The sequence below is a fragment of the Scyliorhinus torazame genome, chromosome 19 (assembly GCF_047496885.1).
Source record: "Scyliorhinus torazame isolate Kashiwa2021f chromosome 19, sScyTor2.1, whole genome shotgun sequence".
NCBI lineage: Eukaryota > Metazoa > Chordata > Chondrichthyes > Carcharhiniformes > Scyliorhinidae > Scyliorhinus > Scyliorhinus torazame.
The window spans coordinates 113111972-113400329 of record NC_092725.1 but is presented as its reverse complement, the minus strand read 5'-3'; the positions used below and the strand labels follow the sequence as shown (position 1 = coordinate 113400329).

The 288358-nt window shown below is 43.8% G+C and overlaps 1 protein-coding gene across 4 annotated transcripts; it reads right to left on the bottom strand.

Annotated features, from left to right (window-relative positions):
- Positions 1-132516: 132516 nt before the first annotated feature.
- Positions 132517-248653, bottom strand: LOC140396432 (sodium-coupled neutral amino acid transporter 4-like). Of its 4 annotated transcripts, none has more exons than XM_072485051.1 (16): positions 248497-248653; positions 187972-188207; positions 186369-186462; positions 186094-186209; positions 180682-180755; positions 180501-180593; positions 172095-172176; positions 169877-169959; positions 167387-167445; positions 164818-165102; positions 164651-164730; positions 163431-163531; positions 163047-163171; positions 144319-144463; positions 144114-144211; positions 132517-136135 (listed from the first exon to the last, which is right to left on the bottom strand). In XM_072485051.1, exons 2-16 carry the CDS (start codon positions 188088-188090, stop codon positions 136034-136036), a joined length of 1656 nt encoding a protein of 551 aa, XP_072341152.1. In that variant the 5' UTR covers positions 188091-188207; positions 248497-248653; the 3' UTR covers positions 132517-136033. The 4 variants fall into 4 exon arrangements, with proteins under 4 accessions (XP_072341152.1, XP_072341150.1, XP_072341154.1 ...); XM_072485049.1 differs by lacking the exon at positions 248497-248653 and adding an exon at positions 248194-248408; XM_072485053.1 differs by lacking the exon at positions 248497-248653 and adding an exon at positions 247934-248010.
- Between the last annotated feature and the right edge of the window lie 39705 nt (positions 248654-288358).

The following is a 288358-nucleotide window of genomic DNA, read 5'->3' as shown; positions in this document are numbered from 1 at the left end:
CACTACTTAATTTGCTTTGAAGAAATATCACAGGCGTTCAACATATTGAACCCAATGTTCCGAATTAGGGTTGACTGGCTCAAACTTTCAGAATAGAGTTATTATGATAACTCACTAACTGCTGAATAGGTGTGCTTCCAATGACTTGTACACGTGGTCTGCACTACCAGTCTCCACGGTTAGTGAAAAGTGCTCCGTTCATCCTTGTTGCCAAAAGTAATAACTTGGAAGGAGTGGCAACGACCAAGTAGAGTGTGTCGAAGTATTGATTAACAATATGACTATGGACAGAGAATGATAATAATGCGACCGATGATTTTGACTCCAGTTTCTAGACTAGCCTGGAAAACTGGCGCCCAGCCCCAAGGTTCGCATGCTCAGGCTCGATTGGATGAACTGGTCATATGACCCTCTAAAGGAGCACGCTACCACAGAGAAGAAGCAGAACAGATTCACCCGGATACTGAGAAAAAAACAACATATGAGAAAACACAAATTCAAAGGAAGACAAAGAGGCTATTTTCATTAGAACAAAGGAGAACAATAGATGATTTGATAAAGATGTTTAAAATTCTGAAGAAACTGAGGGCCTGATTTTAATTCTGTTTATGCTTTTTGAGTGAGTTAAAATCTCACCCTCTAGTTTCCAGTGATTTAGGAGCTCTAGGTAGAACAAGGGGACATGGATTCAAGACTGAGCTTTTGAACAGAGAGCAGGCAAATGCAGGTGAATGGAATTAGTGATTGAACAGGCACCATTTTGTCTCTGTCCGAACTTGCAATGACAGACAGGGGTGAGACATTTGACCCGTTACCCATTTCAAGTTTGGACAGAGACCATGGTGCCTGTTCAATCACTAACTCCAGGTAGTCTCACAACACTTTGTGTCAAAAAAGCAATTGGCTGCGGCGCTTTAACTGGAGGCCTCATGCACCTCCTGCCAACTATTGGCATTAAAGAATGCAGTCCTACCTATGTCACCAGTGTGCCAATGTGAATTTGCTGTCACATGGACAATTTTCTTCCAGCTTACTATGTCCTGTATTCCATGACCTTGCCAATTCTGATCTCTGTAACCTTCTCCAGCCCTGCAATCCTAAGAGATCTCTGTGCTGCTCCAGTTGTGGCCTGTTCTATACCCAATTGATCCACTAATGGTGGCCGTGTCTTCAGCTACATGGATCACAGGCTCTGAAATTCTCTCCCTTAACTTCTCAACTTCATTCTCCAAAGTTAGCTATCTTATTGGCCAGATTTTTTGGGTAACCATCCTATAATATCTTTGTATGATTCAGTGTTAGATTTTGTTTAATGATACTCCTGAGAAGCACCTTGATGTATTTTGCTGCATTAAGGAATCGAATCAACTGCAATTTGCCATTTTTATTATTTATATTCACAGGGAATGTGGACCATATAAAGAAAGCTGAGTCATGTAGGGGAGCATATCCAGTTAAACAACTTCATGGATTTTCTCCCAGGCAAATGTTTATACCTAATTGTTTCCTGGTGGTACAGTGAATCATATATGGCAGAGTGCTGGACAAGAGGAAGATGCCACAAACACAACCTTTTAAATAACATGGAAAATATGTTCAATGGTAACCTCTCTTGCAGAGTTTCAATTTCCTCCCTATCAGAAGGTCATTGGCTTATGTGCCACTCCAGAGACTTGAGCACACAATCTAGGCTGATACTCTAGTTCAGTACTGAGGAAGTGCTTCAGTCTTTTGGACAGGACACTAAACTGAGGGTGCAATTCTCTGTTTTTGAGACTAAGTGCAGTGGTTGACATGTCTGTGGCAGCTTTCCTGCTGGTCAGAGTGGCGGGATCCCAGTGCTAGATTCTACGCTTGGAACTTCATTAATTATGTACAGGTGAGTTCACTTCTGACTTCCCTGGCAGCTGATTTGGCTGGCCACCATCAGCTGGTGGGTTCGAAGGTCCCGGCACCATATTTAAACATCGATTCAGCATGCTCACTCTCATATCAGTCTCTCCAGCCCACCTGCCTTCATCAGACTGTGTGTAGGATGTCAATAACCGAGAGGGAAAAGGCTAATGGCCGCAAGAGGAAGTCTGTTTCTCGATTCAACCACCCTTTTCCTCAGTCCATCACCTGTGAGGTGCCTATGCCCCACTTTGACCTCAACCCACTGTATCTGGAGTGTTTATGTATCCCCTTCCAGTAAACGATGTGATAGCCCTTTGACCTCCCCTGTTTATGAGCTTTTCACGCAGCCTTGTTGGGGTTCAGCTTCCCTCCCCTGGGTCTTCCCTCTGCCCTTCATTGTTCGTCTTCTTCATCCATCTCGTTGCCTCTCTCCCTGTCATCGCGAGCCTCTGCCCTTTATCCCGCCTCCTTCCACACTGCCCTCCTTGTCTTCATTAGGCCACCAGCCTCACCCATGGCCTCAATCTTGCACTGCACGTCTGGTTGAACTTCGGACCCTTATTGTGGAGGCTGTATGAGTCACGCAGCACAGTGCTGCCAGATGGACACTGATGTGTGGTACTGGGGGAAGGTGACCCCTGTACTCCCCAGCCCCAGGAGCAAGGCTGATCCGAAACAGTGAGACAGGAGGGTTTATGGGTTCAGCAGCACAGTGCTGACCATGAAGACTGCAGCTCGGCAAGGAGCCGGAGGGCAGGAATCAGTCTGGCCCAGCAGAGTGGTAAACAGCGTGTCGGGAGCAGCACAGCACCATGGACGAAAGGCTGTGTGGTACTCACCTGTTGCCAATTGATATCTGTCTTGTCCACGGCACTCTTCAGCAATCACGTTGTAAACCAATGTAATTTCACACTAGCGTGACGCATGATCAGAAGATCTTTTTTTGAAAATGTATTTTATTCCAAACATGTATCAAAACAGGTTACAGCAAATAAACACCCCAGGAGATGTACTTCCCAACAATCAACTATACAGTCTGTACAGATTTTTTTCCCATAACCCCCCCCTCCCCCGCGACAAACACAGTCACAAACACAGTCACAAACTTTCCTCAAACCCCCCTGAAGAGCCCCTTAACTCATACTTAATCTTCTCTAATCGCAGGAAGTCGTACAGGTCACCCAACCATGCCGCTACCCCCGGTGGCGATGCCGACTGCCACTCCAGCAAAATTCGCCACCGTGCAATCAGAGAAGCGAGGGCCGTGACATCGTCCTTCCTCCTCTCCATGAGCTCCGGCTTCTCTGAAACCCCAAATGTTGCCATCAAAGAGTCTGGGTCTACCTCCTCCTCCACTATCCTGGATAAGACCACGAACACGCTCGCCCAGAATCTTTCCAATTTTTCGCAACCACAAAACATGTGCGCGTGATTTGCTAGCCTCCGCCCACACCTCTCACACTCATCTGCTAGAACGAAAGAACCCTGAAAAAAACCATCATTCTCACCCGAGTCATATGCACCCTGTGCACCACCTTAAACTGTATCAGGCTCATCCTTGCACAAGAGGAGGTCCCGTTTACCCTACGCAGTGCCTCACTCAATACTCGCCAATTGATCTCCCCTCCCAACTCCACTTCCCATTCGATCTTCACCACTCACTCGCCTCCCTGCTCCCCCAACCACTTGTATATACCCCCAATTCTTCCCTCCCCTTCCACAATCGGGAGCAGCAGTTGCTCCAGCAGGGTGTATCTCGGCAAACTAGGGAACCCCTCCAGACCTTTCACGCAAAGTCCCTGACCTGCAGATACCTGAACTCACTCCCCCATGGCAGCTCTAACCTCTCCTTTAGCTCCTCCAGACTGGCGAACATTTCCTCCAAATACAGATCCCTCACCTTGATCAGCCTCCCTTCTCTCCACCTCCTGTATACACTATCCATCCCCCCTGCTCAAACCCATGATTCTCGCACAGCGGCGTTAGCACTGACATCCCTTCCACCCTAAAATGCCTCCTCAACTAATTCCATATCTTCATCGTGGACTGCACCACCGGCCTCCCTGGATACCTACTCAGAGCCATTGGCAACGCCAGCATCACCATAGCCCTCAAGCTAGACCCCTTACAACATTCCTCCTCCATCCTAACCCACTCTACCTCTTCTCCGTCCCTCCACCACCGCACCTTGTCCCAATTCGCCGCCCAATTATAATGAAGCAAGTTCGGCAATGCCAACCCTCCGTGCTGCCTCTGCCTCTGTAGCAGGATCCTCCCCACCCTCGGCACCTTCCCCGCCCATAAAAAGTCAGAAATGAACGTGTCCACTTTCTGAAAAAAGGCCTTTGGTATAAAGATCAGAAGAGCTTGAAAGATAAACAAGAACCTCAGCAGAATATTCATTTTCACCAGTTGGACAATCCCCGCCAACGTTAAGTGCAGTGTATCCCACCTCTTAAGATCCTCCCTAGCCTCCTCAACAGCTTCGTTAAGTTCCGCTTATGGAGCCCCATCAATTACATCGCTACCTGAATCCCCAAATACCTAAACGTATCCCTCGCTACTGCAAATAGCATCCTCCCTAAATTAGCCAGCTGTCCCAGCTCATTCACTGGGAAAATCTCGCTTTTCCCTACATTCAGTTTGTACCCCGAGCATCCTCCAAACCTCCCCAACAGGCCCATAATCCTTCCCATACTCTCCAATGGATGCGAAACATACAGCAAGAGGTCATCAGCAGAGAGCGACACCCAATGCTCCCTCTGTCCCCTCATTATCCTCCGCCACTTTGCCGACCCTCTGAGAGCCATTGCCAAAGGCTTTATGGACAGCGCAAACAGCAACGGCGACAGCAGGCACCCCTGCCTCATATCCCTGTGTAAGTCAAAGCTTTGTGAGCTCATATTATTCGTCCTCACCCTCGCCCTTGGTGCCACATACAGCAACCGTACCCATGCCACAAATCTCGGCCCAAACCCAAACCTTTCCAAAACCTCGACCAAGTACCGCCACTCCACCCAATCAAATGCCTTCACTGCGTCCATGGACACTGCCACCTCCAGTACCAGAGCCCCTGGCGGATTCATGACCACATTCAACAGCCATCTTATATTACTCGCGAGCTGCCTGCCTTTTCACAAAACCTGTTTCATCTTCTGCAACCACCTCTGGGACACACTCCTCCATCCTCCCCGCCAACAACTTAGCCAATACTTTCACATCCGTGTTCAATAGTGCTATGGGCCCATATGATCCACATTCCACTGGCTCCTTTCCCTGTTTCGGGATTAGTGTGATTACTGCCTGTGTCATCATCTCCGGCAACTCCACCTTCTCCAGTCCTTCATTAAATGCCCCCAACAGAATCCCACCCTGAGTCCTTTTAAAAGAGGCAATGATGCTATTTGGAAAACTAGTAAGAGAGTTATTCTCCTGTGTTACTGACCAATATTTATCCCTTGACCAACGTGATTGAAGTAGTTTGTTTGGTCATTATTACTTTGTAGTTTGTGGGAACTTGTGTGAAAATTGGCTGTGACAATGCTTCAAAATTACTTAACTGGCTGCCAATGCTTTGGGATTTTCTGAGGTTGTGAAAGGTGCTAAATAAATGCCAGTCTTTTGCTTCCTGAATATCAGAGGTTGTTTTTCAGGAAACAGCTTTTATAATGCAAATTCCACCACGCCCAAATTATAAAAAGAATTGATGAATGTCTTTGAGGGGAATATCTTCTACATCTATGGTGACTGATCCATCTGATAAATCCTCAAATTGAACAGTGAGTAATTTCCATTGCGTTCAGCGGTGCTCTCTGGATTTTCTGGATGGGGCTGTTTAACACAGGGCTAAAACGCTGGCTTTGAAAGCAGACCAAGGCAGGCCAGCAGCACGGTTCGATTCCCGTAACAGCCTCCCCGAACAGGCGCCGGAATGTGGCGACTAGGGGCTTTTCACAGTAACTTCATTTGAAGTCCACTTGTGACAATAAGCGATTTTCATTTCATTTCATTTCATTTCATTTTTCATTTCATTTTAAATGAACTGTTGGGGCCCCATCAAAATTTGAGTCAATTGATATTACACAATTCTTGGCCGGGATTCTCCCCTACCGGGCAGGGCGGGGGGTCCCGGCGGGATGGAGTGGCGGGAACCACTCCGGCGTCGGGCCGCCCCAAAGGTGCAGATTTCCCCGCACCTTTAGGGGCCAAGCCCTCACCTTGAGGGGCTAGGCCCGCGCCGGAGTGGTTGGCGTGCTGCCGACCGGCGGGAAAGGCCTTTGGTGACACGCCAGCCAGGGCCGAAGGGACTTCGCCGGCCGGCGGAAACCCGCGCATGTGCGGGAGCGTCAGTGGCTGCTGACGTCATCCCTGCGCATGTGCAGGGGGGGTCACTTCCGCATCAGCCATCGCGGAGGCTATGGCCCAGGCGGAAGGAAAAGAGTGCCCCCACGGCACACGCCCGCCCGTGGATTGGTGGGCCCCGATCGCGGGCCAGGTCACCGTGGGGGCAACCCTGGGGCCAGATCACCCCCCCCCCCCAGGGCCCCGGAGCTCGCCCGTGCCGCCAGATCCGCGGGTAAGGTAGGTGGTTTGATTCACGCCAGCAGGACTGGCATGACAGCAGCGGGACTTCGGCCCATCGCGGCCCGGTGAATCGCCGGGGGGGGGGCCCGCCGACCGGCGCGGTGCGATTCCCGCCCCCCGCCGAATTTCCGGTGCCGGAGAATTCACTGACCGGCGGGGGCGGGATTCACGCAACCCCCCCCCCCCAGCGATTCTCTGACCCGGCGGGGGGTCGGAGAATCCCGCCCCTTAGCTCTTAATATGGAGCATTGTAAATATGCTTGAATCTTTTAGGGTGCATTGTGATGTTTATGGAACAACATCTATTACCTATGCACTGATGAAAATGACATTTTTTGTCTTTTTCTTGATTAAATGGCAATACAGAATGCAGCAGCCGTGCCTTCAAACCTGTTCCTCTGCTGAGTTGGATCAGAGCTGATTCGAACATTAACTCCATTTACTTGTCTTTGCTCCAGTCCCTTCATTCTTCAGGTCACAAAAATCTATCAACTTCAATCTTAAAATTTTCAATTACACAGTTTTTTTTTTAGGGAGGTGGGTGGGGCAAGGAGAAGAGTTCCAAATTTCTACTGCTCTTTATGAGATGAAGCACTTTCTGGTTTTCATTCCTGGCTCTAATTTTAAGGCTATGCTCCATTGTTCCGGATTTCTCCATCTGAGGAAGTAATTTCTCTCTATCTAACCTGTCGAATAAACAAAGCATGGTTTGCATTTATGTAATGGCAGCACCCTAGCACAGTGGTTAGCACAATTGCTTCACAGTTCCAGGGTCCCAGCTTCGATTCCCAGCTTGGGTCACTGTCTGTGCAGAGTCTGCACGTTCTCCCCGTGTCAGCATGGGTGCTCACCGGTTTCCTCCCACAGTCCAAAGATGTGCAGGCTAGTGGATTGGCCGTGATAAATTGCCCTTAGTGACCAAAAAAATTGTTAGGTGGGGTTACGGGCATATGGTGGAGGTGAGGGGATGGGGTGGAGATATGGGCATAGGTAGGGTGCTCTTTCCAAGGGACGGTGCAGACTCGATAGGCCAAATGGTCTCCTTCGGCATTGTAAACTCTATGAATCTATAATGCCTCATGGCCACTGGGCATCTTAAAATGTGCTTTACAGGCAATGAAGTGCAATCATTTTAATTAGATCCTCCCTCAATATTCTACATGGAAGTACAAAATGTTTCAGTATCCCCTCCTAGACATCTACCTATTATGATTTTTCTTTCCAAAGATGTGTGTGTGCTATCCTTTCCAGAGCATCATGCCTTGTACTGGATGTTTTTGTTCATGGAATATACAATGAAATCTAACACTCTGTAGGCGTGACGGTTCCATATCAAGTAGCACAACTGAAGGAGTGGGAATCAGGACTTGATAGCTTCCTGGTAGAAAACAAAGATATTAATACATCTGGTTACAACTGGCAGTGAGCCATTGACCAAAACCTACTGGAACAGTGCATCATTAGAATGACACATTAAAATTGTTTCCTGAATGAACTTGTAAATAAAAATGAATCTGCAGAATAAGACAAATAAGATCCTCTATAAATTGCCCTCACTAAAGCCAATAAAAATCTCTTTGTTTATGCCATTGAACTTAATGATGACAATGAATTTGATAGTTTTATGGTGTTCTTATGAATTTCCGCCCCTCAGTAATTCAAGGTTTGCCTTATGGAATATTGGTTGGGAAGGAAAACGTGCCTTTGGTTCTCAAGTTTCTAAAGTTTTTCTCCATTGAAATTTTCCTTCTGGTCTGCGTCTGCTGTTGACTAAATTAATGGAGATTAATTACTATTATTAGTCAACAACTTAATTCTCGGAGTATGACCCTAAATTCAGGAGACTGTTGGAAATGAGTGAAGTTCTTGGGTTGGATTCTCCGGTCGGCGACACCGGAATTGCGTTCGTCAATTGGCCAGAGAATCAGAGTTCCCGACCAAATTGGGGGTGGCGCTGCTTTCGCGATGCTCCGCCCCCTCCAATGAGGCGTACTCAGAGAGTACGGCGCGCCATGTATCGACAGCCTCAGGACATTACCTGAGGCCCAACCCCCGATGCTCCGCCCCCGACTGGCCGAGTTCCCAAAGGCGTGTGGTGGGGAATTCGGTGTGGCGACTGCGGACTCAGTCCAGCGCTGCCACAGTCGGGGGAGGGCTGATCCGCAGGCAGGGTGGGGGGGGGCTTTATTAGGGGCTGGGGGCACTTTGGGGGGTTAGGGTCTGGGATACGCTAGCCGGCCAAAGGATGGGCACTATATCACAAACTGGGTCCTTGAGCGGCCTCCGCCATGTAGCATGGCACGGCCCCCTGTCTATGTATTTTCACCAGGTACTCCGGTTTCCTCCCATAGTTCGAAGATGTGCAGTTTAGGTGGATTGGCCATGCTAAATTGCCACTTAGTGTCCCATGATGTACAGGTTATGTGGGGTTGGGGGATAGGACAGGGGATTGGGCCTAGGTGTAGTGCTCTTTCAGAGGGTCGGTGCAGACTTGATGATCCAAACCGCCTCCTTCTGCACGGTAGAAATGTTTCTATGTACGCCCAAGTTCCTTTGTATTGCAGTTTTTCTCCATTTAAATAACACTCTGTTCTTTTGTTCTCCCTTCCAAAATGAACAACTTCACGTTTTCCCACATTATACTCCATTTGCCAACTTTTTTGCCCATTTGCCAAAGTGGATGCACAGTGATGGTGGCTACCTGCCTGGTAGCCAATTAATGCCACTGGAGGGTCTAATTGGGGATGAGATCCTGCCACGCAGTGATCTTCCTGAGGTTGAATGTACCAGTCTGAAGCTAAAACCTGGCAGGTACCTGGAGGTGTCCTCCCTTTGTCAGTCCAAAGGTCAGCATTTATTGCTCACCTCTAATTGCCCTTGAGAAGAAGGTGGTGGTGAGCTGCCTTCTTGAACTGCTGCTGTCCATGTGGCGTAGGTACACCCAGAGTGCCGATAGGGAGGAAGTTCCAGGATTTTGACCCAGGAAGGAACGGCGATATATATTTCCAGGTCAGGATGGTGAGTAACTTGGAGGAGAACTTGTCGGTTATGATGTTCCCATGCATCTACTGCCCTTGCCCACCTAGGAGGTAGATATCACGGTTTTGGGAGGTGTTGCCAATGGAGCCTTGGTGAGACGTTGCAGTGCATCACAGCTGTTATTGTTCATTGTGGTGGATGTATCCTCTAAATATACACATCACAGAGCTGCAGGGATCTGAGAGTCACAGCATTCTTTGGACGGGTTTCCCTTTTCACAATGATGGCCGTCCAACTATTTTGATGTTTGAATTTCTATTCAGCCTCAGATAGTATCTCCATCATGAGGCACTCCTGCTATCTTTTACAAGTTTCACTGGCACCCACCTCTCCCAATGGAGCTGCTAGCCATCTACTTCTGATTGAGCGACTTGCCTTGGAAATCAGTTTGACATCTCTAATCGGGCCGCAAATATGATGGTGGGCTCTGTGGTGTTCTTTACGGTTCTAATCCAAGGACGGTTGGCGTAGTGTTCATAAAGACCACAACTAGCTTTTATATTGAAAGCTAAAGATTTATTTAAACTACTTAATTCGATTCAACACTTACTCCTCGACAATAAACAGTTGATAATAAACATACAATCTACATAGATTACATAGAACATACAGTGCAGAAGGAGGCCATTCGGCCCATCGAGTCTGCACCGACCCACATTAATCCCTCACTTCCACCCTATCCCCGCAACCCAATAACCCCTCCCAACCCTTATGGACACTACGGGCAATTTTTAGCATGGCCAATCCACCTAACCTGCACGTCTTTGGACTGTGGGAGGAAACCGGAGCACCCGGAGGAAACCCACGCAGACACGGGGAGAACGTGCAGACTCCGCACAGACAGTGACCCAGCGGGGAATCGAACCTGGGACCCTGGCGCTGTGAAGCCACAGTGCTATCCACTTGTGCTACCGTGCTGCCCACAATCTGAACTCATCTACTATTCATCTCTACACTATTACAATAACTATGATCTGCTCTCATTCACATTATCTTTCCTACAGTCTGTCGTCTGGCCTTCTCCTCAACCTCTCACCCAGAAGGCTTTGCATCAATGCCTTATGTAGTTCGGCATCTAGCTCCCCCAGTGGTTGATTTGAACATAACATTAACTCTTACAGTTCTGTACATTTATCATAATGTCACAATGTCACAGGCTCTAAATGAGCTGACGTCAGGAAAATCATGCAGGAAGGCAGGCAGATGCAGACACATTGGGGTCGGTACCACAAAATCATTGTGATGCCTGAGAAGCTTCTAAGACCAACAGATTCCGCCTTCTCTGTGGGAAGCTGTGCAATGTACAGTGTTGTATCCTTAACTTGAGAGCAATTAGGAATGGGTAATAAATGCTGGCCTAGCCAGTGATGCCCACACCCCACGAGTGAATTTAAAAAACGCAGCTCTCATTCCTTAAATTCCATTGTTGGAAGCAAAGAATCATATTAATAATTATCACTTAACAGCACAATAGAACTGAGACCTAAACAGAAAGTGTTGGAAACACTCAGCAGGTTCTGAAAAAAAGCATACATGTTGAAATCTCTGGTATTTCTTTCATCAGAATTGTTGACGTTGCACATGAATGGTTTACAAGAATAGAGGGAGTAATTAAATCAGGGTGGGGGAAGAAAAAGATCAGTTCACGAGGAAATAAATAAGTTGTAAAGTGATTAGTTGAGGAGATGATTAACTGACTGGAAGTGAAAATAGTGTGAGACATTTTCATTTTCATTTCATTTCAAAAGGAGGCATGAGAGGAATTTGTGAAATAAAAGACATTTACCAGAGACAAGACTATAAAAATGTATTGCCAATAAAGGCTTTGCAGGTTGGATAGCTGGGGTTCAAGATAGAATATGGTGGATAAACTATACAAAGTGTCATGTCCTTACATTTGATATTTGCTACTTGTGCAGCTATAAGTGCAGGGAGTTTGAGCTCAGAATTCTGAATTCAGAGCAACATAGAACACACTAACAGGCCATTTTTATCTTAGGCTATGTGACAGGCTTGAAAAACTGACAAAATGGCTTCCTTCGCCCCCATCCCACCTCCTGCACAAGCACCTAGGTTGCAGGCCGCTGGAGCAATCTAAATGTCCCATTTTCCAAGCCACTGTAGAAATCATGGGCTAGATTTTATTTTCATTCTGTAGGACTTCGAGAACTGCACCCAATTGGTTAAATAATTGTTCGGAAATAGAGATAGTTAAATAATCTATATCTGTATTTATGGGTATTAGAAATAAGGTATAAGTTTAAGTTTAATTTGTGTTTTTGCATTTGTGCGGTAAGAAAGAGTTAAAACTTTAGTTTAGCTTTATGTTAAACAAAGATGACTACAAGTCTATAATTTAGTTTCATTTTAAACTTTGCCTGCATTGTAACTGAGATTTCATTTAAAAAAAAAATTTAGAGTACCCAATTATTTTTTCCAATTAAGTGGCCAATCCACCTAGCCTGCACATCTTTGGGTTGTGGGGGCAAAACTGTAGCTACCTAAAATGGCTGATTCCCTATTAATTTGGCCAAAACCCGATTTAAAATGGCTAACCGAAGAGGCCGATGGGAAAAGCAGGCAACAGGACACAAACGGACAGCTGCAGGCAGAATATCATATTCGGCTCTGGGGAAGTCGGCCCAGATCGATACTCAGGACTATTAACAGCACATCAACCCAGACATCTGCAGTTATACTCAGGACTATTAGCAGCCCATCAACCCAGACATCTGCAGTTTAATCGGCTACCCCCGGGAACAATTGCAACATATTAGCAATTGAATACCGGGCCAGACCTGTCGGCGCCTGCAGTGGCCGAAACAAAGGCAGGTGAACGACCACCCCCCGATTGGGGAATCGCTTCGCAATTGGACGTATTGAACCCAGTGATTGGGAACAAGTCCAATCACTTGGGACTCAGGGTCAAGGGCCGCCCCGAGAGGCGGGAAGCCCCTGGGCCCTATAAAGTGAGGGGCCAAGTTCAGATCTCTCTCTCTCCCTTCTTCGCCTGCTCGAGACCTTCGCAAGAACATCAACCAGCAACTGTAAGTTTGAATCCAGCGATCGCTATCCGATAAAGACTTCTAGCCATCGACCTGTATCAGCCTTTTGAATCCCGCGGGCCAGATCCGATTCGATAAGCCATTTGTTTCCCTGACCTGGTGGGCTCTTCCTAAAGTTAAGTATTGGCCAGTAGTGATAGGTTTCTATATAGATAGTAGGATTATTGTGTAAACATTACTTGTATATAATAAATGACCGTTGATTTCAATCTTACTAAGCGGTGTGCTGACTTATTAATCATAACTTGAGCTTGAACCACGTGGCGCTATCAGAAAGATACCTGGCGACTCGTGAGCAAAGGTGACATAATCAGAGCTAATAAACTAAGGCTAAAAAGAGCAACAAAACCCACATAGACACGGGGAGAATGTGCAAACTCCACATGGACAGTGACCCAGGGCCGGGATTCGAACCCGGGTCCTCAGTGCTGTAGGCAGCAATGCTAACCACTGTGCCACCATGCTGCCCTGTGACTGAGATTTCATGAAGTAAAAGCAATTACAGGGTTAGAAAACCGACTCTGTTGCTTAGCAACCAGAGGCTCACACGGAGCAGCAGAAGCAGTTGAGTTCAGTTGAAACCAGGTAACCAAGAAGCACAAAGCTATCCACAGAAACTGCCAGTACATGCAAGACAATACAGGGGGACAGAAAGCATGTCCTATAAGCTAAAAATTAGAAAGTTCCAGAAACCAGGAAAAGGAGAAGAGGAAAGCTCTGGGAAGATGGTTAGGTCAGGTGGCTAGACAACTGGTTCATGATGTGGAGTAATGCTAACAGCATGGGTTCAATTCCTGTACTGGTTGAGATTATTCATGAAGGCCCTGGCTTCTCAACCTTGCCCCTCACCTGAGATGTGGTGACCCTCAGATTAAATCACCCCAGTCAGCTCTCAAGAGAGAGATCAGCATCTGGGATTGTGACAACATTTACATTATAAATTCAAAATAAGTGACTGAAGGTGTAGAGGGACATGAAAAAAAAACTTTTATGCGGAGGGTACTGGGAGTCTGGAATTCGCTGTCCGAGTTGATGGTGAGGACAGAGACCCTAAACTCTTTTAAAAGGTACCTGGATCTGCACCTTAAGCGCCCTAAACTACAGGGCTATGGGCCGGGTGCAGAAAGGTGGGATTAGAAAGGGCACCTGTTGTCCTAGAGCTGGCATGGACAAGATGGGCCGAATGGCCTCCTTATGTGCCTAAACTTTTCTGTGATTCCATTCTATGATTTTATTGGTTTTCATGGACTGTGTATTTACTGAGTATTGTGTATTTACTTAGAGTAAGAGATAGATTTCAGAATGTGCTATCCTTACAATTCGGCATATATCTGTAGCAATAAAGCTGGGGTTAAGGAGTAATGTATTATAGCTAATCTTTTCTTCTTTAATACGTAGCACAGTGGTTAGCACTGTTGCTTCACAGCACCTGGGACCCAGGTTCGTTTCCCGGCTCGGATCACTGTCAGTGCGGAGTCTGCACGTTCTCCCCGTGTCTGCGTGGGTTTCCTCTGGGTGTTCCGGTTTCCTCCCACAGTCCAAAGATGTGCGGGTTAGGTGGATTGGTCATGATAAATTGCCCCGTAGTGTCCAAACGTTAAGTGCCGTTGCTGGGTTACGGGCATATGGTGGAGGTGTGGGCTTAGGTAGGGTGCTCTTTCAGGGCTGGTGTGGACTCGATGGACCGAATGGCCTCCTTTTGAACTGTAAATTCTATGACTAACTGTGTCGTTCCTTTGTTAAAAGTTAATCGGCTGTCCTGTGATTCTGTTCATCCACATCTCTAAAGAAAATCTACCGAGCTGGGATCATAACATAATGGCCTGCAACATCCTTTCGGATCGCTGGCTTAAGTCACTGGTCCACCGCACATGCGCAACATGATGACCCAGAAGAGCAGATGCACGGGTGTGTGCGCTGAACGCGTTTAAACTCCCAGCCCGCTTTGTTTTGACAGATTGAATGAAGCACTGCACTGAACTGGCTGAATGAAAATTAAAGGGACAGCGCAATCTTGGTCGGCTAGCCCTGACGTTAGGTAGGTTTTTATACCTTTTTATTTGCACTTTTATTTCTCTGTACAGGATCATCGAGCAGAGTTAGGAGACACTGGGAGCCATTTGTTTGGTAAGTTAATGTTTTACATTATTAGTGTTCAGCATTAATAAATATGTTTAAAGTGGCAAATAAAGTGAAAGGAAGGTACATTTTTATTTTTTTAAAGCTTTGGTTTGTGATGAGGCTGTTAATTCCAATAAAAACGTATTTTACTGTGTAAAGTCAGTTTGGAGTCACAGGAAGTGAAAGAAAGAGTTTTTTTTGAATTGTCATTTTAAAAAAATCATTTATGGGATGTGGGCGTCGCTGGCTTGCCCAGAATTTATTGCCCATCCCTGCAAGCATTTAAGATTCACCCACATTATGTGGGTCTGGAATCACATGTAGGCTCGACCGGGTAAGGATGACAGATTTTGTTCCCAAAAGGGCATTAGTGAGCCAGATGGTTTTTTTGCGACAATTGACAATCATTTCATGGTCATCATTACACTTTTAATTCCAGATTTTATTGAATTCAATTTTCACCATCTGCCCTGGTGGGATTCAAAGCCAGGTCCCCAGAGCATTATCCTGGATCTCTGGATTACTAGCCCAGTGACTCTGCCACTACCTCTCACATGAGGATGCTAGTCCATTAAAGGAACTATATGGATAGTTCAGGGGTGGCATGGTGGTACAGTGGTTAGTGCTGTTGTCTCACAACCCCAGGGACCGGGGTTCAATTCCGGCCTCGGGTGACTGTCTGCAGAGTTTGCACTTTCACCCAGTGTCTGCATGGTTTTCCTACGGGTGCTCCGGTTTCCTCCCACAGCCTAAAATGTGTAGGTTCGGTGGATTGGCCATGCTAAATTGCCCCTTAGTGTCCAAAAGGTAAGTTCGGGTTACAGGGGTAGGATGGAGGCATGGGCTTAAGTAGGGTGCTCTTTCCAAAGGCCGGTGCAGACTCGATGGGCTGAATGACCTCCTTCTGCACTATAAATTCTATGATTCTATGATAGAATGTGGTGATCACCTGCTAACGAGTATGATTGTCCACCGGAGATTCTTTGTGTTACTGGTCAGGGGTTCTGTAGGTCCTTGCGTGGATGATGAGCCTGATCCTAGAGTAGCATCTTCAATCACTCACTTGGCAGGAGTTTCCAAAAGGTGGGATCAGTCCTTGGGTGCTAGGTCATGGGTATTCCTTTCTCAGGCTCCTTTTCCAGGCCTCGTCTTGTCGTTGGGTGTTCTCGAAGAATTGCGTCTCTTCAATCAGGAGGTTCTTCCAAGTAGGTTTCGTCTGAGCAAAGGTGTCCAGGCATTGACGTCTAAGTTCCATTTCTTGAGGTAAGCCTGCAGATGTCTCTGAAGAGCTTCCTTCGTCCTCCTCTTGTTTGGGATCTTTCCTTGAACTGGTTGAAGAAAATTTGCTTTGGCAGTCAGGACTCTGTAAGATATTCAAATTAGCAAAAAAAAGCATCAGACCTGAAGATTGGGAACAGCTTAAAATTAAGAAAAGGCGGATCAAGGGATTGATTAAGAAGGGGAAAATACAATATGAAAGTGAACTAGCGGGAAACATAAAAACTTACTGTAAAAGTTTCTATACTTATGTAAAGAGAAAAAGATCTATAAAAACGAATGTAAGCCCCTTAGAGTCAGAAATTGGGGAATTCATAACGGGGAATAAAGAAACGGCTGAGGAACTAAATTCGTACTTTGCTTCTATCTTCACAAAGGAAGCCATGAACAATGTACCGGAAGTTCTGAGAAACATCAGTTTTAGTGAGATATTGAAGGAAATTAGTATTTGTAGAGTAATGGCTTTGGGGAAATTAATGTGATTGAAGGCAGATACATCTCCAGGGCGTGATGATCTCCATATCAGAGTACTTAAGGAAGTGGCCCTAGAAATAGTAGATCCATTGGTGTTCATTTTCCAAAATTCTTTGGAATCTGGAATAGCTCCTACAGATTGGAGTGCAGCTAATATAACGCTGCTATTCAAAAAGGGAGTTAGAGAGGTACTATAGACCAGTGAGTCTATCGGTGGTAGTAGGGAAGTTGCTGGAGTCTATTTTCAAGGATTTCATAGCACAGCATTTGGAAAGCAGTGGTATAATCTGACAAAGTCAGCATGGATTTACAAAAGTGAAATCATGCTTGACAAATCTACTGGAATTCTTTGAAGATGTAACTAGTTGACCAGGGAGAACATGTGGTTTATTTAGACTTTCAGAAGGCTTTTGACAAGGTCTCATATAGAAGATTTTAATGTAAAGTTAAGGCGCATGGGGGTGTGGGTAATGTCTTGAGATGGATAGAAAGCTGCTTAGCAGTCATCAAGCAAAAAGTTGGAATAACTGGGTCTTTTTCCGATTGGCATGCAGTGACTGGTGGCGTACTGCAAGGATCTATGTGAGGACCCTAACTGTTGACATTGTATATTAATGATTTGGACGAGGGAACTAAATGTATTATCTCCAAATTTGCAGATAATACAAAGTTGGGTGTGAGGGCGAGCTGTGAGGAGGATGCAGAGATGCTTCTGCGGGATTTGGACAGGCTGCGTGAGTGGGCACATGCATGGCAGATGCAGTATAATGTGGATAAATATGAGGTTATTCACTTTGGTCACAAAACTAGGAAGGTAGATTATTATTTGAATGGGTGTAAATTGAGGGAGATGGATACTCAGCGAGACTTTGGTGTCCTTGTGCATCACTCACTGAAAGTAAGTGTGCATGCACAGCAGGCAGTAAAGAAGGCAAATAGTGTGTTGGCATTCATAGCGAGAGGATTTGAACATAGGAATAGGAATGTTTTACTGCAATTATATGGGACATTGGTGAGGCCACACTTGTGGGCAGTTTTGGGGTCCTTATCTGAGGAAGGATGTCCTTGCTATGGAGGGAGTGCAGCAAAAGTTTACCAGGCTGATATTTGGTATGGTAGAACTGTCATATGAGGAGAGACTAAATTGGTTAGGATTATATTCATTGGAGTTTAGAAGAGTGAGAGGGACTCTCATAGAAACTTAGAAATTTCTAACAGGATTAGACATTGTAGATTCGGAAAGAAGGTTCCAGTGGTTGGTGAGTTCCGAACTAGGGGTCATAAGAGGATAAATGGTAAATCTTTTAGGACTGAGGTGAGGAGAAATTTCTTCACCCAGAGAGTGGTGAATCTGTGAAATTCACAACCACAGAAAGCAGAAAGTTGTTGAGACCAAAACATTGTGTGATTTGAAGAAAGAATTAGATATAGCTCTTGGAGCTAAAGGTTTAGGGGGGGGGGGGGGGAAGGCGGGAACAGCCTTTAACTTGATGATCAGCCATGACCATAATGATTGGCAGAGCAGGCTCAAAGGGCTGAAAGTTCTCCTCCTGCTTTTAGTTTCTCTGTCTGACTCTATTTATAATTGTAGTAAACAAGGCAAAAAACCTAATAATATGAACAACATGGTGGCACACTGGTTAGCACTGCTGCCTCACAATACCAGAGACCCGCGTTCAATTTGGACCTTGGGTGACTGTGTGGTGTTTGCACATTTTCTCCGTGTCTGCTTGGGTTTCCTAGAACCATCGAATAGAACCATAGAGTTCCTACAGTGCAGAAGGAGGCCATTCAGCCCATTGAGTCTGCACTGACTCTCTGAAAGAGTACCCTAACTAGGTCCACCCCCCCCCCCCCCCCCCCCCCGCCCCATCCCCGAAACCTAATCTGTACATTCCTGGACCTAAGGGTCAATTTATCTTGAACGATCCACTTAACCTTCACGTCTTTGGACTGTGGGAGGAAACTGGAGAACCCAGAGAAAACCCACAAGACACCGGGAGAATGTACAAACGCCACACAGTCACCCACAGCGCGATAACCAAGCGTTGGTAAGTGCGCATTTTTCCATCTCTGAATCGGTGGCCCATGGCTTTCCGCAACAAGCTACAGGCCATCATTTTCATTTCATGGGACAATGGGAGTTTCCAGGATTTTTCCTGGTGTTTTGCAGACGACTGTACAAGTACATCCACAGAGGAAAATGACAGAAATAGCCTTCTTCATTCAATAACCTCAGAGCTTGGGAAGTGTCTGTTTGTGATGTTAATTGTCAACATTCAATAGGTATTCGCACATAGGGTCTGATAAGTGATGAAGATATTATTATCTCAAGAACTTATTTGGATCCTCAGAACCTTTTTCCAAGGGTTAAGTTTGAAACTGTTCTCAACCACTTCACCTTCTTAGGCACTGAACGTTTACCTGGCAGAACACCTTGCAATATCTTACGCTTCTTCTTTAACTTTTCAAATCAAAGCTAATGCAGTACTTTTATCTACAGAGCTTACCGAGCCCAGGAGAAGAGATCTCTTCATAGAATCCCTACAGTGCAGAAGGAGAACATTAGGGCCACCAAGTCTGTACTCACCCTCCGAAAGAGCACCCCACCAAGGTCCAATCCCACGCCCTAACCCCACAACCCCACCTAACCTTTGGACACCAAGGGGCAACTTAGCAAGGCCAATCTACCTAACCTGCACATGTTTGGATTGTGGGAGGAAACCGGAGGACCCGGAGGAACCCCACGCAGACACGGGGAGAATGTGCAAACTTCATATAGACAGTTACCCGAGGCTGGAATTGAACCTGGGACCATGAAGCTGTGAGGCAGCACTGCTAACCACTGTGCCACCGTGCTGTCCCAAAATTCCAGGTTAATTAATTGAATTTAAATCCCATCAGCTCCCATGCAATCAGGGCAGTAGTATAAATCTTTAGATTACTAACCACTACACCACCATCATAATAATCTTCACTTTACCAAGATCAAATCGATAGGAGGCATTTGAATTTCTGATCTGTGCTGCCAGCAGCATGTTCTTAAGTTATGCCTGGCATATTTTGCTACCGAAAACTGTACAATGCTGAGTTTCAACACACCCAATGGGCTGAGCCAGAAAGTTGTAGGTTCAAATCCCACCATAAATATTTGTCGCACAAAAGCTTAGCTCTCACGTGATCGTATTTTCCTCAAAACAAGTTATGAAGACACAAAACAAGAAGCCAAAAGACAAAAGGGAATGTGGGACGAAGAGCTGTAGTTAAAAGAACGACAGAGTTGAAGGGGTCAGCGCCTGAAGAAAAGACTGTCTCAAAATGTTCATCCAAATAAAGAAAGGTTTGCATTTATATAGTGCCAAAGCACTTCACAACCAATGAAGTGTCTTTTGAAGTGTTGTCTCTGTTGCAATGTAGAAAATGCAGCAGCCAATTTTTCACAGAGCAAGCTGCCCCATACAGCAATGTGAAAATGACCAGAATAATCTGTTTTTTGTAATATTCATCGACCGATAAATCTTGGACAGGACACCATAGAATCCATAGAGTCCCTACAGCGCCGAAGGAGGCGGTTCAGACCATCGGGTCGACACTGATCCTCTGAAAGAGGCACCCTACCAGGCCCACTACCCCACCCTATCCCCATAACCCAGTAACCCCCAGTAACCTTTGGACACTAAGGGGCAATTTTGAGTAGCCAATCCACCTAACCTGCACATCTTTGGACTATTGAAACAGTCCCACAGAATATTTATATCCATCTGAGGGGGCAGATGGGACCTCAGGTTAACATCTCGTCCCAAAGGCAGCTCCTCTGACAGTGAAGCACTCCAGTGTCAGCTTTGATTTTATGCTATGAGTATCTAAAGGGGGATTTGAACATCCAACACCCTGACACGTAAGAGAGTACGAGCACCTGAGTCACAGTTGATACTGTTGTGGAGCTGGAGATTATCAATCACAGTTTGTCAGATCAGCCACAAAACACTTGCTTGTTGTCAAATGTTTCATTAATTATGAGCGATGTATGGGTTGAACTGTTTCTGAAAATATCCAAAGAACTTCATTGAAAAGTAAGTTACTTCTCCCTGATGCAATAGAAGGAAGCTCTTTCCTCCTCCGCCGGAGTCTCACTTCTGTCCTCAACCACAAACTCACGTAGCCGCCATTTTAAATTTGCGGCTATAAGGATTGTCAAATCCATCTTTCCTTTTGGTTACAGCCACCTGATGGCAGCAAGCTATTAGATTGGACAAATCTATCAAGGAAGGATGAACAGGCTTGAGTCTCTTTTGTCTTGAAAATAGAAGGCTGTGGGGTGACCGAGGAGAGGCCTTTCTGATAGATTGGAAACCCCGAGAAAATCTTTTCACTTGTGGGAAGAGCAGAACTATAGGGGTGATCGGTATATGCTAATCACCAAGAAATCAAGTAGGGAATTCAAAGTAAACATCCTTACCAGAGAGTGGTGGGAATGTGGAACTTGCTACTACAGAGCTGAATAGGATAGGTATAATTAAGGGAAACTGGATAATCTTATGAAGGAGGAGGGTATATTATACTAATAGAGTTGGGTGAGGCTAGCTGGAAGAAAGCTCAAGCTTCGGCTTTGCTAAATTATCAGTCTGCTTATCCGACACCCAGAACTGGATGCGCAGAAATTTCTTCCGATCAAATACTGGGAACGCTGAAGCCTTTGACTTTTGCTCCTGCGCCAAACTCCATTCCCTAGTCAGCAGCTTCATCCTGCATCCTGACAAGTGAGACTTAACCAGGCGGTCATATTTTACCCTGAGACGAAGTTCAGCCACATTACTGTGCCGCCACTAAGGCTGCCAATTTCCATAGCCGTAATAAGAATCTTTCCCCCTGCCTCAGTTCATCGGCTGTTGAAACCCTCCTTTAAGCCTTTGATACTGGTGACATTAAATATTCCATTGCAAATCTGGCTGACCTCACACATTCAACCCTGCGTAACATTGAAATCAACCAAACTCTGTTGCTGGTCTCACTTGCATCAAGTTCTGCTCACCCATCACCCCTGCACTCGCTCACCAAATTATCTCCTAGGCAAGCAAGACATCTATTATAAAATTCTCTTGCTTGTTTTCACTCCTCCCCATCATGGCAATCTCCTTCAGCCCCATAACCCGCTGAGTGATCTGTGCTTCTCTAATTCCTCCCCAATTTGAATGTCTCCATGATTGGCGATCATGCCTTCACTTGCCTAGGACCCAAGCTCTGGAATTCCTAATCCTCTTTTATCAAACTTCTGGTCATGTGCCCCAATACTGCCTCACATGACTCACTATCTAATTTTGTTTGATTGTTCTCCTGGGCAGCAGTTTGGGATATTTTATTATGTTAAAGATGCTCGATAAATATAAGTTGTTCTTGCTCGATTGGAACACAAAAACTTGTATGAAATGGTTGGTCCAGTTTCCATGTCATTTATTCCAGGAAATGAAATTGGATCTTTTAAGCATTTGAAATAGATTGTTGGGAAGGAGCCTCATTGACGCATCAAAATATTGAACACTAGAAGTAGGATAAATTCAGAATCTTAATTCAAAGCAAGCAAAGTGTAGTATTGTTAAAGGATAGGCTTGCAGGCCACCAAGGTACAAACAAACTTTTTTATTGGAAAAGTGTTTCCTCTACAGGCTGTTAGTATAGGCTGCCCATTTGCCCACATAAACTGTCGATGACATCATCAATATATCATGTGACTGGAGTCTTAAAGTGACCTTGTTCCAACTAGGAACAAACATGAATACACAACACTTTCCTCCCCTTTAGATTAGAGGTTCCTGCATTGAAACACAGCATAATGTTAACAATCAAAAATTACAATACCAACAATGAATAAACACAAAAATTAATAAGTTAGATGTTTTGGAGGGCTTCAATTTCTGTGTGTTTGTCGGTGAACCTCGGGCATCCACTTTTTCATGTTGAATGCAACCTCTGGTGTTTTTGGTTTAGTTGATGCCGTCCGTAGTTGTCTCACCTGGGATCAACGTAGTGTCCGCAGGTTGACTCAGTGTTGAACAGTCATGAACTGGTGTGCTGTATTCCACAGTGGTTTCTGTTATTGTCAAATTTCCAGGAATGCCTAGGTCCTCACTTGGCACAGTTTGTTGTGGACACTCAGTTGACACTGTCTCTGGCAAACTGAATCTAGTTCCTAAACGTTGATCAGCGTGTCTTCTCCACACTCCACCATCCCAAGATTGAACGAGTAGGAGACTTTTCACTGGTGGTATAGTTCCTTTCCAATACTTCCTGACCTTTAGGAAAGAGATAGCCATGAGGTGGCGATGCCGGCGTTGGACTGGGGTGGAAACAGTAAGAAGTCTTCCAACACCAGGTTAAAGTCCAACAGGTTTTTTTGGAATCACAAGCTTTCAGAGCGTAGCTCCTTTACTCACCTGGGGAAGGAGCAGTGCTCCGAAAGCTTGTGATTTCAAATAAGCCTGTTGGACTTTAACCTGGTGTTGTAAGACTTCTTACTTTCTGAAAAACCCAGCATTTAGCCCTGTTCTCACATTGCAAAATCTGACTTTGCTGTTTCCTCTCAACAGTTTTGCGTGTCTGAAGCGGCTTCAGCAAATCAAAAGCTGTACATAACTGACTTTTACAATGGGTAATCCCAGAAAACTTTGGGTTGTCAAATGTGTTGCATTCCTGTACGTCATCAGGAACTGCCTTAGTTATTTTGACAATGATCCTTGCTCAAGGGTTACCTTCAACAAATGCTTCATTGGCTGAACACACTTTTCAGCCAGCCCATTTGTGGCAAGATGATAAGGAGTGGATCAGATGATTGGAATTCCGTTCTCCTTTAGATAATTTGTGAATTCTTGTGAAATGAGCTGTGGCCCATTGTCACTAATAAGTTGTTCAGGGTAACCCAATCATGCAAAATAAATCTCACCCAGTCTTTCTGTTGTTCCCTCCGAGGTCACAGTCTTTGTGATGATATACATCACTGTAAGTACACAAAGGGTTCATGTACATACACTACACCTAGCTAGACACTAGAGGGAGCACCAGAGACATGACACACAGACAGTGAACCAACAGGTCAGTAAGATGCGACACGACCAATGGGCATTCAAAATACACACAGAGGTGACACTGCCACAGGAGGACATTACACCAACCCATATAAAAGGACACATCACACATGCTCAGGCTCTTTCCAGTGGAGACACACAGTGAGTACAGACACAGGGTTGATTGAACATCCCACCCACCACGTGGATTGTAGCAGACTGGTTCGTCAGTCTGAGTAGCTATAGCAGGATTAACAGTAGAGTCGAATCCAAGTAGGAGAATCGTTAACAGTAATAAATGTGTTAAAGCTACCTCCCAGTCTGAACCTTCCTTTGTCAGAGTGCGCATCAAGGAATCAGCTTATGCTACATCAAGAGCATAACAAAACGGTCTTCATAATGGCGACTTCAGGCCATTTTGAGTGCATGTCTACCACAATGAAAAACATTTGTCCTTTGAACGGTCCGGCAAAATCAAATGAAATCTTTGCTCCGGCCCTTCTGGCGATTCTCATGGGTGAAATGGTTCTAGTGGTGGCAGGTTTTGAAGGGGGTCTGAATGACCCCCTCCTGTGTGATAACCATTCTATGATGCTACCTAGGTTCTAACTAAGTACATCAAACGGTCGTTGTTCAAACACACATTTCCAATTAATGACAGCCTTTCTATTGTGTCTTAAGGTTTTCAATAGTAAAGGTAGAATCAATGGATGAGATTCTCTGGCCTCCCCGCGGTGTGGGAGGCAGCCCACCATTTCTCAGAGGTGGGATCTTCTGGTACAATATTAGGATGGATTCATATCAATTCTATGATTTGTCATAATGGAATCCATCAACGCGATTCAACAAGAACAATAGTGAAATTAATTTATTCTTTCATTCACTTTAGAGCAGTGTAATAATAGCAAAATCAGGATGAATATACAAAGGCCGGAATTCTCTGGCTGTTGCGATTCACTTTTCCTGCGGCAGTGCACCTCTACCCACGGTTTTCCATGGGAATTCCCATTGGCAAACGGCAAAAGTATAGAATCCCGTCATCAGTGACCGGCGCTGCGCCGAGATACACGTGGCTGGGGAAATGAAGAATCCAGCCCGAGACATCCTAAATCAGTAACAGCTGTGAATTCTCGTGGTTTAGAAATTCTGCAGTCTTTAGAAATGGCCTTTGCAATTAGCCAAGGAGAAAGAATTATGATCCCTCTTAATCCTAACTAATTGATTTACAATAATTTTAATAAAGTTAAATCTGAGAAAGGAGTATTCATTATCAATGTCCTAATTTGGCTTCAGATTAAGTTAACAAATTAAAAAGAGTACATTTTAAGTGAACTTTTTCATTGGCAGACACTTGGGGCGGGATTCTTCAACCCCCCAAGTGTCTGGGTCAGAGAATCCTCAGGGGGCGGTGCGAATCCTGCCCCGCTGCCCCGACGCCAGCTGCCATATTCACCAGCGCCGTTTTTCGGGCAGGGTTCATGCCACGCTGGTCGGGGGTGTTGCCGATTTTGATGAGTGGAATACTATCCCACTAGCGTCACTAATAGCTGTTGCCAATTCTGCACCGGAGGCGCCAATAATGTTGCCCTTCTTAATATCGAGTAATATTGCTTTTCAGAGTCGCCAGGTATCAGATGATAAAACCACAAGGTTCAACCGGATATTGATCAAAGACCCAACAACTAGTCAGTTAGTTCAAGTTCAATAATGGTTTATTTCCATAAGATTAACTCATACATGCAACATAAAAACACTACAGGTTAAACTACACCTAACACCACAACAACCTGTACTTAACTTTCAGGCACCCGGCTTTGGCAGAGGAACAAGACCTTTGTTCGGATCTGGAGTGGCTGGGCCTGGAGGAGTAACTTCGGTTCTGCTGGGCTCCTCCGTCTGGTAGCGATCGTTGATCTTGAACTTGCTTCTGGTCGTGGTGCTGCAGTTGGCTTCAGGTATAGGCCGGACCGAAGAGTGCCGGTGTGCCAGGGCCAAAAGAGATTGAACACACGGCAGTGTCTCTCTTTATCCTTTGGGGTTTTGCGCTCTTTTGGGCGGTCCTTAGCTTTGGACCCAATAATTCGGCAGGCTTCGATTACTGCCTCCGCTTTTAGCCAATAAAGGGGCGGGTGCCTTGATGGCTGGGCGTGTCCTGAGCGGTCATTGGCCTTGGCTGTTTGGGCTTCCTGGGTGAAGGGAGTGTCGCCAATGTGTCTGTAATTGTATCTGTTAGCTGAGTACCAGTCCTTTGTCCTGGAGAAATGGGTCATTAGAATGCAAATCGGCTAGGGGTTTAGATACTGTCTGGTTCTCTGTTAGCAAATATACATTTAGGCTCTGAGTTTGCCTGAATCCTGTATTGGCCATATTTCCCTTGAGTCTTTGCAAGTATCCATATTTACTTTGTAAGTGGCCATCCCAGATGGCTACAGGGGACGTTGGCAGTGGCCGCCCCGGCAATTCTCCGGGCCCCGATGGGATTTTGGCCAGTCCCACTGGCATGGGTTACGTAAGGTCCCACTCGGCGGGACCTGGCAGGTATGTCAGCTGGGGTGGTCCCCGGGGTGGGCATGGGGGTATCCGACCCCGGGGAGGGGCCCCACGGTGACCTGGCCCACGATTGGGGCCCACCGATCTGTGGGCGGGCCTGTGCCGTGGGGCACTCCTTCCTTCCTTCCCAGGCTAATGACCTGGGGACAAGGGTTCAATTCTCACCGTGGCAGCTGGTGGAATTTAAATTTAATTAATGAATTTGGAATTATAAAGCTAGCCTCTATAATAGTGACCAGGACAGCTATCATCAATTGTTGTAAAAACCCATCTGGTTGACTCTTGTTTTTCAGGGAAGGGAAATCTGCTGTGCTTCATGGTCTGACCTACATGTGACTTTGCAGCAATATGGATTACCTTTACTGCCCTCTCAAATCACTTAGCAAGCCACCCATTTCAAGGGCAATTAGGGATGGGCAACAAATGCTGGCATTACCAGAGATGACCGTAGTCCATTCAGTGGCTAGTGGTGTGCCTCAGAGATCGGTTTTGGGCCCGCAATTTTTTATAATTTACATAGATGATTTGGAGTTGGGGACCAAGTCCAATGTGTCAAAGTTCGGAGATGACACTACGATGTGTAACCATGATGTGGAGATGCCGGCGGACTGGAGTGGGCACCTGATGAAGGAGCTGTGCTCTGAAAGCTAGTGATTTGAAACAAACGTGTTGGACTTTAACCTGGTGTTGTAAGTCTTCTTACAAATGGTTGAGCAAAGTGTGCAGAGGACACTGAAAGTCTGCAGAGGGACATAGATAGTTTGAAGTGTGTGGGCAAGGGTCTGGCAGATGAAGTACAATGTTGGCAAATGTGAGGTCATCCATTTTGGTAGGAATTACAGCAAAATTAACTATTATTTAAATGGTAAAAAATTGCAGCATGTTGCTGTGCAGAGGAACTTGGGTGTCCTTCTGCATGAGTCACAAAAGGTTGGTTTGCAGGTGCAGCAGGTAATTAAGAAGGCAAATGGAATTTTGTCCTTCATTGCTAGAGGGATGGAGTTTAAAAAGAGGGAGGTTATGTTGCAGCTGTATTGGGTGCTGGTGAGGCCTATCTGTGTGCAGTTTTGATCTTCTTACTTGAGAAAGGATGTACTGGTACTGCAGGCGGTGCAGAGGAGATTCACTACGTTGATTTTGGAGTTGAGAGAATTGGCTTATGGGGAGAGACTGAGTAGACTGGGACTATACTCATTGGAATTTAGAAGAATGAGGGGGGAATCTGATAGAAAGATATGCAATATGAAGGGAATTGTTAAGTTAGAAGCAGGGTGGTTGTTTCCATTGGTGGGTGAAATTAGAACTAGGGGGCAGAGCCTCAAAATAAGGGGGAGCAAATTTAGGACTGAGTCGAGGAGGAACTTATTCAACCAAGGGGTTGTAGATCTGTGAAATTCCCTGCCCAGTGAAGCAGTTGAGGCTACCTCGGCGAATGTTTCTAAGGCAAAGTTAGATCGATTTTTGAACAGCAAAGGAATTAAGGGTTATGGTGAGCGGCAGGTATGTGGAGCTGAGTCCACAAAAAGATCAGCCATGATCTTAGTGAATGATGCAAGCTCGAGGGGGCAGATGGCCTACTCCTGCTCCTAGTTCTTATGAAAGAATAAAGGGAAAAATATGTATGTAACCCTTACATTTGTATTCAAGATTCCATTTGTCTTTTGTGGGTAGGTTATCGTTTGATATAATACAGCACAAGCCTCATACAGGGTAAACAGTTGTACTGGAGATAATTCTGGTTTAGGACCAAAGGATTATGCCTTACCTCATACCATTTCCCTTCCTCCCTGGCTGGGAATCTAGAATATGGGAGCACAGACTCAGATTAAGAGGCCATTCATTTAGGACTGAGATGAAGAAAAATCTCTTCACTCAAAGGGTTGTGAATCGTTGGAATTTTCTGGCCCATCGTGCTGTGGATGCTCCATTGTTGAGTATGTGTAAGGCTGAGATAGAAACATTTTTGGTCTCTCGCAAGATTGTTGTGATCCAGTTAGAGAAGAGTAAATTTTTGGTTTAAAGCAGACAAAGCTTGAAATCCCAGTTGACCACTTAGAGAAAAAAAGCCATAAGACTTCATAGTTTTAAACAAACCAAATGCATTTTACTATACAAATTCAGCAAAGTAAAACAATCTACACTATCTATCTAATACTCTAACATTCAGAATTAACATCAATTAACAGGCCAACTATATTTAAACACACCACATTGTGCATTAAATGACAGATGCAACCAAGGAAGGTCCCATGGCAACCCAACCAGATGCCAGTGACCACTGTGAGTCACAAAGTCTTATTAAAATTCTGTGTCCTTCACAGGCGATTTCAACTCTTTCCTTTTGAGGATTTGGGCACTGAATTTGCTCAAAAGCCACTCCGACTCAGACTACCTTATTGACTCTTCATCTCCCGATGGTTCAATCTCTACAGTAACTTCATTGAAGCCTACTTGTGACAATAAGCGATTATAATTCTTATTATCTCTTCCCCTAAGACTATTCCATGGGATTCATTAAGCTACACTCCCACATCAAATTACTGGCACAATTCCAAATCTTTCGCAAACTGCTCACTAAACTGACACCTGGATTTTTCTGAATATCAGCCTATCGGTTGCACCAAGCGATACATTGCTTCCAGAGCGTCTCTAAACCCTGACTCTCTCCAGGGTGGAACCAACAACCATTTCCCATCTTCTCAGCTCCCCAAGGACCTCTTTGAACCCTACCTGCCTGGAGCCTGCTAACAACTCCCAGATCTTCCCTTTTAGCTGTGAGCCACACAATGCCCAAACTACTACCAATCCCCCGTTCCAAGAATCACACAGATAAATTGGAACCAGGGAACCTTTTTGAGCTCCACCCATCTCCATGATGATGTAGCCCTTCGGAGTTCAGTGAATGCTTTTAAACTAGCCTGACTCTAACACCTCAAAACAAAACATCTCTCTAGACTGCACTTTTTTTCAAGCAGTGTAAACATCACCTCTCCATTTCTCCGGCTAAGTGAGCCCATCTGCTGTTTTATGGCTCTTCCCTTTCTTGCTGTTAACTTCTTAAGTCAGCATGACCCCAAAATTTAAAGTGTAATAGACTCCAAGCTGCTTTAGTTGCATTTATCCCATTTTCTACAGTTACACTTTTATCTTCCCAGAACCAAGCATTGCCTCTGAATTACAGTAACACGGACCATGAACTAGAATCCTGTCACAGAATCCAGGGAAATGTGGAGAAGGCAGGAAAGTGGAGTTGAATCCAAAGATCAGCCATGATCGCACGGAATAGTGAAGTAGGCTCGAGGGGCCAAATGGTCAGTCTGCTCCTACTCCTATTATGTTCTTATGACCTGTGTCACAATTTGCAAATTTTCAATCTTTTATTCATTTTAAACAAAAAATTCTGTTGATTATATATACAATCTATAGCAATGTAAACATTTCAGTAAATGCCGTGTCTATTTGGATAACTGAATAGTGTTTCCTAATCTGCTTAGGGGAAACCTTCTGTTAGCCCACATTTGGTAATATCCATAGAACATCTCCTATGATTATCGCATTAAATTGTAAATCCTTACCCAACCATTCTCAAATTGAAAAAGAATCTTATATTCTGTGGTTTTTAATGGAAAACCCCATAATTCAAGCCCTGGTGATGATTTCCATCTCTTCAGGAAAAGGAAAAGAGGTGAGTTTTGGAAATACTGACATTGAAAAGACATTTCAGAGTAACCAAACCCTTTCGAGATAGGAGCTGAATTGCTCAAAATACACAGCGGATCAGCATCTGTTAACAGAGCAGACAGGATATGATGTATTCGGTTGGGCACTTTATCAAAACTGCAGGCTAAAAAGTTACAGTTTTCAGTACTAATGAAGAGTCTCCTCCCAAAATGACCTGTGCTGTTCTCTCTATACATACACCATGGGCTGGATTCTCCATTATTGGGACTATGTCCCCATGCCGGTGTCAAAACGGTAGAGTTTTATGCCAGAAAAACTTGGATCAAAGGGCCACGAATCCCTAGCCCTACAGGGGGCTAGCAGGGACCGGGAGTAAATCTCGCAGCTTTTGCTGCAGATACAGGCCCCCACACTTCCAGGTCGGAGGGCGCGCATGTGCAAGGTGGCGGCCTCCAGCTGCCGTGCCGTGCTCCATGGCGGTCTAGATCCAAAAAAGAGACTCCCCGATCAACCGAGTGCCCGACCCTCAACCGCCGCACAAGCATTCCACAGCTGCCCCCCCCCCCCCCCCCCCGGCCTCTGATCGGCCTGCCCCCGACCAGGGCGGCCACGAACTGAGTCCACAGCCGTCAGGCGAGTATCCCGATCGGCTGGAGCACATTACTTCCACGCCGTTGGGACTTCAGCCGGTCCGGGGCGGAGAATTGCTGAGCGGGCCTCTGGCAGTGGCCCCAGGTAGGTCCCAGGTGGCGCGGCTTTCTTCCCGAGTATGCCGCTTTTCGGAGCTCGCAGAATCGGTGAACCAGCGCCGGTCCCGATTTCTTGCGGGAACATGGATTCTCCACCCCGCGCCGGCCGTGATTTCGGCACGAGGGTGCGGAGAATGTGTTTAATTTCTACCATTTTCGTTATTATTTACAGTATTTGCAATGTTGTCCTTTGGATTTATATGGGAATATATGTTCTTGAAAATCATAGGCTGGGCTTTGTGGGGTGGGGAGGTTGGGATACCCCATCTGTACCCCCCACCTCACCCCCAGCGTACATGTTTGGGCCGAAGCCGCCGTTCTGCTTTGCCGGCCTGCTCCGCAACCATCTAATGGCTGCCAGGGGAGTTAATATCTTGGGGTGGACTGTCGGACCCCATCTGGGGAGGAGGTTGCACCTCCGAGAGCTGCTGACCGAGAGCTGTCTGGTCCCACCAGCACCATTGAGAGTGGTGGCCACTGTTGGGACTATAGCCAGTCTACAGTCAGTGCTGATTGAACCCTGACTTTAAAGTAGGTCCAGGTCCCGTCTAGAACCAAACCCCGGCAAAGCTGAATGCTGGCTTGCCGGGGCAGCGCAGGGCTAGAGGGGGGAAACATGGGGAGTGGGAAGACCTTGCCAAGGGCGCCTCTGATGGGCACTGCGGGTGGGGGGGATGTAAAAGTGGCACCCCTTGATCGGCCACCTTTTCGCCCATTGAGACCTGCTAGGCTGGTCACTTGTGCCCATTGTGGTGGGGACAGGCAGATAGTCACCAGGAATGGCACTCATGGCAAGTAGCCCAATTTTACATTCCCCCCACACCTCCAGCTGCCAACCCACCTCGGGAGGGCAGTTGTGTGAGTACTATACCTCCTTATTTATACTGAATTCATAATTTAAAGTATTTAATGCTCAGGTATCAAGTGTCAGATATCAAGGAGAAGTTAAATAACCATATGAGGAAGAAGAGAACAGAGGGCTATGAGGATAGACTTAGATGCGAAACGATGGAGGCCCGTGAGGAGCATACATGCCAGCATGGACGGGTGGGCCGAATGGCCTGTCCCTGAACCATATGCCCAACTTGAAGGTGTATGTGTGCAAGCGACCCTAGCTGTTCAAGTGAAGACATGCATCCAGCAGAGGGCAGTAGAGTGGAGCTGCTGATTGGCTGTTGCAGGGAAAATTTGCATACGTCCGGTTATTTTCTCTCAGGTGTTATCGTGCAGGGCACAGAGGTTGCTGAGTGAGTGCCTGCTGAGAAGGGGAGTGAATAACAGGTAAGCTCTTTCTTTCTTTTTCTTTTTTTTTATCTAGAGGGGATGGCAGGGAAGGTAGTGCAATGTTCCTCCTGCACATTGTTTGCGGTGAGGGACACCGTCAGTGTCCCTGCTGATTTCATCTGTGGGAAGTGCACCCATCTCCAGCTCCTCAGAAACCGCATTAGGGAACTGGAGCTGCAGCTGGATGAACTTCGCATCATTTGGGAGGCAGAGGTGGTCATAGATAGAAGCTTCAGGGATGTAGTTACTCCGAAGAATAAAGATAGATGGGTGATGGTGAGAGGGGCTGGGAGGAAGCAGTCAGTACAGGCATCCCCTGTGGTCGTTCCCCTTAGTAACATGTATACCGCTTTGGATACTGTTGGGGGGGGACTTACCAGGGGTAAGCCATGGGGTACAGGTCTCTGTCAGAGTCTGTCCCTGTTGCTCAGAAGGGCAGGGGGGAGAGGAGCAGAGCATTAGTCATTGGAGACTCCATAGTTAGGGGGATAGATAGGAGATTCTGTGGGAACGGGAGAGACTCGCGGTTGGTGTGTTGCCTCCCAGGTGCCAGGGTCCATGATGTCTCGGATCGTGTTTTCGGGATCCGTAAGGGGGAGGGGGAGCAGCCCCAAGTCGTGGTCCACATAGGTACCAACGACATAGGTAGGAAAAGGGATAGGGATGTAAGGCAGGAATTCAGGGAGCTAGGGTGGAAACTTAGATCTAGGACAAACAGAGTTATTATCTCTGGGTTGTTACCCGTGCCACGTGCTAGCAAGACGAGGAACAAGGAGAGAGAGGAGTTGAACACGTGGCTACAGGGATGGCGCAGGAAGGAGGGTTTCAGATTTCTGGATAATTGGGGCTCGTTCTGGGGTCGGTGGGACCTCTACAAACGGGATGGTCTACACCTGGACCAGAGGGGTACCAATATCCTGGCGGGGAAATTTGCTAATGCTCTTCTGGAGGGTTTAATCTAATTCAGCAGGGGCTTGGGAACCTGAATTGTAGCTCAAGTATACAGGAGATTGAGAGTAGTTAGGTCATGAGTAAGGTTTAAAAGTTGCAGGAGTGTACCGGCAGGCAGGAAGGTGGTTTAAAGTGTGTCTTCTTCAATGCCAGGAGCATCCGGAATAAGGTGGGTGAACTTGCGGCATGGGTTGGTACATGGGACTTCGATGGTGTGGCCATTTCGGAGACATGGATAGAACAGGGACAGGAATGGTTGTTGCAGGTGCCGGGGTTTAGATATTTCAGTAAGCTCAGGGAAGGTGGTAAAAGAGGGGGAGGGGTGGCATTGTTAGTCAAGGACAGTATTACGGTGGCAGAAAGGACGTTTGATGAGGACTCGTCTACTGAGGTAGTATGGGCTGAGGTTAGAAACAGGAAAGGACAGGTCACCCTGTTAGGGGTTTTCTATAGGCCTCTGAAAAGTTGCAGAGATGTAGAGGAAAGAATTGCAAAGATGCTTCTGGATAGGAGCGAAAGCAACAGGGTAGTAGTTATGGGGGACTTTAACTTTCCAAATATTGACTGGAAACGCAATAGTTCGAGTACTTTAGATGGGTCCGTTTTTGTCCAATGTGTGCAGGAGGGTTTCCTGACACAGCATGTAGATAGGCCAATGAGAGGCGAGGCCATTTTGGATTTGGTACTGGGTAATGAACCAGGACAGGTGTTAGATTTGGAAGTAGGTGAGCACTTTGGTGATAGTGACCACAATTTGATTACGTTTACTTTAGTGATGGAAAGGGATAGGTAGAAACCGCAGGGCGAGAGATATATCTGGGGGAAAGGCAATTATGATGCGATGAGGCAAGACTTAGGATGCATTGGATGGAGAGGAAAACTGCAGGGAATGGGCACAATGGAAATGTGGAGCTTGTTCAAGGAACAGCTACTGCGTGTCCTTGATAAGTATGTACCTGTCAGGCAGGGAGGAAGTGGTCGAGCAAGTGAACCGTGGTTTACTAAAGCAGTCGAAACACTTGTCAAGAGGAAGAAGGAGGCTTATGTAAAGATGAGACATGAAGGTTCAGTTAGGGCGCTCGAGAGTTACAAGTTAGCTAGGAAGGACCTAAAGAGAGAGCTCAGAAGTGCCAGGAGGGGACATGAGATGTTTTTGGCAGGTAGGATCAAGGATAACCCTCAAGCTTTCTATAGATATGTCAGGAATAAAAGAATGACTAGGATAAGAGTAGGGCCAGTCAAGGACAGTAGCGGGAAGTTGTGCGTGGACTCCGAGGAGATAGGAGAGGTGCTAAATGAATATTTTTCGTCAGTATGCACACAGGAAAAAGATAGTGTTGTCGAGGAGAATACTGAGATTCAGGCTACTAGACTAGAAGGGCTTGAGGTTCATAAGGAGGAGGTGTTAGCAATTCTGGAAAGTGTGAAAATAGATAAGTCCCCTGGGCCAGATGAGATTTATCCTAGGATTCTCTGGGAAGCTCGGGTGGAGATTGCTGAGCCTTTGGCTTTGATCTTTAAGTAATCTTTGTCTACAGGAATAGTGCCAGAAGATTGGAGGATAGCAAATGTTGTCCCCTTGTTCAAGAAGGGAAGTAGAGACAACCCCGGTAACTATAGACCAGTGAGCCTTACTTCTGTTGTGGACAAAATCTTGGAAAGGTTTATAAGAGATAGGATGTATAATCATCTGGAAAGGAATAATTTGATTAGAGATAGTCAACACGGTTTTGTGAAGGGTAGGTCGTGCCTCACAAACCTTATTGAGTTCTTTGAGAAGGTGACCAAACAGGTGGATGAGGATAAAGCAGTTGATGTGATGTATATTGATTTCAGTAAAGCATTTGATAAGGTTCCCCATGGTAGGCTACTGCAGAAAATACGGAGGCATGGGATTCAGGGTGATTTAGCAGTTTGGATCAGAAATTGGCTAGCTGGAATAAGACAAAGGGTGGTGGTTGATGGGAATTGTTCAGACTATAGTCCAGTTACTAGTGGTGTACCACAAGGATCTGTTTTGGGGCCACTGCTGTTTGTCATTTTTATAAATGACCTGGAGGAGGGCGTAGAAGGATGGGTGAGTAAATTTGCAGATGACACTAAAGTCGGTGGAGCTGTGGACAGTGCAGAAGGATGTTGCAAGTCACAGAGGGACATAGATAAGCTGCAGCGCTGGGCTGAGAGGTGGCAAATGGAGTTTAATGCAGAAAAGTGTGAGGTGATTCATTTTGGAAGGAATAACAGGAAGACTGAGTACTGGGCTAATGGTAAGATTCTTGGAAGTGTGGATGAGCAGAGAGATCTCGGTTTCCATGTACATAGATCCCTGAAAGCTGCCACCCAGGTTGAGAGGGTTGTTAAGAAGGCGTATGGTGTGTTAGCTTTTATTGGTAGAGGGATTGAGTTTCGGAGCCATGAGGTCATGTTGCAGCTCTGGTGCGGCTGCATTTGGAGTATTGCGTGCAATTCTGGTCGCTGCATTATAGGAAGGAAGTGGAAGCATTGGAAAGGGTGCAGAGGAGATTTACCAGAATGTTGCCTGATATGGAGGGAAGATCTTATGAGGAAAGGCTGAGGGACTTGAGGCTGTTTTCGTTCGAGAGAAGAAGGTTAAGAGGTGACTTAATTGAGGCATACAAGATGATCAGAGGATTGGATAGGGTGGACGGTGAGAGCCTTTTTCCTTGGATGGTAATGGCTAGCATGAGGCTACATTGCTTTAAATTGAGGGGAGATAGATATAGGACAGATGTCATAGGTAGGTTCTTTACTCAGAGAGTAGTAAGGGCGTGGAATGCCCTGCCTGAAACAGTAGTGGACTCGCCAACACTAAGGGCATTCAAATGGTTATTGGATAGACATATGGATGATAAGGGAATAGTGTAGATGGGCTTTAAAGTGGTTTCACAGGTCGGCGCAACATCGAGGGCCGAAGGGCCTGTACTGCGCTGTAATGTTCTATGTTCTCATGTACCTTTTAATTCAAAATATTTGAGTGTGCTTTACCATTCATTTTAAAGTTAATAACACAAAACACAGAACAACAGGTCTGTTTAAGTTTCTTTTGACTTCACCTGCCTGAGTTTGTCCAGTGATCACTCAAGTGAACAAAGTGAAGGTAGTGATGGGATAACAGAAATCGCTCAGCTGCTCACTCACACCCATTGCTCTCCGACTCTGGCTGATGGCGACGAGGAACCGTCTACCCCCATGAAGTTTGCTCTTAATTGCCTACAAAGCGGAGGAAAGTTGAGGTTGAATTTTAAAAAACTTTAACAACTCTCACTGATAACCGATTTGACTTGCAAATTAATTAAAAGATTAAAAACACGTGGGCAAGGTTATTTTCAGAAGATAGGAGACATGGCCAGAATATTTATAATGCTCTAGCTCAAAATGACACTGTAAGTAAAACGGATTAGGCATTTTGATACTATTAACGTGCAGGGCATTTTCAAGGCCGATAGTTAATCTCAAAATAGAGTGGCATTATATATTTTTTGTTTTATTTTTAAATTATGCACTTGCAGCATTGAAGCTGCCTTTAATGCCCACACTTTGGCCATTCACTCCAGAAGCCATTCAGCAAGTTATCTGACAAACACTGATCCAGATTAGAAATGTTAGCTCTGTTCTCTCTCCACAGATGCTGTCAGATTTTCCAGTATTTTCTGTCTTTGTATCATTATCTTATTTATTTTGTTTCTCAATCCCCCCCAATCGCCTGAATCGATGCAGCCAAAAGATTGTCGGGTTAGTAAGAAAGCGAGAAGGAATGGGACCAATCGAGTTGCCCTTTTGACTGAGCTGGCAAGGCCTCAATGGGCCGAATGGCCTCCTTCTGTGTCATATGATGATGCTATGTGATTATATGACATGGCTATGAATTGTATATATGCAAACAATATGAATCTCGCTGCTTCGCAGTCCAGGATTTTCATTTTGGCTGAATTATATTTTAAAACCAATCATAGAATCATAGCCATTCTGATATCGGGAGGCCATTCAGCCCATTGATTCCCTGCTAACTCATAGTATTTTCAAGCATGAAGCCTATACGACACATTCATTGATAAATGAATTTTAATGATAGGTGCCTTTGAGACTGTTTCAGCTATTGTTTCCCAAAACCTTGCTACATTTGGGCACCGTGAAAATACACTCGTTGTTGCCTCTTGATATCTTTCATTTCTGTTGCCAATCAGTTTGCATTCCGAATATTATTCTTTAAGTATTATCACATTATGTTCACAATTATAATGCTTCTATCATTGACAATGTTCAGTGTCAGGGTTAGACCCTTCATACCTAATCCTCGGGATATTCCAGCCCTGATCTGATTAGCAATTGTGTATTTATTTCAGATCAGATTAAATATTGTGTACTGTTACCTTGGGGGTGAGGGAGGTGGGACACAACATAACATTACAATGTGGCATTGGTTAGCACTGCTGCCTCACGGCGCCGAGGTCCCAGGTTCGATCCTGGCCCTGGGTCACTGTCCGTGTGGACTTTACACATTATCCCCATGTTTGCATGGGTTTCACCCCCACAACCCAAAGATGTGCAGGGTAGGTGAATTGGGCACGTTAAATTGCCCCTTAATTGGAAAAAAAGAATTGGGTACTCTAAATTTATAAATAATTACCGTGCAAAGTGAATTTAGCTTTACAGATTACCTTATAGATAATGTATCTCGCTATCTGAAATAGGATCCTTATTTATAAAGTGTTTAATCTGAAAATGTGAGGCTGAAATTCAGTCTTAAGCCCCTATTTACTTAAATTTGCAACGTCCAATTTAAAATTTACACATTTCCCTTTATCCCAGCAATTAAAATATGTTCAAAAACAATTTTGAAAATGAGTCACCAACCATCAAACTAAGGTAATAGCATTATTTTGAAATAGAGATGCGAACAAAAACTAGAAGAAGTTTGAATTTTATTTCTCTTAATTTCAGAGAAGTTGGGACTATTTACCGAAAGGAATCTGTGTCCCTGCAGTACTTACTCTCCAGCAGCAGGTGGTAGTGTCGCACTGTCCACAAACTGACAAAATTGTTAAACTCGCTCGCTTAACAGACACAAGGGGCTGTTTATTTTCTGTGCGTGCAACAAAGTTATATCCAGGGACAATCCCTCAAATTTTTCAATTGTTTTCCTCATTGCGCCGTTACATATAATTTGCAACAAAAAGAATTTGCTCAATTTTGTAGTTATTTTTGGAAAAACAGTCATCTGGATAATCAGGAATGCCACAAGTTGATCATGCCAACCTGTGTGCCCAGATGTCAGGGGCTTTCCAAATGTTCTGCATGAAGAATGTAAAATGTTGCTTTCTTGGAGCATTTCCGGGAGGATCAGTTCCCGGGATTGATCCTTGCTTCAGTAGTGGTGCTTGTAACTGGCCAACACCATTTGCCCTATCCGCAGTACTAGACCTGGATATTATAACATCTCAAGTTCTTTCGCTGCTGACCCCAAAGAAAAGCTGACGCAAATCTAGCAATCCCTACAGTGAGAAATCTAGCTCTCTCAACATGTGACTGGCCGTAGCATTGCTCAACAGGGATTCCCAACGTGGAGCTGCAGTGATGCCATCAGACTGTCCAAGCAGCCAATTGCATTGATGAATTCTCACAGACAGCTAACCAGAAAATGGAGAGCATGAATAATCAAATGGCTTTGTTAAAAGAAACTACAGAGAGTGAAGCGAAGACTGAGACGTGCACATAAGGTAAAAGTAGAAGGTGTAACATAATGAACAAAAATTATTACAAGAAAAGCTAATAATTAGTCATAATGGATATTTTTTATCTGTGATATGAGAGTGGAAAGAGTAAGTGCTCAATCTATTGATTGGTTTTGCTGATTTCTGGCTTAGGCTGGGAGAGGCTTGGGAATGTCCACAGAGCAGCCTGTGGCAGAGGACCAAGTAACAGACGCAACTGGATTTCTGGATTCATTCCTGGGATAAATCCTGAAGTTGCTGTCAGATAGGAGAAGGCTAGTAGTTTGACATCACAACCCACAGATTCTGGGATAATGTGAGTATGCCTCCTGCACACAAGAGAAAAGCACATGAAAAATAACCCTAATATGTCTGACTTGAGTGATGGTCTGTCTTAAATCCATAATTTCCTTCACCACAGAAATCTCTCAGTTGCTCAGACCTACACCACAGAATCACAGAATTGTTACAGTGCAGAAGGATGCCCTTTGGCCCATCGTGTCTGTGCTTGCTCTCCAGACGAGCATTATGACTTAGTACCATTCCTCTGCCTTTCCCTGCCCCCCACCTCACCCACTGCACATTGTTTCTAGTCAAGTAATCATCTAATGCCCTCTTGAATGTCTTGATTGAACCTGCCTGTACCACATTTCTAAACAGTGCAATCAGATCCGAACCATCTGTTGTGTGAAAACGTTTTTTCTCACATCACATTTGTTTGTTTTGCAAATCACTTTAAATCTGTGCCCTCTCATTCTTGATTCTTTAATGAACGGATACAGTTTATTTCCATCTACTCTGTCCAGTCCCTCGTGATTTTGAAAATCTAATCTCCTCTTATTCGTCTTCTCCCCAGAAAGAACAGTCCCAACCTCTCCAATCTACCGTCATAATGGAAGTTTCTCATCCCTGGAAGCCTCTTCTGTGCTCTCTCCAACGAGTTCACGTCCGTCCTATAGTGTGGTGCCCGGAATTGTACAAAATGATCCAGCTGAGATCCATCTAGTGTCTTGTATAAGATCAGTATAACCTCCTTGCTCTTGTACTCTATGCCCCTCTTAATAAAGAATACTCTATGCTTTATAAGCTGCTCTCCCCACCTGCCCTGCCACCTTCAATTATCTGTGCACATATACACCCAGGTCCCTCTGCAACTTTAAAGAATTTTACCCCTTATTTCATATCGTCTCTCCAAGTTCTTCCTACCAAAATGCATCATCTCACACCTCCATATTGAAATTTATCTGCCACCTATCTGCCCACTCCACCATCTTGTCTATATCCTTTTGAAGTTCTACACTGTCCTCTTCACAGTTTACAATACTTCCAAGTTTTGTGTCATCCACAAACTTTGAAGTTATCCCCTGCACACCAAGGTCTAGATCATGAATATATATATCAGGAAGGGGCTGGATTCTCCGATCCTGTGGCTATATCCACACACTCCCAGCTGTCAGCATTTCTCCATTCATCTCCCTTCAGGGTTGAGTAACAATGAAATGCTGCAACCACAGTGATTGACAGGTCCTGGACCACTTCAAACAGAATTAAGTGCTTTTTAATCACCTCCCTTCATGCTTGAGTGATTTTGAAGTGGTCAGCTGGCAATTGACAGCACTTAACTCTGTTTGAAGTGATCCAGGACCTGTGGGAGGGCAAACCAGGCCCAATTCAGCTTCAGCGGGGGAACATAACATCCTAAACGGAGAATTACGTCCAGATTTTCCTCATCTCTCACAATGCCTTGGGTAGCATCTACCTCCTTGGGTAAAGATAAATAAATAATTCATTTACACTGTCTCTCTGCTCTGCTGTAACCAATTAGACCTCCTCTAGATCCTTCATTTATTTCTTTACTTGCTGCATAATCACATTTTTTTCTTTCGCCAGTATCCCATTTGTCAATTAATCTCTCCTCTCCATTCTGTTTATCATAAATCTTCTTCTTTGACCATTCCTTGCCCTTCCTTTCTCCTCTGTACCTACTTAAAATCTTTTCAATTTGAACATCTTCAAAATTCTGATGCAAGATCATCGCTCTGAAGTGTTAACTCTGCTTTGCTCTCCACAGATGAGACCATACATGCTGAATATTTCCAGTCATTTTGGTTTATTTTGGTAATATGTCTCTTCTGCTGTAAAATTCAAAGCAAAGTTGCAAATGTGTTGGGTTCCCGAAACACTGACAACAATGACTTGTAACAAAGAGTAGTTTAGGGGCAGCACGGTAGCATTGTGGATAGCACAATTGCTTCACAGCTCCAGGGTCCCAGGTTCGATTCTGGCTTGGGTCACTGTCTGTGCGGAGTCGGCACATCCTCCCCGTGTGTGCGTGGGTTTCCTCCGGGTGCTCCGGTTTCCTCCCACAGTCCAAAGATGTGCAGGTTAGGTGGATTGGCCATGATAAATTGCCCTTAGTGTCCAAAATTGCCCTTAGTGTTGGGTGGGGTTACTGATTTATGGGGATAGGGTGGAGGTGTTGACCTTGGATGGGGTGCTCTTTCCAAGAGCCAGTGCAGACTCGATGGGCCAAATGGCCTCCTTCTGCACTGTAAATTCTATGATTCACTAGCTTAGCAGCAGCTTGATGCTTGTACTTTGTCCACGCTCCCAGGGAGAACTTCCAAGTGCTCTCTTTCGTAACCGCATCATCAAGTGACCACTCGTTCTACAAAAGTCACAAATTGTTTGTTACTTCACTAGTTCCGAGTTGTTTTTGAAACTTTCCGATGTCTGAAAGATCATTCAGACCCCACCCGTGCATTCTCCACAATGCACCTTTCATACCTATTCTCAGCATCAATCTACTTATTTTGGTCTCGACAGCTCCAATCACCCTGGCGTTCAGAATGTTTGGGGAGAAACATTTCCGGATTTCTGCCGGCCAACGGCGATGTGGTCCGGTTTCAAGGACTGGCTTTGCGGATGAGAATATCCGCTGCTCGAAACAGCAGAATATTTTTACGCCGCCGCCCCCCACCCCCATTCCCATCCTCTATCATCCTCCCCTTGCACTCCTCATGCACACACTTAAGCATTCACTTCGGCCCATGTTGTAATCCCTTCAAATGCCCATACAACTGTCAAAAGTAAAAAGAAAATAAGGCATTGGAGAAAAAAACACTCCACCCCCCCCCCCCCCCCCCCCCCCCCCCACCATCCAAAGCACTGGCAGCTTTTCATCAAATGGCACAGATACCTCACAGATATCAACATTCCCTCATGAACTGTAAAGCAAGAAACTCTCCTCCTGCCTCCAGGTCACATCTTCGCCACTCCTATCTTCATTTTGGTCGCCTCAGTTGGGTGGGTGGCAGATTGGTGCCAACAGCACGGTCTGCAATCCCTGTTTCGGTTGGGGTGGGTTTGGAACTTGCTGCCTTGCCCTACCCGTGGTAGAGGTCGTGGCACCGTGGTCAGACTTGGCCTCGGGCAGGAGCCAGAAGAAGATCTGAACTTGCCGCGGACAAAATGGTGTCGGCAGGGATGGGGGGTGATCTCAAGGGGGAGGGGAGGGTGTGGGCAGGGGAACATCTGTCGCGAGCCACGCTGATGGTATCTGCGAGGGTATGGACCAGCGATTCGTGGGGGTGTATCGCTTTGTGCTTGGAATGGTGTGAGGAATCCAGTGACGCACCAGTGGCAATGAGCAGCCCAGTTGTTGTGTCGCAATTATTAACGTCTGTTTATTAAAGAGAAATGACAAATATACACGAGCAGAACTACAACACTCTAGGACAATGAAGTATATGAATCACTGAACACACAAACAGTTTATGTCGAACGTATCCCTTGTTCCAAACCAGAGCTACGATCCCTGAACTCCTGAAGATGTTTCCCTTCCCAAACAACATCTAAATTAAAAATCCAGATTCTAGTTACCCACACAATACATTTCAGGCAGTCAGGTCTGGGAAACATCTTTTCCTGGTCCAGAAAGATATTTAAATTGTGTTTCTGATGGTTTCTGCATGACCTTGGCCCTAAAACGTAGATGCTAACCTAGGCTCCTGGCTGTTAGATTTGGGACGGGCCTCGCAGTCTGTTAGGTGTAAACTCGCCTCTGAGGCTGCTAGGTGTAAACTGCCTCTCTACCTCTGAGGGTGTTGGCAACTATATATTATTTTTCCAGACACTTTTAAAATCACAACACATTTAGCCTTTTGAATGCTGGCTTCCTGCTATCGCTAGGCTGATTTCGACCTGTTGCTGGGCAGCCCCACGACATCTGTTGCTGGGCAGATCGCACCTCATCATGCCTGTTAATCTCAAGGTACTGCTGTTTCTAGGCAGATTTCTAGCTGTTGCTGGGCAGACCTGCTGCTGGGCAGATCCATGACCACAACCTACCTGTTTTTCATTGCCAGTGAAAATAGAGAGAGGTGGGTCTTTGAGAAGGGCTTCTGCAGGTAGCCAAGGAGGTGAGTAGCCATCTTTGCTCACAGGCAAAGAGCCCTGGAGCACTGGGCTTGCTGCTCCAGTGCTCGCCGGGGTGTGGGGGGGGGGCACCCTCGGTTGGGGTGGGCCGCCATGGGAGGGGGGAGGCGCTGGGGGGGGGGGCGGGAAACTGCGCATGGCCCCTGGATTATATGTACCCGTTCCGGGGGCAACACTTGTCCCTGTTCGTATTCCCCACTGACCACCCGTAACCCCCACCGACTGCTGAGGCATCTGACCGTGCGGCTGAATTGGCAATTGTGGTTAAGTGAGCAATTCACTCATCCCGATTGGATTCCCGTGGGTGGGCGGGCCATGAACCATGTGGGAGTTCTTGTCTAGCAATCCAATCAGACCGTAATGCCTGGACATTGTGCCTGAACACTGTGGGAGACCACACCACGGATGCAGCAGCCATTTGTACACCCAGGGGATGGGACAAAGCTCCGGGGACATGCTCACGGCCGCAGGGTGAATGAGTGCAACAGGGCGGGGACTAGTACCCGATCCAGGTAACATGTATGCGACTGTCAGGGGTACAGGGTCTGGGGTCAGTTGAGGGGGCACTCGGCAACGGGGTGTGCGTGGGCAGGGCATTCTGGGTGTGGCGGGGAAGATCTATGGGGGAATGGAGGGTCCCAGGTGATGTGTTGGGTTCTCTGCTATACAGCCGAACCAACACGGTTGCGAATGGTACAACTTAGTTTTATTACTAACATTTATTTGCAGTGGTAAACTGGTTACTGAGGTTCGATCATAACCCTTGAATCTGTGGACCTATTCCTAATACTATCTTGGAGTGGCACTCAGCACATGGTGGATGTCTGAGTGGCTTGCTGTGAGCTCTGTGCCCTGGGCTGTCTCCTGCTGGAATGCCCGGGAAGTGTCGTGTTCCCTGTTTTGTAGCGTGTATGTGCTTGCCTGTGATTGGCTGTGGTGTTGTGTGTGTGTTGATTGGTCCATTGATCTGTCCATCAGTATGTATGTATGTTTGTACCATGATGTTTACCTGAATATCATGACATCTCCCCTTTTTTTACAAGACCATGTGCCTATGTGGTTATAAATAGAGATGTGTGCTGAGTGCAGCTGAATGTATGTGTGTGAAATATCTACAGCATGTACATGGGGCTAAACTATATACAAGGGGCGATGTCGGGCGCGACATAGCAACGAGGTTGTACCATAAACAAAGAACGGGGAAATGTTGAACGACAAAACGAACTCCTGTAACGACAAGGAAGAACAGAAACATATTAACACAGTGGTATTATGAGTTTATTGTACAAACAGGCTCATAAGTCCAGTCTAGTAGGTGGGCGACGAATTCGGGTTGACTGCCTCAAGGGTGGGTCTGGATCCACCGGCTGAGGAATGGGCCTAGCCACGGGCGACGACGGAAGGGGCATTGTGGCAGGAAGCTCCACAAAGTCGATATCAGGAACACCAGGAGGGCGCGGTGCCGGTGTAAGTTCCCGTAGCGAGCGTGGAAGCAGGCGAAGAGCCCGGCGATTGCGCCTACGAATGGATCCATCAGGCATGTGAACCAGGAACGAGCAGGGAGCCACGTGTCGGAGAACTTCGGCAGGTGCTGACCAGCCACCTTCTGGTAGGTGGATGCGGACTTCGTCTCCAGGGGCCAGGGCGGGAAGATCAGTTGCCCGTGTGTCATATGCCATCTTCTGGCGAACGCGCTGCTGTTGCATTCTGTGTAGTACTGGAGCATGGTTGGTTGTGGGTACCAGAATGGATGGCACAGTGGTCCTGAGGGCGCGACCCATCAACAGCTGGGCTGGTGAGAGGCCAGTGGCTAGTGGGGCCGAGCGATAGGCCAGCAGGGCGAGGCAGAAATCCGATCCGGCGGCAGCAGCCTTGCAGAGGAGCCGCTTGACGATGTGAACGCCCTTCTCCGCCTTTCCATTGGACTGGGGATGCAGAGGGCTGGACATCACGTGTGTGAAGCCATACAAAGCAGCAAAGGACGACCATTCCTGGCTGGCAAAACAGGGCCCATTGTCAGACATGACAGTAATCAGAATGCTGTGGCGAGCGAAGGTGTCTTTGCAGGCCCTTATGACAGCAGACGATGTAAAATCGTGCAGGCGTATTACCTCTGGATAGTTTGAAAAGTAATCAATGACGATTACATAGTCCCTGCCGAGCACGTGAAAAAGGTTCACACCCACCGTCGCCCAGGGGGACGTCACCAGCTCATGGGGCTGAAGCGTCTCAGGAGGTTGCGCCTGTTGAAACCTTTGGCAGGTGGGGCAGTTGAGCACCATATTGGCAATGTCATCACTGATGCCCGGCCAGTATACCGCCTCTCGGGCCCTCCGTCTGCACTTCTCGACCACCAGATGGCCTTTGTGTAGTTGGTCGTGGACCAGCTTGTGCATCCAGTCCAGCTTTAGGGGGACACCATCAATGACGGCCAAGTCATCTCGGACATTGTAGAACTGCGGGCACTGTCCTGTGAGCCACCCTCCCGTCATGTGGCGCATCACCCGTTGTAGAAGGGGGTCAGCCGCAGTCTCCCGGCGAATACGGGCCAGACTGGAGTCGTCAGCTGGCAGATTTGCCGATGTGAAGGCCACCTGCGTTTCGACCTGACAGACGAACCCCTCCGAATCGGGCGGTATGCTCACTGCTCTAGATTGGGCATCCGCAATGATAAGGTCCTTTCCCGGGGTATAGACCAGTTGGAAGTCATACCTCCTGAGTTTAAGTAGGATGCGCTGGAGGCGAGGGGTCATCTCGTTGGGGTCCTTATGTATGATGCTGACCAGGGGGCGATGGTCAGTCTCAACGGTAAACTGGGGGAGACCATACTCGTAGTCATGGAACTTGTCTATTCCGGTCAGCAAACCCAGGCACTCCTTTTCGATCTGCGCGTAGCGCTGTTCTGTGGGGGTCATGGCCCGCGAGGCATAGGCGACCGGGGCCCATGACGCAGTGTCATCCCGCTGTAGGGATACCGCCCCAATGCCGGACTGGCTGGCATCAGTCGAAATTTTAGTGTCACGAGATGTGTCGAAAAACGTCAATACCGGGGCTGTGGTGAGCTCAATTTTGAGCTCCTCCCATTCTTTCTGGTGTGTGGGCAGCCACTGGAACTCCGTGGACTTCTTGACGAGGTGGCGCAGAGCCGTCGTGTGGGAGGCAAGGTTGGGAATGAACTTCCCTAGGAAGTTGACCATGCCTAGGAAGCGTGTGTGTGATATCTCTGCTGCTCCCTCTAGTGTCTAGCTAGCCTACATGCATTTACATCAATGCACATCACCACATCCCCCCTTTTTTATATATTACATATTTTCTGTACACATTAAGGTGTATACAAGTCATGGGAACAGTGATTAAACAATAAGTCCAAATCATTTGTGTGAGTCCATAAACCATCAATCATCATGGTCAAATGTCTCTCTTGGTTATGAACGCCATCAACGTCCCTGTGCCCCAGGAACCAAAAAGTGGTCAAATCACTTCACTGTCTGATTTGGAGTCCCTTTCTTTTTCGATGTTTGTGATGGTGCTGCCGGATGGCATCTTGTAGCTGATAAGGTGTTGACGTTGAAGAGGTACCATCAACAGTATCATTCGAGGTCATGGATGTGCCATATTTTGAAGTTGGATAAGACTGTCCATACTGGTTCTGGCCACATGCTGTGGTGGAAGGGTGATCCTGCTGAGAACCGTTGAAGATTGTCGAATTGGAAACAGAATTGCTGCTCACATAAATACCTGGTGATGGTGTGAAACTAGAACCTTGCATCTGATAGGAATATGCCGTCTGACCAAGCTGGGGTGCAGCAAATCCTGGGCTGTAACCAAGGCATCCAGTCTGTAGTGCAGATTGCGCTTGCGGTAGTCCTCCTTCGGTCTTGATTCTATTAGTGGGCAATCCGTAGTGCTGGCCTGTTTGAGAATATGCTGCATAGACTGCTGGCTGCTGCATGCCTGAATACTGGGTTTGTCCAGCATGAGCTGCCATTGGCTGCACTGCTGGTGTGGAAAAAAATGTGTGGACATAGCTGTGGTGAATATTGGTGTATTCCTCTTGGACAGTAGCCGCTGCTTGTTATTACTGACCCAGTGTAATTGTTAAGTGATCCATCTCCTGTCGTTGTGGCATCTGCTGTCACCCTGAGCATGCCATCACTGAGGTTGCGGCACTCCCTGTCTGGAGTAAAGTCCGGCTTACGCGAATCAGAGTCGGCGTTTGGTTGCTCCCCATCTGGAGTCTGGTCTGTTTCAACTGAGTCAGTGTTGGTTTGTTGATGTTCCCCGTTTGGAGTCTAAGGAGGTTCACTGGAGTCAGCTGAGATTTCTGGAAGCTGCACGTCTGGAGTCGGAACATGCAGGAATGCATTGACTTGTGGAGAGGTTCGAGCGAATGAGGGTGGAAGTATCTTGGTGTCACCGGAGTCACCAGTGGTCTCACAGTGATCGTCGAGTGCCTCTGTACACACTAGCTGAGGTCTGTCACTTTGCACATCTTGCATGGGAAGTGGGATGCTGTCGACACTCGTCTCACATACCGTGGGTCGAGCCTCAGTAGCTGCTTGTTGTTCACTTGGTTTGGGTAAATTGTCAGAGTCTTCATCTGGTGGTGCAAATAATGTGGGTGGACTGTCATTGTCTTGCTGTTGACTTCATTTGGGCTTGGGCTGTCATCATCGCTTTGTTCTTCACTGTGGCATGATAGACCGTCATGGTCATCCTGCTGTGCACTGGAGCGTGGTAGACTGTCATAGTCTTCTTGCTATTTACTTGAGCATGGCAGACTTGCATCATCTGCCGCTAGTTGGTCAGAGGAGGTTGCTAGACCCTCATGGTCTTGTTCCTGCAAGGACTGCGCGCCGGAGTCTTGCGTTGCTTCTATCATGGAGGCTGTCCACGAGCTCGCTGCGGAGGCTTGTGACATTGGAGTCACGTCTTGTGTGTGCAAGGACTGCGCTCTGGGGTCTTGCGTTGCTTCTATCGTGGAGGCTGTCCACGAATTCGCTGCGGAGGCTTGTGACACTGGAGTCACGTCTTGTGTGTGCAAGGACTGCGCTTTGGAGTCTTGCATTTTTTCTATCGTGGAGTCTGTCCACGAGCTCGCTGTGGAGGCTTGTGACATTGGAGTCTTCTTGTTCGTGCAAGGACTGCGCTCTGGAGTCTTGCGTTTCTGCAATTCTATCGTGGAGTCTGTCCACGAGCTCGCTGTGGAGGCTTGTGACATTGGAGTCTTCTTGTTCGTGCAAGGACTGCGCTCTGGAGTCTTGCGTTTCTGCAATTCTATCGTGGAGTCTGTCCACGAGCTCGCTGTGGAGGCTTGTGACACTGGAGTCACTTCTTGTTCATGCAAGGACTGCGGTGTGGAGTCTTGCGTGTCTTCTTTCGTAGAGTTGGGAACCCTGAGCGGTGCGTGGACCACGCTCTGTGTGGCAGTAGGCCGCTCTTTGTGGGCTTGTACCGCTCTCTGTCTCTTGGTTTCAGGCCGCAGCATAATCCTGCACTCACGAGTCGGGATGTCATATCTGCTGGGCTGAAGATCCTCAAATCCGAAGAAGTCGTCGTCGGGGTCGTCAATGTGCAACATGCCTAGTTGCGGATCGGATTTGGTACTGGGGTAGCCTCCTAAGGTGAAAGGATTGTCTGAGTCGTTGTCTTCTAGGACCATATCATTACTGTTTGCGTTGGAGCTGGCATTGGGCTCGCGAGGTCCGGAGAAAATGTAAAGGTCGGTATCGAAGTATTCAAGGTCGGAATCATCGGTTTGGGCGTAGGTAACTGCTTGTTGCAGGGTTCTTCGGAGGTCAATTTCATTTCCTGGTTCAATTTGAGGCATTATGCTGTCATTCCTGGTTAAAGAAGGTTGTTTTGCGGCTTTAAAAGATTTTTTCTTTGATTTGGGACGTTTCCCCTTTAAATGGCCGTGGTCCGTGGTCTCTGATGCCATGACGCATGTGACATCATACGTAGGAAGCATTTGTGCATGCGCAAATTGCTGTTCCTGTACCGGGGGCCGTTTTCGTGATTGCGCGCTGCATCTTGCGCGTGCGCAAACGGACCTTCCCGTTCTGTGCGCTTCTCGCGCAACTACGCAAGTGCAGTCCCTTTAGAAAGATGGCCGACGATCAAAATTGTTCTCTGCTCCGCGATCTCGGCCTCGTGGTGAGTACTGGCACTTCTCTTACCTTTTCTTGCTGGTTGGAGTGTGTTTTCCTCACAGTATTTGCCGAATTTGTCCAGGACTGCCTGGAAGTCGCTCCTGTTTTGCCCTTTGGAGAACTTGAATTTTTAAAAGATTTCTTCTGCTCTTGCACCGGCGATGGTGAGCAGAAGCTCTGTCTTTTCAGCATTGGCCACGTCTTTTAGGTCGGCTGCTACCAGGAAGATTTCAAACATTTGCCGGAATACCCGCCAGTTTTCGCGGAGATCGCCGTGGCACTGGAGCTGCTGCGGAACCCGGATCTCGAACATCTTGCCTGTGTGTTGTTGCTGGTTGCTGAGGTATGGCTATGTGGATTGAAACAGTTTACTGCTGGTACCATGATTTCTTATGTTCTAGGTGTAACATAAGCGGCTTCCTTGTGGTGCAGTTGACAAAGGAAGGTTCAGACGTGGAGATAACTTCAACACATTTATTAAACTATTTACACTTCTATTACTCGGGTTCGACACTACTGCTAATCCTACTATAGCTACCCAGACTGACTAACCAGTTGTTGCAATCCACGTGGTGGGTGTAATATTGAATCAACCCTGTGTCTGTACTCACTGACTGTCTCCACTGGAAAGAGGCAGATCATGTGTGTGGTGTCCTTTAAATATGGGTTGGTGTAATGCCCTCCTGTGGTTGTGTCACCTCTGTGTGTATCGTGAATGTCCATTGGTCGTGTCCTATCTAACTGATCTATTTGTTGAGTGTGTGTGATATCTCTGGTGCTCTCTCTAGTGTCTAGCTAGCCTACATGTATTTACATTGATGCACATCACCACAGGACTGTGTCAGCACTGCCAGCAGGTTACTGTTGAAGGCAGGAAGGGTGATGATAACCTGCAGAGATCTGAGATCTGAGGGCTGGTGCTCCTCAGTCTATTCCATAGTCTGACCCCTGCATGTCTGATGGGTACTCGCTCACATCCATCACATGCACATGGCGTGCCCTGGGGAGGGGGGAGGGTACGTGAATGGCTGGAGAGATGGGTCAAGTCTCCGGAGGTTGGCTCGCGTTGCAGAAGAAAGTAACAGTAGGCATACTGGTTGTGGTGAAGGGTTTTTAATGTTTCACAGGTGTCCAACGATGTCCCACTGTCCCCACCACATCCTCACTCCCCCCCTTCATCCCCTACCTACTCCCCCTCTCCCCTCCCCCAGTGCCCTCAGTGATCCACGAAATGCTTCGCCTTCCTAGCTCTACCATTATGTCTAGGTGTGTCCTCTGGATGCACATCCGAGGTGGAGGCAGCTAGCTGCTTACCACATCTGAACTAAACTAGACAAGCCCTATTAATACTATTATTAGCCCTATTATTATTGTTGTAATACTGTGGCTATCAGGGCAGGTCAAAGACTAGGAGTCCGACAGCGAATAACTCACCTCCTGACCCCCCAAAGCCTGTCCACCATCTACCTCCACCAGCCTAACAATCGACACACCATGGGGTTGGGAAAAGGAAAGAGAGATGTAAATAAGTTGTACGCAAATCCGTATCAACTCTTCCATAACTACTGATCCCACAATAATTGATTAGCATGTTTACTGTTTGGGGTGTGGGGGGGTTGCACCTACAAGGCACAAGTCAGAAGTGAAATGGAAAACTCTCCACTTGCCTGGATGAGTGCAGCTCCAGCAACACTCAAGAACAAAGCAGCCCGCTTGATTACGCCACTTCCACAAACATTCAAACCCTCCATCACCGAGGAACAGTGGCAGCTCTGCGTACCATCTACAAGATGCACTGCACTAACTCATCAAGGTTCCTTCGACAGCACCTTCCAAACCCATGACCACTACCATCTAGAAGGACAAGGGCAGCAGATACCTGGGAACCCCACCACCTGGAATTCCCCTCCAAGTCACTCACCACCCTGACTTGGAAATATATCGCCGTTCCTTCACTGTTGCTGGGGCAACATTCTGGAACTCCCTCCCTAACAGCACAGTGGATGTACCTACACCTCAGGGACTGCAGCGGTTCAGGAAGGCAACTCACTGAATGCATAGGCATATTGCACCAATGTATATATTTGTATATAACAGCACCAGTGTGCTAGCCACTGACCAATGTAAGGACAGTTATGACCTCCCACCAGCAGGTGGAACCAGACACCTATACAGTCATATATATACATTGGGGGACAGATGAGACACAGGCACTTCGTCGTAGGACGGACAAGGGGACAGTCATCTCCCTCCTTACCTTCACAGTAACGTAGACAGAATTGTTTGTACATAGAAATGCGTGGTTACCATCCAACGTGTCAAGAATAAATACTTACAGCAATCAGATCTTTGTGTTCTATGTTTACCTTCATGATCAGGGAAACCATCGAACACAACATTAACGTTGCCCACCGAGGTGTGTGCCTCTGTGCTGGTGGAGGGTGGGGATGACAGCTGTGACAGCGTAAGTCCCTTCTTCAAAGCAACCCCCCCCCCCCACACCCCAAAATAGTAAACACGCTAATCAAATATTGTGGGATCAGTAGTTATGGAAGAGTCGATATTGATTTGGGTACAACTTATTTACATCTCTCTTTTCCTTTCCCAACCCCATGGTGTGTCAATTGTTAGGCCAGTGCTGGTAATGCATTACTGGTCAAGCTTCTGATTACACAGCTCAAGGTTAATGTTGTACAAACATTTCCTTGGAGTCACATTTTCAGAAGCTTGTTTACTTCATGTTTTCCTCATGAAAGGAGCGTAATGCATGCCAGGCACTCAAGGTAATTTTTGGAATGACTTGAAACGTTTTCCATGGAGATGATATATTTAACATCTGCTCCACATTGCACAAGAATATTTGTTTTAAAAGCTTTAGACGTCCTCCTCCCTTTTTTGATTCGAGCTGACGGATAAATCACACAAACCCGCATATTTATTTACGCCAAAATGGCTGTTTAATCTTGAAAGCATACCTAGCCACCATTTTATTTATTCTCTGGTGGGATGTGGGCATCACTGGCAGGGCCAGAATCCATTGCCCACTCCCAATTGCTCTTGAATGAAGTGGATTGCCATACCACTTCAGAGAGCTATTAAGTGTCAACCTCATTGCTGTGGGTCTAGAGTCACATGGCAGGCTAGGCTCGTGAACCGTATGGGTTCTGTGACAATTGACAATGGTGTCATGGTCGCCATCGCATTTGCTAGCTAGCTTTTCACTTCCAGATGACTAATTGAATTTAAATTCCATCAGCTGCCATGGTGAGATTTGAACCTATTGCCCACCATACGACATACGATAAATACACAATGTAAACACATAGACATTGACATCGGGTGGAGCATACGGAGTATAGTGCTAACAACAGTAGAGAAGAAGCATAGAGAGACCAGTTCAGTCCATAAGAGATTCTTTCAGGAGTCTGGTAACAGCGGGGAAGAAGCTGTTTTTGAATCTGTTAGTACGTGTTCTCAGAATTTTGTATCTTTGCCCGATGGAAGAGGTTGGAAGAGAGAATAACCTGGGTGGGAGGGGCCTTTGACTATGCTGCCCGCTTTCCCAAGGCAGCCGGAGGTGTAGGCAGACTCAATGGATGGGAGGCGGATTTGTGTGATGGACTGGGCTGTGTTCACGACTCTGTACTTTCTTACAGTCTTGGGCTGAGCAATGTCTAGTGACATTGATGTGTCCATACCATTGAGTGGGATTCAATGCTGTGCTGCCGTATGTTTACCTAGGTATTGGCAAGGAATTGAGATTACAGTAGAAAATGAGGAGGCCCACACCGCTGGCTAGAATCAGAGTAGGATTGAGAGAGCCTTAAGGAGAGCCAGCTGTTATTTGACTTGGTGAAGAGGTTAAGAACCATCAGCATTGGCAGAAAAAATGAGACTTGTGAACAGAAAGAATGAAACATGCCACAAATTACTAGGATGTACATATCTGCCAACAAGATTCACAAAAAAATGAGGGGGATTTACAGGTCTTTTTGGTATGGTAGAGTCGTGCATAGACCTTACAAGGACACCGGCCACTCTGACCCATAAATTTGTGCTGTCATTTGCCCTCCAAGTGAGCAGATGTTTTTAATCACATTTACTCACCTTGTTGCCATATCCGTTCAACGTTTTTCCTACCACCAACTATGCGCTCTGATCTTCAATGTTGTAGTTTCAGTCACCAAAACTGGAAATGAATGAATTTGATAGACTCGCAATCTGTGTACAGAGATTTCTCCTGCTCACTGTTTCATAATGTTTAGTCTTCTATCTGTCTCATCCTTTCCGAATTTTAAACATTCTGCAGCATTACACTGCTCTTAGTTGAGCTGGCCTATAATCTCACACAGCCACTATAACCTCACAAGCAGTATAATCTCATAGCCACTATAATCTCACAATCACTATAATCTCACACAGCCACTATAATCTCACAGTCACTATAATCTCACACAGCCACTATAATCTCACAGTCACTATAATCTCACAGCCACTATAATCTCACACAGTCACTATAATTTTACACAGCCGCTATAATCTCACAGTCACTATAATCTCACACAGCCATTATAATCTCACAGTCACTATAATCTCACAGTCATGATAATCTCACACAGTCACTATAATCTCACACAGCCACTATAATCTCACAGGCAATATAATCTCACAGCCACTATAATCTCACAGGCAGTATAATCTCACAGCCACTATAATCTCACACAGTCACTATAATCTCACAGTCACTATAATCTCACACAGTCACTATAATCTCACACAGCCACTATAATCTCACAGTCACTATAGTGTCACACAGTCACCATAATCTCACACAGTCACTATAATCTCACATAGTCACTAAAATCTCACCCAGCCACTATAATCTCACAGTCACTAAAATCTCACCCAGCCACTATAATCTCACAGTCACTATAATCTCACCCAGTCACTATAAATTCACAGTCACTATAATCTCTCACAGTCACTAAAATCTCACACAGTCACTATAATCTCACAGTCACTATAATCTCACATAGCCACTATAATCTCACAGTCACTATAATCTCACACAGTCACTATAATCTCACACAGCCACTCTAATGTCACACAGTCACTATAATATCACACAGTCACTACAATCTCACAGTCACTATAATCTCACACAGTCGCTATAATCTCACACAGCCATTATAATCTCACAGTCACCATAACCTCACACAGTCACTATAATCTCACAGTCACTATAATCTCACAGTCACTATAATCTCACCCAGCCACTATAATCTCACCCAGCCACTATAATCTCACAGTCACTATAATCTCACAGTGACTATAATCTCACACAGTCACTATAATCTCACACAGTCACTATAATCTCACACAGCCACTATAATCTCACAGTCACTGTAGTGTCACACAGTCACTAGAATCTCACAGTCATTATAATCTCACACAGTCAATATAATCTCACACAGCCACTATACTCTCACACAGTCACTATAATCTCACACAGTCACTATAATTTCACACAGCCACTATAATCTCACACAGCCACTATTATCTCACAGTCACGATAATCTCACACAGTCACTATAATCTCACACAGCCACTATAATCTCACAGGCAGTATAATCTCACAGCCACTATAATCTTACACAGTCACTATAATCTCACAGTCACTATAATCTCACACAGTCACTATAATCTCACACAGCCACTATAATCTCACAGTCACTATAGTGTCACACAGTCACCATAATCTCACACAGTCACTATAATCTCACATAGTCACTAAAATCTCACCCAGCCACTATAGTCTCAGTCACTAAAATCTCACCCAGCCACTATAATCTCACAGTCACTATAATCTCACCCAGTCACTATAAATTCACAGTCACTATAATCTCTCACAGTCACTATAATCTCACACAGTCACTATAATCTCACAGTCACAATAATCTCACATAGCCACTATAATGTCACACAGTCACTATAATCTCACACAGTCACTATAATCTCACACAGCCACTCTAATGTCACACAGTCACTATAATATCACACAGTCACTACAATCTCACAGTCACTATAATCTCAGACGTGCCACTATAATCTCATATAGTCACTAAAATCTCACAGCCAATATAATCTCACAATCACTATAATCTCACACAGTCACTATAATCTCAGAGTCACTATAATCTCACAGTCACTATAATTTCACACAGCCACTATAATCTCACAGTCACTATAATCTCACACAGTCACTGTAATCTCACATAGTCACTATAATCTCACAGTCACTATAATCTCTCACAGTCACTATAATTTCCCACAGTCACTATAATCTCACAGTCACTATAATCTCACAGCCACTATAATGTCACAGTCTCTATAATCTCACACAGTCACTATAATTTCCCACAGTCACTATAATATCACAGTCACTATAATCCCACACAGTCGCTATAATCTCACAGTCACTATAATCTCACAGTCACTATAATCTCACACAGCCACTATAATCTCACAGTCACTCTAATCTCACACAGTCACTATAATCTCACACAGACACTATAATCTCACAGTCACTATAATCTCATATAGACACTATAATTTCACACAGTCACTATATTCTCACAGTCACTATAATCCCACAGTCACTATAATCTCACAGTCACTATAATCTCATACAGTCACTAAATTCTCACACAGCCACTATAATCTCACAGTCACTATAATCTCACATAGTCACTATAATTTCACACAGCCACTATAATCTCACAGTCACTATAATCTCACAAGTCACTATAATTTCACACAGGCACTATAATCTCACACAGCCACTATAATCTCACAATCACTATAATCTCACATAGTCACCATAATCTCACAATCACTATAATATCACACAGGCACTATAATGTCACATAGTCACTATAATCTCAGTCACTATAATATCACATTCTCACTATAATTTCACACAGTCACTATAATATCACATAGTCACTATAATCTCACAGCCACTATAATTTCACACAAGCACTATAATCTCACACAGCCACTATAATCCCACAGTCACTATAATCTCACAGTCACTATAATCTCACACAGTCACTATAATTTCCCACAGTCACTGTAATCTCACAGTCACTATAATCTCACAGTCACTATAATCTCACAATCACTATAATCTCACACAGTCATTATAATATCACATAGTCACTATAATCTCCCAGTCACTATAATCTCACACAGTCACTATAATCTCACAGTCACTATAATTTCACAAAGGCACTATAATCTCACATAGTCACTATAATCACGCGGTCACTATACTCTCACACGGTCACTATAATTTCACATAGTCACTATAATCTCACAGTCACTATAATCTCACACAGTCACTATAATTTCCCACAGTCACTGTAATCTCACGGTCACTATAATCTCACACAGCCACTATAATCTCACACAGTCACTATAATCTCACACAGTCACTATAATCTCACAGTCACTATAATCTCACAGTCACTATAATCTCAGAGTCACTATAATCTCACACAGTCACTATAATTTCACAGTCATTATAATCTCACAGAGTCACTATAATCTCACACAGCCACGATAATCTCAGTCACTATAATCTCACAGAGTCACTATAATTTCACACAGTCACTATAATATCACAGTCACTATAATCTCACACTGGCACTATAATCTCGCACAGCCACTATAATCTCACAGTCACTATAATCTCACATAGTCACCATAATCTCACAGTCACTATAATCTCACACAGGCACTATAATGTCACATAGTCACTATAATCTCACAGCCACTATAATTTCACACAGGCACTATAATCTCACACAGCCACTATAACCCCACAGTCACTATAATCTCAGACGTGCCACTATAATCTCATATAGTCACTATAATCTCACAGCCAATATAATCTCAGAATCACTATAATCTCACACAATCACTATAATCTCAGAGTCACTATAATCTCACAGTCACTATAATTTCACACAGCCACTATAATCTCACAGTCACTATAATCTCACACAGTCACTGTAATCTCACATAGTCACTATAATCTCACAGTCACTATAATCTCACACAGTCACTATAATTTCCCACAGTCACTATAATCTCACAGCCACTATAATGTCAAAGTCTCTATAATCTCACACAGTCACTATAATTTCCCACAGTCACTATAATATCACAGTCACTATAATCCCACACAGTCGCTATAATCTCACAGTCACTATAATCTCACAGTCACTATAATCTCACAGTCACTATAATCTCACACTGGCACTATAATCTCGCACAGCCACTATAATCTCACAGTCACTATAATCTCACATAGTCACTATAATCTCACATAGTCACTATAATCACGCAGTCACTATAATCTCACACGGTCACTATAATCTCACATAGTCACTATAATGTCACAGTCACTATAATCTCACACAGTCACTATAATTTCCCACAGTCACTATAATATCACAGTCACTATAATCTCACAGTCACTATAATCTCAGAGTCACTATAATCTCACACAGTCACTATAATTTCACAGTCATTATAATCTCACAGAGTCACTATAATCTCACACAGCCACGATAATCTCAGTCACTATAATCTCACAGAGTCACTATAATTTCACACAGTCACTATAATATCACAGCCACTATAATCTCACAGTCACTATAATCTCACATAGTCACCATAATCTCACAGTCACTATAATCTCACACAGCCACGATAATCTCAGTCACTATAATCTCACAGAGTCACTATAATTTCACACAGTCACTATAATATCACAGCCACTATAATCTCACAGCCACTATAATCTCACACAGTCACTATAATCTCACAGTCACTATAATCTCACACAGTCACTATAATCTCACACAGCCACTATAATCTCACAGTCACTATAGTGTCACACAGTCACCATAATCTCACACAGTCACTATAATCTCACATAGTCACTAAAATCTCACCCAGCCGCTATAGTCTCAGTCACTAAAATCTCACCCAGCCACTATAATCTCACAGTCACTATAATCTCACCCAGTCACTATAAATTCACAGTCACTATAATCTCTCACAGTCACTATAATCTCACACAGTCACTATAATCTCACAGTCACAATAATCTCACATAGCCACTATAATGTCACACAGTCACTATAATCTCACACAGTCACTATAATCTCACACAGCCACTCTAATGTCACACAGTCACTATAATATCACACAGTCACTACAATCTCACAGTCACTATAATCTCAGACGTGCCACTATAATCTCATATAGTCACTAAAATCTCACAGCCAATATAATCTCACAATCACTATAATCTCACACAGTCACTATAATCTCAGAGTCACTATAATCTCACAGTCACTATAATTTCACACAGCCACTATAATCTCACAGTCACTATAATCTCACACAGTCACTGTAATCTCACATAGTCACTATAATCTCACAGTCACTATAATCTCACACAGTCACTATAATTTCCCACAGTCACTATAATCTCACAGTCACTATAATCTCACAGCCACTATAATATCACAGTCTCTATAATCTCACACAGTCACTATAATTTCCCACAGTCACTATAATATCACAGTCACTATAATCCCACACAGTCGCTATAATCTCACAGTCACTATAATCTCACAGTCACTATAATCTCACAGTCACTATAATCTCATAGTCACTATAATCTCACAGAGTCACTATAATCTCATACAGCCACTATAATCTCACAGTCACTATAATCTCAGAGTCACTATAATCTCACACAGCCACTATAATCTCACAGTCACTATAATCTCACACAGTCACTATAATCTCACACAGACACTATATTCTCACAGTCACTATAATCCCACAGTCACTATAATCTCACAGTCACTATAATCTCATACAGTCACTAAATTCTCACACAGCCACTATAATCTCACAGTCACTATAATCTCACATAGTCACTATAATTTCACACAGCCACTATAATCTCACAGTCACTATAATCTCACAAGTCACTATAATTTCACACAGGCACTATAATCTCACACAGCCACTATAATCTCACAATCACTATAATCTCACATAGTCACCATAATCTCACAATCACTATAATATCACACAGGCACTATAATGTCACATAGTCACTATAATCTCACAGTCACTATAATATCACATACTCACTATAATTTCACACAGTCACTATAATATCACATAGTCACTATAATCTCACAGCCACTATAATTTCACACAAGCACTATAATCTCACACAGCCACTATAATCCCACAGTCACTATAATCTCACAGTCACTATAATCTCACACAGTCACTATAATTTCCCACAGTCACTGTAATCTCACAGTCACTATAATCTCACAGTCACTATAATCTCACAATCACTATAATCTCACACAGTCATTATAATATCACATAGTCACTATAATCTCCCAGTCACTATAATCTCACACAGTCACTATAATCTCACAGTCACTATAATTTCACAAAGGCACTATAATCTCACATAGTCACTATAATCACGCGGTCACTATACTCTCACACGGTCACTATAATTTCACATAGTCACTATAATCTCACAGTCACTATAATCTCACACAGTCACTATAATTTCCCACAGTCACTGTAATCTCACGGTCACTATAATCTCACACAGCCACTATAATCTCACACAGTCACTATAATCTCACACAGTCACTATAATCTCACAGTCACTATAATCTCACAGTCACTATAATCTCAGAGTCACTATAATCTCACACAGTCACTATAATTTCACAGTCATTATAATCTCACAGAGTCACTATAATCTCACACAGCCACGATAATCTCAGTCACTATAATCTCACAGAGTCACTATAATTTCACACAGTCACTATAATATCACAGTCACTATAATCTCACACTGGCACTATAATCTCGCACAGCCACTATAATCTCACAGTCACTATAATCTCACATAGTCACCATAATCTCACAGTCACTATAATCTCACACAGGCACTATAATGTCACATAGTCACTATAATCTCACAGCCACTATAATTTCACACAGGCACTATAATCTCACACAGCCACTATAACCCCACAGTCACTATAATCTCAGACGTGCCACTATAATCTCATATAGTCACTATAATCTCACAGCCAATATAATCTCAGAATCACTATAATCTCACACAATCACTATAATCTCAGAGTCACTATAATCTCACAGTCACTATAATTTCACACAGCCACTATAATCTCACAGTCACTATAATCTCACACAGTCACTGTAATCTCACATAGTCACTATAATCTCACAGTCACTATAATCTCACACAGTCACTATAATTTCCCACAGTCACTATAATCTCACAGCCACTATAATGTCAAAGTCTCTATAATCTCACACAGTCACTATAATTTCCCACAGTCACTATAATATCACAGTCACTATAATCCCACACAGTCGCTATAATCTCACAGTCACTATAATCTCACAGTCACTATAATCTCACAGTCACTATAATCTCACACTGGCACTATAATCTCGCACAGCCACTATAATCTCACAGTCACTATAATCTCACATAGTCACTATAATCTCACATAGTCACTATAATCACGCAGTCACTATAATCTCACACGGTCACTATAATCTCACATAGTCACTATAATGTCACAGTCACTATAATCTCACACAGTCACTATAATTTCCCACAGTCACTATAATATCACAGTCACTATAATCTCACAGTCACTATAATCTCAGAGTCACTATAATCTCACACAGTCACTATAATTTCACAGCCATTATAATCTCACAGAGTCACTATAATCTCACACAGCCACGATAATCTCAGTCACTATAATCTCACAGAGTCACTATAATTTCACACAGTCACTATAATATCACAGCCACTATAATCTCACAGCCACTATAATCTCACAGTCACTATAATCTCACATAGTCACCATAATCTCACAGTCACTATAGTGTCACACAGTCACCATAATCTCACACAGTCACTATAATCTCACATAGTCACTAAAATCTCACCCAGCCACTATAATCTCACAGTCACTAAAATCTCACCCAGCCACTATAATCTCACAGTCACTATAATCTCACCCAGTCACTATAAATTCACAGTCACTATAATCTCTCACAGTCACTAAAATCTCACACAGTCACTATAATCTCACAGTCACTATAATCTCACATAGCCACTATAATCTCACAGTCACTATAATCTCACACAGTCACTATAATCTCACACAGCCATTATAATCTCGCAGTCACTATAATCACACATAGCCACTATAATCTCACAGTCACAATAATCTCACACAGTCGCTATAATCTCACACAGCCATTATAATCTCACAGTCACCATAACCTCACACAGTCACTATAATCTCACAGTCACTATAACCTCACAGTCACTATAATCTCACCCAGCCACTATAATCTCACCCAGCCACTATAATCTCACAGTCACTATAATCTCACAGTGACTATAATCTCACACAGTCACTATAATCTCACACAGTCACTATAATCTCACACAGCCACTATAATCTCACAGTCACTGTAGTGTCACACAGTCACTAGAATCTCACAGTCATTATAATCTCACACAGTCAATATAATCTCACACAGCCACTATACTCTCACAGTCACTATAATCTCACACAGTCACTATAATTTCACACAGCCACTATAATCTCACACAGCCACTATTATCTCACAGTCACGATAATCTCACACAGTCACTATAATCTCACACAGCCACTATAATCTCACAGGCAGTATAATCTCACAGCCACTATAATCTTACACAGTCACTATAATCTCACAGTCACTATAATCTCACACAGTCACTATAATCTCACACAGCCACTATAATCTCACAGTCACTATAGTGTCACACAGTCACCATAATCTCACACAGTCACTATAATCTCACATAGTCACTAAAATCTCACCCAGCCACTATAGTCTCAGTCACTAAAATCTCACCCAGCCACTATAATCTCACAGTCACTATAATCTCACCCAGTCACTATAAATTCACAGTCACTATAATCTCTCACAGTCACTATAATCTCACACAGTCACTATAATCTCACAGTCACAATAATCTCACATAGCCACTATAATGTCACACAGTCACTATAATCTCACACAGTCACTATAATCTCACACAGCCACTCTAATGTCACACAGTCACTATAATATCACACAGTCACTACAATCTCACAGTCACTATAATCTCAGACGTGCCACTATAATCTCATATAGTCACTAAAATCTCACAGCCAATATAATCTCACAATCACTATAATCTCACACAGTCACTATAATCTCAGAGTCACTATAATCTCACAGTCACTATAATTTCACACAGCCACTATAATCTCACAGTCACTATAATCTCACACAGTCACTGTAATCTCACATAGTCACTATAATCTCACAGTCACTATAATCTCTCACAGTCACTATAATTTCCCACAGTCACTATAATCTCACAGTCACTATAATCTCACAGCCACTATAATGTCACAGTCTCTATAATCTCACACAGTCACTATAATTTCCCACAGTCACTATAATATCACAGTCACTATAATCCCACACAGTCGCTATAATCTCACAGTCACTATAATCTCACAGTCACTATAATCTCACACAGCCACTATAATCTCACAGTCACTCTAATCTCACACAGTCACTATAATCTCACACAGACACTATAATCTCACAGTCACTATAATCTCATATAGACACTATAATTTCACACAGTCACTATATTCTCACAGTCACTATAATCCCACAGTCACTATAATCTCACAGTCACTATAATCTCATACAGTCACTAAATTCTCACACAGCCACTATAATCTCACAGTCACTATAATCTCACATAGTCACTATAATTTCACACAGCCACTATAATCTCACAGTCACTATAATCTCACAAGTCACTATAATTTCACACAGGCACTATAATCTCACACAGCCACTATAATCTCACAATCACTATAATCTCACATAGTCACCATAATCTCACAATCACTATAATATCACACAGGCACTATAATGTCACATAGTCACTATAATCTCAGTCACTATAATATCACATTCTCACTATAATTTCACACAGTCACTATAATATCACATAGTCACTATAATCTCACAGCCACTATAATTTCACACAAGCACTATAATCTCACACAGCCACTATAATCCCACAGTCACTATAATCTCACAGTCACTATAATCTCACACAGTCACTATAATTTCCCACAGTCACTGTAATCTCACAGTCACTATAATCTCACAGTCACTATAATCTCACAATCACTATAATCTCACACAGTCATTATAATATCACATAGTCACTATAATCTCCCAGTCACTATAATCTCACACAGTCACTATAATCTCACAGTCACTATAATTTCACAAAGGCACTATAATCTCACATAGTCACTATAATCACGCGGTCACTATACTCTCACACGGTCACTATAATTTCACATAGTCACTATAATCTCACAGTCACTATAATCTCACACAGTCACTATAATTTCCCACAGTCACTGTAATCTCACGGTCACTATAATCTCACACAGCCACTATAATCTCACACAGTCACTATAATCTCACACAGTCACTATAATCTCACAGTCACTATAATCTCACAGTCACTATAATCTCAGAGTCACTATAATCTCACACAGTCACTATAATTTCACAGTCATTATAATCTCACAGAGTCACTATAATCTCACACAGCCACGATAATCTCAGTCACTATAATCTCACAGAGTCACTATAATTTCACACAGTCACTATAATATCACAGTCACTATAATCTCACACTGGCACTATAATCTCGCACAGCCACTATAATCTCACAGTCACTATAATCTCACATAGTCACCATAATCTCACAGTCACTATAATCTCACACAGGCACTATAATGTCACATAGTCACTATAATCTCACAGCCACTATAATTTCACACAGGCACTATAATCTCACACAGCCACTATAACCCCACAGTCACTATAATCTCAGACGTGCCACTATAATCTCATATAGTCACTATAATCTCACAGCCAATATAATCTCAGAATCACTATAATCTCACACAATCACTATAATCTCAGAGTCACTATAATCTCACAGTCACTATAATTTCACACAGCCACTATAATCTCACAGTCACTATAATCTCACACAGTCACTGTAATCTCACATAGTCACTATAATCTCACAGTCACTATAATCTCACACAGTCACTATAATTTCCCACAGTCACTATAATCTCACAGCCACTATAATGTCAAAGTCTCTATAATCTCACACAGTCACTATAATTTCCCACAGTCACTATAATATCACAGTCACTATAATCCCACACAGTCGCTATAATCTCACAGTCACTATAATCTCACAGTCACTATAATCTCACAGTCACTATAATCTCACACTGGCACTATAATCTCGCACAGCCACTATAATCTCACAGTCACTATAATCTCACATAGTCACTATAATCTCACATAGTCACTATAATCACGCAGTCACTATAATCTCACACGGTCACTATAATCTCACATAGTCACTATAATGTCACAGTCACTATAATCTCACACAGTCACTATAATTTCCCACAGTCACTATAATATCACAGTCACTATAATCTCACAGTCACTATAATCTCAGAGTCACTATAATCTCACACAGTCACTATAATTTCACAGTCATTATAATCTCACAGAGTCACTATAATCTCACACAGCCACGATAATCTCAGTCACTATAATCTCACAGAGTCACTATAAGTTCACACAGTCACTATAATATCACAGCCACTATAATCTCACAGTCACTATAATCTCACATAGTCACCATAATCTCACAGTCACTATAATCTCACACAGCCACGATAATCTCAGTCACTATAATCTCACAGAGTCACTATAATTTCACACAGTCACTATAATATCACAGCCACTATAATCTCACAGCCACTATAATCTCACACAGTCACTATAATCTCACAGTCACTATAATCTCACACAGTCACTATAATCTCACACAGCCACTATAATCTCACAGTCACTATAGTGTCACACAGTCACCATAATCTCACACAGTCACTATAATCTCACATAGTCACTAAAATCTCACCCAGCCGCTATAGTCTCAGTCAGTAAAATCTCACCCAGCCACTATAATCTCACAGTCACTATAATCTCACCCAGTCACTATAAATTCACAGTCACTATAATCTCTCACAGTCACTATAATCTCACACAGTCACTATAATCTCACAGTCACAATAATCTCACATAGCCACTATAATGTCACACAGTCACTATAATCTCACACAGTCACTATAATCTCACACAGCCACTCTAATGTCACACAGTCACTATAATATCACACAGTCACTACAATCTCACAGTCACTATAATCTCAGACGTGCCACTATAATCTCATATAGTCACTAAAATCTCACAGCCAATATAATCTCACAATCACTATAATCTCACACAGTCACTATAATCTCAGAGTCACTATAATCTCACAGTCACTATAATTTCACACAGCCACTATAATCTCACAGTCACTATAATCTCACACAGTCACTGTAATCTCACATAGTCACTATAATCTCACAGTCACTATAATCTCACACAGTCACTATAATTTCCCACAGTCACTATAATCTCACAGTCACTATAATCTCACAGCCACTATAATGTCACAGTCTCTATAATCTCACACAGTCACTATAATTTCCCACAGTCACTATAATATCACAGTCACTATAATCCCACACAGTCGCTATAATCTCACAGTCACTATAATCTCACAGTCACTATAATCTCACAGTCACTATAATCTCATAGTCACTATAATCTCACAGAGTCACTATAATCTCATACAGCCACTATAATCTCACAGTCACTATAATCTCAGAGTCACTATAATCTCACACAGCCACTATAATCTCACAGTCACTATAATCTCACACAGTCACTATAATCTCACACAGACACTATATTCTCACAGTCACTATAATCCCACAGTCACTATAATCTCACAGTCACTATAATCTCATACAGTCACTAAATTCTCACACAGCCACTATAATCTCACAGTCACTATAATCTCACATAGTCACTATAATTTCACACAGCCACTATAATCTCACAGTCACTATAATCTCACAAGTCACTATAATTTCACACAGGCACTATAATCTCACACAGCCACTATAATCTCACAATCACTATAATCTCACATAGTCACCATAATCTCACAATCACTATAATATCACACAGGCACTATAATGTCACATAGTCACTATAATCTCACAGTCACTATAATATCACATACTCACTATAATTTCACACAGTCACTATAATATCACATAGTCACTATAATCTCACAGCCACTATAATTTCACACAAGCACTATAATCTCACACAGCCACTATAATCCCACAGTCACTATAATCTCACAGTCACTATAATCTCACACAGTCACTATAATTTCCCACAGTCACTGTAATCTCACAGTCACTATAATCTCACAGTCACTATAATCTCACAATCACTATAATCTCACACAGTCATTATAATATCACATAGTCACTATAATCTCCCAGTCACTATAATCTCACACAGTCACTATAATCTCACAGTCACTATAATTTCACAAAGGCACTATAATCTCACATAGTCACTATAATCACGCGGTCACTATACTCTCACACGGTCACTATAATTTCACATAGTCACTATAATCTCACAGTCACTATAATCTCACACAGTCACTATAATTTCCCACAGTCACTGTAATCTCACGGTCACTATAATCTCACACAGCCACTATAATCTCACACAGTCACTATAATCTCACACAGTCACTATAATCTCACAGTCACTATAATCTCACAGTCACTATAATCTCAGAGTCACTATAATCTCACACAGTCACTATAATTTCACAGTCATTATAATCTCACAGAGTCACTATAATCTCACACAGCCACGATAATCTCAGTCACTATAATCTCACAGAGTCACTATAATTTCACACAGTCACTATAATATCACAGTCACTATAATCTCACACTGGCACTATAATCTCGCACAGCCACTATAATCTCACAGTCACTATAATCTCACATAGTCACCATAATCTCACAGTCACTATAATCTCACACAGGCACTATAATGTCACATAGTCACTATAATCTCACAGCCACTATAATTTCACACAGGCACTATAATCTCACACAGCCACTATAACCCCACAGTCACTATAATCTCAGACGTGCCACTATAATCTCATATAGTCACTATAATCTCACAGCCAATATAATCTCAGAATCACTATAATCTCACACAATCACTATAATCTCAGAGTCACTATAATCTCACAGTCACTATAATTTCACACAGCCACTATAATCTCACAGTCACTATAATCTCACACAGTCACTGTAATCTCACATAGTCACTATAATCTCACAGTCACTATAATCTCACACAGTCACTATAATTTCCCACAGTCACTATAATCTCACAGCCACTATAATGTCAAAGTCTCTATAATCTCACACAGTCACTATAATTTCCCACAGTCACTATAATATCACAGTCACTATAATCCCACACAGTCGCTATAATCTCACAGTCACTATAATCTCACAGTCACTATAATCTCACAGTCACTATAATCTCACACTGGCACTATAATCTCGCACAGCCACTATAATCTCACAGTCACTATAATCTCACATAGTCACTATAATCTCACATAGTCACTATAATCACGCAGTCACTATAATCTCACACGGTCACTATAATCTCACATAGTCACTATAATGTCACAGTCACTATAATCTCACACAGTCACTATAATTTCCCACAGTCACTATAATATCACAGTCACTATAATCTCACAGTCACTATAATCTCAGAGTCACTATAATCTCACACAGTCACTATAATTTCACAGTCATTATAATCTCACAGAGTCACTATAATCTCACACAGCCACGATAATCTCAGTCACTGTAATCTCACAGAGTCACTATAATTTCACACAGTCACTATAATATCACAGCCACTATAATCTCACAGTCACTATAATCTCACATAGTCACCATAATCTCACAGTCACTATAGTGTCACACAGTCACCATAATCTCACACAGTCACTATAATCTCACATAGTCACTAAAATCTCACCCAGCCACTATAATCTCACAGTCACTAAAATCTCACCCAGCCACTATAATCTCACAGTCACTATAATCTCACCCAGTCACTATAAATTCACAGTCACTATAATCTCTCACAGTCACTAAAATCTCACACAGTCACTATAATCTCACAGTCACTATAATCTCACATAGCCACTATAATCTCACAGTCACTATAATCTCACACAGTCACTATAATCTCACACTGCCATTATAATCTCGCAGTCACTATAATCACACATAGCCACTATAATCTCACAGTCACTATAATCTCACACAGTCGCTATAATCTCACACAGCCATTATAATCTCACAGTCACCATAACCTCACACAGTCACTATAATCTCACAGTCACTATAATCTCACAGTCACTATAATCTCACCCAGCCACTATAATCTCACCCAGCCACTATAATCTCACAGTCACTATAATCTCACAGTGACTATAATCTCACACAGTCACTATAATCTCACACAGTCACTATAATCTCACACAGCCACTATAATCTCACAGTCACTGTAGTGTCACACAGTCACAAGAATCTCACAGTCATTATAATCGCACACAGTCAATATAATCTCACACAGCCACTATACTCTCACAGTCACTATAATCTCACACAGTCACTATAATTTCACACAGCCACTATAATCTCACACAGCCACTATTATCTCACAGTCACGATAATCTCACACAGTCACTATAATCTCACACAGCCACTATAATCTCACAGGCAGTATAATCTCACAGCCACTATAATCTCACACAGTCACTATAATCTCACAGTCACTATAATCTCACACAGTCACTATAATCTCACACAGCCACTATAATCTCACAGTCACTATAGTGTCACACAGTCACCATAATCTCACACAGTCACTATAATCTCACATAGTCACTAAAATCTCACCCAGCCACTATAGTCTCAGTCACTAAAATCTCACCCAGCCACTATAATCTCACAGTCACTATAATCTCACCCAGTCACTATAAATTCACAGTCACTATAATCTCTCACAGTCACTATAATCTCACACAGTCACTATAATCTCACAGTCACAATAATCTCACATAGCCACTATAATGTCACACAGTCACTATAATCTCACACAGTCACTATAATCTCACACAGCCACTCTAATGTCACACAGTCACTATAATATCACACAGTCACTACAATCTCACAGTCACTATAATCTCAGACGTGCCACTATAATCTCATATAGTCACTAAAATCTCACAGCCAATATAATCTCACAATCACTATAATCTCACACAGTCACTATAATCTCAGAGTCACTATAATCTCACAGTCACTATAATTTCACACAGCCACTATAATCTCACAGTCACTATAATCTCACACAGTCACTGTAATCTCACATAGTCACTATAATCTCACAGTCACTATAATCTCACACAGTCACTATAATTTCCCACAGTCACTATAATCTCACAGTCACTATAATCTCACAGCCACTATAATGTCACAGTCTCTATAATCTCACACAGTCACTATAATTTCCCACAGTCACTATAATATCACAGTCACTATAATCCCACACAGTCGCTATAATCTCACAGTCACTATAATCTCACAGTCACTATAATCTCACAGTCACTATAATCTCATAGTCACTATAATCTCACAGAGTCACTATAATCTCATACAGCCACTATAATCTCACAGTCACTATAATCTCAGAGTCACTATAATCTCACACAGCCACTATAATCTCACAGTCACTATAATCTCACACAGTCACTATAATCTCACACAGACACTATAATCTCACAATCACTATAATCTCATATAGACACTATAATTTCACACAGTCACTATATTCTCACAGTCACTATAATCCCACAGTCACTATAATCTCACAAGCACTATAATCTCATACAGTCACTAAATTCTCACACAGCCACTATAATCTCACAGTCACTATAATCTCACATAGTCACTATAATTTCACACAGCCACTATAATCTCACAGTCACTATAATCTCACAAGTCACTATAATTTCACACAGGCACTATAATCTCACACAGCCACTATAATCTCACAATCACTATAATCTCACATAGTCACCATAATCTCACAATCACTATAATATCACACAGGCACTATAATGTCACATAGTCACTATAATCTCACAGTCACTATAATATCACATTCTCACAATAATTTCACATAGTCACTATAATATCACATAGTCACTATAATCTCACAGCCACTATAATTTCACACAAGCACTATAATCTCACACAGCCACTATAATCCCACAGTCACTATAATCTCACAGTCACTATAATCTCATACAGTCACTATAATTTCCCACAGTCACTGTAATCTCACAGTCACTATAATCTCACAGTCACTATAATCTCACAATCACTATAATCTCACACAGTCATTATAATATCACATAGTCACTATAATCTCCCAGTCACTATAATCTCACACAGTCACTATATTTTCCCACAGTCACTGTAATCTCACGGTCACTATAATCTCACACAGCCACTATAATCTCACACAGTCACTATAATCTCACACAGTCACTATAATCTCACAGTCACTATAATCTCACAGTCACTATAATCTCAGAGTCACTATAATCTCACACAGTCACTATAATTTCACAGTCATTATAATCTCACAGAGTCACTATAATCTCACACAGCCACGATAATCTCAGTCACTATAATCTCACAGAGTCACTATAATTTCACACAGTCACTATAATATCACAGTCACTATAATCTCACACTGGCACTATAATCTCGCACAGCCACTATAATCTCACAGTCACTATAATCTCACATAGTCACCATAATCTCACAGTCACTATAATCTCACACAGGCACTATAATGTCACATAGTCACTATAATCTCACAGCCACTATAATTTCACACAGGCACTATAATCTCACACAGCCACTATAACCCCACAGTCACTATAATCTCAGACGTGCCACTATAATCTCATATAGTCACTATAATCTCACAGCCAATATAATCTCAGAATCACTATAATCTCACACAATCACTATAATCTCAGAGTCACTATAATCTCACAGTCACTATAATTTCACACAGCCACTATAATCTCACAGTCACTATAATCTCACACAGTCACTGTAATCTCACATAGTCACTATAATCTCACAGTCACTATAATCTCACACAGTCACTATAATTTCCCACAGTCACTATAATCTCACAGCCACTATAATGTCAAAGTCTCTATAATCTCACACAGTCACTATAATTTCCCACAGTCACTATAATATCACAGTCACTATAATCCCACACAGTCGCTATAATCTCACAGTCACTATAATCTCACAGTCACTATAATCTCACAGTCACTATAATCTCACACTGGCACTATAATCTCGCACAGCCACTATAATCTCACAGTCACTATAATCTCACATAGTCACTATAATCTCACATAGTCACTATAATCACGCAGTCACTATAATCTCACACGGTCACTATAATCTCACATAGTCACTATAATGTCACAGTCACTATAATCTCACAGTCACTATAATCTCACATAGTCACCATAATCTCACAGTCACTATAATCTCACACAGGCACTATAATGTCACATAGTCACTATAATCTCACAGCCACTATAATTTCACACAGGCACTATAATCTCACACAGCCACTATAACCCCACAGTCACTATAATCTCAGACGTGCCACTATAATCTCATATAGTCACTATAATCTCACAGCCAATATAATCTCAGAATCACTATAATCTCACACAATCACTATAATCTCAGAGTCACTATAATCTCACAGTCACTATAATTTCACACAGCCACTATAATCTCACAGTCACTATAATCTCACACAGTCACTGTAATCTCACATAGTCACTATAATCTCACAGTCACTATAATCTCACACAGTCACTATAATTTCCCACAGTCACTATAATCTCACAGCCACTATAATGTCAAAGTCTCTATAATCTCACACAGTCACTATAATTTCCCACAGTCACTATAATATCACAGTCACTATAATCCCACACAGTCGCTATAATCTCACAGTCACTATAATCTCACAGTCACTATAATCTCACAGTCACTATAATCTCACACTGGCACTATAATCTCGCACAGCCACTATAATCTCACAGTCACTATAATCTCACATAGTCACTATAATCTCACATAGTCACTATAATCACGCAGTCACTATAATCTCACACGGTCACTATAATCTCACATAGTCACTATAATGTCACAGTCACTATAATCTCACACAGTCACTATAATTTCCCACAGTCACTATAATATCACAGTCACTATAATCTCACAGTCACTATAATCTCAGAGTCACTATAATCTCACACAGTCACTATAATTTCACAGTCATTATAATCTCACAGAGTCACTATAATCTCACACAGCCACGATAATCTCAGTCACTATAATCTCACAGAGTCACTATAAGTTCACACAGTCACTATAATATCACAGCCACTATAATCTCACAGTCACTATAATCTCACATAGTCACCATAATCTCACAGTCACTATAATCTCACACAGCCACGATAATCTCAGTCACTATAATCTCACAGAGTCACTATAATTTCACACAGTCACTATAATATCACAGCCACTATAATCTCACAGCCACTATAATCTCACACAGTCACTATAATCTCACAGTCACTATAATCTCACACAGTCACTATAATCTCACACAGCCACTATAATCTCACAGTCACTATAGTGTCACACAGTCACCATAATCTCACACAGTCACTATAATCTCACATAGTCACTAAAATCTCACCCAGCCGCTATAGTCTCAGTCACTAAAATCTCACCCAGCCACTATAATCTCACAGTCACTATAATCTCACCCAGTCACTATAAATTCACAGTCACTATAATCTCTCACAGTCACTATAATCTCACACAGTCACTATAATCTCACAGTCACAATAATCTCACATAGCCACTATAATGTCACACAGTCACTATAATCTCACACAGTCACTATAATCTCACACAGCCACTCTAATGTCACACAGTCACTATAATATCACACAGTCACTACAATCTCACAGTCACTATAATCTCAGACGTGCCACTATAATCTCATATAGTCACTAAAATCTCACAGCCAATATAATCTCACAATCACTATAATCTCACACAGTCACTATAATCTCAGAGTCACTATAATCTCACAGTCACTATAATTTCACACAGCCACTATAATCTCACAGTCACTATAATCTCACACAGTCACTGTAATCTCACATAGTCACTATAATCTCACAGTCACTATAATCTCACACAGTCACTATAATTTCCCACAGTCACTATAATCTCACAGTCACTATAATCTCACAGCCACTATAATGTCACAGTCTCTATAATCTCACACAGTCACTATAATTTCCCACAGTCACTATAATATCACAGTCACTATAATCCCACACAGTCGCTATAATCTCACAGTCACTATAATCTCACAGTCACTATAATCTCACAGTCACTATAATCTCATAGTCACTATAATCTCACAGAGTCACTATAATCTCATACAGCCACTATAATCTCACAGTCACTATAATCTCAGAGTCACTATAATCTCACACAGCCACTATAATCTCACAGTCACTATAATCTCACACAGTCACTATAATCTCACACAGACACTATATTCTCACAGTCACTATAATCCCACAGTCACTATAATCTCACAGTCACTATAATCTCATACAGTCACTAAATTCTCACACAGCCACTATAATCTCACAGTCACTATAATCTCACATAGTCACTTTAATTTCACACAGCCACTATAATCTCACAGTCACTATAATCTCACAAGTCACTATAATTTCACACAGGCACTATAATCTCACACAGCCACTATAATCTCACAATCACTATAATCTCACATAGTCACCATAATCTCACAATCACTATAATATCACACAGGCACTATAATGTCACATAGTCACTATAATCTCACAGTCACTATAATATCACATACTCACTATAATTTCACACAGTCACTATAATATCACATAGTCACTATAATCTCACAGCCACTATAATTTCACACAAGCACTATAATCTCACACAGCCACTATAATCCCACAGTCACTATAATCTCACAGTCACTATAATCTCACACAGTCACTATAATTTCCCACAGTCACTGTAATCTCACAGTCACTATAATCTCACAGTCACTATAATCTCACAATCACTATAATCTCACACAGTCATTATAATATCACATAGTCACTATAATCTCCCAGTCACTATAATCTCACACAGTCACTATAATCTCACAGTCACTATAATTTCACAAAGGCACTATAATCTCACATAGTCACTATAATCACGCGGTCACTATACTCTCACACGGTCACTATAATTTCACATAGTCACTATAATCTCACAGTCACTATAATCTCACACAGTCACTATAATTTCCCACAGTCACTGTAATCTCACGGTCACTATAATCTCACACAGCCACTATAATCTCACACAGTCACTATAATCTCACACAGTCACTATAATCTCACAGTCACTATAATCTCACAGTCACTATAATCTCAGAGTCACTATAATCTCACACAGTCACTATAATTTCACAGTCATTATAATCTCACAGAGTCACTATAATCTCACACAGCCACGATAATCTCAGTCACTATAATCTCACAGAGTCACTATAATTTCACACAGTCACTATAATATCACAGTCACTATAATCTCACACTGGCACTATAATCTCGCACAGCCACTATAATCTCACAGTCACTATAATCTCACATAGTCACCATAATCTCACAGTCACTATAATCTCACACAGGCACTATAATGTCACATAGTCACTATAATCTCACAGCCACTATAATTTCACACAGGCACTATAATCTCACACAGCCACTATAACCCCACAGTCACTATAATCTCAGACGTGCCACTATAATCTCATATAGTCACTATAATCTCACAGCCAATATAATCTCAGAATCACTATAATCTCACACAATCACTATAATCTCAGAGTCACTATAATCTCACAGTCACTATAATTTCACACAGCCACTATAATCTCACAGTCACTATAATCTCACACAGTCACTGTAATCTCACATAGTCACTATAATCTCACAGTCACTATAATCTCACACAGTCACTATAATTTCCCACAGTCACTATAATCTCACAGCCACTATAATGTCAAAGTCTCTATAATCTCACACAGTCACTATAATTTCCCACAGTCACTATAATATCACAGTCACTATAATCCCACACAGTCGCTATAATCTCACAGTCACTATAATCTCACAGTCACTATAATCTCACAGTCACTATAATCTCACACTGGCACTATAATCTCGCACAGCCACTATAATCTCACAGTCACTATAATCTCACATAGTCACTATAATCTCACATAGTCACTATAATCACGCAGTCACTATAATCTCACACGGTCACTATAATCTCACATAGTCACTATAATGTCACAGTCACTATAATCTCACACAGTCACTATAATTTCCCACAGTCACTATAATATCACAGTCACTATAATCTCACAGTCACTATAATCTCAGAGTCACTATAATCTCACACAGTCACTATAATTTCACAGTCATTATAATCTCACAGAGTCACTATAATCTCACACAGCCACGATAATCTCAGTCACTGTAATCTCACAGAGTCACTATAATTTCACACAGTCACTATAATATCACAGCCACTATAATCTCACAGTCACTATAATCTCACATAGTCACCATAATCTCACAGTCACTATAGTGTCACACAGTCACCATAATCTCACACAGTCACTATAATCTCACATAGTCACTAAAATCTCACCCAGCCACTATAATCTCACAGTCACTAAAATCTCACCCAGCCACTATAATCTCACAGTCACTATAATCTCACCCAGTCACTATAAATTCACAGTCACTATAATCTCTCACAGTCACTAAAATCTCACACAGTCACTATAATCTCACAGTCACTATAATCTCACATAGCCACTATAATCTCACAGTCACTATAATCTCACACAGTCACTATAATCTCACACAGCCATTATAATCTCGCAGTCACTATAATCACACATAGCCACTATAATCTCACAGTCACTATAATCTCACACAGTCGCTATAATCTCACACAGCCATTATAATCTCACAGTCACCATAACCTCACACAGTCACTATAATCTCACAGTCACTATAATCTCACACAGCCACGATAATCTCAGTCACTATAATCTCACAGAGTCACTATAATTTCACACAGTCACTATAATATCACAGTCACTATAATCTCACACTGGCACTATAATCTCGCACAGCCACTATAATCTCACAGTCACTATAATCTCACATAGTCACCATAATCTCACAGTCACTATAATCTCACACAGGCACTATAATGTCACATAGTCACTATAATCTCACAGCCACTATAATTTCACACAGGCACTATAATCTCACACAGCCACTATAACCCCACAGTCACTATAATCTCAGACGTGCCACTATAATCTCATATAGTCACTATAATCTCACAGCCAATATAATCTCAGAATCACTATAATCTCACACAATCACTATAATCTCAGAGTCACTATAATCTCACAGTCACTATAATTTCACACAGCCACTATAATCTCACAGTCACTATAATCTCACACAGTCACTGTAATCTCACATAGTCACTATAATCTCACAGTCACTATAATCTCACACAGTCACTATAATTTCCCACAGTCACTATAATCTCACAGCCACTATAATGTCAAAGTCTCTATAATCTCACACAGTCACTATAATTTCCCACAGTCACTATAATATCACAGTCACTATAATCCCACACAGTCGCTATAATCTCACAGTCACTATAATCTCACAGTCACTATAATCTCACAGTCACTATAATCTCACACTGGCACTATAATCTCGCACAGCCACTATAATCTCACAGTCACTATAATCTCACATAGTCACTATAATCTCACATAGTCACTATAATCACGCAGTCACTATAATCTCACACGGTCACTATAATCTCACATAGTCACTATAATGTCACAGTCACTATAATCTCACACAGTCACTATAATTTCCCACAGTCACTATAATATCACAGTCACTATAATCTCACAGTCACTATAATCTCAGAGTCACTATAATCTCACACAGTCACTATAATTTCACAGTCATTATAATCTCACAGAGTCACTATAATCTCACACAGCCACGATAATCTCAGTCACTGTAATCTCACAGAGTCACTATAATTTCACACAGTCACTATAATATCACAGCCACTATAATCTCACAGTCACTATAATCTCACATAGTCACCATAATCTCACAGTCACTATAGTGTCACACAGTCACCATAATCTCACACAGTCACTATAATCTCACATAGTCACTAAAATCTCACCCAGCCACTATAATCTCACAGTCACTAAAATCTCACCCAGCCACTATAATCTCACAGTCACTATAATCTCACCCAGTCACTATAAATTCACAGTCACTATAATCTCTCACAGTCACTAAAATCTCACACAGTCACTATAATCTCACAGTCACTATAATCTCACATAGCCACTATAATCTCACAGTCACTATAATCTCACACAGTCACTATAATCTCACACAGCCATTATAATCTCGCAGTCACTATAATCACACATAGCCACTATAATCTCACAGTCACTATAATCTCACACAGTCGCTATTATCTCACACAGCCATTATAATCTCACAGTCACCATAACCTCACACAGTCACTATAATCTCACAGTCACTATAATCTCACAGTCACTATAATCTCACCCAGCCACTATAATCTCACCCAGCCACTATAATCTCACAGTCACTATAATCTCACAGTGACTATAATCTCACACAGTCACTATAATCTCACACAGTCACTATAATCTCACACAGCCACTATAATCTCACAGTCACTGTAGTGTCACACAGTCACAAGAATCTCACAGTCATTATAATCGCACACAGTCAATATAATCTCACACAGCCACTATACTCTCACAGTCACTATAATCTCACACAGTCACTATAATTTCACACAGCCACTATAATCTCACACAGCCACTATTATCTCACAGTCACGATAATCTCACACAGTCACTATAATCTCACACAGCCACTATAATCTCACAGGCAGTATAATCTCACAGCCACTATAATCTCACACAGTCACTATAATCTCACAGTCACTATAATCTCACACAGTCACTATAATCTCACACAGCCACTATAATCTCACAGTCACTATAGTGTCACACAGTCACCATAATCTCACACAGTCACTATAATCTCACATAGTCACTAAAATCTCACCCAGCCACTATAGTCTCAGTCACTAAAATCTCACCCAGCCACTATAATCTCACAGTCACTATAATCTCACCCAGTCACTATAAATTCACAGTCACTATAATCTCTCACAGTCACTATAATCTCACACAGTCACTATAATCTCACAGTCACAATAATCTCACATAGCCACTATAATGTCACACAGTCACTATAATCTCACACAGTCACTATAATCTCACACAGCCACTCTAATGTCACACAGTCACTATAATATCACACAGTCACTACAATCTCACAGTCACTATAATCTCAGACGTGCCACTATAATCTCATATAGTCACTAAAATCTCACAGCCAATATAATCTCACAATCACTATAATCTCACACAGTCACTATAATCTCAGAGTCACTATAATCTCACAGTCACTATAATTTCACACAGCCACTATAATCTCACAGTCACTATAATCTCACACAGTCACTGTAATCTCACATAGTCACTATAATCTCACAGTCACTATAATCTCACACAGTCACTATAATTTCCCACAGTCACTATAATCTCACAGTCACTATAATCTCACAGCCACTATAATGTCACAGTCTCTATAATCTCACACAGTCACTATAATTTCCCACAGTCACTATAATATCACAGTCACTATAATCCCACACAGTCGCTATAATCTCACAGTCACTATAATCTCACAGTCACTATAATCTCACAGTCACTATAATCTCATAGTCACTATAATCTCACAGAGTCACTATAATCTCATACAGCCACTATAATCTCACAGTCACTATAATCTCAGAGTCACTATAATCTCACACAGCCACTATAATCTCACAGTCACTATAATCTCACACAGTCACTATAATCTCACACAGACACTATAATCTCACAATCACTATAATCTCATATAGACACTATAATTTCACACAGTCACTATATTCTCACAGTCACTATAATCCCACAGTCACTATAATCTCACAAGCACTATAATCTCATACAGTCACTAAATTCTCACACAGCCACTATAATCTCACAGTCACTATAATCTCACATAGTCACTATAATTTCACACAGCCACTATAATCTCACAGTCACTATAATCTCACAAGTCACTATAATTTCACACAGGCACTATAATCTCACACAGCCACTATAATCTCACAATCACTATAATCTCACATAGTCACCATAATCTCACAATCACTATAATATCACACAGGCACTATAATGTCACATAGTCACTATAATCTCACAGTCACTATAATATCACATTCTCACTATAATTTCACACAGTCACTATAATATCACATAGTCACTATAATCTCACAGCCACTATAATTTCACACAAGCACTATAATCTCACACAGCCACTATAATCCCACAGTCACTATAATCTCACAGTCACTATAATCTCACACAGTCACTATAATTTCCCACAGTCACTGTAATCTCACAGTCACTATAATCTCACAGTCACTATAATCTCACAATCACTATAATCTCACACAGTCATTATAATATCACATAGTCACTATAATCTCCCAGTCACTATAATCTCACACAGTCACTATAATTTCCCACAGTCACTGTAATCTCACAGTCACTATAATCTCACACAGCCACTATAATCTCACACAGTCACTATAATCTCACACAGTCACTATAATCTCACAGTCACTATAATCTCACAGTCACTATAATCTCAGAGTCACTATAATCTCACACAGTCACTATAATTTCACAGTCATTATAATCTCACAGAGTCACTATAATCTCACACAGCCACGATAATCTCAGTCACTATAATCTCACAGAGTCACTATAATTTCACACAGTCACTATAATATCACAGTCACTATAATCTCACACTGGCACTATAATCTCGCACAGCCACTATAATCTCACAGTCACTATAATCTCACATAGTCACCATAATCTCACAGTCACTATAATCTCACACAGGCACTATAATGTCACATAGTCACTATAATCTCACAGCCACTATAATTTCACACAGGCACTATAATCTCACACAGCCACTATAACCCCACAGTCACTATAATCTCAGACGTGCCACTATAATCTCATATAGTCACTATAATCTCACAGCCAATATAATCTCAGAATCACTATAATCTCACACAATCACTATAATCTCAGAGTCACTATAATCTCACAGTCACTATAATTTCACACAGCCACTATAATCTCACAGTCACTATAATCTCACACAGTCACTGTAATCTCACATAGTCACTATAATCTCACAGTCACTATAATCTCACACAGTCACTATAATTTCCCACAGTCACTATAATCTCACAGCCACTATAATGTCAAAGTCTCTATAATCTCACACAGTCACTATAATTTCCCACAGTCACTATAATATCACAGTCACTATAATCCCACACAGTCGCTATAATCTCACAGTCACTATAATCTCACAGTCACTATAATCTCACAGTCACTATAATCTCACACTGGCACTATAATCTCGCACAGCCACTATAATCTCACAGTCACTATAATCTCACATAGTCACTATAATCTCACATAGTCACTATAATCACGCAGTCACTATAATCTCACACGGTCACTATAATCTCACATAGTCACTATAATGTCACAGTCACTATAATCTCACACAGTCACTATAATTTCCCACAGTCACTATAATATCACAGTCACTATAATCTCACAGTCACTATAATCTCAGAGTCACTATAATCTCACACAGTCACTATAATTTCACAGTCATTATAATCTCACAGAGTCACTATAATCTCACACAGCCACGATAATCTCAGTCACTATAATCTCACAGAGTCACTATAATTTCACACAGTCACTATAATATCACAGCCACTATAATCTCACAGTCACTATAATCTCACATAGTCACCATAATCTCACAGTCACTATAATCTCACACAGCCACGATAATCTCAGTCACTATAATCTCACAGAGTCACTATAATTTCACACAGTCACTATAATATCACAGCCACTATAATCTCACAGTCACTATAATCTCACATAGTCACCATAATCTCACAGTCACTATAATCTCACACAGTCACTATAATCTCACACTGGCACTATAATCTCGCACAGCCACTATAATCTCACAGTCACTATAATCTCACATAGTCACTATAATCTCACAGTCACTATAATTTCACACAGGCACTATAATCTCACATAGTCACTATAAGCACGCAGTCACTATAATCTCACACGGTCACTATAATATCACATAGTCACTATAATCTCACAGTCACTATAATCTCACACAGTCACTATAATTTCCCACAGTCACTATAATCTCACAGTCACTATAATCTCACAGTCACTATAATCTCACAGTCACTATAATCTCACACAGTCACTATAATTTCACAGTCATTATAATCTCACATAGTCACTATAATCTCACAGTCACTATAATTTCACACAGGCACTATAATCTCACATAGTCACTATAAGCACGCAGTCACTATAATCTCACACGGTCACTATAATCTCACATAGTCACTATAATCTCACAGTCACTATAATGTCACACAGTCACTATAATTTCACACAGTCACTATATTCTCACAGTCACTATAATCCCACAGTCACTATAATCTCACAGTCACTATAATCTCATACAGTCACTAAATTCTCACACAGCCACTATAATCTCACAGTCACTATAATCTCACATAGTCACTATAATTTCACACAGCCACTATAATCTCACAGTCACTATAATCTCACAAGTCACTATAATTTCACACAGGCACTATAATCTCACATAGCCACTATAATCTCACAATCACTATAATCTCACATAGTCACCATAATCTCACAATCACTATAATATCACACAGGCACTATAATGTCACATAGTCACTATAATCTCACAGTCACTATAATATCACATACTCACTATAATTTCACACAGTCACTATAATATCACATAGTCACTATAATCTCACAGCCACTATAATTTCACACAAGCACTATAATCTCACACAGCCACTATAATCCCACAGTCACTATAATCTCACAGTCACTATAATCTCACACAGTCACTATAATTTCCCACAGTCACTGTAATCTCACAGTCACTATAATCTCACAGTCACTATAATCTCACAATCACTATAATCTCACACAGTCATTATAATATCACATATTCACTATAATGTCCCAGTCACTATAATCTCACACAGTCACTATAATCTCACAGTCACAATAATCTCACATAGCCACTATAATGTCACACAGTCACTATAATCTCACACAGTCACTATAATCTCACACAGCCACTCTAATGTCACACAGTCACTATAATATCACACAGTCACTACAATCTCACAGTCACTATAATCTCAGACGTGCCACTATAATCTCATATAGTCACTAAAATCTCACAGCCAATATAATCTCACAATCACTATAATCTCACACAGTCACTATAATCTCAGAGTCACTATAATCTCACAGTCACTATAATTTCACACAGCCACTATAATCTCACAGTCACTATAATCTCACACAGTCACTGTAATCTCACATAGTCACTATAATCTCACAGTCACTATAATCTCACACAGTCACTATAATTTCCCACAGTCACTATAATCTCACAGTCACTATAATCTCACAGCCACTATAATGTCACAGTCTCTATAATCTCACACAGTCACTATAATTTCCCACAGTCACTATAATATCACAGTCACTATAATCCCACACAGTCGCTATAATCTCACAGTCACTATAATCTCACAGTCACTATAATCTCACAGTCACTATAATCTCATAGTCACTATAATCTCACAGAGTCACTATAATCTCATACAGCCACTATAATCTCACAGTCACTATAATCTCAGAGTCACTATAATCTCACACAGCCACTATAATCTCACAGTCACTATAATCTCACACAGTCACTATAATCTCACACAGACACTATAATCTCACAGTCACTATAATCTCATATAGACACTATAATTTCACACAGTCACTATATTCTCACAGTCACTATAATCCCACAGTCACTATAATCTCACAGTCACTATAATCTCATACAGTCACTAAATTCTCACACAGCCACTATAATCTCACAGTCACTATAATCTCACATAGTCACTATAATTTCACACAGCCACTATAATCTCACTGTCACTATAATCTCACAAGTCACTATAATTTCACACAGGCACTATAATCTCACACAGCCACTATAATCTCACAATCACTATAATCTCACATAGTCACCATAATCTCACAATCACTATAATATCACACAGGCACTATAATGTCACATAGTCACTATAATCTCACAGTCACTATAATATCACATTCTCACTATAATTTCACACAGTCACTATAATATCACATAGTCACTATAATCTCACAGCCACTATAATTTCACACAAGCACTATAATCTCACACAGCCACTATAATCCCACAGTCACTATAATCTCACAGTCACTATAATCTCACACAGTCACTATAATTTCCCACAGTCACTGTAATCTCACAGTCACTATAATCTCACAGTCACTATAATCTCACAATCACTATAATCTCACACAGTCATTATAATATCACATAGTCACTATAATCTCCCAGTCACTATAATCTCACACAGTCACTATAATCTCACAGTCACTATAATTTCACAAAGGCACTATAATCTCACATAGTCACTATAATCACGCGGTCACTATACTCTCACACGGTCACTATAATTTCACATAGTCACTATAATCTCACAGTCACTATAATCTCACACAGTCACTATAATTTCCCACAGTCACTGTAATCTCACGGTCACTATAATCTCACACAGCCACTATAATCTCACACAGTCACTATAATCTCACACAGTCACTATAATCTCACAGTCACTATAATCTCACAGTCACTATAATCTCAGAGTCACTATAATCTCACACAGTCACTATAATTTCAGTCATTATAATCTCACAGAGTCACTATAATCTCACATAGCCACGATAATCTCAGTCACTATAATCTCACAGAGTCACTATAATTTCACACAGTCACTATAATATCACAGTCACTATAATCTCACACTGGCACTATAATCTCGCACAGCCACTATAATCTCACAGTCACTATAATCTCACATAGTCACCATAATCTCACAGTCACTATAATCTCACACAGGCACTATAATGTCACATAGTCACTATAATCTCACAGCCACTATAATTTCACACAGGCACTATAATCTCACACAGCCACTATAACCCCACAGTCACTATAATCTCAGACGTGCCACTATAATCTCATATAGTCACTATAATCTCACAGCCAATATAATCTCAGAATCACTATAATCTCACACAATCACTATAATCTCAGAGTCACTATAATCTCACAGTCACTATAATTTCACACAGCCACTATAATCTCACAGTCACTATAATCTCACACAGTCACTGTAATCTCACATAGTCACTATAATCTCACAGTCACTATAATCTCACACAGTCACTATAATTTCCCACAGTCACTATAATCTCACAGCCACTATAATGTCAAAGTCTCTATAATCTCACACAGTCACTATAATTTCCCACAGTCACTATAATATCACAGTCACTATAATCCCACACAGTCGCTATAATCTCACAGTCACTATAATCTCACAGTCACTATAATCTCACAGTCACTATAATCTCACACTGGCACTATAATCTCGCACAGCCACTATAATCTCACAGTCACTATTATCTCACATAGTCACTATAATCTCACATAGTCACTATAATCACGCAGTCACTATAATCTCACACGGTCACTATAATCTCACATAGTCACTATAATGTCACAGTCACTATAATCTCACACAGTCACTATAATTTCCCACAGTCACTATAATATCACAGTCACTATAATCTCACAGTCACTATAATCTCAGAGTCACTATAATCTCACACAGTCACTATAATTTCACAGTCATTATAATCTCACAGAGTCACTATAATCTCACACAGCCACGATAATCTCAGTCACTATAATCTCACAGAGTCACTATAATTTCACACAGTCACTATAATATCACAGCCACTATAATCTCACAGTCACTATAATCTCACATAGTCACCATAATCTCACAGTCACTATAATCTCACACAGCCACGATAATCTCAGTCACTATAATCTCACAGAGTCACTATAATTTCACACAGTCACTATAATATCACAGCCACTATAATCTCACAGTCACTATAATCTCACATAGTCACCATAATCTCACAGTCACTATAATCTCACACAGTCACTATAATCTCACACTGGCACTATAATCTCGCACAGCCACTATAATCTCACAGTCACTATAATCTCACATAGTCACTATAATCTCACAGTCACTATAATTTCACACAGGCACTATAATCTCACATAGTCACTATAAGCACGCAGTCACTATAATCTCACACGGTCACTATAATCTCACATAGTCACTATAATCTCACAGTCACTATAATCTCACACAGTCACTATAATTTCCCACAGTCACTATAATCTCACAGTCACTATAATCTCACAGTCACTATAATCTCACCCAGCCACTATAATCTCACCCAGCCACTATAATCTCACAGTCACTATAATCTCACAGTGACTATAATCTCACACAGTCACTATAATCTCACACAGTCACTATAATCTCACACAGCCACTATAATCTCACAGTCACTGTAGTGTCACACAGTCACAAGAATCTCACAGTCATTATAATCGCACACAGTCAATATAATCTCACACAGCCACTATATTCTCACAGTCACTATAATCTCACACAGTCACTATAATTTCACACAGCCACTATAATCTCACACAGCCACTATTATCTCACAGTCACGATAATCTCACACAGTCACTATAATCTCACACAGCCACTATAATCTCACAGGCAGTATAATCTCACAGCCACTATAATCTCACACAGTCACTATAATCTCACAGTCACTATAATCTCACACAGTCACTATAATCTCACACAGCCACTATAATCTCACAGTCACTATAGTGTCACACAGTCACCATAATCTCACACAGTCACTATAATCTCACATAGTCACTAAAATCTCACCCAGCCACTATAGTCTCAGTCACTAAAATCTCACCCAGCCACTATAATCTCACAGTCACTATAATCTCACCCAGTCACTATAAATTCACAGTCACTATAATCTCTCACAGTCACTATAATCTCACACAGTCACTATAATCTCACAGTCACAATAATCTCACATAGCCACTATAATGTCACACAGTCACTATAATCTCACACAGTCACTATAATCTCACACAGCCACTCTAATGTCACACAGTCACTATAATATCACACAGTCACTACAATCTCACAGTCACTATAATCTCAGACGTGCCACTATAATCTCATATAGTCACTAAAATCTCACAGCCAATATAATCTCACAATCACTATAATCTCACACAGTCACTATAATCTCAGAGTCACTATAATCTCACAGTCACTATAATTTCACACAGCCACTATAATCTCACAGTCACTATAATCTCACACAGTCACTGTAATCTCACATAGTCACTATAATCTCACAGTCACTATAATCTCACACAGTCACTATAATTTCCCACAGTCACTATAATCTCACAGTCACTATAATCTCACAGCCACTATAATGTCACAGTCTCTATAATCTCACACAGTCACTATAATTTCCCACAGTCACTATAATATCACAGTCACTATAATCCCACACAGTCGCTATAATCTCACAGTCACTATAATCTCACAGTCACTATAATCTCACAGTCACTATAATCTCATAGTCACTATAATCTCACAGAGTCACTATAATCTCATACAGCCACTATAATCTCACAGTCACTATAATCTCAGAGTCACTATAATCTCACACAGCCACTATAATCTCACAGTCACTATAATCTCACACAGTCACTATAATCTCACACAGACACTATAATCTCACAGTCACTATAATCTCATATAGACACTATAATTTCACACAGTCACTATATTCTCACAGTCACTATAATCCCACAGTCACTATAATCTCACAGTCACTATAATCTCATACAGTCACTAAATTCTCACACAGCCACTATAATCTCACAGTCACTATAATCTCACATAGTCACTATAATTTCACACAGCCACTATAATCTCACAGTCACTATAATCTCACAAGTCACTATAATTTCACACAGGCACTATAATCTCACACAGCCACTATAATCTCACAATCACTATAATCTCACATAGTCACCATAATCTCACAATCACTATAATATCACACAGGCACTATAATGTCACATAGTCACTATAATCTCACAGTCACTATAATATCACATTCTCACTATAATTTCACACAGTCACTATAATATCACATAGTCACTATAATCTCACAGCCACTATAATTTCACACAAGCACTATAATCTCACACAGCCACTATAATCCCACAGTCACTATAATCTCACAGTCACTATAATCTCACACAGTCACTATAATTTCCCACAGTCACTGTAATCTCACAGTCACTATAATCTCACAGTCACTATAATCTCACAATCACTATAATCTCACACAGTCATTATAATATCACATAGTCACTATAATCTCCCAGTCACTATAATCTCACACAGTCACTATAATCTCACAGTCACTATAATTTCACAAAGGCACTATAATCTCACATAGTCACTATAATCACGCGGTCACTATACTCTCACACGGTCACTATAATTTCACATAGTCACTATAATCTCACAGTCACTATAATCTCACACAGTCACTATAATTTCCCACAGTCACTGTAATCTCACGGTCACTATAATCTCACACAGCCACTATAATCTCACACAGTCACTATAATCTCACACAGTCACTATAATCTCACAGTCACTATAATCTCACAGTCACTATAATCTCAGAGTCACTATAATCTCACACAGTCACTATAATTTCACAGTCATTATAATCTCACAGAGTCACTATAATCTCACACAGCCACGATAATCTCAGTCACTATAATCTCACAGAGTCACTATAATTTCACACAGTCACTATAATATCACAGTCACTATAATCTCACACTGGCACTATAATCTCGCACAGCCACTATAATCTCACAGTCACTATAATCTCACATAGTCACCATAATCTCACAGTCACTATAATCTCACACAGGCACTATAATGTCACATAGTCACTATAATCTCACAGCCACTATAATTTCACACAGGCACTATAATCTCACACAGCCACTATAACCCCACAGTCACTATAATCTCAGACGTGCCACTATAATCTCATATAGTCACTATAATCTCACAGCCAATATAATCTCAGAATCACTATAATCTCACACAATCACTATAATCTCAGAGTCACTATAATCTCACAGTCACTATAATTTCACACAGCCACTATAATCTCACAGTCACTATACGCTCACACAGTCACTGTAATCTCACATAGTCACTATAATCTCACAGTCACTATAATCTCACACAGTCACTATAATTTCCCACAGTCACTATAATCTCACAGCCACTATAATGTCAAAGTCTCTATAATCTCACACAGTCACTATAATTTCCCACAGTCACTATAATATCACAGTCACTATAATCCCACACAGTCGCTATAATCTCACAGTCACTATAATCTCACAGTCACTATAATCTCACAGTCACTATAATCTCACACTGGCACTATAATCTCGCACAGCCACTATAATTTCACAGTCACTATAATCTCACATAGTCACTATAATCTCACATAGTCACTATAATCACGCAGTCACTATAATCTCACACGGTCACTATAATCTCACATAGTCACTATAATGTCACAGTCACTATAATCTCACACAGTCACTATAATTTCCCACAGTCACTATAATATCACAGTCACTATAATCTCACAGTCACTATAATCTCAGAGTCACTATAATCTCACACAGTCACTATAATTTCACAGTCATTATAATCTCACAGAGTCACTATAATCTCACACAGCCACGATAATCTCAGTCACTATAATCTCACAGAGTCACTATAATTTCACACAGTCACTATAATATCACAGCCACTATAATCTCACAGTCACTATAATCTCACATAGTCACCATAATCTCACAGTCACTATAATCTCACACAGCCACGATAATCTCAGTCACTATAATCTCACAGAGTCACTATAATTTCACACAGTCACTATAATATCACAGCCACTATAATCTCACAGTCACTATAATCTCACATAGTCACCATAATCTCACAGTCACTATAATCTCACACAGTCACTATAATCTCACACTGGCACTATAATCTCGCACAGCCACTATAATCTCACAGTCACTATAATCTCACATAGTCACTATAATCTCACAGTCACTATAATTTCACACAGGCACTATAATCTCACATAGTCACTATAAGCACGTAGTCACTATAATCTCACACGGTCACTATAATCTCACATAGTCACTATAATCTCACAGTCACTATAATCTCACACAGTCACTATAATTTCCCACAGTCACTATAATCTCACAGTCACTATAATCTCACAGTCACTATAATCTCACAGTCACTATAATCTCACACAGTCACTATAATTTCACAGTCATTATAATCTCACATAGTCACTATAATCTCACAGTCACTATAATCTCATACAGTCACTAAATTCTCACACAGCCACTATAATCTCACAGTCACTATAATCTCACAAGTCACTATAATTTCACACAGGCACTATAATCTCACATAGCCACTATAATCTCACAATCACTATAATCTCACATAGTCACCATAATCTCACAATCACTATAATATCACACGTGCACTATAATGTCACATAGTCACTATAATCTCACAGTCACTATAATATCACATACTCACTATAATTTCACACAGTCACTATAATATCACATAGTCACTATAATCTCACAGCCACTATAATTTCACACAAGCACTATAATCTCACACAGACACTATAATCCCACAGTCACTATAATCTCACAGTCACTATAATCTCACACAGTCACTATAATTTCCCACAGTCACTGTAATCTCACAGTCACTATAATCTCACAGTCACTATAATCTCACAATCACTATAATCTCACACAGTCATTATAATATCACATAGTCACTATAATCTCCCAGTCACTATAATCTCACACAGTCACTATAATCTCACAGTCACTATAATTTCACAAAGGCACTATAATCTCACATAGTCACTATAATCACGTGGTCACTATACTCTCACACGGTCACTATAATTTCACATAGTCACTATAATCTCACAGTCACTATAATCTCACACAGTCACTATAATTTCCCACAGTCACTGCAATCTCACAGTCACTATAATCTCACACAGCCACTATAATCTCACACAGTCACTATAATCTCACACAGTCACTATAATCTCAGAGTCACTATAATCTCACAGTCACTATAATTTCACACAGCCACTATAATCTCACAGTCACTATAATTTCCCACAGTCACTATAATCTCACAGCCACTATAATGTCAAAGTCTCTATAATCTCACACAGTCACTATAATTTCCCACAGTCACTATAATATCACAGTCACTATAATCCCACACAGTCGCTATAATCTCACAGTCACTATAATCTCACAGTCACTATAATCTCACAGTCACTATAATCTCATAGTCACTATAATCTCACAGAGTCACTATAATCTCATACAGCCACTATAATCTCACAGTCACTATAATCTCAGAGTCACTATAATCTCACACAGCCACTATAATCTCACAGTCACTATAATCTCACACAGTCACTATAATCTCACACAGACACTATCATCTCACAGTCACTATAATCTCATATAGACACTATAATTTCACACAGTCACTATATTCTCACAGTCACTATAATCCCACAGTCACTATAATCTCACAGTCACTATAATCTCATACAGTCACTAAATTCTCACACAGCCACTATAATCTCACAGTCACTATAATCTCACATAGTCACTATAATTTCACACAGCCACTATAATCTCACAGTCACTATAATCTCACAAGTCTCTATAATTTCACACAGGCACTATAATCTCACACAGCCACTATAATCTCACAATCACTATAATCTCACATAGTCACCATAATCTCACAATCACTATAATATCACACAGGCACTATAATGTCACATAGTCACTATAATCTCACAGTCACTATAATATCACATTCTCACTATAATTTCACACAGTCACTATAATATCACATAGTCACTATAATCTCACAGCCACTATAATTTCACACAAGCACTATAATCTCACACAGCCACTATAATCCCACAGTCACTATAATCTCACAGTCACTATAATCTCACACAGTCACTATAATTTCCCACAGTCACTGTAATCTCACAGTCACTATAATCTCACAGTCACTATAATCTCACAATCACTATAATCTCACACAGTCATTATAATATCACATAGTCACTATAATCTCCCAGTCACTATAATCTCACAAAGGCACTATAATCTCACATAGTCACTATAATCACGCGGTCACTATACTCTCACACGGTCACTATAATTTCACATAGTCACTATAATCTCACAGTCACTATAATCTCACACAGTCACTATAATTTCCCACAGTCACTGTAATCTCACGGTCACTATAATCTCACACAGCCACTATAATCTCACACAGTCACTATAATCTCACACAGTCACTATAATCTCACAGTCACTATAATCTCACAGTCACTATAATCTCAGAGTCACTATAATCTCACACAGTCACTATAATTTCACAGTCATTATAATCTCACAGAGTCACTATAATCTCACACAGCCACGATAATCTCAGTCACTATAATCTCACAGAGTCACTATAATTTCACACAGTCACTATAATATCACAGTCACTATAATCTCACACTGGCACTATAATCTCGCACAGCCACTATAATCTCACAGTCACTATAATCTCACATAGTCACCATAATCTCACAGTCACTATAATCTCACACAGGCACTATAATGTCACATAGTCACTATAATCTCACAGCCACTATAATTTCACACAGGCACTATAATCTCACACAGCCACTATAACCCCACAGTCACTATAATCTCAGACGTGCCACTATAATCTCATATAGTCACTATAATCTCACAGCCAATATAATCTCAGAATCACTATAATCTCACACAATCACTATAATCTCAGAGTCACTATAATCTCACAGTCACTATAATTTCACACAGCCACTATAATCTCACAGTCACTATAATCTCACACAGTCACTGTAATCTCACATAGTCACTATAATCTCACAGTCACTATAATCTCACACAGTCACTATAATTTCCCACAGTCACTATAATCTCACAGCCACTATAATGTCAAAGTCTCTATAATCTCACACAGTCACTATAATTTCCCACAGTCACTATAATATCACAGTCACTATAATCCCACACAGTCGCTATAATCTCACAGTCACTATAATCTCACAGTCACTATAATCTCACAGTCACTATAATCTCACACTGGCACTATAATCTCGCACAGCCACTATAATCTCACAGTCACTATAATCTCACATAGTCACTATAATCTCACATAGTCACTATAATCACGCAGTCACTATAATCTCACACGGTCACTATAATCTCACATAGTCACTATAATGTCACAGTCACTATAATCTCACACAGTCACTATAATTTCCCACAGTCACTATAATATCACAGTCACTATAATCTCACAGTCACTATAATCTCAGAGTCACTATAATCTCACACAGTCACTATAATTTCACAGTCATTATAATCTCACAGAGTCACTATAATCTCACACAGCCACGATAATCTCAGTCACTATAATCTCACAGAGTCACTATAATTTCACACAGTCACTATAATATCACAGCCACTATAATCTCACAGTCACTATAATCTCACATAGTCACCATAATCTCACAGTCACTATAATCTCACACAGCCACGATAATCTCAGTCACTATAATCTCACAGAGTCACTATAATTTCACACAGTCACTATAATATCACAGCCACTATAATCTCACAGTCACTATAATCTCACATAGTCACCATAATCTCACAGTCACTATAATCTCACACAGTCACTATAATCTCACACTGGCACTATAATCTCGCACAGCCACTATAATCTCACAGTCACTATAATCTCACATAGTCACTATAATCTCACAGTCACTATAATTTCACACAGGCACTATAATCTCACATAGTCACTATAAGCACGCAGTCACTATAATCTCACACGGTCACTATAATCTCACATAGTCACTATAATCTCACAGTCACTATAATCTCACACAGTCACTATAATTTCACACAGTCACTATATTCTCACAGTCACTATAATCCCACAGTCACTATAATCTCACAGTCACTATAATCTCATACAGTCACTAAATTCTCACACAGCCACTATAATCTCACAGTCACTATAATCTCACATAGTCACTATAATTTCACACAGCCACTATAATCTCACAGTCACTATAATCTCACAAGTCACTATAATTTCACACAGGCACTATAATCTCACATAGCCACTATAATCTCACAATCACTATAATCTCACATAGTCACCATAATCTCACAATCACTATAATATCACACAGGCACTATAATGTCACATAGTCAGTATAATCTCACAGTCACTATAATATCACATACTCACTATAATTTCACACAGTCACTATAATATCACATAGTCACTATAATCTCACAGCCACTATAATTTCACACAAGCACTATAATCTCACACAGACACTATAATCCCACAGTCACTATAATCTCACAGTCACTATAATCTCACACAGTCACTATAATTTCCCACAGTCACTGTAATCTCACAGTCACTATAATCTCACAGTCACTATAATCTCACAATCACTATAATCTCACACAGTCATTATAATATCACATAGTCACTATAATCTCCCAGTCACTATAATCTCACACAGTCACTATAATCTCACAGTCACAATAATCTCACATAGCCACTATAATGTCACACAGTCACTATAATCTCACACAGTCACTATAATCTCACACAGCCACTCTAATGTCACACAGTCACTATAATATCACACAGTCACTACAATCTCACAGTCACTATAATCTCAGACGTGCCACTATAATCTCATATAGTCACTAAAATCTCACAGCCAATATAATCTCACAATCACTATAATCTCACACAGTCACTATAATCTCAGAGTCACTATAATCTCACAGTCACTATAATTTCACACAGCCACTATAATCTCACAGTCACTATAGTCTCACACAGTCACTGTAATCTCACATAGTCACTATAATCTCACAGTCACTATAATCTCACACAGTCACTATAATTTCCCACAGTCACTATAATCTCACAGTCACTATAATCTCACAGCCACTATAATGTCACAGTCTCTATAATCTCACACAGTCACTATAATTTCCCACAGTCACTATAATATCACAGTCACTATAATCCCACACAGTCGCTATAATCTCACAGTCACTATAATCTCACAGTCACTATAATCTCACAGTCACTATAATCTCATAGTCACTATAATCTCACAGAGTCACTATAATCTCATACAGCCACTATAATCTCACAGTCACTATAATCTCAGAGTCACTATAATCTCACACAGCCACTATAATCTCACAGTCACTATGATCTCACACAGTCACTATAATCTCACACAGACACTATAATCTCACAGTCACTATAATCTCATATAGACACTATAATTTCACACAGTCACTATATTCTCACAGTCACTATAATCCCACAGTCACTATAATCTCACAGTCACTATAATCTCATACAGTCACTAAATTCTCACACAGCCACTATAATCTCACAGTCACTATAATCTCACATAGTCACTATAATTTCACACAGCCACTATAATCTCACAGTCACTATAATCTCACAAGTCACTATAATTTCACACAGGCACTATAATCTCACACAGCCACTATAATCTCACAATCACTATAATCTCACATAGTCACCATAATCTCACAATCACTATAATATCACACAGGCACTATAATGTCACATAGTCACTATAATCTCACAGTCACTATAATATCACATTCTCACTATAATTTCACACAGTCACTATAATATCACATAGTCACTATAATCTCACAGCCACTATAATTTCACACAAGCACTATAATCTCACACAGCCACTATAATCCCACAGTCACTATAATCTCACAGTCACTATAATCTCACACAGTCACTATAATTTCCCACAGTCACTGTAATCTCACAGTCACTATAATCTCACAGTCACTATAATCTCACAATCACTATAATCTCACACAGTCATTATAATATCACATAGTCACTATAATCTCCCAGTCACTATAATCTCACACAGTCACTATAATCTCACAGTCACTATAATTTCACAAAGGCACTATAATCTCACATAGTCACTATAATCACGCGGTCACTATACTCTCACACGGTCACTATAATTTCACATAGTCACTATAATCTCACAGTCACTATAATCTCACACAGTCACTATAATTTCCCACAGTCACTGTAATCTCACGGTCACTATAATCTCACACAGCCACTATAATCTCACACAGTCACTATAATCTCACACAGTCACTATAATCTCACAGTCACTATAATCTCACAGTCACTATAATCTCAGAGTCACTATAATCTCACACAGTCACTATAATTTCACAGTCATTATAATCTCACAGAGTCACTATAATCTCACACAGCCACGATAATCTCAGTCACTATAATCTCACAGAGTCACTATAATTTCACACAGTCACTATAATATCACAGTCACTATAATCTCACACTGGCACTATAATCTCGCACAGCCACTATAATCTCACAGTCACTATAATCTCACATAGTCACCATAATCTCACAGTCACTATAATCTCACACAGGCACTATAATGTCACATAGTCACTATAATCTCACAGCCACTATAATTTCACACAGGCACTATAATCTCACACAGCCACTATAACCCCACAGTCACTATAATCTCAGACGTGCCACTATAATCTCATATAGTCACTATAATCTCACAGCCAATATAATCTCAGAATCACTATAATCTCACACAATCACTATAATCTCAGAGTCACTATAATCTCACAGTCACTATAATTTCACACAGCCACTATAATCTCACAGTCACTATAATCTCACACAGTCACTGTAATCTCACATAGTCACTATAATCTCACAGTCACTATAATCTCACACAGTCACTATAATTTCCCACAGTCACTATAATCTCACAGCCACTATAATGTCAAAGTCTCTATAATCTCACACAGTCACTATAATTTCCCACAGTCACTATAATATCACAGTCACTATAATCCCACACAGTCGCTATAATCTCACAGTCACTATAATCTCACAGTCACTATAATCTCACAGTCACTATAATCTCACACTGGCACTATAATCTCGCACAGCCACTATAATCTCACAGTCACTATAATCTCACATAGTCACTATAATCTCACATAGTCACTATAATCACGCAGTCACTATAATCTCACACGGTCACTATAATCTCACATAGTCACTATAATGTCACAGTCACTATAATCTCACACAGTCACTATAATTTCCCACAGTCACTATAATATCACAGTCACTATAATCTCACAGTCACTATAATCTCAGAGTCACTATAATCTCACACAGTCACTATAATTTCACAGTCATTATAATCTCACAGAGTCACTATAATCTCACACAGCCACGATAATCTCAGTCACTATAATCTCACAGAGTCACTATAATTTCACACAGTCACTTTAATATCACAGCCACTATAATCTCACAGTCACTATAATCTCACAGTCACTATAATCTCACCCAGTCACTATAATCTCACACAGCCACGATAATCTCAGTCACTATAATCTCACAGAGTCACTATAATATCACACAGTCACTACAATCTCACAGTCACTATAATCTCAGACGTGCCACTATAATCTCATATAGTCACTAAAATCTCACAGCCAATATAATCTCACAATCACTATAATCTCACACAGTCACTATAATCTCAGAGTCACTATAATCTCACAGTCACTATAATTTCACACAGCCACTATAATCTCACAGTCACTATAATCTCACACAGTCACTGTAATCTCACATAGTCACTATAATCTCACAGTCACTATAATCTCACACAGTCACTATAATTTCCCACAGTCACTATAATCTCACAGTCACTATAATCTCACAGCCACTATAATGTCACAGTCTCTATAATCTCACACAGTCACTATAATTTCCCACAGTCACTATAATATCACAGTCACTATAATCCCACACAGTCGCTATAATCTCACAGTCACTATAATCTCACAGTCACTATAATCTCACAGTCACTATAATCTCATAGTCACTATAATCTCACAGAGTCACTATAATCTCATACAGCCACTATAATCTCACAGTCACTATAATCTCAGAGTCACTATAATCTCACACTGGCACTATAATCTCGCACAGCCACTATAATCTCACAGTCACTATAATCTCACATAGTCACTATAATCTCACAGTCACTATAATTTCACACAGGCACTATAATCTCACATAGTCACTATAAGCACGCAGTCACTATAATCTCACACGGTCACTATAATCTCACATAGTCACTATAATCTCACAGTCACTATAATCTCACACAGTCACTATAATTTCACACAGTCACTATATTCTCACAGTCACTATAATCCCACAGTCACTATAATCTCACAGTCACTATAATCTCATACAGTCACTAAATTCTCACACAGCCACTATAATCTCACAGTCACTATAATCTCACATAGTCACTATAATTTCACACAGCCACTATAATCTCACAGTCACTATAATCTCACAAGTCACTATAATTTCACACAGGCACTATAATCTCACATAGCCACTATAATCTCACAATCACTATAATCTCACATAGTCACCATAATCTCACAATCACTATAATATCACACAGGCACTATAATGTCACATAGTCAGTATAATCTCACAGTCACTATAATATCACATACTCACTATAATTTCACACAGTCACTATAATATCACATAGTCACTATAATCTCACAGCCACTATAATTTCACACAAGCACTATAATCTCACACAGACACTATAATCCCACAGTCACTGTAATCTCACAGTCACTATAATCTCACAGTCACTATAATCTCACAATCACTATAATCTCACACAGTCATTATAATATCACATAGTCACTATAATCTCCCAGTCACTATAATCTCACACAGTCACTATAATCTCACAGTCACAATAATCTCACATAGCCACTATAATGTCACACAGTCACTATAATCTCACACAGTCACTATAATCTCACACAGCCACTCTAATGTCACACAGTCACTATAATATCACACAGTCACTACAATCTCACAGTCACTATAATCTCAGACGTGCCACTATAATCTCATATAGTCACTAAAATCTCACAGCCAATATAATCTCACAATCACTATAATCTCACACAGTCACTATAATCTCAGAGTCACTATAATCTCACAGTCACTATAATTTCACACAGCCACTATAATCTCACAGTCACTATAGTCTCACACAGTCACTGTAATCTCACATAGTCACTATAATCTCACAGTCACTATAATCTCACACAGTCACTATAATTTCCCACAGTCACTATAATCTCACAGTCACTATAATCTCACAGCCACTATAATGTCACAGTCTCTATAATCTCACACAGTCACTATAATTTCCCACAGTCACTATAATATCACAGTCACTATAATCCCACACAGTCGCTATAATCTCACAGTCACTATAATCTCACAGTCACTATAATCTCACAGTCACTATAATCTCATAGTCACTATAATCTCACAGAGTCACTATAATCTCATACAGCCACTATAATCTCACAGTCACTATAATCTCAGAGTCACTATAATCTCACACAGCCACTATAATCTCACAGTCACTATAATCTCACACAGTCACTATAATCTCACACAGACACTATAATCTCACAGTCACTATAATCTCATATAGACACTATAATTTCACACAGTCACTATATTCTCACAGTCACTATAATCCCACAGTCACTATAATCTCACAGTCACTATAATCTCATACAGTCACTAAATTCTCACACAGCCACTATAATCTCACAGTCACTATAATCTCACATAGTCACTATAATTTCACACAGCCACTATAATCTCACAGTCACTATAATCTCACAAGTCACTATAATTTCACACAGGCACTATAATCTCACACAGCCACTATAATCTCACAATCACTATAATCTCACATAGTCACCATAATCTCACAATCACTATAATATCACACAGGCACTATAATGTCACATAGTCACTATAATCTCACAGTCACTATAATATCACATTCTCACTATAATTTCACACAGTCACTATAATATCACATAGTCACTATAATCTCACAGCCACTATAATTTCACACAAGCACTATAATCTCACACAGCCACTATAATCCCACAGTCACTATAATCTCACAGTCACTATAATCTCACACAGTCACTATAATTTCCCACAGTCACTGTAATCTCACAGTCACTATAATCTCACAGTCACTATAATCTCACAATCACTATAATCTCACACAGTCATTATAATATCACATAGTCACTATAATCTCCCAGTCACTATAATCTCACACAGTCACTATAATCTCACAGTCACTATAATTTCACAAAGGCACTATAATCTCACATAGTCACTATAATCACGCGGTCACTATACTCTCACACGGTCACTATAATTTCACATAGTCACTATAATCTCACAGTCACTATAATCTCACACAGTCACTATAATTTCCCACAGTCACTGTAATCTCACGGTCACTATAATCTCACACAGCCACTATAATCTCACACAGTCACTATAATCTCACACAGTCACTATAATCTCACAGTCACTATAATCTCACAGTCACTATAATCTCAGAGTCACTATAATCTCACACAGTCACTATAATTTCACAGTCATTATAATCTCACAGAGTCACTATAATCTCACACAGCCACGATAATCTCAGTCACTATAATCTCACAGAGTCACTATAATTTCACACAGTCACTATAATATCACAGTCACTATAATCTCACACTGGCACTATAATCTCGCACAGCCACTATAATCTCACAGTCACTATAATCTCACATAGTCACCATAATCTCACAGTCACTATAATCTCACACAGGCACTATAATGTCACATAGTCACTATAATCTCACAGCCACTATAATTTCACACAGGCACTATAATCTCACACAGCCACTATAACCCCACAGTCACTATAATCTCAGACGTGCCACTATAATCTCATATAGTCACTATAATCTCACAGCCAATATAATCTCAGAATCACTATAATCTCACACAATCACTATAATCTCAGAGTCACTATAATCTCACAGTCACTATAATTTCACACAGCCACTATAATCTCACAGTCACTATAATCTCACACAGTCACTGTAATCTCACATAGTCACTATAATCTCACAGTCACTATAATCTCACACAGTCACTATAATTTCCCACAGTCACTATAATCTCACAGCCACTATAATGTCAAAGTCTCTATAATCTCACACAGTCACTATAATTTCCCACAGTCACTATAATATCACAGTCACTATAATCCCACACAGTCGCTATAATCTCACAGTCACTATAATCTCACAGTCACTATAATCTCACAGTCACTATAATCTCACACTGGCACTATAATCTCGCACAGCCACTATAATCTCACAGTCACTATAATCTCACATAGTCACTATAATCTCACATAGTCACTATAATCACGCAGTCACTATAATCTCACACGGTCACTATAATCTCACATAGTCACTATAATGTCACAGTCACTATAATCTCACACAGTCACTATAATTTCCCACAGTCACTATAATATCACAGTCACTATAATCTCACAGTCACTATAATCTCAGAGTCACTATAATCTCACACAGTCACTATAATTTCACAGTCATTATAATCTCACAGAGTCACTATAATCTCACACAGCCACGATAATCTCAGTCACTATAATCTCACAGAGTCACTATAATTTCACACAGTCACTTTAATATCACAGCCACTATAATCTCACAGTCACTATAATCTCACAGTCACTATAATCTCATAGTCACTATAATCTCACAGAGTCACTATAATCTCATACAGCCACTATAATCTCACAGTCACTATAATCTCAGAGTCACTATAATCTCACACTGGCACTATAATCTCGCACAGCCACTATAATCTCACAGTCACTATAATCTCACATAGTCACTATAATCTCACAGTCACTATAATTTCACACAGGCACTATAATCTCACATAGTCACTATAAGCACGCAGTCACTATAATCTCACACGGTCACTATAATCTCACATAGTCACTATAATCTCACAGTCACTATAATCTCACACAGTCACTATAATTTCACACAGTCACTATATTCTCACAGTCACTATAATCCCACAGTCACTATAATCTCACAGTCACTATAATCTCATACAGTCACTAAATTCTCACACAGCCACTATAATCTCACAGTCACTATAATCTCACATAGTCACTATAATTTCACACAGCCACTATAATCTCACAGTCACTATAATCTCACAAGTCACTATAATTTCACACAGGCACTATAATCTCACATAGCCACTATAATCTCACAATCACTATAATCTCACATAGTCACCATAATCTCACAATCACTATAATATCACACAGGCACTATAATGTCACATAGTCAGTATAATCTCACAGTCACTAAAATATCACATACTCACTATAATTTCACACAGTCACTATAATATCACATAGTCACTATAATCTCACAGCCACTATAATTTCACACAAGCACTATAATCTCACACAGACACTATAATCCCACAGTCACTGTAATCTCACAGTCACTATAATCTCACAGTCACTATAATCTCACAATCACTATAATCTCACACAGTCATTATAATATCACATAGTCACTATAATCTCCCAGTCACTATAATCTCACACAGTCACTATAATCTCACAGTCACAATAATCTCACATAGCCACTATAATGTCACACAGTCACTATAATCTCACACAGTCACTATAATCTCACACAGTCACTGTAATCTCACATAGTCACTATAATCTCACAGTCACTATAATCTCACACAGTCACTATAATTTCCCACAGTCACTATAATCTCACAGCCACTATAATGTCAAAGTCTCTATAATCTCACACAGTCACTATAATTTCCCACAGTCACTATAATATCACAGTCACTATAATCCCACACAGTCGCTATAATCTCACAGTCACTATAATCTCACAGTCACTATAATCTCACAGTCACTATAATCTCACACTGGCACTATAATCTCGCACAGCCACTATAATCTCACAGTCACTATAATCTCACATAGTCACTATAATCTCACATAGTCACTATAATCACGCAGTCACTATAATCTCACACGGTCACTATAATCTCACATAGTCACTATAATGTCACAGTCACTATAATCTCACACAGTCACTATAATTTCCCACAGTCACTATAATATCACAGTCACTATAATCTCACAGTCACTATAATCTCAGAGTCACTATAATCTCACACAGTCACTATAATTTCACAGTCATTATAATCTCACAGAGTCACTATAATCTCACACAGCCACGATAATCTCAGTCACTATAATCTCACAGAGTCACTATAATTTCACACAGTCACTTTAATATCACAGCCACTATAATCTCACAGTCACTATAATCTCACAGTCACTATAATCTCACCCAGTCACTATAATCTCACACAGCCACGATAATCTCAGTCACTATAATCTCACAGAGTCACTATAATATCACACAGTCACTACAATCTCACAGTCACTATAATCTCAGACGTGCCACTATAATCTCATATAGTCACTAAAATCTCACAGCCAATATAATCTCACAATCACTATAATCTCACACAGTCACTATAATCTCAGAGTCACTATAATCTCACAGTCACTATAATTTCACACAGCCACTATAATCTCACAGTCACTATAATCTCACACAGTCACTGTAATCTCACATAGTCACTATAATCTCACAGTCACTATAATCTCACACAGTCACTATAATTTCCCACAGTCACTATAATCTCACAGTCACTATAATCTCACAGCCACTATAATGTCACAGTCTCTATAATCTCACACAGTCACTATAATTTCCCACAGTCACTATAATATCACAGTCACTATAATCCCACACAGTCGCTATAATCTCACAGTCACTATAATCTCACAGTCACTATAATCTCACAGTCACTATAATCTCATAGTCACTATAATCTCACAGAGTCACTATAATCTCATACAGCCACTATAATCTCACAGTCACTATAATCTCAGAGTCACTATAATCTCACACAGCCACTATAATCTCACAGTCACTATAATCTCACACAGTCACTATAATCTCACACAGACACTATAATCTCACAGTCACTATAATCTCATATAGACACTATAATTTCACACAGTCACTATATTCTCACAGTCACTATAATCCCACAGTCACTATAATCTCACAGTCACTATAATCTCATACAGCCACTAAATTCTCACACAGCCACTATAATCTCACAGTCACTATAATCTCACATAGTCACTATAATTTCACACAGCCACTATAATCTCACAGTCACTATAATCTCACAAGTCACTATAATTTCACACAGGCACTATAATCTCACACAGCCACTATAATCTCACAATCACTATAATCTCACATAGTCACCATAATCTCACAATCACTATAATATCACACAGGCACTATAATGTCACATAGTCACTATAATCTCACAGTCACTATAATATCACATTCTCACTATAATTTCACACAGTCACTATAATATCACATAGTCACTATAATCTCACAGCCACTATAATTTCACACAAGCACTATAATCTCACACAGCCACTATAATCCCACAGTCACTATAATCTCACAGTCACTATAATCTCACACAGTCACTATAATTTCCCACAGTCACTGTAATCTCACAGTCACTATAATCTCACAGTCACTATAATCTCACAATCACTATAATCTCACACAGTCATTATAATATCACATAGTCACTATAATCTCCCAGTCACTATAATCTCACACAGTCACTATAATCTCACAGTCACTATAATTTCACAAAGGCACTATAATCTCACATAGTCACTATAATCACGCGGTCACTATACTCTCACACGGTCACTATAATTTCACATAGTCACTATAATCTCACAGTCACTATATTCTCACACAGTCACTATAATTTCCCACAGTCACTGTAATCTCACGGTCACTATAATCTCACACAGCCACTATAATCTCACACAGTCACTATAATCTCACACAGTCACTATAATCTCACAGTCACTATAATCTCACAGTCACTATAATCTCAGAGTCACTATAATCTCACACAGTCACTATAATTTCACAGTCATTATAATCTCACAGAGTCACTATAATCTCACACAGCCACGATAATCTCAGTCACTATAATCTCACAGAGTCACTATAATTTCACACAGTCACTATAATATCACAGTCACTATAATCTCACACTGGCACTATAATCTCGCACAGCCACTATAATCTCACAGTCACTATAATCTCACATAGTCACCATAATCTCACAGTCACTATAATCTCACACAGGCACTATAATGTCACATAGTCACTATAATCTCACAGCCACTATAATTTCACACAGGCACTATAATCTCACACAGCCACTATAACCCCACAGTCACTATAATCTCAGACGTGCCACTATAATCTCATATAGTCACTATAATCTCACAGCCAATATAATCTCAGAATCACTATAATCTCACACAATCACTATAATCTCAGAGTCACTATAATCTCACAGTCACTATAATTTCACACAGCCACTATAATCTCACAGTCACTATAAGCTCACACAGTCACTGTAATCTCACATAGTCACTATAATCTCACAGTCACTATAATCTCACACAGTCACTATAATTTCCCACAGTCACTATAATCTCACAGCCACTATAATGTCAAAGTCTCTATAATCTCACACAGTCACTATAATTTCCCACAGTCACTATAATATCACAGTCACTATAATCCCACACAGTCGCTATAATCTCACAGTCACTAAAATCTCACAGTCACTATAATCTCACAGTCACTATAATCTCACACTGGCACTATAATCTCGCACAGCCACTATAATCTCACAGTCACTATAATCTCACATAGTCACTATAATCTCACATAGTCACTATAATCACGCAGTCACTATAATCTCACACGGTCACTATAATCTCACATAGTCACTATAATGTCACAGTCACTATAATCTCACACAGTCACTATAATTTCCCACAGTCACTATAATATCACAGTCACTATAATCTCACAGTCACTATAATCTCAGAGTCACTATAATCTCACACAGTCACTATAATTTCACAGTCATTATAATCTCACAGAGTCACTATAATCTCACACAGCCACGATAATCTCAGTCACTATAATCTCACAGAGTCACTATAATTTCACACAGTCACTATAATATCACAGCCACTATAATCTCACAGTCACTATAATCTCACATAGTCACCATAATCTCACAGTCACTATAATCTCACACAGCCACGATAATCTCAGTCACTATAATCTCACAGAGTCACTATAATTTCACACAGTCACTATAATATCACAGCCACTATAATCTCACAGTCACTATAATCTCACATAGTCACCATAATCTCACAGTCACTATAATCTCACACAGTCACTATAATCTCACACTGGCACTATAATCTCGCACAGCCACTATAATCTCACAGTCACTATAATCTCACATAGTCACTATAATCTCACAGTCACTATAATTTCACACAGGCACTATAATCTCACATAGTCACTATAAGCACGCAGTCACTATAATCTCACACGGTCACTATAATCTCACATAGTCACTATAATCTCACAGTCACTATAATCTCACACAGTCACTATAATTTCCCACAGTCACTATAATCTCACAGTCACTATAATCTCACAGTCACTATAATCTCACAGTCACTATAATCTCACACAGTCACTATAATTTCACAGTCATTATAATCTCACATAGTCACTATAATCTCACAGTCACTATAATTTCACACAGGCACTATAATCTCACATAGTCACTATAAGCACGCAGTCACTATAATCTCACACGGTCACTATAATCTCACATAGTCACTATAATCTCACAGTCACTATAATCTCACACAGTCACTATAATTTCACACAGTCACTATATTCTCACAGTCACTATAATCCCACAGTCACTATAATCTCACAGTCACTATAATCTCATACAGTCACTAAATTCTCACACAGCCACTATAATCTCACAGTCACTATAATCTCACAAGTCACTATAATTTCACACAGGCACTATAATCTCACATAGCCACTATAATCTCACAATCACTATAATCTCACATAGTCACCATAATCTCACAATCACTATAATATCACACAGGCACTATAATGTCACATAGTCACTATAATCTCACAGTCACTATAATATCACATACTCACTATAATTTCACACAGTCACTATAATATCACATAGTCACTATAATCTCACAGCCACTATAATTTCACACAAGCACTATAATCTCACACAGACACTATAATCCCACAGTCACTATAATCTCACAGTCACTATAATCTCACACAGTCACTATAATTTCCCACAGTCACTGTAATCTCACAGTCACTATAATCTCACAGTCACTATAATCTCACAATCACTATAATCTCACACAGTCATTATAATATCACATAGTCACTATAATCTCCCAGTCACTATAATCTCACACAGTCACTATAATTTCACAGTCACTATAATTTCACAAAGGCACTATAATCTCACATAGTCACTATAATCACGTGGTCACTATACTCTCACACGGTCACTATAATTTCACATAGTCACTATAATCTCACAGTCACTATAATCTCACACAGTCACTATAATTTCCCACAGTCACTGCAATCTCACAGTCACTATAATCTCACACAGCCACTATAATCTCACACAGTCACTATAATCTCACACAGTCACTATAATCTCAGAGTCACTATAATCTCACAGTCACTCTAATTTCACACAGCCACTATAATATCACAGTCACTATAATCTCACAGTCACTATAATCTCAGAGTCACTATAATCTCACACAGTCACTATAATTTCACAGTCATTATAATCTCACAGAGTCACTATAATCTCACACAGCCACGATAATCTCAGTCACTATAATCTCACAGAGTCACTATAATTTCACACAGTCACTATAATATCACAGCCACTATAATCTCACAGTCACTATAATCTCACATAGTCACCATAATCTCACAGTCACTATAATCTCACACAGCCACGATAATCTCAGTCACTATAATCTCACAGAGTCACTATAATTTCACACAGTCACTATAATATCACAGCCACTATAATCTCACAGTCACTATAATCTCACATAGTCACCATAATCTCACAGTCACTATAATCTCACACAGTCACTATAATCTCACACTGGCACTATAATCTCGCACAGCCACTATAATCTCACAGTCACTATAATCTCACATAGTCACTATAATCTCACAGTCACTATAAGTTCACACAGGCACTATAATCTCACATAGTCACTATAAGCACGCAGTCACTATAATCTCACACGGTCACTATAATCTCACATAGTCACTATAATCTCACAGTCACTATAATCTCACACAGTCACTATAATTTCCCACAGTCACTATAATCTCACAGTCACTATAATCTCACAGTCACTATAATCTCACAGTCACTATAATCTCACACAGTCACTATAATTTCACAGTCATTATAATCTCACATAGTCACTATAATCTCACAGTCACTATAATTTCACACAGGCACTATAATCTCACATAGTCACTATAAGCACGCAGTCACTATAATCTCACACGGTCACTATAATCTCACATAGTCACTATAATCTCACAGTCACTATAATCTCACACAGTCACTATAATTTCACACAGTCACTATATTCTCACAGTCACTATAATCCCACAGTCACTATAATCTCACAGTCACTATAATCTCATACAGTCACTAAATTCTCACACAGCCACTATAATCTCACAGTCACTATAATCTCACATAGTCACTATAATTTCACACAGCCACTATAATCTCACAGTCACTATAATCTCACAAGTCACTATAATTTCACACAGGCACTATAATCTCACATAGCCACTATAATCTCACAATCACTATAATCTCACATAGTCACCATAATCTCACAATCACTATAATATCACACAGGCACTATAATGTCACATAGTCACTATAATCTCACAGTCACTATAATATCACATACTCACTATAATTTCACACAGTCACTATAATATCACATAGTCACTATAATCTCACAGCCACTATAATTTCACACAAGCACTATAATCTCACACAGACACTATAATCCCACAGTCACTATAATCTCACAGTCACTATAATCTCACACAGTCACTATAATTTCCCACAGTCACTGTAATCTCACAGTCACTATAATCTCACAGTCACTATAATCTCACAATCACTATAATCTCACACAGTCATTATAATATCACATAGTCACTATAATCTCCCAGTCACTATAATCTCACACAGTCACTATAATCTCACAGTCACAATAATCTCACATAGCCACTATAATGTCACACAGTCACTATAATCTCACACAGTCACTATAATCTCACACAGCCACTCTAATGTCACACAGTCACTATAATATCACACAGTCACTACAATCTCACAGTCACTATAATCTCAGACGTGCCACTATAATCTCATATAGTCACTAAAATCTCACAGCCAATATAATCTCACAATCACTATAATCTCACACAGTCACTATAATCTCAGAGTCACTATAATCTCACAGTCACTATAATTTCACACAGCCACTATAATCTCACAGTCACTATAGTCTCACACAGTCACTGTAATCTCACATAGTCACTATAATCTCACAGTCACTATAATCTCACACAGTCACTATAATTTCCCACAGTCACTATAATCTCACAGTCACTATAATCTCACAGCCACTATAATGTCACAGTCTCTATAATCTCACACAGTCACTATAATTTCCCACAGTCACTATAATATCACAGTCACTATAATCCCACACAGTCGCTATAATCTCACAGTCACTATAATCTCACAGTCACTATAATCTCACAGTCACTATAATCTCATAGTCACTATAATCTCACAGAGTCACTATAATCTCATACAGCCACTATAATCTCACAGTCACTATAATCTCAGAGTCACTAAAATCTCACACAGCCACTATAATCTCACAGTCACTATAATCTCACACAGTCACTATAATCTCACACAGACACTATAATCTCACAGTCACTATAATCTCATATAGACACTATAATTTCACACAGTCACTATATTCTCACAGTCACTATAATCCCACAGTCACTATAATCTCACAGTCACTATAATCTCATACAGTCACTAAATTCTCACACAGCCACTATAATCTCACAGTCACTATAATCTCACATAGTCACTATAATTTCACACAGCCACTATAATCTCACAGTCACTATAATCTCACAAGTCACTATAATTTCACACAGGCACTATAATCTCACACAGCCACTATAATCTCACAATCACTATAATCTCACATAGTCACCATAATCTCACAATCACTATAATATCACACAGGCACTATAATGTCACATAGTCACTATAATCTCACAGTCACTATAATATCACATTCTCACTATAATTTCACACAGTCACTATAATATCACATAGTCACTATAATCTCACAGCCACTATAATTTCACACAAGCACTATAATCTCACACAGCCACTATAATCCCACAGTCACTATAATCTCACAGTCACTATAATCTCACACAGTCACTATAATTTCCCACAGTCACTGTAATCTCACAGTCACTATAATCTCACAGTCACTATAATCTCACAATCACTATAATCTCACACAGTCATTATAATATCACATAGTCACTATAATCTCCCAGTCACTATAATCTCACACAGTCACTATAATCTCACAGTCACTATAATTTCACAAAGGCACTATAATCTCACATAGTCACTATAATCACGCGGTCACTATACTCTCACACGGTCACTATAATTTCACATAGTCACTATAATCTCACAGTCACTATAATCTCACACAGTCACTATAATTTCCCACAGTCACTGTAATCTCACGGTCACTATAATCTCACACAGCCACTATAATCTCACACAGTCACTATAATCTCACACAGTCACTATAATCTCACAGTCACTATAATCTCACAGTCACTATAATCTCAGAGTCACTATAATCTCACACAGTCACTATAATTTCACAGTCATTATAATCTCACAGAGTCACTATAATCTCACACAGCCACGATAATCTCAGTCACTATAATCTCACAGAGTCACTATAATTTCACACAGTCACTATAATATCACAGTCACTATAATCTCACACTGGCACTATAATCTCGCACAGCCACTATAATCTCACAGTCACTATAATCTCACATAGTCACCATAATCTCACAGTCACTATAATCTCACACAGGCACTATAATGTCACATAGTCACTATAATCTCACAGCCACTATAATTTCACACAGGCACTATAATCTCACACAGCCACTATAACCCCACAGTCACTATAATCTCAGACGTGCCACTATAATCTCATATAGTCACTATAATCTCACAGCCAATATAATCTCAGAATCACTATAATCTCACACAATCACTATAATCTCAGAGTCACTATAATCTCACAGTCACTATAATTTCACACAGCCACTATAATCTCACAGTCACTATAATCTCACACAGTCACTGTAATCTCACATAGTCACTATAATCTCACAGTCACTATAATCTCACACAGTCACTATAATTTCCCACAGTCACTATAATCTCACAGCCACTATAATGTCAAAGTCTCTATAATCTCACACAGTCACTATAATTTCCCACAGTCACTATAATATCACAGTCACTATAATCCCACACAGTCGCTATAATCTCACAGTCACTATAATCTCACAGTCACTATAATCTCACAGTCACTATAATCTCACACTGGCACTATAATCTCGCACAGCCACTATAATCTCACAGTCACTATAATCTCACATAGTCACTATAATCTCACATAGTCACTATAATCACGCAGTCACTATAATCTCACACGGTCACTATAATCTCACATAGTCACTATAATGTCACAGTCACTATAATCTCACACAGTCACTATAATTTCCCACAGTCACTATAATATCACAGTCACTATAATCTCACAGTCACTATAATCTCAGAGTCACTATAATCTCACACAGTCACTATAATTTCACAGTCATTATAATCTCACAGAGTCACTATAATCTCACACAGCCACGATAATCTCAGTCACTATAATCTCACAGAGTCACTATAATTTCACACAGTCACTATAATATCACAGCCACTATAATCTCACAGTCACTATAATCTCACATAGTCACCATAATCTCACAGTCACTATAATCTCACACAGCCACGATAATCTCAGTCACTATAATCTCACAGAGTCACTATAATTTCACACAGTCACTATAATATCACAGCCACTATAATCTCACAGTCACTATAATCTCACATAGTCACCATAATCTCACAGTCACTATAATCTCACACAGTCACTATAATCTCACACTGGCACTATAATCTCGCACAGCCACTATAATCTCACAGTCACTATAATCTCACATAGTCACTATAATCTCACAGTCACTATAATTTCACACAGGCACTATAATCTCACATAGTCACTATAAGCACGCAGTCACTATAATCTCACACGGTCACTATAATCTCACAGTCACTATAATCTCACACAGTCACTATAATTTCCCACAGTCACTATAATCTCACAGTCACTATAATCTCAGAGTCACTATAATCTCACACAGTCACTATAATTTCACAGTCATTATAATCTCACATAGTCACTATAATCTCACAGTCACTATAATTTCACACAGGCACTATAATCTCACATAGTCACTATAAGCACGCAGTCACTATAATCTCACACGGTCACTATAATCTCACATAGTCACTATAATCTCACAGTCACTATAATCTCACACAGTCACTATAATTTCACACAGTCACTATATTCTCACAGTCACTATAATCCCACAGTCACTATAATCTCACAGTCACTATAATCTCATACAGTCACTAAATTCTCACACAGCCACTATAATCTCACAGTCACTATAATCTCACATAGTCACTATAATTTCACACAGCCACTATAATCTCACAGTCACTATAATCTCACAAGTCACTATAATTTCACACAGGCACTATAATCTCACATAGCCACTATAATCTCACAATCACTATAATCTCACATAGTCACCATAATCTCACAATCACTATAATATCACACAGGCACTATAATGTCACATAGTCACTATAATCTCACAGTCACTATAATATCACATACTCACGATAATTTCACACAGTCACTATAATATCACATAGTCACTATAATCTCACAGCCACTATAATTTCACACAAGCACTATAATCTCACACAGCCACTATAATCCCACAGTCACTATAATCTCACAGTCACTATAATCTCACACAGTCACTATAATTTCCCACAGTCACTGTAATCTCACAGTCACTATAATCTCACAGTCACTATAATCTCACAATCACTATAATCTCACACAGTCATTATAATATCACATAGTCACTATAATCTCCCAGTCACTATAATCTCACACAGTCACTATAATCTCACAGTCACTATAATTTCACAAAGGCACTATAATCTCACATAGTCACTATAATCACGTGGTCACTATACTCTCACACGGTCACTATAATTTCACATAGTCACTATAATCTCACAGTCACTACAATCTCACACAGTCACTATAATTTCCCACAGTCACTGCAATCTCACAGTCACTATAATCTCACACAGCCACTATAATCTCACACAGTCACTATAATCTCACACAGTCACTATAATCTCAGAGTCACTATAATCTCACAGTCACTATAATTTCACACAGCCACTATAATCTCACAGTCACTATAATTTCCCACAGTCACTATAATCTCACAGCCACTATAATGTCAAAGTCTCTATAATCTCACACAGTCACTATAATTTCCCACAGTCACTATAATATCACAGTCACTATAATCCCACACAGTCGCTATAATCTCACAGTCACTATAATCTCACAGTCACTATAATCTCACAGTCACTATAATCTCATAGTCACTATAATCTCACAGAGTCACTATAATCTCATACAGCCACTATACTCTCACAGTCACTATAATCTCAGAGTCACTATAATCTCACATAGCCACTATAATCTCACAGTCACTATAATCTCACACAGTCACTATAATCTCACACAGACACTATAATCTCACAGTCACTATAATCTCATATAGACACTATAATTTCACACAGTCACTATATTCTCACAGTCACTATAATCCCACAGTCACTATAATCTCACAGTCACTATAATCTCATACAGTCACTAAATTCTCACACAGCCACTATAATCTCACAGTCACTATAATCTCACATAGTCACTATAATTTCACACAGCCACTATAATCTCACAGTCACTATAATCTCACAAGTCTCTATAATTTCACACAGGCACTATAATCTCACACAGCCACTATAATCTCACAATCACTATAATCTCACATAGTCACCATAATCTCACAATCACTATAATCTCACACAGGCAATATAATGTCACATAGTCACTATAATCTCACAGTCACTATAATATCACATAATCACTATAATTACACACAGTCACTATAATATCACATAGTCACTATAATCTCACAGCCACTATAATTTCACACAAGCACTATAATCTCACACAGCCACTATAATCCCACAGTCACTATAATCTCACAGTCACTATAATCTCACACAGTCACTATAATTTCCCACAGTCACTGTAATCTCACAGTCACTATAATCTCACATTCACTATAATCTCACACAGCCATTATAATCTCACAGTCACTATAATCTCCCAGTCACTATAATCTCACACAGTCACTATAATCTCACACAGTCACTATAATCTCACAGTCACTATAATTTCACACAGGCACTATAATCTCACATAGTCACTATAATCACGCAGTCACTATAATCTCACACGGTCACTATAATCTCACATAGTCACTATAATCTCACAGTCACTATAATCTCACACAGTCACTATAATTTCCCACAGTCACTGTAATCTCACAGTCACTATAATCTCACACAGCCACTATAATCTAACACAGTCACTATAATCTCACAGTCACTATAATCTCAGAGTCACTATAACCTCACACAGTCACTATAATCTCACAGTCATTATAATCTCACAGAGTCACTATAATCTCACACAGCCATGATAATCTCAGTCACTATAATCTCACAGAGTCACTATAATTTCACACAGTCACTATAATATCACAATCACTATAATCTCACACAGCCACTATAATCTCACAGTCACTATAATCTCACAGTCACTATAATTTCACACAGCCATGATAATCTCAGTCACTATAATCTCACAGAGTCACTATAATTTCACACAGTCACTATAATATCACAATCACTATAATCTCACACAGCCACTATAATCTCACAGTCACTATAATCTCACAGGCACTATAATCTCACACAGGCACTATAATCTCGCACAGCCACTATAATCTCACAGTCACTATAATCTCACATAGTCACCATAATCTCACAGTCACTATAATCTCACCCAGGCACTATAATGTCACACAGCCACTATAATCTCGCACAGCCACTATAATCTCACAGTCACTATAATCTCACATAGTCACCATAATCTCACAGTCACTATAATCTCACACAGGCACTATAATGTCACATAGTCACTATAATCTCACAGCCACTAATATTTCACACAGGCACTATAATCTCACACAGCCACTATAACCCCACAGTCACTATAATCTCACATAGTCACGATAATTTCATACAGTCACTATAATCTCACATAGTTACTATAATCTCACAGCCACTATAATTTCACACAGGCACTATAATCTCACACAGCCACTATAACCCCACAGTCACTATAATCTCACAGTCACTATAATCTCACACAGGCACTATAATCTCACCCAGCCACTATAATCCCACAGTCACTATAATCTCACATAGTCACGATAATTTCACACAGTCACTATAATCTCACATAGTTACTATAATCTCACAGCCACTATAATTTCACACAGGCACTATAATCTCACACAGCCACTATAATGTCACATAGTCACTATAATCTCACAGCCACTATAATCCCACAGTCACTATAATCTCACAGAGTCACTATAATTTCACACAGCCACTATAATTTCACACAGGCACTATAATCTCACAGCCACTATAATCACACAGTCACTATAATCTCACAGAGTCACTATAATTTCACACAGGCACTATCTGACTGTACAGTGTGCACTCTTTTCCAAATCTACTGCTCCATGTATTTGCTTTGACACAGGCAGATACAAACTCCCCTCCTTTAACCAACACACTGAGACAAAAAGGAAAATAAAGGGCAATTAATTATATTTATGAACTATGATCAATTATTTAAATAATAATCCGAAAATATCTTTGTGAACACTTGTGATTTTAAATTTAAAGAAGGATTTTTCAAGGCTGCTTCACATGAAAAAATTGTTTCCTTTTTCATTTCTTTACATGTGGTCTGACTTCATTTCACCCTCAGTGAACAGGCACAGTTATAATTTGTGCTGGTATGTAACACAATTTCTGACTGAGTTTGCTATTGTGGCATAGATTTATTGTAGTGTTGTGCCAGCTTTTTGATTTAATAATTGTGTGGTTAGTACACAGATTTCAAGCCAATGATCCATGTGACTGCAAGTACCAGACCTGCTGGAACTTCACATCTCTCAGTGAAAGCCAAATCTAATCTGGATGTGGTTTCAGCAAGTATTTCCCAGTTGACCCACATGCTGACTTTGGAAGAAGGTTGGGATCTCTGCCCATGCAATGCTCCCTTCTTGATGGTTCTCAGCTTTTACAAGGAATTTTATGGGAAACTCCTTCTGGGTCATGTTGCCTAGGAAAGCACTGAGTTCAAAGTTATTGGTCTAGATGGCATTTTGCAGCAAATGGAATCACTAGCTTTGGCATCTACTGTTGTCTTTCTCTCATCCTCCGGCTAATAAATGCCTACTGTGACTCTGTAGTAAACCCTTGTCTCTGAGTCAGAAACGTGCGGGTTTCATATCCAGTGCAGTACATAATCCAGCTTCTATAACCTCTTTAAAGCCATTCCTTCAATGATGAGGGCTGCAACATATTACAAGAGGTCATTAATCATCCAACGGAATGTGCAAATGAGATCCAACACAGATAAATGGGAGGTAGTACAGTTTGGCAAGAAGAAATTGTCACTTGGAAGATGCACATCCAGGTGGGCTAGAGGAACCAAGGGATTCCGGAGTACAAATACACTTGTCACTTAAGCTTGTGCTGCAGGTTAGCAAACCATATAAAACAAACCAAACACTAGGCTTTATTCCTAAAGAAATTGATTTGAAAAGTAGTAAAACAGCGATAACTCTGTATTGAACCATGGTTAGGTTACATTTAAAGGCTGAAATTTACACCTTTCATTAATCCATAATGAATTGTAATTATTTTTACTTTCACTCAATGCATTGTAATTTTATGATACTTCCCATTGTAACAGGCTTGTAATTCACAATATTATGCTTCTAATCTTTTTGGCTGCAAACATCAGTTCTCTTTCAGGTCTCTTCCACCATCATTACCTCAGATACTTTTGGAAAGATATTGGCTCAACAATTCTTGCTTAAACCTGAAGTTTTCTTGAATACTCTTGGGTGACTTCCACTGCGACCCAGGTAGTATCACCCATACCTCCAAGTCTCCAAGACCTTGGCTCAAGTTCCACTTTAGAGCTTGAGCATAAAAATCAGAGTTGCTGGTGCGGTACTGAGCACGTGCTGTCTGTCAGATGAGACACTAAGCTGAGGTCCTGTCTTCCCTAGGCAGTGTGACTTTGAAGAAGATAATGGATCGCCTGAGTGCTAACCGATAACTATGCCTCCAACACCATCACGAGAACACTGCTGTTTGAGGGGGATTTCTGTGTGCAAGCTAACAGCCATATTTCTTAAACGACAACACTTCAAAAGGTTTGAGATATCTGGTGGTTGTGAAAAGTGCTATATAAATGCAAGTATTTAAAAATATTTTAGGAACATTAAGCTTCTAATTGCTGATAAACAATTTTTGTCATACAAGTAGATATGACCGCATTCTAGATGATAATATCATCATTAATTATAGTTAGCTTAAACGCTTTGATATTTTAGCCTCAGATTTCCTGGGAACTGTACGATGGCATGCTGGGTGGAGTGTGTGCAGCTGATGTCCTTTCTGAATCATTGAACATTTCCAGTAGCCAAGCCAGACTATGTTCTTATACTAAGGCACTTTGCATTCCTATTTATAACAGTGATAAATGAGATCAAAAAACCATCTGCATGTCAATGTGTGCATCAGATTTCATCTGTCTGGCAAGCTATCCACCTTGAACAGGCACTGCATGTTTACCAAGCTCAGCGAGGAGTTGATGTACAGAATCCTGTTTGCTGATGACAGCACATTTAAAGGATATTCCCTGAAGTGTCTGCAGAGGCCAGATTTGCAGAATTAGTAAAGAACTTATACCATGAACTGTAAGTGAACAGGTGACACACTGTGTGGCAGCCAATGAAGAATACACCAGACCGTTCACCACCAATGAAAAGCGATGCTGCATCGTACTTCACCTATCAGGGACAGTGTTATTACATAGAACATACAGTGCAGAAGGAGGCCATTCGGCCCATCGAGTCTGCACCGACCCACTTAAGCCCTCACTTCCACCCTATCCCCATGACCCAATAACCCCTCCTAATCTTTTTTTTTTGGACACTAAGGACAATTTAGCATGGCCAATCCACCTAACCTGCATGTCTTTGGACTGTAGGACACCGAAGGCATGGCACGGTATGGCAATGCATAGTGGTTAGCACTGCTGCCTCACAGTGCCAGGGACCCGGGTTTGATTGTGACCTCGGGTGACTGTGTGGAGTTTACACTTTCTCCCCGTGTCTGCGTGGGTTTCCTCCGGGTGCTCCGTTTTCCTCCCACAGTCCGGCAGGGTGAAGGACAAGATATTTCAGATTTAATCAAGCTTGCTATGTTTGCAGTAAATAAACACAATCATTAAGAAGTATGCCAAACGTATTGACACTGTCTCCTGCTTCCAACGTAAATTTGTAAGGAAAACACGTGAATTTTAGAAAGTTGAAACCATACAGCTCATATTAAATGATTGCGTCTCAGATCAAATAATCTTTATTTTTCTTACCATTGGTTCCTGGGCCACTGAAGTCAGTTCCCCCATTTCTATTTTCATTTTTTTCCACCTTATCTTTGCTTCCTCAACTTCTCAGATATTCTTTATCTTTTTTAAATGATTCCTGTTAATTGTACTATTACCGCATATTCACCATGATTTTTCGAAATATTGCGAGACTCGGAAAATGAGAATCTTGCTGGTGAGATCTAATTTTCTGATTCTCCCTGCCCCTTGTCAGTGACTTAATGAGGGACCCGCCCACGAAGTTCGCAAAACTTATTTCAATACATTTAAATCAACGTCCAGATTGTGTGTGACCACGCAATGTGAATCATGCTTGTGTGTGCCTGTTTCCCGGGGAAAGCCCATGATAGTTACATCTTGGGGTGCTTGCAGATCTCAGATGGCTCTGAGGGAGAGCAGCATCTGGAGGGATGGCTCCTCAGGAACAAGGGCTACCCAATAAGGAGGAGGACATGGAGAAGATGTAGGAGCACCACGTCTCCTCACTGAGGAGGGGGTCGAGGAGGGCGACGAGGGAAAACCCACGGAGGAGGAGGCAGGTTCTCGGGCCACGAACAGGACTCGCTTGGGCTATTGGGCTAGGGAAGACCTCATAGCCTCTGGGTTTGGGGATGAGCAGGACTGGGGTGAGGATATCTCCAACCATTGGGACTGCTACCTCAGCATTAGTGTGATGCCAGCGGTAGGTTTCCATGATGGTGCCCGATACCAAGGGCAGGGCAATAAAGCCATTGGCCAGACCCTGCATGAGAATTATGATGACCCGCAGTGAGGACAGAACGATGGTCCTCTCTTCCTCAGAGATATGTTTGACTCCTGCCAGACAGAGAGCTGAACACGTCACCAAACAAAAGGCTTATCATGGGGTTCATAGATGCAGGTTACGCCCTCATCTGCTCCAGTCACCTTCGAGGTCGAATCCTGGCGTGTTACTCCAACTTACCTCTGGGGTGGGTCAGCCTCTCTACACTTTATCAGCCCATGACATCCTCATCACTGGAGAAAACTGGCTACAATGAGAGGCCTGAGCGTTGATGTGGCTGAACGCATCTTCACTGAGTTATCAGTGTGGGAGGTGGGAGAGACACAGCACTGCCACTCTCACACTGCACACGGACGAAGCGCGAGTATGTATGGGGGTTTGGGGAGCATGGTGCCATGAAATGACAGGCAGGAGGATCTTGTGGTGACCAAAGTGATGTTTATTTACAATTGCCTATTTATGTGATGAGCTATCTTAACAAGTGCCTGTGTTCACCCATGCCCTCTAGGTACCACACTGCATCTAGGTGTCTGCCCAGAATCGACAGCTGAGGTTGAGGTGGGCTGCTGCCTTCCATGCCCTGTTGCCCAAGGTTAATTTGGCAGGTGTCCCCTGGAGAGCCTGGACCTTGAGGGTCCGAGTGTACCTTTGAGCAGCATGGGCGTAGCAATGCTGTCCTCCTCGATGTGCGGTGCTGGAAGTGTGTCACTCAAGTGGAGGGGTGTTTGAGATCATAGATCATAGAATTTACAGTGCAGATGGTTGGACATGCCCAGGGTCCCCTGGGTGGAAGCACTGGGCTGTGCTCCTGCCGACCTTCTTTCTATTGGGTGCACGGGAACCCCTGTGCTCCTCCATGGGATAATGGGGCAGCTGGAGTGAGATCCAAAAGCCCCGCCATCCTCTGGCCCAGGCACTCATGGATTTCCACCAGCGCCTGCACCAGGAGAAGCCCTCAGCAAAGAAGGTCACGCCCTCAGCCATGGAGAGGAACATCCCCCCTATACCAAGGTCCTCCACTGCGGATGCCACCCTTGTAGTGTTGGCCTCGTTGCGTAGGAGTGATAGCACCATCTCCTCAGGCAGAAGACGATTGGTCTCCTGCAGTCAGTCTTGCAGTCAGAGGAGGGATGCTGCCATTCCTTCCTGATTCTCCTGACTTTACCTTGCAGTTCCATCAGCTCGGGGCCGACCCAGGGGCACGTCATTGGCCAGGAGCTCAGAAGTGTTCCAGGGCCCCAGCATCCCTCCGAGTGCCGAATCTCTGGGACGGCCTCCTCCTGCTGTCTATCATCAATTGTGAGGTGCTCGCCAATGAGTGATCCAAAAGCCTGCCTACTACTCAATCTCACTGAGATGTGAGTATCTTCACTAGTGGAGGGTGCGGGTGACAAATGTGACGCCTCTTGAATGGTTATATCCTAGAAGTCTCCCTCAGAGCTGCTCAGGTCTGGTGATTCCAGGGGTCTCGAGGATGGTCTGGGCTTCTCGTCTGATTGCCCTTCAATGATGACATTCGCACATCCTGGTGGATAAAAAATGCAACATGTTTACTCATGCGAAGCTTGAGGAATGACTGCTTGTCCTGAGGAATCTCACCTTTGCTCGCTGCCTCCACTTGGCCATCAGCAGAGGCATGGTCAGGCTCCTCCCCGACAGCTCAAGGGCTCTTTCCTCATGCGGGATCAGGTCCAGAGCTCCCGCATGACAACGGGTGGCGGTGCCCTCACTCCGGTTGTGTTTGAGCTTGTCCTGCGGAGGCACAGATTGGGAGAGTGTAAGCAGGAGTTCAGCTAGGTCAGGGTGGTTGAGGAGTGGCATGTGGGACTGAAATGGTAGCAGAGATATGAGGAACAGAGTTAAGACTGGGGGCAGGGGAGAGACGAAAGCATTCTCACCTGTGGGCAACCCATGAAGTGACTGGATGAGAGATCACCTTGGAGGTGCAAGGGATGGGTGAGGGAACGGAGTGAGAGATTGGAGGTGACAGACAGACCCTGGCTGTGCAATGAAGGTCACTCATCTTCTTCTGCACTGCTGCCCCATCCTCCTGGAGAATGTTGGCCCTCACCAAGGCAGCTATTGCCTCCCACGTGTGGGTGGAAACCCTGTTGGTGGGCCGCCTTCCAGATTCCCAGTATAGGACATCCTGCCTCTGCTGCTCATCATCAAGGGGTCTGGTCAGGGCTCCCTCTGTGAAACGCTGTACTGGCTTTTGTGCTGCCATCACTATCATGGATCTGGACTAAATGCTGGGCAATTTTTATATGGAGCTCCCCAGTGATTAGGTTTTCCCAGGGCGAGGGAATCAGCAGTATGGCGTGATTCTCGTGGGGAGAAAGACTTTTCTTTAAGTGGCATGAGGTTCAGTGAAAAATCTCGCCGACTCAGTCAACGGGATTCATTCAGTTTTTCTCGCCGGGACTGACAGTTTGCCACTTTTTGGTAAGGTTCCGCCCATTGGATGACAGGCACTTGCCTCATGTTCCAAAGAGTTCCTCAAATCCACCACAAGCAGTAAGGCTTCTGCCATCATCACAGTGGTCTACATCCCACCCCTGGCGGAAGTGAAGAAGGCACTTGATGAATTGTACACCACTATAAAAACAGTGAAAGAGAATACCCGAAGGCCTTGTTCATTCGAGCCGGGGACTTCAACCAGGCCAAACTCAAGAGTGTACTGCCAAAATTCAACTAACACATTTCCTGTCCCACCAGGGGTCGAAACATCCTTGACCACTGCTACACAAACATCGAATCCATCCCCAGAGTGCACTTTGGAAACTTGGACAACAAGGTGGCGCTCCTTCTCCCGGCATATAAGCAGAAACTTAAGCGGGAGAATGCAGTTAAGAAGGTCCAATGCTGGTCCGAGGTAATGCAAGAGCTCCTTCACATCTGCTTGGAGTCAGTGGACTGGTCCATATTCAAAGACTCAGCGGCCAACCTAGATGGTTGACAGCTTCAAATTCCTAGGTGTACACATTACCAACAATCTATCGTGGTCCATCCAAGTCGACGCTACAACCAAGAAAGCACAACAGCACCTATACTTCCTCAGGAAACCAAGGAAATTCGGCTTGTCCACATTGACTCTTACCAATTTTTCAGATGCACAATTGAATCATCCTATCTGGCTGCATCACTGCTTGGTGTGGCAACTGCTTGGCGCAAGACCGTCAGAAAATACAGAGTGTCATGAACACAGCCCAGTCCATCACGCGAACCCACCTCCCATCCAAAGACTCTGGGCGGGATTCTCCACTCCCGCGCCGAAGTGCCCACGCCGGCGTGAACGCCGTTGAGGTTCACGACGGCGCGAAATGGCCCCGATCCTGACCGATTCAGGCCCCGACAATGGGCTAGGATCGGGGCCGCGTCATCTACACGCGCCAGGCCCTGTCGCTGCGTAAAGGCGGCGCCGCATAGATGACGCGGCTGGCGCCGCATAACTGGCGTCACCCGCACATGCGTGGTTGCCGTCCTCTCTGAGTCCGCCCCGCAAGAAGATGGCGGACGGATCTTGCGGGGCCGCGGAAGGAAGGAGGTCCTCATTCAGAGAGGACGGCCCAACGATCGGTGGGCACCGATCGTGGGCCATGCCACATTTGAGGTACCCCCCGGTGCAGGATCCCCCCTCCCCACGCAGGCCACCCCCCCAGCGTTCCCGCACTGTTCCCGATGGCAACGACTAGGTGTGGACGGTGCCGAGGGGAACCCGCCGTTTTGGCCTGGCCGCTCGGCTCATCCGGGCCTGAGAATAGCGGGGGTGCCAGAGAATCGCCATTTTGGGTGTCTCCGCCGATTCTCCGGCCTGCGGCCCGCGGAACTCGACAGTGCCGTTCCCACCGCTTGGGAGAATCGCGGGAGGGTGTCGGACCGGCGTCCCGGGAAATTTTGGCGGCCCAGGCGATTCTCCCAACCGGCACGGGAGTGGAGAATCTTGCCCGCTGTCTGTATCTCCCACTGCCTTGGGAAAGCGGGCAGCATAATCAAAGATCCCTCCCACCCAAGTTATTCTCTCTTCCAACCTTATCCATCGGGCAGAAGATACAAAAGTCATACAGCTTCTTCCCCGCTGTTACCAGACTCCTGAATGGCCCTCTTATGGACTGAATTGATCTCTCGAGGCATCTTCTCTACTGTTGTAGCACTATACTCCCTATGCTCACCCAATGTTTATGTCTATGTATTCACATTGTGTATTTATCTTATGTCCTATGTTTTTCATGTATAGAATGATCTGCCTGATTTGTACATAGCACAATACTTTTCACTGTACCTCGATATACGTGACAACAAATCTAAATCAAATCAAATCAAGGCCTGTCCTGATGATTTTTCTCCCCCCTACCATGTCGGGACAAATCTCCCAGGATCGTTAGATGACTGGAACATGCAACATTGCAACATTTTGATAGGCAGGAAGATGTTCGAGCTTGGCTGGGGTTATGACCCTGCCTGCACATCCTGTGACATTGAGTCTCTTCAACTAGAGACCATCTCCCTTCCACATCCGACTATGGTAGCTCTCAAAGCCACTTCTCCCTGCTGACCCGAAATTCTGCTGTCCATCTGTGATATTGATTTGAAGGGAAGCCTGTAACATAATCTCAAAGGCAGATTCTTCTACCCTCTTCCACATGGCAACATGAAACACATCAAACTTGCATTCAGGTACAAATGTTGATTACCTATATTTGACCCCAAATTTCCTTCAGCCTAGAAATAAATGGAGAGTTTGCAGCACAACCTAACATCAAAAACACCTTTCTGGAATGTTCGGACTCTCAGAGTGGACTCCTCGGGCGGGATTCTCCACTACCCGGCGGGGCGAGGGGTCCTGGTGTGATGGAGTGGCGGGAACCACTCCGGCGTCGGGCCGCCCCAAAGGTGCGGAAGTCTCTGCAACTTTAGGGGCCAAGCCCTCACCTTGAGGGGCTAGGCCCGCGGCGGAGAGGTTTCCGCTCCACCGGCTGGTGGGAAAGGCCTTTGGCACCACGCCAGCCAGGCCGAAAGGACTTCGGCGAGCGACGCAGGTCCACGCATGCGTGGGAGCATCAGCGGCTGCTGATGTCATCCCCATGCATGCGCAGGGGAGGGGGTCTCTTCCACCTCCACTATAGTGAAGACCATGGCGAAGGCGGAAGAAAAAGATGCCCCCACGGCACAGGCCCGCCCGCGGATTGGTGGGCCCCGATCGCGGGCCAGGCCACCTTGGGGGCCCCGGGCCCCCCCCCCGAGGACCCCGGAGCCCACCCGCGCGCCTTGTCCCACCGTTCAAAAGGTGTTTTAATCCACGCTGGTGGGACAGGCATTCCAGCAGCAGGACTTCGTGCCATCGTGGGCCGGAGAATCGGCGGGGATGGGCCCGCCGACCGGCGTGGCGCGATTCCCGCCCCCGCCGAATCTCTGGTGGTGGAGACCTCGGGACTCGGCGGGGGTGGGATTCACGCCAGCCCCCGCTGATTCTCAGACCCGGCGGGGGGTCGGACAATCCCACCCCTGGTAACTCAAGAGAATTTGCCATTATTTCTAAGTATAAATACCATGCACCTTTTTCTCAGTAAAACAATCTGAGCCTTCCTTTGTTCTTTAATAATCAAACCACCCAGGCTTGCTGTCAGGCAGACCTCAGAACAGATCACATGACCCTGTTCATTTACCCTAAATTTGAAGCTACAGTCCAAAAATGTAATAATTGTATAAACCTCATTATTCGAACAGTACAATTTCATCCACGGTCAATATTTGGAAACCTTTTTTATATCACATCCGCTGTCATTGTTATCAGCTTCTACAGGGAACATAGCAACTCATGTTTGATTGGATACAGTCACCAGTGCAGCCATCTGGGATGGCCACTTACAATAAGAAACATGGACGGTCGCAAAGCATAATGGGAAAAATGGACAATGTAAGGTTCAGTCAGACTCAGAGCCCAAATGTATATTTGTGAGCGAAGGATCCAGACAGTATTGAAATCCCCAACCGATTAGCATTTTGATGGCCCACCTCCATAAGACAAAAGTCTGATACTTGAGCAACCGATACAATCCCAGACATTTTGGCCCCACTCCCTGTACCCAGGAAGCATCAACAACAGGGTCAATGACTGCTTAGGACACGCCCGGCCATCAAGGCACCCGCCCCTTTATTAGCTCAAATCAAATACAGTGATCAAGGATTACCCAATTAATGGGGTCCAAACTGATGGACCGCACAAAACTCCCCAAGGATAAAGAGAGAGACTGCCCTGCGTTCGAGCTCCCTTGGACCTGGCGCTCCAGCAAAGTCCACCTCCAATTGCAGCACCACCAGAAGCAAGTTCAAGTTCAAGTTCAAGTTGCTACCAGGCGGATGAGCCCAGCTGAGCAGCAGTTACTTCTCCAGACCCGATAGATTCAGATTCGAGCAAAGGCCACTGTTCCTCTGACCAAAGCCGGGTGCCTGAAGTTAAGTACAGGTTGTCATAGTTGATAGGCGTAGTTTAACTAGTAGTGTTTATGTTGCATGATTAATCTTGTGTGTAAATAAAGTACCATTCATCTTGACTAACTAACTGGTGTTTTGCTCTTTGATCGATATCCAGTTGAACCTTGTGGTGGTATCATTTTACCTGGCGACTCTGAGCAATATAATATCGATATCTAAAGAAAAAAGGGCAACCTTATTGATTGCCATATTTATAGCAGGTAAAAAAAGGCAACACCAGAGCCAATGCAACAACAATTATGGGCTGGGTTTTTGTGTTCCAAAGAAAGCCAGGAATGGGTGCGGGAATCGGAAAAAACATAGGCCGTAGGGCAAGGAATTTGAATTCCCCCCAAAAAAGAACCTAATGCAACATTTTTATAGGCAGGAAGAGGTTCGAGCTTGGCTGGGGTTACGACCCTGCCTGCACATCCTGTGACATTGAGGTTGCCATTGACAGACGGAAGGAGAAATTTGTTTTCAATGCCTTAAGTCTTTTCTTCAATCCGAGCCGAAGATCCAGCCCTCAATCTTAGGTTGCATGTCAGGACTCACTTAACCACTTATTTCTGTTTTGCACAATTGTCCTTTCTGATGTGTGCAATGATCCAGAAATGTTTACATTTACTCCCATTTCTGCAAATTATGGCATTCTATTACTTCTCCTGTAAATAATGGACAGGACTGAGAAAGAAACTGTTGAGCACAGACAGCCCAAACTGCACACACAGCACAAGGATTTGCAACTTTTCGAAAATATTTTTTGACACAAAATGTTCTTAAGGGCAGGTCCAGGATATTACCCAAAGAAATGTTTACTCAGTGACTTAATAGAGTGCGCAACTCAACCTTGGATTTCTGATTCTCCCCCCCCCCACCCCCCGTAGTGTTGATAAATTGCTTTTTGAATACTTGAAAGAATTGGCATACTTTGCTGACTTGGAAATAAATCTGCTTTAAGGCACAGGCCAGCTTCTGACTTATTCTTCCTCAACATAGAATGATTGGAATGAACACAGATAATCTGTTCGAATTAAATTGGTACTGCCGAGGATGCTGGAAGAATCCATCTTCTCTTGATCAGTTCATAGCATGGGAATATTTAATATTGACCTGACAGGGCATCACTAATGTTCCACAAAAGACAGCACCTCCCAACAGCTTGGCACTCCCTCAGTACTACACTGAAATGTCAGGTTGCATGGTGGAGAAGTGTAATGAAGCCAGACTCAGCAAGATGCGATTGCTATCATTGAGTCAAAGCTAAAGTCATTGGAAAAGCAAGGCAAGTTTAGCTTATACAATGCATAGCAAATGAAGTAAAATACCCACATGAAAAGAGGATTTATCCTTAAATATATCTAAAAAGTAATTTTTTTTCTTGCCTTTGTGCATTGAAGCAACAAAAGTCAGTAAGAACACCTCTCTATGCTTTCAGCAGTAATATGAAGATTCCAGCAGGTTTTTGATAAAAAGTGATTTTAAACTTTGTGATTTTAGACAGGGGGAGCCTGGAAAACACTTCTAATTATTTTGTATCATAAATGGGCACCCTTACAAAATGTATTTTTGTCACACAGATCACGTTGCCCCTGCGAACATTCTCCACGGTGCTATATATTGGCAAACCTCCAGCACTAAAAGGTTTAACTTCTTATGCAGTCTCCAGAATGTGCAGCCATTTTGCCAGGTTTGGATGTAGCCTTAATCCAACATATTGGAACTTTGACCTTTCAAGTGTCCTGTCATTGGTTGCAAGTAAGTGGTTGGTTTTGAATTACTCTTCAGCTGTGATTAAGTGCTGAAAAGCGCTGCAGACGTCATCACTAGCTCTAATACGGTACATTGAGTACTGAGTCTGCACTTTGTGTTGCAGAAACAAAAATAGATCCACTGGTTCAACTCACTGGCTATTGAAGGGGCTGCTCTGTCTTATCAAAAACAAACCACATTGCAAGTAAGATGGATTCTGTTCAGTGAATTCAGTGGGTTCTGTGACTACTAGAAAAAGACTGAAACACATGAAGGAAACCTTTATTTCCCCTCGCAACACCCACCTCAAACATTTCTTACCATCAATCAGTGCCACTGACTAATAATTAGCTTAGTTACTCCTTGCAGCATTTTGACTAATTGTTGACTGTTTAATTTTACTCAGTCAGGGACCTGGCCTCAACGGAGTCTTGACGATGGTTGGTTGTTTAAAAAATAAAAAATTCTATACAATCGTTTAAAAAGAGTGAACTCTTTTAAAGGAACGTGGGACGTCAGCAACAATTCTTGTATCGAGCTGACTTTTCTTTTGGCCTACACTGACACAGGTAGAATGTACAAACTCCACATAGTCAGTCACCCAAGGTTGGAATTGAACCCGGATCCCTGGCGCTGTGATGTAGCAGTGCTAACCACTGTGCTGACCAAATAATAATGTAGCATTATAGGTTGAGAGCAGTGGTGAATTTTACTACCTCTAGTAATGAATGCCAGGTGGCCTGATAGATCTTTGTTGCACATCTTAGTGTTATCCATGGCTCATTGATTGCATGCTCACCTCTGGAAATGTTCTAATCTCACTCCAGAGACTCTCCTCCCATTTCATATCTACGGGCTGTTCCTTGGCAACATTGTCCGAATTCAACACGTACACAGACAACATGTAGCTCTACCTCACCTCCACCTCCCTTAGCTCTTTCCACAGCCTCTAAATTGTTTGGTTACTCATCTGGTTTCCAATAATTTTCTCTAACTAAATGCGAGGATGACCAAAGTCACTGGTGTTAGACCTCGCTATGAGGTCTAGCCACAAACTCCATCCCTCACCATGGCAACCGTCTGAGGGCGAACCAGACTGTTCACAATCTTGGTGTCATATTTGACCCCAAACTGACCTATATATCCATACCATCACTAAGACCATCTATATCCACGTCCATTCCATCTCCCTTGCCTCAGGTAACCTGCTGCTGGAATTCTCATCTATGCTTTTATTGCCTCTAGCTTTAAGTATTCTACTGCACTCCTGGCTCACTTCCTTCAGCTCACCCTTCATAAATTTGAGGCAATCCAATATTCTGCTGCCCATGTCTAAAACCACAAGTCCTGCTCCCTGATCACTCATGTGCCTGCTGACCTAATTTGGCTGCTGGTTGAACAATATCTCGATTTGAAACTTTTCATCCATGTTTCCAAATCCCTCCATGGTTATCTCTATAATCTGTTCCAGTCATACAACTCACCAAGGTATCTGTAAAGTTCACTTCTGTGGCGGCACTTCAAAGAATCTTCCTCTTTGCTAAGCTAATGGTAGGTGTGATGTTCTACTCCAGGGGCGGGATTCTCCGCAATCGGCGCGATGTCCGCCGACCGGCGCCAAAAACGGCGCGAATCAGTCCGGCATCGCGCCGCCCCAAAGGTGCAAAATTATCCACATCTTGAGGGGCCGAGCCCTTACCTTGAGGGGCTAGGCCCACGCCGGACTGATTTCCGCCCTGCCAGCTGGCAGGAAAGGCCTTTGGTGCCTCGCCAGCTGGTGCGGAAATGACTTTGCCGTGCGGCGTATGCATGGGAGCGTCAGCGGCCGCTCATGGCACCCCGCGCATGCGCAGTGGAGGGGGTCTCTTCCGCCTCCGCCATGGTGGAGACCATGGCGAAGGCGGAAGGAAAAGAGTGCCCCCACGGCACAGGCCCACCCGCGGATCGGTGGGTCCCGATCGCGGGCCAGGCCACCGTGGGGGGCATCCCCCGGGGCCAGATCGCCCCGCACCCCCCCCAGGACCCCGGAGCCCGTCCGCGCCGTCTGCTCCCGCCAGTACAGTAGGTGGTTCAATCGACGCCGGCTGGCGTGGGTTGACAGCGGCAGGACTTCGGCCCATCGCGGACCAGAGAATCGCCGGGGGATTCCCGCCGACCGGTACGGCGCGATCCCCACCCCCGCCGAATATCCGGTGGCGGAGAATTCGCGACACGGCGGGGGCGGGATTCATGCCGGCCCCCGGCGATTCTCCGACCCGGTGGGGGGTCGGAGAATCGCGCCCCAGAAAACTATCTGGTGAAGGATAGAACTGGAGCCAATCTTTGCAAACTTTTGTATTTATTTACAGAGTTACGGATCACAAGCATACACCTCCCAACCTAACAACCACAGTTTTAGTTTAGAGGCTCAAGTAAATCCCATGTTAATGCCCACTACCTGCATAAAATTAAGCATAATTAATATAAAATTATCATGTCAAATTTCTCAATTTGAACTTTTGGCTGTCAAATGTGTCTGGATGTTCTCCATATGGGCTTCCAGAAAACATTTGATAAGGTTCCACACAAAAGATTATGAACAAAAATTAAATTGGCAAAAGCAGGGAGACAAGGAGAATTTTATTTATGATGATTTGGAATGCACTGCCACAAAGGTGGTGGAAGCAAATTCATTTGTAACTGAAAAGGGAATTGAATAAATATAAACCTGTATAGGAAACTATGAGAAAAGAGCAGGGAAGTGGGACTAATTGCATAGCTCTAAGAACTGGCATAGGAATGATGGGACAAAAGTCTTCCTATGCCGTAATATTTTATGGGCCTTAGCTCATCTGTGTGACATCGCCAATTTGAATAGGTTTTTCTATAGCCAGCCCATGTTGACTAGGAACTGGATTGGAACTACCGATTTCACAGAAGACACACAGCCGACAGACTGAGGAGGCATTTTGCATTGAGCACTTTTGCTTATTTGGTATAAGAGAGATTGGAGATGGGAAGATATGAACGGGAATTAACCAATGGATTTGGAAGAGGATCAATGGACTGTTGTGTGATAGAAAAGTACAGTTGAGACTGAAAGGAATAATCTACATGTCAATTGTGAGGATGGCAGACATTTTGCAATTATCAAGAAGAGAGAAGAATGACTGGCCACTAATGAAATGATGAGAAAGGACAAAATCAGGAAGCAGTACATCAGAGGATCAGGGAAGATCACGGAAGAACTGAGGGAACTAGAGATTGAAATGGTATGGTCAATGTTGCAGAAAGAGAGAGAGAACCTGTGGTGAGGCTACTGATGGCAAGAAAGAAAATAGGCCTAAGATCAGATGGAAGGATGCAATGGTGGGATTGGAATAGGAATAAGTAACTGACAGAAGGAAGTGGAGAAGGGTGATTAACCAGTACTGTGGTGACACTAAGTAAAATGGGGAAAACTGTAAGAAGAGGAAGAAATACAGTTAGACCGGAATCGGAAGTTTGGAGGCAGGCGGGTATCTGGCGAAACCCTCAGGAATATGTCCAGCCGGATTTGGTCATTCTAATTTAACTCACTGATCTATCCATTTCCTGTCCACAAGTTTTGTCAGAATCTCTTGTTGAATGATTTAGCATTGCATCTCTTTCATCTAATGCAAGTGAAACAACGTTTTGCCACGTTGCATTTTAATTCATTTACAATTCATTATCCATGGTTCAGAATGATCATTTGCACAAATTCAGAACAACAAAATGAGAAAAATGTCTTTATGCAGCTTTATTGAGCAGTATTTTTTTCCACAACTTTCTCTGATACAAAAAATGCCCGTCTGTCCAGCAATGGTAAGTCAGAGAGGTTATACCAATTTTAAGTAAACTGAAACGCAATTTGTACCTTGCCACAGTAGCTTCACCCACCTGTACAAAAACATGAGTCATTTCACGAGTACTGTGCATAATTTATATCATAAAACAAAATAAACAGAACAGAATTCATCACTGCTCGGAAAGAATCCTGGTAAGGCATTCGACAGGTCACAAACAATCAGGTTTTGGTTCATTGAAAAGGGTAAGAGCCGATTTTTTTTTTTAAAAAAGCACTTGAGAAAAGCATTAAAAAAAGTTAGTTGTCATTTTGTGGCAAATTTACGAATGTTGAATTGAAAAATATCCTTAAAAGATTTTCAGGGTAAATTGCTCATTAGGCTTTTAAATGCTGCTTGAAATACTCTTCGGTCTATTATGCATGGCCATGCCACTTCCTCAAGTGCTTATTATCCAAGCATCAGATGACATGTGGTCCAATTTCCCTAGAACCCTCCACAATGACCCATCAAGAGGCAAATACAAACGATGGATGGCCAACCTACAAGGACAGGATTCATTTAGGAGTGAGTCCTGGTCAGTGTCAGGTGACTCAGTGCCACAGAGCCCTAAATTCTGGTACCCATGAGATCCAATCCCACAGAGAGGCTGGTGGAGTGAAGCACTTTGTCGGAGGTGACACAATCTTGAGCACCATCTCTGCGCATCTGGCCCCAGACCCTCAATACTCATGGAGACCCGGTGCCTTCATTTCAATAGGGACATATACTGACTTCTCCCCTTACCACTCTTTCTACGTGTGGAAACCTGTGGAATTTTCTCCCTTGAGACCAGCAAAGGTGACACTGAAGCCATCGGAAACCAACTGACAACAGGTTTGTGCAAAATAAATCTCACAATGTAGAGATTGACTGTCGCGTTTCACCAGACAACAAAACTCACACAAGTTTACCATGAGGATCCCTATTTACAATACGTAAAAGACTCAAGCGAAGACACTATTTGATTAATCAAACACACCCACACAAGAATAAATCACAACATTGGAAATATTCACTTGTCACTCATACTTAGATCTATAAATAAAGTTCCACTTTGGCTAGTTAAATAAAAATACCTCTGCTAGGCATTTCTTGTCCATCATAATGGTCACAGATCTTCACCATGATACAAACTTCCTCAAAGTAATGCAGAAAAATGATTGATATGTAGACTAGGAAGAGAAACAAACTAGTTTTGAAGTTCCAGGGTGTCAAAAATCCCTTAGAAATCTGTTGGGGCATCAAACTAGGAGCACTACCACCGAACTAAGGAAGTGTGAGTGTGTTTTTAAAAAAGCTATTTTCAAAGCACGTTGTTGATTGCTAAATGTTAATCATGGTAAATCAGAGAAATCTTTAAACACTCGAAGCCCGAGCAAAGACTAGTTTAAAAATAAATCTGGATTATTGATCTTTCTAGAAGTTATTTTTTTAAAGTAACTGAACACAAGATACTATACATTTTGATTCCAAAAATATCAACTCATAAAAAAAATATGTATTATATACATTAATGAAATCACAGTTGCCTGCAGCATAACATTCTTGACAACTGGTGCTGGTTTAACTAAAACCAAGTACTTTGTTACTCGAACATTTTGCCCTTTGACACCTTTCTGTTTATGTATGGAAGACAAAGGTAGTAATTAAACCAACACTTATTCTATGATTTTTAAAGTATTTGCAAAGCACCATTCATAAGAGAGTTTTCCTTTAACTGCAAAACATAAATGATCTACTGTTTGGAGAAGAGGGCTACAGCTTCTTTTCTTGAATTGATCTTGTAAAATGGTTAAAAGGTTTTGGATTTAAATGCACTTTCTACCTTTCTGAGAAAGGTAATACTAATCACAAAAATGATACGAAGTCTTACAACACCAGGTTAAAGTCCAACAGGTTTGTTTCGATGTCACTAGCTTTCGGAGCGCTGCTCCTTCCTCAGGTGAATGAAGAGGTCTGTTCCAGAAACACATATATAGACAAATTCAAAGATGCCAAACAATGCTTGGAATGCGAGCATTAGCAGGTGATTAAATCTTTACAGATCCAGAGATGGGGTAACCCCAGGTTAAAGAGGTGTGAATTGTACCAAGCCAGGACAGTTGGTAGGATTTCGCAGGCCAGATGGTGGGGGATGAATGTAATGCGACATGAATCCCAGGTCCCGGTTGAGGCCGCACTCATGTGTGCGGAACTTGGCTATAAGTTTCTGCTCGGCGATTCTGCGTTGTCGCGGGTCCTGAAGGCCGCCTTGGAGAACGCTTACCCGGAGATCAGAGGCTGAATGCCCTTGACTGCTGAAGTGTTCCCCGACTGGAAGGGAACATTCCTGCCTGGTGATTGTTTGAATTTGTCTATATATGTGTTTCTGGAACAGACCTCTTCATTCACCTGAGGAAGGAGCAGCGCTCCGAAAGCTAGCGACATCGAAACAAACCTGTTGGACTTTAACCTGGTGTTGTAAGACTTCGTAATGTGCTCACTACAGTCCAACGCCGGCATCTCCACATCATGGCTACCACAAAAATAATGTACACATTACACTAATATCTCAGTGAAGTAACAAATTGCATATCTTAGCAGGTTAAAGATTAGAATGAAATAAGTTAACTTTTTAAATCAGGTTACATAAAAGACAATTTTGTACTTCATATTATAATCCTTTCATTTGTAAGAAGATTCTGATCATGATTGCAGATTGTTAGTTCCAGCAGGCTCTGTGATTGGTTGGAACCAGTAGCTCAGAATGCAAGGAGGCGGGGGAAATGTAGGCGGTCAAGATACAGGATCAGGACCTTAACTACAGACATGCAAAAATTGCTAGCCAAATCCATTTTATCCGATTTTAATCTTTAACTGAAAGAAAAGGCGATTTTAAAAAAAGGTGATCTCTCTTTACAGGCCCAGCAGGCCGCATCAGAAAGATGCACTTCCTATACCGTAAAAGATAAGAAGTTAAATGCAACAGGAGCCTAACGCATCCTGTAAGTTAGTAAATGCATGCTTGGTGTAATATTTGAAAACTATATACAACCTCAGAGACAAAGGTTTTCCAGTATTTGAGCAACGGTACAGCTTTTCTTAAATTAAATACAGCCAGCAGTTAAGTTGCACTATGTGGTATTGTTCCATTTTGAATTTGTTCACAGCAGATCCTACTTATCCAGAATCTGGATTTTCTTTTTGAAGTCCAAAGACATTTTAAGCCTAAGTAAAACAATTCCTTGTAAGAACAGATCTTCAGTTATCGATAGACAGCATCTAGTCTTAACTCTTGTGTGCTCAAGTCTCTGGAATCTTTCTGTTAAAAAAGCAAATGAGGAATGGCATCTGATGACTGCAGTGGCTGTTTTCCAGGGCTGTTTATAAGATGCAAAAGAAACGCTGGTTCCATTCATAGCACTGATCATCTGGTTAATGGCCACCTGAACCTGGTGGGTTGTGGATCCAGTCAAAAATAATAAGAGTCATGCTTCCAATCATAAAAATGATTCCAATGATCAGGAAAATCGTAGCCTAGAAAACAAGAGGAACAAAAAACATTACATTTTGTGATTTTTTTACCGCCTTTATCTAAAAAGAACCATTCATCCTTAAAAGTACCGATAATAATTATGCATTTCAATACAGAACTACAACCTATTATGGAATTCTTAACTAATTAAACATTTCAGGTACTCGTGCCAAATGTGGAATCAACACAAGGAATCTGCAACTTCCATAAAATAGAGGTAATGGGCGTGATTTATGAAATAGAAACAGTACCATTTTAGGCGCTTTAGTGGGGTGTTTCTCGATGCCAACAGGGCTCTGTTTCTTTTTTGGGCTGCGGCGAGGAACGCCCCGTCGAGGTCATACTTAGCTTCAGTGCAGGAAAAGATCGGTGCACCATTTATAAATGCCGCCCTGATCTCTGAACCCCCCTACCGCGGTCTCCAGACCCCCCAAAGGATCCGCGGGCGGGCCTGTGCCGTGGGGGCACTCTTTCCCTTCTGCCTCCGCCACGGCCTCCACCATGGCGGAGGCGGAAGTGACTCTCCCCACTGCGCATGCGCGGGAAACTTTCAGCGGCCGCTGACGCTCCCGCGCATGCGCCGCATTTCTGCGCCAGCTGGCGGGGCAACAAACGCCATTTCCGCCAGCTGGTGGGGCGGAAATCCCTCCGGCGCCGGCCTAGCCCCGACATTGAGGGGCTAGGCCGCCAAAGATGCGGAGCATTCCGCACCTTTGGGGCGGCGCGATGCCCGTCTGATTGGCGCCGATTTGGGCGCCAGTCGGCGGACATCGCGCCGTTGGGGGAGAATTTCGTCCCATATCTGGAATATTGTGTGCAGTTTTGGTCTCCTTATCTGCGAAAGGATGTTCTTGCTATGGAGGGAGCGCAGCAAAGGTTTACCAACCTGACACTTTTGCATGTAGGACTGGTGTATGAGGAGAGATTGAGTCGGTTAGGTATTGCATTCGCTGGAGAATGAGGGGGGATCTCATAGAAACCTATAAAATTCGAACAGGACTAGACAGGGTAGGAAGGAAGTTCCTGATGGCGGGGGTGTCCAAAACCAGGGGTCACAGTCCGAGGATATAGGGTAGACTATTTAAGACAGAGATGAGGAGAACTTTCTTCACTCAGAGAGTGGTCAGCTTGAGGAATTAGCTACCACAGAAAGCAGTTAAGGCCAAAACAGATGTTTTCAAGAGCAGTCAGATATAGCACTTGGGATGAAAGGGATTAAAGGATATGTGGTGGTGGTGGTGGTGAGGGGGGGGGGGGCGGCAGGCGGGATCAGGCTATTGAGTTGCACCTTTAACCATCATCATGATGAATGGTGGAGCAGGCTCGAAGGGCCGAACACTGTCCTCCTGCTCCTATTTTCTATACTTCTATGATAAAAGTGGCTTTATTACTTAGCACCAGGAACAAAAGCTTTGATCCTGCTCGAGTTAGGGAGCTAGACATTTGTGCATTCCGTGTGCGCAGAATCACGACTGAGTGAGTGGAGGAGAAATATGGGACGGGACCCAATTACATTGGGTATCTATCCATGTTGCTAACCTCCTGCAAACTTCCTTCATGAGCAATCAACCCCACAACAGTATGACATATTTTGCCCTCACCACAAATGTTCATGTCAGAGGAGGAGGTGAGGGTGGCATTAAGTCACCACCAGAAATCCTATCCATGACACAGGCATTGCAAGCAAATGAATGGAGATGGTTAACACTGTTGATTTATGAAAGACTAGACAATTGACTTAACTTACATTTGCCAGCTTCTAAATGGCAAATAATCATTAGCAAACAAAATCCAGACTTTTGCCAGGAACAAACGGACCTCTCAAGGAACACCAAGATGTGAATCCCAAATTCCTCACATCTCTTGTGCGGTAAATTCCCAGATGATATCGCTAATAGCATTTGTGCCTGCCTCCTTTACTGTTCCCAGGCTTTGGGAGCGGAGTCAGCATGAGGGAAGATGAAAGTGTCCTGTCCTACCAAATGTTGGTGGTGTCATAGCCCACCAGGAATACAGAGGCTAGAATTTAGTATTCAGGTTAAACCATGTGTAAACGGCAAGCATAGAATTGGGAAACAAAATTCTCTGTTAATGATTTATAAGGTAATGGAGGCAGAAAAATGGCCAGCCAGTCAAAAAATGTTATGTTGCGCTAAACTGTTGCAGAACAAACAATGTAAAGCCAATTAATATTTGTTCATGTCCATTTTATTTACAGTAGTCAATTTTTCAGATTAAAAGACCTCAAACTGGCCAATTCGTGGACTGTGATGGCTTTAATGGTGTGACACCAGAAGATATGGAATAGCAAATGGATTTTGGTGACCATACAGACAAATCGCTCAAAGTTACTGCACACACACAAAGAGTAATCAAAATGGTCATAAAAGCAAATTACTGCGGATGCTGGAATCTGAAACAAAAAGAGATAATACTGGACAATCTCAGCAGGTCTGACAGCATCTGTGGAGAGAAAAGGGAGCGAATGTTTTGAGTTGGGATGACTCTTTGTCAAAGCTGACAAAGCTTTCAATCAAAATGGTCGGTTGGATTATACTGCAAAGTGATTAAAAATGAGGGAGTGATGTTCCAGTTGTAGAGAGTCTTGCTCTAAATATTACATTCAGATTTGGACACAAAACATCAGGATTGATAGATTGGTCCCAAAGCACCAGAATTATATCATGGTTTAAGCTATCAGGGAAGGTTGCATACCCTTTGTCATAACATACACCAGTATATCATGGTGCAGACACACAGTGGGTCCAATCAACATACACAACACCGCAGCCAATCACCAGTGAGAGCACACGCACTATAAAGACAGGGGACATCAGAGTTCCCGCTCATTAGAGTAGCAGCTAGCTAGGAACACAGAGCTCACAGCCTGCAACACAGACATTCACCATGTGCTGAGTGCATCAACTGGTTAGGACAAGGCAAAGGTCTTTAGTTAAAGCTGGTATCATATTTACCCACTGTTCAAGTATGTTTAAATAGTTAACCTTTTAATAAAATAGTGTTGCACTACTTCAAGTGTTGGTGACCTGTCTGTGGTCCAGAACACCCAACACATCGTGATACCAGGAGTGGTTGCACACTAGCACTTCTTAGACGTACCTGCAAGTGATCTGCCTTCCGCCAGCATTCCGTCATTCTGCAACATGGACAACATCAGCCTGCCGCCGCCGCTCCGCATCGCCGCAACCTCGGGGCCAACTGGAAGATTTTCAAACAGCGCTTCCAGCTCTACCTCGAAGCCACGGACAGGGAGGGCGCCTCGGACACCAGAAAGATTGCACTTCTCCTCTCCACGGCCGGGGACCATGCCATCCATATTTTCAACTCTCTCACCTTTACAGATGACGATGATAAGACGAAATCCAAGACGGTTCTCCTCAAATTTGACACTCACTGCAGCGTAGAGGTGAATGAAAGTTTTGAACACTACGTGTTCCAGCAGCGTTTGCAGGGTAAGGATGAACCTTTCCAATCCTTTTTAACGCACCTCCGCATCCTTGCGCAATCTTGCAGCTACGGGCCCACCTCCGACTCCATGATACGCGACCAGATCATTTTCGGTGTTCAGTCGGACGCCCTACGTCAGCAGCTCCTCAAAGTAAAGCAACTCGCCCTCGCGACCGCCATCGAGACCTGTTTCCTACATGAAAATGCCACCAGTCGGTACTCCCATATACAAGCGGCTGAAACGGCGCGGCAATGTCCCTACGAGGCGGAACGGGTCCAAGTGATTGAACACCTCCAGGGCCTCAGCCTGGATGAGGGCGGCCATTTTGCGCGCTTTTCGCGGACTCGCGCGCTTGTATGCACCAAACAAGGAGACGGCGACATGGAGGAACGTAATGTGCAGGACCGCACCACGCATGTGCGGTGGCGCAGCGAACGTGCTGACATCACGACGTGTGGCAACTGTGGCTCCGCCTATTTAAAGCGGCAATGCCCCGCAAAATCTCGACAATGCATACGATGTGGAAGACTTGGCCACTATGCTGCCTGCTGTCGAGCTGCTCAGCCTTCCAATTCATATCGCTTCAGCCAGCCTCGCAGGAATGTTCGGGCAATTCAACCCACGGTCACCGAGTCCGATTCCGACCTCCCACACAGCAGTGACACCGAGGACCCGAAGGCGCCTTTTCGAGTCGGTGTCATAACGAAAAAGAGGCTGTCCCCGAAGCAAAGACACCAGCCGCTGGCGGTATACAGCATCGATCCAGACAATGAGTGGTGTGCCACCCTGATGGTCAACCGGTCCCAAATACGATTCCGCCTGGACACTGGTGCCTCCACCAATCTCATAGCGTGGTCTGCTTTCCAAAGCCTTCGTGTCAAACTAACAATTCTCCCATCGGCCTGCCAGCTATTGGACTACAATGGCAACATCATTCCTGCTTCCGGCTCATGCCAACTCGAAGTGACACACAAGTCACGAAAAGTCATCCTTCCTTTCGAGATCGTGGGCTCCTCGAAGGACTCTCTGCTTGGCGCACAGGCGTGCAAATTGTGAAACCTCGTTCAAAGAGTTCACTCTCTCTCTCCTGATGACACGTCTGCCTTCCAGGATGCTGACTTCAGGGCGCAACTCAACGCCATCATCGACCAGCACCGCGACGTCTTTGAAGGCATGGGCATACTCCCATATACTTACATGATCATACTCAAACAGAACGCCACGCCTGTGGTGTATGTACCTCGCAGAGTCCCAGCACCCCTCAAGGACTGCCTCAAGCAGCAGCTGCAGTACCTCCAAGACCAAGGAGTGATCTCCAAAGTTACGGAACCAACCGACTGGGTCAGTTCCATGGTGTGTGTAAAGAAGCCTTCTGGCGAGCTCAGAATGTGCATTGATCCAAAGGATCTGAATCACAACATAATGAGGAAGCATTACCCAATCCCCAAGCGTGAAGAGATCACATGCGAGATGACTCGGGCCAAGCTCTTCACCAAACATGACGCCTCTAAAGGATTCTGGCAAATTCAACTAGACAAATCCAGCAGGAAACTGTGTACCTTTAACACCCCTTTTGGCAGATATTGTTACAACAGGATGCCGTTTGGGATCACATCGGCATCAGAAGTATTCCACAGGATCATGGAACAAATGATGGAAGGCATTGAAGGTGTTCGCGTCTATGTTGATGACATAATCATTTGGTCCACCACCCCGCAGGAGCATATCAGTCGCCTCCAGCGCGTGTTCAAACGCATACGGGAGCAGGGCCTGCACCTCAACAGAGCCAAATGCTCCTTCGGCCAGACGGAAATCAAGTTCCTAGGGGACCTCATCTCCGAGTTGGGTCAGCGGCCGGATGCGGACAAGGTGGCTGCCATCACAGACATGAAAAAGCCAGAGGACAAGAAGGCGGTCCTCCGATTTCTGGGCATGGTCAACTTCCTAGGGAAGTTCATCCCTTACCTCGCCTCTCATACCACAGCTCTCAGGAACCTGGTCAGGAAGACGACAGACTTCCAATGGCTTCCTGCCCACGAGCGCGAATGGAGAGAACTTTAAACCAAACTTACCACGGCCCTGGTATTGGCCTTTTTTGATCCAGCGAAAGAGACAAAAATTTCGACCGATGCCAGCCAATCTGGCATTGGGGCAGTGCTCCTGCAACGCGATGAGGCCTCATCATGGGCCCCCGTTGCATATGCGTCACGCGCCATGACCCCCACGGAACAGCGCTACGCGCAGATAGAAAAGGAGTGCCTGGGCCTGTTGACCGGTGTCGTCAAATTTCATGATTATGTGTACGGCCTTCCCCAATTCACCGTCGAGACCGACCATCGCCCGCTGGTCAATATAATACAAAAAGACTTGAACGACATCGCCAACACATTGCTCAACTGCCCCACCTGTCAGCGGTTCCAGCCGGCTCAACCACGTGAGACCCTACAGCGTGAGTTGGTCACGTCCCCTTGGTCCAAGGTCGGCATCGACCTGTTCCACACGTTGGGCAGGGACTATGTTCTGATTGTAGACTATTTTTCAAACTACCCGGAGGTGGTACGTTTGCATGACATCACATCGTCTGCAGTCATCCATGCCTGTAAGGACCCCTTTGCTCGTCACGGCATCCCACTCACTGTGATGTCAGACAATGGCCCCTGCTTCGCAAACCAGGAATGGTCCAACTTTGCCAGGAGGTACAACTTTGTGCATGTGACATCCAGTCCCCTGTACCCCCAATCCAATGGCAAAGCGGAGAAGGGTGTCCACATAGTCAAACGGCTCCTCTGCAAGGCTGCCGATGTAGGATCCGACTTCTACCTCACCCTGCTGGCCTATCGCTCAGCCCCACTGTCCACTGGCCTGGCGCCAGCCCAGCTGCTCATGGGTCGCACCCTGAAGATGACGGTGCCGTCCATTCACGTCCCAGAACTCGACCATGTTCCGGTCCTTCAACGAATGCAACTGTCTCGTGCACAGCACAAGGCGGCTCATGACACCCGTGCAGCTGATCTCCCTGCTCTGGCTCCAGATGTCAACGTCCGCATCCATCTTCCGGATGGTGGCTGGTCTGCAACTGCTGTGGTTCTTCGGCAGGTGGCTCCCCGCTCGTTCCTGGTTCGTCTACCGGATGGTTCCATTCCGCGCTGTAATCGGCGTGCCCTTCATCTCGTTTTGCGCTCGCTACGTGATCCTCCACCAGTGCCACGCCCTCCTGTTGTCCCTGACCTGGACTATGCAGAGATTCCGGTTACTCTGCATCCTCCTCACTCTGACGCAGTCCAGCCCGCTCCTCAGCTGGTGGCTCCTGACCCACCCTTGAGGCAGTCAACCAGAATTCGTCGCCCACCTCAGAGACTTGATTTGTGAACTTTGCACTAATGGACTCTCTGGTCTGTTCTGTTCTTCCGTTTAATCGTTCAAGTGGTTAGTATATAGTGTTCATCTCGTTATTTGTGTGACACACTGTTTTTTTCTGCACCAGGCACCTTCCCATGTAAATAGCTTAGTTTTATGTACATAGTCCTGTAAATATTTCGCACACACGTAGTCAGGAACATTCACCACACACTATTTATTGTCACGCAGGCACATTTTTTTAGATAAAAGGGGGGATGTCATAATATACACCAGTATATCATGGTGCTGACACACACTGATGGACACACAGTGGGACCAATGAACATACACAACACCGCAGCCAATCACCAGTGAGAGCACATGCACTATAAAGACAAGGGACATCAGAGTTCCCGCTCATTCGAGTAGCAGCTAGCTAGGAGCACAGAACTCACAGCCTGCAACACAGACATTCACCGTGTGCTGAGTGCATCAACTGGTTAGGACAAGGCAAAGGTCTTTAGTTAAAGCTGGTATCGTATTTACCCACAGTTCAAGTATGTTTAAATAGTTAACCTTTTAATAAAATAGTGTTGCACTACTTCAAGTGTTGGTGACCTGTCTGTGATCCAGAACACCCAACACATCACCCTTCACTTTTATTGCCTTGTAGGTTGAGGGGAGATCTGAATTATATATTCAGTATGCGTGATAGAGAGGACCAATTTCCTCTAGTGGGGAATCCAGGACAAGAGGACATTTTTTCCACACAAAAGGTGATGGAAGTCTAGAACTCTTTCCTCACAAACGCTATGGAAGCTGGTGGGCAACTAACAACGTCAAGACCGAGATTGATGGATTTTTTTCAGGTAAAGCTGTCGAGCAATATTAAACAAAAATGAATGAATGGAGTTAAACGCCTGATTCTAACTGGAAAGGGGGAAGCAGGATTGAAGGGCTGAAAGGCCTACTCCCACTGCATGATTCTAAGGCAGCGACGAAATACTATGTTAAATTCTGTTGTTGAATTTCTGGAATTGTGCTCCCTAGGTATAGATCCTTTAAACTTCGGATGTGCACGAGGCATGACTTTCTGTTCAGAATGTGAGTGCAGCTTCACAAAGTTACCCTGACAAAACTGGCATGAACTATTTTGATTCATCATTACTGACCCCGATCTTTTGCATGGATTTCATTGATTCTTTCTTCACAAGTCTGATGTAACATGCTGAGGGGAGTATGAAGATAAGCATTGTAGCAGCAGATGCACCTGGAGCACAGAAGAAAAAAGACAGAAACAAAATGGCATTAATGTATCACATCTGTCTAATAATATTATACACTGTCAGTCACACAGACCGGTACCTGTGAGCTTACCTATGAAACCAAAAATATCTCTAATGTTTGGAACGAATATCACAAGAAGGTTGTCTAAAATCAGCAGGATCCCTCCAATTCCAATGTGTCGTATCCAGTTGAAAGACCTTCTTGGGAATATCAGTTCCTGAATTGAATTTCGGATCTGTAGAGATGAAATATTATTTTAAAATGTTTCAAACATTTTGCAAGCAATGTTATATTGCACCCGCCCCCCTGTTACCTCAGCATACTTAAAATAAAACTGAGTAATAAATAATCCCAAGGACTGACCTTGTCAATAGAACTTAGACATTTTATAGTATCCGATTTCTGGTCTTCATGGGCCCATTTTCAGTGTCAGAGCCACATAATGCAAAATTTCCTGAACTAATATTTCAAATTGTTCAAAGGGAACTTTTACTAATGCTTCAAATCTGGTGGAATGAATAGAGATTTGACCTGATGCTTTCAGCTGATGTGAGCCATTCGAATGATACTGCAATAGCAACTGCAATCTGAAAGCAACAGCCAACATTCAACAATGTGTCAAAAAAGATCATTATGTGTTAATCCTATTAGTGTTGCAAACACAGACTTCAATAAAAAATTAATGTGTAGGAACAGCACTCTGGGTGTACTTACACCACATGGACTGCAGCGGTTCAAAAAGGCGGCTTACTACCACCTTCTCAAGGGCAATTAGGGATGGGCAATAAATGCTGGCCTGGCCAGCAACACCCAAAACACCCATAGCTTAAAAAAAGTAATTTGGTTCCCCGAGCTTGTTGTACTATTCAAAAGGTCATGGATGACCAGTGATCTATATAATAATAATAATCTTTATTATTGTCACAAGTAGGCTTACATTAACACTACACGAAACTACTGTGAAAATCCCAAGTCGCCACATTCCGGTGCCTGTTCGGGTACACTGAGGGAGTATTCAGAATGTCCAATTCACCTAACAAGCACGTCTTTTGGGACTTGTGGGAGGAAAATGGAGCACCCAGAGGAAACCCACACAGATACAGGGAGAACATGCAGACTCCGCACAGACAGTGACCCAAGCCGGGAATCAAACCTGTGACCCTGGCGCTGTGAAGCAGCAGTACTACCTTGCCGCCCATGTATACCTGTGTTTTCTCCGCATCTCTTAATACCTTCAGCTAATAATCTATCAACCTCTGTTTTACGAGTGACAATTGATCTTGCACATTGTTGCTTCGGAAAGAGCATTCCAAATTTCCATCGCAGTTCGCATGAAGAAATGTTTCCTGATTACATTCTTGAGAGGCCTAGTTCTAATTTTTAGACTAGGCCCCTTGGTCCTAGTCTTCCTATTCGTGGAAAACTATGCAACACGTTGTCTCGCACAGGTTTTTCAAGGGATACTGGAAAATTGATTCCCGGCTTGGAACATTTATTCCTGATAAGCATTTGAATATTCAAGTATTATGGTGTATTCCGGTGCTGAAATTCTGCAGGGTGTACCTTTGAGGGAAAGGGGAAATTATAGTGGCAAAACCGTTTCATTGTTCAATAGTTCCTTGGTTCAATTAAAGGAGAACGGGGTACCGAGAGGTTAGACAGCATACCTGATTTTGGATTTATGAGGGTGGAGTTAAAATTATGTGCAACATGCTGCCTCATAAAGGTAGCTCAAAGGTTAAAGCTGTTCATTGGATGAAGTATATGAATTGCACTAAGCTGTATTTGAACCAAGAATACGAACGGGATGTTTTGAGTGGTGGATCAGTTGCAACAAACACATGGAAATATACAGCTCAAAAGTTAAAGTGCAACATGTGGTGCACAGGAAGATATTTCAATGCAGTCTGAAAAAACATTTTTGTCTGTTGGGGTAAAACTAAAATATGTTCGATTTAAGAATAATTGACAACTGAAAAGTGTCCTTTTCCTGTACACTTGCCAACTCAGGAAAAAAGCGGTTTACAAATATTTTGTGGATCCCACAAGGACAGACAGTGATCATTCACCAACTCTTGATTCAATTTAATAAACGTTTGAATGAAATTACTTGTGTGATGGTTTAAACCGTTGCATGATATTAGTGGTGATTGCCCCTTTAAGGGCAACACAGGATATTAAGGGTCATCTGACCTGGGTGACCAATCGGGACTCAAGGTGGGAAATCATCCTGGGTGGGGGGACTTCTCTGAGGTAGATTCATTTGAAAATTAGCTGCAAAAATGCAACTCTTAAAGATCACTGTATATAAATTTATTTTTATTTTTATGGGCCAGGGTTTAGAGAACCCCAAAGTGTATCATGGAGTTCACCTGACCCAGAATTTTTACTAGATTGTGGTATGGGGAGCACACGGCCCACTCTACAGGTGTGGTACAGCAGAAATGGAAAAGTATTTTTTAAAGCAAAACAATGTTTATTCTATGAACTCAAGTTAACCTTTTTAAAACATATAGTGAACATCTTAGCAACCATCAATTCAAATACAACCCCCAAAGAATACAACACTAAGTAATCCTTAATAACTTCCCAAACAACATCCAGAAGACAAAATAAACACCTTTTAACAGAAGCACATTAGGTTTACATTCACTACTGAGAACATTTATAATTCTGAATTCACCAAATGATCAAGAGATAGTCTTTTCATGGCAGAGAGAATAACAGTACACCTGCTCTGTCTGGCTTCAGCTCCAACACTGAAAACAAAACTAAAACACATCCTGCAGCAAACAACCTAAAATGAAAGTAAAAAGCTGACAGACAGCCCAGCTCCACTCACACTCTGACATCACTGATAAACACCCATTTCTTTAAGGTACATTTCATAAACACCCATTTCTTAAAGGTACTCTCACATGACACCTCCCCCCAAGAAAAAAAAAAACCCATCAACTTCAAGATAGTTTCATTTTTCACCTTTTCACTATCCTTTACGAAATGCACACAGTAAATATACTTTTTCATTTCAAAAAACAACACATGCAAACTGGTATAATAATATAGTCCATTTTTTTTTTGTTCTTCCAACTGAAATCCATCCTGATTGGCAGTCACTTTGAACAAGAAGGACTCTGCACGATCCGTCCATTTCTCTACGCCTTGGCATTTCTCTTTAAAGTCAGATACTTTAGTTCAATCTGATCGCAAAGTCCCTTGTAATTCTCCAACACAGGAGCTTTCAGGCCGTCAAATGCCTGTTGAAAGTCTGCTGTCCACTGAAATTTTCGAGGTTTCTTCAGCAATTCCATCAGTGGAGCAATCATGCTACAAAACTTTTGTACAAATGTTCGATCAAATCCACTCATGCCAAGAAATCGCATTATTTCCCTTCGTCTTGAGTGTATCGGAAACTCCTCAAGAAAAGTGACTTGGGCTTTTCCAAATTCACTTTTGGCTAGGTTTATCACCGAACCCGCCTCCTGAAGTCGATCGAATAACTCCATCAGATGTTTCAAATGTTCTGTCCATGTCTGGCTGAAAATTACCAGATCGTCGATGTATACCACACAATTGGGTAATCCTGAAACAACTTTGTTAGTTAATCGTTGAAATGTGGCTGGTATGTTTTTCATGCCAAATGGCATAACTTCGAATTGGTATATACCATCTGGAGTCACAAAAGCTGAAATCTCCTTCGCCCTTTCGGATAAAGGTACCTGCCAGTAACCTTTAAGTAAATCCAGTTTGGAAATAAAAGCTGATTGTCCCACTTTCTCAATGCAATCCTCCAAACGTGCGATAGGATAAGAGTCCATTCTTGTAACTGCATTAACCTTTCTATAGTCCACACACAACCATTGGGTACCATCTTGTTTAGGCACCATCACTATGAGTGAGCTCCATTGGCTGCAACCCACTTCAATTATGCCATTTTTAAGCATACTCTCAATCTCTTTGTTAACCTGTGCCAATTTTAAAGGATTAAGTCTGTACGGATGTTGCTTGATCGGAACAGCATTTCCCACATCTACATCATGTATAGCCATTTTAGTACTTCCCAATTTATCTCCGCACACTTGATCATGTGATATCAATAACTCTTTCAGGTCAGTTCATTTTTCCTCTGGAAGGTAACTCAACAATTTATCCCAATTTTTAAGAACATCCTCGTTTTCCAATTTAATTTGAGGTCTGTCAAATTGCAATTCATCTGGATTTGGTTCATCACTTTCAGTTAGAATCATTAAAACCTCCTCCTTTTTCTCTCCTACCCTTTTGAAGTACCTTTTAAGCATATTCACATGACACACTCGGTGAGTTTTCCTTCTATCTGGTGTTTTTACCACATAATTCACCTCACTTAATTTCCTTTCAATCTGATAAGGTCCACAAAACCTTGCTTTTAAAGGTTCACCTACCACTGGTAACAATACTCAAACTTTATCTCCACTGGCAAAACTACGAACTTTGGATTTCTTGTCCGCTACCCATTTCATCACATTCTGTGCAACTTTTAAAATGTTCTCTAGCCAATTCACCTGCTCTATTTAATCGTTCCTTAAAATTTGACACGTAATCCAATAATGTAATTTCTGATTTCTCACTCACCAATTTTTCCTCAATAAGTTTAAGTGGTCCTCTTACCTCATGACCAAAAATTAGTTCAAAAGAACTAAATTTGGTTGACTCATTAGGTGCATCCCTAATTGCAAACAGTACGAATGGAATTCCTTTATCCCAATCCTCTGGATAATCTTGACAATAAGCCCTCAACATTGTCTTTAATGTCTGATGCCACCTGTCTAACGCTCCCTGTGATTCTGGATGGTACGCAGTTGATTCAAATTGTTTTATTCCAAATCTATCCATAACTTCTTTGAATAACCTTGAGGTAAAATTCGATCCTTGATCCGATTGTATTTCTGTGGGGAGTCCATATCCAGTAAAGAATTTAAGTAACTCCTCCACAATCTTTTTAGCTGTAATATTACGTACTGGAATGGCCTCTGGAAACCTAGTAGACACATCCATTATCGTCAAAAGATATTGATTCCCACTTTTCATTTTAGGAAGCGGTCCTATGCAATCAATTAGGACCCTTATAAAAGATTCCTCAAATGCTGGAATGGGTATTAAGGGTACTGGTTTTATCACTGCTTGAGGTTTCCCTATCATGTGTGACATGATTGACAAAATTTAACTACATCTTTATGTAGTCCAGGCCAATAAAAATGTTTCTGGATTTTAGCTTGAGTTTTCCTTATTCCCAAATGACCTCCCACTGGTACCTCATGTGCAACTTGCAACACCTCCTTTCTATACCCTACCAGCAGTACTACTTGATGAACATCTGCCCACTTTTCTTCCATCTGCATATGTAAAGGTCTCCATTTTCTCATCAAGGCATCACTTTTACGGTAATAACACTCTGGTATACACTCAGATTCCTCTTCTGTTAATGCTTCCTGATACATCCATTTTATTTCTATGTCTTTTTGTTGTAACTCCGCCAATTTTCCTGAACTAAAAATATCCGCCTCATCCTCCACCTGTTCTTGATCCTTTTCAACCATCTGATCAAAAATCGTTTCTGATAATTGCACTTCAACGTCATCTTCACTTTGATTTCTCCTCTTATCTTAACCTGTGACTTTCTGACCTTGTTACAACACAATCCGGAAAAATCCCAGGATATTCGTCCTTCAACACTTCAGTTGTCTGATTTTTCACTGGCTTATCAACCACCGTAGGCATCACTTCCACCTGCAATCGAGCTATGTCATTACCCAAGATAAACTGTATTCCTGGACAAGATAGGTTCTCTATTACTCCTACGACCACTTCACCACTCTTCACTGGACTTTCCATCCTTAACTTATATAATTGAACACTACTCCTCTCACCCTGAATTCCACATGTTACCACCTTTTCTGGAAACATTCTTCCCAAACTACATAACTCCTCAACTCTTACCATTAAAGACTGACTAGCTCCCGTATCTCTTAAAATTGTGACTTCTTTACCTGCTCCTCCTGATAAACATGAGTAAACTTTACCCACACAAGTAAATTCTTTAAAGAGATCTGGCACCTTCTTATTAACCACCTCTTGATCAGGCTGTACAATCTTTTGTACCTCCTTCGCTTCACTTGGGCTTTCCTTTACCACTTTCACAAACCCCACAATCTTATCCTGTTTTACCACATCAGCCTTCCCAGTGCTTTTCTTCAACCACCAACACTGTGACTTTACATGACCTAGTTTATTACAGTGAAAACATTTGAAACTTTTCATGTCTCTTCCACCCTCCTGGATTTCTTTTTAAATCTGATGAACACTCTCCTTATTATCTCCCATCAGATCACCTTTACTTTTACCACTTGAGTATTTCTCATGTCCCCAGTTTCCATCCCTCACAGGCTGAAACTGATGTCGGAAACCAAGCTTTGATTTGTGAGCTAATTCATAATCATCTGCCATTTTTGCTGCTAATCTCGCAGTTTTAACCCTCTGCTCTTCCACATGAGTTCTCAATACACCAGGAATTGAATTTTTAAACTCCTCCAAAAGTATAATTTCTTTGAGAGCTTCATACATGTGGTCTATTTTCAAAGCCCTTATCCGCCTATCAAAATTACTCTGTTTGAACCTTTCAAACTCCATGTATGTTTGACCAAATTCTTTCCTTAAATTTCTAAACCTTTGTCTGTAGGCTTCAGGCACTAGTTCATATGCACCTAAGATGGATTTTTTTCACCTCCTCATACGTCCCAGATACCTCCTCTGGTAGTGATGCAAACACTTCACCAGCCCTACCTATCAGCTTTGTTTGAATCAGTAATACCCACATGTCCTGTGGCCATTTCATTTGTTTAGCTACCTTCTCAAATGAAATAAAAAAGGCTCCTCCTTTTCCATACTTCCATCCATAGTTTTCAATGATATACCATTTTTCTAGCTTGATTGTATTAAATATGATGGACAATTTTGAAGGTTTGCAGATGTAACACAATGGCATTGAAATTATAATAATGCTAACATAAAAATTCCTTAATAAATTTAGAATGTAGCTCTCCAGCTGCTCAGGCAAGTTTTGAGTTCAGATTTTGAACCATTCTGGAAAAATAAATTCAGTGGGTGTGTTTTACACCATCACTGTGGAGGGGCGTGGCCTGATAGAGCCACCAAGGCCGGCTCCACAGAGCTAGGGGCACCCTTTAAAAATGGCACCCCAATTAGCAAAGAGAAAATCGCACCCAGTCCGTCCACATACCCCATAAACATCGATGGTTCCTTCCCACCACCACCATCAGCATTGGTGGCTCTCAATCCCTCACCCACCACCATCAGCATTGGGGTTCACACCAATCCCATCACAAGCATCAGCCCCCCTCCCCACATCACAAGCATCAGCATTGGTGGCTCCTCCCCCCCCCCAACAAACATAATCTATACCTCACCCCCAGTTGGGAGCTCTCAGAGGGTCCTCCCCTGATACTGCCTCTGGCACAGGTTGGCACTACCAGGTTGGGCATGTCCTTCTCTCCCCCCACCCCGGGGGGGCTATGCTTACTTCTGCACCGTGGGAGGAAGGGTATGGGGGAGGATTCCCTTGACTGATTCACGTTTTGCCAAACTGTCGTGAACCTCGCCGATGCGACGTATGATTATTCAGTGAGGGAGGGGGGATCATATGGCCGGGCGCTCGGTAAGTATGTTAAAATGTATTTAAATGAGCTTCCTGCCCTTTCTGAGCATACTTCATTGGTGAAGCGAGTGTAATATTGGAAAACGCGATCTCGACAGCGTGAATCGCGTGTTGCCATTTTTGTGGGATTTTCCGCCTGCGTCATCGCTTTTGCTGACGGCTAACGTGGGCTGAAAATGTTCATTTACATGTACCTGTTGGCGTCCTCGCCACCATCATCTCTTTGCTATATACTCAACATCAATTTGTGGATGGGACAGGATCTCCTTTGAGGCAATTGCTACTCTGTAGCAGCAGGCACAGAGTCATCTTATTCAGACCTCGCCAAAAACCTGATACCTTTTCTATTGATTCCACCTACCCCAGAGCTTCTTACCCAAGTCAAACAAGATGCTGTGCAACCTCAGTATCTTGCCAACACAGTGCTGGATCTGAATTCCAGATCTTATCCGTAAAGTTGCTTATTTCCACTTTTGCAGCATCATCCATGTCTGTTTTTACCTTACTCCCAGTTTAAATCTTGATCCATGCTTTTGTTATCTCTCCTCACCTACTTCAGTGATCTCCTCATCAGCCTCCTGAACTCAATAATTCACATGCTCCAATTTGTCCAAAATAAATTTCACCATCCAAATGCTGAAACTTCCTGCAGCCTTACATCCCAGCCTATGCCCCCAAATTCTGTTTTGCTGTGCATCTCCCCATTCTGTTCCAAAGCCTTTAGCTGTAAGATTCCCTTCCCAAACCTCAGCACCCGAGATCTATCTTCCCAAACATTAAAAGCCTCATCAAAAAGCATACTTTTTCAACCATGCTTCCAGTCATCTCTCCTATCTCTCCCACTGCCACCTTGTACCTATTTAGGCACTTGGTATAAATTCCTTCATTATATAATTATCTTAGTTCCAATAGGTATTATGTTTAATTTGGATGGGATTTGCTTTACAAAACCTGCATTACTTCTAAATAAATTCAAGTGGACGGTGTTTCAGAATTGGTTACTCTTGTGAATCATATCATTTGTTTGAGGATATAATCCTTCAGTCAATGAAGAATAGGTGGAACTGAAAGAAAGCTTCAAGTCAATATATGTTTATTCTTTCATCAAAGGTGCGTCAATGAAACAGTGATTTAATCACTGCAATATTTCAACTTCTAAGTTTTTAGTTCACATACAGGCAGCCCACAAAATACCACGCAAGTGGTTTCTCAGGCCTCGTATACACAATCTTTAAAGGGTATTGAGAACACTATAACACAAACTAATCTACTAGGTCAGTGTAATAATTACTGAGGAAACAACTTACAGAATTTCCACTTGTAAAGAACGGTTGTTAACTCTTTCACGATAGCAGAAACTATCCTCAAGATAATTTTTAAAGTTTTGCATTAAAGGATGGAATAGTAAGCTCCAGTGTTTCACCTCTGTTCTTTGCAATGCAATAGACATGCCTTTCGGCACTAGTTATAGGAGTGGGAGGACTGAGCAGGACATTAACCATCCGTCCAGGATAGCCAATTTATTACCGAATTAGGCGTTGTCTAGTATTGTAGCCTCATAAGCTAACTGAATTAAGACTACCCTAGTTCATTTCATTATAGGTACTGCAGATGAACTAAACTCTTCAACTGCAAGACAACAACACTGGTCAACACATAGCACATTTTTCAGTCACAGATTTCCAGGCCAGTTTATGTACAGTTCAGGTGTAACCTTTTCTGAAGTCTCCCATTTCACTTAAATGGAATAAAATGAAGTGACACTCAATCCAGGGAGAACTTGGAAAGATCTAAATCTGCTGTGGCTCAATTTGAATCAATCCAGACTCAATGGCAACACTTTGTCCTAGGGCTCAGGACTTTAAGAATGCAGCAGTAGACAACAAGCTCTAAGTGAGTCACGCTGCAGATACTTTTTGTGATGCAGACATTGTAAGAGGATGGAGCGGATCTGTAAAAGTAGCATTTAACTGAGTTGGATCACAGTTAAAAAGCAACTGCTCATCTCCACATAATTTGAAACAAATGGTTGAACGCAGTGCCACACAGCCAGATCAATTACTTTTTTCTGGCATTTAGAAAGGCTGGAAAGATTATGTAAATCAAAATGAGCAGACCAAACGCCAGACCAGACCAGACAAAAAGAAGTAAATGCAAGGCAATGGAAAATTGCACAAACAGGCTGTGAGGCGATTACTGTACTCGATGCCACCTTAAAATGCTTTTTGCTGTGATAGAATAGAATGTTTCTGAGATACATTACAATTAAACTCACCCCACATTCTGCCTAGAGGCCTTTATTGGAAGTGCCACCTCTCACTGATAAAGTGCTTAGATCCTTTGGCGAAAAGAACTACAACATTGTCTTTGCAAACAATGTGACAGTTGATAATAAAGGAGATTTCTGGCAACAATTAAACTCTGCATGACCAAACCATAATAATAGTCTGATTCTTCAAACGTTTCGCCTTGTGGTAGTGCTGTCACACAAAATTGGATACATTCATTGTTAAATGTTGCACTATGCCCGCAATAAGGCCCTAATCAGATGCTTGCCTTTCCCCATTTTAAACTCAAAGGAATCTGTTTTTGTTCATGCAACAAGGATAATTAAAAACACCAATCTCATTTAATTTGTTTCGTTAAAGGTCATTCAGAATCAAGATTAGAAAGTTCATCCAGATGTCTTTGCCATTGGGCTGATCACATTCATTTCTAGGATGATAAATAAATTTGTCAAGTAAATTAAAGCAAATTATCTATGAAGGTTAGTTAATCAAAAACACCTCTCTATTTTAATTCAAAGAATATTTGCAGTGAGAAAATGAAATGTTTTGTTTCTTCGGGGCACATTACATCAGCATTAACACTCCCAGGTTAAGTAATCCTTCTGCTAAATTCAAGATCAGAAGAGCATCCACAACTTGAATCAGGAGGAGTTTGCCACTTCTCAAGCTGGCCACACTGATGTTACAGTATGTTTCCAATCCATACAAGACCACAGTCCATTATGATTCAGACTATTCCATGTCCGTACTTCCGAGCCATCCAGAGCAACTTCCATGCCATCAGCCTGGTCAAGATTTGAATCCAGGATTTGGAGCAGTGTGCTGCTTCTGCCTCACCCCCAAATAAACATGGTTTCAAAAATATTGCTTCATAATTATGCCAATTTCACACCTCCCATCTCCTCACATATTCACTGGGAGGTAAGTAACTAGGATAGAACATAGAACATTACAGCGCAGTACAGGCCCTTCGGCCCTCGATGTTGCGCCGACCTGTGAAACCACTCTAAAGCCCATCTACACTATTCCCTTATTGTCCATATGTCTATCCAATGACCATTTGAATGTCCTTAGTGTTGGCGAGTCCACTACTGTTGCAGGCAGGGCATTCCACTCCCTTACTACTCTCTGAGTAAAGAACCTACCTCTGACATCTGTCTTATATCTATCGCCCCTCAATTTAAAGGTATGTCCCCTCGTGCTAGACATCATCATCCGAGGAAAAAGGCTCTCACTGTCCACCCTATCCAATCCTCTGATTATCTTGTATGCCTCAATTAAGTCACCTCTTAACCTTCTTCTCTCTAATGAAAACACCCTCAAGTCCCTCAGCCTTTCCTCATAAGATCTTCCCTCCATACCAGGCAACATTCTGGTAAATCTCCTCTGCACCCTTTCCAATGCTTCCACATCCTTCCGATAATGCGGTGACCAGAATTGCACGCAATGCTCCAAATGCGGCCGCACCAGAGTTTTGTACAGCTGCAACATGACCTCATGGCTCCGAAACTCAATCCCTCTACCAATAAAAGCTAACACACCATACGCCTTCTTAACATCCCTCTCAACCTGGGTGGCAACTTTCAGGGATCTATGTACATGGACACCGAGATCTCTCCGCTCATCCACACTGCCAAGAATCTTACCATTAGCCCAGTACTCAGTCTTCCTGTTATTCTTTCCAAAATGAATCACCTCCCACTTTTCTGCATTAAACTCCATTTGCCACCTCTCAGCCCAGCGCTGCAGCTTATCTATGTCCCTCTGTAACTTGTAACATCCTTCCGCACTGTCCACAACTCCACCGACTTTAGCGTCATCTGCAAATTTACTCACCCATAGAACAATGCAAGTAAGTGGCTGTATGGTTAGCGGGTGCTCGCTCAAAAAGTGATTTGCTTTAAGAAGCCAAATAGAGGAAGACTACCAAAGGACTCTCCTAATATCATGCCCTTTACATACCTCCAGGAGCAATGCTTTATATATACTAAACTACTTTGTTTTGCCTGAATGCATTTTGAATAACATTGCCATGCATCATTTATCCTCAAATTATACATCATGCCCTTGAAGGCTTCACCTCTTCGGGGGGGATGGGAACCGATGCAGGAAGTTGGAAGGTAGTAAAACAGGGACAGAAATAAAAGGCAGTAAGGGGGAAAGTGTAAGGCAGAGAAGCCATAGTCAAAAATCAAAAAGGGCGACAGTACAAGGTACAGTGACTGAGGGGAGCTCAGTGAATAGGACCAGGAATACTAAAAGAAATAAAACGGTAAGTGAAAACATTAATGGTAAGCGACGCGGCAGGTTGTTACATGAAGATATGGGTTCGACGGCAAGGAAAATTAGGAGAAAGGTTAAGAGGAAATATAACTTAGGAGAGGTTACTGATCGAGGTGTTAAGATTCAGAACAGGAGTAAAAAAAGCCAACATAAGTGCACTTTACCTGAATGCTCGTAGTATTCGGAATAAGGTAAATGGGTTGATGGCGCAAATCATTGTGAATGACTATAATTTAGTGGCCATTACTGAAACATGGTTAAAGGATGGTCACGACTGGGAGTTAAATATCCGAGGGTATCAAACTTTTCGGAAGGACAGAGTGGACGGTAAGGGAGGTGGTGTAGCTCTGTTATTTAAGGATGACATCCGGGCAACAGTAAGGGATGACATCGGTGCTATGGCGGATAACGTTGAATCCATTTGGGTGGAAATCAGGAATAGTAAGGCGAAAAAGTCACTGATAGGAGTAATCTATAGGCCACCAAATAGTAACATTATGGTGACGCAGGCAATAAACAAAGAAATAACAGATGCATGTAGAAATGGTACAGCAGTTATCATTTTAATCTACATGTTGATTGGTTTAACCAGGTCGGTCAAGGCAGCCTTGAGGAGGAGTTTATAGAATGTATCCGCGATAGTTTCCTAGAACAGTATGTAATGGAACCTACGAGGGAACAAGCGGTCCTAGATCTGGTCCTGTGTAATGAGACAGGATTGATTCAGGATCTCATAGTTAGGGATCCTCTCGGAAGGATCGATCACAATATGGTGGAATTTAAAATACAGATGGAGGGTGAGAAGGTAAAATCAAGCACGAGTGTTTTGTGCTTAATCAAAGGAGATTACAATGGGATGAGAGAAGAACTAGCTAAGGTAGACTGGGAGCAAAGACTTTATAGTGAAACAGTTGAGGAACAGTGGAGAACCTTCCAAGTGATTTTTCACAGTGCTCAGCAAAGGTTTATACCAACAAAAAGGAAGGACGGTAAAAAGAGGGAAAATCGACCGTGGATATCTAAGGAAATAAGGGAGAGTATCAAATTGAAGGAAAAAACATACAAAGTAGCAAAGATCAGTGGGAGACTAGAGGACTGGGAAACCGAAAGCTACTAAAAAAGCTATAAAGAAGAGTAAGATAGATTATGAGAGTAAACCTGCTCAGAATATAAAAACAGATAGTAAAAGTTTCTACAAATACATAAAACAAAAAAGAGTGGCTAAGGTAAATATTGGTCCTTTAGAGGATGAGAAGGGAGATTTAATAATGGAAAATGAGGTTTTTTGGGTCGGTCTTCACAGTGGAAGACACAAATAACATGCCAGTAACTGATGGAAATGAGGCTATGACAGGTGAGGACCTTGAGAGGATTGTTATCACCAAGGAGGTAGTGATGGGCAAGCTAATGGGGCTAAAGGTAGACAAGTGTCCTGGACCTGATGGAATGCATCCCAGAGTGCTAAAAGAGATGGCTAGGGAAATTGCAAATGCACTAGTGATAATTTACCAAAATTCACTAGACTCTGGGGTGGTCCCGGCGGATTGGAAATTAGCAAACGTGACACCACTGTTTAAAAAAGGAACATAGAACATAGAAAATACAGCACAGAACAGGCCCTTCGGCCCATGATGTTGTGCCGAACCTTTGTCCTAGATTAGTCATAGATTATCATTAAATTTACAGTGCAGAAGGAGGCCGTTCGGCCCTTTGAGTCTGCACCGGCTCTTGGAAAGAGCACCCTACCCAAACTCAACACCTCCACCCAACACCAAGGGCAATTTTGGACATTAAGGGCAATTTATCATTGGCCAATTCACCTAACCTGCACATCTTTGGACTGTGGGAGGAAACCGGAGCACCCGGAGGAAACCCACGCAGACACGGGGAGGACGTGCAGACACCGCACAGACAGTGACCCAAGCCGGAATCGAACCTGGGACCCTGGAGCTGTGAAGCAATTGTGCTATCCACAATGCTACCGTGCAAGGAGGTAGGCAGAAAACGGGTAATTATAGGCCAGTGAGCTTAACTTCGGTAGTAGGGAAGATGCTGGAATCTATCATCAAGGAAGAAATAGTAAGGCATCTGGATGGAAATTGTCCCATTGGGCAGACGCAGCATGGGTTCATAAAGGGCAGGTCGTACCTAACTAATTTAGTGGAATTTTTTGAGGACATTAACAGTGCGGTAGATAACGGGGAGCCAATGGATGTAGCATATCTGGATTTCCAGAAAGCCTTTGACAAGGTGCCACACAAAAGGTTGTTGCATAAGATAAAGATGCATGGCATTAAGGGGAAAGTAGTAGCATGGATAGAGGATTGGTTAATTAATAGAAAGCAAAGAGTGGGGATTAATGGGTGTTTCTCTGGTTGGCAATCAGTAACTAGTGGTGTCCCTCAGGGATCAGTGTTGGGCCCACAGCTGTTCACAATTTACATAGATGATTTGGAGTTGGGGACCAAGGGCAATGTGTCCAAGTTTGCAGACGACACTAAGATAAGTGGTAAAGCAAAAAGTGCAGAGGATACTGGAAGTCTGCAGAGGGATTTGGATAGGCTAAGTGAATGGGCTCGGGTCTGGCAGATGGAATACAATGTTGACAAATGTGAGGTTATCCATTTTGGTAGGAATAATAGCAAAAGGGATTATTATTTAAATGATAAAATATTAAAACATGCTGCTGTGCAGAGAGACCTGGGTGTGCTAGTGCATGAGTCGCAAAAAGTTGGTTTTCAGGTGCAACAGGTGATTAAGAAGGCAAATGGAATGTTGTCCTTCATTGCTAGAGGGATGGAGTTTAAGACTAGGGAGGTTCTGCTGCAATTGTATAAGGTGTTAGTGAGGCCACACCTGGAGTATTGTGTTCAGTTTTGGTCTCCTTACTTGAGAAAGGACGTACTGGCACTGGAGGGTGTGCAGAGGAGATTCGCTAGGTTAATCCCAGAGCTGAAGGGGTTGGATTACGAGGAGAGGTTGAGTAGATTGGGACTGTACTCGTTGGAATTTAGAAGGATGAGGGGGGATCTTATAGAAACATATAAGATTATGAAGGGAATAGATAGGATAGATGCGGGCAGGTTGTTTCCACTGGCGGGTGAAAGCAGAACTAGGGGGCATAGCCTCAAAATAAGGGGAAGTAGATTTAGGACTGAGTTTAGGAGGAACTTCTTCACCCAAAGGGTTGTGATCTATAGAATTCCTTGCCCAGTGAAGCAGTAGAGGCTCCTTCATGAAATGTTTTTAAGATAAAGATAGTTAGTTTTTTGAAGAATAAAGGGATTAAGGGTTATGGTGTTCGGGCCGGAAAGTGGAGCTGAGTCCACAAAAGATCAGCCATGATCTCATTGAATGGTGGAGCAGGCTCGAGGGGCCAGATGGCCTACTCCTGCTCCTAGTTCTTATGTTCTTATGTTCTTCAAAACCTTTTTCTGAGCCTTACTGATATTTCTACATAAATGTGCTACATATCACTCCATACTTAACCTACAATTCAAAAGTCATCCATTGATTGGAAAGCACATTGGGATATCCTGCTGACATGAAGTGGCACTGCAAAGACACAAGTTCTTTATTTACAGTAGACCCTAATTCTAACAAATCTACAAAGAGATAAATTATTTGCTCTTCAAGAGCAAAACCAAACATTGCAGATCCTGAAATCAAACATGTTCAACCTAAGAAAGAGTTGTATCAACAGTACATTTTCATTAAGCTGCAGTTTGGCAACACCGACATACATTTAAAGTGAGATATACTTCAGCAAATCAGAAAGAAAGGTTCAATTAATTTTGTGAAAGGTGGACTGAGCAGTAAAACTAGTCATCATTATGAAAACCTGCATTGCTAGAACGAGGGACATTGTGTTGCCTGATTTGGCTTACCCGAAATTCCCAAGCTGAAGTGAGCTGGCCTGCAGGCCTAAAGCAGAAAGTTGAAGGTGCCAGCGTGCAAAACACAAGCCACCACTGTGGCTGATCTGGCAAGAAGCGCAAGAAAGAGATTTGAAGAGTCATTGCCCTTCATACCTGTTGGATCAAACCAGAGTGAGAACTCACATAAACACCTGTCAGGACAGGCCCCAAACACCCAGATTCATTCGGTCATAAATCAATATAAAGAGCTTCCTTGTTACTGTTTTCTTTTCCTTAAACAATCAGCTATTAGAAAACAAGCAACAAAAGCAGCCGATTGCCAATGATTCCCATTCATAAAGTGAATGATACGATTTTATCCAATTTATTTGCTTTAATGCCAAGGAAAATATTATTTGACATTGACCCTCATTATCTGCTAATAACGTTTATAAAAATATGCTTGATGTTATTTTAAATACACTGAAGATCTTATGTGGAGAAAGACCCACTATTCTGGATCTCCTCGCACTCTGGCCACTTAGGTGACATTGTATGAAGGGAGGGGACAATGTGACTCAGAGCTGCACCATTAAGACCAAAATACATAGGAGCTGAAGTAGGCCATTCAGCTCCGCTATTCAATCATGGCTCATAAGTTTCTCATCCCCATTCTCCTGCCTTTTCCCCATAACCCCTGATCCCCTTATTAATCAAGAATGATAAAGCTCAACTCCACTTTCCCGCCTTATCCCCATAACCCTTGATTCTCTTACGGATTAAAAATCTGTCTATCTCAGCCTTGAACATACTTAAAGACACAGCTTCTACAACCCTCTGTGATAAATAATTCAACAGATTCACTGCCCTCTGAGAGAAGAAATTCCTCCTAATTTCAATCTTAAATGGGCGACTCCTTACTCTGAGGTTCTAGACTCTCCCACAAAGGGAAACAATCTCCCAGTATCTACCCTGTCAAGCCCCTAAGAATCCTATATGTCTCAATAAGGTCACCTCGCATTCTTCTAAACTCCAATGAGTACAGGCCCAACCTTATCAACCTCTCTTCATTAGCGAATCCCTCTATATCCGAGATCAACTTAGTGAATCTTCTCTGGACTGCCTCCAATGCCAGCATATCTTTCCTGAGATAAGGGGACTAAAACTGTTCATAATATTCCAGGTGTCAATGACAGCTACAACTTGGACCATGTTATTGAGGTCTGACCCAGCACTGCTTGACCCTAGGAAAACTAACTGCTGCTGAAGTAGATAGCACACGTAAGTCTTTCAAAGAGTTGACTAGCACTGGACCACCTCCCAAAATGGACAACATTGAACGGACCAGTCCTGGAATGTACAGGGGCTCCTCCATGTCACCACAAAAGTGCTAGAGGCAAGGAAACCCAACACTGACTTCAAAAAGGACATTGTCAAGGCATATTTTGTAAGGATAAGCACACAACGGGAGAATACATTGCAAAATTTTCCATCCCCTAAACCCTCCTTCAACTTTAAACAACAGGTTTTTTTCCAGCAACAAATGCCTGATCTCTTTTCATGTAATTTAAAGAAACATTTTCCACTGTATCTTTATGAAGTAAAATAAAAGATGAAGGGAACATCTGGTAATGCACAACTTTAGATAGCAGAGAATGATTTTTGTTTATAACAGATCAACTTATTGAACACATGTCATTATTTTCTAGTTTAACAGTTTATACAAGTGCATCCAACCTCCTTACTACAGCCTGTAAATTCAGACTTTATTAGATCTTTAGCGGAAGGGATATATGTCAGAATATTTATATTGCTTTTATGTCTTGAAAGTTTGGTTCCAAATCAAGGTGATGATATTGGTACCAAAATTGCAAATTATCCATTCCAAGACATTAGGGCGTTGATTTTAACTTCCAGGCAGTAATGAGGCCCAGTGAGTGGCCAGCCCACCCGGCAGCAGGAAGCAGCTACTGAGCTAAAATCAAACAGCTCAGAGGATGCCAGGCACCAAGGGTGCAATCCCTGGCACAAGGTGAGTAGATTGATGAGATTCTGGAGAGGGGTTGCAGTCAGGGAGTGGGGGGAAGCCCAGGGCAGAGGAGGCCTACGATTTCCCTGTGGGACCTGGAAGAGTGAAAATTCTTCCCTGACAGTCAATATAAAATTTCAAGGTCAAGGATAGACAACCAATTATAAAACATAGTTTCCTTTGCTTTGAAGCATGCCCAACTGTATTTTCCATTCGCTATTCCATTTATCTTCATTATAGTCCTTTGAGCCATAGATACAATTAATTTTGTTACAATTGCACAAATTTGTTTCTGGTTGAAACAAGACATATACCGTCCCAAAGTGGGTTTGATTTTAACTGAGATCTCATGGGTGAAAGACAAGCTAAGTTGACACAATTGTTTAGATACTCAATGTGCACTTTTTAGTCACTCTTGATGTGCACTTTGAATGAATCTATCAACTTCAACTCCCCTCACAATCATTCTGGGAATTAAAATTTTGACAAGCTGGACACCATGGTGTTGAATGTGATAGTTGGTGATGAGTGGGGACTGTGAATTTTTCCTTAAAATGCTAAATATGGGGAATACTTTCAAAAGTAACGAAAAGAAAGTAGCCACTTGTGTTTGAACATTTGGGATCATCGTGAGTCATGTTCTTACTTACCGGGAAAAGGACAATGGGCACAGTCAACGTCACGGCCACCAGCACAGCCAGACGAACACTCAACAGCAAAGTGTCAAACTTGTACACTTTTGTAAAGGTATGAAGCAATTCCGCTTCAACTTGTCCTGTGAGTGGGGGAAAGGAAAATAAAACAGGATCGCAATTAGTCTTGTCTGGAAAAAAAAATAAACTGAGCAGCAAATTCTGGCACTTCATTACTCTTCTTTTTGACAATTTTGGGAGTTAGATGAATTGGAACATTGAAACGAAATCCTTTACCATTGACAATGCATATTTGCATTTGATTCTATGAAAAATAACTATTTGGCCTATCAAACTCAGTATGGCTGATTTTGTCTCAGCATTCCATGCATTCTAACTCACCATAAAAGGTCAGGTAACCAAAAATAGCAGCCAGCAGATACATGATGAGCATCGCAGTAATCGACACATTGGAGACATATTGCATTTTCTTCTGAGAGCGGCTGGAAAAGTAAGCAGAATTGTTTTAAATTCTCTGCAAGATACCTTGCCTACACAATGGCAACTTTGTCCTTTCCTTTGTAGGAGCTACACTAGAACCTGAAAAACACATGTTGGCAGACGCCGATATGCGAACGAAGATCCAAAGTGACGTGAAAACGGTAAATGCTGGAAATACTCAGCAGGTCAGGTGACAGACGCCTGTGAAGAAACAAACAGAGGCCGGGGATTTTCAGTTCCCGTTCACACCAGGTGAGTTTGGCTACGGGAGCAGAAAATATCACGAGAAGAGCAAAGTTGTGTGTTACGGTGGCGCAAACAGGTGAAAATCGGAAAATGGCGAACGCGGGTGTAAAATCGGCCCTAATGGAAGAGAACGCTGCCATGGCTGTCGGTGGCTTCAATGTCGCTTTTCAGACCCGACATCAGGATATCCAGGAATATTTCGCCCAGAGGTCGTAGAATCCCTGCATTGCAGAAGGAGGCCACTCAGCCCATTGAGTCTGCACTGTCCCTCTGAAAGAGCACCCCACCTAGACCCACTCCCCCACCCTATCGGCGCATCCTAGTAACCCCACCTAACCTTTTGGACACTACGGGGCAATTTAGCATGGCCAATCCAACTAACGTAACCACGGATCACTGACCTATGATCAGAATTTATCAAACCTGAAAGATTAACTCTGCACAGATGCTGCCTGACCTAGAATCATAGATAGAATCATAGAAGTTTACAGCATGGAAACAGGCCCTTCGGCCCAACCAGTCCATGCCGCCCAGTTTTTACCATTAAGCTAGTCCCAGTTGCCCGCACTTGGCCCATAACCCTCTATACCCATCTTACCCATGTAACTATCTAAAATAGGACCTGCTGAGTCCTTCCAGCATTTTCTGTTTTTATTTCAGTTCTCCCACATTCTCAGTATTTTACTTTTGTATGAAGTAAAAGGCGAAATAAATTGTCAAAAAGAGGCTCTAACTTCCTCAGTTTTCTTTTCAATAGAACATGGAGAAATATTCGGGTAGACTTTAAGCCTCCTCCAATACCTTTGTGCATCTTTCATGGAATTTCTGTAACATAACTTAATAGAATGCGAAAAGGCTGTGTGTGACGTTCTTACCCTTTAAGTTCGCTGTAGATTGGAAGTACTTCAGGGTGACACACAAATGCAAAGGCCAGGATGGGAATGGTGTAGGCCGTCTAAGAAATTGAGAGAAATAACCACATGAAGCACCAAAATGACGTACAGGGAAATTGTTTCCGAAGTACATTTATTGTTGGGTATACCTGCGAGTTGAACACAAAGTACTTTGGTGTACACATGTCGGCTTCAACATGGGCTTCATAACTGACACCGTTGGTATGGATGTGAGTACCATCTTCATCATGTGTTGCTGTGTGCCCATTAACATAGGGCATCATGAGGTTCAGGTCCTGATCTGTGGTTTTGTTGCGTAACATTGGATACATGGTTACCAGGTGTCCTGTAGTGTTCGCCAGTGCTGTCAGATTTCCTGAATAATGACTCAGTAGAGGCAATGGGCAGGGGATCTGATATTTCTTATATATTACCTGGAAGAATATTTTAGTAGTATAAATATTTAGTGCAAAAATATACAGTACCAATATAGCTAAGGCACAAGGCAATCCTCTATATTAGAAAAGAAGACCTTGACCGGAGTTCTACTTGGAGACAATAGCTCCAACCCACCCTGGCTGAAAAGTCAGGGATGATCCCACTTCCACTGGACTGGGGAGTTGTGACTTAAGTTTTCACCCGTGCATAAGGTCATGGCTTCGGCTCTATCTGGGAGGAATCCCGCCTCTGACAGTTGCTAGACAATCAAATGGTCACAGCCCTGGAGTTCATGGGCAGCACGGTAGCACAGTGGTTAGCACTGTGGCTCCACAACGCCAGGGTCCCAGATTTGATTCCCCGCTGGGCACTGTCTGCGGAGTCTGCACGTTCTCCCCGTGTCTGTGTGGGTTTCCTCCGGGTGCTCCGGTTTCCTCCCACAGTGCAAAGACGTGCAGGTTAGGTGGATTGGCCATGATAAATTGCCCTTAGTGACCAAAAAGGATAGGATTGGTTATTGGGTTATGGGGATAGGGTGGAAGTGAGGGCGTAAGTGGGTCGGTGCAGACTCGATGGGCCGAATGGCCTCCTTCTGCACTGTATGTTCTATGTTCTATGAGAGTAAGTCTGGGGCTTTGATGGTGGCAGGCTGGCAGAGGATGTGGGGTGCCGGGTTGATCAGGGCAGAGGTGGGGTGAGTAGAAAAGGGTGGTGGATTGGGTGCCCAGACCCAGAAGCTCCACCCCCCTCCCCTTCTCCAAGCTAGCAATAACACTGCCAGGTTTTAACTAGCAGCCTGGAAACTTGGTTCAGGCATCCGTCGCTGCAGCTAAAATCCTAGAAGTAGCAGGAGGTTTTAGTGGGCTGCAAGTGGCCCATGAGTGTACCCCAACGCCTCCCCACGCCACAGGTAAAATCCCAGCTCCGGAAAGTATGCGACAAGCATGGTGCTGCCACCATGGTGCCCAATTTTATGCCACCCCATCTTTCAAAAAGCTGGTTGGGGGAGGGGGGCAGTAATGTATAATGTATGAAGGGTAAGCAACTTCATAGAGTTCTTACAGTGCAGAAGGAGACCATTTGGCCCATCGAGTCTGCACCTACCCTTTGAAAGAGCACCCTATATAGGCCCACTCCCCCGCAAACCTGTAACCCCACCTAACCTTTGGACGTTGAGGGAAAATTTAGCATGGCCAATCCAGCTAACCTGCACATCTTTGAACTGCGGGAGGAAACCGGAGCACCCGGAGGAAACCCACACATGCACTGGGAGAATGTGCAAACACCAGACAGACAGTCACCCAAGATCAGCATCGAACCCTGGTGCTGTGACGCAGCAGTGCTAACCATTGTGCCACTTATTCAAACAGACTGAAGGTATGTTGTAGAAAATGGTTAGTGGAAAAATGTTCATTTATTGAGCATCTTTAACAAAAGAACAGGCAAGCAATATGCTATTTGCAGATGCCCTCTAGAGGTAGGCGTCACAAAGTACAATGTGCCATTCAGGCAGAAGACCCAATCCAATTTTCAGACACATGAGGAAATATTCTGCCCAACAGCACCCTGCTTGGCATGGTTCAGACTAGGACCTGGTTGCACATTAGCAGAGGGGACATTGAACCTGGGCAGTCATGCTGAGCTTGGTGGTGCTACTGCTCTAAAGCTAATATGCAAAGTGCAAACAGTTTCTTATGGTCATTGTTTATGGCTGCCTTTTAACATTTCTCTGCCGGCGATGTAAAAATGTGATTGTAAATTCCTGCTATTATATTACAGGTTCCATATTAAAGGGCTAGTTCTCTTCTGGAGCAAAAGCTGTTGAATCAATTTACTAGGCTGCATTCCATAGAATTTTTTTACATAGAATTTACAGTGCAGAAGGAGGCCATTCGGCCCATCGAGTCTGCACTGGCTCTTGGAAAGAGCACCCTACCCAAGGTCAACACCACCACCCTAGCCCCATAACCCAGTAACCCCACCCAACACTAAGGGCAATTTTGGACACTAAGGGCAACTTATCATGGCCAATCCACCTAACCTGCACATCTTTGGACTGTGGGAGGAAACCGGAGCACCCAGAGGAAACCCACGCACACACGGGGAGGATGTGCAGACTCCACACAGACAGTGACCCAAGCCGGAATCGAACCTGGGACCCTTGAGCTGTGTAGCAATTGTGCTATCCACAAGGCTACCGTGCTGCCCCTTCCAGCACAGAATCTGCCCATTCTAGCACCAGCTTTGTTTTATTATTTAGTGTAGTCTGTTTATACTTACAACGCAAACAAAGAAAACCATACAAGAGAGAGAAAATCCACTTGTGTAACCAAGATACCCTGTAGGGAGAAAGAAAATGATCAGTTTTTTTGGTTCTAAGGCAACACTAACCATAGTAAGAAGTCTTACAACATCAGGTTAAAGTCCAACAGGTTTGTTTCGATGTCACTAGCTTTCGGAGTGCTGCACCTTCCTCAAGGAAGGAGACCTTCCTTGAGGAAGGTGCAGCACTCCGAAAGCTAGTGACATCGAAACAAACCTGTTGGACTTTAACCTGGTGTTGTAAGACTTCTTACTGTGCTCAACCCAGTCCAACGCCGGCATCTCCACATCAACACTAACCATGAGCGAGATCTTCCGGCTGTCCACGCCAGCTGGATCCTCCGTCCCGCCGACAGCGCATCCCTGCTGCAGGTTTCTTGGTGGCGTGGCATGAATTCAATGGGAAATCCCATTGACAGCAATGGGACCAGAAGATCCCGCCGTTGGCCAACAGCAGTCCCCCCTTCCCCGCCCGCTGCCGAGAAACATGCCACAGGTTGGCCGGACAATCTCATCCCGTATATTTAAGATTTCTTAACAATTAAAGGCTTGAGTATCTGGGGCTGGATTCTCCCCTACCCGGCGGGGTGGGGGTTTCCGGCGTAATGGAGTGGCGGGAATCACTCTGGCGTCGGGCCGCACCTTGAGGGGCTAGGCCCGCGCCGGAGCGGTTTCCGCTCCACCGGCTGGCGGGAAAGGCCTTTGGCGCCACGCCAGCCGGGGCCGAAAGGTCTTCGCTTGGTGACGCGGGTCACGCATGTGCGGGAGCGTCAGCGGCTGCTGATGTCATCCCCGCGCATGCGCAGGGGAGGGGGTCTCTTCCGCCTCTGCCATAGTGAAGACCATGGCGAAGGCGGAAGAAAACGAATGCCCCCACGGCACAGGCCCGCCTGTGGATCGGTGGGCCCCGATCGCGGGCCAGTACACCGTGAGGGCACCCCCTGGGGCCAGATCGCCCCGCGTCCCTCCCAGGACCCCAGAGCCTGCCCGCGCCGCCTTGTCCCACCGTTCAAAAGGTGGACTAATCCACGCTAGCGGGACAGGCATTCCAGCAGCAGGACTTCAGCCCATCGGGGGGCGGAGAATCGGCGGGGGTGGACCGCCGACTGGCGCGGTGCGATTCCTGCCCCTGACGAATCTCTGGTGGCGGAGACTTTGGGACACGGCGGGGGCGGGATTCACGCCAGCCCCCGGCGATTCACCGACCTGGCGTGAGGTCGGAGAATCCCGCCCATGGTCAGTGAACTATTCTGGCCATTATGCTAATATCAAAATAAATCAGTGAGTGATTTCAATGGGTCCCATTACTGAAATAAATGACGAGGAACATACAGCACAGAAACAGGCTACTTGGCTCAAACAGTCCATGCTGACTTTTATACTCAACCGTTCTCCCATCCTTCCTCATTTATCAGCATAACCCTCTGTTCCCGTTTCCCTCACATGCTTATCTAGCCTTCCCTTGGATGCATGTATATGATTTGCTTCAACCACTCCCCATGGTAATGAGTTCCACATTTTCATCATTCTCTGGGTAAAGATGATTCTTCTGAATTCCTGATTCCTTGTGTGACTATCTTATATTGATGCCTGTTAGTTTTGCTCTTCCCCACAAAGGGAAACACACACACTGTGCCTGCTCTCTCAAAACCTTTCATCATTTTGAAGACTCTGCGAAGTTATCCTTCAGCCTTCTCTTTTCAAGAGGAAATAGACCCAGTCTGCTCATCCCATTGCCTATACTCGGGGAGAATGTGCAAATTCCACACGGACAGTGACCCAGGGCCGGGATCGAACCTGGGACTTTGGCGCCGTAAGGCAGCTGTGCTAACCCACTGCGCCACCGTGCTGCCCATGCTGTGTATCTCCAATCCTGAGCCGCTGGTCAACAGCGGACTGCCTCCCGCCACCGAGAAACATGCCACAGTTATGTCATCAGTAAGGTGCCAACGCATGTTGAGCAAGAAACCAAGGTTCATTTTATGAATATGCATTTTTCAGCTGAGCAACAGGAATCTTGCTGTTCTGAAATAAACCTTTCTGATCCTTCAGTTCAACCGCGACATACCAGAAAGACACTTAAATATGATGCTGGGAATATTCAGACATGTGAATTAGGAGCAGGAGACGGATACTCAACTTCTTCTTCAGCCCACTCCTCCATTCAACAAGATGATGGCTGATCTGATTGTAACCTCAACCCCACCTTCCCACTTAACCCCGATAACCTTTCACCCCCCTGCTTATCAAGAATCTATCTAACTCAGCCTTAAAAAGTTTCAAAAACTCTGCTTTTGAGGAAGAGAATTCCAAAGACTCACTACCCCCGAGAAGAAAAAAATCATCTCCCTACAATTTAATTGAATGATGTTATATTGCTGGCACAAACAGCAGAAATAACATTGCTCCTAGACTATGGATATGTTATGCACAGGGGAAATAACTTACCCAAATTCTTTAGAAAGGTCAGAGGCAGGATAATACACAGCGACACAATTACAACAAGGTAGTTGCCATTTGTATACCACTCTCTGAAAGAGAAAATTTTATCCCATTATAATTTCATTGTATTATAAACAAGGCTACAAACCGAGCATTATTTCCATCCTTTGAATTCAAATTGTCTTTCCTCGAGGAATGCTGTCACAAAACCTAACATTCTAAATTCTCCCCATTTCCATGATAATAAATATTCAGAATATGGATTGTTTTTATCCCATTATGGATACCCACCTTATTAATTTAAAATTGTCCCGTGTTGTCATTCCTAAGAATAAATTGTCACAGATTGTCATTTTGAGTACAGAGTGTTCTTATAAGCCTTTCTCCTGTGTAATTGTTTCTCTAGTTTCTGTTATGGGTTTTGAGCATGTGCGGGCTTTGGCAGATTTTTCAGTCTGCAAGAGGGTGACCTGGAAGCAAGATCTTTTTTACTAGTCCTCCTGTTTCCATGGTTATTACTGTTACTACTGTTCTGAGCTACTTCTATTGTCAAACTTTATTTTTTATTTACATAAAGGAGTTCCTTTTAAACAACGCATTTGGCTATCTTCTTTGTGGTCGCATAAATCAATGAAGACAGGTTCACGGGTTTGGATGCCAACGGAGGTTTGGCTATTAAGAGTTCCCACTACTGACTAGTCTGTTCATGTTCAGAGTTAGGATTTGCAAATATAAAGGCCATTCATCCGGATGCTACTGAAATAAAAGTGAAAATTTATTTTAAAAATAAAGTTATTCTTGAAAGGATTTATTCAGAGAACTGCTGTTTTGGTTTACACACATAGGAAGGTGTAGTTCCAGATTAGCAGACCTAAGTATGGAGAGAGCCAAGGATAGAAGTGTAAGCAGAGGTTCATCTGCATTTGGGCAGCACGGTAGCACAAGTGATTAGCACTGTGGCTTTACAGTGCCAGGGTCCCAGGTTCGATTCCCTTCTGGGTCACTGTCTGTGCGGAGTCTGCACATTCTCCCCATGTGTGCGTGGGTTTCCTCCGGGTGCTCCGATTTTCTCCCACAGTCCAAAGACGTGCAGGTTAGGTGGATTGGCCATGATAAATTGCCCTTAGTGAACAAAAAAGGTTAGGAGGGGTTATTGGGTTACCGGGATAGGGTGGAAGTGAGGGCTTAAGTCGGCCGGTGCAGACTCGATGGGCCGAATGGCCTCCTTCTGCACTGTCTGTTCTATAAAATACATAGGAGAAACTGCTGAGAAAATTCCTGGCGGGGATGTCTGCCAGAAGGCAGATTTCCTGGTGGGAATTTCTGCCAGAAGGCAGTGAGCTGCGAAATGTTATTTGTGCCTAAGAAGAAGAAACTGAGAAACGACTTTGGGCGCGATCCAACAAAAAAAAAAAGTCAGTTTGAGCGGGATTAGTGGGGTCAAGTGTCATGAATGACCCCGCTATCTAACGGCACTGTTTTTATTTAGGGCCTCAGCGGGGAATGCCCCACCGAGGCCGCACTCAGTCGGATTTCCTGTACTGAGGAGCTGCACCCCAACTCATCTGGGCAGGGCACCCCCGGTTCTGATCCCCGCATGGGCAACATGCCCCCTGGGCACTGCCAGCCTGGAATTTTGGCAGTGCCCCTGCCAGCATGGCAGTACCACCTGGCCACCCTGCAGTGTCAGCCGGACACCTGAATGGCATTGACAGGGTGTCCAGGTAGCACTGCCAGGTGGCCAGGATGGCAGGGCCTAGGCGTCCAGGTGGCATCAGCAGATACCAAACACCCAGGGGCCCTGATAGCGTAGGAGACCCCCCCAAGTGCCGTTCCACCTGGTCCCTGTTTGTGGGGACCAGTGCTAAATGGCTGGGATCTCCTCCTGGGTGCCGGTTAGATCGGGTGTACTCTGCAAGGCTGGGTCCTGCCCATTGTGTGCTGGACCGGACTGCAAAATCCTGTTAGATCTCACATGGCAGAGTGACCATTGGGAATCCCAGAAGAGGCCTCTCACGGGATCTACTGGCCGTGTCCCATCCCGATTCTGGCAGGACGTGGTCAGTAAATTGCGCCCATGGTCATCTTTGAACGAAAATAGTTAATTTTTGAAACTGAAACTTAGATGGTGAGGAAGGGACATTATTCATTCTCAACACAACTACTGTTTTGTACAATTGTGATGAGCCATGACATACAGTTATATAAAAGCCAAGATACATACCCATTGACCTCGTCGATTCCCATAAATGACCGTATTACTTCTGGCAGCTCATATTTGACTATAAAGAGGTAGCTTGACATAGCTGTAACAGGAATAGTTTGATTAGATAAAATGCTGCTTAAAATTTAATTTGATTCAGTTTCAGTAAAGGATTCCTGAGGATTAAGGAACTTGACACAACCAGTTTTGCTCTACTTTGAGAAGTGGTGGGGTGGGGCAAAGCATCACGTACTTGCAAACAAAATCCTCAAACAAATTTAATCTGTAGTTGTGAAAAAATTCAGCTTGTAATGCTATTTTTTTCAACAAGATGGGAGTGAGCTACTGGAGGTTGTCGGGAATTGTGGATGGCAGCAAGAAGGCAAAGGGTGGGATTCTCCGACCCCGCGGTGGGTCAGAGAAACGCCGGGGGCGGGTGGGTGGGTTGCGAATCCCGTGAATCACTCCAACGCCGGGCCTCAGATTCCCCGGTGACCGGAGAATCAGCGCCAATGGCGCCGGCGCAATCACTGTGGCGACGTTCAGGGGCTGCTCAACGAGCAGCCCCCCCCCAGTGATTCTCCGCGCTTGACGGGCCGAATGCCCGCCGAGTTCGGCCGACTCCCGCCGGTGCCGTTCGAGTGTGGTCCTACCCGGCGCGGTCGGTGTTCTGGCTGCGGGGGCCGCCCTGGTGTGGGGGATGGGGGATACGACTCCGGGGGGGCCTCCACGGTGGCCAGGCCCAGGAACGGGGCCTACTGATCGGCGGGCGGGCTAATCCCGGGGCGGGGGGGGGGGGGTGCTATGTTCCTCCGTGCCGGGCCCTTGTAGGGCTCCGCAATGTTGCCTGGGGGCCGGTGCGGAGAAGGCAACCCACGCATATGCGCGGACCTGCACCGGTCGTGGCGCGCATGCACGGATCCGTGCCGCCCGTGCTTGCGCCCGTATCGGCAGCCGGAGCTGCGTGAAGCGCTCCAGTGCCATGCTGGCTCCCTGTGCTGCACAGGATCGCTTCTCCTAGGGGCCAGATGACGCCGGCGTAAAACGCTCTGGCGTTTACGACGCCGTCAACACTTAGCCCCATTATCGGAGAATCCCGCCCAACATCTTCAGGAGATGGGAGAATGGGAAAAAATAAAGAATTAAAAAGATAATAAAGTTATGGAGGGAGCCTCCAGCAGGCAAGGTAATGTTAAATGCACTGAACAGTTAACCTGCCAGCCAGCAATGACAAGATTCATCACTTCCAGGGTAGGATTGCATTTGTCAGTAAACTATGAAAATAATTCTCCATTATATGTTTAAAAAAAATTAATTTACGAGATTTGGGTGTCGCTGATTATGCCAGCATTTATTGCCGATCCCTAGTTGCCATTCAGAAGGTAGTGGTGCGCTGCCTTCTTGAACTGCTGCAGTCCCCAAGGTGTAGGTACACCCACTGTGCTGTTAGGGAGATAGTTCCATGATTTTTGTCCCAGCGACAGCGAAGGAACGGCGATATATATCCATGTCAGGGTGGTGAGTGACTTGGAGAGGAACCTCCAAGTGGTGGGGTTCCCAGGTATTTGCTGCTCTTGTCCTTCTAGGATGGTAGTGGTCGTAGATTTAGAAGGTGCTGTCTAAGGAACCTTGGTGAGTTACTGCAGTGTAGATGGTACACACGGCTGTCACTGTTTACTGGTGGTGGAGGGTTTGAATGTTTGTGGAAGGAGAAGAAATCAAGCGGGCTGCTTTGTCCTGGATGGTGTTGAGCTTCTTGAGTGTTGTTGGAGCTGCACTCATCCGGCAAGTGGAGTTCATTACAATCCTAACTTGTACTTTGTAGACGGTGGACAGGCTTTGGGGATCAGGAGATAAGTTAATCGCTGTAGGATTCCTAGCCTTTGACCTGCCCTGGTAGCAACAGTATTAAAATGGCTAGTCCAGTTCAGTTTCTGATTAATGGTTACCCCAGGATGTTGATTGTGGGGGATAGATAATTTTCCTGGAGTTGGACTGTAGTGGACTGTTTCGGCAGTAAAAAGTGAGAAACAGGAAGGGGTGAATGAATGCACAAAAGGGAACTTGCTGAATTCCATTTATGTAGTTAAGCGGAGAGTGAATCAGGCATTCCAATATCCTCAAGTGAGGATTAGGGCAACCTACCGATTAACTGAGGTGAAGTCTCAGACAATTCCAAATCTGATGCTTGTTTATACTCAACAGAAAATCTACTGGACTCACAAAATGTCATCATTGACAATATTTAAATGGACTTGCTCTACAATCTTTATAATATCAGTCAACAAAAAATCTCTGTAACGTGTAATTATTTATTCTAGTTTTGTTCAGAAACAATAAGGAATGTTTACATCTGAGCAGCTAAAATAATTGTTTTTGTCCTTTTAAATTTATTTTAAATCAATACACATGGAAGATATTGTTCATGGCTTGCTTGTGATTTTAAGAGCTACCAAAAAGGACAGATTAACACAAACTATATTTGTAAAAAATTGATCTGGAAAGATTAATTCAAAACACGCATTGTGTTTCTGCAAAGTCAAATGAATGTCAAGTGATCAGTTTCATATTTATATAGAATCACAGAACAGTATAGTAGAGAAGGAGGCCATTCAGCTCATTGAGTCTCCCCTGGATTTCAATGAGCGGCACAGTTATTCTCCATTTTCTGCGCTTTCCTCATATCTCTGCATTCATTTTCTCCTTCAAGTAATTGTACAGTTCCATTTTGAATGCTATTACTCAATCTGCACAGATCAACAGGCAGCAAACTCTATATCCTGTGTGTCAAGCTATTTTCCTCTTGTTGCCTCTGGTTCTTTTGCCAAATACTTTAAATCTGTTCGATCCTGCAGTCCCTTTACTCATCCGGTTTATACTCTGCATCATTTTAAACACCTCTATCAAATCTCTTCTTAGTCTTTTCTGCTCTCCAGATATGAGGGTCCATGGGAGGAGGGGAGGTGGGTGGGGGTTGCGAGTTGAGGAGGGATAAAAGTTTTAAAATCTTCCAAAATAACTTGGATGCAGTCTCAGAGAACAGAAACAGGCCTTCTCCCAGTGAGCCAGAGAGAAGACAGCCAGAGTGAGACAGCAAAGAGTGAGTTTGGGAATTTGAATCCAGGTGGGAATTGAATTGAATTGAATTAAATCAGTAAGGCAGCTCCTTTTAAATTTCAGGAGTTTAAATTAATTTAAATTAAGCTAGTATTGTGCAGTGTAGGTTAACAAGGGCTGCCCCACCCACTCACATAACTGGTTGGCAGTTAAGTGTCAGTCACATAAATTTCCCTTGATCTAAAAGCAGGTGGGGGAGGGGAGTCAATTCAGGACAGTTTAAAAAGAGCAACTTGTAAACTCACTCCCAGTGAGTTCTCCCAGTGAGCCAGAGAGAAGACAGCCAGAGTGAGACAGCAAAGAGTGAGTTTGGGAATTTGAATCTAGGTGGGAATTCGAAGCTGGCTGGGGAGGAAGTGCTTTTTAGTGCTTTTTATCCCTGGTAAGTGACTGGTAAGTAGTGTTTCTGTTTTTCTGTTTCTTTTCATTGGTATATTTTTTTTATTTTTTCTTTGTTTTTTTTGTTGAAATTGTAGTTGTTGAAGTTAACCGAAGGTTTAAGACATGGCAGGAGATCTCAGACCCGTGTCATGCTCCTCGTGTGCGATGTGGGAGCTCAGAGACCCGTCCACTGTCCCTGGCTCCTTCACGTGCAAGAATTGTGTCCAGTTGCAGCTCCTGTTAGACCGCTTGACGGCTCTGGAACTGCGGATGGACTCACTTTGGAGCATCCGCGATGCTGAGGACGTCGTGGATAGCACGTTTAGCGAGTTGGTCACACCGCAGGTGAAAGGTACTGAGGGAGATAGAAAATGGGTGACCGAAAGACAGAGCAAGAGTAGGAAGGCAGTGCAGGTGTCCTCTGCGGTCATCTCCCTGCAAAACAGATATACCGCTTTGGATACTGTTGAGGGAGATGGCTCACCAGGGGAAGGCAGCAGCAGCCAGGTTCATGGCACCGTGGCTGGCTCTGCTGCACAGCTGGGCAGGAAGAAGAATAGCAGGGCTATAGTGATAGGGGACTCAATTGTAAGGGGAATAGACAGGCGGTTCTGCGGACGCAATCGAGACTTCAGGCTGGTATGTTGCCTCCCTGGTCCAAGGGTCAAGGATGTCTCGGAGCGGCTGCAGGACATTCTGGGGGGGGGGGGGGGAGAGGGTGAACAGCCAGCTGTCATGGTGCACATAGGCACCAACGATATAGGTAAAAAACGGGACGAGGTCCTACAATTTAGGGAGCTAGGAGTTAAACTAAAACGTAGGACCTCAAAGGTAGTAATCTCAGGATTGCTACCAGTGCCACGAGCTAGTCAGAGTAGGAATGTCAGGATAGAGAGGATGAATACGTGGCTCGAGAGATGGTGCAAGAGGGAGGGATTCAAATTCCTGGGACATTGGAACCGGTTCTGGGGGAGGTGGGACCAGTACAAACCGGACGGTCTGCACCTGGGCAGGACTGGAACCGATGTCCTAGGGGGGGGGTGTTTGTTAGAGCTGTTGGGGAGAGTTTAAACTAATGTGGCAGGGGGATGGGAACCGATGCAGGAAGTTGGAAGGTAGTAAATCAGGGACAGAAATAAAAGGCAGTAAGGGGGAAAGTGTAAGGCAGAGAAGCCATAGTCAAAAATCAAAAAGGGCGACAGTACAAGGTACAGTGACTGAGGGGAGCTCAGTGAATAGGACCAGGAATACTAAAAGAAATAAAACGGGAAGTGAAAACATTAATGGTAAGCAACGCGGCAGGTTGTTACATGAGGATATGGGTTCGACGTCAAGGAAAATTAGGAGAAAGGTCAAGAGGAAATATAACTTAGGCGAGGTTACTGATCGAGGTGTTAAGATTCAGAACAGAGGTAAAAAAGCCAACATAAGGGTACTTTACCTGAATGCTCGTAGTATTCGGAATAAGGTAAATGAGTTGATGGCGCAAATCATCGTGAATGACTATGATTTAGTGGCCATTACTGAAACATGGTTAAAGGATGGTCACGACTGGGAGTTAAATATCCGAGGGTATCAAACTTTTCGGAAGGACAGAGTGGACGGTAAGGGAGGTGGTGTAGCTCTGTTATTTAAGGATGACATCCGGGCAACAGTAAGGGATGACATCGGTGCTATGGAGAATAAGGTTGAATCCATTTGGGTGGAAATCAGGAATAGTAAGGCGAAAAAGTCACTGATAGGAGTAATCTATAGGCCACCAAATAGTAACATTATGATGGGGCAGGCAATAAACAAAGAAACAACAGATGCATGTAGAAATGGTACAGCAGTTATCATGCGGGATTTTAATCTACATGTTGATTGGTTTAACCAGGTCGGTCAAGGCAGCCTTGAGGAGGAGTTTATAGAATGTATTCGCGATAGTTTCCTAGAACAGTATGTAATGGAACCTACGAGGGAACAAGCGGCCCTAGATCTGGTCCTGTGTAATGAGACAGGATTGATTCAGGATCTCATAGTTAGGGATCCTCTCGGAAGGAGCGATCACAATATGGAATTTAAAATACAGATGGAGGGTGAGAAGGTAAAATCAAGCACGAGTGTTTTGTGCTTAAACAAAGGAGATTACAATGGGATGAGAGAAGAACTAGCTAAGGTAGACTGGGAGCAAAGACTTTATAGTGAAACAGTTGAGGAACAGTGGAGAACCTTCCAAGTGATTTTTCACAGTGCTCAGCAAAGGTTTATACCAACAAAAAGGAAGGACGGTAAAAAGAGGGAAAATCGACCGTGAATATCTAAGGAAATAAGGGAGAGTATCAAATTGAAGGAAAAAACATACAAAGTAGCAATGATCAGTGGGAGACTAGAGGACTGGGAAATGTTTAGGGGGCAACAGAAAGCTACTAAAAAAGCTATAAAGAAGAGTAAGATAGATTATGAGAGTAAACTTGCTCAGAATATAAAAACAGATAGTAAAAGTTTCTACAAATACATAAAACAAAAAAGAGTGGCTAAGGTAAATATTGGTCCTTTAGAGGATGAGAAGGGAGATTTAATAGTGGGAGATGAGGAAATGGCTGAGGAACTGAACAGGTTTTTTGGGTCGGTCTTCACAGTGGAAGACACAAATAACATGCCAGTGACTGATGGAAATGAGGCTATGACAGGTAAGGACCTTGAGAGGATTGCTATCACCAAGGAGGTAGAGATGGGCAAGCTAATGGGGCTGAAGGTGGACAAGTCTCCTGGACCTGATGGAATGCATCCCAGAGTGCTAAAAGAGATGGCTAGGGAAATTGCAAATGCACTAGTGATAATTTACCAAAATTTACTAGACTCTGGGGTGGTCCCGGCGGATTGGAAATTAGCAAACGTGACACCACTGTTTAAAAAAGGAGGTAGGCAGAAAGCGGGTAATTATAGGCCAGCTTCGGTAGTAGGGAAGATGCTGGAATCTATCATCAAGGAAGAAAAAGCGAGGCATCTGGATGGAAATTGTACCATTGGGCAGACGCAGCATGGGTTCATAAAGGGCAGGTCGTGCCTAACTAATTTAGTGGAGTTTTTTGAGGACATTAACAGTGCGGTAGATAACGGGGAGCCAATGGATGTGGTATATCTGGATTTCCAGAAAGCCTTTGACAAGGTGCCACACAAAATGTTGTTGCATAAGATAAAGATGCATGGCATTAAGGGGAAAGTAGTAGCATGGATAGAGGATTGGTTAATTAATAGAAAGCAAAGAGTGGGGATTAATGGGTGTTTCTCTGGTTGGCAATCAGTAGCTAGTGGTGTCCCTCAGGGATCAGTGTTGGGCCCACAACTGTTCACAATTTACATAGATGATTTGGAGTTGGGGACCAAGGGCAATGTGTCCAAGTTTGCAGATGACACTAAGATAAGTGGTAAAGCAAAAAGTGCAGAGGATACTGGAAGTCTGCAGAGGGATTTGGATAGGCTAAGTGAATGGGCTAGGGTCTGGCAGATGGAATACAATGTTGACAAATGTGAGGTTATCCATTTTGGTAGGAATAACAGCAAAAGGGATTATTATTTAAATGATAAAATATTAAAACACGCTGCTGTGCAGAGAGACCTGGGTGTGCTAGTGCATGCGTCGCAAAAAGTTGGTTTTCAGGTGCAACAGGTGATTAAGAAGGCAAATGGAATTTTGTCCTTCATTGCTAGAGGGATGGAGTTTAAGACTAGGGAGGTTCTGCTGCAATTGTATAAGGTGTTAGTGAGGCCACACCTGGAGTATTGTGTTCAGTTTTGGTCTCCTTACTTGAGAAAGGACGTACTGGCACTGGAGGGTGTGCAGAGAAGATTCATTAGGTTGATCCCAGAGCTGAAGGGGTTGGATTACGAGGAGAGGTTGAGTAGACTGGGACTGTACTCGTTGGAATTTAGAAGGATGAGGGGGGATCTTATAGAAACATATAAGATTATGAAGGGAATAGATAGGATAGATGCGGGCAGGTTGTTTCCTCTTGCGGGTGAAAGCAGAACTAGGGGGCATAGCCTCAAAATAAGGGGAAGTAGATTTAGGACTGAGTTTAGGAGGAACGTCTTCACCCAAAGGGTTGTGAATCTATGGAATTCCTTGCCCAGGGAAGCAGTATAGGCTCCTTCATTAAATGTTTTAAAGATAAAGATAGATAGTTTTTTGAAGAATAAAGGGATTAAGGGTTATGGTGTTCGGGCCGGAAAGTGGAGCTGAGTCCACAAAAGATCAGCCATGATCTCATTGAATGGTGGAGCAGCCTCGAGGGGCCAGATGGCCTACTCCTGCTCCTAGTTCTTATGTTCTTATGTTCTAACAAGCCTGCCTGCCCGTGGCCAGTCCAGGATTCCATATGATTTATCATCTGCTTTATTAAACTGCTCAGTCACCTTTAAAGATTTGTGTACAAATGCTCACAGGCCATCTCTGCTTTTGCACTTTCTGGCTCATATTGACCCTCCTCACCAATCCTACTAAAATGGACCCCACACTTTACAACCTTGAATTTCATCTGCCCATTCAACCAGTCTTGAAATCCACTATTATCTTTCACACTGTTTACTGCAGTCAATTTTTGCATCATCGCCAAATTTCAAAATTCTGATGTGTACCCCCAGGTTTAAACCATTAATGCAGTTGCCCTATTAATGAAGCAATGGGAACATTTCTATACATCTCTCTTGAGTACAAAAATCAATAATTCACCACAGCCCCATTTTTATAATTCCTGAGTGAATTTTGAAGTTATGGGCCATTGCCTCTTGCCCCTCATGCGCTTCAATTTTTCTAACAGGACTAATGTATTATCAACAATCTAAAAGTCAATCCTTAATAAAACAACATTAAAGTGAGGTTGATGGATTGGGAGGTCATTATGAAAACAAAAGACTTTAATGTGGATTTTACAAAAAAAACATTACCTCCAATATTTTGCATGGTAATAGAGCCAAAAGCTGCAATTTTTCCAGGCCACCCAAAAGCACGTTCTCCTAATTTCTCATAAACCAAAGAGCCTGATTGAGAAAGAAACAGAGACTTTAGTGAAACAAAATGACAGCATTACTGATGTGTATATTATTGGACAGAAAGCCATGATCATACCTCCTTCCTTTGCAGTCTTCAGTAACAGATGGACAGAATACAAGGATAATGATGCCACTGCAAGTAACAGGATCCTGCAAGGGAACAAAAGGCGGTTTACAAAAAGAAGTGAAAAAAATAACTATGTATATCCCTCAGTACAAATAACAGGCAGAGCATTTGGATGTGTCGAATGATCCTTATTGAGTTCTTAACATTTAACAGAAGTGTTTGGATTGAAGTTCCATTTATTCATTTCGACGACCCCTTTGGTTTTGAATACAAAACATCATTGTATTACTTGTGAAATCTACCCTGGCCAATTCCACCTCGTAAATAAATAGAAAGAAAAATGGCAATGCTGAAAACCTGACACTGAAAAAGCCGGAAACACATTGTCGCTGGTCAGTATTTGTGGAGTGCCGAAGAGTCTGTAGCTGAATCATTGCTTTGTCTGTTCTCCTTTAGTATTTCTAAAGGATGCTGTTATGCCTGCTGCAGACTTGTAAATATTAGCAGAGCCTTGGGCATTGAATGTTCTGACTAGTGCAAATTAATATGCCATTTCAGCCCTGGATCAGAAATAAACCCAAGAGCTTCAGTTTAATATTACAATCAACAGCAACATTAATAAACTGACATTATTACCTCTTAGGTACAATCGCTTAATTAAGAGTTCGAGTCATTCCTTTTGTTAAGACTCTGAGCACACAGGACTACCAAATTACTTTGGATCAATATGTTAGAGGGCGATCAGATTATTATTATTATCGTGGGCGGCACGGTAGCACAATGTTTAGCACTGTTGCTTCACAGCACCAACGTCCCAGGTTCGATTCCCGGCTTGGGTCACTGTCTGTGTGGAGTCAGCACGTTCTCCCCATGTCAGCGTGGGTTTCCTGCGGGTGCTCCGGTTTCCTCCCACAAGCCCCGAAAGACGTGCTGTTAGCTAATTTGGACATTCTGAATTCTCCCTCAGTGTACCCGAACAGGCGCCGGAATGTGGCGACTAGGGGTTTTCACAGTTTTAATGTAAGCCTGCTTGTGACAATAAAGATTATTATATTATATAATATTATTATATTATTATATTAACTGTATTTTTTCTTTATTATTCCTTTGGTATTTTAGTTATTCATAACACAAATCGGGTTTCTATAAAATGTATTAAATGGACTACTATACACTTTGATTTCAACGACTGTCTATTTCTGTATAATGTGTTTTGATGTAGGTTGCTTCAGATCATGACCTTATCTTGCAATGTATGAGACATTAGGCACTGTCAATTTTACTTGGTTCTAAAATTATGTTCATAATTTATGATAACAATTGACCTGTCAATAAACTTATGATCACAAGGCACAGGTTAGAAAACACGCTAAACAGATCGAAGATGAGATTAGGTTTTGGGGGCGACATTGTTAAAAATTAGACCAGAAGGTCAGTTGAGAATACTGATTTTGTAGCAAAACATTAGACTATATGCTCCCTTAAAGTTTGTACTATAATGAGTGTACATCAGATAAATAATATTAGACCTTTATACCTCAATTAAATGTGTGTCAATATACACTGATCACTGATAATTTTGTGGAAACAGGAACAGTAATGTTCCATATTAATTTCGCATATATTTACAAAGTTCAGCAATCAGATATTGACTGATCCTAGAGTGCTCTGGAATGCAGAAATATAATCATAACTCTCTTCTCAGAAATAACCTGCCAGCTGCCATAGTTTATCAAGACTGTTATCCTATATAGTGCAGAGTGCCTACATATGCCATTCCTCTCTTTCCTCCATTGCCTCAGCGCACCATTCTTCAGAAGGAAGAGGCTCACCCTTAATAACGCTTTAAGCAATTATAGCCAGGAAGTACAAACTTTATCTTCCCATTAATCAGTTCAGTCTATTTAACCATAGGTTTCAGATGCTACTGTGGTGTAGTGAACATTCTGTGTGGGATTTAACTAAATGGGAACAAAGTCCCATAGTGAGTGTGTTTAGCTGCGTGTTTCCCCGCACTCGCAGCGCCAAGAAACACAACGCTTTAAAACGCGACTTGCGTTTGATAAGGGTCCTCAACGGGGAATGCGAGGTCGAAGCCAGACTTAGCCCCGTTTTGTACTCTGAGGAAAATCCTGATCCCTGAGGCCCTCAATGTGACCCCTGACACCACTAAGTCCCAACACACTTTGAGATGGTCCCCAGTCCCCCACACACCCTCCCAACACCTAAGCAGGGCACTCACAGTCCAATCACACCAACGCATAAAATGCCAGCTTGACAGTGCCAGCATGGCAGTGCCCCAGCCAATTGGCAGTGCCGCCTAGGCACCATGGCAATGTCAGGCTGGCTACCAGATGGCACTGCCAGCCTATCACCCCAGGTGGCACCAGCAATGCCAGGGAGCCATCCCTGGGGGCCTCCAATTCCCTGGAAGACCTCACGAGTGCTATTACATCTGGTCCGGGAGAATTTCGCCCCAGTTTTTTTCTCAAAAAATATACTTTATTCATAAAATCTATCATAAACATTACAGAACATTTCGAATTGTCTTGACTGTACATTTCCATCAGAGTTACACATGCCCTTGACTTTCTTCCATTCAATTTTGATAACCTTACACACATATCGCTTTTTACGTTACAATTCCTTCTTAAACATTTACATTGTCATGTTTCTTTTATACATTGGCGTGTTAATGACCCAGACCGAGGTGGGTTTACACTGTTACCCGCCCCTCGGTGTACATTTGGTGGTAAGACCTTACACAGTGGTCTTTCCCCATTGCGCCTTGGCGGCAGCTGCCCCAAGCTTGAGTGCGTCCCTCAGCAGGTAGTCCTGGACCTTGGAATGTGCCAGTCTGCAACATTCGGTCGAGGACAGTTCTTTGCACTGGAAGGTCAGCAAGTTTCGGGCAGACCAATTAGTGTCTTTCACCGAGTTGGTGACCTTCCAGCAGCAGTTGATGTTTGTCTCGGTGTGTCCCCCTGGAAACGGTCCGTAGTGCGCAGAGTCCTGTGTCACAGAGCTGCTCGGGATGTGAGACCAGTACTGAACAGCACTTGCTCGAGGTCTCCGAGGCAAAGGCAATAGATCCCACGCCTTGGGTAACTCAGGAATCTGCACATTAAAACGGGACTAGCTGGCTCGCTTTCATAATCTGCAGATTTTCTAAAATGTGATTTCGCCCGCAATGGGCAGGATTCACATTGCAACGTCTCACGAGATTGCGTTAGAACTCGCAAGACATTGCGAGCAGGGTAGATCCCAGGAACAGGGTGGGAACAGGCACTGTCAATTTTACTTGGTTCAAAAATTATGTTCACAATTTAATTGGCTTTAATTGGCCACGCTGTGCCATGGCGAGCTGCTGTTCGGGTTCAGTGTGGCCATTAAATCATGCCCTCTAATTCAATGCAAATGTACAATTTAACAGAAAAGCGATTTTAGTAACAGCTTTACAGGTGGAATTTTCCAGTTGCGTCATCCCGAGACCTGAAATTCCCACCTGAGGTCAGTGGACCTAGAAAGGCCTGTCAAATTTTCTATCCCACCTGTAGCCATCTGGGATGGCCATTGTTGCGGCTCCGTCACCAGGAAGAGAGAGTGATGTCCTCAAAGAGTGGTGAGTTTGGCTGGATGAATTTGGGGCCAGGGAGGCAGATCCCAATGATGCGGTGGGAGTGAATTGTGGTGCACAGGCAGCACTCTGCTCTGGGGGCATTCAGGCAACCATTGCCTCCAGAGGATCCTCCAGGTGTCAAGGAGCACCCATCAAGGGGGCTTCTCTGCAGAACCTGCTTGGGGTGTGGGGGGTGGGAATTAGAGTTTTCTTGATGGTCTCCTCACACAGCAATGGGCCTTCCTGATGTGGTCAAAGTGGCCTTGAATTTTCCACATAAGTGATTCAATTTCTCTCCCAGCACGTGTTCATGTTGCTAAGGTTACTGCTGCTGGTAATATGCCATAGCATGGGCAGATGTCAGGATCCTCTCTGGGCATCTTCTCCCTGCCATATTGCTAGCCCTCCCATCTCCCAGTCTGTCCACAGAGAGAAATTCAGCCCAAATGAGCTAGGCAGACATTTTAAAACATGCATGGAGAGGAAACATCAGTGGAACAATATAACAGACAATCTCAGTCAAGTAATAATCTATTGAAGAAGTAAAAGGCATTAAACACAGGACAAGTGAATAACTAAAGTAGTGAGATGCAAAACACAGCCGAGGAATGAGAGAAATGGAAATTCTGAGGGTCAGATATAGAACATAGAACTGTACAGCGCAGTACAGGCCCTTCGGCCCACGATGTTGTGCCACTCTATCTATCCCTCTCATCTTATACACCTCAATTAAGTCACCTCTCATCCTCCTTCGCTCCAATGAGAAAAGCCCTAGCTCTCTCAACCTTTCCTCATAAGACCTACCCTCCAATCCAGGCAGCATCCCTGTAAATCTCCTTTGCACCCTTTCCAATGCTTCCACATCCTTCCTATAATGAGGTGACCAGAACTGCACACAATACTCCAAATGTGGTCTAACCAAGGTCTTGTACAGTTGCAGCATAACCTCACGGCTCTTAAACTCAATTGCCCTGTTAATAAATGCTCACACACTATAGGCTTTCTTCACGGCTATATCCACTTGGGTGGAAACTTTCAGAGATCTATGGACATGAACGCCGAGATCTCTCTGCTCCTCCACATTCTTCAGAACCCTGTCGTTAACTCTGTAATCCGCATTCAAATTGGATGGAAAAACCCAGTCTGAAATTGAAATGGTGCTGCAGGGGAAGTAGAGAGAGTCCATTAACTCCAAAAAAGAGAACAGATCAACAGGGAATGGGTTTGATCTGTCTTGATGACTTACATTAGATTTACCTGATCTATATTGAAATGAATTTGAAATGAAATGATGTACATAATCAGAAACATTCTCCTTGTGAGTTCTATGTTCTGTTGGCTTTAATGGGATGAACCAAAGATTGTCCTCATACTTATTAGGATTAGAGGGCAATTGGAAAAAGAGAAATTAGACTAATTGCATAACTCTTTCAAGGGGTTGGCACAGTGATGATGGGCCGAATGGCTCCTCTGTACTTCGGTAATTCTGTGACCAGAGCCAGAGACAGTCAAGCTGCCTGGTTTACATTTTTTTTAAATGACTGGCAGTTAACTGTCAGTCATCACCAACTGGTGCATTCTCTGTGGCAACACCTCTAACAATCTGAGACATTTGTCAAACAATCAGCACACTCGTCTCATACAGTACAAAGTTATTGTTTTCCCTGGCATTGCTATTCTTGTGGATTGTCCTGATGAGTGCCAGATGAAAAGCTTTGAAAAAAAAAGTCTTTTTTTTTCAACAATATTCAAAATATTTTTTCCATGATATTTTATTAGACAAATCAGCTTTCAGTACTTACACGAACAGGATGATTCCAGTATTGGCCACTGCATAGGACAGGCCAAGGATGCCACTACCCATGATAGCATTACTGAGATTAAAAGCTGACAATCCAAACGATGCCATTCCAGGATGCTGCACAAAAATCAGACATGCGTCAGTACAGTTCCATATGTCACGCTATATTTACTATTACTTTTACATTCAGTACAAAATAAAGAATCTTTTTCACTAATTGCATGACTTAAAAAAGACTGACAAAATAAACACTGATGGACTGACAGTATTACTCACATATTCTTCTTGGTATTCTTCATACTTTGTTTTTCCTGAAAAGTCACTTGTTAGAAACCGCTGAATTTCGACATCATCACCATCAATAAATTGACTGGGGAAGGGAATCAAACCAAAGTAAGGCAAACGCTTGCTGGAGTTTGAGCCAAAAGGCAGGTTGCAAAACTGATCTTTGTCTCTTTAAACAAAGCACCTTATCCTCTTGGGGTAACTATGGATGACCATTTGACTCATCCAATCAGAGAGATGCTACCTTCTCCCCATTACTGCGTTTTAAATTATTCTTTGCTCTTCTCCCAATCTACCCAGATGGCCCTGCCACACATTCATCTGCTTAATAATACTGATGTAATTTCAAACAATCGCAACAATTTATATCCCATTTCCCTTGCAGGACAAACTATCCTGCTAAGATGAAAAGCTCCTGAACCATGCCTCACTTTTCAGCAATATTAATTGACTATCACTTTACGTGAAGTCAAATTCCCGAATGACACACCTAAATCTTCCTTTTACTGGTCTGAACCCGTGACCCCATATTTTAATTCTACGTTTTCCACGTCATTTCCTATCCACTATATTATTCTATAAGATTCACCTCTCAGCTATCTTCTTTCAAATTTCAGAGTCACCAGTTTTCCCTCATACTTCAGTCTATAGGGATAATCCTCATAGTTTGTTATGAATTGTCTCACGGGCTTGAATGCCACAAATGCATACTTTTGTTACAGGAAGGACTGGATCGGGTCTCAGTATTCAAGCTGAGGTTTGACCAGGGGATGATGCAATTTTGAGATTACATCCTCTAACTTCTACTCTACTATATAGCTCAGTATTCTATTTGATTTATTGACTATTAGTTGTTCATGTTGAGTCTAAGATACCAACATCCTCTTGTCTAATTCTGGCATCTTGAGCAGCCCCGATTTTAATCACCCCACCAGTAGCGCTTGTGCTTTCTGTTGCCTCGGCCCTTAGCTCTTGAATGCCCTCTCCTCCACTTACTCTTTTTTTCCTTTCAGATGATCCTTGAAACCTATCTCTTTGATCAAGCTTTTGAAGATCTGCTCTAAAATGTCAAAATTGGCTTTATAACGCTCCTTGAAGTGCCTTGGAATGTTTTATCACTTTAATGGTGCTATATGAATACAGGTTGATCTCTTTCAACTTCATCAATAGCTATTTTAACAGCAACAGTGGGGTAGTCATTTTATCCTTCTGTACATTATTTTGAGGTTTCCTACATTAAGTTATATTTGTTGTTGTTCCAGCATTTACACATTTTGTCTCATTCATTGCTTAGTTCCAGAGCAGCCAGTTCATGATCATTAACTGGAGCATGGACATTGACAAGCAAACAGTAGCCCTCTTACTTGAGACAGTTTATATTAATTAAAATGAGTCTCCTTCAAGTGCTGTGTTACTTTATGAATCTAAACTTCTTTCTCATCATAACATTTAATGCATTCAAGCTTCAGGTGAAATATTGAAATACAGAGCTCATGTTCAAATAGTTGTACTTAAATTGTATTCTGCTTTTGAGGTAAACACTCGTGTAAAATATTGATTCAATCATTTGATAATCTCATACTTTTACTCTTACCTGCTGATAGTAACTTTTTCTGAATCTGTCAATTTAGTATAGCCGCCATCCATACTGCTTCCACTGTTACTGTCACCATCAACCTCAGTGCTAACTCTCTTAAGTTCCATGCGATCCATTCTTTTTATCAAAAGAAAACGAGTAAGAAAAGGAAAGGAAATGGCACAGCGATCCTTCAGATCTTTTTGGATGTTTGATACCTCTTCAACTTCTGTATTTATTTCCTAAACAGTGTTCTGTTGAATAAAAGTAAAAAAAAAAAATTATACTGGGTCAACAACGCACTGCGTAATAATGAGCACACTTAGTCCATGCCTTCGCTTGTTCACATTTACCCTTCTGTAAAATATTAAAAGGGAAGTTGTCATATATTTGTCAGGGCATTTATTCTCTCCATTGACGTCAACAATTTCACTATGTAACCAAGCTAAGGGGTAGGCCACAAACATAATGTAGTGAAAACATAATGCCATTAAGACAATATAAAAATTTAGACAATTAATGATAATACGAACAGATAGAATATACAAGGGCAAGTTAAATATTTTCTTCCGCCCAATGTATCAGAAGTTTTACCACAAATGGCTGTTGAGCCACAGACGACAACATCATTTAAATAGGAACTGGATAAGAATTTGACCAGAAGGAATATTAAAGGGAAATGTCAACGATGTGATATTAGAGTAGTTAACGTCATCTGGATTGCAGGATCAGTTAAATGGCCTATTTTTGTGTCAGAAAGCAAGCAATGAATCATGTGGATTGGTGGAGAAGTTGGGTTTTTACTGCATCACAGTTTAAATTTTAGGGAGATTCAATAGAGATGTTTGAAATTTCGAAGGATTTGATAAGAGTAGCTCGGGGCAAACTGCTTCGACAGGCAGGAGGGTTGGCAAGCAGTTTGATGCTGGTGTCAGACAATTGCCTAAACAAAGTGGGGGAGTTATTTTTGGGCAGTGAATTGTCACGATTTGGAATGCACTGCCTGAGATGGTGGTGTAAGCAGATTCAATAACAACTTTCAGAGAATTGGATATGTACTGAGAAATATAACAAACAGGTGCATGAGGAGGTCATTCAGCCCTTCGAGCCTGCTCCACCATTCAATACGATCATGGCTGATCCTCCATCCCAACGACATACTCCCGCATTCTCGCCCTGCCCCAAGATGCCTTTAGAGTCTAAGGGTTTTATCCAAAGGCCATGCAACACCCAAAAAGCAGCGCACCATGGTGCAGCGTGGCTGATAGAAGCCGGGAGACCCCGCTCCCGGATCTATCCTGCTCGCAACACCTCACGAGATCTAACGTGATCTCATGAGACATTGCGATGTAAATCCCCCGCCCCCCCCCCATTGTGGGCGGGGTCGCTTTTTAGCAAGTCTGCATAATTAGATCCAGATAGCTAGTCTCACTTTGACATGCAATTCCCTGAGGTAACCAGGGCTTTGGAATCTATCTCCTTCGCCTCGGAGACCTCGGGTGAGTTCCGCTCAGCACTGGTCTCCACAAACACGGACCAGACAGAACAGCACTCGTGGGGGTCTTCCAGGGGATCGGAGGCCTCCAGGTGCATGCCCTTTCGGTAGGGTGGAACCCTGGCACTGCTGGTGCCACCCTGGCAGTGCCACCTGGGTGTCAGCCTGGCAATGCCAGTTGGCAGGGGCACTACCAGGGTACTAGGTTGGCACTGCTAAAGTGCCAAGCTGGCAATCTTTGTCGGCTGGCGATTGGGCTGGGAGTGCCCTGCGTGGGTGTTGGGGGTGGGGTGGGGTGGGAGGTGACCCTCCCATAGTGTGTAGGGGCTTGTGGGGGGGGGGGGGGGGTTGGGGGTCGTGCTAGGCCTCGGAGTTTGGGAAGCTATTTAAAAATGGCGTCCCGATCTCTTGCTACACTGAGGAGTTCCGGCGAGCGGAGCTCCTTGGTGTAGAAAACGGCTATATGCGGCCTTGGCTGCACGATCCTCGCTGAGGCCCATTTTTTAACGTGAGTGTCGTTTTATAGCCATGTGTTTCTTGGCGTCCCAATCGCCAGGGAACACGCAGCTAAATGTGCTTGCTATGGGGCTTTGTTCCCATTTAGTTGAATCGTGCCTTAGAAATCTATTTCCTTTTTAATATATTAAGTGATCGACTCTACAGCCTTCTTTGCTTCTTTGGCAGAGAATTGCACAGGTTCAACACCCTCTGAATGAAGAAGGTTATCCTCATTTCAGTCCTAAATGGCCTACCCCCACCATCCTAAAACTGTGACCCCTTGTTCTAGACCATTCCCCCCAGCCAGAGAAAATATTATCCCTGCACCCAATTTGTCCAACCCGGTCAGAATTTTATACATTTCAATGAGATTCCCTTTTCTTTTTGCAAGTTCCAGTGAATACAGGCCTAGTCGACTCAATCTCTCCTCAAACGATAATACTTGGAAGGGAAATGTTTGTAAGGCATCCTGGAAGGAGTGGGTAAGTAGGGAAGTAGAACAAATTCGACAGCTCTTTCAAAGAACTGGCACAGGCTCCATGGACCAAGTGGCCTCCATCTGTGCTGTACAATTCTTTGAGTCAAAGAAATGTGGCAAAATAATTTATATTGTACTGTTAAAAAATAATCATGCAAATACATTCTGAGGTACTTAAAATAAGTAGTTAAACAGAATTTATTGATTTAGAATGTAAGTTGATTAACAGCAGCTTTATTTTATTCTTCTGCCATGAGGCCGAATCAACAGCCCAAATGTTAGCCAATTAGGTGGTCAATGTTAATTCTCTATCGATGTGGTTAACTATATGCAGGTGGAAGGCATTGATTGAACTATTATTTGAGCATATATAAAGAGTCACTCACTGACAGTGGGGTGAGGTTTGAGTGTGGAGGTGTCTACTTATAATGTTGCACTCTGTGAATGAGCCTATACTGAATCAAGGTTGGCTCTGGTTTCATTCTTTACCAACTGACTCTCAGGGGTTTAACAGCCCACCTCCTTTGCTAATTATTAGCTGCTGGATGAGGTAGGATGTATAATCATCTGGAAAGGAATAATTTGATTAGAGATAGTCAACACGGTTTTGTGAAGGGTACGTCGTGCCTTACAAACCTTATTGAGTTTGTTGAGAAGGTGACCAAACAGGTGGATGAGGGTAAAGCAGTAGATGTGGTGTATATGGATTTCAGTAAAGCATTTGATAAGGTTCCCCACGATAGGCTACTGCAGAAAATACGGAGGCATGGGATTTAGGGTGATTTAGCAGTTTGGATCAGAAATTGGCTAGCTGGAAGAAGACAAAGGGTGGTGGTTGATGGGAAATGTTCAGACTGGAGTCCAGTTACTAATGGTGTACCACAAGGATCTGTTTTGGGGCCACTGCTGTTTGTCATTTTTATAAATGACCTGGAGGAGGGCGTAGAAGGATGGGTGAGTAAATTTGCAGATGACGCTAAAGTCGGTGGAGTTGTGGACAGTGCGGAAGGATGTTACAAGTTACAGAGGGACATAGATAAGCTGCAGTGCTGGGCTGAGAGGTGGCAAATGGAGTTTAATGCAGAAAAGTGTGAGGTGATTCATTTTGGAAGGAATAACAGGAAGACTGAGTACTGGGCTAATGGTAGGATTCTTGGCAGTGTGGATGAGCAGAGAGATCTCGGTGTCCATGTACATAGATCCCTGAAAGTTGCCACCCAGGTTGAGAGGGTTGTTAAGAAGGCGTATGGAGTGTTAGCTTTTATTGGTAGAGGGATTGAGTTTCGGAGCCATGAGGTCATGTTGCAGCTGTACAAAACTCTGGTGCGGCTGCATTTGGAGTATTGCGTGCAACTCTGGTCGCCGCATTATAGGAAGGATGTGGAAGCATTGGAAAGGGTGCAGAGGAGATTTACCAGAATGTTGCCTGGTATGGAGGGAAGATCTTATGAGGAAAGGCTGAGGGACTTGAGGCTGTTTTCGTTAGAGAGAAGGTTAAGAGGTGACTTAATTGAGGCATACAAGATGATCAGAGGATTGGATAGGGTGGACAGTGAGAGCCTTTTTCCTCCGATGGTGGTGATGTTTAGCACGAGGGGACATAGCTTTAAATTGAGGGGAGATAGATATGACAGATGTCAGAAGTAGGCTCTTTACTCAGAGTAGTAAGGGTGTGGAATGCCCTGCCTGCAACAGTAGTGGACTCGCCAACGCTAAGGGCATTCAAATGGTCATTGGATAGACATATGGGCGATAAGGGAATAGTGTAGATGGGCTTTAGAGTGGTTTCACAGGTCGTCGCAACATCAAGGGCCGAAGGGACTGTACTGCGCTGTAATATTCTACGTTCTAAACCTCCCAACCGACATGGATGAGATCAAAAACTCCTGTGTGTATTGAAATTATTCATCATGAATCAAGTACAATGATGTTTTTGAATAAATGGGGATTTCAGCATAGAAGGAAATTGTGCTGGATATATCTGCCAATTTCCACCATGGTTGAGAGGTAAAATCATTCTAATACTTTTTTCTCTGCAGTGCTAATTTAGGTAGTTGAGTAATTTAGGTAGTTGAGTAATTAGCCATAGTCCATGAAGGGCCAATGGAATCTACCTCCATTAATGAGAGAATTGGTTATATAGCTTGAGGGACACCATTGCATAAGCATGGGGCAAGGTGAGGAGTGGGGCCTCCCTGAACTACCATAGCCGGTATACGGATTAAACCTGTGTTGTTGGCAACATTCTTTGTCACGACCTAGCCATAGTCAACTGATTGAGTCCTACCCCAAATCAAATGTTCTGGCTTCCAGAACACACAGCACAAGAGTGCTCAATACCACACACTGCACGTTTCAATAAATAAGCACTCCCACAATATTTACCCTTAACAACCAGTATTATCAACGTTCGCAACTGGCTGAAGCTGTTTTAGAAATTGTGCAATAAGGGGAGAAGGTTAAATAGAAACCGCGCTGATAACCAGATTGCACTATTTGTCAATGTGATGACGTGGGTTTGATACAATAGTTAGTGTTCCTAATACAAGATCACAAAAACTCACCAAAATAGAGGCAGGAGTAGACCATATAACCCATCAAGCCTGCTCTGCGATTCAATACGATCCCGGCTGATCTTGGGTTTCAACTCTACTTTTCTGCCTCCTCGGCCCAGTTATCCTGAGACTGTGCCCCCGTTTTGTGGATTTCCTGACCAGTGGAAACAATCTCTCAGCACCCACACGATTAGCCCTCTTCAGAATCTTGTATGTTCCAATGAGAATATCTCTCCTTCTTCTAAACTCCAGATGATAAATAGGGCACCCCTGCCGCCCCCCCCCCCCCCCCCCCCCCCCCCCCCCCCCCCCCTCTCTCTCAACATCCCAGCAACCAATTTGGTGAACTTTCACTGTATCACCTCCATGAAAGAAGCTTTATAAACCTTTTTTGGGACATTTTCTTGAGTTAATTTTGGTTGCAGTCACCATGTACAAAGTGCTGCTGGATGGCACTTGGTGCAGTGGTTAGCACTGCTACCTACGGGGCTGAGGATCCGGGTTCGAATCCTGGCCCTGGGTCACTATCCTTGTGGAGTTCGCACATTTTCCTTGTGTCAAAGAACAAACAAAGAACAAAGAAATGTACAGCACAGGAACAGGCCCTTCGGCCCTCCAAGCCCGTGCCGACCATGCTGCCCGACTAAACTACAATCTTCTACACTTCCTGGGTCCGTATCCCTTTATTCCCATCCTATTTATGTATTTGTCAAGATGCCCTTTAAATGTCACTATCATCCCTGCTTCCACCACCTCCTCCGGTAGCGAGTTCCAGGCACCCACTACCCTCTGTGTAAAAAACTTGCCTCGTACATCTACTCTAAACCTTGCCCTTCTCACCTTAAACCTATGCCCCCTAGTAATTGACCCCTCTACCCAGGGGAAAAGCCTCTGACTATCCACTCTGTCTATGCCCCTCATAATTTTGTAGACCTCTATCAGGTCGCCCCTCAACCTCCTTCGTTCCAGTGAGAACAAACCAAGTTTATTCAACCGCTCCTCATAGCTAATGCCCTCCATACCAGGCAACATTCTGGTAAATCTCTTCTGCACCCTCTCTAAAGCCTCCACATCCTTCTGGTAGTGTGGCGACCAGAATTGAACACTATACTCCAAGTGTGGCTTAACTAAGGTTCTATACAGCTGCAACATGACTTGCCAATTCTTCTACTCAATGCCCCGGCCAATGAAGGCAAGCATGCCGTATGCCTTCTTGACTACCTTCTCCACCTGTGTTGCCCCCTTCAGTGACCTGTGGACCTGTACTCCTAGATCTCTCTGACTTTCAATACTCTTGAGGGTTCTACCATTCACTGTATATTCCCTACCTGCATTAGACCTTCCAAAATGCATTACCTCACATTTGTCCGGATTAAACTCCATCTGCCATCTCTCCGCCCAAGTCTACAAACAATCTAAATCCTGCTGTATCCTCTGACAGTCCTCATCGCTATCTGCAATTCCACCAACCTTTGTGTCTGCGTGGGTTTCACCACCAAAATCCAAAGATGTGCAGGCTAGGTGGATTGGCCCTGCTAAATTGCCCCTTAATTGGAAAAAAAAGTAATTGGGTTCTCTAAATTAAAAAAAAATTCAGTTTGTAAAAAAAATGTACAAAGTGCTATGCAAAGTGGTAATAATGGCACTGTGTATTTAACAGGTGTGTGTGGGGGTGGGGGGGGGGGGGTACGGTTGGGAATTGTTACAACCACAAATAAGGACACCTTGCTTTTGTGCTCCTCCTACAATGGCACCTTCAAGTCTTCAGCACCAATGATGGCAATATTGCTTACCTTCAATGCTCTAAACCAACTAGTCTATCGATTGGATTTAATTGACTTGATGGGGGTCTCACCTACCAGTCAGAGAACTGGTGTGGATTCCAACCCCACCGCCCATAAGCCTGATGGTAGCGGCTACTAATGGGCCTTCCCAGAACCCTTGTGGTGAAAGTCCATCCCCCAAGGAACTGCTGGCCAATCACAGGTCGTTAACTCTTCATTGCCGCCAGTGCCACCGGGAGTGGTGGCAGTTTTTGGTAGTGCACCTACCAGAAGACCAGGATCATTGAGTGTTCTCCAGGCCAAAGGTGAGCGAGGGCAAAATGGGATTGTGGGACTATGGGGTAGGAATCAGGTGGGAAGGGGGAATATGGGGATAGGGTGCAGGAGATTCAGAGGCAAGTGCAGGATTGGCTTTTAGTGGCACCCCCGCCCCCTTCTGAGGCTGGGCCTCTCAATTGGGCATTGAGTGCCTGATAACGAGAAAGTAGCCCTCCCACCCCCGCCAGCAGACTGCAGGCAAACCTGCCATGCGGCCCCAAGGAGTCACAGAAAAGGCTCTGTGGCCTCCAGTTAGTTCCTGAGCCTGCACTAAATTGCATTGGACTCGGGGATAATGGGTGTCTATTGGCTCATTCATTGGCCTAATTGACATCCTGCCACCAGGAGCTGGGAATTCCCTGTCATCCCCTTCCACTCTGTGAATTAATCAGTGGAGGTTTTGCTGCTGTCGGGAGCCTGGCATAGGGTTTCACCTGTGATTAAGTGGGCCTGGTTGCTATGGTACCCACTGCGATGATCTGGATTAAATCTAGGCCTCCATTTTTGGCATCATAATTTACTTTCACAGCATCAAACAAAATTCATTCCAAATTTTAGATCCCAGGGAAGAGTACTGCAGTCAGTCCCACTGCACAACGTTTAATTTCCAAGAATCCTGTTCAATCAGGGAGAGTGACATGCATCCCAAAACTCAGTGCCCATCTTCTAGAAGCTCAGGAAATGCCATGCCATAGTCTTGTCCAACCCATTCTTACCATAATGGCAAAATCTTGGATCACATCATTGTCATAATATGCACCCATGCACATCATGAGGTAAAAACAGGCAGTGACAGACACCTAGGTTAGCCAATCAACATACAGGAAAGAACACAACCAATCACCAGACAGAACACCAGAGGGGGGCTTCCAACTATAAAACACACGAGGCATCAGCACTCCGCCTCTTTCCACTGGTGACAACTGTAGCGACCGTCAGGGTGTATATACCTGTCAGCACCTTCGACATGTGGATCAGAGCTAGCCTGGTCTAGTAAGTTAGTGTTAGTACACTTAGAGTAGTAGAGTGTCAACCCACAGCCAGCTGTGTACATTGTTACAGAAGTTCAATAAATCGTATTAAACCAACGCCTACATTTGGTGTCTGCTTTACCGTTCATCTGCATCCTGTTGCAGTCCGTGTTACCTCAGGGTGAATAACACGACAGTCATTAAAGTCAGTGTAGAAGGGTAGATTGAGTTCGTCATAACTTGTCACTCAAAACATTAGAATATGTAATTGTCTAGTAACCAGCAGATTATATATGAAAAGAGCAAACCGTCATTAATGCAGAATAACGTGCTCAGAGGCAGGATACGAAGGCTATTAAAAAAAAAAATCCCTTGTCTTGAAAATATTTACAGAACTGAGATGAGTGAATACAGATCAAAAGAATGAAAAAGGCACTGAATACATGACTGGCAGGAAAAACATTAATTTGGCGTCAAACATTGATGTATTTATCGACTAAAGATATGGTGATGAATTTTAAACCAGACACTCTGGGGCAGGATTTTGAGTCCCTAATGGGAATGGAGACAGGCGGGAGATAAAAATAGCCCCACTGGGGGCCGATACCCTGGCTCCATCAAACACCCGGACCATTTTTGCAGGGGTAGGTTGAAGCGGAGACAGCAGGGCTATCTACAGGTTGCCAATGGCTCACTGAGAGCCCACTGAAGCCAATTAAAGGAGGCCGTCTGAGATTATCCAGTTGCTCTCCTCATGATCCCGCATTTGGCAGGGGCCTGTTTCGGTACCTGGGAGCAGCCTCCCAATAGCTGGCCGGTGGACCACTGCACCAAACAGCCTCGACATCCTCCCTGCCATCCTGGGTGCAGCAGCAACCACAAGCCACCCCGTGGAGGGACTCTTGCACCCCCAATGTTGGTGACCCAGCTGCAAGACCTACTTTTTAATTTAAGGTTGCAAAATGATGGAGGGTGCCTCTATCTTGAAGCACCCTCTCCTTTACTTACCTGCTGCAGTCTGCTGCTCCTTTCAAGCAGGACGGACTCCAATTGGTCATCCAGCTTCAAGAGCTTGCCCGCTGACATTAATTGAATGGTGAGTCCATTTAGGGGGGCACGCTTTGAAAACCACAATGAGTGACAGTAGGGGAAGGGGTGGCATAGTGGTAATCTCACTGGACTAGTAAACTAGAACTCCAGGCTAATGTTCTGAGGACATGAATTGAAATCCCAACACAGCAACTGGTGGAATTTACATTAAATTAATGAAATATGGAATAAAAAATAAAAAATAGGCTGATGGTGACCTCAAAACCATTGTTATTTGGCATAAAAACCCATCTTGTTCACTAGTGCCCTTAAGGGAAAGAAATCTACCATTCCTACCTGGTCTGGCCTACATGTGACTCCAGACCCGCAGCAATGTGGTTGACTCTTAAATGTACACAGAATGTACTCTTGGTGGGGGACTTCAACATCCATCACCAAGTGTGGCTCAGTTGCACCACTACTGACCGAGCTGGCCAAATCCTAAAGCTGCTAGGCTGGGTCTTCAGCAGATGGTAAGGGAACCAACAAAAGCGAAAAACCTACTGGACATTGTCCTCAACAACCCTACCTGCGACAGATGCATTTGGCCATGATAGTAGGAGTGGCCACCACATGTTCCTGTGGAGATGAAGTCCATTCTTCACATTGAGGATACCCCTCCACCGTGTTGCCTGGTAACATTCTAAATGGGATAGATTTCAAACAGATCTAGCAACTCAGAATTGGGCATCTGTGAGGTGCTGTGGGTCATCAGAAGCAGCAGAATTGTACTCAACTACAATCTGCAACCTCATGGCCTGGCATACCACCACTCTACCATTCCCATCATGCCAGAAGATCAGCCCTGGGTCACTGAAGACTGCAGGAGGCCACACCAGGAGCAGCCTCAGGCCTAAAAATGAGATGTCAACTTGGTGAAGCTACAACACAGAAATAATGTGTGCCAAATAGTGGAACCAGCATCTGACAAAACTAAATGATCCCACAACCAACCAATGGATCAGACCTAAGTTCTGCAATCTTGCCACATCCAGTTGTGAATGATGGTGGACAATTAAACAACTCACTGGGGGAGGAGACTCCACAAATATTCCATCCTCAATGATGGAGGAAGCCAGCATATCAGTGTAAAAGACGAGGTACATTTACACCTTCAGCCAAAAGTGCATAGTAGATGATCCATCTCGGCCTCCTCGAGGTCCCCAGCATTGCAGATGCCAGTCTTCAGCCAGTTTGATGCACTCCATGTGATATCAAGAAATGTCTGAAGGCACTGGATACTGCAAAGGACAATGGGCCCTGACAACATTCCAGCAATAGTACAGAAGACGTGCTCCCGAAGCATCAACTCAGCAATCTGGAAAGTTGCCCAGGATTTGAAAATATCAACAAAACACAATATGCGTTGGACCAAAATCCTTCCCCATTGACACAATCCCAGCTGAATTAACATTTCCATGACGGAACAAATTAAATCATGATGCAAACGAACAAACTGCTCTTTTTAAATGCAAAAAATACTGAAGTATTCAGCAAACAAAATATTTTCATTGCCAGATTTTCATTCGCAGACAGAGTGCGAAATAGAAAGAGGGCGAAAGATAATTTAGTTCTAATTGTGATTAATCATTTTCTGCTTCCTGATGGAAGCTATCACTTCAGATCATTAACTCAAGGGCTAATGGAGCTCCCATGTTCAAGGTGGGACCAAACTTTAGAAGCTATTAATCGTTCTGAGACTGAAGTGTGGAATAGAAACTTTACATACTGATGTGAAGTTACTCTACCCGCGGCTATATTTAAAATCAGCATTATGCAATAACTCAAGTTGTTTGCACATGAATAAATAAAACATAATGATAAATGGCAATAATTAGATTTGGAGATATTAAACTGGAATCTCCCTGGGTTTTACTTGCATTAAAATGCTGCAATATCTGCAAAGTTGCAATAAAGTGAAAATTATAAAATGGTTTAAGAACAATTCAACTGCACTTACCTAAAAAAAATCAAAGTTCCTTCAAGTAATTCATCGCTGAGATGCTACTCCTTTAACCTCTTTTAAAAAATCAAATCTTAATAATTCTGAAATGAATTTTTCTTGGGACTTACTTACCGGTTATAAATATGACACATTATCTATATGAGTAGAGCAATTAAATAAAAATTCAAATTAGGTTAAGGTCAGCAGTTAGCTCTTGACCTTTACTGAATTTTATTTGAATGTGTAGAGATTCAACTAAAAAATATTTTAAAAGTAATTTTTACATACACATTCTCCTCCTCTTAATTTAAAATGTTGATTTGTTTCAATTAATTGTTTATTTAAATTGTAATTCGGTAAAAGAAACGTTTTTCAGCGGAATTCTCCATCGGCGAGATCTTCCAATCCACCAGCAGCGCACCCAAGCAAGACTTAATCAATCGTTGACTGAACATTCCTTTCTAAAATTACCACATTATCAGTAAACAAATGATAGTTGTCCAAAAGTACTATCCAAAAGAAATCGACCGGCATTCAATTTCATTTCACCAAAACAAATTTAGCAACCCTTCTAATTATAGCATTTCCTAAATATATCCCGTAGACAAAATCATTGAAAAATTATTCCATTACAATTGCATAATCTTGTTTAAATATAAATAAGCAAAGCGTTACAGCCAACATGTTTAAAATATGTAAGCAAAGCAAAGTGCAAGCATTTGCACACATTCAGTTATGAAAACCGATATTACCTTAATGCATATAGCATATATAAAAATTCCTTCTGAAATTATTGGTCAACTCCGAAGGGCAACTTTTATACTACTGGACCTTCGTCTGATTGCACCATATAGACAGGTGAGCAGATGAATAAAAAGGGGGGAGTAGACTATGAGAGCCAATCATGAAATGTATCAAAACCAACGCTTCAATTTAATGATTGCTTACATCAGCAATACGAAAGAACAGTATCTTATCCAAAATCAAGATTAACCCTGGTCCCTGTTTAACCTATCAATCTGGCATGAAAGCAAAATTCTACAACTGGCATATCCACCATTCCGGAGAAGGTCTGATTGAAAAGAATCACCTTCTGGACACTACTACAGCACAATGATCAGAAATGATCTCATTGTCTGTGCCATGGTTTAAACTGCTAGCCCGTGCAAATACAGTTTTCACCAAAACTATCACGGAAAATCTATGTTGTTCTTTGTGGAGACAGGACGAGGCTCAGAACACAAGACTCCACCAGATTTGAAAGCAGCAAAGCTTAGGTAACTCGGGAAGTGCTGACTCATTGTGAACAAGCCTGGATTGTAATCAGCTGAGATCGTGGGAAAGAGGGAAGACCACACAGCTCCATAGACCTATGGACCCAGGAAAAAAATGAATCAAAGTTACAGAAAATGTGCTGAGTTTGGATTTTAATGTCTGGGGACATAGAGAAGAGCACACACTGCAACATTAGGGTTATCAACTGTGATTAAATGTATTCCTGGACATTTTATCACATGACTTGCCCCCACGCTCGAACTATTGTTTGGCCAACACATCTAACCACTGCCTACCTACACCAATAATAATAATCTTTATTATTGTCACAAGTAGGCTTACATTAACACTGCACTGAAGTTACTGTGAAAATCCCCTCGTCAACATACTCCGGTGCTTGTTCAGGTACATGAGGGAGAATTAAGAATGTCCAAATTACCTAACAGCATGTCTTTTGGGACTTGTGGGAGGAAACCGGAGCACCCAGAGGAAATCCACACAGACACGGAGAGAATGTGCAGACTTCGCACAGACAGTGACCCAAGCCGGGAATCGAACCTGGGACCCTGGCGCTGTGATAACAGTGCTAATCATTGTGCTACCATGCCGCCCATATAGGAAAGCAAAAAGACGTATTACCCAATTGGATGAAGATTCACCCCCTCCACCCCTATTTTTAATATTTTTATATCAAGAAAAGAAAATTGCTCAAATAAAATGAGAATTTAAAAAAAATGTCCTGATGATTTTTCTCCAGGGCTGCACACAGCAGTGTCCTGGAGATTGATCTTTAATTCGTGGAGGTTCTGGAGGGTCAGCAACCCTATACAACATAGCAGGGAGGAACAAAAGACGAGAATGCTCTTTAAAAATATAACTGCAGATGATTGCAGCAAAGAAAGTAGAGATTTAAACCAGAGAAATGAGAAGTCTTCCTGAACTGAAAATTAGCTTATCTTTACATCTTGAGCAAGATAAATGGAGAGCCCCCCTCCTCCTCCTTGAGCTTATAAATGGTTGAGGACTTAAAGAGTTTGCTATAAGGGAAGAAACATTGTTGATGTGAGACTTTGGTTGAGTCAGAAGAGGGAATCAGGTCAAAATATTAATAGATGAAGATATCATAGATAGGAAGTAAGATCTATTCATTTAATTATGTTTGTTTCTGGTGCCATTGACCATCTACTAGTAAAGCCAGATGATTCTGTAGATAGTTAGTTCCAACAAAATATGTAAGGGAAGAGCAGCGGTCCACAATATCAGGTTATATCATGCTGGAACTAGACTACCGAAATGTGTCTTTTTTCGCAAACACAGTGAACATGCAGAATAGGCTTCCTGTTCATGAAGTGAAAAGAGATTTGCTGAATTCCTTCAATTGAGAGCTACAAGAGTTTCTAGATAGAGAACACGCTGTATAAAATCTAGGTACTGTATAATATTAACTAGCGCTGAGCAGTTCCGTGGATTCGTTACAATCCTTTAAAGGGGTCAGAGATGAATTTTGCACATTTTTCTCTCCCCCACCCCACCTTAATTGACTGGTTTTTCAATGGATTTTCGCCTGAGGGTGCATGTGTTGTGATGCACAATGCAAGCTGCATTGACCAGTGGACCTTTTCACGTCCATCATTGTTCACTTGTTCGTAATCTCGCAAATAACCTTTTTGAGATGTGACGCTTTCAGTTTGCATTCAGTTATCTTTTTGCAAAACAATTTGTAGCCCTGGGAAACAAATAGGTTTTAAATCAATACAAAGGTTAGACAAGATGCAAGCATCACACCATGCACTAGTCAAGGACAGCATAGCCTTGTGCACACGTGCCAATTGCAGTTCAATTTTGTCAGTGGAAAGTTGGCTTGTCAACTCAGTATCTTTCGAAATAAAGTTAATAAAGTTTACAGGCATTCACTCTTTACCCTTCACTTGATACTGATTGTAGTTACAGTATACAGTTTCAAACCTCTTTATCTCAATCTCATGCCACTTTAAAATTCTTTTCCAGGATGTGGGCATTGCAGGTAAGGCCAGCAGTTATATCCCATCTCTAATTGTCTTTGAGAAGATAGTGGTGAACCACCTTCTTGAACCACTGCAGTCCATCTGATGTTAGTACATCCACAGTGCTGTTAGGGAGTCCCAGCATTTTGACCCAGCAACAGTGAAGCAACTTCCAGATCAGATGGTGTGTGGCTTGGGGGGCGAACTTGCAGGTGGTTCCCATGCATCTGCTGCCCTTGTCCTTCCAGGTGGTAGAACTTGTGGGTTTGGAAGGTGCTGTTGAAGGAATCTTGGTGAGTTGCTGCAGTGCATTGTGTAAACGGTACACATTCCTGTCACTGTGTGTCGGTGATGGAGAGAGTGAATGTGGAAACTGGTGGATGGGATGCCAATCAAATAGGCTGCTTTGGCCTGGATGGAGTCGTGTTTCTTGAGAATAGTTAGAGCTGCACTCATCCAGGCAAGTGGAAAGTATTCCATCATACTGCTGGTTTGCGCTTTGTTAACGGTGAACAGACTTTGGGAAGTCAGGAGGTGAGTCACTCATCTTCAAAATTTCCTCAACTAAAAAGCCACATCAGTTGAAAGAGTTCACACTCAAGATTCAATACTTCCAGGTCAAAGTGAAAAGCACTTCAAAACTCAAATGTGCTCCGGTCTACATCTACCAGAAAACAATAATAGCCCAGATTTTCTAATGGTGTTCACTATCATTATCCAGCGAAAGTTACAGCAACTCCTACACAAATGCAGTGATATGTGGAAATCCCACAGTTTCTTTGAATTTAAAAAAATAATAAATTTAGATCACCCAATTCATTTTTCCAATTAAGGGGCAATTTAGCGTGGCCAATTCACCTACCCTACACATCTTTTGGATTGTGGGGGCGAAACCCACGCAAACACGGGGAGAATGTGCAAACGCCATCCCCCAGGAAGTGTAGAAGATTGTAGTTTAGTCGGGCAGTATGGTCGGCACGGGCTTGGAGGGCCGAAGGGCCTGTTCCTGTGCTATATATTTCTTTGTTCTTTGTTCTTTGCCACACGGACAGTGACCCACAGCCGAGATCGAACCAGGGACCTTGGCGCCGTGAGGCTGCAATGCTACCACTGCGCCACCGTACTGCCGGAAATCCCAAAGTTGCTATCAGTGATCCTCTGCTGCTATACAGGGGCACGGCTGAAGTCTCTACAGTTGGCCATCTAGTAGAAATTGCGCAACTGATGATATCTTCCTTTAACTTTATAATGCCACAGGTTAAAAAAAGGCTCCACCTTGTTAATGAGGTGTAAAAACATAGGTTTTTAACATATGTACCTATAAATTAGGAGCAGGAGTAGACCATTCGGCCCCTCTATCCTACTCTGCCATTCAGTAAGATTGTGTTCTCAACTCCACTTTCCTTTCTATCCCAGGTACCCTTTGACATCAATTGTTAATCAAAAATCTAACTCAGGCTTAAAAATATTCAATGATCCAGCCTCCACCGTTCTCTGGGGAAGAGAATTCCACAGACTCTCAACCCTCCGAAAGAAAAGATTTCTTCTCATCTCCATCTTAAATGCTGAATTTTAAACCGTGTCCCCTAGTTCTAGTCTCCCCCACAAGGGGAAGCATCTATTCAGTATCCACCTTGTCAAATCCCCTCAGGATCCTATTCAGGATTCTCCAAAATGGAGACTAAGTGTTCGCGCAGTCGTGAACGCCGTCGTGTTTCACGACGGTGCGAAACGGGCCCGGGTATGACCGATTCTGTCCCCCACAGGGGGCCAGCATGGTGCTGGAGCGGTTCACACCGTAGTGCAGTGCACACCGCACCGCAACTGCACATGTGCAGTTGGGCCGCGCCAACCTGCGCATGCGCGGGGGACTTCTTCAGGGCGCCGGCCCCGACTCAACATGGCGTCGGTGTTCAGGGGCCGGCCACGCAACGAAGTAGGCCCGGGGTGGGCTCCGATCGCGGGCCAAAACCCATCGGAGGCCCCCCCCCCCCCCCCGGTGAAGGATCGCTTTTCCCCGCCCCACCCCCCAGGCCCTTTATGCAGAGTTCCCGCCGGCAGCGACCAGGGGTGAACGGCCAAGGCGGGACTCTGTCGTATCCGTGCGGCCGCTCGGCCCATCCAGGCTGGAGAATCGCCGGCCCCGCCGATTCCAGAGGCCCGCGGCCGGATCCGTGTCAAACGCGCCGGCGCAAATGGCGCCGATTGTCGCACCTCGGGGAATCACGCGCTGGCGTCGGGGCATCGTGGCGTGGTTGCGCCGATTCTCCGGCCCGGCGAAGGGCTCGGAGAATCGCCCCCAATATATTTCAATAATATCACCTCTTGATTTTCTAAACTCCAATGAACATAGATCAAACCTGACCAATCTTTCCTCAGAAACAAACCACCTCATCTCAGGGATCAGGCGAGTGAAGTTTCTCTGAGCTGCATTGCAATTATGTTATTTACTAAATAAGGAAACTAAAACTGTGCTCAATACTCTAGATGTAATTTGGGATTTTCCAGCTCCTCTCCTCCCGTTGCGCATGTTCCTGGGGTAGGAGGGGGCCCACAATTGGCTTCCGATGGGAACATCTGATCTCGCCGAAGGCAATGCCATTTTCCTGGCTGTGCCCCCTGGGAACCCGCTGGCCAATGGTGGGCTGCTGGAATACCCGGGTGGGATTCCCGGCCATTGTCTCACATATGCCCTATTCAACTGTAGCAAAACATATTCCGTTCCCCTTGCAGTAAATAACAACATTCCATTTGCCTTCCGAATCACTTGCTATACCTACTTGCTAACGTTTGGTGATTCATACATCAGGACAACCAGATCCCTCTATATTTCAGAGTTAGAACATAGTACATAGAACTGTACAGCACAGTACAGGCCCTTCGGCCCACGATGTTGTGCCGAACTAGTCTAAAACTAAGATCAAATTAACCTACTCCCAGTCATTCTAATGCACTCCATATGCCTATCCAATAACCGCTTGAAAGTTCCTAAAGTGTCCGACTCCACTACCATTGCTGGGAGTGCGTTCCACAATTGCAGAGAGTTCTGCAATCTCTCTCCATTTAAACAATTTGCTGCTTTTCTATACTTCCTGACCATGTAGACAAGTTCACATTTTCCACATTATACTTTAGCTGCCAAATTTCTGCCCACTCACTTAACCTGTCTATGTCCCTTTGCAGACTCCTCCTGTCCTCTTCAAAGCTTACATTCCTCCTCATCTTTGTGTCATCAGCAAATTTAGCAACCGTACATTCGGTCCTGTCACCCAAGTCATTGATATAAATTGTAAATAATTGAGTCCCCAGCACTGATCCCTGTGGTGCTCTGCTCATCACAACTTGCCAACCCAGAAAAAACTAATTTATGCCGATTCTCTGTTTTCTGTTAGTTAACTAATCCTCTATCCATGCTAATATGTCACCCCATTGTGAGCTCTTATTTTGTGGAGTCATCTTTGATATTGCACCTTGTCAAACACGCTTTTTGGAAATCTGGTTCTCCCTATTTTAAGACCCTCAAATGAAGTTTACCAAGGCCTGGGGAATTGCCAGCTTTCATTGACTAGAATCCCTACAGCGAGCGCCGTTCAGTACTGGTCCCCACAAATGGGGATCAGGTAGGATGGCACTTGGGGGAGTCTCCCAGGCGATCGGAGGCATCTGGGCAGGGTGGCATCCAGGCACTGCTGGTGTCACTCGGCACCTTGCCACTGCCACCCTGGCAGTGCCACCTGGGTATCAGCCTGGCACTGCCAAGGTGCCCAGGTGGCACTGCCAGGGGCACCACCAGGGTGCCAGGCAGGCATTGTGCGGTGTCAGAGATCGGGCCCGGGATTGCCCTGTCCGTGTGAGGTGGGGGGGGGGGGGGGGTGATTCCAGGTTCTGAGGGATCCGGGGTCACGTTGGGCGGGGCTCAAGAGATCCAGGCACCATTTAAATAAGGCATCCAGATCTCCTCCTGCACCGTTCTGGCGAGTGGACCTCCTCAGTGCAGGAAACACAACTAAGTGCACCCTCGGCGGGGTGTTGCCAGCTTTCATAGAATAGAATCCCTACAGTGCAGAAGGAGGCCATTCCGTCCATCGGGTCTGCACCGGCCCTTTGAAAGGGGGCCCTACTTAAGCCCACGCCTCCACCCTATCGCCGTAAACCCACCTAACCTTTTTGACACTAAGGGGCAATTTATCACGGCCAATCCACCTAACCTGCACATCTTTGGACTGTGGGAGGAAACAGTAGCATCCGGAGGAAACGCAGACATGGGGAGAAAGTGCAAACTTCACACAGTCACCCGAAGCGGGAATTGAACCCAGGTCCCTGGAGCTGTGAGACAACAGTGCTAACAACTGTGCCACTGTGTTTTTTAAGTATCTTTTCGCTGGTGATTGTTATTGTTTTTAGGTCCTCCCTCCCTTTCACCTTTTCAAGCACACTTATTTTTGGGATGTTATTTGCATCAATGTACTAAGCATGTAACCATGTATTAAATCACAATTCGTGCGACACAACCTCTCTGGCCTGGAAAACTAATTTTATATTTGTGTAATGTCATTTTTTTCCCATTATAGTAGAAGGCCCTTCAACTTTATTAATATATTAAAAAGCATTTTGAAATAACTTGTGTGGAATTTCGGCTGGTATCTGTTTGTCCCAATCTTTACTTTGCTCTTTTTCCCCCTTTAAACTTTTAATGCTTTTAAATTTTGTAAAGGCATTAGAAATACTTTTCCATGAGTCAGTTCAAGCTTTGAAAGAAGATGGGCAACAGGCCTGCTCTCACATCTCCCAATGTCACTGATCAGCAGTCAGGAAATCCATCCAGAGCAACATAATGACATGTCACTCTTTGATTACATTGTTTTGCTTTGGTGCCTTCCCAGTTTTTCAATATATGAATTTGTTCCCTTAAATGGGACCTCTTGCTGCAATTTCTAAGTTAAATGTGACAGGCTGGAATCTCTGTTGTTTTCCTCCCTGTACCTCATGGTAGAGGAGGCAGATTATCATCTGTTCCTGAGGTAAGTTTTCATCCTGTGGCAGGTGACTAGCCTGTCGCTAGAGGCTAATAGCTTGCGGGATGCCACTCTGCATCAAGCATGATTGCCCAGGGGCCTCTCCGACTTTTACTCTTACTGCCTGCCATCGGGTGTGTTGGAAGGCCACTTTATGAATGCGCCTTCCTTGCCCTGGGGTGCGTCTCAAACCCCGTGCTTCTGGTTCAGAGGCAGCGACACTACCCACTGCGCCAAATTACCTCCTTGGAATCTCTGAGCCTTACCTAAAATAATTAAGGAGAACCAGAAACGAACTGAAGAAGAAATTCCCTTTTCTGCATGGTTTAACTTGAACAGTAAACTAACCAACTAGAAATGTACCAATGCACTCTTAATACTAACTTCCCTACAGCATCTTGAAAAATATATAGACTGACATGGTGGTATAAACAATGCACAAGGTGAAATTAAAGTCTTAGCACAGACCATGAAAAGAAATTGGAGAGAATTCTGTATACATACCACAGTGCTTCTCTTCAACCTTCTGTAGCTATCTCCAGAAAAAAGGCATTAAAATCATTACTGTGCAAGCAATACCCACCCAAGATATGATATACGAACATGTGTTTATGTTTACTGACTGATCCAGCCTTATACATGAGTGTCAGCTACAAATGTGCAATCATCATGTCAGCTGATGAAAGACAGAAATTATAATCTTTTAACTTGTCTATTGTTCACAAAATAGAATTGTGTTAAGATGGACCCCAATTGCAATGATGGTTTTTAGGCATTCAAATAATGTGGCAAGCTTTCCATTTATAGCACATAATTAACAAATGAAAGATTAGGTACCATAACAGCAAATAAAAGGGCTCATGATTTTATAACTTACTTATGCTGCAGAAGTTAATATCTACCAGTGACTCCAAAAGTGGTAGCTGCTGGATGCAAAAGTTGCCATTTTTTAATAGTTTTATTTAAGTGTCCCTGACCTAGGAAGAAGGCTTGAATCAATCTGGGCTTCCACTCTTGAATTGTGTGCTGTGGAAACGTGTGCATCTCAGCCAGGATTTTGACCCAGAAAGGTTGACACAGGAGACCTCTAAAAATGGCAGGTGGATCTCGATTATTGGTTTCCCAGGCTGTCTAATTTTCAAGAGCTCCTTTAAATGATATAGGCTAGTTTTTGTCAAAAGCCGTATCTATCACTCCTGACCTGGCCAGCTCCATTGCAGAGGTAGGCATGCCCCACACCTCTTCAATTTTCATGGAGTCGGGCCAGGTTTTGAAAGAGTTGTGATTCACTGCCCCTCAGGAGTGGTGATCCCTGCTGTACATAATGGGACCCTTTAAAATCAGTGGTTAGCACTGTAGTTTCACAGCGCCTGGGTCCCAGGTTCGATTCCCTGCTTGGGTCATGTCAGGAGTCTGCATGTTCTCCCCGTGTCTGCGTGGGTTTCCTCCGGGTGCTCCGGTTTCCTCTCACAAGTCCCAAAAGACGTGCTTGTTAGGTGAACTGGATACTCTGAATTCTCCCTCAGTGTACCCGAACAGGTGCCGGAATGTGGCGACTAGGGGATTTTCACAGTAACTTTCATAGAATCATAGAATTTACAGTGCAGAAGGAGGCCATTCGGCCCATTGAGTCTGCACTGGCCCTTTGGAAAGAGCACCCTACTTAAGCCCACGCCTCCACGCTATCCCCGTAACCCAGTAACCCCACCTAACATTTTTGGACACTAAGGGCAATTTATCGTGGCCAATCCACCTAACCTGCACATCTTTGACTGTGGGAGGAAACTGGAGCATCCGGAGGAAACCCACGCACACACGGGGAGAACATGCAGACTCCGCACAGGCAGTGACCCAAGTAGCAAATCTAACCTGGGACCCTGCTGCTGTGAAGCAACTGTGATAACCACTGTGCTATCATGCCACTCGTAATGTAAACCTACTTGTGACAATAATAAAGATTATTAAAAGATCAATTCAAAGGTCCCCCTCATTTCTCCTTTGCCAAGCTCTGCCCTTCCACTACCCCCATATCCCCTCATGCCCCTCCATCTACCCCCATGGCACCTCATGCCCTCATACCAAAATATGGCACTTCCATGCCCATTGAACCACATCATGTCTGGTGGAATGTATAACAAAATAGATTGGAAAAAATCCACTTTCTCTTATGCTTAAAAAAAGTATGGCCTGCAAGCAAATAAAAGTGTCAATCATCCAAGCCCTTTAAAATTAAAATTAAAACACAAATGCTTGAAAGGACTTAACTTGTGTCAACAAACATTGTGAAATTGACTGCAGAGATTAGAGAGCCTGAGCTGTCAATCAAACAATATCTCTGGGCACAGATCTACTATTGTTATAATAGCTGTCTGGACTTTCAGCTGACAAGAATTTGTGGCATGGAGAGTTTTTGGAGGATGAAGGTGGTATCAGGGATGGAGGGTATTTGTTTTTTTTACTGGGACAATGTCCCACAAACTGACGAAGGGGGAGGCCTTGAAACAACCAACTCTGCACCCCGACAACCCCTGTACCTGCCTCCACACTTCTTCGCAGGTCTGGCTGGCCTGACTCCAGCCCAGACCTGGCCCCCAGTAATGATGATTCCGCCTTTGCAGGCACTTTCTCCTGAGCCAGGAATTTTCTTCCTATCCACCTCGAGGATGAAAATCCAGGTCCAGATGTGAGGGCAGAATTGGACTCGGCTGCGACTCTTGTTCCTGGTTAAATAATCTGTCATCCCCATCCCCGCCCCCAGAAGAAAGACCCCTGTCTGGAAGCTAAAGAGCAGTCTAGACAGAGGCAGTGAAAAAAATAATTGCTTTAAAACTCACATGGGAAATACACCTGCTGGCTCAGGCAGAGGAAGCAGCACCTGAGAGTTAAGGGGTGGGATTCTCCCTTCTGGGGACTAAGTCCCCACACACGCCGGAAAACGGGCGGGAATCACTCCAGACTTCTTCCTCGAAGGTCCGGGGTGATTCTCCGTTTTCCAGGGGGCTAGCAGAGCCCCGGCGTGCGTCCCGCAGCTCTGGCTGCCAGTGGGGCCCTGCTAGCCAGACCGCACAAATGCGCATGCGCGCGGCAGCCCATTTCGGTGCGGAGGAAGGTAGGTCCCTCCCAGATCGCGATGGCCTGCCGATCGATGGTCCCCGATCGCGGGCCTGGCCACCGCTGAGGCACCCCCTGAATCAGATTTCCCCCGCACCCCCACCGTGACGGCGGGTCCCAGCTCCCGCCGGGTGGTACCACATGTAAACCACGCCGGCAGGAGTTCGGGCGGTTGACCGCGGAGAATCGCCACGGGGGCCTCTGACCGGCGCGGCGTTGACCGCATGCGTGGGACTGGCAGTGCTGCGGAAGCGATGTTGTGCCGAATTTCCGGCGTGAACAGCTATTCTCCACCCCTGCACCGGGCGCGATTCCGGCACGGAGCGTTGGAGAATCCCGCCAAGTTCTTTATGTTAGTTTCACTGCTGACTACCTCAAAGTCACTCAAGTGTGAAGGGAGATGAATGGAACAATGTATTGTCTACATGAGTTTTAAAGCAGTGATTTTTTTTCCCGTTGCCTATGTCAGGACTGCTTCCAGACAGTGTTCTCTCTTCTGGGGGGGGGGGGGGGTATCTTTAATTAGGGGGTCTCTCTTTAATTAAGGTGTCTTTGGAGGTGGTCTTTTCATTTAGAGGGTTTCTTTAATTAGGGGGTACCTGGTTGTGGTGGTGCAATGGGGTTCAGGCCACACCTGTATTGGAGGGGAGGAGTGCGGGGAATGACCCAGAAAATCCCAGAAGAGGGGCCTGAATTGTGTTGTGGAGGGGGGGCAGCCATGGGACCTCGCTATCAGGCCACCCTCTCAAAATGGCAGCCCGATAGTGGGACTCCCTTGGAATCCCACGTAATGCATCATTTTGCATGGCTAAAGATTGGGACTGGCTTCTTGACTTGTGCTCCCAGCGTGAGTGAAAATAAGCGGGGTGTCCTCACTCATTACTGCCGGAAGAGATCAGGGTGCCATTTTTAAGTGGCACTCGAACCCTCCCCCCCCCCCCCCCCCCCCATGCCTCAACTCATATGGGCAGGGCAACCCCCACCCCGATTCCCAATGTGGCCAAAATGCCACCTGGGCACCTTAGCACTGCGGGCCTAGCGCCCTGGCAGAGCTCTGCCAGCCTGGCAGTGCTGGGCTGACACCAGATGGCACTGACAGGGTTCCCAGGTGGCACTGATAGGCTGGCAGTGCCAAGGCACCCAGGTGGCATCAGTAGTGCCATGTTGCCACCATGACCACATAACAACAACCCGGGGGCCTCCAATCACCTGGGAGACCCCCCAAGTGCTATTCGCCTGGTCCCCATTTGTGGGGCCAGTGCTAAATGGTGCCCAGCTGGAGTCTCCTCAGCGAGGCCGGTAGATCTGAGCGCTGGTTCAATCTGGCGTCAGCATAGTTAAGACAGCTTTTAAGCTCACTTAACTCTGCAAGTCTGGGTTTTGCCCATTAGAACATAGAACAATTTTTTGGCTGAATCGTGCCCGATATCTTATTTCTGGGTACATGTCCAAAACTCAGTTTCTAGAGAAGAATTAGCCTGCCATTCAAATTTCGAGTCCATTGCTCGCACCATAGATACAGGACCACTGGAGGGAATCTTTCCACAATCTTATCAAAAGAAATTGTCAGAACATATCAATTCTATTACAGTGCAATATACCAATGTAACCAAAACAAATAGGTTTATTCACTCATAAGCTAATTTTTGTTTCTGGTAAAGAAATAACACCAACTTCCATTTACATTGCCTTTTACATATATTAAAACATCCCAAGTTATATCAAAGGAGCTTAATTGGTACCAAATTGGTACCGTCAATGAAGGAGACATTAGAACTGATGATCTAATGCTTGGCCAAAGAGGTAGGATTTAAGGAGAGTCTTAAAGAGAGGTGGAGAGCTTTAGAGAGGGAATTCCAAAGCTTAAGAGGGGAGATAGCTGAGGGCATGGCTGCCATGGTGAGGTGAAGGAGAGAAGGAAAGTCGTAGGATTGTAGTACTGGAGAAAGTCACAGGGATAAGGAGGCTGGAGGCCATGGAGGGATTTGAACATGAGGATGAGATCTTTAAAATTGAGACATTGGTACACTGGGAAATAATGTAAGCCAGGTCACACAAAGGTGAGGGGTGAATGGGACTGTTATAATCCGACACAAGGTCAAGGCGCCTACACCATCAGGTGTCCAATAGCCTCCCCGGATGAGGGGGTGGAGCTGCACCCTTAACCTTGACGACACATAAATACCCTGGCCCAAGTGTAGTCCAGAGCCGGGAGACTCTTTAGGGAGTAGGAGTGTATTTGAATAGGTAAATAAATAAGAGTGTATTGGCCTTTGCCTCCCTGGTGGCCCGGAGATGGATTTTGCTGGGATGAAAGGAGCCGGAGCCTCCAAAGTTGGGGGTGTGGGTCAGTGACATGGTAGGGTTTCTTAGGCTAGAGAAGTTCTTAAGTTCGCATAAGGGGTTCTTACAGGGGTTCGCTCGGAGGTGGCAGCGGTTCACCGACTTCTTTAAGGAAAACTGATTGTCAGCAGGAGTGGGGTGGAGGGGGGAATGCAGGGGGAAGGGGAGGCATGGAAGTGAAGAAGAACGGCAGGGAATCTAATATATGGGAGCTAGGAGTTGGGGCGGAAGGAAGTTGGCTATATTATTGTGGGGTTTTTGCGGTTGTTGGACTGCTCTGTTGTTTAGAATGTTAAAATTCTAAATGCCTCAATAAAATATTTTCTCAAAAAAAAAGTGTGTTTTTCTAAACTGTCATCGCTTCCAAGTGGTCGCTTACCTGGGACTTTCCAAGGAACTTAGGGTGAGTTAGGCTATGGACACGTCTGCAAATAAGGAAATCATATGATGCAGGACACCGAGTACTACTGCGATAAAAACATCAGCGGGTTAGTGTGTCAAGGCACTTCCTGTGACTTCCAGGGATTTCTCTCCATTTGGATTTGTCGATCTCTCAATGTAAATTTGTTGATGTCAGAACAGCTGGAAATCAACCTAGTTCTTGTGATGAATTATTAGTTGAAAATTGATACTGCATTTCAAATTACTTACTTGAGATCTGTGACATGAAAAATTGCAACTAGGAAAGATCAAATAACTTCATGTAAGTGCATTTATTTTTGTTTGGAGTGACACAGTCAATAGAAATGTCTTCACTCAGGTCTCATTATTGAATTTAAGTTAGCCATACTAATAAGTGTGGTCACTAACTGATATTGTTGACTATAAATATAAATTAAAAACTCTATCATAACCCCTCAGGCTGCAGCTGCATAACCTATTGTGGACCCCACAAATTATTGCTTGATCTTATGAAGGGATCCTTTTATTCTGTCACCTGGTCCTCTTTTTGAAAATAGGGATTCTCCAGTCCTCCAGCCGCATGTTTCTTGGTGGCGCGCCATTTGCTGGTGGCGGGATTCTCCCCTCTTGCCGCTTGTCAGTGGGATTTCCAATTAAGCCACTCCACTCCGCCAGGAAACCCATGAGCGGGAGTTCGCTGCCACCGGGAAAAGAGAATCCCAACAGCCAGAGAATTCCGGTCTTCAATCTCCATATCATCATATCTGCACACTGTAGACCCAGGTTGTTGTAATATATATGTTGTAATATGATACAGAAGGGGGGGCAGTGGCGAGGTGGTAATGTCACTGCCCTAATAATCAAGAGGCCCAGGTTAATTCTCTGCAGACACAGGTTCAAATCCCACCATTAATGTTTTGGGCAGCACGGTAGCATGGTGGTTAGCACAATTGCTTCACAGCTCCAGGGTCCCAGGTTCGATTCCCGGCTTGGGTCACTGTCTGTGCGGAGTCTGCACATTCTCCCCATGTGTGCGTGGGTTTCCTCCGGGTGCTCTGGTTTCCTCCCACAGTCCAAAGATGTGCAGGTTAGGTGGATTGGCCATGCTAAATTACCCTTCGTGTCCCAAATTGCCCTTAGTTTTGGGTGGGGTTACTGGGTTATGGGGATAGGGTCTGGGTTATGGGGATAGGGTGTGGCTTGGGTAGGGTGCTCTTTCAAAGAGCCCGTTGCAGACTCGATGGGCTGAATGGCCTCCTTCAGCACTGTAAATTCTATGATCTCCCTGTGCTCCGTAAAGATGATTTTATTTGCTTATGTGTATGTTAGCTTGTCGTAGACTTTTATGTTTACTTGTCATGAAAGCAGATCACACAGGGGCAGTCTGGGGTCTTGATTTGGAAGGTCTCACTAGATATGTGTATGTGGTGTTCAGCTGTTAACCTGACCTGTTCCTTAAGGCTGTGATTTATATACTGTGGGCAGGTGTTTAAAATGAGCACATTCTGGTCATTGTAAATACTTTGCAAAGTGCTTAGGCCAACCAGAATGCAGTCATTAGCTCTTCATAAATTTCAGGTGGCTGCTTTGTAAAATGCAATAGATTGCGATAGGGCTGGTTTAGCACAGTGTGCTAAGACAACTGGCTTGTAATGCAGAACAAGACCAGCAGCGCGGATTCAATTCCCTTACCGGTCTCCCCGATCAGGCGCCAGAATGTGGCAACTAGGGGCTTTTCACAGTAACTTCATTGAAGCCTACTTGTGACAATAAGCTATTATTATTAGATAATATCACCTTGGAGTGCAATGTGTGATGGATAGATCCGAGATTATTTTTTTTTTGCACATATATATTACAACAACCTGGGTCTACAGTGTGCAGTTAATAAGATACTTCGCAGAAGCAGGAAGAACAGAAACTGATGTGAGAGATCTAGAGGGAGCACAATTTCAGGTTTTGAGGGTGGTTTAAAGGGAAAGACAAATGATTTTCAGGCAGCAATAGCAAAGCGTGAGGCCTGGACATCTGAAGACAGGGCTAATAGCGTGGAATCTGTGGGAGTTGGAAAACAATGTGGGAAACATTAGGGGCCAGAGTTTGAGGAACAGAGAGTTTGTTATATAGCGGTGAAAGATGTTAGAGAGATGGGGGAGATGAGCCCATTTACATTAATATGAAAGGTGTTTGGGGGATTGGAAGTCAAGCCAGGTCAGTGATCTCAGGGTGGGATTTGGTGTGGGTTAGGATATAGGTAGCAGAGTTTTTAATGGCTGACTTTCAAGGGTGGGAAATGGGAGGCCGACCAGTAGAGCATTGAAATAGTTGAGTCTGGAGGTGACAAATAAATGAGTGAGGGTTTCAGCAGCAGATGAACGATGCAAAAGACTGATGAGGAAAAACCTATGGATATGAAGGTCGGCAGCTTTTGTGCCAGACGGAAAACAGGGAAAATGGTCATCTTGGGGTTAAATAGAATGCTGAGATTTCAAACTTAACAAAAAAACTATTTCAGGGATATGGCATCATTCACTAGGGCCAGAATTTATTGCCCATCTCTACTTGCCCTTGAGAAGGTAGTGGTATGCTGCCTTCTTGAACCGCTTCAACTGCATTCCATGTGGTGTAGGCACACCCGCAGTGCTGTTAGGAAAGGAGTTCCAGTATTTGGACCCAGTGACAGGACCCAGCGAAATTGTGGCTAATTAGGGGAATGGTATTGTTGAAAAGAGTATCCATGGTCTAATGGGGAACCAAAACACTTATGAATACTAATCAATGGGGCAGCACGGTGGCACAATGTTTAGCATTGCTGCCTCAGGCCGCTGAGGTCCCAGGTTCGATCCCGGCTCTGGTTACTGTCCATGTGGAGTTTGCACATTCTCCACGTGTTTGCGTGGGTTTCGCCCCCACAACCCAAAGATGTGCAGGGTAGGTAGATTGGCAATGCTAAATTGCCCCTTAATTAGAAAAAATGAATTGGTATTCTAAATTTTTTTTAAAAAATGAATACTAATGACCAAGTTCAGTCATAAAAAAGGTACATCCCCAGAGGTAGCTTTCAACAAATAGGTCCACGTATGCATATCAGCAGAGAGTTATATTACAGAGTTTAACAAATCATGAACTTGCATACAGCGCTCGGAGACAATCATCAGAACGCATACATCAGAATATGAATTGATCAACATCAAATTATTCACATTTTGGAGAATAAGGTTCACTGCCTGTCAGGAGAAGTTGAATGCAGTGTACACAACACAAAACAAAACAATCACCAGACTGTTCAGTGTTCCAGACTAGACATTCCACTGGTTCATCTTAAGCTATAAATTCTCACTCAGACATAGTTACTATTAAATTGTTATTGATCCTATAGATTGATGCAATCATGTTGGATTGAAATGATAATGCTCACATTTAATATTTCAATTATGAAATAAAAAATAGTGGGGTAACTGATTTATCCTTTTGACATTGGTGTTAAGGTATATGGTTTCAATAGAGAGGAACTGTATGAACTTGATTGACCAATTGGCCTCCTTCTGTGCCATAAGGCCTGGATTTTCACTGCGTCAGGTGAAAAGTGAGTCTCAGCTGTCAAACAAAGTTTCCTCTGGGGCACAGGTGTCTCATATTATAATGGCTGTCTGGGATCTCAGCCAAACCTTATTATGTATGCTTGGCTGCGAACCCAAACAGCCATTAAGAAACCGTAACATCTGCTTCCCAGAGTGGCTAAAACCCATAGGCTCCTATCACTGTTACATTGTAACAGAGATAAAGAATTAAAATAGCAAGGAACCCAAGGTACAATAACATAAACTTTTTGAAAAAACGGATTATAGTTTAAAAGAGAACATCCCCAGAAATTGCAGTTTACATTGGCCTCGATCCCAATGGAATTTGAAGACCTGCATGAATAAACTGCCTCAGCCACGAACAACAGCGAAGGACTCAAACACTGAACTCCCTTTTTTTTGCCTTTTATCAATGAATCTTAATTTAGCCAAACGTTAACCTCTTCAACTGTACAACTTGTAATTTTGCATGCTTGAGCGTGTTGTAAAGGTCACGACATGTATTTACAAAGAACAAAGAAAGGTACAGCACAGGAACAGGCCCTTCGGCCCTCCAATCCTGCACTGACCATTCTACCCGTCTAAACTAAAATCTTCCACACTTCCGGGATCCGTATCCCTCTATTCCCATTCTATTCATGTATTTGTCAAGATGCCCCTTACATGTCACTATCGTCCCTGCTTCCATCACCTCCTCCGGCAGCGGGTTCCAGGCACCCACTACCCTCGGTGTAAAATACATGCCTCGTACATCTCCTCTAAACCTTGTCCCTCGGGGATAAAACCTTTTTAATTATCTATGGTCAATGGACCTTATGGTGTGGGTGGGGTGGGGTTGGGGGTGGGGGGGGGGGGGAATCCAGCCCTATATGTTTCCCTGGGTGGGCTTTTAGCAAAATAAAAACTAACCCCTTTTGTGTTTAAACACAAGAAAACCTGTTAGACTGAGTTCTTTGCAATCAACACTTAAATGGTTATGTACCTACCCTGAATTAATATCTTCACTCTTATAAATTACAAAAAAAACCCTGATACGATCAAGTGGGGTGTGGAAAAGAAAAGTCAAGTCTGACATGTGACCTCATGCGTCGTAAAGTCTATAAAACTCTATGGCTGGAATGGTCTAGCCCTGCCTTCCTGTGGCATCTTCTGGCCCCACGGAAGTAGATTCGCTTTTGGGTGGCCCACCGCATCAGCCACGGGTGAACCAGCCGCGGCGAGGTCAAGAAATCCCACCATATGCCTTTATTTGAGCTACTCATTTATTCTAATGCCAAACTACTACCTCTTGCCGATAGATATTGGGAAGAATCTTACAGAATTTGGCCAAGTGTCAGGCCCAGGTTGAAAACTGGCATGTAACCTCTCCAATTGCACAGACCATTTTTCTGCCCAGATCTAGCCTCTTTAAAGAAACACAATGAGTAGGCATTGTTAAAGCCATCGCTCTGGTAGGATGGGGCCTGGTAGAGCTGGCAACCGGCTCCAGAGAAATTGGGGCACCATCCTTAAACGCCGTCCGATCAGCACTGAAACCTAATGGTCGCCAGCCCCCACCATGGAGGTATCGGGGGCTCTCCCTGCGTCAGGCAATCATTGCTAGCACTCCCCTGCCACTCGTCAGTGCCTGATCTCCACCACCATTCCGCACGCCACATAAATTAACTCCTTCCATCCCCATGGGGCTCCACTGGGGCCCACCTTGGCACTGCCAGGAGGAAGTGCCAGGGCATTTCCCTTCCCCCCCCCCCCCCCCTCCGAGGGCTACACCTAACTTTGCTCCCCAGGAGGGACCCCCTCAATTGATTCTTGCTTGGCCAAATCTATTGTAACCTATTGTAAACCTCGCCAACGTATGAATATTTAGTGAGGGGGGAGGGGGATCATGTGGTGGGAGACCTGTTAATGAAATTTAACTTAATTTATATCTAGATTCCGCGTTTCTCGATTCTCTCCGAATTTTCCGCCCACGTCATCAATCCTGTGTGCGGCTAATATGGGCCCAAAATCGCCACCATCATATTCTTGAAGTATTTTAATCTGATGATGCTACATGCATGTCCCGTACTTACAATTAAAGATAACTCAATTGCGCCACCTTTCATCCCATGTTCCCTCAGAATATGGGCATGTCCTGGTACCCTTTAAGCAATGCATCAAAAACATTTTAAAATGCCTGCCGATCCCAGGTTTCACAATATTTTAAAAGTGCACCATCATTCTTACTCAGCCTCTCACAGGCCTACACTGGTAACCAAACTAAAATGGGTTTACACCTCTATTTAAACAGCAGAGAGAAGAATTGATACAAAGTTGTTAATCATCTGGATTATTTCCCAATTCTATAACCCAGAGTATCACACAATGAACCTGGTAATTATTAATGATCTTATTAAAGTATATGTAGGGTTGCTCAGATAAGATACACCTACATGTTCTGCGATACAATTGGGACATGTTTAATATTGTTACATTACATGAATTCCTTTCCTTGGATTGCCAAGGTGGAGAAGCTTGAACGTCCTTTGATCCCGAGAGCAATGCTGTTGGGAGTCTTAAGCTCCTGGCAGGATCATCTATGATGGTAAAGTCAGAGGGGAGGAAACAGGCAAAGCACAATCAAAAACATGTCCTCAACGGTGGATCGGGCAGAAGATATATGCTGTCAACGACTGTGATGGTGGATGAAGGCTGCAGCAGTAGGGAGATCTCCAGTCATCGAGGTTCTCTTGCCACTGGAACTGGACCTATTCTTTATCAAGGATGGTGTGTCTGCTGATGTGCAATGGCATAACCACGTTAAAAGATGTCCAGCGCTAGTCATCTACCTAGAGGTGCCCTAAAAATATTTTGTTCCGTTCCCAAACTGGCTGGAAAACCGCATTCGGCTAATCTAATTGCGGTCAGGAGTTATGGGGCAAAGGCAGGAGAATGGGGATGAGAAAAATATCAGCCATGATTGAATGGTGGAGCAGACTCGATAGGCCGAGTGGTGTAATTCTGCTCCTACGTCTTATGGTCTTATGGTAAGAAAAACTAGATTCAGAGGACACCATCTCAGACTAAAGGGACGGTCCTTTAAAACAGAGATGAGGAGGAATTTCTTCAGCCAGAGGGTGGTGAATCTGTGGAACACTTTGCCGCAGAAAGCTGTGGAGGCCAAATTACTGAATGTCTTTAAGACCAGAGATAGATAGGTTTTTGATTAATAAGTGGATCAGGGGTTATGGGGAGAAGGTTGGAGAATGGGAATGAGAAAAATATCAGCCATGATTGAACGGCGGAGCAGACGCGATGAGCCGAGTGGCCTAATTCTGCTCCTATGTCTTATGGTTAGAAAATCAAAGTTGAAAATCAAAAACTGAATTTCAGAACCTGGAATGTACGAAACCTCATGGATAATGAGCAAAATAATCGACCGGAATGGAGAACTGCCCTTGTTGCCTGTGAACTCAGTCACTTCAACATTGACGTCGCTGCCTTGCAAGAGACTCGAAGAGCAGGCGAAGAGCAGCTGAGGGAAGATGGCTGTGGTTACACCTTCCTCTGGAGAGGAAAACCAGGGGGTCAGCCCAGGATGCATGGAATTGGTTTTGCCATTCAGAACAAATTTGTCAACTGACTCTCAGAGCTGCCTGTCGGCATCAACGAGTGCTTCATGACCCTCTGTCCACAGGTTGCCAAGAATCAGCAGCCAATAGTTGTGAGTGCCTGTGCCCCAACCCTTGGTGCCAATGATGAGTCCAAAGAAGGCTCCTATTCCACCCTGGACACTATACTCTCCAACATTCCTAAGGGAAATAAGATCATCCTCTTTGGGGAATTCAATGCCAGGGTTGGAAATGTCTCCCAAATCTGGAAAGAAATGATCAGCAAGGAAGGAGTTGGGAATTGCAGCTCCAAAGGTTTCTCCTGCTTGCCAAATGTGTGCAACACCAACTTGTCATCGAAGGATCAGTCCATCGTGGAGACGTTTCGGTCTTGCGGTAGGACCTAGGTTCAGGAATTCTGTGACCATGACATCAAGCTGGAGTATATGACGGCCCACGACATAGATACATAGAACATACAGTACAGAAAGAGGCCATTCGGCCCATCGAGTCTGCACCGACCCACTTAAGCCCTCACTTCCACCCTATCCCCATAACCCAATAACCCCTCCTAACCTTTTTTGGACACTAAGGGCAATTTATCATGGCCAATCCACCTAACCTGCACGTCTTTGGACTGTGGGAGGAAACCGGAGCACCCAGAGGACACTCACGCAGACACGGGGAGAACTTGCAGACTCCGCACAGACAGTGACCCAGCGGAGAATCGAACCTGGGACCCTGGTGCTGTGAAGCCACAGTGCTAGCCACGTGTGCTACCATGCTTCTGGATAAGCCCTACAGGAAGCTGCACTCCAGGTGAATTATCAATAAACACACAGACAAGATGCTGGGAGATTGTTCTTTCTTCAGTTCCTGTTTCCACATGGACACGTGTAAATACATTCACTGAGATTCCACCAAAAAGACAAGATCAAGACTTCCCGGAGACATCCACGATCAAAGCATTGTCACATGATCAACTTTGTCATCGTCCGAACCTGAGGCCAAAAGGATGTCATCACCAAGGCGAAGACCATTGCAGATGACTGCTGGACAGACCACCGGCTCATCCTGTGAGCCATCCTGTGTCCATCAAACTTCGCTTGAAGTAGCGGAAAGGGAAAAAAAAAGCTCAGAAAAAAGATCAATGTTGAGCATCTTCAAGAGCCTAGCATACGAGTGAAAGTGTCCATTCTAATAGAGTGGAGGAAAACTGGAAAGAGCTGAAGACAGCCATCATCTCAAACTGTGAAGAAACCATCGACAATAAGACCAGGAAATACCAAGACAGGTTCGACGAGGACAACCACACCATCCAAGATCTCATCAACAAGAAGAGGACAGCATTCCATGCCTGGCAAAACAACATAACCAGCAAAGCAAAGAGGAGAGCTTATCAATTGGCCACGGTGGAGGTACAAAGAAGAACTAGGGAAATCAAGAACCAATGGCAGACTGAGAAGGTTGAGGATCTACAACTCCTCACTGGCATGCATGACACCCAGTGCCACCAAGGCAACACATGAACCCAATATCTTGGCTTCAAACCGGTGTGGAGCAAGGATGGAGCCCACTTGAGAGACAGAGAAAACATCGGCCTTTGGTGGAGAGAACACTTCAAAGAACTCCTAAACCATAGATGAGAACATGTTCGAGGAAATCCTCCAACTCCCCATCAAAGGTGATCTCGGATTCTCACCAAACACGGGCGAAGTTGAAGATGCCATTAAACACATGAAGAATGGAAAAGAGCTTAGCCAGAGGGGTGGATGGGATTCCAGCGGAGAGTTTTAAACCTGGAGAAGAGATCACCCATCATCTCCAAATCTGGGACAGAGAAGACATTCCTGCCGACCTCAGGGATGCCACCAGCTTCAAGAAAGGAGACAAAGTGAACTGTGGGAATTACCGAGGAAACTCCCTACTCTCCATCGTTGGGAAGATAATGGTCTGAATCCTCACAAGCTGTCTTCTCCCAGTCACTGATGATGTTCTTCTGAAAAGCCAGTGTGGCTTCCGACCAAACAGTGGAACCGTGTTCATGATTTTCACTGCTTAGCAAGAGAAATGCCAGGAGCAACATCGACCACTCTACATGGCTTTCATCAATCTGACCAAGGTTTTTGACTCAGTCAATCTCGAAGTGCTAAGGACGACCCTGTCAGAGAAATTCATCAACATCCTCCGGCTCCTCCACAAGATGTCGCCGATAATCCTCACCGATGGAAATAAGACAGAAATCTTACAGATCAAGACTGGAGTCCAGCAGGATTGTGTCACCGCCCACACCCTTTTCTCCATTTTCATCACCATCCTTCACCTTGTCAACAGTATGCTTCCCAATGGAGCGGACCTCAACTGGTTGAAATCCAAGAAGAAAACGACATGGACATCGCTCATGGAACTTCAGTGTGTGAATGACAACACCATCTCCACGCTCTCAGAAGAGAATCTCCAAGCCTTGCTTGACACATTTGCAGCATAATACCAAAGAATCGGTCTCAGCCAAAATCTCAAGAAGGCCCAAGTCCTTTACCAAACTGCCCCAGTGCAACATCCAGTCTCTCCCTCCAACATCAATGGAGAAACCCTACCAAATGTTAAACATTTCCCACACACGGGGAGCCACCTCGCGTCTAAGACTGACATCGATGCAAAGATCCAACATTGTGTCCAATCTGCCAGTGCACCCTTCGGATGCCTAAAGACTAGAGTCTTTGACATCCATGCTGACAGCAAGATCCTCGTGTACATGGCGGTCAGCCTCCCAACTCTTCTATACGGCCCGGAAACTTGGGCTGTGTACAGACACTACCTCAAGGCCCCAGAGAGGTATTATCCATGCTGTCTGAGACAGATTCTCCACATCAGCTGGGAGGACAGGCGTACTAACATCAGTGTCCTTGAAGGGGCCAAGAACACCAGCACCGAGACCATGATCATACGAACCCAACTTCGCTGGGCCAGCCATGTGCTTAGGATGTCAGAGTCCCGACTGCCAAATCAAATCTTTGCTCAGCTCAAAAAAGGCTTCTGAGCAAGAAGGAGGACAAAGGAAGCACTTGAAAGACACCCTGAAGATTTACCTCAAGAAATGCAACATAGGCATCAATGCCTGGGAGACCCTTGTTCAGAAGGGGCCGACTTGGAGGAACCTCCTGATTGAAGAGATACAATTCTTCAGGGACACCCGATAGCAGGTTCCTGAGAAAGATACACCAGTGATCTGGACTGACCCCACCACCCGGAAACACCTGCCAAGTGTGCGGTCAAAGATGTGGCTCTAGGATTGGGCTCATCAGCCAGGCAAGAACCCACAGAACCCATGACCAGTAAGACGAAGTTTCCGAGGTGGACAATCATGCTCATTAGCGAGTGATTGCCGAAGGTTGCCATGACCATCTTTGCCATCTTTTTGTTTGCTTAGCAAATTATATATGCACAATTTGAAAACTGAACTGCGGTTTGCTGGTAATGTCTGATTGATGGCACATTCCCATCCTGAACTAATACAGCTTAACCTCGGCTCAGCAATGCCAGGATCCTGAATTTAGGAGATGCTAGTCCTGGTAACGATGTTGTATGTCACTCTGCAAAGATCAGGTATGAAGCTGCATGATGGGACCTGCAATGGTGAAAGGCCAGGCATCTAAATTGCAGGTACCTTTTGACAACCTTTAACATTGCAAAGTATCTGTAGGTACCCTGCAGTGTTTCTGAAGATCCTTTGTGCAGATTTGCAGTAGATTGTTGCTGTATCCCCAATGAGAGGGCAGATGACTAGGTGACCTGTCCACACAATGTTTTCAGGGGTTAGTGGTACATGTGCCTCTGTCTTCTGCACAGCAAGGAGCTGGAGCAGAGGCTGGGGACAAGGAAACCTCTGCGCTGTGCTGTGTATCAACATGGAGCTTACTCCTCAATAATCACAGGAGGCTGTGTGGTAGGCCAGCCAATGTCCCAACATCTGGGTGCATGCCCAATAGCACCCCCCTAAATGCCACCCATTGAGATCCTCATTGGCAGCAGTACTCACATGACACATCACCCTTCAGTGAGCTGGTAAATGAACCATCCTCAACCCCTGGCGTGGCTTCAGCCATGCCCGTATGGCTCACCACATGGTGATGCCAAGTCTATGGTAACCTCCAAGGTATATGTAGTGCACCACGGTAGCACAGTGGTTAGCACTGTTACTTCACAGCTCCAGGGTCCCAGGTTCGATTCCGGCTTGGGTCACTGTCTGTGTGGATTCTCCCTGTGTTTGTGTGGTTTTCCGATGGATGCTACGGTTTCCTCCCACAAGTTCCGAAAGACGTGCTGTTGGGTGAGTTGGACATTCTGAATTCTCTATTAGTGTACCCGAACAGGCGCTGGAATGTGGCGACCAGGGGCTTTTCACAGTAACTTCATTGCGGTGTTAATGTAAGCCTACTTGTGACAATAAAGATTACTAATTAATATTTTCCTGATTAAGATATTCCCGATTCTCGCTGAGTTTTCTGCCATGTTGCTGATCCAATGCACAGCTCGCACTGCGCTCATGATCGCCACCTATGTTTCCTCAGACAGCACCTTCCAGACCCACAACCACCATCATCTAGGAGGGCAATTTTGTGAGTGCCACAAAGAATCCAGCACGTGTTTGTAGAACAGAAAGAAATAACATATATTTACAATAACATATATATATATATATATATATACACACAACAGCAGCAGCAGTAACGCCCTCGCTGCTCACTCCTCTCTAGCTGGTTCCATACTGGCCAGCTTTATTTATGCAGGGAATCTGCTAATGATTTCTTTGCCCTCCTCATTGGGGAAGCTCATACTCTCTCAGGATTGTGGGATTGCCATTAGTCCCCAGCCAGTGGTAAGCAGGCAGGTTATAACATCCCTACCCCCCAAAGTCCAAGGAATCTACCGAAGACCCTGGCGAAGGAGGGCGTCGGACTCGTTTTGCCGCAGGCCGGACACCATTTGCACGAGGCGCAGGATCGGGCGGCGTGTAACGAGACGGAGAATGGCGCTTCCGTGATCAACGCCGTAACGGTTGTACATCCACGGCCCATGGGCCCGAGGAACCCCCCGCTGAGGCGTCCTGTGTCTCCATCTCGGAGTCGGAGTCTACTGCCTCCATCATCTCGGCGTCCCTATCTCCACGCGGTTCTGCAACGACCTGCAGAGGCTTTGAGTGCAGCACCAGAGGAAGATTGTGAGAAATACTCTCCACTCTATCTGGTCTCTGTGGCTGTAGAAGTGAGCTTTGGGGGCGGGGAAACTTTGGAAAAAATGGTCTTCTGGACCGAACGGGGTCTACATGCTTGCGCTGGAGACGACCCTGGGCATGCACCTGGTAAGAGACAGGGCCCGTTCGGCGAAGGATAACGTCAGGGACCCACTGGGCACCACCAGCAAACTTTCGAATGAACACTGGGTCACTGGACGCAAGCTGCCGAATCGGCCGATGCCGAGAAAGGCCATGTCCCTCCCGTTCTTGAGTGCGGCGTACTTTGCGCCAATGTCCGGGAGAACCATGCTAAGGCGGGTGCGAAGTCTCCGGCCCATTAGGAGTTCCGCGGGAGCAACCCCAGTCACCGCATGTGGAGTGGTCCTATCTGAAAACCAAAAAACGAGCCTGTCTCGTGTCCACTGACCCGGAAGACTGCTTCTTTAGGCCCCGTTTGAATGTCTGCACTGCGTGCTCCGCCAACCCATTGGAAGCCAGGTGGTATGGAGCAGCGCGGATATGGCATATGCCGTTCATCTTCATGAACCTCGCAAACTCTCATTTGTGAACGGAGTGCTGTTGTCCGTGACCAGCACCTCAGGGAGGCCATGCGTACTGAAAGACAAACGCATCTTCTCGATTGTTGCGCAGGACATTGTGCCTACCATCTTACGCACCTCTAACCATTTAGACTGGGCATCGATTAATAGAAGGAACATGGATCCTTGAAAAGGGCTGTCGAAATCCGCATGGAAGCGCGCCCAAGGCCGCCCTGGCTATTCCCAGTGATGTAGGGGCGCGGCCGGTGGAAGCTTCTGATGCTCCTGGCAAATGGAGCAGTTTTGGGTCACCTTCTCAATGGTGATGACGAGGCCTGGCCACCAGACGTAACTGCGGCCAACATTTTCATTTTGGTCACACCCGGATGCCCATTGTGCAATCCCTTGGTATCAGCTCCTGTCCTATTTCCGGGACAATCACACGCGTCCCCCACAAGAGGATATCGTCTTCCACGCTAAATTCTGACAGCTTGGAGGAAAATGCCCGCAACTCGCTTGGGAGGTGTCCATGTTGCCTACCATACAGGACTATGTGCCGAACCTTTGACAGGACTGGCTCCGTCTGGATCCACTCGCGGATCTGTGATGCCATGACAGGCAAGGAATCCATAAAATTTAGGGTTACAACCATCTCACCGGTTGTAGGGGTCGACATGGGCCGGTCGACAAAGGCAATCGGCTCAGTGCGTCGGCATTCGCTATCTGGGTCCCTGGTTTATGCTCCAGAGAATACTAGTAGGCAGTGAGCAACGAAGCCCAGTGTGGAAGCAATGGGCAGTATTGGCTTATCCTCTTGGAAAAGTCCCAGCAGAGGCTTATGATCAGTCACGATAGTGAAGTGGCGGGCATACACGTACTGGTGGAAGCGTTTCACCGCAAAGACCACCGCCAGGTCCTCTTTCTCGATCTGCGCGTACTTCTTTTCCGCTACAGTCAATGTGCAGGAGGCGAAAGCTATCGGCCGCTCGGCCCCGTTCTCCATATTGTGTGAGAGGACGGCTCAATACCATACGGGGATGCCTCACATGTGATGAGCAAAGGCAATCCCGGATCATAGTGAGTTAGTAACCCAGACAACGACAATTGTTGTTTACCCGCCGGAAAGCGGTTTCTTGCGGCTGACCCCAAAGCCAGGTGTGATGCTTCTTTAGTAGAAGGTGCAACGGGGCCAGCGTAATTGCGAGATTGGGGAGAAACTTCCCGTAATAGTTTACGAGGCAGAGGAAAGAACAAAGATGCGAAGTGTCAGTCGGGGCGGGGGCCTGTTCAATTGCGCGCACCTTCTCTGCGACGGGGTGCAAACCTTCGCAGTCCACCCGATAACTCAGGTAGACTACTTCCTTCGCCTGAAAGATGTTCGTGCTCCAGCCTCTGAAAAGCATCTAAGGACAGCCTCCAAATTTTCCAAATGTTTCTGCTCCTATGTCCCTGTAATCAAAACATCGTCTAAGTAGACAGTGAAATGCGGTAAACCTCTCAAGATGCCCTCCATAACGTGTTGAAAGATAGCACAGGCAGAGGATACCCCAAAGGGCACCCGTGTATATTCATACAGGCCCCGGTGTGTATTAATCGTTACATATGGCTGGGAGGCAGGGTCCAGCTCCAACTGCAGGTTGGCGTGACTCATATCTAATTTTGTGAACGAGAGTCCACCTGCAAGCTTCGCGTAGAGATCCTCTATGCGAGGCATTGGATATCGGTCGAGCCGGGAAGCCATATTCACTGTAAATCTATAGTCGCCGCACAAGCGAACTGTGGCACCTGGGTTCATTAAAGGTACAATTGGCACTGCCCAGTCAGCGAAACGGATAGGCCTGATAATACCCAAGGACTCCAAATGAGTGAGCTCCCCTTCTACCTTCTCGAGCAAGGCATAAGGCACCGGGCGCGCCCGGAAATAGAACGGCGTGACTCCTGGTTTGACTTGGATACGGGCTATGGCCCCTTTTATTTTCCCCAAATGGGGCTGGAATACATCTGGGTACCGTCCTAGTCCCTCCGTCAACCCTCCAGAAACTGTTTGGATGATGTGCTGCCACTGCATCCACAAATGGCGCAATCAGTCCCCACCCAACAGGCTGGGCCTGTGGCCGCGCACCACGATAAGTGGGAAACGCCCCTCTTGGCGTCCATAAACAACAGGGGTCATCGTAGTTCCTGCAATGTCCACTGGTTCCCCCATGTAGGTGGCCAACCTGGCCTGTGTTTCGGTTAATGTAAGGGTCTGTATACCCTGCCTCTGGGCAATCACGGAGACCGCTGCGCCAGTGTCCAACTCCATCTCAAGCGGGTGACCATTGACCCGTACTGTCACCTTAATGGGGGCCACACGGGGAGCTGCCACACAATGCAGCTGCAGGCAGTCGACCTCCGTCTCCACGGGAGTAGTCACCACAGGTTCATCCAAAGGGAAGGTATGGACCCTGGGCTGGCCCCAGTTTCTGTCGGAGCAATGACGCCTCTGGCGCCCCCAGGACCAGCGTCCGCGACGGGGTCGGCACCCACAAGTCCGACACTGACATGTCTCCTCATCCATTGGTTCTGGAGAATGCTCCCCTTGAGGAGGAATGTCCGATGGCCACTGGCGTCGATCCGGATGTCGCCTCGCCCAAGGTACCACAGGGGTGCGTGGAGACGCTTTTGGACGGAAGGGGTTGCGCCCCAAGGCGTACACCTCCATTCCCTGTAGCTCCTGCACTCCCCATTCTGCACTCTCTCGGGACAATACTATTTGAATGACCTGTTGAAAAGACAATGTTGACACAGCTAACAACTTTCTCTGGGTGGCCGCATTGTTAATACTGCAAACCAAATGGTCGCGTAACATTTCTGACAAGGGGCGAAATTCTCCGGAAACGGCGCCATGTCCGCCGACTGGCGCCCAAAACGGCGCAAATCAGACAGGCATCGCGCCGCCCCAAAGGTGCGGAATGCTCCGCATCTTTGGGGGCCGAGCCCCAACCTTGAGGGGCTAGGTCGGCATCGGACGAATTTCCGCCCCGCCAGCTGGCGGAAAAGGCCTTTGGTGCCCCCAAAGGCTGGCGCGGAAATGACAGCTCCGGGCGGCGCATGCGCGGGAGCGTCACCGGCCGCTGACAGCATTCCCACGCATGCGCAGTGGAGGGAGTCTCTTCTGTCTCCGCCATGGTGGAGACCGTGGCGGAGGTGGAAGGGAAAGAGTGCCCCCACGGCACAGGCCCGCCCGCGGATCGGTGGGTCCCGATCGCGGGCCAGGCCACCATGGGGGCACCCCCCGGGGCCAGATCACCCTGCGCCCCCCAGGACCCCGGAGCCCGCCCACGCCGCCTTGTCCCGCCGGTAAGGTAGGTGGTTTCATTTACGCCGGCGGGACAGGCATTTTAGCGGCGGGACTTCGGCCCATCCGGGCCGGGGAATCGCGCGGGGGGGCCCGCCCCCGCCGTATCACGGGTGCCGGAGACTTCGGAAACCGGCGGGGGCGGGATTCACGCCAGCCCCCGGCGATTCTCCGACCCGGCGGGGGATCGGAGAATTTCGCCCAAGGTCTCACCATAATCACAGGCATTGTATAATAGAAAACAACTTCCAACCTGTATCCAACAAAAGTCCAGGGAGGTAGCTTCAGCAGCATAGACAGCTATCCACTTTAACCCTCGTCGCCAGTTTTGTGAGGGCCACAAAGAATCCAGCACGAGTTTGTAGGACAGAAAGAAATAACATTTATTTACAATAACATATATATATATACAACAGCTGTAACTCCCTTGCTGCTCACTCCTCTCTAGCTGGTTCCATAATGGCCAGCTTTATTTATGCAGGGAATCTGCTAATGATTTTTCCACCCGCCTCAATCCCTAAGGATTGTGGGATTACCATTAGTCCCCAGCCAGTGGTAAGCAGGCAGGTTATAACAGACAAGGGCAGCAGATACCTGGGAATACCACCACCTGTAAGTTCTCTTCCAAGTCACTCACCATCCTGGCTTGGAAATATATCGCTCTTCCTTCACTATTGCTGGGTCAAAATCCTGGAACTCCCTCCCTAACAGCACTTTGGGTGCTACCGACACCACATGACCTACAGCAGTTCAAGAAGGCCACCGTCTTGTCAAGTGCAATTAGGGATGAGAATAAATTGGCCTAGCCAGCCAATATCCCTTGCACAAACAGAAGAAAAAATCCTGAGCCTCTCACGATGATTACTGCCCTGAATGGAAAATGTGGAGAGGCGGCCAAAAGACCACTGACTTTTGGCAGGACCAGAAAATCCCACCCACTGTTTCAGGTCACTGATCTCTTGTCAGAATTTGTTCTGATGATAGATCGTTGACGTAAAACTGATAATAGGTCATTGACCTAAAACATTAACACTGCTACTCTCACCATTGGAGATATTCCAGCATTTTATGTTTTTATTTTACCTGCATATCGATTGAATCCAATCCGACTATCTACGAAAGATTATATGGCTACTGTTAATAAACCAAGTGTGGACGCTGGGGAATACGAAGAAATCTAGAGACTGATCTGTAACTGGAGTTGATTTCTGTCTGTCAGAGCAGCTGGAGCAGTGGGCCTGATTCTCCCTCCCAACCTGACGATTTGCTAAAGGTATCTGTTTACCAGTTTGAGGGAGGAAGAATGGCATCTGGATGGGAATATAAGACACACAGCTGCCTATATTCACTCTCAAATATTTACTCATATAGCAAGAAACTACGCAAGTCCAGAAAGTTCCTGGTATTCTAAGATACCAAGGTGTTCCTGAGTAGAGTGGTAGATACGAACAGGAAGATTTGCATCAAGTCCAAAGTGGGGATGACAACAACAGTAACTTGCATTTATGTAACTCCTATAATGCCGTAAAACTTCCTAAGGCACCTCACAGGAGCATTGCCAAACGTGATTTGACACTGAGCCACATATGGAGATATTAGGGCAGATGACGAAAAGCTTGATCAAAGGGGTAAGTTTTAAGGAGAGTCTTAAAGAGGGAAAGAGATGAAGAAAGTAGGAGAAATTCTTTCTCTCTCCACAGATGCTGGGGCAGTGTAAAATCCAGCCCCAGGCCAGTCAATCTCTGTCCAGGAACTAGATAGCAGCCGAGGCTGAAAAACTCGGAGTAAAGACGCTCTCCTCACACGCATCTACAAATTAAAAATTTTGAATCCCTTTAATACAGATTACGTTGTTGCTACAAGCAGTCAAGACAAATAATACCTGCTGGCTTAATATTCACCAATCTAAATTTTGCCCATACTTTTAATTTCACTGAATAATTTGATGGCTGCCAAGAAATTCAGTGATGTGAATTTGATTTGGGCAATTAGTACCATCTGGGTGACTTGTGGCCTGAATATCACCCCTGTTAAAAAGTCTGGAAATCTGAGGACACAGACCTGGTATTTATTTAGTAATTCAGTGTCCACCGTGGCTCAGTCGTCTGTGAGTCCCAAGGTTCCTGGTTCAAGTACCAAACCAGGACTTGAGCACAAAAGTATAGCCTGATGCTTCAGTGCTGCACTATCAGAGCTGCTGCCTGTTGAATGAGATGTTAAACTGAGGTCCTATCAGGTAGACAAAAAGTTCCTCTGGCACTATTTCGAAGGTGTGGAGATGCCGGCGTTGGACTGGGGCGAGCACAGTAAGAAGTCTTACAACACCAGGTTAAAGTCCAACAGGTTTGTTTCAAATCTAGCTTTCGGAGCACTGCTCCTTCCTCAGGTGAATGAAGAGGTATGTCCCAGAAACAAAAATAAAGACAAAGTCAAAGATGCAAGACAATGCTTTGAATACGAGCATTTGCAGGTAATTAAGTCTTTACAGATCCAGAGATAGGGGTAACCCCAGGTTAAAGAGGTGTGAATTGTCTCAAGCCAGGACAGTTGGTAGGATTTCGCAAGCCCAGGCCAGATGGTGGTGGATGAATGTAATACGACATGAATCCAAGGTCCCGGTTGAGGCCGTACTCATGTGTGCGGAACTTGGAGAACAAAGCTTTCTCCAAGGCGGTCTTCAGAATGCGCGACAACGCAAAATCGCCGAGCAGAAACTTATAGCCAAGTTCCGCACACATGAGTACGGCCTCAACCGGGACCATGGATTTATGTTGCATTACATTTCGCTGGCTAAGCCAACATTTATTTTCCATCACTAATTGTCCTCAAGAAGATGCTGGTGAGCCACCTTCTTAAACCACTGAGGTCCATGTGGTGTAGGTCCACCCACAGGGCTGTTAGGAAGGGAGTTCCAGGATTTTGACAATGAAAGAATGGCGATATAGTTCCAAGTCAGTAATGTTTGTCGATGGGAACTTTCAGGTGATGCTGTTCTCATGCATCTTCTGCCCTTGTCCTTCTAGGTGGTAAAGGTTGCTGGGTTTGAAGGTGCTGTTGAAGTATCCTTAATCCGATGCATCTTGTAAATGGTACACTCTGCTACCAATGTGCATTGGGAGTGAATATTTCAGGTGGTGGAAGGTATGCTAATCAAGTGGGTTGCTTTGTCCTGGATGGTGTTGAGCTTCTTGAGGTATTGTTGGAGCTGCATTCAACCAGTCAACTGGAGAGTATTCCATCACCCCTGACTTCTCCCTTGTAGTGGGGGGATGGACGTTGAGGAACCAGGAAATTAATTACGCTTCACAGAGAGTATGGCTCTTGAAGCCATTGTATTTATGTGGCCAGCCCAGTTCAGCTTCTGGTCAATGGTAACCCTCAGAATATTGATTGTGGGGGATTCAGTGATGATAACACCATTAAATGCAAAGGCAGATGATTATATTCTCTCTTATCAGAGATGCCCATTGCTTGGCACTTGTGTGTTGCGAATGTAACTTGGCAGCCCAATCCTGGATATTGTCCAAGTTCTGCTGCCTATGGAGACAGACAGCTTTGGTAACTGAGGAGTTGTGAATATGTTGAACATTGCAAAATCATTCTGACCTTATGATGGAGGGAAGATGATTGAAGAAGCTAAAGAACACTACTCAGAGGAACTCCTGCAGTGATGTCCTGGGACTGAGATGATTGACCTCTAACAACCACAGCCATCTTCCTTTCTGTTCGGTATGACTCTGTCCAGCAAATAGATTTTATCCATGATTCCAATTGACTCCAGTTTTGCTGGGACTCCTCAATGGTACACTCGGTCAAATGCAGCCTTGATGTCAAGGGCAGTCACTCTCACCTCACCTCTGAAGTTCAGCTCTTTTGTCAGTGCTTGGACCAACCTTGTAATTAGATCAGTGTAATGTTCTTGTTCAACGGCCTGATTTATATTACAAGAACACTTGTACCTAAAGCTATAAATGATTTATTAACATTAACTGTGGGTCAAATATATACAAAACAGATAACAGGATGAACATGCACAAACCACAATCTCTCTCTCAGCTCACTTGTCAGTCTGAGGTCACCTGACTCTAACATTCACTTATATACTAATGAGACTCCAAGTGGTCAGTCGGTGAACAACTGAACCATGATATCACTAAATCCTCTTTCGTTTGAAGGAATAAATTAATACATTATCATCAGTATATTTACATGTGATATCATTAACGTGTGAGTCTAATAGTATTAATCTTTTTCTTTAAAATTTTAAAAACTGGTTTAACAAATATATATATACACAAGAACAGGAAGCATAGTATGTACAAATAGTCCAAACCTACAAATTGAGACAATCAGGTTTTCTTCTGACTCTGGTTGATCTTCTCAAAGTTTGACCTTGCTGCTCAGAACTTGTAGATTCAATGTTCTCCATGACATTCTCATGCTCAGGAACTGTGGAACTATCTGACACTGCAGCTGATGTTGATTTGTCATCCATCACGTTGTTGAAAATGGTTTTCAAGAGGGCGCGATGATATCTCCTTAAAACCAACCCTTCCTCTGTCTGTACATTGTAGGAACTAGGTGCTACTTCTTCAAGTACAATGGCTTTCCTCGACCACTTGCATGAACCTTCTATTCTCACAATCTCATCACTACTCAGAGGTGGTAAAGTTCCAGACACCCTATCATAGAACTGATTTTTTTTTGCTTTAATTTCCTGCAGTACCACTGCATTCTCATCCTTTTCCAAGAATGGAAGTGTGGTATGCAACCTTCTATTCATGAATAACTCTGTTGGCGATCTACCATGTGACAATGGTAATGCTTTGTAACATGATTTTGCGAGATATGGATTGGCTGTTCATTGCTTTCTGTAAGGATTGTTTTATAATATGTACACTTTGCTCATTAGGATCTTTGGGATCCATGCCTATACGAGCATCACTATATCTTTGTTTCACACATACCATGGAATTTACCCCAGGTTCCTCTGTCTTCTTGATAATTTATGGTTTTGTAGCTGATATTGATGGTAGGGTAGAAATGAGATTGACATGCAGATCCACACCTTCAGCAATTTCACCACTGATAGTTTGTATTGGTGCTTTAGATATTGCATCTACTTTAAATTGTATTTCGTTGGTGAATGATAGTGCACTAAAATCAGTGAATACATCGCTGAATTTGCTGATAATGTTGGAGTGTTGATCCAACCCTTTGTGGATGCTATATACCAACTGCACTAGACTTAATTCTTCACAGGACTGATCACCTAATGATGAATCAAAGTCCTCGGATACAACACAGAATGGGACGGAATGAACTGTGTTCTTCACCACCACACTCAGCTCACAAGCATCATAACATTTAATGCTTGAACCATTATAATCTCTCAGAGATATTTTGTGATTTCTTCTAATCAGTTGAATTTTTTGATTTTTAAATTCAGTCATGCTGATTAAATTGGCTTTGGCCCCGGTGTCTAACATCATTTGGACCACAGTGCCATTCACTTCAATTGGGAGCAGCCATTTGTCCTCATCAACCACATTTATTTTAAATGGAGCATCAGTTTGCATTTCTTTTAAGTGCTGGAGAATTTTTTGATGTCTCCAAGAAATTCTTCTTCTCTGTTATTACTCCAACAATCAATGATGTTTCATGACTGGAGACTGTGTTTTCCATTGTGCTGACTGATCTGGGGTTGAGCTTAGAGGAACAATTCTGAGCAAAGTGGTTTTATTCCTTTGGACCTGGAACAAAACTTGCCAAACGCTGGACACTGCCTTAATTTGTGCCAATGAACACATCTTTTATACAGAAATACTTTGGCCTGGTCTTTAACCTGCTTGTTGGTGTACGAGGAGCTGCAAGAACTTTCCCGCTTTTTTTTTAATGTTTCCCGCCTTTTTGGAAAAAGGGGGGCAACCGGAGTGCTTTCCTCCAAGAAGACACTGCCATTACTGAGAAACATTTTAGAGCTGCTAGCTTGCGAGCATGTCAAATCTTATCTGTTTGTTCCAAGGCCAACTCCGATTCCCTCAGCTTATTTTCATTCACACCAAACACAAGTGGGTCCCGAATCATGGAAGATTCCATCGCAGAAAAATTACAGGTTTTAGCTTTTAACTTTAAATCAGTGATGAAATGATCTATGAACTCTTCTGTCTTCTGTAAATGTGATCTAAACACATAGCATTCATACATTTCATTCTTTCTGGGGTGCAATGTGCATCAAATCTTCGAATTACTTTGGTAAGATTTTTACTATCTTCATCGTTTGCAAATGCAAACGTATTAAGCACAGCAATTGCTTTGATTCCTGCCGTTGTTAGGGGCATCGCTACCTTACGTAAATCGGATTGATCTCCTAAATTTACTGCAGTAAGAAACAAATTAAATTGTTGTTTGAACACACGCCAATTGCTGTCCACATTACCATGACATCTGAGATTCATTGGTGGCGTCAACGACTCAATGTAGTTCATTTGTACAGTCTGCAAAATCTTCAAATCTCTGTGGACCTTGTGGCAGACTTGTTTTTTTTCTCGGTGTTTAATACCATCCAGCCTTGGCACCCTGTAATGTTCTTGTCAGATTACCTGATTTATATTACAAGAACATTTGTAGCTAAAGCTATAAACAATTTATTGACATTTACTCTGGGCCAAATATTTTTAAAGAACAACAGCTGAATGAAAGTATGAACATGCACAAACCACTATCTCTCTCCCAGCTCCCTAGTCAGTCTGAGGTCATCTGACTCTAACATTCCCCATTACCCAGCTTCAACATCCGCTCCCTCCACCACCGGCGCACAATGGCAGCTGTGGGTGGCATCTAGAAGATACACAGTAACAACTCACCTCACTTCAACAGAAACTTCCAAATCCACAACCTCAACCACCTAGAAGGACAAGGGTAGCAGATGCATGGGAACACCAGCACTTGCAAGTTCCCCACAAGCCACTTACCATCCTGACTTGGGACTATATCATTGTTCCTTTACTGTCCCAGGGTCAAAATCCTGGAACTCCCTCCCTAACATCAATGTGGATATTCCTACACAACATGGACTGCAGTGTTTAAAATAGGTGGTTAACGATGGTAACAAATGCTGGCTTAGCCAGGGATGTCCACATCCCATGGAAGAATAATATAAAAGAAGTCTCTTGAACAGGTAACCAGCAGAACTAAGCATCAATCATTCTACCTTTTACAAGCTTTTTACAAATTCCATGCATTCCAATCACCTTTGTCTCAATTTCCAAGTTTTCACTAGCAAATAACTTTGACTCTGCAGAAAGCTAACAAATTTTGTTCCTGCATTCAGTCATTAAGTTGCATCTGGTACATCATACCAGGCAATCTCTTAGACAACAAAGTTAGGGATATTATTGCAGAAGCACAGCTACTCTCGAGTTGTTTTCTCTCCCGTATGAAATAATTTTCATGTCTTTCTAATGATAAAAATTGCGGAAAAAACACAATTCATGTATTAGATTTGTAAATTCAAAAACTGGAAAGGTTTAGTTTTTCGCAGAGTCATTTCCAGTAATCATTTCTTACTTCACACAAGGAAACCTGCTTGACAACTTACTAACAGACTCTATAATTGTCTCTGCCATTAACACAAAAGGATTATAAGAAAGTGTCCTTTAAATTTAAAAGGTCACAATTTGCCCAAATTGGTTGTCTCCCCAATGCAAAAAAAAGTCCCCTCCCCAGTACTGCAAGACATGCTGAACAAAGAATATCAAGGACACTTGTTTCTGTTAAAACATAAACACCCAAATTAGCTTTAAATATATATCAGAAGAGTTTGTTCTATAAGATACAATTCTACTTCCAAAAACACCATACTGTAGCCAAGATTTAATGAATACTTATACTATGTTCTGCAAAAGAATTATCACATTAAATGAGCAGTGTTTAAAATTAAAGTAAAGGTGTACAATTGACAGACTTAAGCTTTAAAAATGTGATCACTGTAGTGCAATGACAATTGCCGACTACTTAATAGCCAAGTTTCGAAAATGACTGCCAGAAATAATCAATCATGCAATAATATTGATACATTTGTTTTATATTTTTGACTATTGAAGTTATCGGTCAGTCTTACCCTACATGAACCCAAAGAATTTGATATTGTTTCATGTACACTTAATGTACACTTTTAAAATATATTCAATATTCTGCCTGGAAATTCCTCTCGTCATTTTTAAATTGCAGGTGCGAATGAGGATTGCCTGCCTCGAAATCCTCTTGTCCCACAGAGGAAGCTAACCCAACAGCTAGGTGAGATTTTGGTACACTTATTGCCTTACCTATAGTCGCACTCAGGTTAAATTCATGGGGTTAGGGGAATGAGGAAGACAGTGGGAGAGCATTTGTTAGTGGTCATCAGCAGCTGCCAGGTGCAGAGGCAGGTTTACACTTTGTGGGGCCCTGTGCTCATCTTCATTTCTGGGGGTCACTCACCTCCCAACCCCTCCCATCCTTACCCTCAGAATGCAAAGGCACAAGCCACCAAAATACATAAATTGATACTGTTTTAGTGCTTTTTAACTTGTAAAACACTCCTGTATGAATAATTGCTGGATTGAAATCTTGGCTTACCTCTTGGCAGAATAATAGTAAAGGTGGTCAATATTGGGATGGGAGTCTTGAGTTGAGCAAACATGGAACTGGCTGATGAGCAATGAGATATAAAATCAGCCGAAGACATCACTGCAGCACAGGCCAGTGCAGGGCAGGATGAGCCAGTCGAGTGCAGGAGTAAATACTCCAATCAACAAGATGCATACGCTGCCATTCAATATATATTTCAGTTTCAAAAGTTAACTTTCTTACTTCTCACAAAATTAAAGATGTTATTGCCATAAATTCAGGTGAGCGGATGCCCAGTGAGTCCAAGGCCAACATCAGTGGTTCTGTTTGCAGTATTCCGTTCTTTGGGCGAGAGACTTTTTGAAGGCCAGTCTTGAGAGCGATGGTGGTTTGAACTACCAGCATGTGACCAGCTGCGGCCATTATATCAGACCAGCAGTGGTCCATTTTGAAAAACAGAACTTAAACAAGAGAATATGGAAGACGGATAGATTTAAGATTTTCTTGCTTCATCCCTTGTTGACATGGACATTTAGGTAGCTGTTTTTAATACTTTTTTTTCACACAATCATCAATTATAGCATTGTAGGTAAAATGTTGTAACAACACACTTTCAGTAGTCAATATTGCTGAACCAGTCAAATGTTCCTGATGCAACGTACTTCTCAAATAATTTTTAAACTCTTTTCAATTCAGAAAAATAATGCTCACTGGAAGCATTGTGGCAGGTACTGTTAAAAATATTTCAGAATGGTTTCCACATTTGGAAATGTTTCCTGCAAACCATCCCATATGAGTCTGTGCAACTCAGCTGGTGATCTCAAACCACAGAGCTCATCATTATTGATGAAATGAATGAATTGTTTCACTTGATTTTCAAAAAGATTTATGTCTATGACCTCCTGGTAGAATTTAATTAATTTTTTACTGAAGTGGCATTTAGCATTCTTCTGTCAAAGAGCATGCAAAATGAAGCAGTTTTCTTCAGTGATTCACTTCTACTCTGCATTACACCATTAATGCCTCAACAAATAATAGATCTCACAGATAATCTCAATGATCTTCACTTTCCCTTTTAAAGTGATTTCATTGTCTCTAGTTTCATCAAAAAATAACTTCCCATGTCTTGCACATTTCATCAGCAGGGGACCTGTATTTTTTGTTAATGTTAGTGCCTCTGCTTCCACCAAGCTAGTCATTTCAAACTTCCATGACAAAACTTTTAAATGAGGCTAACAATTGTGCAGCATTCAATAACATTGTATCAATATGTTGCAGCAATTTGCTGATGGCATTAATTCTTTGAAGTAAACGGTTCTACAAAAGAGTAAAAACAGCAATGTCGTACTTTTCAAATGTCTCTGTTAAGAATTTTGTTTCAGCTTTCACACATTTTTTTCTGAATTTGATGCTGCTGTGTCTAATAAGGTTTCCATTACATCAGCAAAGTTCATTTTCAAAGCCAAAACACCATCTGCTGCCACAAATATCTTTGACTGTCAAATTTGCCTGCAACAAATGTGATTGCAACATATTCCACCGATACATGCAAACTAAAAAAAAGTATACAAGTTTTGAATAAAGTCAAAAAAATGCACAGCCCCTCATAGGATTCGGCTGTAGCGTTGCAAATTAAATTCAAGGAGTGACTGGAAGATAGGATGAATAATGCGCACGGGGCTTGCATCGTTCAGTCTTGCTTGTCGACCTGAATATTTTCCTGCCATATTTGCGGCATTATCGAAGTTCTGCCCATGACAATTTTTAATGGCCAAACTTAAATTAGCAGTGATTTCCAAAACAGTTGTTTCCAGACACTCAGAAGCGTGGGAGTGTAGCTGGACAAAAACAAAGAAATTGCTCAATCCCTTCACCGTCGCTGGTCACATGTCTTAAAATTAATGCTAATTGGTCCACATGACTTACATCTGGTGTTGAATTAGCTATTATGGAATAGTATTTGGCATCTTTTACTTCATTAATGAATTGGTTTCTGAGCCGCTCTGCCATTATAGCGAATAAGTCATCGTAGGTGTGGTCCGTTAAAAAGTTGGTCTTCCCTGAGCCACAATATTGATAACTTTTGAAATGTTCTTTGGGAAGCTCATCAAATTCACTGAGATCTTCAAGTCGGGCTAAAAATATTACCTCTTTGACTTGACACTGATGACTCATCATGGAAGTCCCAAGGAAGACAGCAGTTTGACTGTGGCAACAACACACCTCAGCACTTTCCTCCAATAAGAACATTCCTTTTCAAACTGAGCCGATAACGCAGAATCAATTCTTCCAGATAATTTGCATCTTTGAATGAACGCACACATAGCTTTAAGATGAACTTTGGAAGTTTCATGATCAACAATATCTCTTACAACATTTCTCCAGTTATAATACCCACTGACGAATGTCTGGTTCCCTTTACTAGGGTCAGGGAATAATTTGTAAACATAACAGTAGGCTGTCTTAAAGGTTTCCAAAAAAACAACCGATTTCTAATTTCCACCATCCCATTTCTCTTCAGCCTCAGAAAATGGGATTTATGAAGGCTTTTAACCTGCTTTCGGCCTCCAACCTCAAACTCATCTCAAATTTCCATATTACCTATGTTTTCTGGTTTATTTGATACACAATGTTCTATCATACCCAGTGGAACAAATTTTGGCCACAAGGCAATGTCTTCAGGGTAGGTTTCTTCCCTCACTTCAACTGAAGAATCAGCAATATCTTGTAGTTCCATTGCCATTTCAGAGTCCACTTCTTGTTCAGCTTCGACAAGTCTAAGTCATCAGATAATTCACCCATACGTTTGGTGGATGAGGATGAATGTGCAGTTTGGGCACTGTTCAATACTTCAATATTTTAAAGTAAAACGACAAACTGTCTTTATGCCTATCTTTGGTCTCTTGTCTCGCCTTCAATTTTCTGATTTTTTCAACGAAAGATTGGTGTCGCTTATTGCTAAAGAAACTGATCTTAGGGTCAGCACGGTGGCGCAGTGGCTAGCATTGCTACCTCATGGCGCTGAAGTCCCAGGTCGATCCCGGCTCTGGGTCACTGTCTGTGTGGAGTTTGCACATTCTTCCCATGTTTCCGTGGATTTCACCCCCGCAACCCAAAGACATGCAGGCTAGGCGGATTGGTCACGCTAAATTGCCCCTTAATTGGGAACAATGAATTGGGGTACTCTAAAAATAAAAATAAAAGAAACTGATCTTGATTTTCAGGAATTTTCTGAAATTAAAGCTCTTCAAAGATTGGATTAATCCTTTAACTATGAAGCTGTGAATCTGGATTTAAACAACACTTACTCTACTCTTTTCCTGCCCATTCCTCCTCACAAACTCGCCAACTCTTCCTCCCTCCAAAATGTAATCCAGTCCTCCCATCCTCTCCTTCCCTGCAACACTGGCTTAGAACCTCTCACACACTGTCCTCCACTGGTCCCCGACATACCCTCACACCCTACCCCCCCACCCACTCACACTGCCCCACACTATTCCTCCCCCACCCCCTCACATTGCCCCACACACGCTCATACACTATCCCCCATACACCCTCACACTCTACCCACCCCCTCACTCTTTCCCCACCCCTCACACTCTACCGTTCTCACAATCTCACTAACCTCACTCGCCTGGAATCTTCAAGGCAGCCTCCTGCCTCACCCGTCATCTCCTTGTGCTGGAAAGGCTTGATTTGGAGTCTCGCTGTTGCTGGCTGTCCTTCCCTCAGCCCTGGCTGGGTCAAGTCACCCCTCACCTGCTCCCTTTGGCTCCTGACTTTCGTCCGACACTTCACTGTTGCTGGCTGGCCTGTCCACCTCAGTCCTGGCCAGGTCGAGTCACACTTGCCTGCACGCCTCGCTGCTCAACGGCTGCCAACCGGATAGCTCACCTTGGCTCATGGCTCTTGTCCGGTGCCTCACTCCTCACCTCACTGTTGCTGGCTGGCCTGCACTCAGACCTGTATGGAGAAACCTGCTGGCTGTGCCTTTCTTCACAAAGTAGATCAAAGGCAGCTGGATTCTCCATCGGCCGGATCCTCTACTTCGCCGACAGCGCACTCACGTCCGCAGACTTCCCGACGGCGTGCGGGTGCCCACAATGGGAAACCCCATTGGCTGGATGCCGGGATGGAAGATCCCACTACGGGCGGGAGGGTGCGCACCAAATAACGGTGCAGCGGGATGGAGAATCCTGCCCAGGATCTTCTGCCCCTGCCTCTCTCCCACCACTTACCTAGCCACCAGTCTGTCTTCCCACCATAAGGAGACTCGACTAGAGTCTGACGTTGCTCTGAATTGCCTGTTAATAGGCTCATATCAGCAAATGGAGAGTTATCACAGCATGGTGGCATACTGGTTAGCACTGCTGACTCACAGCTCCAGGGACCAGGGTTCTATTCAATTCCGGCCTCGGGTGACTGTCTGTGTGGTGTTTGCACTTTTCCCTGTGCCTGTGTGGGTTTCCTCCGGGTGCTCCGGTTTCCTCCTCACAGTCCAAAGATGTGCAGGTTAGGTGGATTGGCCATGGTCAATTGCCCCTTAGTGTTCAAACGTTAGAGGTTAGATTAGGTGGGGTTACTGGGTTAAGGGGATAGGGTGGGGGCCTGACCCTAGGTAGGGTACCCTTTCAGAGGGTTGGTGCAGACTCAACGGGCCGAATGGCCTCCTTCTGCACTGTAGTGATTCTCTGATATCAGACTCTGATTGGTGCCCACAGTCACCGGCCAATGCAGGGCCCTCTCTTTGGTCGGAGCCTTGGGCCTAGGCGTGGTGTGTAAGTCCTCTTCTGGCCTGGAGAGCGTGAAGAATGGAGGACCAGTGGAAGCTGACATTGGCACAGGCCCAATATGCTGAACAGCTTTTTTAACCGGTCACTTCTGTGATTCACCAGAAAATATTTGTAATGCAAATTATACTTTGGTTCCTTTTAAAGATACTGTATTCTATCAAATGTGATTACTTATCGATGGTGGCACAGTGTTTAGCACTGCTGTCTCACGTCGCCGAAGACCCGGGCTCGATCCCGGCCCCGGGTCACTGTTCTTGTGGAGTTTGCACATTCTCCCCGTGTCTGCATGGGTTTTACCCCCACAACCTAAAGATGTGCAGGTTAGGTGGATTGGCCAGACTAAATTGTCCTTCATTGGAAAAAAATAATTGGGTACTCCAAATTTCAAAAAAATGTTGATTATTTATCTGTTAAAAGCATTAAATTTAGATCTAATAACCAAGTGTTCTAACTGTTTGCCTGCTTTCTATTCAATCTGCACATCCAATGAACCATCTCATGACCGTTCTTTAAACATTTTTCCTATTAAACAAAGTCCTTGTTTTTACTTGCTATTTTGCTTTACTTGGGTTTGGAGACCACGTTACAAATAAAATCATCTTATGTTATATTATGGTAATTTTTTGATGCTTCCTCAGGCTACAATGCATCGCTCATTTTTGAAGTACAACTTTAAATAAATTGTGATCAAAAGCTCTAGCTTTATTCAGCCACTGGGTTACTTCTTGAATAAGGCTGCAAATTAAATAACACTCCAATGGTCTCCGTTTAAAATTGGAACTAAAATTTGATGAACATCAATCAGTGCATCTATTTTTGGTGTAGTTGAGGAAGGAATGTTGGCCTTGACACTGGGAGAACCCATCTGCTCTTCTCCATTAGTGCCATGGAATCTTCCAGCTCCTTCTGAGAAACCAGGAAAGGCGGGTGAGGGCTGGGTTTAATGTCAAATTGCACACACCATCTTGTTTTCCAAAAGCAATCTGTACAAGGACAGGATACATTGACTTTGGTTTACATCTGCTACATACAGTTTATGTATATTTATGTAGGTGTCATTAATTGGCCCATTTTATAGCACAATGTTTGCACTTTACCATTTCAATAACATTGATGAAAGATATGCCATTTGTCGTAAAATGTGCAGCAATTGCCTGGACCTTGAAATATGCTCAAAGACTAATTTTAAACCCCATCAAGTTCAGGGCTGTGAGGGTTAAAGTATTGGCAATAGGGCAAGCACCATGATCAGACTGCACCTAAACCATCCCACACTCACCCTCTCCAATCCCTCACTGCAGATACCAGAGACACATTTTGGGCAGCAAGATAGGTGTTCACCGAAATGCAGTAGTTAATACATCATAATGCCATTTGGACCCCTACACCATTTTGACTAGTCTTCAACCAGGCCAGCAGCAAAGAGCAGCCAGTTCACAAGAGTGGTGAGAAGCTGAATTTATTTTATTTTCAGGATCCCTTTGAGGGTGGAAAGATTCTTTCTCATGTCTCCCAACGCAATCACCTTATTCCTCGCTCTGGCCCAATTATCTTAGTGGTGAGGACAGAAGTCAGGCCCGGTTTATTTAAGTCCTGCCCTGGAGATAAAGTGGGTTGGTGATTCTTGCAATGCATTTTGCTCCAAATTAAAATTGAGGCTTAATATTTAGCTAGGATTTTTTAAAATTAATTAATTTTTGGACTATGATCCTTACAAAACTAAACCTAAAATTCATATCATATTGACTCTTTGAGTAGTTAGAGTACTTATGCAACAAAACAAGTCAAAAAGCATACTGATTAAAAAGAGATGCAGGACAGAAAAGGATCCAAAATGTTTTATTTTGCTAAGTGTGCATTTTTTAAAAGGTTGCATTGGTAGCAGGTTTGACTTATTCCGTGCCAATGTTGTTCTTAAGTCAGTTCGACAGAGATGCAGTAGTGGCCAGGGAACTTGCCCTCCAAATTTCCTTTGCACTAGCTGCAGCAATGCCTAACCCCTAGTCTGCATCTCCACCAAGCGTACGACTCAGAACTCGTATTGTACCAGAGCAACACACATTTAGTGTTTTAAATAGGGAAGAATAGGTCCCATGGCTCTTCAGAGAAGTGAAGGGAACGTATGCTCAGCCATCGGAGAGATTAAGAAGTTCAACAAAACCAATTCAAAGAGGTTGACTTTGAGGAGCGTCTGAAAGGAAAGGGAGATGGTGAAGTGGAGTGGTTTAGAGAGAGAATCTCAAAGATTAGGACGTGTTCAACTGAAATAATTCTGCCAAAGGTAGGGTGAATGTAGGGACTAGAAGTGATGATAGCGTTAGAGAAAAGCAAGGCCACAAATACATTGACAGGCGCAATACTTCTCAACTTAAGGAATGGAGTGTCAATGGAGGTCTGTGAGAATTGACGTTGAAAGATAAACAGGAGGTGTTATGGGAGAATTTAAGAGCAGTAGAGTTTTCAATGAGCTGGAGGCTATGGAAGGTGCAAGACTGGAGAATGTCAAGGAGACAATTGAAATAAATGAGTCCGTAGGAGATAAAGGCCCCCATGAGACTTTTAGCAGGAGATAAACGGAGTTGGGGAAGAGGAGAGTATTGTCACAGAGGTTTAAGTTGGCAGTCTGTATGACTGAGAGGCTACACTTACACCTCAATAACATTTCACAGTTACCTATATTAATCCTGCATTTGCCTTATTGTATTCAGGCAACTTTACCCTTACCTAGAGACAACATCATGAGTACAGTGCAGACCACCAAGATCTGGTCCAAACAAAAACATGCATTATTTGTTATTTGCATTTACAGTTAACTTGGTATATAATTGTAACTATTATTTCATTTCTCTACATCATGCTGAGTTTTGGTACTCCAGTTCTTTTACAAATGAACAGCCTTCATTTTAAGTCTACACAGTGTAAACCACACAAACAACTATCTCAGAGGACTCCAGGTCACTGGTATCAATCCTAATTCTGATGTTTCTGAGCAGCCCCACTCTTGTATGGCAGACCTAGAGTAATGCGGTTGGGGGAGGGGTTGCTAGATGTCCTTGCCAGGAAGTTACTGGAAGACATACATAGTTTTCAACACAGGGATGAGGAGAAGGGGGAATGGGGGGATTCACAGCTGGGCCTGAGCTATTCTCACACACATAAACCATTCAGCAGATGGAATTTATATAGCACGTTCAAATTCCAAAGATGGCCCAAATCACTTCACAACCAATTAATTATATTTGAAGCGTACTGACTTGTCATTTTATAGGAGAATAGGGCAGCCAGTTTTCACACAGCCAGACCTGACCAACAAGTATTGGGATAAAGGCCCAATTTCATATTGAGAGACGAATGTTGGCGAGGAGAGGAGAATTCTTGTTTGAATTGTGATTGGATCTTTTACAACCACCTGGACAAGTTCACAGCTTTCAATGTGTCTCCTCTGAAACTCAGCACCTGTAAGAATGCAGCACTTCACCATTGACATACTGAAGAGCCAACCCAGGTTACGGTTCTCAACTCCTGGAGTAGAGGAAGGCCACCGAATAGGAATGGGAAACTGCTTCTTTCCTCCACCTCCCTCACACCCACTTCCCTGAATTTATCAACACTCGGGTTGAAACCTAAAACCTGGTTCAATTTGTAACCTGTGGGGAAATAAGGCTCAATGGGGAGAGGCCAGTATATGGGGCTCTCCCGCCATCATACATCAAGGGTCTGGGGACCATGTAAAACATCTCGAGCTCTAAGCACTAGAGAATGCTTGACATAAAATGCAAACATACATTGTAAATATGACCAGTAATGATGGCTTGTAATGACAAGTGCAGTGAGGCACCTGTATTGAGAGAAACTGAACTTTACATAATGTCAAATTTGACATTGTTATTACATTACATAATGTACTTCTATAAATTTATTCAAAGTATATTTGTTGGGGGGGGGGGGGGGGAGAATCATGAAGCACGAAAGAACAATTGGCAGTTAGTAAAAATGTTACAGGACTGAATTAGCACTGCAGTATGTGAAAGACATAACGGGTACTTATCAGATTGAGGATGTTAAACTAAAAGAGGAGACTTAGAGGAGCTGCGGTTTGTGTCTTGGGGATGGGCTCTCGGGGGATTTCCAATTCAATAGCTGGGAGATGCAGGAGTGGAGAGGGGCTGGGCAATGGGGGAAGCTGGTCGGGGTCCGCCCCCAACCCTCACCCACAGCCTCTCCCACTCCTGTGGCTTGGCAGCAGGAGCAGCGCCCACGGTGCCAACTCAACCCTGGCCGTGGGGGCAGTGAGCTGCTCAGCCTTGAGACAGGTCGCGCGCGAAACTCATACAAACCCTCCCCCATCGAACAGTTCAGTAACCGACCCACCCATTCCCCCGGCTCAGCGCTGCAGTTTAACCCGTTGCCTCCCGCGCTCGGCTAGACAGTCCCATGGGTGGTCGGGCACAGCTTCGCCCAAGTGATCTGCCAGGAAGCAGGTTATTTTAGGTGGCGAGAGGACTAATATTAATCCGGGCTAAATAGCTGAAAGGATCACATCACATCACGATCAACAGTCAGCTGTCGATACATTCTCTTAAAAAGGCGGATACAATATGTAACAGAAATGAACACACAATCTCCAGACTTAAAGACATTAGGTTGCAGTTTTATCCACATTTCACAGCCCCCCTCCTACTCATGTCCAATCTGTTACAAGAATAAACAATCCTCATTTGGGCGCATGAGATCAGCAACATTTACAGAAATGCTCAGCCAGTTAAAAAAATGAAACATTGCTACAACATTTACAGCAAAGCACCATTTTAACAAATGAAATTGCTTTGTCAGAAATCGATCCAAAAGGCGCGGTTAAAAACACACCGTTCAGTCACACTTGCCCAAGCAAGCACACATAGAATTATATAAGAAACTGTAAACAGTGAATGAACTTTAAAGCGGTCTGGTTGGAAAAATAATATTTATCTATTGCTTGCTCCCTCCCCGTGCAAATACTTAATACCTACATTCCTCCTTTGCCCACGCACATATTCACGTTCGCATTTCCAGATAATTATCATTGTTCTCAACACTTTCACGTGTTTTAATAGCTGCTTGCTTCTTAAAGAAGCAGCCAATTCATTAAAAAATAGCCAACCCCATCGCCTGCTCAAAACCTTAAAAATCGGCTCGAAACCATTTGGGTTTTATTACAACACTGGCAAAAGCAATTTAAAATGTTATCTACTTTTTATTAACAAGTTATTTTCTTTTGGACGAGACCCACCTTTAAAATTGCAACGTGAACCAAGCAACAAAGCGGGAGCAACAGTGAATTGTAATTTCAGAGGGGGGATCCTCTGCATTTAACAGTGATGGGGAGATAGTGGAAATTTCCACCATGTGGACGAAGCAGGCAAACAGTCTCATGTTTCATGAATGGTGAGACACGCCCAGAAACCTCGGGGAGCCGCCAATCAAGCCGGAGCTGTCCAGGGCTAACCACGCACAAAGGGCTGGGTGGGCACAGGCTCCACACTTCTAAAATGCAGTCTGAGCAAGGAGGGAGATTCTTAAAAGGAAAACTGACCTCCCCGAAGCGAGCCGGCAAGCCCTCTTCAGCCGAGTATGAAAAAGGTGTAATTCGTAACCGCATAAAAAGCACATTCGTGCCATCGGATGGCCAGTTATGGGTCCACGTACATTGTGCATGGGTGTACTCCTATCTCTTAATCATTCGCTTTGAAACTGCTTTCCGCTTTCCAAGTTCCTGCTTGTCACAGTCTCGTTGCTCGGGGGGGGGGGGGGGGACGACTTAGCTTCCCTTCCTCGAGTGAGGAAGCACTTATACATTTGTGCTGTCAGTCCATTTTGTTCTGGCAGAACTACTTGTGCGTTTCTGCTTCAACATTTACAATGTGGGCAGCTATAGGGCGCAAACTCTGCTTTTATAAAGGTGCCCATTGAGAGCGAATGCGTCAAACCCTGTTCTTATACATAACTGAAATTTATATGCCTTCAATTTAAACATATATCCACTTCTTAATTAATCGGTCCACATTGCTGTTGAACCCAGAGATTATGGGAGGTAATCTAATCCCCCCCCCCCCCCCGAAAATGGATTAGGATTTTTTTTTAAAGCAGGCGTGATCCTCCTCTGCAATATTTTGCTTTTATTTCAGTGATACTCCCAATAGTTAATGAGGCTGTGGGATTCTCATACAGGGTTAGTGGTGGAGGAAGACACAGGATTAGATTGGATAGATCGATGTGAAGTGAATAGGACCCATAGATTACAGCGCAGAAAGAGGTCATTCAGTCCATCATGTCTGCCCCGGCCCAAAAAGAGAAAAAAGAAACTAGTTGCTTTATCGTAATCCCATTTTAGCAGAGCAGCAACCTTGTGGGTGACAGCACTCCAGATGCAGATACAGGCACCTTTTAAATGAGTTGAGTGTTTCAACCTCAACCACAAATTTAGGCAGTGTTCTGAATATCAATTGTAAAGAAAGTACAATTTTCCACCCAATATTACTGTTGGATAGTGTGAAGCAGACTTGTGGATGTTGTGTGTATGGCTGTGTGCATGTGCGTATGACTAATTTAATTAAACTGAAACAGTTAGACTGCCATAGTCAAATGGGTTGGGTGTAAAAGCAGTAATTTGAAGCGGAGATGAACAAAGCTAAGAGGAGATATAAGTAAACAATATTGATAGAAATGTCCATGCGCAGATAAAAAAGGAATGCTTGTGATTACATGTTGAATTTCAAAGAGAGAAAAAAAGGAAAGTTTACAACTGGCAAAGATCATAAATTAATAAAACAAAGTTATTTTGTTTGTTTTTTCCGCAAGTAGTGGCTATAAAGACTACATTAATGATTTCTATATTCTGGGAAAGCTAACTGCCAAAATAGATTCAGAACAATGGAGTTAAAGATGAAAGAGAATGAATATATTTAAGATTGGAAGCTGTATGAGAGGAGTGGCCAAGCAATATCTTGAAGTGTGCTGTGCTGGTGAAGACCTGTGAAGTAAGCAGCCTGTATCTGCCCCAGAGAAGTCTGTTTGTTCTAGAAAACACGGTTTTGTCTCAAACCTTGTATTCCCATTGTCTTGTGAGTGGAAGAGAGGAGTCCTGTGAAATACCTCCCCTACAGTATGAGTGGGTACCTTGTAATAATACTGGAATTTTTATAGATTAAGAATCTATAGGGACTGTTGCCTAAAAAGAGTGATTAGTTGAGAGTCTAAGTAGAAATCTTTAGGGAAATGTTCATAAGTTTAATTTTAACTGTGTAAATGTAATCATGTGTGTTTAAGTTTTCTGTTCTTTTGCTGATAAATATTTCAATTTAATATTTAAAATCTCCAAAAGTGGTATTAGAATGTTTACTTCTGACTTCTTGTGATAAAAATATATATTGCAAATCATTGTGATAGCTTGTCCAAGTTTCATTTCAGATTTGGTCAGCCCGGAAAATTACAACCTGCCACAGCATATTAAAATGGGCGAGAGGTCTCGTGTTCAAATATAAACGTAAAAAATGGTACTTCCTTGACACAATGATATAATGATAACCAATAAACAGGACATTTTAGCGAGTGTGTAAATCTTCAGATCTGTTTTTTTTTCTTGTTTTGTTACAGATGCAACAGTTAATTTAAACCGTATAATGGTAAATTATATTTTGGCTGTGTAACTTAAATGTCTTCAGTCAGCCTTTTATATTTAGTAAGCATTTTATTTTTCTTCCTTTGAGATCTCGAAACAAAACTATATTCATATGTGGTTGCTTAATAGTGTGAGCGTAGTTCAATATGCAGGGATTCCCAAATCTGTGTATCCCTTTCTAAGCATATAATTTCAGGAATTGTTCAGCCTATTTGTTATGACTCTTGTCTAATTGTTCCATCAATTGAGCAGCTAGTTCCTAAAGTATGGCTGACTAATGTTTCTAAGGCATTTTAACCTTTCCCACTGACAGAAGCACATCATATAAAGGGGGCGATTCTCCGAGCCCCGCGCTGGGCCGGAGAATCGGCGCAACCGCGCCACGACGCCCTGATGCCGCGCGCGATTCTCTGAGGTGCGGAGAATCGGCGCCATTTGCGCCGGCGCATTTGGTGCGGCGCCGGCCGCGGGCCGCTGGAATTGGCGGGGCTGGCGATTCTCCGGCCCGGATGGGCCGAGCGGCCGCGCCGATACGACAGAGTTCCGCAGGCACCGTTCACCCCTGGTCGCTGCTGGCGGGAACGGTTGGGAGGCGGCCTGTCGGGGGAGGAGGGGGCTCCTTTATCGGGGGGGCCCTCCGATAGGGTCTGGCCCGCGGTCAGGCCTCTCCCCCCCCGGACCTACTTTCTGGCGCGGCCGTGCCCCTGAACACCGACGCCATGTTGTGTCGGGGCTGGGGCGCTGAAGAAGTCCCCCACGCATGCGCAGGTTGGCGCGGCCCAACTGCACATGCACGGGTTGGCGCCGCGCCACGAAAAGAGGCTGGAGCGGCGTGAACTGCCCAGCGCCGTGCTGGCCCCCTGTGGGGGCCAGAATTGGTCGTACCCGGGCCCGGTTCGCACCATCGTGAAATGCGACGGTGTTCATATTGGAGAATCGCCCCCAAAGTTTTGCTATTTACGTTTATACATTTAGATTTATATCCCTTAGATTTCCTTCTCCCAGGTCATCAAAATATGAAAGGGAATGAAGCATTTAATGGAGCATTCTGCATTTATCCGTAGCAATTTCAACTCAAATAGCTATTGATATTTAAGTGTATTTAAAAACATTTTTCTTCTTCGATTGCTGGTCAAAAATGAAATCCTGCCTGTTGTTGTACTATGGTACAGATAATAGTTGCACAAGGCTTGTTAGCTTAAAGTTGAAACAATGTTCGATTTATCCTGCATAAAAATATGCTTTGAAAGTGGCATCTGTCAGCCATGACCAATTGAATGCGTCAACTTTCCAAAGGCCAACATTTAAATAGTATTGGTGTCCTACGATTAAACTTAGTAACCAGTTACAGCAAACAAGGTGAGCTAATCTATAGCAAAGCATACAACTAGTACAAAGAGATGCAGAGATTGAATTTGTCCCCTTACATGTCAAAACTTAAAGCTGCTCAAGGGCTCTCATGAGGTGTCTCAAAAATGATCTAGGGCATGTTTATGTTGCAATGAAAATTGTTACAATAAATATAGTTGAAAAAAGAACATGGTAATATGGAAGGCTGTTGTTGACCATCTCTATTCCAATAAATTTGATCAAGTTGTTTCTCATACAAGTCTTTTTGAAATTATATACTTGGCTATTGGCCTTGATAATTCTGATTCCCAGATCATGTGAAGTTCAGTTAATTTATACCCCAAATTGCCACAACTTCCATTTCCTGCTTTCTATCTCGGTCATTTACCATTACACTGTCATGAAAATTATTGACTGACTGGAGTGTGAAGTTGTAATGCATTACATTTAAGCAAGCAGAACAAAACCACTCAGGTACTCCTAATTTATGTATGGACAATTCATGCCTCATTAAAGTAACTTTTTTGTTTTCACGTCTCCTCATAGAACAAATAATTTTTCTTATTATTTTGATCTGACAGTTTGTGGTGTATTCCCGGGGGAGTTATTTTCAACTTCTGCAGGTGTGGAAGATTGGCGGCACCAGACCAACTGTCCAATACCAACTCCATCTGAATTTTCCAAAGTCCTCACAGAAGTCAAAAACGTCCCACCTGCTCCTATCCCATAGGTGGAGTCCCTATCTTTTTTGAATCCAGACAAAATTGACTGCAGCTGCTCAGAGTCCCCAAGATGCATGACGCACCAGTCAGGGTTTAGGTGTCCCTATGACAATGTCATTAGCCTGTTGGCACTCTGTTAAAGAAAGTCCTGGAGTGGCCATGTTCTCCTCGGTCGTCTGCAGCTTAGTCATGCAGCACATCACACTCCTATTGATTGTGGAATGCTCTATGGGCACAGCAAAGTGCAGAGATTAAAAGTGAGCACATAAATTAGGAGAAGGAGGAGGCCATTCGGCCCCACTAGCCTGTTCAGCCATTTGATAAGATCATGACTGATCTAATTATGGCCTCTCTTTCATCCCCAACCCCTATACCCTTTGACTCCCTTATTAGTCAAGGATCTATCACACTCAGTGGTAAAAATATTCCATGGCTCTGCCTCAACTGCTATCTGGAGAAGAAAATTCCATAGACTAATGACCCTCGCACTGGAGAGAGTGCAGAAGAAGTTTACAAAAATGGGTTCCAGGGATGTGAGATTCCAGTTATGAAGTAAGACTGGAGAGATTGGGACTGTTCTCCATGGAGAGGAGAAGGTTAAGTGGAGATTTGATAGAGGTGTTCAAAATCACTGGCGGGGTGTGGGGTTTGACAGAGTAGATAGGGAGAAACCGTTCCCACTTGTAAAAGGATTGAGAACGCAAGAGCACAGATTTAAACTGATTTGCAAAACAAGCAAATGCGATGAGATAAAACTTCAGACAGCGAGCGGTTTGGGCCTGGAATGCAGTGCCTGGAAATGTGGTGGAGGCAGGTTCAATTGGGGCATTCAGAGGGCATTAGATGATTATTTGAATAGAAACAAATGTGCAGGGGGACGGGGAAAAGGCAAGAGAATGGCACCACGTCATATTGGTTATTTGGAAAGCTGGTGTAAATACAGTGTGCCAAATGACCTCCTCTGCACCGTAACAATTCTGTGACTGTGATGCACGATCAATAACTCCAGAAGCGAGGTTGGAGACAATTGAAGGCTTTAATAAGCTAGATGTTTCCCCCAGCAGCGCAGGTACAGAAGAAAGCTGCTGGGGTGGCACGGGCTCTTATACCCCGCCTTGCAGGGCGGAGCTAACATACAGGCTTAACCAATGGGAACAAGTACATTCTCCACCAATGGTATTCCGGCATTACCAGATACCGTAATCCTTCTAACACAGACTACCACATTCACCCCCTGTTAAAAAAGAGTCCGGCGGGGTTGGTGGCTTCGTATTACAACGTGGTAAAGTGGTAGAAGTTACAGTTCTGAAGGTACCGTAATATCTCTGTACAGCGTTTTGCCTTATTGCATCTTAACTATTTACAACAATATTGTACATTTCAAAATGAAGCAATTAGTTGATCGGGCGCCCTGGTCATCCTCTGCGATCGTCGTAGATTTGGTGGTGATGCCGGTGGACGTTCGGGTGTCTGTGACTCCGGGAGCATGGTTTCGGCTTCTGTGGCCGCTTCATCACCCCTAGACGGGGCCGGTGGAAAGACCGACTGACCTGGGAAGGGGGCGAATGTGGGGTGCGCCGGTGGGCGGGAGCGTGGGACTGGTGGGACTGGTGGTGGGTGTGGGGATCCAGCCGGCGGCAGGTCCCATAGGGAGACCGTATCCTGTCGGCCGTTGGGGTATGCCTCGTAGGCGTACTGAGGGTTAGCGTGGAGGAGATGGACCCTCTCGACCAATGGGTCCGATTTGTGCGCCCGCATGTGTTTTCGGAGCAGGATGGGTCCGGGAGCTGCCAGCCAGGTCGGGAGCGAGGTCCCAGAGGAGGACTTCCTGGGGAAGACAAGGAGACGTTCGTGAGGTGTTTGGTTGGTCGTGGTACAGAGTAGTGACCGAATGGAGTGGAGCGCATCAGGGAGGACTTCCTGCCAGCGGGAGACTGGGAGATTCCTGGACCGCAGCGCCAGTAGGACGGTCTTCTAGACCGTTCTGTTCTCCCTCTCTACCTGTCCATTTCCCCGGTGTGTTGTAACTGGTCGTCCTGCTCGAGGCAATGCCCTTGCTGAGCAGGAATTAACGAAGTTCGTCGCTCATAAAGGAGGATCCCCTATCACTGTGTACATAGGCGGGGAAACCAAACAAAGTAAAGATACTATGGAGGGCTTTTATGACGGTGGTTGCAGCCATGTCGGGGCAGGGGATGGCGAATGGGAACCGGGAGTACTCATCAATCATGTTCAGGAAGTACGTGTTGCTGTCGGTGAAGGGGAGGGGTCCTTTGAAATCCATACTGAGGCGTTCAAAGGGACGGGAAGCCTTCATCAGGTGCGCTTTCTCTGACCTGTAGAAGTGCAGCTTGCACTCCGCGCAGATTTGGCAATTCCTGGTGGCTTTCCTGACCTCCTCGATGGAGTAGGGCAGGTTGCGGGTCTTGATGAAATGGAAAAATCGAGTGACCCCCGGGAGGCAGAGGTCATTGTGGCGGGCTCGGAGGCGGTCCACTTGTGCGTTGACACATGTGCCGCGGGCTAGGGCATCAGGAGGCTCGTTTAGCTTCCCGGGACGATACGAGGTCTCATAGTTGTAGGTGGAGAGTTCGATCCTCCACCGTAAGATCTTGTCGTTTTTATCTTGCCCTGCTGTGCATTATCGAACATGAAAGCAACCGACCGTTGGTCAGTGAGGAGAGGGATTCTCCTGCCGCCCAGGTAATGCCTCCAATGTCGCACAGCTTCTACTATGGCCGGGGCCTCCTTTTCGACTGAGAAATGGCGGATTTCGGAAGTGTGGAGGGTGCGTGAGAAGAAGGCCACTGGTCTGCCCGCTTGGTTGAGGGTGGCCGCCAGAGCTACGTCGGACACGTCGCTCTCGACCTGGAAGGGGAGGGACTCATCGATGGCGTGCATCGTGGCCTTTGCAATGTCTGCATTGATGCGGCTGAAGGCCTGGTGGGCCTCTATCGACAGGGGAAAAACTGTGGATTGGATCAGTGGACGGGCCTTGTCTGCATAGTTGGGGACCCACTGTGCATAGTAGGAAAAAAACCCAAGGCAGCGCTTCAGGGCCTTGGCGCAGTATGGGAGGGGGAATTCCATCAGGGGGCGCATGCGTTCAGGGTCGGGGCCTATAACTCCATTACGCACTACGTAGCTGAGGATGGCTAGGCGGTCGGTGCTGAACACGCATTTATCCTTGTTATACGTGAGGTTAAGGATTTTTGCGGTCTGGAGGAATTTTCGGAGGTTGGTGTCGTGGTCCTGCTGGTCGTGGCCGCAGGTGGTGACATTATCGAGGTACGGGAATGTGGCCCGTAAACCGTACCGGTCAACCATTCAGTCCATCTCCCGTTGGAAGACCGAGACCCCATTAGTGACACCGAAGGGAACCCTTAAGAAGTGGTAGAGCCGCCCATCTGCTTCGAAAGCAGTGTATTTGCGGTCACTAGTGCGGATGGGGAGCTGGTGGTAGGCGGACCTAAGATCTGAGGCACGATCAATTTGACTAGAGACAAAGTTGAATCCAAACTGAGACTTTATTAGTATCAGATGTGTGGCTTCCCACAGCAGCTGACGAAATGGCTGCGAGCTGGAGGCCACGCATATTTAGAACCCGGCACCTGGGCGGAGCTAGCATGCAGGGGCCCAGGTGAACCTGTAGTGCGGGTTCTACCGTACAACCTCTAATATCAGAACACAGTGGTTTACCACATTCACCCCCTGTTAAAATTGAGTCTGGCGGGGGTGGTGGATAACTATATACAATTAGCAATTTTTAATATTTACAGAGCAGTAAAAAAAAAAGTTGACTCCAGGAGCGTGCCGAAATCCTCTTCATCAACGGGGGGTGGGCAGGGGGAGGACGGACGGTCCTAAGGGGGGTGATGGGGGTGGTGGGGGAGGGGAGGGTTGCACCGTGGGCGACGGGGGTGGTGTGGGGGTGGAACCTGCTGGTGCCAGGTTCCTGAGGGAGACGGTGTCCTGGCGGCCGTCGGGGAACGCCACGTAGGCGTACTGTGGGTTTGCGTGGAGCAGGTGAACCCTTTCCACCAACGGATCCGCCTTGTGGAACCGCACATGTTTACGGAGAAGCACGGTTCCCGGAGCTGTGAGCCAAGTTGGGAGCGATACCCCGGATGTGGGCTTCCTGGGGAAGGCAAAAAGACGTTCATGCGGTGTACTGTTAGTAGCAGTGCAGAGTAATGAACGATTGGATTGGATTGGATTTGTTTATTGTCACGTGCACCGAAGTACAGTGAAAAGTATTTTTCTGCGAGCAGCTCAACAGATCATTAAATACATGAAAAGGAAATAAAAGAAAATACATAATAGGACAACACAACATATACAATGTAACGACATAAGCACTGGCATCGGATGAAGCATACAGGGTGTAGTGTTAATGAGGTCAGTCCATAAGAGGGTCATTTAGGAGTCTGGTGACAGTGGGGAAGAAGCTGTTTTTGAGTCTGTTCGTGCGTGTCTCAGACTTCTGTATCTCCTGCCCGATGGAAGAAGTTGGAAGAGTGAGTAAGCCGGGTGGGAGGGATCTTTGATTATGCTGCCCGCTTTCCCCAGGCAGCGGGAGGTGTAGATGGAGTCAATGGATGGGAGGCAGGTTCGTGTGATGGACTGGGCGGTGTTCATGACTCTCTGAAGTTTCTTGCGGTCCTGGGCCGAGCACTTGCCATACCAGGCTGTGATGGAGCCAGATAGGATGCTTTCTATGGTGCATCTGTAAAAGTTGGTAAGGGTTAATGTGGACATGCCGAATTTCCTTAGTTTCCTGAGGAAGTATAGGCGCTGTTGTGCTTTCTTGGTGGTAGCGTCGACGTGGGTGGACCAGGACAGATTTTTGGAGATGTGCACCCCTCGGAATTTGAAACTGCTAACCATCTCCACGTCGGCCCCATTGATGCTGACAGGGGTGTGTACAGTACTTTGTTTCCTGAAGTCAATGACCAGCTCTTTAGTTGTGCTGGCATTGAGGGAGAGATTGTTGTCGCTGCACCACTCCACTAGGTTCTCTATCTCCTGCCTGTATTCTGACTCGTTGTTATTCGAGATCTGGCCCACTATGGTCGTATCGTCAGCAAACTTGGAGATGGAGTTGGAACCAAACAAATGGAATGTAGTGCATCAGGGAGGACCTCTTGCCAGCGGGAGGCCGGGAGATTTCTGGACCGTAGGGCCAGCTGGACGGACTTCCATACCGCCCCATTTTCCCTTTCTAACTGTCCGTTTCCCCGGGGGTTGTAGCTCGTCGTTCTGCTGGAGGTGATACCCCTGCTGAGCAGGAACTGACGTAGCTCATCACTCATGAATGAGGATCTCCTGTCACTGTGAATGTAGGCGGGGAAGCCAAACAGAGTGAAGATAGAATTAAGGGCTTTAATGACGGTGGCAGAAGATGCTCGCACATGGCCTGGGGAGGAGAGGAGGATAGCATAGCGGCGCCCATTGTCCGTGACCGGGGGGGTGGGGGGGCGACCGCGGCCACTGAGCGGGCCTGGCACCCCGCTGCAAAGTGGCCCTTCTTCCCGCAGTCCTTACAAAGGGCAGCGCGGGCCGGGCAGCGTTGGCGGGGGTGTTTTTTCTGGCCGCAGAAATAACGTCGGGGCCCCCTGGAGATCACTGGCTGGCGCGTAGCACAAGCATATTGGGTGGGTAGTGCCCCCGCTGGGGCGGCTGCCTGTGGGGCCCATGAAGCGGAGGAGGAGTGAGTCGCGCGGTTGGGGGCTTAGGACTGGACATTGCGCAGGGCGACCTTCATGGAAAGCGCTAGTGTTTTAGTCTCTGCGAGGTCACGCGTGGCCCCTTCTAGGAGCCGCTGCCTGATAACATCAGACCCAATCCCAGTTACAAAAGCGTCCCGCATAAGGAAATCTGAGTGCTCCTTAGCTGTAACGTCCTGGCAGTCACAGTCCCGCACTAGTGGGATCAGGGCCCTCCAGAAGTCCTCGATTGACTCACCAGGTAGTTGAGTACGCGTTGCGAGCGCGTGTCTGGCGAAGAGCGTGTTCGTCTTCTGCTCATAATTTTCTTTGAGTCGAGTCATGGCATCAGCGTAATTGGGCGCATCCTGGATCAGCGGGAAGACTTTGGAGCTGAGTCTGGAGTACAATATTTGAATCTTCTGAGCCTCTGGAACAGGGGTCGGCGCCGCGTTGATATACGCTTCAAAACAAGCTAGCCAGTGCTCAAAGTCCTTTCTGGCATCGCTTGCGTGTGGATCCAGCTGCAGGCGAACTGGTGTAATCCGGAGGTCCATCTTCTGAATCTGATACTAATAAATTGAGGCACGATCAATTTAACTGCAGACGAAGTTGAATCCTAACTGAGGCTTTATTAGTATCAGATGTGTGGCCTCCCACAGCAGCTGACGAAATGACTGCGAGCTGGAGGCCACGCATATTTATAACCCGGCTCCTGGGCGGAGCTAGCATGCAGGGGCCCAGGTGAACCTATAGTGCGGGTTCCACCGTACAACCTCTAATATCAGAACACAGCGGTTTACCACAAGATCCACCGTGGAAAAGACCTTGGGCGTGATTCTCAGACACCCCGCCAGGTCGAAGAATTGCCGGGGGCTGGCGTGAATCCTGCCCCCGCCGTGTCCCGAGGTGTCTGCTACCAGAGTTTCGAAGGGGGCGGGAATCGCGCCACGCCGGTCGGCGGGGACGTGTATTGCGCCGCGCCGGTCGGCGGGCCCACCCTCGCCGATTCTCTGGCCCGCGATGGGCCAAAGTCCCGCTGCTGTCCTGCCAGCGTGGATTAAACCACCTTTTGAACGGCGGGACAAGGCGGCGTGGGCGGGCTCCGGGGTCCTGGGGGGGGGGGGGGGGGTGCACGGGGCGATCTGGCCCCGAGGGGTGCCCCCATGGTGACCTGGCTCACGGTCGGGGCCCACTGATCCGCGGGCGGGCCTGTGCTGTGGGGGCATACTTTTTCATCCGCCTTCGCCATGGTCTTCACTATGGCGGAGTTGGAAGAGACCCCCTCCCCTATGCATGCGCGGGGATGACGTCAGCAGCCGCTGACCCTCCCGCACATGCGCGGACACGCGTTGCCCGGCGAAGACCTTTCGGCCCCGGCTGGTGTGGCGCCAAAGGCCTTTCCCGCCAGCCGGTGGAGCGGAAACCACTCCGGCGCGGGCCTAGCCCCTCAAGGTGAGGATTTAGTCCCTAAAGGTGCGGAGACCTCCGCACCTTTGGGGCGGCCCGACGTCGGAGTGGTTCCCGTCACTCCAACACGCCGGGACCCCCTGCCCCGCCGGGTAGGGGAGAATCCCGCCCCAGGTATTGCACGATCCTGTTGACCAGGTCGGATATGCAGGGGAGAGGGTACGCGCCAAATGCGTAAACCTGTTGATGGTCTGACTGTAGTCGATGACCATCCTATGCTTCTCCCCGGTCTTTACCACCACTACTTGAGCTCTCCAGGGGCTGTTGCTAGCCTCAATGACACCTTCCCTCAGTAACCGTTGGACCTCTGACCTAATAAAGATCCGCTCCTGGGCACTGTACCGTCTGCTCCTGGTGACGACTGGTTTGCAATCCGGGGTGAGATTCGCAAACAGGGAAGGCGGATCGACCTTGAGGGTCGCGAGGCTGCAGACAGTGAGGGGGGGTATAGGGCTGCCGAATTTGAAAGTTAGACTTTGGAGGTTGCACTGAAAGTCCAACCGTAGGAGTGTGGCCACGCAGAGGTGGGGAAGGACGTTAGAGTCGGTAGTTTTTGAACTCCCTTCCCTGGACCGTGAGGTTAGCTACACAAAATCCCTTGATCTCTACTGAGTGAGATCCGGAGGCCAGGGACATTTTTTGATTAACGTGGTGGACGGGGAGAGAACAGCGCCTTACTCTGTCGGGGTGTATGAAGCTCTCTGTGCTCCCAGAGTCGATTAGGCAGGACGTTTCATGCCCATTGATAAGCACCGTCGTCGTAGCAGTCGAGAGTGTTCGGGGCCGAGACTGGTCCAGGGTTATCGAGGCTAATCGTGGCAGCAGTTGGATGTTCTCTTCGGGCGGTGTGTGGTCAGCCGAACTGGGGTCCTGGGAGTCCATCCAAGATCGCGGCATCCACTGGTCGCACATGGCTGGGGGTGCACAAAATGGCGGCGCCCATCCATCGCACGTGGCCCTGGAGGAGGAAGATGGCGACGCCCGCTAGCCGCGCGGGGTCCGTGGAGAGGGTTGTGGTGGCGGTCCATATTCGCTTCCGGAGACTGCAGCGACCGCCCGGGCCTGGCATACCGCCACAAAGTCGCCCTTTTTGCCGCATCCCTTGCAGATGGATGAACAGGCCAGGCAGCGCTGTCGGGGGTGCTTGGGGCCATCTCGCAGCACAAGCTTGTGGGGGGATGGGAGATGCCTTGGGGTCAGCCGCGGGGGGGTTCCATATTGCCCAGGGGGCTGCCGCGCGGTCGGGGATGTAAGCTCGGGCGTTTAGGGAGGCCACATCCAGGGAGCCGGCAAGGGCTCGTTCCTCCTTGAGATCTAGTGTCTCTTTCTCCAGCAATCACTGGTGAATTTGGGAGGACACCATACCTGCAACGAAAGCGTCCCGAATCAAAAGTTCTGTGTGGTCGTTTGCAGAAACTTGCGGGCAGCTGAAGTTTCCCCCCAACACCAGGAGCGCACGGTAGAATTCTTCCAGTGATTCCCCAGGGATTTGTTGCCTCGTCGCTAGTAGATGTCGGGCGTAGACCTGGTTTACAGGGCGAATATAATGTCCTTTCAGCAGCTCCATTGCGGCATCGTCCGCATCCTCGATGAGGGTGTAGGTTTCTGGGCTCACCCTCGAGTGCAGTATTTGTAGTTTCTGTTCTCCCGTGGGTGTGTTTTCGGCCATCCTGAGATATCCGTTGAAGCACGCCAGCCAGTGCTTGAAGGGTGCCGCTGAGTTTGCCGCGTGGGGGCTGAGTTGCAGACACTCCGGCTTGATTCAGAGCTCCATTCTTTAAAAACAACTTATTAAATTGATGCACGATCAATAACTCCAGAAGCGAGGTTGGAGACAATTGAAGGCTTTAATACGCGAGATGTTTCCCCCCAGCAGCGCAGGTACAGAAGAAAGCTGCTGGGGCAGCACGGGCTCTGATACCCCGCCTTGCAGGGCAGAGCTAATATACAGGCTTAACCAATGGGAACAAGTACATTCTCCACCAATGGTATTCTGGCATTACTAGGTACCATAATCCTTCTAACACCTCTCTTACTGGTGGGACAAGGCGGCGCGGGTGGGCTCCGGGGTCCTGGGGGGGCGCGGGGCGATCTGGCCCTGGGGGGTGCTCCCACAGTGGCCTGGCCCGCGATCGGGGCCCACCGCTCCGCAGGCTGGCCTGTGCCGTGGGGGCACTCTTTTCCTTCCGCCTTCGCCATGGTCTCCACTATGGTGGAGGCGGAAGAGATCCCCTCCACAGCGCATGCGCGGGGATGCCGTGAGCGGCCGCTGGCGCTCCCGCGCATGTGCCGCACGGCAAAGTCATTTCCGCGCCAGCTGGCGGGGCACCAAAGGCCTTTCCCACCATCTGACGGGGCGGAAATCAGTCCGGCGTGGGCCTAGCCCCTCAAGGTGAGGGCTCGGCCCCTCAAGATGCAGAGAATTCCGCACCTTTGGGCGGCGCGTCGTTTTTGGCACCGGTCGACGGACATCGTGCCGTTTGCGGAGAATCCCGCCCCTTATTTTTAAACTGTGTCCCCAAGTTCTGGTCTCTCCCAGAAGTAAAACATCCATTCAGCATCCACCCTGTAAAGAGGGAGGCGGTGGTGGCACAGTGGTATTGTAACTGAACTAGTGTTCTAGAGGACCAGGGTCATGCTCAACATAAACTCCAGACCCCATGAAATCTCATGACATCAGGTCAACCATGGGTGTAAGAAACCTCCTGCTGATTACCACGTACCACCCCCTGCCCCCCACCCCCCAATTGATGAATCAGTACTCTATGTTGAATACCGCTTGGAGGTAGCACCGAGGGTTGCAAGGGCGCAGAACGTTCTCTGGCTGGGGTACTTCAATGTCCATCACCAAGATTGGCTCAGGAGCACTACAACTTTGAACTGACCGAGTCCTAAAGGACCTTAGCTGCTAGATTGGTTCTGTGGAACGTGGTGAGGGAATCAACAAGAGCGAAAAACATACTTGACCCCATCCTCACCAACCTGCCTGCTATAGATGAATCTGCCCATGAAAGAATTGGGAGGAATGACAATCATACACTCCTAGTGCAGACAAAATCCTATCTTCACATTGAGGGTACACTTCATAGTTTTGTGTGACAATAACACCGTGCTAAATGGGATAGATTTCAAACAGATTTAGCAACTTAACGCTGGACATCTATGAGGTGCTGTGGGCTATCAGCAGTAGCAGAATTTTACCAATCACAATCTGTAACTTAATGGCCCGGCTTGTCCCCCACTCTACCACCAAGCTAGGGGACCAACCTTAGTTCAATGAAGAGTGCAGGAGAGCATGTCAGGAGCAGCACTAGGAATGACTAAAAATGAGGGATCAACCTGGTGAAGCTACAACACAGGACTACTTGTGTGCCAAACAACATAATGTGTCTGACAATGGCACACAGTTTACATCTTGTGAATTTCAAACATTCCTGAAAAACAATGGGATCAAGCAGATTCTCATTTTGCCTTACCACCCATCCTCAAATGATGAAGCACGGTGCTTTTCCAGACATTCAAAATGGGCATATTAAAGGGGAGGATGTAACCAGATTAGAAGTTGAAGCTGAAGAACCTTCTGGTGATGTATCATAACACTCTTCATTCAGCAACAGGTCTATCTGCTCATGAGCTGATGTTTGGAAGATGGTTACCAGAACGGTTTTGCTGTCTCTGGATTTGAAAGGAAATATTAGTTCAAAGCAATTTGATCAGAAACGGTCACCTAATACAAGTAAAAGCTGGTGAGTTTAATCGGGATCAGTGTGGGTCAGAAATTGTGTGGAATGTGGAACACCAAAGTGGCTCCTGGGAAGAATTATCAAACATCGAGGACCACCATCATCTGGAGGTTCTCCTCCAAGTCACTTACCAGGCTGACTTGGAAATATATCACGTTCCTTCATTATTGAATCCAGGGAACTACAGGCCGGTGAGCCTTACTTCAGTGGTAGGGAAATTACTGGAGAGAATTCTTCGAGACAGGATCTACTCCCGTTTGGAAGCAAATGGACGTATTAGTGAGAGGCAGCATGGTTTTGTGAAGGGGAGGTCGTGTCTCACTAACTTGATAGAGTTTTTCGAGGAGGTCACTAAGATGATTGATGCAGGTAGGGCAGTGGATGTTGTCTATATGGACTTCAGTAAGGCCTTTGACAAGGTCCCTCATGGTAGACTAGTACAAAAGGTGAAGTCACACGGGATCAGGGGTGAGCTGGCAAGGTTGATACAGAACTGGCTAGGTCATAGAAGGCAGAGAGTAGCAATGGAAGGATGCTTTTCTAATTGGAGGGCTGTGACCAGTGGTGTTCCACAAGGATCAGTGCTGGGACCTTTGCTGTTTGTAGTATATATAAATGATTTGGAGGAAAATGTAACTGGTCTGATTAGTAAGTTTGCAGACGACACAAAGGTTGGTGGAATTGCGGATAGCGATGAGGACTGTCAGAGGATACAGCAGGATTTAGATTGTTTGGAGACTTGGGCGGAGAGATGGCAGATGGAGTTTAATCCGGACAAATGTGAGGTAATGCATTTTGGAAGGTCTAATGCAGGTAGGGAATATCCAGTGAATGGTAGAAGCCTCAAGAGTATTGAAAGTCAAAGAGATCTAGGAGTACAGGTCCTCAGGTCACTGAAAGGGGCAACACAGGTGGAGAAGGTAGTCAAGAAGGCATACGGCATGTTTGCCTTCATTGGCCGGGGCATTGAGTAGAAGAATTGGCAAGTCATGTTGCAGCTGTATAGAACCTGAGTTAAGCCACACTTGGAGTATAGTGTTCAATTCTGGTCGCCACACTACCAGAAGGATGTGGAGGCTTTAGAGGGTGCAGAAGAGATTTACCAGAATGTTGCCTGGTATGGAGGGCATTAGCTATGAGGAGCGGTTGAATAAACTCGGTTTGTTCTCACTGGAACGAAGGAGTTTGAGGGGCGACCTGATAGAGGTCTACAAAATTATGAGGGGCATAGACAGAGTGGATAGTCAGAGGCTTTTCCCCAGGGTAGAGGGGTCAATTACTAGGGGGCATAGGTTTAAGGTGAGAGGGGTAAGGTTTAGAGTAGATGTACGAGGCAAGTTTTTTACGCAGAGGGTAGTGGGTGCCTGGAACTTGCTACCGGAGGAGGTGGTGGAAGCAGGGACGATAGTGATATTTAAGGGGCATCTTGACAAATACATGAAAAGGATGGGAATAGAGGGATACGGACCCAGGAAGTGTAGAAGATTGTAGTTTAGTCGGGCAGCATGGTCGGCACGGGCTTGGAGGGCCGAAGGGCCTGTTCCTGTGTTGTACATTTCTTTGTTCTTTGTTCTTTGTATTGCTCGGTTAAAATCCTGGCCCGCCCTCCCTAGCAGCACTATGTGTGTACCTATATCACATGAACTGCAGTGGTTCAAGAAGGCAGCTCACCATTACTTTTCAAGGGCAATTAGGGACGGGCAATTTAATTTTGGCCTAGCTGGTGGTGCCCACATTGTACGAAGGAATAAAGCCCCCTCAAAGTTTTATGTGGTTCAATAAGGTGAGCTTTTGTTCTCCTAAGCTCCAATGTTTCACCCAGAGGGTGGTGGGAATCTGGAACTCACTGTCTGAAAGGATGGTAGAGGTGGGAACCCTTGCAACATTTAAGAAGCATTTAGATGAGCACTTGAAATGCTATCGAGTACAAGGCTACAGACTAAGTGCTGGGAAATGGGATGAGAATAGAGAGGCGCTTGATGGCTGGTGCAGACAAAATGGGCTAATGGGCTTCTCTTGGTGTTTTAAAACGTGATGACTCTAATGGTACAGGTGCAACCTGTCAAACAATTTCATACAAGACAACCCCTTCACCCCAGGAATCAGCCTAATGAAGTTTCACTGCAATTATGTTGTTTCTTACATAAGGAGACAAAATTCACATAGTACAGATATGGCCTCATCATCACCCTTCCTTTATATTCCATTGCCCTGACAATAAATGACAACAATTCATTTGCCTTCTTAATCATGGCCTAATTCTGCTCCTCGGTCTTATGGTCTTATATGGCACCTTGCCAAATGTCTTTTGGAAATCCAAGTAGACCACGTCTACAGGTTCCCCTTGATCGATGTTAGATCTTACTTCCTCAAAGAACTCCAGTAAATCAACTAAACACGATTTCCCTTCCACAAAACCATTTTGACTCTGCCTAATTGCATTAAAGATTTTTAAAGTGAACTATTGTAACCTTCTTTATTATAGATTTGAACATTTTCCCTCTCACAAATGTTTGGTTAACTGGCCTGTAGTTTCATCCTTGCTATCCTTTTGAACAGAAGAGTTACATTTGATATTTTCGAATCCTATGGAACCTTTCTATAATCTAGGAGAATTTGGAAAATTAAAACCATTGTCTCTACTATCGAAGTAGCCACTTGTTTTAAGGCCCTAGGATGAAGTTCATCAGGACATGAGAACTTGCCTTTAGTTCTAATAGTGATTGTAATTGTTTCAGGTTTTCCTCTCCCTTTCACTTCTTGATTTAAAATTATTTCAGGGATGTCACTATAGAAGACAGACACAAGGGCTGCGATTCTCCAACCCCGCATCGGGTCGGAGAATCCCCGGGGGGATGCTAGAATCATGCCCCGCTGCGCCGACGCCGGCTTACCGATTCTCCGAGGCAGATTCTCGCGCACCTGCGGGTGGTGGGCCGTTGAAAGTGGCCCTCCCGGCAATTCTCCGGGCCCCGACGGGCAGAGTGGCCGCTGAGTTCGGCTGAGTCCCGCCGGAGAGGGTTACTCAAGTCCCACACAGCGGGACCTGGAAGGTGTGTCTGCAGGGGCCGTTCTAGAGGTGGGGCGACCTCCACGGTGGCCTGGCCCGCGATAGGAGCCTACCGATCGGCGGGCGGGCTGGTTCCGTGGGGGCCTATGTTCCTCCGTGCCGGGCCCTGTAGGGCTCCGCTATATTGCCCGGGGGCTGGCACGCAGACGGAATCACGCTGGCCGTAGCGCGCATGCGCGAACTCGCGCCGGCCGTACTGCGCGGGCTGGGGCTGCGGGGACTACTCCAGTGCCGACCTCGCCACCTAGGAAGGGGAGCATTCCTCATTATCGGGGACCTTTGGCGCTGGAGTGGTTGGCGCCACTTTTCACGCCGTCGTCAGAACTTGGCCATGGGATTGGACAATCCCGGCCAAAATATCTGTTCAATGCAGCCTTCATTTCTGTTATTAGTTCTGGGGACTCTGCAGGGGTGGTACGGTGGCACCGTGGTTAGCACAGCTGCCTCACAGCGCCAGGGTCCGGGGTTCACTTGCGACCTTGGGTGACTGTGTGGAGTTTCTCCATGGCTGCGTGGGTTTGCTCTGGTTCCCTTCCACAGTCTAAAGATGTGTGGGTTAGGTGGATTGGCCATGCTAAATTGCTCCTTGGTGTCCAAAAGATTAGGTGGGGTTACGGGGATAGAGCAGGGGCTTGTAGGGTGCTGTTTCGGAGGGGGCGGCAGTAGCATAGTGGTATTGTCACTGGACTAGTAATCCAGAGACTCAGAGTCATGCTCTGGGGATATAAGTTCAAATCCCATCAGGGCAGCTGGTGGAATTTGAATTCAATTAAAAAAAAAATCTGGAATTAAAAGTCAATTGTTGATTATTGTAAAAACCCATCTGGTTCACTGATGTCTAGGGAAGGAAATCTGTCTTCCTTACCTGGCCTGGCCTACATGTGACTCCAGACCCACACAGCAATGTGGTTGACTTTTAAATGCCCTCGGGGTGGGCACCAAATGCTGGCCCGGCCAGCGATGCCCACATCCCATGAACAAATAAACAAAAAATAGCCTCCTTCTGCCCTGTCGGGATTCTATGATCACACTCTTTATAGGTCCAACAATCAATTGAGATAGTATTTTGAAACATCTATAGAATCTTGTTCTATTTTCTATATTTCTAGCTAGCTTTCTCTCATACTTCAGTTTCTCCCTCATTATTTTTGCTTCATTCTTTACTATCTTTTATATTCTGTCCGAACTCCTGGCCTACCACTAACATTTGTGAAATTTTACACTTTTTCTTTCAATTTGATATTATTTTAAGCTTCCTTATATAGCTCTGACTGTTGCATCCTTCTTGAGTCTTACTTTCTCACTGGAATGCATCTTTGATGAATGTTATGAAGTATCTCCTTAAAGGTTTTCCACTGCACCTCTACTAACCTAGCCCTTAACTAAATTTCCCAGTTTACTTTAACTAACTCTGTCTTCATATCCTCAATCACCTTTATTTAAGTTTAAAACATTGGTCAGAGATCCACCCTGCTCTCCCACAATCTGAATGTGTGAATTCAATTATGTATTGATCACTGCAACTAGAGCTCCTTTACATTGGTGTTGTTAGTTAATCCTGTCTCATTGTACATTAATAGGTCTAGAATAGCCTGCTCTCTGGCTGGCTCGCGAATGTGTTAATGCTATGAACTCATCTCCCAGGCTACTTTTGCCAATCTGATTCAACCATCCATTTGTCCATTGCATGAGACCCCTGTAAACAACTCCATGAAGTGCTGGCATTGAACACCAATGGGACTGGTTTAGCACACTGGGCTAAATCACTGGCTTTTAAGCAGACCAAGGCAGGCCAGCAACATGGTTCAATTCCCGTATCAGCCTCCCTGAACAGGTGCCGGAATGTGGCGACTAGGGGCTTTTCACAGTAACTTCATTTGAAGCCTACTTGTGACAATAAGCGATTTTCATTTTGTTTCATTTTCAAAGTGTGTTGTATGTAGACCCTGTGGCATGTGAGTCCCTGCATGATCATTCCCCTTCAGAATTCACTATCTCACCCATACAGAATGCATAGGCTCACTTTCAAATGGGGAGGGGTTGTGGGAGTGCATCGGGTGGCACAGTGCCACAGTAGCACTGCTGCCTCACAGCGCCAGGGACCTGGATTCAATGCTAGCTTTGCAAGACTGCCTGTGTGGAGTTTGCATGTTCTCTGCGTGTCTGCGTGGGTGTCCTACGGATCCTCCGGGTCCTCCGGTTTCCTTATATAGTATCTATAGTCCATATCTATATATAGTCCAAAGATGAGCATGTTACGTGGATTATCCAGGCCAAATTGTCCTTTAATGTCCAAAGATGTGTAGGTTAGGTTTTGGGATTATGGGGAAAGGGTAGGGGAGTGGGCTTCGGTAGAATGCTCGTTGGAGGGTCGGTGCAGACACAATGGGCCAAATGGCTTCGTTCTTAACTGTAGGGATTCTATGATTCAATGGAAAGTAGCAGCAATGCAGTTGATAATGCATTTCAACCCAGTCATCCCAGTTACATCTGACCTCCAGGTTTCCCAACCAATTAGAGCATCAGGGCAATTCCAGTAATGAAAGGGATCCTGTAAGGGTCAGAATTGGAACGTTATATAATGTGTTTTGACAGAGCCAGAGCCTGCAAAGACAGAAACTCAACGTGGCAAGGCAGAACCTTGCTTCAGTGATGTGTCTCTGTAGATCATGCTGCCGGGCTATAGGACCCATAAGAGATTCTGTTCCCCACAGACAGGAGGAGAGGAACCTCAGAAAACAGCTAGGCGTGGCTGAAAAGGCACAGGAAGTGAGCAGCAAGAGTGTGGGCCTCACTCCTGGACAGACAGCTGCACAGGGTTTTATGGTTTGATAAGGCAGGAAAGATGTGTAACATGCCATTTTAAAGTACAGTGCATTACCCAGCCTTCTCCTTTCCATCATTGCTCATAGCAGCTTACTTTGCAAGTGAACCTAACTTTAATGATCACAGATGAGTCTGGATCATGAACCTAAAGAAAAACTATTTATGCTTTTCAGCAACTATATACACACACCATTCAGGTCTCTAGCTTGGCTCCTATTTGGACCAGGTTTTATAGTAGAGTCCATTACTCTGTTGATATGGGTCTCGCTTCTCATCAGGGTAGCTCGTATTACATGAGGCTTAAGAGGAGGCTAATCAGCCCATTCCCATGGGTCTCGGGTGTGCTATAATACCATCCCTCTCTATTGAGGCACCTCCTTACCTTCCCATCTGAACAGCTACCACTGACCCTCATCCTTGTCTTATTGCAGTGTCACACCCAACTCTTAGTGACTCCCTCAAATGTTGTCCGCTTTTCCTCTCAGAAATTCCACTTCTTACACTCATGCACCTCTTAACTTCTTGCCTTGCAGAGAAAGAGAATACAGAACTCAGAGATAGGTGGAGCCTGGCGTTGACCCTCCAGTCCTGGCAGCTGCATAGGAGGAAGCAATGGAGATAAGCCAAATCGCCATCTGCTTGGCCATTGGAGATGGAGAAATATTTGTCTCCCAGTGTGTATTAAATATCCCACTGTCACATGACAAACAACACATGCTCATGTTCGCTTGATGTCAGCAACCACTGAAATATGATGCACGCTGATGACTCAGCCATCTCTCCCCTTGGCAATTCTAATTCATATCTTTCATCTCCCACAGGTCCTCAGGACAGCTGTGAGGAGGATGGACACTCCCTCTGAGGATGCACAATTACAAGACTCATGCTCATCCTCCACTAGCTCAGATACATGCACCTTGGTCAGGCTGCCAAGACAGATCTTTGGGTTGTCACATGGTAAAGCACAAATCACAAGAACAGGTGGTGAAGACAGAAACACAATGGAGAGTCTTTGTTGGAGGAGGCAGGAACCCCCAAGCTCTTTTCAGTTGAACACAGGGTCTGAACCTGGGGGCTATCAGCAGGAAATATGAGAGTTTGTTTCAGCTTTTTGAGAGGAATTGCAGACCATTTGAGGGAGAATGGACGAGTCCACCTCAGGCCTCCATGCTGATGTCTATGGCAATAGAAAGCGTGCCAACCAACAAAGAATCAGATGCGGTAGGCAACCACATGCACATTGGTCTTCACAGTGGCCTACACATTCAGACTGTCACCAAATTGAGGATTGAAGAAAACCTCACAGCAGCAATGAGATTTTCAGCTCCTGGTTAGTAGGGACGTGTAGGTAAGATAAGAGGGGAAAGATGGAAAAAGGTATGGATGTGGAGGATTATGCTCAAAGCATTTCCACTTCTGAACCCTTTCAGAGGCATGACCTTATTTTGCTTCATGTCCTGATGCCAATGTGAGCCCATGGACATCGAGGGATGGTTTCTCCCCTCCTGACACTGACCAACCCCCCCCCCCGCAAACAATCCCTTTGTTCCTATTTCTTTTCTTTTATTATTTTTGGTCCGTGGACCATAATTCAGATGTGCGTTCAAGCAGAAGAATCAGTGAAAGCATCCTGCTTGCCATGACACTGTTGCCATGTTTTGTGTTTTGGAAGGGAGAAGCCAGACACTGTGGTGCCGAGTGGATCTTAGGAACCAGCTCTGGAGGGACTCTGTTCAAATGGTTAAGTGACAACCAGTGGATTGCCCAGAGACAGTGCTCTGCCTGACAATGGTCAGCGATTAGTTCCTGCGTGATGCTTTCTGAGATAACTTAGCCAAAGCGTTTAGACCTTGGAAGTGAGACAAACTCTGTCTCCTGCTTGAGCAAGTGAAAGAACCGCTCTATTGTTCTGAAAGCAGAGAGTGCCTGACACATCCTTTTCAGTGAACCTAAAATGATCCTGAGTCTGCAGAGAAAATAGACTACCTTGCCAGAGAAAACCACATCAATTCTAGAAGGAAGAAGTACCAAATGAAAGCTTGAACTTCAGAAAGACATTGACTGGCAGTCATCCCAATCCTTATCCCCTTATTTTTGTTAAAGTTTTTCTTTCCCTTCCCACCTCTCTTCCCCCTCTGTGTTGTTTTTCTGGAAGTGGGGTGAGTTTGGAAGAGGGTGGTTGGGAAAGTGGTAGTAGATAGTTACATTTTCCGTCCGTTTAATTACAATACTGTACGTAATAAAAGAGTACTTGTTTTGTAAAGTTACAAATCTTGGGCGCGATTCTCCGACCCCCCACCGGGTCGGAGAATCGCCGGGGAAATCGTGCCGGTCGGCGGGCCCACCCCCGGCGATTCTCCGGTCTGCGATGGGCCGAAGTCCTGCCGCTGTCAACCCACGCCAGCCAGCGTGGATTGAACCACCTTTCGAACGGCGGGACAAGGCGGCGCAGGCGGGCTCCTGGGTCCTGGGGGGGGGGGCGCGGGCCGATCTGGCCCCGGGGGGTGCCCCCACGGTGGCCTGGCCCGCGATCGAGGCCCACCGATCCGCGGGCGGGCCTGTGCCGTGGGGGCATTCTTTTCCTTCCACCTTCGCCATGGTCTTCACTATGGCGGAGGCGGAAGAGACCCCCTCCACTACGCATGCGCGGGGATGCCGTGAGCAGCCGCTGACGCTCCAGTGCATGCGTCGCACGGCAAAGTCATTTCCGTGCTAGCTGGCGGGGCGCCAAAGGCCTTTCCCGCCAGCCGGCGGGGCGAAAATCACTCCGGCGCGGGCCTAGCCCCTCAAGGAGAGGGCTCGGCCCCTCAAGATGCGGAGAATTCCGCACCTTTGGGGCGACGCGATGCCGGACTGATTCGCGCCGTTATTGGCGCCGGTCGGCGGACATCGCGCCGATTGCGGAGAATCCCGCCCCTGGTCACTGTCATTTACTGGGTACAACCAAGGTCCTCGGGTATTTTAAATAAAATCTAATTTCACCTGTGTTGCAACTCCAGGTCAAGTGGGACTGGAATTGACTGGACACAGCTCAGTGTGTCGTAACACCGACATTCACGTAAATGGCCATTGGGGTAGCCATTAAGTGCATGCAGAAAATCTAATTTTCCTTCATATTCGTATTTGTGCTGAAGGCAGGTGGGTTCCTGACAGGTGGGGAAGCCTGCTGTGGAGTCAGGCACCTTTTGAATGGCAAGTTCAAAAGGTTATGCCAACTTCAAATGTCATAGTCTAATGGTGATTTATGTATTTGTTTAACATAGTGATTGTTCATAGGTCTCATTATTTAAAAAGTAATAAACTTACCAGCCTCGTGCAAGAGTTCACATGTATTCAAGTATTTTAACCTGTGGATAAAGTCCACTTCTGTATTGGGAATCTTATTTGAATAGATTATCAGGACACTGATTTGAGTTTTATGGTTCTGATTTAAATTTCAGAGATCTTTTTAGACATTGAAAAATGTCAACATGTCAACATGTCAAAGTTGCCTAGCTACTTTGATTGCAACTCCACTGAACCTTTGAACGAAATAAAATTAGCAGAATGCTGGACATCTAGCTAGGTAACTTCAAATGATTCATCGTATTGAGCTCTGTAGACATTGCTTATTCAGCTGTGCAACGCAATCTAATTAATGCTTGACTGACCTCCTAAATAAAAAACTAATAAATTAACCTCCACAGCTGTAGAGGGGACTGTATGCTTACTTTGATTATAGTTTTATAAGCAGGTATGAGAGTGATGTGGTTTGATGATGTCTTTGGAATAACCTTTTTCAATTTGAGTATAAATGGCCCTTTTTCAAAACTTCCTGAATATTTCAAAAATCTTTCAATTTTATTATGTGGCTCATGACCTCTGTGCATTCTGCCCCCCTCACCCCAACAGTGTGTATTCCGGCAGCAGTGGAAGCTTACCATTTGCTGCCAGCATAGCCTTTTGGCCGGTTGTTTGCCGGTTGTGTCGCCAGGAAACCCACTGCAGGATGGCGCCTTCAGTGGGACTGGAAGATCCCGCTGGCAGGAAGGACCAGGAAATCCCGGAGAATGGATACTAGGTGAGTGGACATGAAAGGGGCATGAGGGTAAAGAGGGATCATGGGAAGTGAGGGGTGAGGGCGAAGTGACTAACCACTATGTTAAGAATGGGACTGAAGCCCCATTGAACAGAGACAGGCTGTCTAATATGCCAGCCTCGGGCATCCAACTACCTCTGTTCCTGCCTCAGGTCACAATTCCAGCATATCGCCAACTCCGAAAGATGGCAGTTAGCACTGCTGCCTCACAGCTCCAGGGTCCCGATTTCAATTTCGGCCTTGGGTGACTGTCTTTGTGGAGTCTGCACGTTCTCCCCGTGACTGTGTGGGTTTCCTCCGGGTGCTCCGGTTTCCTCCCACAGTCCAAATATGTGAAGGTTCGGTGGATTGGCCATGATAAATTGTCCATTATTGTCTAAAAGATTAGGTGGGTTTGTGGGTTACAGGGATAAGGTGGAGGTGTGGGCTTAAGTAGGGTGATCTTTCCAAGGGCCAATGCAGGCCGCAAACAAAGTCCAGGACACTCTCTCTCTCTCTCTGTGTTGTAAATGCCTCGAATTGAAATCAAAGTTTGAAGAGGAATAAGGTGCTAAAAACCACCAAGTGATACAAAGTCTCTTTTTCCCTTTTACTTTTTTTACCCCTTTACTCTCCTCTGTTTGTCCATCTTGTGTTTGTGCGCATGTGTGTATATGTGTGTGTGTGTATGTAGAGAATGGGGCAAGTTAAAGCAGGGAATTAGGAATTAGATCCTAGTTAAGCAGTTGTATTTGGTGCATATTTCATTACATATCTTGTTAATAAAAAGTAATTGTGTTTACATTTACAAACCTGGTGACTGTAATTATTTGGTTATTTTTCTAAGAATTATTGGTTAATTCATTTGTGTTGTGACTCTGGGTCAAGTGGGGCTGGAATTGACTGCACACTAACCCAGGGGCCATAACAGATGTTGGCTCAATATTGGGGGCGGCTATTATGTGCAGATTGCACTCAGAGTTGAGGTGCTAGATGGCTGCACTGTCTCTGTTTAGTTGAAGTGTTTGAATCAGCCCACCCTGGGCATACCTGGCAGCTCTGATGCCTTCACCACATCAATTTTTCTTCCCGCTACCTCCTGCTCCTTCTCTGCTCCTGAAAATGTAATGTGATCATCATCCTCCCATTCCAATCCTCACTTCTGTGCAATGTTGTGCCCGGCCCATGGCTCACTACCTCCTGGAGATCCTGGATCACTACCTCCTGGAGAACCTGGGTGATGTCTATTGAAGAGCACCTGTTCAGGCACCTGTATTGAATCTTCAGCATCATAACTACTTTCTCAATAATAACTCTTGTCTTCATGATCCTTCTGTTGTACCTTTCTCAGGCATCAGTGGCAATCAGATGGTGCAACGTGTAACCATTTAATTATGAATATCAATGGTAGACTTGACTGGCACAGGATGAAGATATCATGGCAGCTCCCATGATATTTTTCACACTGGTAGATAATCTTTCCGTGGTTACAGACTAGCTGAACATTGATGGAATGGAATTTCTATAGTTCATGAATATCACTGCATATGCTGGGGGTGCCTTGATTGTTACATCTGGATCAACGGGAATCCAGCCACAGTACAAATCTAACAATCATTCTGACTGACCTCAGCAGTAGAGTGTACTTAAGTGGTAAACATGGCATGTGTCACCTATGAGACACACTTGTGGGCAGCATATTCAGATGCAACAAATATTGCCAGCAGCTCCCTGGAAGGAGCTGGAGGCAAAGAAAAGGGCTGTGGTGACTATGACCACAACTGGCAATGTGTGCTCACCTCCTCTGCTAATACTAAATGTCAGTATATGATGGAGGAATAATACAGAAGCTTCTCTATTACCTTCAGCAAGTTTATTCAGCTTGGCAGATATACCAACTCCTCATAATTTCCCCACAGCAACTCTTCCAGCTGTGTCCATTTATACACTTTGAGGTTGCGCCAATAACCATTACCTGCCTTTAATAAGGCAATTAGCTTAACAAAGTAATTGCCAAAGGATTACATACTAATACGTTAATACCGATACATTGAATCATTCTTTTAAATTAGAGCTGTGGGGAAAAAAAAGAAATTCAAGAACGCATTTTTCAATCCATAGACATTAAAACAAAATGATGTGCTTTAAGATTATAAATCCCACATTCCCTTTACCATATTTATATACACAATTATAAAGCAAAATTAGTTTTCCAGTTTATTATAACAACTCTTCAAATATATTTAGCAATTTCTTGGAAAAGGCATTTATTTTTGTAAAACAGTCTGATAATTGATGACTTGTGTTAACCCATTGTATCTTAACAATCTCCCTTCTAATATTTCCTTTGTGCTAGCTAGGTCTATTATTAGCCTTTTCTCAGGGACACTTTGTTGGATGGATATTTTGCCACAGGGATCGGTTATTAAGATAACAATCTATGGGCAGACCTTTCTCAACTTGCCCCTTGCATAATATTTCTGTTAATATATTGGATAAGTAAATCCCCAAACCCATAGCTTCAACCAACACTAGAATTTCTGCAGCTAAGGTGCTTTTCACGACCGTTTTAATTTTCTTGGCTTTCAAGACAAAGGGTAACATTTATCATTCTTTCCTACTAAAAATATTGTGGTGTTCAAAAACCCATCTAGAGGATTGGCATGAGAAGCATCGCTCAAGATGACCAATATCATACCATTTGGTTTACCCAGGGCTGGGAACGTGAATGTGCATTTCTCAGTCATTATGGTGAGTGACTTGGAGGTGTTCCCAGGTATCTGTTGCTCATCCTTATAGATGGTAGCAGTTGTGGATTTGTAAGGAAACTCAATAATTTCATGCAGTGCATCTTGTAGATGGCACCACTAGCCAGCCCAAGCCTGGATATTGTCCAGGTCTTGCTGCATTTGGATATGAACTGTTGAACTAATGTTTTGTTGCTCTCAAAACGTCTTCTATCATGGCATACTTCACCATGGTACTCAGCTCCAAAACATTATAATTAGCATCAGTTTAATCTTAGTACATAACATCTGTTCAATTTCCCAATTAAACTTCGCAATTGATCAGTTTCTTCCTTGGACACTATCTCCTCTTTTTTGTGAAGATCTGATCCAATTTATTGGGATGAAACTAACATTTTCTAGATTGGATTGTTGGTTGCCTAGCTTCCAACCTTGAACTCCTTGATTTTATCAATCACCTATTCTTCAAATTCTACCAAATTGCCCCACAGAAACTCGCTCACTTGCATAATAAAGATTCCTGCTAGCCTCTCATTATCAGACCAATAAATCATCCTTTTTGTACAATTTATCCAAAGGTTGTAGCAGAAGGTGCAGTCCTTCTTCACTATCCAAATCGTTCACATTCCACTTTGAAGATAGTTTGCATCATCCTTCTGCCTTCCTGGAACTTAAATTATCGGCAGCAATATATTTGTTTTCCTTCAGAGGGTGGAAACAAAAACTTATTTTGAAGAAATCAGTCACCAAGACTTAATGTTCATGCTCCATGTTAATATTAAATATTAGTATATGTTGGAGGAATAATCCAGCAGCTTCAGCCAGTTTATCCTGCATCCAGCTTGGCAGAGATACAAACTCCTTATAGTTTTCCCTACAGCAGTGTCCATTTTTACTTTTTTGGAGGTTGAGCCAATAACATTTCCTGTCTATAATAAGGCAAGTAGCTTAACAATGTAATTATCAAAGCGTGCACATGTCGAAATGTTGACATCCTCCACTGTGGAAGGAGATTTTTTTCCCAGTAGATGCAAATTCCAGTGACTACCTCAGGCACTGATGTTCAATCATGTCCAGGAAGCTGTTCCTCTCTCTGTATATCCTGTGCTGGGAGTATCATCTCCATGAGTGCCCACCACTTCTGTTCTGTGCAGCGAAAGGGATTTCAGGAGAAGGTTGTTGCTGTTCCTGCCACTTTTGGTGTTTTTGCTGCTGCTCATGTCCCCTATAATTGACAGATGGGGCTTTAGTTCATATTTTAAATGTAAAAGACATTTTCTGTTATAAACCTGGCTATTGGAATTTGTTATATATGTTAGGAATGTCTATATATATTGTATATATACATTATGTATGTATATATATATATATATATATATATATAAAATACACACACAATCTTTCTCTCTATATATATATGTCTACGAGAGCGAAATGGATAAATTATTAGACACACAATGAACAACACAAAATGATATTCTGATTTGCAATGCACACACTGCTGACCTGTTTTGCTCAAGTCACCTCCTAAATGTGCTGAATTCAGAATCACTAACCAAGGCCTGGGTAGGCCATTCTTTATGTTTCCTAAATAGCGAGTTAGATGTTTAGTTTTTCTTAGAAGCCTTTGCATTTACCCCAAATCTGTCTTGATCTAACATTCTTTTTTTTTACAATTTAGCCTCCCAATTTTAGTTTTTCAATTAAAGGGCAATTTAGTGTGGCCAATCCACCTTCCCTGCATATCTTTGGGTTGTGGGGGTGAGACCCAAGCAGATACGGGGAGAATGTGCAAACTCCACACAGTGTTCTGGAGCCGGGATCGAACCCGGGTCCTCAGCGCCGTGAGGCAGCAGTGTTAACCATTGTGCCACCATGCCCCTTGATCTAACATTCTGAAACATATTTCCCAGTTGGGAGTCACTAAGTTGTTCTCAGGATTAGGAGTTGTTGCTAATGGAATCATAGAATCTACGGCATAGAGACAGGTCCTTCGGCCCCAACTGGTCCATGCCAACCAAAAAGCCCATCTAAGCTAACCCCATTTGTCTATAGAATCATACAATCTATGGCACGGTAATGTATCCCTTTATGGCCAAGGGGAACACAAACCAAACAGACTTCCCATGGTTGGGGTAAGGCGATTCACCTGGGAGCTTGCTGCTCCAAACTGTTCAGCCTCACTTCAGATGGCGCAATAATCCATTGAATCATTGTGGCAATTCTTAAGCTAACCTTTAAAGTCAATAAAAAACAAGCAAATCTTTCTAATAGAATACCTTGAGAATTATCTGTATCATAACTATTGAATCTGTCTAAACCTGACATCCTCATTTGTTAAGCGTCTGTCTTTCTGTTGTTCTATTTCTAATTGGATTTTTTCTAACATTATTATACTACTGTTATTCAACAATTATACAACAAAAACCTTTTCCCTCCAGCTCATATTTCTCTCTAATCACATTGTATGTGGAAATGGTCTGTGAGGTGGAGTCACCAGGGCCATTATACTGTATGCTACCAAAAAATAAAAAGCACATAACAAATAAATAAAAATTATGTATTTACTCCTAAACTTGGATCCTAACTCATTCTCTTCATCATTCCATAACCATGATCATCAACTATTCACTGGATAATCTCGCTCAGCAATCAAGGGAACGTTGTATTATAATAAATATGCAAAATCCTCTTGTCAAATTTCTTTAGTTAACATGCCAGAATACATGTGAAACATGAGATAATTTCAAAAATATGGTGAACTTAAGCTTTTCCTCGGCTGTCATTGAAATTGTACTAACAATGTTTTATTTAACAAATCATTGCGAAGTTTCCACATCTTGCATTGTGTCGGAGGTGTTGCAATCATCCAAATAAAGGAAAGCTATGTTGCATATTAGCTTGTCACCATATCAAAGGCATTTATTCTGCATCAAAAGATCTAAGCTACAGTTCAAAGTCCTCTGTCAATAAAATTCACTTTGCATTTCATGCCGATGTGTTTATTTCTGAGGTAGGGAATATATGGTAAGAGAAAGTAAGAAAGACAGAACGTGAGGATGAAATAAGAGAAAAGAAAGAAAAAACAAAAAATGTTGTAAATATTCAAACGGTTAGGTAGCATCCATAGAGAGCAAAATGTTAACATTTCAGATAATGGCCTTCTATCAATACTGAGGAAAGTTAGATATAGAATCATAGAATTTACAATGCAGAAGGAGGCCATTTGGTCCATCGAGTCTGCACCGGCTCTTGGAAAGAACACCCTTCTTAAACACACCCTATCCCCATAACCCAGTAGCCCCAGACATTGAACCTGGGACCTCGGCGCCGTGAGGCAGCAGTGCTGACCACTGCACCATGTGCCGCTCATTAAAGACATACGTATGAGCCCATTGTGGACTGCAAAGATCAAATTCAAAGAGAGCTATACAGAGGCCATCTGTATTTCATAACAGTTTGCCCTGCTGGGACTCGTCTGCTGGGCCAAAGGGTCCCACGAGCTGCCTTTCAATTCTTAATGGTTGAATCATTTAACAATCTCGGGAATCCCAATGAAGAATACACATCCTTTGTGAAGGACAATGTGGAGAAGTGGAAGACATGTGACATGGGCCCCTAGTTTTTGAAAGCAGTAATATTGTCTTGTAGGACTGCAAGCAATCTCACAGGAAAGGACTCCTCTGCCCAGGCTTGAATACCAGACCCAGCGACACAGCTTCCATTGAAATTTCTGTACAATTGCTTAAATGACTGATTAATCCATGAGTGCCAATCTCATTGTGTTAATGTCAGCTCCACCAGAATTATACAGCATCTGGTTTTCAACCAGAAAGCCACCATGAGGAAATACATAATTGGACTTTGATTCAGGACACTGAAACCCACATGAAACATTAATTATTTTCTCTGTAATATTTGCCTTGTAAATCTTTCTTTTCTCTTTCACTCTTTTACTGTATGAATACAAAGGAGGCAACTTTGCTACCCTCTTCCCAGGTTTGAGTGCATGCAAATAAACTAACCCTTTGAGTTCACCCTATCCTAAGTTTGTTGTGCGATTATTAATAGAAAGTCGGATCACACCAAAATTGAGGGGTCATGAACTACACCTCTGTTTATAAAGGGGGAAGCAAATCAAAATACCATTCTGTTTATGGATAGAGTCACAGAAATCTACAGCACAGAAAAGGCCCTTCAGCCTATCTGGGTTGCTCAAAAACAATCACCTAAGTATTCTAATCCCATTTTCCAGCACTTGGTCCATTGCGTTGTATGCCTTGGCATCGCAAGTGCACACCTAAATACTTCTTAAGGCAGTGAGTTCCAGACTCCCACCACCCTCTGGGTGAAATTCAAACACACACATCATGATAGACACACCAACAGACAAATCAGAACACACAACACCACAACCAATGACAGAAAGATATAAAAGCACAGACACGACCCCCGGTGGTCAGTATTAGCTGCAGAGGAGAACCAGGACACATCTATTGCCAAACACACTCAGGGAGACAGCACGTGCAGAGTATCCAGAACGAACTGTATTATAAGAGTTATAATAAAATAGAGTTGTACCACATACAACTGTGTTGGCTCATCTGTGCACCAGAGCACCCAACACCACATGGTACAGGAGTGGATCGATACCTGCCGGCATACCTCAGTGTACACAGACAACCAGCAGTGCCCAGGCATGATGTACGAGCTCCCGGTTCCGCAGGCGCTCCAGTGCTACGGCGACCTCCGCGAAAACTGGCGGCGATTCCGGCAAATGTTCGAATTGTTCCTGGTGGCAGCTGAACTCAAAGACCTGGATGATAGGGAAAAAATTGAATTTCTCCTCACCATCGCCGGTGCAAGGGCAAGAGAAATATTCAGAAGGTTCAGGTTCTTCAGGAGGCAGCAAAGGTACGATTACCAGGCAGTCCTGGGCAAATTCTCCAAGTACTGTGAAGAAAACGCAATCCAATCGGCACATAAAGGTAAGAAAAGCTGCAGTACTCACCTCGTGGCTGGGATCCCGGAGCCCGAATTCCCAGAGGCCGAAATCCCGGGCCTGAGAGAAGGCTGGGTCGAGGTCGGCGGCCATCTTGCTAAAGGTATAACGCTAGCACAGTTGCGCGAGAAGTGCGCAGAACCGGAAGTTTCGTTTGCGCATGCGCGAGATGCTGCGCATGCGCAGTCAAGAAAACGGCCATCGGTAAAGGAACAGCGATCTGAGCATGCGCAGTCGCTTCCTACGTGCTACATACCGAGCGTCAGGATGTCAGAGGCCCCAGACTGCACCAATTTAAAAGGGAAATGTCCCAAATCCAATTTAAAAGGGAAACGTCCCAAATCAAAAAAACAAAAATCTGTTAAAGCTGTAAAACAACCTTCCCTCACCTGGAATGACAGCACAGTGCCGCAAATTGACCCAGGAGATGAATTTGACCTCCAAAGAACCCTCCGACAAGCAGTTACCTACGCACAAGCCGATGATTCCGACCTTGAATACTTCGATGACGATCTTTACAGTGTTTCCGGACCTCGCGAGCCCAATGATAGCTCCGTGGTCCTATATGACTATGACTCGGACGAACCTTTCGTGTTGCACATTGGCGGCCCCCACATTGAATCCGACGCAGATGCGGATTCATTTTTCGGATTTGAGGATCTTCAATCCAGCAGATATGACGTTCCAACTTATCAGTACCGGATGATGCTGCAGCCTGACATTAACAGACAGGGAGCGGTGCAAGCACACGGAGAGTGCCCTGCTGCCACACAGAGCGTGGTCCACGTCCCGCTCAACGTTCCCGACTCTATGAAAGAAGACATGCAAGACTCCAGAGTGCAGTCCTCGCATGAACCAGAAGTGACTCCAGTGTCACAAGCTTCCACAGCAAGCTCGTGGACAGACTCCACAATTGCAGAAATGCAAGACTCCAGAGCGCAGTCCTTGCACGAACAAGAAGTGACTCCAGTGTCACAAGCCTCCACAGAGAGCTCGTGGACAGCCTCCACGATAGAAGCAATGCAAGACTCCAGAGCGCAGTCCTTGCACGAACAAGAAGTGACTCCAGTGTCACAAGCCTCCACAGAGAGCTCGTGGACAGCCTCCACGATAGAAGCAACGCAAGACTCCAGAGCGCAGTCCTTGCACGAACAAGAAGTGACTCCAGTGTCACAAGCCTCCACAGAGAGCTCGTGGACGGACTCCACGATGGAAGGAACGCAAGACTCCAGAGCGCAGTCCTTGCAGGAACAAGACCATGAGGGTCTAGCAACCTCTCCTGACCAACCAGCGGCAGACGATGCAAGTCTGCCATGCTCACGTGAACAGCAAGAAGGCTATAACAGCCTACCATGCTCCACTACACAGCAGCATGAACATGACGGTCTCTCATGCTACAATGAAGGGCACAGCGCTGAAGACTGTTCAAGCCCAACTGAAGACAAGCCAAAGGAATCGCCTCGTCCAAGCCCGAAGAAAAAAGGTTTATGCGCTGACCTTCAGGATCATTATAGCCGAACAGAGATTAATAATGCTGCACGGCCACAGAAGGATGCTGAGGATTTGCTAACGAAATTAATTGAATGTTTAACTTGCAAGGAGCAGACTGAGAATTGCCAGTGTTTTAGTACGGATCGAAAAAATGGACAAGACATTGATCCTCAGGTAATGGAAATAACACAACCTGAATCATATCTACAGCAGGGACAAATGTCTCCCTTCAACACAACACCGCAAAATCCCAACTTCGGAGACCAGCAGTTAGTCAGTAATGACTCTTCAAACCTTGAGGGGAACATTAATTGCATTGAACCTATACACGCTCCACTGATTATTGAGCAGAACATTGGAGCAAGAATCCTGAGGACACCGACATCGAGTAGCCAGATAACGAATTTAAAACCCACAGCAGTTTCAAGTGAACCAAGTGTGCTTTCCACTAATGGTGAAGATGCAGATAAGGTCGACCCGATTATCCATTGTACCACACTAACCCCAGTGATTAAGCAGTTATGTCTGGGGAGTATAATGTGGGCAATTGAGAACAGTAAAAGAGAGACTGTGACCATGCCAGTCCCAGCAAAATCAGACCCAGAGACCATGAAGGCATGTACATTAGACAAAGATACATATGAGGCACCTGAGAAGAAAAGTGAAACGGAATGTTCTTTGGAAAATAGTACAATGTCGATAGAAACATTGGATCCTATATTCGAGACCATACCTATGGGAGAATTTGGGGGTAATAAACAAGGTTCTGCAATGTCTGGGGGAAGATTTAAAATTCCAAAGAAGAAAAGCCCAAATGAAGGACAACGGCAAGACAATGAAAGTCCACCGACATGGTGTTCACCACCAGATGAAAACTCTGACAATTTACCCAACCCTAGTGAACAGCAAGCTGCTAATGAGGATCTATCCACGGGATGTGAGACGAGTGACGACAGCATCCCACTTCCCATGCAAAAGGTGCAAGGTGACAGACCTCGCCTAGTGCGTACCGAGGCACTCGACGATCACGGTGGGACCACTGACGACTGCGGTGGCAGCGCACCGCTTCCACCCTCGATGGCTCGACCCTCTCCACTGGTTGGTGCATTCCTGCATGTTCCGACTCCAGAAGTGCAGCTTCAGGGAATCTCGGCTGCCTCCAGTGAACCTGTTGGGACTCCGGACGGGGGGCATCGACGGAAGGCAGACCGGACTCCAGATGGGGAGCAGCCAAGCGCCGACTCTGATTTGCGCACGCCAGACCTTGCTCCGGACGGGCGGTGTCGCGGCCTCGGTGATGGCACGCTCAGGGTGACGGCGGATGCCACGGCGACAGGGAATGGATCGCGTGGCAGTCCCACTGGGTCGGCAGTGGCAACCAGCACCGGCGGTCCAAGATGGACACACCAATTCGCGCCATCGCCAGACGTTGATGCGAGCAACAATTCTCTCTCCAAGGCGACATGCTTCGACGTTTCTCTGCGGAGTCGCCCTTCCGGCACAGCAGGTGGCCGGAACCAGCGTACACGGTCTCGGCCAACTTCCACATCTGGCACAGTCATCGCCTTGCATGATATTAGTGATGGTGCTACTTCGATGGCAACGACCCATCGGCTACAAGATGCCGTCCACCACAAACATAAAAAGAAAACAGACTCCACCTTGTTCCTGGCATGCAGGGCGGATGGATTGGTGCGTAGACGCAATCAGCGGGCTTTGTGCCGCCTTCCACGCTCGCAACTGAACCGTACGCACACGCCGGATCCTCCACTGGTTCCCAAGGATGACTTCGTGGAGATGCCACGGATCATGCCCCTTCCATCACCACCAGAACCAAACCACAGCCAAGGCACCACTAACAAAGATGTTGAATGTTATATTTGCACGAATGAAAAAACCAAGCACTGCACGAAGTACAACAAATGGTAAAGTAGAGACTTCGGCAACAGCATCACCTCCAACAGTCCAAGGTGAACCAGTGTGACCCCAAATCTCCACAGCTGAACCGGCTTGAGGACCAGCCCATTCTTGAGGCGGTCACCCATTAGACTGGACTTATAACGCTGTTCCTACGTTCAAAAAGTCAAACACTTCTGTATTATAACCTGTTGTTGTTTATTGTTCCAGATATCGTCTGACCGGACCAATGTTCAAGTTTTTTTTTTCTCTCGCATCCAAGTTTTGTTATGGTACAACCTTGTTAGTGTGACGCACCCGACATCGCCCCATGTAAATAGTTACGTCATAAACACACGCTGTACATGACACACACACACACTCTTAGATGCACTCACGACACAATTGTATTTATAACCACGTAGGCACTTATCTTTGTAAAAAGGGGGGATGTCATGATATTCAAACACACACATCATGATAGACACACCAACAGACAAATCAGAACACACAACACCACAACCAATGACAGAAAGATATAAAAGCACAGACACGACCCCCGGTGGTCAGTATTAGCTGCAGAGGAGAACCAGGACACATCTATTGCCAAACACACTCAGGGAGACAGCACGTGCAGAGTATCCAGAACGAACTGTATTATAAGAGTTATAATAAAATAGAGTTGTACCACATACAACTGTGTTGGCTCATCTGTGCACCAGAGCACCCAACACCACACCTTACCTTAAATCTAAGCCCCTGGTCACAAAACCCACCACCAAGGGGACAGTTTCTTCCTGTCTATTCTATCCATACCACTCATCATTTTATACGTCTCAATCATGTCTCCGCTAAGCCTCCTCTCCTCCAAGGAAAACAACCTCAGTCTATCCAATCTCTCTTAATAACTAAAACTCTCCATCTTGGTAAATCTCCTCTGCCCCCTTTCCAGTGCTGCCATCTCTAATGTGACTATAATGTGGATTCTAGAACTGCACGCAATACTCTAGCTGCGGTCTAACCAATGTTTTATACACTTCCAGCATAACCTCCCTGCTCTTAAACTCTATGTCTTGGCTAATAACGGCAAGTATACCATATGCCTTCTTAACCACTTTATCCACCTGCCCTGCTACCTTAAGGGACCAGTGTACATGCACAGAACCATACGGTGGCAGTCAAAGTAAGGTGAGAATTATTGGGGAAAATTAAGATTAAAAAAAGTAAAACCGGAGTTGATTACAGGCAGATGCCTGGAGAAATGATGAAATGTGAATTCACCTATGAGAAATGATGGGATGTGAATTTGCTTATCAGTGAAAAACAAGTATTTTACATAAGTTACGAGAGAAAATAATGGGGCTATAGAGGTGGTAACTTCAAAATGGAGAGTAAGGAAATGGACACATACCTGCCAAAAGCCAACTTCACAGGGTGAATAACAGCAAAGGGAAAGAAACAGCATAACTATAGAACTAACTAAAGAGAGAGAGAAAGCTAACACCAGAACTGTACCAAGTTCAGATATAGGGCGCCATTTAATGCCCAAAAAACAGAGTCCTGTTTTGGGCTTAGAGTGGGGTGTTTCTCAGCACCTACAGCGCCAAGAACTACCCCGCTATCAAAAAGGACTCTTCTTCTTTTTTGGCCTCGGTTGGGAACACCCCAGAAAGCCACACTGACATCATTTCCGGCACTGGGGAGATCAGCTCGCCAGTGCAGGTCGAGATCGGGGCGCCATTTTTAAATGCCGCCCCGATCGTTCGACCTCCCTCTGACTACCCACCGTGGCCTCCGGACCCCCCAAAATCCCAAGTTACCTGCTAGGGGCCCCCCAAGCCTCCCCTCACCTCAGAAGGCAGTGCCAATGTGCCAGGCTGGCAGTGACAAGGTGCCTGGGTGGCAGTGGGTGTATCAAGGTAACACCCTGCCCAGAGCCCAACCACCCGTGGGTCTCCAATAGGCTGGGTGCCCCCCCACCCCCCCACCCCGGTGCCTTTACGCCTAGTCCATGTTGGCATGGACTAATGCTAAACGGCCACGGTGAGGTCTCCCAGGCGTTGGCGTTTGTTCCCGGACCTCGGGAGAATCGGGCTCCAACGTATTTAAATGGGTCTAATGGCTCACTTGAGTATGTAATTCTGGATCTCGCCCAGCGACGTCTCGCAATATCTCATTAGATCACGTGAGGTGTTCTGAGTGTCACAAATCCCGCATGAGGCCTCTTGCAAGATTTAACAGCCTCATCATGTCACCGAGTTGGGCTCGACGAGGCCGTTCGATCGCGCTTATAGTCTCACGAAAGAAACAGCCATTTCTTCTTATTTTGCTGAACCAGAAGAGTATTTACCAGAAGTGGCCACCGTAACCTGTTTGCCTAATTATTTGCTGGATTTAGCTTAAAGTTACTTAAAATTGGATGTTGTTTGGAGAAAAGAGGTGTCTCAGATTTCAGGTATATGTAGATAGTTGGGGAGCAAGGAATAAGTTAAGAAACGTTCTTTAATGATTGTTCACACAATGACAGGACCGTTCCTCACTGGGTTGTACACTATTCCTCATATTCATAGAATCATAGAACCCTGACACAGCAGATGGAGGCCATTCGGCCCATCAGGTCTGAACTAACCCTCCGAAGGGGCACCTTCCCTAGGCCCATCACCGCCCTGTCCCCATAGCCCAACTAACCTTTTGCACACTAAGGGGCAATTTAGCATGGTCAGTCCACCTAACCTGCACATTGTTGGACTGTGAGAGGAAACCCACGCAGACACGGGGAGAATGTGCAAACTCCACACAGTCACCCAGGTCGGAATTAAACCCAAGTCCCTGGCGCAATGAGGTAGCAGTGCTAACCACTGTGCCACTGTGCCGCCCAATAACATTATACCAGAAAAAAAACCACATTTCCCACTACAAACCGGTGTTACAAGTTACCCTTCTGGGTTTCGTCGAGCCCAACTCGGTGACATGATGAGGCCTCTCACGGGATTTACCCGGACATTTAACACCAGCATAGTTCATAACAGAATGAATAACTATGTATTCTGCCCTTGTATATTGTCTGAGAACAGTAGTGGTACATGATACTAAGCAATTATTTTCTAAAGGCTTAGCTGTGCATTCAAATATTTAGAAGTGCCGCCAGAGAATGTATTTGGATCGTACTTTATTTATTTCAGGACTGAGTTATTTGATGTACAACTGATTTAGCTGCTCTGTGGATTTTGGAAATTTGAGTATTAGAGGTGTGGGGTATAAAATAGAGAAAAAAACCTTGGGTGCTGCACATTGGACATCGTTGAATAACATGAATGGTTATAAGGAGAGGTAGTATATGTCATGATATTCAAGTGAACATCACAGCACATACATAATGATGGACAGATTAACGGACCAATTAGCACACACAACACGACAGCCAATCACAGACAAGAGCATACACAGTACAAAACAAGGAACACGACACTTCCTGGGCAGTCCAGCAGGAGACGGCTCAGGGCAAGGACCTCCATGCCAGACACTCAGACAGTCACCATGTGCTAAGTACCAGAGTTTGTTATATAAATAGTTAAAAGAAATAAAACTGCGTTGTACCAATCGCAACCGTGTTGGTTCGCCTGTGTCTCAGAGTACCCAACACTTCATGGTACCAGAAGTGAATTAAAACTTACCCACAAATCTGCCATCCTGCGCCA

Excerpts from the sequence above, each read along its gene's own strand:
- LOC140396432 (XM_072485051.1), bottom strand. The coding sequence starts at position 188,090 with ATGGATCGCATGGAACTTAAGAGAGTTAGCACTGAGGTTGATGGTGAC. Across the intron at positions 186,463-187,971 it reads GAAAAAGTTACTATCAGCAG|TCAATTTATTGATGGTGATG; the intron begins GTAAGAGTAAAA and ends TCCCTTCCCCAG. Across the intron at positions 180,756-186,093 it reads ACTGGAATCATCCTGTTCGT|GATCCTGTTACTTGCAGTGG; the intron begins GTAAGTACTGAA and ends GTTCCCTTGCAG.